A 288,358-nucleotide genomic window follows, 5' to 3' on the forward strand; every position below is an offset into this window, starting at 1 on the left:
TGGCACCTGACCAAAGTGACCAATGAGGAGACAAGATACTTTCAAAGCTGGAGTGGGGGGAAAAACAAAGGGTTTTTTCTGTCTGTGTGTTGCTTTTGCCAGGATCAGAGCAGGAATGCAGGTCAGAACTCCTGTAAAGGGTTAATAAGCAATCTAGTTAGATATGCGTAGATTCTGTTTTGTTTAAATGGCTGATAAAATAAGTTGTGCTGAATGGAATGTATATTCTGGTTTTTGTGTCTTTTTGTAACTTAAGGTTTTGCCTAGAGGGATTCTCGATGTTTTGAATCTGGTTACCCTGTAAGGTATTTACCATCCTGATTTTACAGAGGTGATTGTTTTACTTTTTCTTTAATTAAAATTCTTCTTTTAAGAACCTGATTGCTTTTTCCTTGTTCTTAAGTTTCAAGGGCTTGGGTCTGTGTTCACCTATGCAAATTGGTGAGGATTTTTATCAAGCCTTTCCCAGGAAAGGGGGTGTAGGGATTGAGGGGATTTTGGGAGGAAAGACGTTTCCAAGCGGGCTCTTTCCCGCTTATATTTTGTTAGACGCTTGGTGGTGGCAGCAATAAAGTCCAGGGACAAAAGGTAAAATAGTTTGTACCTTGGGGAAGTTTTAACCTAAGCTGGTAAACATAAGCTTAGGGTTTTTTTCATGCAGATCCCCACATCTGTACCCTAGAGTTCAGAGTGGGGAAGGAACCTTGACATGCCCATATCGAGAAAGCCACCAAAACTGAACCAATGTGGGTAGAGGTGCTGGGTTTGACTTTGAATGTCCTCATTTCTGATCTCATCCTGACATTTAACACAGAGCAACAGATGAAGGTGACAGTTGGTATAACCCTAGTTCTACAGATCCATGGCTTTGTGGCAAGCTTGATGTTGCATCATGATCAGTGGAACCAGAGTCACAAGGCCCATGTTCCCTAGAGGGACTGTTACTGACAGAACACCAGTGGAACAGGGGAGTTAGGCTGGAAGCAACTCAGCCACAGGTACACGGAGTCTGCAGGGTTTAATAAAGTTTCACTCGTTCAACTTAAACTGCATTCAGCGTCACGCTTTGTGAGTGAAACATGGCGGCAGCGTCTGAGCTGTGAGTTCTCTGCAGTGCAGCAGCTGGCAGTGTGAGCCATGGAAGGTCCCTAGAGCCCTGGATTTTGCAGTGATGGACCTGGTGGAAGGAAGAGTTTGAGCAGGACACTGACCTGGTCATACAGGAGAACAGCAGCAGGAGAGTAAAACAGTGACTGTGCCTTAGTGGGAGGCAAGGCAAAGAGATCTGCCACACTTTGCAGCTCACCACTGCCTCAAGCCTCACAGCACTCCTCGGAGCCTTGGGGAATGAGTGCTCCCCAAAGCAGAATGAAACTGTGGAGCAACACAGGTATTACACTAGAGACCAGTGCAAAGGGGAGGGGATACACCCCCCCGTTCTGCAGCTGCTTTATACACACTGGTTGCAATTCTGCGGATTTGACAGATCCCCTAACTTGGAACAGGACAGTCTGCAGCACTTGGGATCGCCACCTGCAGGAGCAGGTGCTCTGGGAAGGCATTGTCATCTTAGACAGGTGCTTAGCCACGGGACATGCAGTGGAGGCCTTGAGACAAAGGATGAAAGCCCGAGGAGGCACAACACCCCAAGAAGTACAAGCAGTGAGACAACAGCAAGGGAGAGCAGGTGGCCAGCATTCAACACCATTACTGAGGGAAACAGAATGAGCCAGTAAAGGAGAAGTTCTGCACACTAGGACAGCATTACAAGGAATGTGGCAAATTGAACTACTTCAGCAGTGTGTCCAAGAGCAGAGGAAGGTCCCAGAAAGATTCAGGCAGACTTGTACAAGAGGGGTATGGCATATATGATAACTGCCAACCGAAGGAGACTCTGTTACCACATGAGCTGCCCCAGTCTACCATGGGAAAGGTGGGAGTGGCCTTATTTACCTTCAGAGAATGGCAGTATTTGATTACAGTGAACTACTATTCATATTTTGGGGAGGTTGAGTCCTTGCCTGAAACGAGCAGCAAGTCAGTGATTGACAAATTGAAGGCCCACTTTGTGAGATATAGCATTCCAGACACCATTCACCGACAATGGACCCCAGTTTGCCTCAGAAATGTTCAAGGATTTTGCATGCAAATGGGAGTTTGACCAACACATCTTCTCCCCAACATACCAACAGAGTAATGGCAAGGTGGAATCAGCTGTGAAAACAGCTAAGAGACTGTTGCAAAAGGCTGTTTCTTCTGGTTCTGACCCCTTGTTAGCATTTTTGGCACACAGGAATACCCCATCCAGCAGTGCCAAACCAGTCTAGTGCAAGTACTGAGGGGACAAAGGACCAAAACCCTGCTACCAATGAGGGGAGACCTATTGCAGCCAGAAGGATGGTGATACCGCTAAGAGGAGATGGCCAGCAATCAGAGAAAGCAGGCACTAGATATGACAGGTCAGCCAAGGACCTGCTGGCCCTGGAGCCAGGCACTCCTGTGAGGATCCAACCATTATGGAGACACTGGAAGGAGTGGACAAAGGAGTTGTGAGGGGCGCAGTGGCACCCAGGTAATACAAGCTGACTATGCAAGGGGAACAAGTGATCCAAAGGAACAGGGGATACTTATGAGCCAGCAGGCATAACACCCAGAGGGTGCCTGCAGAGGTACAGAGACCATCACAAAACGGAGACACAGAGATCCATCGGGAGCCCAACCACAGAGGGAAAGAGGAGACTCCAGAGAGAGAGAATTTGCTAGACTCAGAGACAAGGGAGACAGAAATAGTTCAGTCATGGTGTGGTCACCTGTTGAGAAGACCAAACTGTCTCAGAGACTGTGTAGACAGACTCCAACCTCTGGTCACAGAAACATGGGATGAGGGTCTGGGCATCCATTATTTGTTGTTAATGTTTGTATGAAAATGTTTGTAAAATAGGGAAGATGTGTCATGGTCAGTGGAACTGAAGTCAGAGGGCCCAGGTTCCCTGAAGGAACTGTTCTTGATTGTCAGCCATGTGGACAGAACAGTCCACAGGGGTTAATAAAGTTTCACTTGTTCAACTTTAAATGCATTTCACTTCACCCTGTGACTGAAACAGATGTCATAACATCCCCATAGAGGCCACGGAAAGGCCTGCAACATGCCAGGGCTGCTACTATACAAGTGGCCACATCTTTTGAGCATCCTCCAGCACTATTTTGTTGCAGCTGTTGGCCAGTCAGTTCAGGCAAGAAGCAGCATGTGTTGGTCTGGTTATTAATTCAAATAAAACTAAGTCCCTGACCATTACCTTTAAAGCAGGCTCTAGCTCCAGATCACAACCAGTTCAGTATTAACTGGTCTGGATGGGACATCGGGCAGGTGGCTCTTGGGTGGTACCACAATATTAATAATACAACATCATAATCAGAGAAACCATATAAGGTTACTGTCTTTGGGGAGAACTGCAGTTGTATGAAGTGTTTGCAACAGTTTTTTCACTAGCTGATCCAAAATACAGTACAAACAGATTGTTTGGTGATATTAGCAATAAATGAACAAAACCGATACTGGAACTGAGTGCAATGTTATCACAGCCAGTACACACAAAAGGTTCGGCGTGATAAAAAACGGACCTCATTTCATACACCGGGCACAAAATGAGCCCATGTGACAAAGCTGCACTGACGGGGCTGTATAAAGACAAATACCACCCTGGAGCAGCAGAAAAAGCTCCAGCTGGTGGATCCACCTGAGCAGCCAAGCAGGTCCCTGATGAAGAAACTGTTCTGAGAATGATAGAGGAGTGGCAGAATAATCCAGTCACTGGTAAAGGGAAGGCTCAGGCCGCCTACTCTGATCTCCATCCTAGACATTTCTTTTTGTGTATTTCATGAACCAGTTGTTATTTTTAGTTTGTATTATGGTGGGGGAGGGTTATGCTTTTTTCTTCCCCAAAGGTAAGATGTAATGAGCAGCTATTAGAGTCATGTCCACAGACCACTGCACAGACAGCAAGCTGGCCCTCAGTTGTTCATTAGTAACTGATGTGGTGGCTACCAGATGGAGCCAGCAGGAGAAAGTGGCAATTTTCATGCAAATTTAGGGGACTTTGAGGCCCAACTGCTACTAGGAATGATTGCACAAATGGCACCCACCACAACCACAGGAATAGAAGCATGGGCTGCAACAGCTTGAAATTGCAAGGGTCAAGAACTGTATGGGAACTCAGATACCGGAAATGGCGAACAAATGTGCTGGGGACAAGCTTTAGGTCAAAGAGAAAGAAGAGGGGAAAGAAGGAAAATGGAGAGAGTTCTCTATAAACTCAGCACAGAAATGGAATGTTACTTGTGTGTGGCTTGAGGTCGTTGCCCAAAATGGTGCTGCTCAAGATGGGAAGTGAGTTGGGGCTGTCTTAGAGCGAAAGGAGTTTTCCAGTACATGGCAGAGCAAATTAACAGCATGTTTCCCACTGCTGTGTGGGTAAGTCAGCTCTTTTGCTATTTGGCGGATACTGGAGTTGCTGTGCTTACTAGATAGCAGCCAGGCTGCTGGTAAACAACTGTATGACCTTTGAAAGCACAAAGTCCTAGGGGATGTGCTTTAAGGACTCTGGAGGTTTTGGATGGGATCTCCTCCAGGCAATGAATGAACATTGGGTGTCCATGCTGCTACTATTAGAATATTAGATCCATTAGCTACTTTTGATACCATTGACTGTGAGGTGTGGACTCACTTGTGAAACTGAGCAGGAGTAAATGGGGTTCGCCCTTCTGTCATTCATTCCTCTCTCTCTCAAAGATTACAGTGGATGACTTTGGGCAATTGCACCACTTCCCCAAATGCTTTCACGTGTGGGATGTCACAAAGCACCACCTTCTCATCTCTCTTATTTAAGAGATATACAGGCCGGTTAGCAGGGTTAGTGAGGAAGCCTGGTGTTCTCTGTGTGGATGACACACGTCTTATGTCTATTTTTTCCAACCCCAAGATAATGCCTTACTCAGTACCTTATTGTCTCATTGTCTACTGTACTCCCCCTCTATATCCATCTGTTGTCTCTTATCTTATACTTAGATTGTAAGGTCCCCGGGTCAGAGACTGTCTTTTTCTTCTGTTGTACAGTGCCTAGCACAATGGGACCTTGATCCATGACTAAGGCTCCTACGCACTACAGTAATGCAAACCATTATTATTAATTTTATTTTATTTAAGTCTGTAGCAGAAGAGATGAAAGTTCTAGTACTTAGTCTGGGCAGAATGGTGACTTGACACATTGCTAATTGTTTGGCTGTGAATCAAAGAATGTATGCTGTTTTTACAAGTACCAAAGCTGTGACTGACATACGGTTATCATTACCAGACACAGACCAAGAGAACCATGGGCCAGTTTCAGTACTTGTGACTTTACATCTATTATGAAGTGTGGGTAGCCATTCAGCAGTCAAGGAGAAAACAAGCTTTCCATTATAAGCCTGTTTTTTCCCCCCGATACGCTCCCTGATAATTTCCTCCCAAAGAACCCAACTCCCCCTGAAATCTCATGTGGATACCTCATCCCAGAGTAGAATTGTCTGGGAAGTTTGGAAAAATGAAAAAAGGAGTTGGAAAGTTAGGGTGTTTAAACATTGCCCTGTTGTTGACTTTCAGAAGCATTTCCTAGCTTTTATTTTTATTTTTTGCCCATCATAGCTCCAAAATGGGTTCCTTGCTGAGAAGTGCTTTCTGGTGTCTTTGGAAGAGGGGAAGTAATGGGTTAATTGTAAAAGATCTATAATATAAACAGCCTTATAATATAAATCCCTTATTAAGGAAGGCAAGGGAGAAATTAAACTAAGGCCGAGATGTTCAAAATTATGTGAGAAAGGTAAGGCACCTAAATATTTTAGGCATTGAAATAACTGGCTTGATTTTCAAGAGTATTGAGCAGCCAGCAGTTCCCATTGGCTTCAAGGAGTGCTCACACCACTTAATTAAGTGCCTTTGGAGTCTACCTTTACAAACACCCATTTACAATTCTACCGCCGTGCCCCCGCCCCCCTTTTAATACTATTTTGATGTTGGGGCTCATTAAAACAGTTTGCTACATTGTAAATTCACAAACTGATTGCACATTTTATAGCATACAGGAAAATCTGCTAGCAAGTCACAAGGTTCTGGCTTGCCTAAATTCACAACTAAATTTACATCATTGTGGAGATATAGGGCCAGAGCTGGTGCAAGTGGGCACAGTGCCTGCAGGACTCAATTGGATTTAACTCACTTTGACACCAGGGCTGAATTTGTTCTAGTCTCTTTATTTTGTAATAAATTACTAAATGGATTGTCAGATTTGATATTCAATCATAAATGTTTAATTAAGAAAAAAGCAAGGCACTGCTTCATAAAATCTGACTAATAGTACTAATAAAATGTCATAAAATTCAATGAATTTTGTGATAATGCTTTCAGCAACTAATTACCTTTCATTATCTTTCGTGTTGAACTGATCGGAGTACTAGCATCTAGGCTAAGATGCGCGAATATCTTTATGACTATCTGCTGGGTATGTGACATGAATTGGCCATATGGAAGGAAGGAGGGAGTGGGAAAGGGCATTTGTGCCAAGTGTCAGGTATCTCACATTAGAGAGACAAGGTGGGTGAGGGAATATCTTTTATTGGACCAACTTCTGTTGGTGAGAGAAACAAGTTCACATGGCACTCATGGATATGGCAGCATGACCTGCAGGCATGGGTGGCAGATATAAGAGACCAGGGGAGGCTAAGGCTCCCCAGACAGCCAGCCCACCATCTTTTGAGTGCACTGCCCCCGCAAGGGCTCCCAAGCAGTGACCCCACCTGCACTCCACCCTGAGGCCCCGGTCACACTTGTCTTCTTCCCCCGAGGCCCCATCTCTTCCCATCCCTGCTCCACCTGCATGAATGCCTTGGGGAGGGGATGAAGAGGTGAGCAGCCGGGCGGGTGCGGGGGCTCAGGAGAGGAGGCGAAGAGGTGCATGCGAGCGGCCAGGCAGGTGGGGTAGGCCTTGGGAGAAGGGGCAAACAGGCACAAGTGACAGGCGGGCAGGGTGTGGGGAAAGAGGCGCAAAAGGCAGGTGGGGGGGCCTCAAGGGAGGGTGCCAAGCGGGGGCAGGCCTTGAGGCAGGGTCACAGTCCAGGAGCGCCCAGCCTCCCCAAATGGAGGAGTCACACACTGCCTATACCTGCAGATCAGGTAATATCTCACATCTGTCGGGGCAGCGAGGAAGGACACTCTAAATAATGTTTGTCCTAAAGCTGTGTGAATAACTGAGTGTTTGATTCAGTGTCCAAACAGAAAAATAGAAAAAAAATCATTTTGGGTTAACCTGAAACAAAAAATTGTTGAATTTTTTCAGCAACTAAAAAATGTTGTTTCAGGTTGAACTAAATGTTTCATTCAACCTGAAATGAAATTTTTAGGTTAATTTCAAGGCAGTGGGTTTCAACTTAAAAAAAAAAAACATTGGAGCAAACTTTAAAACAAAACATTTTGAATTAAAAAAATCAAAAATGTTTTATTTAGAAATGTCAAAACATTCATTTTTTCTAAACAATTTGGCAAATTAAATATGAATTTGAAATATGGAAATGAATAGGAATTGTTCAATATGAAAAGGAAAGTGTCAACACGGCTTTTAAAAAAGGAAATCATGCCTCACCAATCTATTAGAATTCTTTGCGGGTGTCAAAAGGGATCCAGTCAAAATAGTGTACGTGGATTTTCAAAAAGAAAAAGGAGTACTTGTGGCACCTTAGAGACTAACCAATTTATTTGAGCATAACTAGCTCATGAAAGCTTATGCTCAAATAAATTGGTTAGTCTCTAAGGTGCCACAAGTCCTCCCTTTCTTTTTGCAGATACAGACTAACACGGCTGCTACTCTGAAACCTGTCATTATGCAAGGCATTGGATTTTCAGAAAGCCTTTGACAAGGTTCCTAACCAAGGGCTCTTAAGCAAAATAGTCATGAGATAAGAGGGAAGGTCCACTCAAAACTGGTTAAAAGATACAAAGGGTAGAAATAAATAGTAGTTTTCACAACGGAGAGAGGTAAACTATGGGTCCCCAGGAATTTGTACTGGGGCCAGTGCTGTTCAACATGTTCATTAATGATCTGGAAAAGGGAGTGAACACTTAAGTGGCAAAGTTTGCAGATACTACAAAATTATTCAAAATAGTTAAGTCCGAAGCTGACTGTGAAGAGTTACAAAGGGATCTCATATGACTGGGTGACAAAATGGCAGATGAAATTCATGTGACTGGAGTCCCTCTACTACTACCTAGAGGAAGTTCCCCAGGTCAGGCATGGGATATGCTGGCAGGACAGGTAGGAAGCTTGCCCTACTGCAGGCTTGTAGGTAAATTGAGGGCTTCATTCACCAGGACTGCCAAGCCTATGCCTTTCCCCAGCACTAAATCCATACAGTTCTTTAAAGTGAAAGTGGCTATATGCAATTTTTTTGCAAATATGCAAATTATTTCATTATATAATTAGCATAAAATGCCACACACGGAGCTGTATAAAACTTGGCAGCTATGAAGTGTCTGATGCCATTGGAAGAAAGCAAAAGGGAACAGATCCTCTTCCTAATCACCCCTCCCCTTCCTGGCCTAAGGAAGGTCTCCATGAGGGCCAGCCATGAGGAAAAGGAGAGGAGAGGCAGCCAACCTGCTCTGGCACGGGTACCACAGAGTGTGTGCGCTGCCTCTTCCTAACGGTTGCACTAGCTAGCACAAAAAAAAAAAAAATCAGAGTTGTGTCTGGAACTCATCCACATCCCTATTCACAGCCCACCTGAGTACAAGCCTCGGTTGTAGTAAATGCATAGAGTATTCGTAGCTTCTTCGTATCCTTTTAAAGTATATAAATTAATGGCTGGACTAGAGCAGGTAAATTGGGAGCTTCTCTTCTCCCCATCTCATAGCACACGAACAAGGGAACAAGCAATGAAACAGAAAGGCAGCCAACTCAAAACTGATCAAAGGGAAATCACTTTTCACTCAATGCATAATTAGACCTTGGAACTCTTTGCCACAGGACGTCATTGAGACCAAGCAAAATTTAAAGAGGGATTGGACAGTTATATGGATAATAAGATTATAAATAGTTAATGCTGAAAAAGATTTGGAAGGGACATAAAGCTGGCGGGTGCAGATTACCCTATATCTATCTAATGTGGAGTTCCTTCATGTGAAGCATCTGTGCATGCCACTGTCAGGGACAGTGGACTAGATGGACCATGGTTCTGATCCAGCCTGGCTTTTTCCTCTATTAGCAATGTAGGTGTAGTGGCCTTACATGAAACAAGGGTTGCTTTTGACAAACATATACAGTGCAATGCTCACATGGTGATCAATTAGATCATTTAATAAACCATCTCATTTTGTGTTGTTTTATGTAAAGCATTTTAGTTGTGCTTTATTTATTGTACTGCTTTGTCTTCCTTTAGCTCAAACAATACAAGTCACTGGCGTGCTGTTATTGTTGCCTCTAGAATGTTTACTCCTAGCTCCCTTTAGGACCTAAAAGGCTGAAAACTGCATCATAATTGTCCAATTAGTCCTAATGCTGCGTAGTGTTGACTGTTTTTTACTACATATTGTGTACAGAACTAATTGTGGTGAAAGCAAATGAATGGGAAGGAAACAAACAAGCTACTAGAAAATAATTACTTGGAGTGTTTCTTTTTAGTACCTGTACAGCAGATTTCATTATAGTCAACAGCTTCTAAAGCTGCTTGAAATAGTGGTATTTGTCATTTTCATAGAAACTTGATAATGACATTAATTTATCTTAATGGTCTGTTCTATTGTTATAAATAGTAAAATTAGCTTAAATTGTCTTGCTTTTGCTGGTTTTGGATGGCTCCAAAGGGCCCCACAACAGCAGATGAGTAGATAATTTGGTGTGCTTGACAGATTTCCAATAATTTGTTATGTGGAACATGAGTAATGCTAGTACCATTAATGTTCATTTTCCTCTAAATTCATTACTGCCCTTTTCCCTTTTATCTTTTTTAATGTCTAGGCCATTTTTCTATATTTCAAGTGGAGCCACAAAGCCTATTCATATTCAGCTATAGTAGCTATTAACATTCTGCACATAGTGAACATCCTGTAGAAAAACAACTCTTTATGAAATGATGAGGTTTCTGGCTATTTCTGATGGAAAGCAGACAAAATGGGTTGCTTGCTGGTATTAGGGATTGGCTATAATTATTTAAATTTCTTTAAAATTACATTTGACATGTTTTCATTTTTATGGCAAAGGTAAAACACACTTCACAGGGATTCTAAGAAGGTGGAAATGCATTAATAAAAACTGTTCTTCTCCTTTAATATCACTCTTGTTTAAACTTCACAGCGAATTTTAGCCAAGGCTATTTCTCATGCAATCTTTTCTATACAATTTAATTCTGATTAGTCCTGGGAAAGTGTTAAAATTAATGATAATTTTAGGTAGATTCGCTGACATGATAATCCTCAGAACAAATGGGAGAGCATTTCACCAGTGAAAAATTATTTTGATTCACGTTATTTACTCTTGCTTCAAATCAACATTTAATGTTTCCCCCCACAGTTGTAGTAAGCTTCTATAAGTTTGCTGAGATACTGAACTATAGAAAAGCAGGGAAAAACAGATAAACTTGCATGATGCTCTCTCTCTCTCTCACATGCATATAGCACAAAAACACACTACTGGAGCTGGCCAGTGAGTTATTATAAAAAATGCCACAGTATTCACAGAAAAGGAACATCTTGTGATTATCTGTGTGAATGTAGGTTTGCAAGAAGGCCCAAAACTAGCCATCGTGATATCAATTTAATTTCTCCCTTCCTGATTATAAAGGGTCCAGTGACTCTCCAGAGAGCAGAAACAAAACCATGTGTCTCTTAGGCAATTAATTCACCTATCATGAATAACAGTCAAGCAAATAGCTTGCAAACAACCAATCAAGCTGAAAGGGTGTTTGCATGAAGAAGTGTCCATCAAACAATTTGGTATCAGGAATAATGGGTAAAAGTTAAAATCTGTTCATGGAAGATTCAGAAACAGAAAAAAGGCTATTTGCTGCTAATAGTTCCCTGTCACGGGGCAGGACTCACCCCTGCAGCACCTCCTTCTGGTCTCTCAGGAAATTAGCTCTTCCAGCCTCCAGAGCACCCTCTGCAGGCCAGTGTCCCACTTGCCACTGGCCCCCATGTCCCTCCCAGACCCCGGTGCCCTTTTTACCCAGGGTGCTGCCTTCTGGCAGTACCCCCACAGTCTCTGGGTCTCCCCTCCCCAGGGAACCCCACCCAGTATCCCCACCTCACCTTAATCTTTGGCTACTGCCATTCACCATTGAGCCCCTGCACACTGGGGCAGGCTGCAGTGTATAAGCCAATCATCACAGGCAAGGGGGGTTTGGACCTGCTGCCTGTGCCTACCCATGGGCTGCCCCCTGCAATCCCAGTACCCTGTCTTAGGCCATCTGCCAGGCCTGCAGCCTAGGGCTTTTCCAGTCTGGAGCCTCCCAGCTCCTCTGGCCTTCCCCAGCCCTGCTTCACCTCAGGTACCCTAGTACACTCCCCAGCAGCCAGGCCAATCCCCCTTCATGGCTAGAGGAGACTCTGTCTGCTTCTGGCCCACTGCCCTCTTATAAGGGCCAGCTGAGCCCTGATTGGGGTGTGGCCACAGTTGAGCCTGCACCCCCCAATCAGCCTGGGAACTGCTTGCTCCCAGCCACAGCCCTCTCATAGAATCATAGAATATCAGGGTTGGAAGGGACCTCAGGAGGTCATCTAGTCCAACCCCCTGCTCAAAGCAGGACCGATCATCCCAGCCAGGGCTTTGTCAAGCCTGACCTTAAAAACTTCTAGGGAAGGAGATTCCACCACCTCCCTAGGTAACGCATTTCAGTGTTTCACCACCCTCATAGTGAAAAAGTTTTTTCTAATATCCAACCTAAATCTCCCCCACTGCAGCTTGAGACCATTACTCCTTGTTCTGTCATCTGCTACCACTGAGAACAGTCTAGAGCCATCCTCTTTGGAACCCCCTTTCAGGTAGTTGAAAGCAGCTATCAAATCCCCCTTCATTCTTCTCTTCTGTAGACTAAACAATCCCAGTTCCCTTAGCCTCTCCTCATAAGTCATGTGTTCCAGTCCCCTAATCATTTTTGTTGCCCTCCGCTGGACTCTTTCCAATTTTTCCACATCCTTCTTGTAGTGTGGGGCCCAAAACTGGACACAATACTCCAGATGAGGCCTCACCTATGTCGAATAGAGGAGAACGATCACATACCTCAATCTGCTGGCAATGCCCCTACTTATACATCCCAAAATGCCATTGGCCTTCTTGGCAACAAGGGCACACTGTTGACTCATATCCAACTTCTTGTCAACTGTAACCCCTAGGTCCTTTCTGCAGAACTGCTGCCGAGCCATTCGGTCCCTAGTCTGTAGCGATGCATTGGATTCTTCCGTCCTAAGTGCAGGACTCTGCACTTGTCCTTGTTGAACCTCATCAGATTTCTTTTGACCCAATCCTCCAATTTGTCTAGGTCCCTCTGTATCCTATCCCTACCCTCCAGCGTATCTACCACTCCTCCCAGTTTAGTGTTGTCATAAATATAAAGGGAAGGGTAAACCCCTTTGAAATCCCTCCTGGCCAGGGGAAAGCTCCTCTCACCTGTAAAGGGTTAAGAAGCTAAAGGTAACCTCGCTGGCACCTGACCAAAATGACCAATGAGGAGACAAGATACTTTCAAAAGCTGGGAGGAGGGAGAGAAACAAAGGGTCTGTGTGTCTGTCTATATTCTGTCTTGGCCGGGGATAGACCAGGAATGGAGTCTTAGAACTTTTAGTAAGTAATCTAGCTAGGTACGTGTTAGATTATGATTTCTTTAAATGGCTGAGAAAAGAACTGTGCTGAATAGAATAACTATTTCTGTCTGTGTATCTTTTTTGTAACTTAAGGTTTTGCCTACAGGGGTTCTCTATGTTTTTGAATCTAATTACCCTGTAAGGTATCTACCACCCTGATTTTACAGGGGGGATTTCTTTATTTCTGTTTACTTCTATTTTTATTAAAAGTCTTCTTGTAAGAAAACTGAATGCTTTTTCATTGTTCTCAGATCCAAGGGTTTGGGTCTGTGGTCACCTATGCAAATTGGTGAGGCTTTTTATCCAACATTTCCCAGGAAAGGGGGGGTGCAAGTGTTGGGAGGATTGTTCATTGTTCTTAAGATCCAAGGGTCTGGGTCTGTAGTCACCTAGGCAAATTGGTGAGGCTTTTTACCAAACCTTGTCCAGGAAGTGGGGTGCAAGGTTTTGGGAAGTATTTTGGGGGGAAAAGACGCGTCCAAACAGCTCTTCCCCAGTAACCAGTATTAGTTTGGTGGTGGTAGCGGCCAATCCCAAGGACAAAGGGTGGAATATTTTGTACCTTTGGGAAGTTTTGACCTAAGCTGGTAAAGATAAGCTTAGGAGGTTTTTCATGCAGGTCCCCACATCTGTACCCTAGAATTCAGAGTAGGGGAGGAACCTTGACAAGTGTCATCTGCAAACTTGCTGAGGGTGCAATCCACACCATCCTCCAGATCATTTATGAAGATATTGAACAAAACCGGCCCCAGGACCGACCCTGGGGCACTTCACTTGATACCGGCTGCCAACTGGACATGGAGCCATGGATCACTACCCGTTGAGCCCGACAATCTAGCCAGCTTTCTATCCACCTTATAGTCCAAGGGCTGTTTTAAGAGCTTCAGGGCAGGAGCAGATTACCACCCCACTATATTCCCCTAGGTCTATCCCTCTCTCCCTGCGCTTGTCTTATTAGAGGTTCCTGAAATAATAAAGTACCTTGTCAGAACTACCAGCATATTTATTTATTTGCACATCATTGTCAGTAGAAGGGTAAAACGTATAAAAATGGAACGAGAAAGTGAAAATCCAGGGAAAATCCTGTCCACTTAACGCTGGGTCACAAAAGTTTCAGAAGAGTGGGTTAGACAAACACTTGCCAGGGACGGTCTAGAGCAGTGGTTCTCAAAGCCGGTCTGCCACTTGTTCAGGGAAAGCCCCTGGCGGGCCGGACCGGTTTGTTTACCTGCCGCATCCACAGGTTCGTCCAATTGCAGCTCCCATTGGCTGCGGTTCGCTGCTCCAGGCCAATGTGTGCTGCGGGAAGCGGCACGGGCCAAAGGACACGCTGGCCGCCCTTCCCGCAGCCCCCATTGACCTGGAGCGGCGAACTGCAGCCAGTGGGAGCCTCGATCGGACGAACTTGCGGACACGGCAGGTAAACAAACCAGTCCAGCCCACCAGGGGCTTTCCCTGAACCAGCGGTGGACCGGCTTTGAGAACCACTGGTCTAGATAATACTTAGTACTGCCTTGAGTGCAGGTGATTCTATGCTTCACTCAGAGTCAGTTATTGGACCGTCCCGTGGAGTCCTGTGCAGGTTGCTAAGCTCTGTGGCCCTGAACTAGAAAAGTATCCCTAATCAGCAAACTGCTTCAGCGCATACTTAAAGTTAGCATGTGCTTAAGTCTCACTGAAGTAAATTAGAGTGAAGCACATGCGTAAGTGTGTTCTTGAATGGGGCCCTTTAGCTGGTCTCTTCAGTTGAGCTGCATTGGACGTAAGGTGCAGGGCAGAAAGGGAGGAAGCAGTGCCATGCAGTGCTGCACACAGCACTGAAGCTGCCAGCTCCATTAAGAACAGGACCTTTGTCCAGCCTCCCCTGGCCATGATCACAGGGCAGAGCTCCAGTCTTGTGAAGCTCAGGAGCTCTGCAAGGAGGAAGCTCTGAGAGCTTCCAGTCTTTTCAGGAGCAGATGCTCCATGCTTAGGGCCAGGGGAAGGGGTGTCACAGTTAAAGGAGATGGCTGTTTCTGTTACCCGGGGTTCTTTCAACCCACAGCTCTTGGTAACTTTTACTCTGTGTGAGATGGTGTCAGGAAATAAATCAGGGGAGACACGGCCGTCTGACCGATAGATGGCTGGCACAAACAGGACAACACAAGAGTGCTTTTACTTAGTCTCAAGCACTTACACGCATCTGCAAAAGGTTCGTAAAACACCCCAACTCTTGATAATTACCTAAGCTGAGTGTGGCTCTCGAGTGACACAACAGCAGGCTTCCGGTGGCCAAATCTTCCGTCTGCCGGTGGGAACTGCAAGATGTATCCAGAGGGAGAGTCCAAAAAGAGTCCAACTACCTCAAACTTTTCCCCCTTATTTATACATTAGACATGTCCCTTAAAGAAAACCTGTTACAAGCAGTTTCAGTGGTCCAGCAAAAGGTTCCTTTTGATTATTGATTAACCAGGTGTGGGTTTTTCCAGAGTTTGCAGCCTTGAGGCCCCAATAGACATTCCTGGGGCACATCCTGCTCTTTTAAAATGCATGTATCAGCCACTTCAACACAATTCTTATCAGGAAGGACGCGGGGTCAAGCTGCCCTCTCTGTGGCACCCAAAGACCTCCCCTGCCCCGCCTTGGTGAAACCGAGACTGCTGAATGCCCAATTTACAGCCTGCTGACTTGGCTGCTTTTAGCAATAAGCCATAGTGGTTTCAGGCACTGTACTGTTTTGCCAAAGTCTCCCCGTACAGTTTAACAGGCATAAGGGCCCCTCTGCACAACTCTCTCTCTCCTAGATGTCCCTTCCCTGCCCATGGAGCATTGTGTCTCTTCCCTGGCCCATGTCCCATTCTGCTTTAATGACTCAGCCGCTCTCTGAAAAGGATATAGGCTTTTTTCTCACCTGTAAATGATATTTCTCTGGTGAAACAAGGTCAGGCCCCAGCTTAGTGGGTTTTTTTGTTTTCATGACACTCAAACAGGCAGCAAACGATCCCACTGCAGGACTGTTTGGGCTTCAGTCCAACCTATCTGGAGAGCCTGCTGAGTGCCCTCACTACTGCCATTAGAATGCTTGCAGACTGCAAAGGAAACAAACACAGGCTAGGAGGACTCGTTAGCAAGAAAGGCGCTTCGCTCTGACAAGGGGCAATGTCAAGGATGCTTTGATACAACGAGCAAGTTGAACACAGCGAGCCTGAATCCAGAGCTAGCCAGCATTAATCACATCAGATGGAAACCCCATCCAAGGGAGGACACATGACAAACTTGGGGCAGCAGCACCAAGAATTTGTACAAAAAATGAAAGATGGGGCCTTGTGGAGTGAGCGTCTCAAACTCACCAGACTGCATATACAGCTCTCTGGCAGATGGGGGCCTGGCAGACCCCAGCCTGACTGGAAAAACTCTCACGGACACAATTGTTTATGTTTTGGGAACATCTTTCCTTCCCACCACCATTTTCCCCCTCAGCATGTGGTAGCAAAGGAGCCTTCACTCACACACGCGAGGTAAAAGCAAATCAGAGCTTTCTCTGTCTCACACCCTCCCCTGTGCAAAAAAAGCCTTGAGTTTCTTCTACCTCCACTCCCTAGGACTAAACAAGCAGTGCCTCTGTGCACCTTTCTGCTAGGCGGTAGGAGAAGCAATCATCCCAAGTACACTCTTAAGGGGCCTTTCTCCCCTGTTTTCCTGGGAGGTCTCTGTTTCCCTGGTCAGATGTTGCTAAAACCACAGGAGGAAAAAATACAAAAACATCTACTGAGGAAGCCTGAGTTCTGGGTGTAGAACTCTGGGACAAGGGCATTATCTGAGGTGTGATCAGCACTCTGGATTGAGAGACCCCATTGACACCAGGAAATAATGGGATGGAGACCCCCATTCTCTGGATAAAATATCATGACAGCTTAGGCAGTCTGCTAGCCAAGTTACCTTAACTGACCCTCAGGATCCATACCTTTCTTTCTGCTTTATAGGAACAGAAGTCTGGACTCGGAAAGGAGGTGGGAGGATCCTCATTTGCCTTGTCAGTTTGGGTCTTCTTCTTTTGTATGGCTTAAAAACAGCAACATTAGAAGTCCAAGACTAGGGGGTGATCCAGTTGATTGCCTTGGGTGTCACCAAGTGCATGGCAGAGATACCACCAGAATATGATTGTTTGGAACATTGGTTGACAGGATGTTCCATAGTCTGAAGTCCATTTCTACAGTCACACATAGGATCGTGTCTCAGTCCCCATTCATGGAGGAGGTAGGAGCATTTGCCATGTTATGTGCAGAGGTAGTTCAAAGTGGACCATATTTTCCATGGGAGGGAAAAAGCCACTAGTTTCTTCGGTTGGGTCCTCAATGTGATGTTTGCTCAGGACATTGACATCTTTCCACCTTGTTCACCATTGATCTTTGGGGGGGGAAATCCTGAGTCTTTGAGATCATGCACTGAAAGCCAACAGGGTTTTCTAGATTTTAGTCAGAATCTCGGTATGTTATTTAGATCTTTGTGTACTGGGAGAGCCTCATTCCCTTGAAAAGGTGGGACTCCCGAAGAGTTCTCATGCTGCGGCAAATTTGTGGTGAGTGGATGTGTGCCAGTATGGGAAGCCATGATTATGACATTGATTTTACCGTGACTGTAATGATCTGCATGGCAGTGTTGAGAGTCGACAAGTGATGCGTGGGAGCTGTGTGTCCAGATGGGTGAGCAGTTTTCTGAGTTGAGTAAACAAGGGCCAGTGAAGAGGTCCATAGGGTTTTTGCATCAGCTCCCCAGGTCATTCCTGCAAGTTCCTGGGTAAGGTTTACATGCTTCTTGATTTTTGTCATGGATATTTTTCAGGTGCTGGTGGTATGTGAGGCTTCCATCTAACGTCACACCAAGATATGTCGGGTGGGATCATGTCTTACTGGCTGGCCACACACGTCCACATGCAGTTCTGCCCTAGCCTTTTGATTGTTTAAATGAAACACTTACACAACAGACTTGGTAGTGTGTGGTTTTAGCCACCACTGTGAGAAATATTCTTCCATGATTTTAAGGTCCTGGGTTAGAATTTGTTCTATGGTAAGTAAACCGTATGCCTGTGAAGTTGGACCAATGTTTGGGCCTGGGCAGGCTATAGCTATTACGTTGTCCAACTGAACCAGGACTGGCCTGCCTGGTACCCTCTGAGTGCAAACAGGGCTCCACACATGGCTCTTAGCTCTAGAGCAGCAGTTCACAAACTGTGGGGACCCCAAAGTGGGTCATGTCCCCTTTTTAATGGGATCACCCGGGCTGGCATTAGACTTGCTGGGGCCTGGGGCTGAAGCCCGAGCCCCACCGCCCGGGGCCAAAGTTGAAGCCTGAGCCCCACCGCCCGGAGCCAAACCCCAAGGGCTTCAGCCCTGGGTGGTGGGGCTCAGGTTACAGGCCCCCACCTGGGGCTGAAGTCCTTGGGCTTCGGCTTTGGCCCCCCTGCCCAGGGCAGTAAACTCAGACTTTGGCTTTAGCCCTCCCACCTGGGGCTGCGGGACTCGGGTGGGCTCAAGCTTTAGTTCCCCCCTCCTGGGGTCATGTAGTAATTTTTGTTGTCAGAAGGGGGTCTTGGTGCAATGAAGTATGAGAACCCCTGCTCTAGAGCAATGGAACCCTACCTTTTCCATACTAGACTGCCCTGGGATCCCTTGTTCCTCTTGTCAGCCCCTCCATTTAGCAATATGGAAAGCACAGAGTAGTTGCAGCCCCCTAGTTGGGAAGTAATCTGAAGAGACGCATTCAGAGCAAGCCAATGTCAAGCCAATGTCAAGCCAATGTCAATCGGTGAAGTATTCAGCAAGGGCAGAGCTATATTCAGTGAGGAAAATCCTTGTGTGTTCTCTGAGTTCAAACAATTGATTCAAAATGCTGCCATGTGACAGCCAACAAACGTCATCATGGAAGAGAGCTGTCAATATTGCATGTCTGTTTCTTCATTCATAGACTATAATGCCATTAGATCATGCAGTCTGACCTCCTGTCTGACACAGGCCATAGGTTATCATCCAGTTACTCTTGTATTGAGCCCAATAACGTGTGTTTGTCTAAAGTATGTCTTTCAAAAAGCCACCCGGTCTTGATCTGCAGACGTCAAGGGATGAAGAGAATCCACCACTTCCCTTGGCTCACTAGTAAAAGTGTGTGCCTTATTTCCAGTTTGAATTGGTCTGGCTTTAAGTTCCAGTCATTGTTTCTTGCTGTGCCTTTCTCTGCTAGATTAAAGAGCCCTTTAGCACCTGCTATTTTTCACTATGAAGATACCTATAAACAGATTGAGTGCTAAGTCTTTCACTAAGAGGCATTTTCTCCAGCCCTTGAATCATTTTTGTGGCTCTTTTCTGCATCCTCTTCAATTTTTCAACAAAAGCCTTTAGTAGGGTTTTTGACAGTCCCACATGACATTCTCGTAAGCAAACTGGGGAAATGTGGTCGAGATCAGCATTTCTCAAATGGGGGTCCATGAGGATACTCTAGGGGTCTGTGGCCCCCACTGATCAACTCCTTCCCCTCCCTCCCAGTGCCCCCTGCATGCTGGGGAACAGCTGTTCAGCGGTGTTCAGGAGGCGCTGGGAGGGAAAGGGAGGAGCAGGCATGGGGCATGCTTGGAGGAGGGGACAAAAAGAGGCGGGGAAGAGGAAGGGCAGGGGTGGAGCAGGGGCATGAAGAGGTGCGGTAGGGGAAGGGCTAGAGTGGGGACAGGGCCTGGGGCTGAGTGGAGCAGTTGGGTGTCCCCGAAACATTTTAAATCTAAATGGGAGTCCTCAGGTTGCTGAAGTTTGAGAACCGCTGGTCTAGATGCAATTACTATGAGGTCAGTGCATAACTGATTGAAAGACCATACTCAATGAGCAGTTATCAGTGGCTCCCTGTCGAACTTGGAGTGCATATCTAGTGGGGTCCAACAGAAGTCAGTCCTGAGTCCTCTACTATTCAACATTTTCATTAACGACTTGGATAGCGGAGTGGAGAGTGTGCTTATAAAATGTGCAGATGACACCAAGCTGGGTGGGGTTGCAAGCACTTTGGAGCACACTACTAGAATTCAAAATGATCCTCACAAAGTGGAGAATTGGTCTGAATTCAACAAGATGAAATTCAACAAAGACAAGTGCAAAGTACTTTGCTTAGAAAGGAAAAATCAAATGCACGACTACAAAATGGGGAATAATTGGCTAGGCAGTTATACTGCTGAAAAGGATCTGGGAGGTTATCATGGATTACAAATTGAATTGGAGGCAATAATGTGATGCAGTTGCAAAAAAGACTAATATTCTGGGTATATGAACACGAGAGGTGTATGTAAGACATGGGAGGTAATTATTCTGCTCTACTTGGCACTGGTGAGACCTCAGCTGGAGCACTGTGTCCAATGCTGGGCACCACACTTTAGGAAAAATGTGGACAAATTGGACGGAGCCTGAGGAGAGCAACAGAAGTGATAAAAGGTTTAGAAAACCTGAGCTATGAGGAAAGATTAAAAAACTGGTCAAGTTTAATCTTGAGAAAAGAAGACTGAGGGTGGACTTGATAATAGCTTTCAAATAAGTTAAGGGCTGTGTCATAGGATACTATACTTGCTGCTGGGTGGTGCCCTGTTCTGAGGATTAGCCCTTCTGAGGATTAGCTCCCCCCAGTTCAGTGCCCCCTCTCTTCTCTTCCACTGGTGCAGCTCTCCTCCTATTCATGGAGTTGCAGTACAGCTGCCCTCCAGCCAAGTGACATTGTGATTTCTCCTTCTGGGCAAGTCCTCTATGCTGGGTTCCAGTCCAGAGTCTGACTGCGAACAGTCAAGGTCTGGGTCATCACCAGTCCTACTGCTTCTTCCCTGGACTACTTCCTACCAGGCTTCTTTAAGCTTCTCTCTCACTAGCCTTCCCAGTCAGACCCCTCTCTCTTAGGCCTACTAGGTAAACCTTTCTTCATGGGTTCCTACCCCCTTTCAGGGGATCCTCTACCCTTCCTTCTCCTTTATCTGAGCGAGAGAGACTGCTGGCTTCCTCCCTGCCACCATACTGTTGCCAGCCTCCTGGTTTTACAGAACCCACCTGTTCCCTTGCAGGTGCGCTTCCTACTAATTAGTGCCCTCCATTCAGCCTACATCTCCCCCTTTTGCAGCTTAATTGGTTGATTGGGCCTGTGTGGCCTAATTCAACTCTTTCAGGGCCAGTGTGGAGAATACACTTCATCACAGGCTGTTATAAAGTAGATGGTGATCAATAGTCCTCCAGCATGTCCACTAAAGGTAGGGCAAGAAGTAATTGGCTTAATCTGCAGCAAGGGAGATTTGCATTAGATATCAGGAAAAACTTTATGAGCTCTGGTTCAGGCTTCCAAGGGAGGCTGTGGAATCTCCATCAACTGAAGGTTGGACAAATGTCTGTCAGGGATGGTCTAGGTTTACTTGGTCTTGCCACAGTGCAGTGGACTTGATGACTTCTCAAGGTCCCTTCCAGCCCTGCATTTCTACGATTCTATTCCTTTAACAATGTGGGCAGCAGAACTGGATGCAGTATTATAATATAGTGAAGAGGTGTGCCTTGGTGGGGTGATCTTTAATAATATTCACAACTTTTCCAGCCTCGGCAAGTACTTTTTCTTAGTTGCACTGGCATCCTCTTTCCCACTAAGGCTTCTTGGGAGAGCTGGTCAAAACAAAACCATTCCCCTTTTTTCACCAATAATTGCAAAATTTGAAATGTTTTCAACCAGCAATACTACCCAGTGCATTGAACAATGTGTCCTGACAGCTCAGGGTTCGATAGACTGGTTTCTAGTCACATGGCCACTGTGGTTTCTGGTCATAGCCCAAGGACGACCAGGGCAAATACTGGAACAGCAAAATCCATCTCAACCCAGCTGCAAGAACTGATTGCTGGGGAAGCTTTAGAGATTTTTCCTCCCTTGTAGAATTATTCTTACCCCGGACAGTGGAGCAGGCAGCATTCATGTTTGCACCCTCCCCAGTCAGAATGGACAGCGATTAAAATTTAGGCAAACACATCTGTAATTTTATCAAGAGGTTCTGAGAAGTACTGACTCTCCAGAACTCTCCCAAACAGCTGTTTTCAAACACCTCCAGCCATGTCATGAATTTGACTGCATCAATGGAGAGGGGACTTGCTTTGATTTGACCAATAACAGCAGATCCCAATGGACCATTACCCACTTCTGAGACAATTAATGTGGTAATTACCCATTTTTGAGACAATTAATGTGCCCCCCCCATTAAGAGGCTTGGCAACATTTGCTATTTGCGGGGACACCAAGTGTGATGAACTTTTAATACAGCAGTCTTCTGATTCTGCAAATGCAAAAGCTTTCACTTGAAGAATTCAGTGGATTTCTTTTGTAAAGATGGACAGTTGGTATCCAAATGACTCGGTGATTCCTCCTTTTGATGGCTGTACGCTCATCTCTGAATCCTTCGCCAGCTACTGTGGCAATTCCTGGAAACAGCATGGTAGCTGACAAGTATTTTGGTGACCTTACCTCACCTTGTCTCTCTCAGGTGTTTTGGTGTGTGGGTTTGGTCTGAGTCCTACCAAGAAGAAAGTCAGGCTGCACGCAGTGGATCCATAGAACAGGGAAGAACGGGGGAGAAAGGGATGGCATTTAGGACTTCACTGCTGTCTGGTTCTCTGGAACAGTGCACTGAGCTGGCAATGCAATCCAATTAACTGGCCCTGGAGAAGAAAGCTAGAGAGCAAAAAGCAATTGCCTTAGGTCTCAGCAGGGCAGGGAGACAAACCAAAATGTTGAGTGTCTGATAGCAGCAAAATACCAAATTCCATGGCAAAAATTCTCCATTCTGTGCCATTTGTGGGAAAATGCCAAATGCATGGCTGCAGGATCCCCGACTTCACAGAGCCTTGACTGAGACAAATGGGTCAGGTCAGAGCTCACAGAGCTATTGTTTCAGGCTCTAGGTAGATTCAGACAGTGTCACTCTATTGGTTTGTGCTCAGTTGACATTTCTGAGGTTTTCTCTGCAATCACAAGAGCTGGAAACTTTCCTACTCTTTCATTAAAGAAGAAGTAAGGGTTGCAAAGGGCTGAGGGGAGGCGTCCCATTTGCCAGATGGAGCACCTCTTCTCTACAGCTTTTAGCTGGAACCTTGACTCCAGCCAGGACCATTTACTCTGCATCTTGCGGCTACTTCTCTTCCTGCAGCCCAGACAGTATAGGTCAGATCTATCAATGTGCTCCAGCTGCTTTATACCACCCCAGCAATACAAAGCAGTTATAAACCTGGCTTAGTTGGCCAGTTACATCAGATTTCGGTGAATCTGTCCATACGGTTTTATCATTAATAGGTGATATTGCCTGAGACAGTGTTAAAGGTTCCGTAATACTTTATGCTTCTAATGTGGTTATTCTCATTCGGTACTGATATCTGTATTGAGGTGTAATGTGGTTATAAATCCTAGTTGTATACCAAGCAGCTCTGCTTTTTATCTATTATAATCTGATCAGTAAATGCGCCTCTTCAGCAGCTTTCTCACCATTGCTATTACATCAAATTCTGGGAGAAAGGCTATCAACACGTTCAAGCACAGGTAATAAGCATATATGTGCTTCTTGTCTTATGTAAATCTCTGGGGCCGGATTCTGATCTCACATCTCACTAATGTAAATCCAAAGTAACTCCACTGAAGTGGGCAGATTGCTGGGGTGTGTGCTCTATTTAAAAGCAGTGCCTCTGCCTGGTAGATCAACTGCAGCTGTCAGTAGGCTCTTGGGTCATATTCAAGTGGACTAAACTACGATAGTTTAGTCTTGTGGGACACGTGCATAGATCATTATTGCTAGGTCTTTATTGTAGAGGAACGGGCATAGCTGTTTGGCTTTCAGGAGCAGAGAGAAGCTGAGCAGGACTCCAAAACACCACATAGCTTGAACCCCTTTGGTGCAGATGCATATTCAAGCTGTGGTCTCCTCACAGAGCTATCCCCTTCTTGTGGAGGCCCATCTAACTTAGACAAACTAGCTCGGGAAATCCTGCAGTTTCATTGGTACTCATGGAACTCACAGAAACATGGGGCTGGAAGGGACCTCCTGGCTCATCAAGTCCCGTCCCCTGCTATTGCACACAATCCGTCACATAATCCTGTTCATAAAACTTATCAAGCTCCATTTTAGGCAGGTTGTTTGTCCCCACTACTCCTATGCCTGTTCAAATAGGACATAAGCAAAAAAAGAGCTCACAAAGAGGTCTGCTTTTGTGAGTCACACCCTAAATTGTGGACTGCCTTATTCACCCAGTGAAATAGTATATTCCTGGTCTTCTTGATAATGAATATACCATTATTTTAAACTACAAGATGGACTGATACTTCTGCCTTTACTTAAGCAAATCTCCTATGGTCTTGCCTTCAATGGAAATTTTGCGTGAGTAAAATAGAGTTGGGGACCAAAATAGTTCACTGGTACACAACTGACTGCGCAGTGCTCTCTTGTGTTTTTTAGCTATCGACCAGAATAGTTTGGAATTTTAAACCACAATTCTTAAAGTGGAAAAATGTTCTTTAAGTGTGTATATCTTTTTTATTGTCCTTGTGAAGAGTATAATGGAGAGGCAGTTATTGCTGAGATTTTCTCCACTATGAGCTTGATTTTGGCCACCTCCAAAAAGCTCATTTCTTCTTCATGTCTGGTGTTTGAGGCCTGTGGCAAAGAGAGGATGGTTTGCCCAAAACTGAGGTGATTTGGATAGGTCATTTTTTGTAGTCTGAGACTCATGAAAAATATTTTTTGAACTATTTTTGGCATGTCTTTTCTCAAAAACAGCATGTCCTAGAAACTTCAAATATGACTTATCTGTGTAATCTTGATCGCTGCAGGGCACAGACCCAACACTAAGACTGGGAACAGCACACAGTACAGGAGAAGTTCTTCACTGGGGAGTTAGGAATATGAGAATGATATGTCAGATCAGTGTCACAGGGCCCCTACTCTGTGCTCTCAGGGAAGCTTTATTTCAAGTCCCCTCCACCCCTGTTTCCCTGCTCCCACCTATTTACAATGTATGTCAAGCTTTAGGCCCTCTCAGCAAGACCTGAGGGGAACAGAGGTCTGCCTAGTCTCAGCCTTCTCTGTGACTAGCTCCTGCTAGCCCTGTTCCTCTCTTCTCTCCTCCCCCCTTGCACTTTCTTCCCATGCCTCTGCTCAGCCCTGGACTGATGGGCCAGTTGAGTTCATTAACCCCAATAATCTTCTCCTGGGGCACCAATTAGCCTCTAAGCCAGAGGTTCCCAAACTGTAGAGCACACCCCCCTAAGAGGGCATGGAGGAATGTTCTGGGGGAGCACAGCGGGGCTGGGGAGGGGGGGTAGGGAGGGAGCACAGCGGGGCTGGGGAGGGGGGGGTAGGGAGGGAGCACCACCCAGCCCCGACCCCACCGCCAACTCTGCTCCAGCCCCGCCCCCAGCAAGGGCCTTGGCTCCTGGGCCAGCACCTGGTCCCGTCCCCAGCCTCGGCGCAGCTCCCCCTCTGGCCATGGGCCCGGCTGCCGGCCCCCACAGTAGCCCAGCTGCGGCTCTGTTCCCACCCCCACCCGCAGCTAGGGTTGCCAGGCATCTGGTTTTCGGCCGGAACTTCTGGTTGAAAAGGGACCCTGGCGGCTCCAGTCAGCACCACTGACTGGGCCATTAAAAGTTGGGTCAGCGGTGCAGCAGGGCTAAGGCAGGCTCCCTGCCTGGCCTGGCTCTGTGCAGCTGCCTGGAAGCAGATGGCATGTCCGGCCCCTAGGCGCAGGGGCAATCAGGGAAGCTCTGCGTGCTGTTACCACCCCCAGCGCTGGCTCTGCAGTTCCCATTGGCTGGGAACTGCAGCCAATGGGAGCTGTGGGGGCGATTCCTGCAGGTTCAGGCAGCGTGCACTGCGCAGAGTCATCTGACCCCTCCACCTATGGGCCAGACATGGCGGCCACTTCCAGGAGCAGCACAGAGCCAGGGGAGGCAGGGAGCCTGCCTTAGCTGTGCTGTGCCACCAACTGGGAGCTGCCTGAGGTAAGCGCTGCCTGGCTGGAGCCCACAACCCTCACCCCCTCCTGCACCCTGAACTCCCTGCCCCAGTTTAGAACCCACCCCACACCCCTACCCGAACCCCAATCCCCTCCTGTACCCAAACTCCCTCCCAGAGCCTGCACTCTGCACCCACTCCTGCATCTCTACCCCTTACCCCAACTCTGAGACCCCTCCCAAACTGCAAACCCCTCAGCCCTGGCCTGGAGCCCCCTCCTGCACCCCAAACCATTCATTCTTAGCTCCACCCCAGAGCCCACACCCCCAGCTGGAGCCTGCACCCTTTCCTGTACCCCAGCCCCCTGCCCCAGCTCGGAGCCCCCTCCCACACCCTGAACCCCTCATTTCTGTCCCCACCCCAGAGCCTGCACCCCCAGCTGGAGCCCTCCCCCTCTCCTGCATCCCAACCCCCTGCTCCAGCCCAGTGAAAGTGAGTGAGGGTGGGGGAGAATGAGCGATGGAGGGAGGGGGGGCTGGACTGAGTGGGGGCATGGCCTCAGGAGAAGAGGCGGGGCAGGGGGCAGGGCAAAGGTGTTCAGTTTCGTGCAATTAGAAAGTTGGCAACCTTACCTCCAGCCTCAGCCCCAGACCCACCTCCATCTGCGGCCCTAGCCTCGGCCCCCTTACCTCTGTCCACATCCCCTTCCCCCTACTGTGGGAGCTGTGGCCCAGTTCCCACCCCAGCTCTGGGGGGGTGTGGACAAGGGTAAGGAAGGGGGCACAACCCTGAAATGTTTGGGGACCGCTGCTCTAAGAGATCAGAGTGCAGACTCACCTATTCACTCTCTGCATTTTGTCACACTCAGGCTGATTTTTAAAAAGTTACCAAGTGACTGGAGGAGACCTACGCTTTGCTAAATAATGATGAAATCAGCCCCTCTCTCCCCTCTGAATTCCAGCCTTTTACCTGGTGAAGCTAACTGGTCCATGTTTGTCTCAGAGTTTCTGATTATTTTAAGAGATTGCTACAGGGGCAGAATTAAGGTTGTTCGCCTTAACTGTAAGGTGGTAATGCCTTCACTATACCTTCAAATGTTTGCACTTATTTTATGTTTACACTTAATTCATTCATTTCTAAAGGTTCTTTTTGTAAGGTTTTTTTTTTTTAAATTCTAAAATTATGGCTATGTACTCTGAACCTGAAGAAGAATTTTGCCTGGAAAAAGTACTATGTGGAGAAATGGATTGACTTGACCCACACATTTAATTAAAATAGCTGACATTCAACACCTTCTTGAGACCTATTAAGTGACACCCTGTTAATCACACTGGGGTGGAGCTGGCAATGGAATTCTGTGTTTGTTTCCTGAAAGCCTCTGTCACAAGGTGACATATTTTATCGGTCATATTTTATCGGCTTGAAGTCTGACACTGGAAATCAGATGGAAAGAATAGCAAATATGCATGACAAAGAGCATGGTTTTTTGTCCACAGCCTTTTTCCTTGTGATAAGAATAACAGATTTTTTTTAAAGCAGCACAATCAATATGAGAAGCAAAATATACTACAGAGTGCAGGTGAAGCTTCCCTAGTCCTCTTCTTTGGGGATAGAAGGTCATGCATTAGTGATGTAGTAGATCAGAGATAAGTTCATAAAATATTTACCTAAAATAGCATGTGTCCATCTGACTGTTCATTTATAAAATAATAGCTCTGAAGAATGAAACACAAGCTACAGACCTTATTTAATTTCATTGACTTTGCTTAAAGTCCATTAGATCAGGTCATGCGTTGTGCTAAGGAAGAAGCAGCACATAATGGAGCATGAAAGATAAATAATTATAGGGTCACCCATGAGAGCTCTCTAAGTAAAGGTCTCTTAGCATTTCCATTAGACATTCTTGTTATGGTGCTCTAACCACGCAGCCGTAAAACTTTGATTTGGGCTGAGATTTGCTACAGAACATCGTAATGCGGGAGCAAGTCTGTTTTACCGGTTGTCCCAGACTTTGGTTCGGAAAAGAGGCCAACTAAAAAGTCCCCAAATCCACCCTGACATAAGAAACTGTGAGTGTCGTGGTTTCATGATTAGGGGGCTTGGACACATGACTTATGAGGAGAGGCTGAGGGAACTGGGGTTATTTAATCTGCAGAAGAGAAGAGCGAGGGGGGATTTGATAGCAGCCTTCAACTATCTGAAGGGGGGTTCCAACGAGGATGGTGCTCGACTGTTCTCAGTGGTGACAGATGACATAACAAGAAGCAATGGTCTCAAGTTGCAGTGCGGGAGGTCTGGGTTGGATATTATGAAAAAGTATTTCACTAGGAGGGTGGTGAAGCACTGGAATGGGTTACCTAGGGAGGTGGTGGAATCTCCATCCTTAGAGGTTTTTAAAGCCTGGGTTGACGAAGCCCTGGCTGGGATGATTTAGTTGGGGTTAGTCCTGCTTTGAGCAGGGGCTTGGACTAGATGGCCTCCTGAGGTCTCTTCCAACCCTGATCTTCTATGATTCTTGTGTCAACAATCCACATACTGAGGAGTAACTACATGGGCCTTGACAAGACCATTGCAATTGTGGCTGCGCCATTAGGGTCTTCCCTGTCAATAATCCACTGAGTCACAAATCCAGAGAGAAAAGAACACATGGATAGTCATTGACACAATCCGTCTGTCGCTCAATGATACAGACCCTAAGAGCAGATTTACACAATAGACCATAATAGTTGACCAATCTTTATCTCAGTGGAAAAGCTGGAATACAGTAACATCTTAGATAGACACTCCAAAGTTTTTGCTGCTGTTCTGTCTCATTTCTAAACGTATTCTATTCCAAATAAACACATAAATCCAATTAAATGGAAAGATAGAACTGAAACCCATCGGTGCTCCAGAAAGTATGGATTTGCTCCAGGCTCCTCACACTGGATCAGTAGGCCAAGTCCACCTATGTGCCTCTGTTAAAGTTCCCCCTGGCTTTACTCTTAGGAGAGGGACCAGAAAAAGTTGTTTGTTCTTTTTGTCTCTTGTTCAGCCTTGAGCTGCAATTCTTACTGATGAAAGCAAGAGTTCAGCCACACATCACGATAACACTGAGAATTGCTGAAAACAAGACCTAGTTGTATGTGGGTAGCAACTGAGCTTGCTGATTCTTGAGAAACTGTCTGATGGAAACTGTTTACAGCCTTCAGCAGTTTTGCAAAATAAACGGAAAATTATCAAAATGCAGGCCCCTCTCAAAGTTCCTGAGCCTTCCCACACTGACTCCCACTCAGGCAGAAATTTTCAACTGGCCCTAGTAAGGGGGCATAAATTATTATTCATCTGTATTACTGTAGCACCTCGGAGCCCCAGTCATGGACCAGGACTCTACAGTGCTAGGTGCTGTACAAACTCAGAGCCCAAAGAGCTGAGAGTCTAAGAATGAGGCAGAAGACGACAGATGGATACAGACAGACCAACAAGGGAGCACATGGAAAGAATGGGACAACCGTGGTCAGTACACTAGGCAGTAGCCTCAGCACACCAACTGCTTAACTTTTGTCCATTTTTTTGTAGACATCACAGCAAAGGAGGATTTGAAGGAGGATAATGAGGCAGCTCTGTGGATATTCACAGGGAGCTCTTCCTAAGCATGAAGGGCAGCATGAGAGAAACCACAAAAGGTGCTTGTTTGAAAATGTAACCAGTGGGCGATGGAGGATGGTCAGAAGCAAGGGTTGACAGCTTGATAATGAGTGAGAGATGTTAGGTAGGATGGGGATAGGCTGAGAAGGGCCTAGACAGTGAAGAGAAGTTACTTCTGTTTGATGCGATGGAGAAGCGGGAACCAATGGAGGGATGCAAAGTGAGATGGGAACCAGTGGAGGGATGGAAAGCAAGACTTGGTTTGCTCAAAGCAATGAGCTAGGAAACGGATCCATTTTGGATGGATACGAGTGAAGCAAGATGGGATTAGAATAGAGGATGTTGCAAATGATGAGCGCCTGGATGAGAGTTACAGCTCCACGGGTGGATCAGGAAGGCTGTATCTTAGAAATGCATAGAGGTAGGAAAGGGACATTACATGCAAAGGAATTCTAGAGAGGAGCCAGTGTTTTGGTTCATTGGCAGATCTGAAAAATCAACAAAAGAGTTTGGGTAAAGTCAACGTAAACCAACATTTTTTGGAATTTTCAGCAAATTGAAAACATTTCATTTCAGGTCAAATGAAAAGTTTTGTTCAGATTTCAGGCATTTTTCATAAAAGTAAAGGGAAAAGCAAGAGGAGAGGTTGGTGGATAGTGCTGCTCCTCTATACCCAATAGCCCAGCAGTTTGGGCAGTCTTCCTGGGATGTGGAAGACCTATGTTCAAATTCTTGCTCTTGGGCAGGGACTGGAACTCAGGTCTCCCTCCTGCCAGGTGAGTGTCTTAACGAGGTGGATGCTCTAATCACTGGGCTACTGAGTGTAAGGGGGGCACCACCACTGCCTCCTCCTCCTCCATTTGGTAAATGGTCCCTAGCATCCCTTGTGAATGTAGCCTGAAAAAGTGAAATGTTTCATTTGGACATTTCCCAATTTTAAAAAAACTTTCCACTGAAACAGTTTGCTGAAATCAAACACACATTGGCAATTTTTTTTCAGTCGACCCAAATCTACAATTTTTGGCAAAAAAGTTTTGGCCAAAAAATTCAGTGCTGAAAAGGGGGCAAAAATCAGAGCAATGCTCTGCTGTCTCTTCTGTGGTGGCTTGTGGCTCTGAGCTGAGGTCTGCTTTGTGGCAGCATGGGACTCCTACTATATTCCAGCAGGAGCTACCAGTGCAGGTCTGCTCCATGGCACTGACTGCGCTTACTGAGCTGTGCTGCGCTCTTTTATGCCCCATTGAGAGCATGCCCAGCAGGCAGAGCTGGGCAGAGCCTCCTGTGACCAGAGCTGCTCCTTAACCCCTTGTTCCCCAGTGTGGGGGATGAACAACTCGTCACAAGGGTTAATCTTAGTTAGCTTTAGTACGTCATATTCTTCTCCTTTAGGAGCTCAGCTAATTTCTGGGTAACGATCAGTCCTGAGGGTGTACAGTATTGTTCTGTCTTGGGGCAAGTTTTTTCAATATGAACATTTTCATTGCATCCTGAATGGTCTTTGGGTTGTTTTTTTTTTTCATTTTATTTTGTATCTATCTTTGTCCTGATGATGATATTTTTCTTATTTTTTTTAAAAGCATCTCAATTTAATGTCCCATGGGAAATCTGCTACCCTGCCACAGACCAGCTGGAAAACTGTCTCAGAACTGAGAGTGGGGAAAATGCTACCTATTGAATCAAGGCTTCTTCCTTCAGCACCAAAACATTTTCCTTGGAAAGCTCCCCTGAAAGTACTGGCCAGGCAGACGCAATCCTGTTTAACATGCACTATCTGGCCAGATAACATCCCAAAGTAATAAGGCTGCAAGCTACATGGTGAGTGTTACAGTCCTCAACAATCTTGCATTCCTTTCCCTTGCATTGCATTTTCCAATTAGAGATAAACAAGTTGCAGAACACCAAGAAAAAGAAAATTTGCTGTCTACGGAGTTTGAGTTTCACTGGAGATACAGGAATTGGACACCACCAAGTCTCTTGAAACATCTCTTTTGCTCACACATTAACTTGCTGGATTTTTCAAGATCTACAGTGAAATCCATTTGTGCCTCTCAGGTCAGATTCCAGCTATTTTTCTCTGCATCACTTAATACTCTAGTTTAGTTTTCTTTTTCAGTGTCACTTTCTCTGTAGGTCTCCTACCCTCAAACTACAGGTGGGAAGGGAAAATCTTGTTGAAATAGTTAATGATTTGTTAAACCATTACATGTTAAAACTAGATACATCCAGCATTTTAGGAAATACACACAAAAAGGGGTTGCATTGTGTGAATTATTTTCCTATTTGAAACACAGAATCTCTCTCAAATGGCTTTAAAACCCATATTGTGGCAATGTATCCAGTTTGTTCCATTAACTACTCACAGAATCAACTGGAGAACTGCTGTTATTAATTTCAATGGAAAGCTAAAATGTGGTTCATTTTCTGTAATTGCAGGCCCATAGCCTAAAGAGCCTGCAAAAGCTTTTAATCTGAGGCATTTTTAGAAGGGTCTGATCAGAATTACATTTAACATCTTCATAAGGTGAGTAATTATGAAAGCCTCAATAACAAAGATAGTCAAAGAGCTGCACTCGGTATGACCTAAACTTCCTATGCTGTAACCAAATGGTTCTCTTACCCCACCCATCCACCCACACACACATACAATTACATACCACATGATCTGCAACATTCAGAAATACGGCTGTGTTCTGTTTTGGGATGAAGCGGTCTCCAGAAGATTATTAGCACATAACCTCAGCAGGCCTGGTAAATGCACCACCCCGAGGTAATTACTAGTGGAGAGATTTACCTGGGCTTACAGGCCATCCTAATGCTTTCACCCATTCCTTCCTGCTGGGTCCTGTTACTCCCACATTCGTTGAGCTTTCTTACTGTAACCCTTCTGCCCGTCAGAGTTGGCAGCAACAAGGGCCGGGTTCAATATCTAGGGGATCCATTCCAATAACACAATGCAAACCAGCTCGAGCCCCCACCCAGTGACCTAGGACAAATATATACCACCCCCGCTGGGCGCCTGCAAGAGGCAATACTTCCCCTCTCGCAAGCACATAGTCTGAGTGTAGCAAAAAGCCTTTTAATAACAGAGAGAAACAATGTGGCATTATGTTGGGGAAACACCACCAACAGGATTCATAACACAACCCATGAGCAAAAAACCCACCCCAAGCAAATTGGGGCATGCCCCTTTCCCTTTGGTTCTTGAGTCCGGCAACCCCAAATCACCCGAAGTCCCAAAAGTCCAATGACCCAAAAGTCTCTGTCCCTGGTCAGGGCAGCCCCAGAGTTCGAAAGTTTATCTGTGGAGCTTTACCTCCCAACCTGGGTGGAGATGGGACGGGGGTAAGAGGCACCTTACGTGATCTGAACCTGACCACCCCACAGCTCCATAGGCCTCCGCTCCACTCCGCTCCGCCAGCCGCCCCACGAACTCCTTCACTCCGCAGCCCACAAGCAGCTCCCGCCATCCCACAAACTGCTCCGCGTCTCACCAGCAGCTCCCGCCGTCCTACGCACTGCTCCACCAGCCTGCCCACAAGGCACTCCAGCCGTCCCGCAAACTGCTCCGCAACATATCTTCAGGCTCCCCCACTACTTAACACAAGGCTCAGTGATTTCAGCTCTTAGGTGAATTCAGCTTGTAGTAGGGGAGCCTCAGTGCTGGTGCACTGTCAGCCCAAAGTGAGCTCAGCAGCCTGTAACTAGACTCCTAATGGAATCAAAATTAGCTCTGATATTCCACAGTGGAGAGAGGAGGAAGCGCAATTAGCATGTAAGGCCCTCACCAAGGGGCCCATACCACCAAGTATTAATACTTGTCCCCAGCCTCTCTCTATTCACAGAGTTTTAAAACCCATGTCCCTTGCCTACCGAGTGCTACTTAGTTGATGGTGAGTCCCTCCATCATAACAAAAGGCCAAGTACAGTTCCAAGCACAGTTCCCATAATCAGGGTAATAACAATTTATTCTTCCTGCCCCAATAACAGAGACACTGGGGATCCCACAGCAGCCAAAGTGACCATTTGGGCAGCTATGGCCTCATTCTAGGCGGGGTGGGTGTGCCTATGCAAATGAGATCGGCCCCTGAAGTTCTTTTCCACAACTTGCCACACCTCACCACCAGATGTCAAGGTGGAGCTCATCCTGACACTGCTTACATTACTTTCCACCTAGTACTATCATTATCCACCACTGTTTGGGCTGCAGAAGAAGCAAGGGTTCTTCAGGGAGAGTAAACATTGCTCCATAACCAGCCACAGGAGGGTGCTCCCGTATACTGTTTGTTGGCAGCACTGTTGCAGAGGCTGTGAATGTGGCCTGAGCCATGTAGTCACCCCAAGTCAACAAGAGCCCTGAGGAGGTTCCTGAATAAAAGGTCTCCCAAATAAACAGCAAAGCTGTCTGGGGCCAGGGAGGGAGGGGGAGAACCATTCCAAGCTACCTGCTCTGCTGAAGGACACTGGGTTTTGAGTGTGCTGCAGCAAACCCTCCAAGGCCTGGTTTCTTGTACAAGTGAGCGCTTTGGACTGAAGAAAGGAAAAAGAAATCCTTGAGGTTAATGTACAGTTTGGAAAGGGTGAGCTAAAGCAGGGGTTCTCAAACTGGGGGTCGGGACCCCTCAGCCGGTCGCGAGGTTATTACATGGGGGGTCGTGAGCTGCCAGCATCCACCCCAAACCCTGCTTTGCCTCCAGCATTTATAATATATTAAAAATGCTTTTAATGTATAAGGGGGGGTCGCACTCAGAGGCTTGGTATGTGAAAGGGGTCACTAGTACAAAAGTCTGAGAACCCCTGAGCTAAAGCAAACAGCAAGACAGACAAAATACAGTTATGGGTTGTCTAAAGGCAATAAAATATATTAAATCATCCTAAAACAATGATATTTGCATATATTAAATCAGATCACTATATACCGCTCCATTAAAGTGTCATCCAGTAAAGGAATATAAGCGCAAGATTGCTAATAAATCTCACATGGCTGGAAGTACACAGAGGAGAATTTCTAACCTACTAATTCCTTTCTGTGGCCAGGTAACTCCACTCTACACCACCAATGGGTAATCCCTTCTTCAGATGTCAGGCTTGTGTATTGATCCTGAGTCTCTGATTAGTGCTTCCCCAGGTAGAAGTTGTGCTGTGCTGGAGTGAGTGGGCAGTGGACAGACTGAATGGGTAGAGAGCAAAGCTGAAGATACAGGAGGGGGAGCGGCAAACCACAGGAGGCACTTCTGACGCCGGGGGATTGGGACATGCAAATAAGGTATCCTTGAAAAAGCCACGGCTACATAGTCCCCTGGACTGATGGGCCTCAGGATCTCCACTTTGGACTTCTCTCACCTCACATATTGGTTCAGCCATTTTTAGTTTAGGCCCTGGGGTTCTGCTATGATGAACAACAGCTCGGAGTCATCTATTTTTAACCACAACGACTTCCAGAGTCCAGAGGAGCAATTGTTGTCTGGTCCCTCCGGCCGGCACGATGGGAAAGCTCCAGGAGCAGAGGGTGGCTGGGGGAAAGGAGAGTTCTGAAAATCCCTCCCTTCTAACCAGCAGGCCCCAGTTGTGCTGTACAATTAAAGCCCTTCGCCAGAGAAAACCCACAACCCTCACTCCTTCAGCAGCGGTAGGGAGGGAAGGCAGAGTCTGACTAGAAGAAGTGCTGGGCTTGCTGGTGCTGAGGAAGGAGGCGGGGAGGAATCTTTGAAAGGAAACATTACCATGGCGGGCCCAGACTGGTTTTGCTGGCTGGGGGCACTCTCAGTTTGAGAAATTAGATCTGGAAGAGGCTCTGAAGGAAGCGGCCCCCTGACACACTCACCTATGCTGGGAAGAAGTCCCAGGGAAGGCTTCTTTCATTCATAAATTCAACATCCCTGAAGAGACTGGGTCCTTTAAAAGCAAGTGCTGTCAGCTTCATTTGACCAGGAATTTCCCATGGAATGAAATTTTTTTTATTTGGAACTGTCAACATACAACATACAACATTATATATGCAATGTAATGATACCATTAATATTTCATAGAACATAAAAGTCTAAACTAAATGAATCAGAACACTGTCAAAAGGGGAAACGTTTAACTTTTCACCTCATCAACATGTTTCAACATGTTATCGAAGCTAGACGAGAAAGTAAAATCGACACAGTGCTGAAAGACATTTTGATTTCAACAAACCTGCATGTTCCGGTGGACAATTCTTCAGTGGAAAATGTTTCAACCAGCTCTAACGGTAACGTTTGGCTAATTACTGCCTCACACTGCGGGAAGAGCAGGCCAGTTGCTGCTGGTTTGTTTGTCTTTCTGGGTGTGTATTTTAAATAATTTTCAAGGATGCCTAGACACTGGGTGCCTGCACTGGGTTAACATGTATCTAAATACCTAGAATGCTATGGGAGTGCTCTGGAGACACAAGAAAGCATAAAATGCGGTTCCCAGCTGAGAGGCTACCAGCTCAACGTTTTTACATCTTCTCGTCAAGGCAATCATGGTGGGCATACATGCCTTGTATTAATTATTTATCTTACACTAGTACCTGGGGGCCCCAGCTTACATCAGAGCCCCATTGCACTAGGCATTGTACATACACATAATTCATAGATTCATAGATATTAAGGTCAGAAGGGACCATTATGATCATGTAGTCTGACCTCCTGCACAACGCAGGCCACAGAATCTCTACCCACCCACTCCTGTAAAAAAACCTCTCACCTATGTCTGAGCTATTGAAGTCCTCAAATCGTGGTTTAAAGACAAGGAGCAGAGAATCCTCCAGCAAGTGACCCTGTGCCCTATGCTACAGAGGAAGGCGAAAAATCTCCAGGGCCTCTTCCAATCTGCTTTGTAGAAAAATTCCTTCCCGACCCCAAACACGGCGATCAGCTGAACCCTGAGCATATGGGCAAGATTCACCAGCCAGATACCCAGCAAAGATAATATGTGACAGTCCCTAAGCCAGAAAACTTACAGTTTAAATAGAGGCAAAGGCTGGGAGAAAGGATTTGTGTCCATTTCACAGATGGGAAAAGAGGCATATTAAGTGGCATGTGGCCAAAAATCAAATTTATTGCTGATCTGGGGATTGAATCCAGTCAAGTGTCTTAAGCCACGTAACTGACATTCTCTTCCTAGTGGGAGAAGAGGACTTGCTACAGGCAAATACTGCAAGCTCGGAGTCACTGAATTCCCACAGTATTCTTGTCAGCAAGTTAAGAAGTATGGGCTGGATGAATGCACTATAAGGTGGGTAGAAAGTTAGCTAGATTGTCGGGCTCAACGGGTAGTGATCAATGGCTCCATGTCAATTTGGCAGCCGGTGTCAAGTAGAGTGCCCCAGGGGTCGGTCCTGGGGCCGGTTTTCTTCAATATCTTCATAAATGATCTGGAGGATGGTGTGGATTGCACTCTCAGCAAATTTGCGGATGATACTAAACTGGGAGGAGTGGTAGATACGCTGGAGGGCAGGGATAGGCTACAGAGGGACCTAGACAAATTGGAGGATTGGGCCAAAAGAAATCTGATGAGGTTCAATAAGGATAAGTGCAGGGTCCTGCACTTAGGACGGAAGAACCCAATGCACAGCTACAGACTAGGGACCGAATGGCTAGGCAGCAGTTCTGCGGAAAAGGACCTAGGGGTGACAGTGGACGAGAAGCTGGATATGAGTAAGCAGTGTGCCCTTGTTGCCAAGAAGGCCAATGGCATTTTGGGATGTATAAGTAGGGGCATAGCGAGCAGATCGAGGGACGTGATCATTCCCCTCTATTCGACATAGGTGAGGCCTCATCTGGAATACTGTGTCCAGTTTTGGGCTCCACACTACAAGAAGGATGGGGATAAATTGGAGAGAGTCCAGCGAAGGGCAACAAAAGTGATTAGCAAAAAGAAAAGGAGTACTTGTGGCACCTTAGAGACTAACCAATTTATTTGAGCATGAGCTTTTGTGAGCTACAGCTCACTTCATCGGATGCATCTTCTACACTTTCCACAGTATGCATCCGATGAAGTGAGCTGTAGCTCACGAAAGCTCATGCTCAAATAAATTGGTTAGTCTCTAAGGTGCCACAAGTACTCCTTTTCTTTTTGCGAATACAGACTAACACGGCTGTTACTCTGAAACCTGTAAAAATGATTAGGGGTCTGGAACACATGACTTATGAGGAGAGGCTGAGGGAACTGGGATTGTTTAGTCTGCAGAAGAGAAGAATGAGGGGGGATTTGATAGCTGCTTTCAACTACCTGAGAGGTGGTTCCAGAGAGGATGGTTCTAGACTATTCTCAGTGGTAGAAGAGGACAGGACAGGACAAGGAGTAATGGTCTCAAGTTGCAGTGGGGGAGGTTTAGGTTGGATATTAGGAAAAACTTTTTCACTAGGAGGGTGGTGAAACACTGGAATGTGTTACCTAGGGAGGTGGTAGAATCTCCTTCCTTAGAAGTTTTTAAGGTCAGGCTTGACAAAGCCCTGGCTGGGATGATTTAATTGGGGATTGGTCCTGCTTTGAGCAGGGGGTTGGACTAGATGACCTCCTGAGGTCCCTTCCAACCCTGATATTCTATGATTCTATGATTCTATGAAAAAGGAAGTCTGTCGGCCTGGCTATCCATTCCACCCGCTGTGCCCCAGAAAGAAATGTCAAAAACCGGTTTCCCAGAATTTCCAGCAAAATAATTTAGAGTTTTCAACAAAACCCACACTATTAAAAACTGCGCAGATCTGGAGTTTCTCCTTTTTCTTCCCTCTTTTCTCCTTCCCCTTTTCCAAGAACACGAGGAAAGGGAGAGGAAAACCCAGGAAATTTGGCTCATTTTGGTATTTTTTTGTTTTGCCTTGTTTTTGTCAAAAGAGCCCAAAATATTTGGAAGGAAACATTTAATCTGAAAAGTTTGGATGGAAAATATTTGACCAATCCTAGTATTCTGTTACAGGGCGCGGCTCCTGTGAGCATGTGCACAGCCCCAGCTCAGCTGTCATGAGGAGGAACTTCTACACAGCCTGGGTCAGCAGCCTTGGGCTTGCACGACAGTGTTAAAACTAGCTGTGTGGATACTTGGCCTGGAGCTCAGATTCTAAAGCCTAGACAGAAGAGTGGGCTTCAGAGTCCAAGCCGCAATATGAAAGCACTGTTTGCACAGTTTTTTAAGCATGGTAGCATGAGCCCTGCAAGCCCAAGTCAGTCAACGCAGGCTCGGAGCAGCAGGCTGAGTAGATACACCCTTTAAGGGCAGGGTTTGGGAGTGTAGGCTCCAGGAGGAGCATATGACAGACTGGGGTAATGTGCCTGAGGGTACGTGTAAACTACAGTGTAAGTCTGGGCTCAGACTCAGGCTTGAGCCCAACCCCCACTTCCATCTACACACAAATCTCTCAGACTCGGGCTCAAACTTGGGTCCTAGGACCCTGTAGGTGAGGAGGGTCCGAGCCAGGGTGAAGCTGTGACCAAGGGTTCGAGCCCTATTGCTTTGCAATGTAGACACAGCCCCCCTTGACTCAGGTCCTGGGAGTCTGCCAACAGTATCCCACAATCCCATGGGCCAACTTCCGTTGTCCTCTATGTCCCAACAATCTCCAGTTGACTAAATTGAAAACGGAAACCAACTAGGGTGACCAGACAGCAAGTGTGAAAAATTGGGACAGGGATGCGGGGTAATAGGAGCCTATATAAGAAAAAGACCCACAAATCGGGACTGTCCCTATAAAATTGGGACATCTGCTCACCCTAAAACCAATCCCCTTTGCCGTACAGCAGCAGCTCAGTGATTCAGCATTAACCCTTCCATTGTCTTCTGACCAGTGAGCTGCAAACACACCATCAGCGCGCCTCCTGGGTTTGCAATGGAGAATGACCAGAACTAGCCTTTTGCAAAGCGAGCTGCTTCATGGTCATAAACTTACCGGACTGGTGACCAGTGCAGGGAGTGGATTAAGCAGCCCAAGAGTGAGTACTGAAAAATCAGGGACCAGAACAGCATCTCAGGCAACACATCAACATTGTGCTCTTTCTATGAGGAGTTTGACTGGATGCTGGGCACTGCACCCAGTACAGGGCCAACCGCTGTGCGTGATGACCTGGTCAGCTGGAATGGTGCCCTGCTGGCCCCAGAATCCAGCATGGGGACTGATGGGAGCCACCCACAGGTACAGAGTGAGGACTATGAAGTCCCTCTCTTACTGAAACTGGTCCCAGAGCACGCTTTGGAACAGGATCAGCAACAAATTCTGGGTCAATATGCGGAGGAGCTGTTTGATGCACTCCCCGAGGAACAGCCCGCTGCTGAGCCTGCAGAAGATGAGGAAAGGACAGACACTCCCCTGAACCCAGTGTTTTTCTGGCTCCATTTTAATGTTTATTACTACAGTAATGGGAGGGATTTCTGCTTTTTGAGCCAATGCAAAAGTTCTGAGAAGCCCAGGCTAGCAGCATATCCACTAATGGTAGATTGTATCCCAGAACATTGGCATTGCCCCTCGCCATCCCCCCCCCACCACATGGAGTTCAGAAGGGTGATGGGGAAATGCAAACCGTAAAGAACACCTTTAAAGAGTATTGTTACTGGAAAGGCTCTGATTTTTGCTTGGTCCATTTGTGTTTCTTAAAAATAATAACATTACATTCCCATGCTTTTTGCTTGCCACTCTGTAATCGCTCAATGGCCTATGGAGCTGCTTAGAAACGGTAAGCACTGTATATGTGTGTGGGGGCGGGTGGAGGGAGGGAATGGGTTCCATTTCCAAATCTAGCACAGTTCAGTGAGAGGCAATCTATGCAGTCCCTAGCTGACAACATAATTTGCCCTAAGTATGACTGGAGTTTGAATTTTTGTCCAGAAATGTGCTGGGGACAGCTTGGAAAACTCCATGATGGGGTGGCCCATGCAATTGGGCCCCATGAGTAGCTAAGCAGGGCAACTAAACCCCCTGCAGCCCTCCATCTAGTCCCTCTCTCCTATAGATGCCTCCACCCCCATCCCCTGACATCAAGTGCACAGAAAACGGGGAAAGAAGGGTAAAGAGAACACAGGGCCAGGTGATAGCACCAGTAGGGGGTTTCTGCCACGTCTGCACTTTTTGAGACATGTTTTTGTTTTGCTTTGAAAATGCTCTTTTGTAGCTGGTGTTTGGGTTAGTAATGGCAGCTAGACATGGGTGACTGTTGTACTGTTATAACATGTTTACAAGTAAAGCATTTTATATCATCAAGAAAGTATATTGCTATCAGTGTAGCTCATCAGACAATCATGATTTGGAATAATAAAGCTAAACCTATGTTCAGGAACAATTGGGAATTACTAAGCAACCATTATTCCTCTAGACAGTTAGGTACAGCAATTCACACATCAATAACTTCCTTATATGAAGCCATAGTGTGCCTCATCGCTCACCCCACCCGCATTTCATAAGTTGTCACGTCATTCATAATCAAGCCCCCACCTTCCCCAAGCACTTAACCACATCCAAATCAATTAGCTCCATTCCCCCCACCCTCAAGCACATTCATAGAGGTATTATTTCCCCTCTTCCACTGGGCCAGGCAAGTCCCAATGCAGGAGCATGAAGCACCCCTGACTTCTGTTGTTCTGGTGCATCCAAGTCCAGCAGTGGAGGATGCGCTTTCTGGCTGAGGGTGCTGATTCAGTGTCCCTTGATTTCATAGGTCCATTCAGGGGGAAATGGCTCATCTCTCGCATCATAAAGATAGTGAAGAGTGCAACAAGCCACAGTAATGAGGACAGCATTGATGACAGTGCAATACAAATACACCTCCAACAGGATTTTCTTCTACCAAAAGCACATGCAGCAACCACCTTGATGAGAGTGTAATTAAACTGTCTTTTGCCAGGGCCTCTAAAATCCAGGTACAGTTTCTTAAGTCAAGGCAAAAAAGGAGTACATGTGGCCCAGAATAACAGTGGGGACAGTAACTCCATTTATGACAATGTCATTTGGTGGGAATAGTGCCCATGAATATAGACTCCCTATCAACGAAAAGCCCTGACACCATGAACTTTCTGAGTGCAGTTCACGTTGCTGTTCATAAATCACCCTCTGTAATCCATGAAGGTCTGCATAACACTGGAGTAGTACCCTTAGCAGTTTATGTACTCATATGCTCCTTGAGAAGGGCAAACTATAGGCACATAAGTCCCATCAATGGCCCTGGTGTAGTTTGGAAACCTCCATTCTCTCAAAGCCAGCAATTACCCCAGGAACATCTTTTATGCCCAACACCCTCAGGTACATTAAACACCTGATTGCCTCAGAAATGTCTGCCACCACTTTTCCCCCAGTCGACTTTGCAGCACCAAACTGGCTGGCAATCAACCTGTAGCAGTCTGGGGTAGCCAGCTTCCTCAAGGCGATAGCAGCCTGCTTCAAAACCAGCAAGGGTGCCCTCAGGCATGTCTTCATGCTAGTGTGTGAGGGCAAGCTGCTCACAAAGCTCCAGAAACGTGCCTTTCTTCATGCAAAAGTTCTGGACCCACTGCTGGTCATCTCAGGTCTGCAGGACCATGTGATTCCACCAGACTATGCTTGTGGCCCTGCACCAAATGCGCAGGTCTATGGAAGGGGCATCAGTGGCTAAACTGTGTACTGAGCAGATCAGCCAGTGCAAGTCGGCCATGCCTGGGTACATCTCCTCCTCTGCTGCTTCCTCCTGCTCCATCCAAAGTGCTCTCAGGTGCCTTTGGTGGGTTGGAAAATGCTGCTGTAACATCCACCAGTGCCTCAGGGAAGCTCTGCCCATTTCCTGACACAGGAGTGAAAGCGCAAGCAAGAGACCTTCTTCAAAAGGGGCCTCCTCCAGGTTGCTCAGCAGGCTAGTTTGGCGGCTGGGCGTGTAACATGGAGGGAGGGCAGCAAGGGTCTCTCACAGAGCACTACCTTCAAAGGATGAGAGCAGCCATGTTTCGGGAGGGTGCTAGGGAGTCTGAGATATGGTTGGTTTGACTCAGGTCTACGTGCTGCAGTGTGGGTGCCAGAACCCCAGATTTGAGCCTGGGCTAGAAAATTCTTAACATAAGGTTAAGAATCAGTGTAGACGCTCAAGCCCTGGGTTCTCTAATGAGCATCAGCTGATGCGAGTCCCACTAACCCCAGGCTTACATTGTAGTGTAGATATGCCAAGTATCATGTGACTATCTGTCAGGTAGATAGTGCAAAGTTTTTGGCTCCGTGTGCGAGACCAGGCCTGGGACAGAACTGGCAGGCCGTGCTCCACAGAGATTAGCAGAAGGCAGCCACCTAGGGAAGAGCAGCAGTCAAAACTCCAGATGGACCAACAGACATCCCTGTGAGGAGGGGGCTGTGGCAGGTGCCCAGGAGCAAGGTCTGTGGGAGACTTTGCAAGGGAGGTGCTATGAAGCCCAGGGAAAAGGTCCAGAAAGACCTTGTGAAGCCTGGTGTGAGGGTGAAGGATGAATACGGTTTTGTTTATAAACCAGTCCGTGCCGTGTGGGGCTGGAACAGCAGCTGTGCAGCATGTGAATACCCGAGAGGCAGAGGACCAGAAACTGGGGCACAGCAGGGTATTCTCAGTGGGGACGAGGACATCCACCCTCTCCCAGGCCACACTGCCTTCTAGTGATGGAAGAGTGGCCCATGCAGTCAGCAGCATCTTATTTACGGAAGCAACAACTGGGTGGGACTTTTCCATCGGCCAATCCCTGAGGAAGGATGGGCTCCTGTCGTTCCCTCTAGGGTTGAGATCGTTAAGGCATTAGCCATGTGTATAGTGCTCAGGTGGGACCCTTTGGGGAGCAGCTGCAGCAGGCGATCACCTGAGAGAGAGGAAGGAGAGAGCAGAGCTGTAGCTGGGACTCTCACAGGCAAAAGGAATCTAGCGAAAGGGGTGAGGACGCCATCATAGCCTCAGCTATTACTCGAGAGCTCTTGGAGACACTGGCCTGTGGTGTGTGGTGGGAGGCATGAGCCCCAGGAGAGGAGCAGCACATCTGCCTGCACTACAGGTGGCCTTGCTGAGGCTCCCCAGATAATCTTCTGGCTTTGCTGCTGCTCTTTGTCCGTGCCAGTCCCTGTCCAAAGGGATCTGGTTATTAGTCTTCACGAAATTAAATGGTGACTACATGGCCCTGCCCCCAAGGCTCAGAGCAGGCTTGGGAGCTCTCAAAGGGAAATCATATTTGAGCAAGTGGTTGAAGTCCTTATGTTGCTCTGCACTAGTGACATTCCAATGTCCCTCAGTGACGGCTCTTCTTGGGACCGACGCTATGTCCCCGCTCCCAAAATATTACTTAAAAAGGAAAAGGAGGTGGAGGGCAGGACTCTGGACAGCTAAATACATTTAGTTATTTAGCATTGTACTTGAGTATCTTGCTTTTCATGTTAGCTTTCTCATGGGGAGCAGGAAGAATAAAAAAAGCCAGAGAATTTACAAGTGAGGATGGAGGATATTTGTTAGTTCCAATACAGGTAGGAAACAAGATTTTCAAACCTGGGTACATAGTGTCAAACTCCTAAATCTATGAATAAGGCACATAAATAAGTGGCTTGATTTTTCAAAAGTGCTGATTGCCAGTGGGAGCTACCTGGCCCTTTGGGAAGTCAGGCCACTTGGTTAGATGTGCCTAACGCAGGGGTCCTCAGGACAAACTGTTTGGTGCCTCAGAGTGCGGCCACCAACTCTTGCTAGTGGCCACTCTCACACTTTTTCCTAAAATACTTAATTAGCTTTAGGAAAAACAAATAAATATGCACATTTACATGTCCAAATCATTGTCCTGTATTTATTGCTAGATAGGAAGTCTGCTGTGAAAAGTGATACTTGTATGTTTGTTAAGATCACTTTTCACAGCAGACTTACTAGCTAGGAGTAAACAAACATACAAGTATCACTTTTCACAGCAGACTTACTCAGCCCCGGCAAGCCTGGGGACAAATTAAGACCTGGATCTGGGGTTGGGGGTAGGCAGCAGGGGCCAGGAATGATGGGGTTGGGGGGGCTGGAGGAGACAGTGGGGGGCCAGAGCCTGAAGCCCTGAGACTGGGGGATGGGGATGGAGCCTGAAGGTGCATGGCCAGAGCCCAGGGCCAGCTCCTGTGGAGCCAGAGCCTGAAGCCCTGTGGCCAGAGTGTACCACCCCAAGAGTGAAGACCAAAGCCCCTGGGGAACTCACCAGCTGCCTCCTCCTCCAGCACTGTGCCCCATCTGTCTCCAGAGGAGGGACAGGGCCCAACCCCTGCTTGCAGCCCCAGCAGCCAATACCAAGGCGGTGCATCCAGGAACAACAGGGAAGGGGAGGGGCCGCTGCTTCCCTTCCCCCCTACCCCCCAACACATCCCAGGGGGCTGTGGCTGCAAGAAAAGTCACTGGTGGCCGCATGCGGCCATGGTGGCCGCATTTGAGAAATGCTGGTCTAGAGCGGCTTTGGAGCCTTTGAAGCACCCATTTCTTCAGTCTTGGTGCAAGTTTTCTAACATTTTGACTGGCAAGTATTGGCAAATGCAAAATCCTGGTTGGAATTGTACAGATATTACAATTCCTGATTCTAAAATCCCATGGGAAGCAAGTCTAAGGGGAAAAACAATTGAAGACAGTTGGCCATTTTTCAAAGAGACATTATTAAGGGTGCAAGAGCAAACTATCTCACTGTGTAGGAAAGATAGGAAGTAGGGCAAGACACCACACTGGCTTAAGCAGGAGATCTTCAATGATCTAAAACTCAAAAAAGAGTCCTACAAAAAGTGGAAACTCAGTAAAATTACAAAGGCTGAATGTAAACAAATAACACAAGTATGTAGGGACAAAATTAGAAACACCAAGGCACAAAACAAGATCAAACTAGCTAGGGACATAAAGGGTAACAAGAAAACATTCTACAAATACATTAGAAGCAAGAGGAAGACCAAGGACAGAGTAGGCCAGTTACTCAATGAGGGGGGAAAGACAAATAACAGAAAATGTGAAAATGGCAGAGATGCTTAATGACTTCTTTGTTTCAGTTTTCACCAAGAAGGTTGGTGGCAATTGGATGTGTAACATAGTGAATGCCAGTGAAAATGAGGTAGAATCAGAGTCTAAAATAGGGAAAGAATAAGTCAAAAATTACTTAGACAAGTTAGACATCTTCAAATCACCAGGGCCTAATGAAATGCATCCTAGAATACTCAAGGAGTTGACTGAGGAGATATCTGAGTCATTAGCAATTATCTTTGAGAGGTCATGGAAGACGGGAGACATTACAGCAGACTGGAAAAGGACAAATATGGTGCCCATCTATAAAAAGGGAAACAAGGACAACCCAGGGAATTACAGACCAGTCAACTTAACTTCTGTACCCGGAAAGATAATGGAGCAAATAATTAAAGCAATCAATTTGCAAACACCTCGAAGATAATGAGATGATAAGTAACAGTCAGCATGGATTTGTCAAGAACAAATTATGTCAAACCAACCCGATAGCTTTCTTTGACAGGGTAACTAGCCTTGTGGATAGGGGGGAAGCAGTAGATGTGGTATATCTTGACTTTAGTAAGGCTTTTGATACTGTCTCGCATGACCTTCTCATAAACAAACTAGGGAAATACAACCTAGATGGAGCTACTATAAAGTGGGTGCATAATTGGTTGGAAAATTGTTCCCAGAGAGTAGTTATCAGTGGTTCACAGTCATGCTGGAAGGGCATATCGAATGGGGTCCCACAGGGATCGGTTCTGTTCATTATCTTCATTAATATTTAGATAATGGCATAGAGAGTACACTTATAGTGTTTGCAGATGATGCCAAGCTGGGTGGGGTTGCAAGTGATTTGGAGGATAGGATTAAAATTCAAAATGATCTGGACAAACTGGAGAAATGGTCTGAAGTAAATAAGATGAAATTCAATAAGGACAAATGCAAAGTACTCCACTTAGGAAGAAACAATCAGTTGCACACATACAAAATGGGAAATGACTGTCTAGGTAGGAGTACTGCGGAAAGGGATCCGGGGGTCATAGTGGATCACAAGTTTAATATGAGTCAACAGTGTAACGCTGTTGCAAAAAAAGCAAACATCATTCTGGGATGTATTAGCAGGAGTGTTGTGAGCAAGACACAAGAAGTAATTCTTTCACTCTACTCCACGCTGATTAGGCCTCAGCTGGAGTATTGTGTCCAGTTCTAGGCACCACATTTCAAGAAAGATGCGGACAAATTGGACAAAGTCGAGAGAAGAGCAACAAAAATGATTAAAGGTCTAGAAAACATGACCTATGAAGGAAGATTGAAAAAAGTGGGTTTGTTTAGTCTGGAGAAGAGAAGACAGAGGGGACATAACAGTTATCAAGTGCATAAAAGATTGTTACAAGGAGGAGGGAGAAAAATTGCCCAGTATTCCACCTATAGACAAGAGTTTGCAGATAAAAAGATGCGTATGACCCACTTTTGGTCGAACTACATTCCTCTTTCATGATCTTTGAACTCAGGTACTCAAGAAAACCGTATTTCACCAAAATATACCTTTTGAAGTATTGCAGGTTTTACACCACATTCACTTTCATGGTATCCAAATGCCTCATGGCAGGGACATGCTGGCTGCTGCTTCCTGAAGCTCCCATTGGCCGGGAACGGTGAACTGCGGCTCCTGGGAGCTGCAGGGGGCCGTGCCTGTGGACAGTCAACATAAACAAAGTGTCTCGCGGTCTGCCAGCAGATTACCCTGGTGGGCCATGTGCCAAAGGTTGTTGACCGCTGGTATAGGTACTATCCTAATTCTTAGTCTTGAGAGGCTGGGGCACTAAGCAACTCTGTACTCACACCCTATGTGTTATTGTAATAATCTTTGTACAAAATATGCCTTGGGAGGTATCATTTGAAAACTAATAACTCACTGATCATTAATATCTTGGGTGATGTGTATAATGCTGGAATTATGACTGAAGTATGTGTAAACCAGGTATATCAGAGGGAGTTGTTAAACAGGTCCATCTTTGGCAAAGTAATGTAGATTTGATTCTCTGACCAGCCTGATATTCAGGCAAAGAAAATGAAGGTCCATATTTCCATCTCAAGCAAAAACAAGACCATCGAGACAGCAGGGGAGATTGCTGAAATGCAAATTGTTCTGTTTCCTGCCAACTCAAGTGGAGGAAAAAAGAGCATGGAGCTTCCTTCACCACCAGACTTCATGTTGCCGTCCTCGTAGCTTGAATAAAGTTCACTTTGGGGGATAACAATCAGAAGAATCTATTACGAAGGTTTACTGATCTATAAAGACAGGGGGGGCTGAACCTCAAGTGATGCTTGATTGTTTGAAAAATGTGAATTGGGAGTGCTTTGTTCCAGATGAGCCTTGAGTAGGCCTGACTGTTATAAAAAAGCAGTCAGCTGCGAACAGCAGAGAGGCTAACAGGGGGAGTTTGCCTGGGAGTTCACCTGGGGAGAGCCCACTGAGGCTTTCATCTTGCAGACTTCTCTGAGTAGTTACCACAACACCTGAGGAAGCTCTTAGAAGGAAGGTAATATGGATAGTGAGAGTTCAACTGTTGTTACCTGCACAGGATGTGCTGTGTTTGTCTTTCTTCCACAGGACAGAAGCAACTTTGTCTGTACAAAGTGCAAGGTGGTCTCCATATTGGAAGAGAAGGTTCAGGGTCTGGAGAAACAAGTATCAACCCTGCGTTGCATAAAAGAAACTGAAGATTTCCTAGACAGACGTCAGGATATGCTTCTACGGGCACAACATTCTGAAGATTCAGAGCAGGCTGTGCAGGGGGGACAGAAGGACGGTGAAGAAATTTGGCAGCATGTGACCCCCAGAAGAAGAAAGGGGAGCATCCATGTACCAGCAATGCAGATACAGGTAAGCAACTGTTTTCATGTTCTCTCCACAGGTACTAATGAGGAGTGTGGACTAGATGATACATCTGAGGGAAGGGAGCAGAAAGAGACTCCGTCGATTGGAAGGCATGAGATGCACTGTCTTAGGGAAGGGAGTTCCATGACCACCACTCCCAAGAGAAGGAGACAGGTGGTGGTGGTCGGGGACTCCCTCCTCAGGGGGACTGAGTCATCTATCTGCTGCCCTGACCGGGAAAACCGAGAAGTCTGCTGCTTTCCAGGAGCTAGGATTCACGATGTGACAGAGACACTGCCGAGACTCATCAAGCCCTCGGATTGCTACCCCTTCCTACTTCTCCACGTGGGCACCAATGATACTGCCAAGAATGACCTTGAGTGGATCACTGCAGACTACGTGGCTCTGGGAATAAGGATAAAGGAGTTTGAGGCTCAAGTGGTGTTCTTGTCCATCCTCCCTGTGGTAGGAAATGCAAATATTCCTGTGGTAGGAAATGCAGAGACCATCGAATTGTGGAAGTCAACAAATGGCTACACAGATGGTGTTGGAGAGAAGGCTTTGGATTCTTTGACCATGGAATGGTGTTCCAAGAAGGAGGAGTGCTAGGCAGAGACGGGCTCCACCTAATGAAGAGAGGGAAGAGCATCTTCGCGAGCAGGCTGGCTAACCTAGTGAGGAGGGCTTTAAACTAGGTTCACCAGGGGAAGGAGACCAAAGCCCTGAGGTAAGTGGGGAAGTGGGATACCGGGAGGAAGCACGAGCAGGAGAGCGCAAGAGGGGAGAGCTCCTGCCTCATAGTGAGAAAGCAGGATGATCAGCAAGTGCCTATACACAAATGCAAGAAGCCTGGGAAACAAGCAGGGAGAACTGGAAGTCCTGGCACAGTCAAGGAATTATGATGTAATTGGAACAACAGAGACTTGGTGGGATAACTCACATGGCTGGAGTACTGTCATGGATGTATATAAACTGTTCGGGAAGGACAGGCAGGGCAGAAAAGATGTGAGAGTTGCATTGTATGTAAGAGAGCAGTATGACTGCTCAGAGCTCCGATATGAAACTGCAGAAAAACCTGAGAGTCTCTGGGTTAAGTTTAGAAGTATGAGCAACAAGGGTGATGTTGTGGTGGGAGTGTGCTATAGACCACCAGACCAGGTGGATGAGGCTTTCTTCCAGCAACTAACAGAAGTTACTAGATAGCAGGCCCTGGTTCTCATGGGAGACTTCAATCACCCTGATATCTGCTGGGAGAGCAATACAGCGGTGCACAGACAATCCAAGAAGTTTTTGTAAAGTTTAGGTGACAATTTCCTGGTGCAAGTGCTGGAGGAACCAACTAGGGGCAGAGCTCTTCTTGACCTGCTGCTCACAAACCGGGAAGAATTAGTAGGGGAAGCAAAAGTGGATGGGAACCTGGGAGGCAGTGACCATGAGATGGTCGAGTTCAGGAACCTGACACAAGGAAGAAAGGAGAGCATCAGAATATGGACGCTGGACTTCAGAAAAGCAGACTTTGACTCCCTCAGGGAACTGATGAGCAGGATCCCCTGGGAGAATAACAGGAGGAGGAAAGGAGTCCAGGAGAGCTGGCTGTATTTTAAAGAATCCTTATTGGGGTTACAGGAACAAACCATCCCGATGTGTAGAAAGAATAGTAAATATGGCAGGCGACCAGCTTGGCTTAACAGGGAAATCCTTTTGGATCTTAAACACAAAAAAGAAGCTTACAAGAAGTGGAAGATTGGACAAATAACCAGGGAGGAGTATAAAAATATTGCTCAGGCATGCAGGAGTGAAATCAGGAAGGCCAAAATCACACTTGGAGTTGCAGCTAGCAAGAGATGTTAAGAGTAACAAGAAGGGTTTCTTCAGGTATGTTACCAACAAGAAGAAAGTCAAGGAAAGTGTAGGCCCCTTACTCAATGAGGGAGGCAACCTAGTGACAGAGGATGTGGCAAAAACTAATGTCCTCAATGCTTTTTTTGCCTCTGTCTTCACAAACAAGGTCAGCTCCCAGACTACTGCATTGGGCAGCACAGCATGGGGAGGAGGTGATCAGCCGTCCGTGGAGAAAGAAGTGATTTGGGACTATTTAGAAAAGCTAGACGAGCACAAGTCTATGGGGCTGGATGCACTGCAGCTGAGGGTGCTAAAGGAGTTGGCGGATGTGATTGCAGAGCCATTAGCCATTATCTTTGAAAACTCATGGCGATCAGGGGAGGACCTAGCTGACTGGAAAAAGGCTAATGTAGTGCCCATCTTTAAAAGAGGGAAGGAGGAGGATCCTGGGAACTACAGGCCAGTCAGCCTCACCTCAGTCCCTGGAAAAATCATGGAGCAGGTCCTCAAAGAATCAATTCTGAAGCTCTTAGAGGAGAGTAAAGTGATCAGGAACAGTCAGCATGGATTCACCAAGGGCAAGTCATGCCTGACTAATCTAATTGCCCTCTATGATGAGATAACTGGCTCGGTGGATGAGGGGAAAGCAGTGGACGTGTTATTCCTTGACTTTAGCAAATCTTGACACGGTCTCCCACAGTATTCTTGCCAGCAAGTTAAACTAGTATGGGCTGGATGAATGGACTATAAGGTAGATAGAAAGCTGGCTAGATCGTCAGGCTCAATGGCTAGTGATCAATGGCTCCATGTCTAGTTGGCAGCCGGTATCAAGCGGAGTGCCCCAAGGGTCGGTCCTGGGGCCGGTTTTGTTCAATATCTTCATTGATGATCTGGAGTATGGCGTGGACTGCACCCTCAGCAAGTTTGCAGATGACACTAAACTGGGAGGAGAGGTAGATACGCTGGAGGGTAGGGATAGGATACAGAGGGCCCTAGACAAATTGGAGGATTGGGCCAAAAGAAATCTAATGAGGTTCAACAAAGACAAGTGCAGAGTCCTGCACTTAGGATGGAAGAATTCCATGCACTGCTACAGACTAGGGACTGAATGGCTAGGCAGCAGTTCTGCAGAAAAGGACCTAGGGGTTACATTGGATGAGAAGCTGTATATGAGTCAGCAGTGTGCCCTTTTTGCCAAGAAGGCTAACGGCATTTTGGGCTGTATAGGTAGGGGCACTGCCAGCAGATCGAGGGACATGATCGTTCCCCTGTCTTTGACATTGGTGAGACCTCATCTGGAGTACTGTGTCCAGTTCTGGGCCCCACACTACAAGAAGGATGTGGAAAAATTAGAAAGTGTCCAATGGAGGGCAACGAAAATGATTAGGGGACTGGAACACATGACTTATGAGGAGAGGCTGAGGGAACTGGGATTGTTTAGTTTGCGGAAGAGAAGAATGAGGGGGAATTTGATAGCTGCTTTCAACTACCTGAAAGGGGGTTCCAAAGAGGATGGATCTAGACTGTTCTCAGAAGTAGCAGATGATGGAACGAGGAGTAATGGTCTCAAGTTGTAGTGGGGGAGGTTTAGGTTGGATATTAGGAAAAACTTTTTCACTAGGAGGGTGGTGAAGCACTGGAATGTGTTACCTAGGGAGGTGGTGGAATCTCCTTCCTTTGAGGTTTTTAAGGTCAGGCTTGACAAAGCCCTGGGTGGGATGATTTAGTTGGGGATTGGTCCTGCTTTGAGCAGGGGGATGGACTAGATGACCTCCTGAGGTCCCTTCCAATCCTAATATTCTATGATAAGCAACTGAATCAACTGATTGTGTACAATATTATGGTATTATAAGAGTGTATAGTGTGTGTTTTTTTCTGAAAGAAAATGATACACTGGTGATTAATATCACTGTGAAATGTATGGTATTAACACAATGTAAGAGTTATGGATATTCACTGATATTAGGCTGTACAGTCTGCCCAGATACAAGGGAATGTCACAGCCATCTACCTGTCTCCTATGTAAATTAAGCATGGTGGAATCAGAAACAATATAAGCCCCATTTACATTGAAATCATACAGGGCAGGAAACCCATAGGAAGGGAAGAACAGCATGAGGTCATCCTGCCTTTTGAAATAAAGAAATTGAACTTTGGAAGATATAAGCAAGGACAGAAGCCATCTTTGGCATTCATCACTAGACAGACAAAAGAGGCCAGAGCTCTTGTAAGCTGAGAAAGATGGGTCCTTCCACGAAGTGGGGGAAGAGAGGATTAAGTCTTTGGAAATAAATATAGATGAGAAACATGCTTAGGTAAAAATCTTTAGCCTAAGGAGACAAGGGAAGCCAGCACTTTGTACTTTTGTGGAAGGTTTTGACTGAAAGTCAGCCATGGCTGGGAGGAAGCATTGGTCAGAGAATCCATCTTGAACAAGGCCTGTACCTTGCTAAATTAAGTTTTAGACTTTTAGATGAGTGTTTTCATTTATTTGTTTGTAACCTGTTTTAACTTTATTCCTTATACTTGAATTCACTATAGCCACTGTATATTTTGTTAACAAATTTAGTTAGTTTAAAACCAGCTTGGTGCTGTGTTTAAAAGGTAGGGTGTGTTCAGACCAGTTAAGTTAATAAACTGTGATGTGTTCCTGTGTCTGTAGAGGAACAAATGAACCAGATTATTTCTCTAAACTGTCCAGGGGATTGGGAGTGTGTTGGGGCCACCCTGCAAGTAGTAACCGAGGCTGGTGGAAGCCAGAGTGGGGCTGTAAACAGGCTGCTGGGGACAGAGCTATTGACCCCTCTGACACACAGGTGTGATCTGCATGCTTGTAGGCTGGTTGTGAGCATCCCAGGCTGGGAGCTACAGCAGTGAGGCATTGTAAGGCACCTATGGATGCAGGGCAAGGGTGACACAACCCCTCACTGGTCTGGAATTGCTTCCCAGAACTTGACAGAGGCCCAGGCACATAATATGAATATGAAGAGTATTTAACTAGACTCAGTTAACTCAGTATTTAACTCAGTATTTAACTAGACTCAAGTGAAGACCACTGTGGTGAAACTTACCTTGTTTACAATATTGTTTGCGACACAACAAATCTGGAAAGTGGGTTTAGATTTTCATTGCATTTGCATGCATTTTACAAGAACTTTCAGTTTTGCGATATTGAATTTTTCCCTCAGTTGTTCTTGATTCAAACAGAAGTTGATCCAGTGAAATCATGAACCTGCAGATTTTGCTTCACTAGTATGCCAGAAGGCAAAATAAACTGCTTTATAATCTTAGCTAAAGATCCATATGATTGCTTAGGCTGTTACTTATGGGAAGACAAAGTATACAGATTACTAGGTCTAGGACCTAATGGAATGGATGCGTGTGTGTTCAGATGCAGCAGCTACATCAGTATCCTTACCCTTTCACTTTCACGCTAGACAGATGCACCAGAGTTGATGTATTGGCAAATTCTGCAGATCTTTTTCTTTTTTCAGGTAATCTTTTATCCAGTGTAAGGCTTCCTTAACATTCTATCTACTGGGCCATGTCCTATCAAGAACCACAATCTAGGATCTGGCCCAGCACATCTAGTGAGGGCTTAACCAGATCTTTAAAAGGTTGCTCTTCACCTTCCTTACAAAGAATGACTCCTGCTTGAGGGAATAAAGCTGCCTTTTCAGCAAGGTTGGTAGTGTTTCCCTGTGCCAAACCTGGCTCATGGCAGGGTCCTCCTGATGATCAGCACTAGCTGGTATCAGAAAGAAATTGCCCTGGTGGTAGAGTACTAGAATGTGTGGGTTTTCCATCATCTTCTGAAGATTTTTGACATTACCCACTGCTGGAATGCGAGTGGGACAGATAACTGAGGTGTTCCAGTCTGATGAGTCTCATGTTCCTATTTTCTTATGCATGTGCTCTGAGATTTTTCTGTAAAGTTCTATAACTGTAACTTGTGATTAACTAGAGAGAGAAATATATCCCTAAATTGAAGGTGATGAATTAATTTACATACATTCTTTGTAAAGAGACACAATACTTAGTTAAAATGGGTAGAATGGACTTTTATTTTCATTCATTCTTCAAGAATACCACACAATTAGATAGCAACATCTGAAAAAAAATCTTGAAATAATTTAAAACAGAAGGCACAGAAGAATAAACCCGATAAACTAACCACAAGATCATAAGAGAACCCCCCCTCCCACTAAAAACATTGGGGCCCCTTCGGAACAAGTTTCTGTCTCAAGACATTGTGATCAAAAGCTATTGCCCAGTGGAACAAAACATATAGCACAACATAAGCTTAACCACGCTTTCATGATACAAAAGAAAAAAAAAGGGTAAAAGTGTGATTTTTGCTCAGATTTTGAATAGGATGTCACTTCAAATGAAATATTTTAAATTCAACACACTGGTCAATATATTTCCTAAATGCTATGCAAAGACGTAGTTGGCAAAACTTGTTCTCATCTCAGCTAGGGATATCAAAGAAATGTAGCCTCTGACTGCTTCAAAAACAAATATTCTCTATACAGTAATATACTGCATGGGCGACTGAGTTGTGTCCTGATAGTGTGAAAGCAAACAAACATCATACACCACAGAGAAGAATAAAACTACTTCAGTCATAAGAGCTTTTACATTTTTTGCAAGAGATGGTAGCTTTATTTTTTAAACAAAGCTACTGGAATCAGTGACATGCGATAATATGCCCCAATAGTATAGCCGCTAAATCTGAAAATAAAGTTCATGCTTCACAATTGAAATATGCAGTGATTATGAAATACATTCGCTGATAATTAATACCATCATTATTACAATAGAGAGGTCATTCATAAATTAGTTCAGATTCTGAACTTGGTTTCTAAATGGAACGCTTTTTCAAGTACGCAGAACATTAACAATGTACAGATTTTGCTCCAGATCAGCACATTAGTTGGTGTGCTTTTACAAAAGGACGCTTATCCTGCAAACAAAGCAAAACCTGCAAGTGATAGGTTTGCTTTAAAAATGCTAAACATAATTAAAAGATATAAAATATTATAGTTGTCAACAATTGAGTGGCAAGTATTTGCCAAAGAAAAATGATTTCTCAAATACAAGACAGATCTTTTCAGCATTTTATACCAAGACATTTGTCAGCAAGTAATAGAATAAGTAAAACTTTGCAGCTCCTTTTGCACTTGGAGTCCCACACCTCCTTGCTTTTAAACGGTAATGTATACGGTCATAAACAGCTTTCTTCTTTTTTTTTAAATACCTCTCTGATTTACAGGTTGAGTCACAATAATGTTTCTACACAAGAATAAAAAGAGCTACTGACAATCACAATATAAACTGTAGAAATGGTTTTAGTAAAAATGTTCATCAAAATTTTCTGACATAGGAAAACATTCATTTGGAAAGTAAACTCTAATACAGCAGGCCGTTCGATCAGAGGTGACCCAGGCATTTTTATTGTTGCCAGCATTCTGACTGATTACTTCCCTATTCCTTTGCATTATAGGATACAAACTTTGTAATATATTAAATCGTTTTCTAGCAAAGAGTCCGATTATTGCACTTTATAAAAATTCCAGTAACATCAGGCTTTTGTCCTACTCTTTTGTGAACACTGATGACCTGCAACAAAAACCATGGGACCAAACCCTTTCTTCTGAGTAAGACAAGTCCTTGAATGGTTTTAACATACTGGAACAAACTGAAAATATTTACAAACAATGAAAAATGCATTCCTTTTTACACCAATTTTGATTCACAGCAGCAACGGGTAGGACTTTAATTGCATTACTGACATGAACCTTCTGTCAAGGAGAGAGTACATAGTTTACCATTTTATGTTTCAATTTGGAAAAAATACTAGGAGAAACCAGAAATACCACAGAATTCTTCTGCTTACTGTCAGAATATTACTGTCTGGGAAGGCTTAATGACAATAACACCTTAATGTGCATATGCCAGCTCTTAAACAATGAGCACAATAAACTTGATAGATATGGCTGTTTCAAGATGGCAACATAGGTACAGTAAAGAGGTTGAGAATGCCCCCCTTTAAAAAAATGAACGTGGCAGTTTTTGGCCCTGCTTATTACCAGCTGTATCAGTAGAAAAAAAAAATGGAGGCTTTGTTCCAGCCATGTAGAAAATCAGCTGCTCGAACCAAAGCTGTTTTACAAATCTATATGAGGCTTCCAGGCCAGCAAACAACAGTCAAAGTTACTTTGTTCCTCTGCTCCTTCAGCATAGGAACTAGTGAGGAATGGCTCATGCCCACTGTGGATAGTCCATTTACAGCGACAATCATGTCACCACACCTAAAAAAGGAAACAAAATGGAAAGCAGCTGATGAACAATGATAGTGCACAACAACTAACACAACAATGAGTAACAGATGGCATTTCATAGTTAGGGCCTCAGGTTTCTGTTGGACTTGAAGTTCAGCTGCAAGAGCTAAAAGCATTCAATTAAAAAAATGAAGTCTGACCGCCCATTGTTAAGTAGTATGGGGAATTCTTGAACCCCTGGGGTTCAGCTCTGGCGTAATTCCAACACTAGCTTTAAGAGTTTGCTTGTAGAAAGTTACCAGGATTGATGCAAGAGTGGGAGAGGGAGAGAGAAAAAGTAATCATTTACCGGGGCTAAGTAGGGGATAATAATAAAAAAATTATATATATGCAGATTTATAATATAAATGTTTATATGATAAAAATATATATACATGTTTATAGGGTTAACACACATTTACATATGATTTGCATTTATTGTAGCTGGAAAAAGCAGTGATACCTATACTGAAGATTGCTCAACACTTTCCAACATAAGACCCTGTTTTCCGTTGCTTATAACTTTACCTAACTTAACCATTCAAGCTAAAGTTTCCCATGCCAGGTGTCTGCCTCGGGGTGTGTGTGTGTGTAGCCTGAATGGCTAAGTTTTGTAAAGTTACACACACACACACTCTCTCTCTCTCTGAGGCAGACACCTGGCATGGGAAACTTTAGCTTGAATGGTTAAGTCTGGTAAAGTGTATATATAGGAAAGTTTCAACTAAAATGGTTCAACTATTTCCAAAAATGAGGTTAAGGGAAAATACATTGTTTTGCCCATGTTAAAAAAATTCCTACAACCATTTCGTTGAGAAGGTCTACTGTCCCCACTCTTTGGAGCGGGGATTTAAAATTAGGCAGAGAAAGCACCTTTTGCCATCCATGTGAAAATTTGCCCGAATTTGGTCAAGTTATCAACATCTGAAAAATCTCAGTTTGTACATGCTTGGTAGAGACTTGTTTGAGTTTACCAGCTACAGTCTCTTTAGATTCTTTCTGCACTCAGCATGCTCTATCTAAGTGGTTTGCAAACTGTGGGTTGGGACCCCAAAGTGGGTTGGGACCCAATTAAAAAGCCAACCTCAGGGATGGCTTAGAGTTGCTGAGGCCTGGAGCCAAAGTCAAAGCACGAGCTCCACCGCCCGGGGCCAAAGCCCTAGGGCTTGAACCCTGGACAGCTGGGCTAGGTTACAGGCCTCTATCCCCACACTGCTCCCATCTGTGACTTGACAGTATATGTTCTATTTCCACAGGGCTACTGAGCATGCTCCAGCACTGCGTTGCAGGGGATGAGCAGTAATTTCCCTGCAATTGTTTCTCCTGAATACTGGGGACACCAGAATTCTCTGTCCTTTATTCTCAATATTCCTTTTGCTCCTGTATAGGCAGGGTAGGAGAAAGCAGCCTGACTCAGAGTGGTGAGGAGCAGAGCGAGGGGGGAGAACATTTCCTAACTTTTAAGGTTGCAAAGTCAAGAACTCAATGCTCTTTTAATATAGTTGTTTTTAATGTAATTGTATATTAAAATAAAAATAGCAACTTATAGTATCATATAACAAAAATACTGTATGCTTAAGAGCCTGAGAATGTTATTTTATTTGATATTTAAGGGCCTTTAAAACTTGTTAGGATACTGGTATACAGTCTTAACGCATATGAGCACGGAAACCCTATTCTCAGGAATAAGGCATGCAGAATGATAAAATGAATTTTCTTCTTAAGCTAATTTGTAACAAAATAGAAATAGAGAGATTATTGCATAGTAAACCTCCAAGAATCATACAGAGCTCCGAAAACCACACAGCGTCACTCTTAGTAGCTTAGCTATTGCTATGATTTGAGTCATAAGATGGCCTCTAGTCACCGCCATGTCATTGGAAACATGCATTAAGCTGTTCTGAAAATAAATTAAGCCTTCCTCATTTTGTAGTCATCACATGATTCATATCTACCCTGTATGTAAAACAAATATGGTACCATCTTCTACTCATGTTATCAAACCTTTGTAATGTCCAATTTACAAACAAGGGAAGCTTTAACAGGCATTTCAAATCCTGCATCTGGAGGGACCCTAAATTCAGCCAAAATGAACACCCCGAATGCCAGATTTGCAGATCCTCTTAAAGTGCCAGATTTGAAAATTGGAACCTGCATGTTGATTGCCTCTCACAGTGATCTTGACTAGATACTGCTTTAGCCTCTCCTCCACTTGCTTCCCCACTTCTCTATTATAAAATGAAGTCCTCTAGCTTTTGTAATCCTCCTCGAAGTAGGCAGAGAGCATTATACAACATGTTCACTTCCCTACTCTAGGCTCCAAATCCTGGGCAAGACATTTCCCCCCTATGCTGGGTCTTGGCCTAATGGAGGAGTCAAGGAATCAGTAGAGGTGATGGTGGAGATGGGTCAGATCAGCACCACTGGCTGATGGTGGAACGTGTTTCCAAAGAAAGGTGGGGGAAGGAAGAATGACTGGGACTAGATGCTCCCACAAGTTCTGACTGATCCCACTTCTCCCAGCCAAAAATCCTTCTGACTTCTCAGCACTGCACCTAGTAGACTTGCCAAGCTGCTTTAGGGAGTTGGCCAGCTCCCAAAAAACACCTGGATATTAGTCAGTTTTCCAAGGATTATATGTAATGTAATGAATCACTTCATGCAATATGCCTTATCATCACTTTGTCCATCCAATTTCTAATACCATTTAAAAAGAATGCAGTAGCACTTACTTTAACCTTCCGTCAAAGTATGCTGGAGTTCCTAGAACAATCGTTTTAATGAAGAAAGGTTGGTTTGTGTGATTCTCCTCATATCCACCAACGATGCTAAAGCCCCAACTTCCTAAATTGCTCCTCCGTAGCACTACATCATGGCAGCTATGTAGGCCGCTGTGGGGTGAGATTATAGTGTGGAAGGAGAAAAAACACATGCCATGTAAATATTTTCATGTTATGTGCAACACTTGCTCTATTGCATCACCGCAATAAGCGTGAAAGAGAAGGGGTAATGGTGGGTAAAGGATGGTAATTAAGTGTTCCCAGGATGAATCATCTTGTAATATTTAACCATCTTGACTACCGCGTGCTTAAAATTACAAAAAAACTCTGGAGGTAAAAATGTATTAAACATAAAGAATGAACTGTTGGAATTATTGGTTAAATACAGTTACATCTAGAAAGTGACACTTCTAAATGATGATGTGGGGGTTTATATTTATCCTCCCCCCCACCAGCTTTCATATCCAGTGTGTTTCATTTGCAAAATGAAAGATGATTTTTCTGTCAGTTTAGTATTTTCCATCTTGAATTTAGGACCTGAAAACCCATCTGTTTTCTTTCTGCCTCTTCCTGGTTCATCACTACCAGTAATGAAAATTTTGCAATCAGATGACAGGTTTTTGGATGACGCAAAAGGCAGAGTATAAATAAACCAGATTGCATTCGAGTAGCTGTATTGGCTTTGAAATACCTACAGTAGGGAAACAAGTAGTAATAAAACAAGGAGAAATGACTGAAAAATGCACAAAGAGAAAATCTGTTGGGTAAAAATGTGCCATATTATTTTATTTATATATCTTAGGGCTGTCAAGTGATGAAAAAAATTAATTGCGATTAATCATAATAGAATATCATTTATTAAAATATTTTTGGATGTCTTCTACATTTTCAAATGTATTGATTTCAGTTACAACACAGAATACAAAGTGTACAGGGCTCACTTTATGTTTATTTTTATTACAAATATTTGCAGTGTAAAAAACAAAAGAAATAGCATTTTGCAATTCCCCCATAAAAAATACTGTAGTGCAATCTCTTTATATGAAAGTTCAACTTACAAATGTAGAATTACGTAAAAAAAACCCCAAAACAAACAAAAAAACAATCAACAACCTGTATTCAAAAATAAAACAATGTAAAACTTTAGAGCCTACAAGTCCACTCATCCTATTTCTTGTTCAGCCAATCGCTCAGATGAACAAATTTGTTTACATTTGCAGGAGGTAATGATGCCCGCTTCTTATTTACAGTGTCACCTGAAAGTGAGAACAGGTATTCGCATGGCACTGTTGTAGCTGGTGTTGCAAGATATTTATGTGCCAGATGCTCTAAAGATTCATATGTCCCTTCCTGCTTCAACCACCATTCTAGAGGACGTGTGTCCATGCTGATGACGGATTCTGCTTGATAACGATCCAAAGCAGTGTAGACTGACGCATGTTCATTTTCATCATCTGAGTCAGATGCCACCAGCAGAAGGTTGATTTTCTTTTTTGGTGGTTCAGGTTCTATAGTTTCCACATCTGAGTGTTGCTCTTTTAAGACTTCTGAAATCATGCTCCACACCTCGTCCCTCTCAGATTTTGGAAGGCACTTCAGATTCTTAAATCTTGGGTCGAGTGCTGTAGCTACCTTTAGAAATCTCACACTGGTACGTTCTTTGCATTTTGTGAAATCTGCAGTGAGTGTTCTTAAAATGAAAAACGTGCTGGGTCATCATCCGAGACTGCTAGAACAGGAAATATATGGCAGAATGCGGGTAAAACAGAGCAGGAGACTTACAACTGTCCCCCAAGGATTTCAGTCACAAATTTAATCAACACATTTTTTAATGAGCATAACCAGCATGGAAGCATGTCCTCTGGAATGGTGGCCGAAGCATGAAGGAGCATATCTGTTTGCTTAGCATATCTGGCACGTAAATACCTTGCAATGCCAGCTACAAAAGTGCCATGCGTATGCCTGTTCCACTTTCAGGTGACACTGTAAATAAGAAGTGGGCAGCATTATCTCCCATAAATGTAAACAAACTTGTTTGTCTTAGCAATTGGCTGAACAAGAAGTAGGACTGAATGGACTTGTAGGCTCTAAAGTTTTATATTGTTTTGTTTTTGAGTACAGTTATATAACAAAAAAAATTTACATTTGTAAGTTGCACAATAAAGAGATTGCACTACAGTATTTGTATGAGGCGAACTGGAATTAATTTGCAAACTGGGCACCATCAAATTAGGCCTGAATAAAGACTGGGAGTGGATGGGTCATTACAAAACCTAATTTCACCATACTAATTTCCCCCTACTGTTTCTCACACCTTCTTGTCAACTGTTTGAAATGAGCCACTCTCATTACCACTACAGAAGTGATTTTTCCTCCTTTGATATTCTATTGTTAATTGAATTGTCTCGTTAGACTGACCCCCCAGTTGGTAAGGCAACTCCCATCTTTTCATGTACTATGTATATATATACCTGCTACTGTATTTTCCACTCCATGCATCTGATGAAGTGGGTTCTAGCCCACGAAAGCTTATGCCCAAATACATTTGTTAGTCTCTAAGGTGCCACAAGGACTCCTCATTGTTTTTTCTGATACAGACTAACACGGCTACCACTCTGAAACCTGAAAAATACTTTTTCTTTTGTTTATCATTTTCACAGTGCAAATATGTGTAATAAAAAAATAATAACAAAGTAAGCGCTGTCCACTTTGTATTCTGTGTTGCTGAAATCAATATATTTGAAAATGTAGAAAACTATCCAAAATATTGAATAAATTTCAATTGGTATTCTATTGTTTAATAGTGTGATTAAAACAGCGAATAATTTTTTTGAGTTAGTCGCATGAGTTAACTGCAATTAATCGATAGCCCTAACATATTATATATATATGTATGAGTCACTTTCCTGACCATAACCACACTTTCAAAAGTGGTAATGCATATCCAAAAGTGTTGAATTAAAGAACATTTTTCTTTTCATAGAAAATCTTTATGCAAATCCAGAGAAGCAGAAAATGTTGAGGTAGGCCTAACTGTTGCTTCTCTACATTAATCATGTTGTGCCATGCATTGTAGCATATAAGGCATAATTAAGCGGCAAAATTTAGTTGTTTGTAGTATGTGAGCAATAAATGATTGCCAGCTATTGTTAAGCAGAGTTATTTATCAGACTTGAAAGAAGTTTACTGTAACTGTATAACTCACAAGACATTATGACTGTTTTACAGGAAGTTACATACAGACATCTTGTACAGAAAAACCTAAAGGAAATCAATGAGGGCCTGATCCTGAAAGACCTTTTTACCAAGGGAAGTGGCTTGTTACTGTGTGTAGTTATAATAACTTCAGATTTATATTATGGTCTCAATGCTGACTGTCAGATTTGGTTTCTCCCATGGTTAGTTGCAATGGGAGATTAACATGGGACATGATGTGAATGTATCTGACATGACCCCATGTATGGTCATGCTCGAGCCATGCACACAAAACTGATACTGAACTCAAATCAATCCTGTAGGATCATCAGAGGGACTCTGAGAGCGACTCCCACATTGTCGCTATACTGCCTCGCGGGGATTGCATCACCATCAGTGAGGCGGGATGCCTTCAGTAAAAAGGAGACACAAAAACAGGTGCATGTTTCAAGACAGCCACTGAATGGACACATTCCACCACCCAAGAGTCTGAAGTCCAGAAACAGCTTTGCCTTTGTAAGTCCCTTACCCCAAAATACCACTGTGGAAGGCTACAGAGTAACAAAATGGGGGGGAAACACCAATGATCTTGGAGAACCTAGTTCTTTCAGAACAACTCTCTCCAGCTGCTGACCTCAGATGAAAACAATGGTGTACTCTAAATTGAGTGACAGCTGGGTGGCAAAGACTGGTGACAATATGACCAAGTGGAAGCTGACGAACGATCCCAGACGTGAATGTGGAGAGCCTAGGCAAAACACTTGAACGCTGCCACAGTGCCCCGTCAACATCCCTTACTCCAGAGGAACTACTCGAGATAAATGACAACAACAAATCTTGGCTGTGGTTTTGGAGTAATAAGCTATGATAATGACTTCAGGATTTCATTCTGTTACCATCACATTCTACATGCTCTCTGTGGTTACATCTGCAAACCGTGGGTGTAAACCTGGAAACTCTTTCTATTAAGGATAGGGCTTAGTGTGGTGCACAGTGTGATTGAAGTTAACAGGACTATGCACAGTAATAAACACTATCCTTGATAATAAGTGTTTCCCAGAATTAGGCCCACAGTTTGTTGATATAGCTACCAGAGAGTGAAAAATGGGATGATAAGTGAAATCTGGTGATATCAGTCAGGCCAAAAGTTAGGAAAAGGAAATGGGTTTGCAGCGGGTGTATTTGTGCTCAGTGGAGTTGGTGGCTGGTTTTCTGAGTTACCTATATGAGATTTGTGAATGCAGATTGGTCTGTTCTAACTTCTTTCTGCATGTGTGCCTAAAACCTGTGTGATAAAAGTCAATGATCAGTGAAGGTTATATCCTTCATTCTATGAAGCTATTCATTTGCCTTTCTAAACTTCGTTTTGTATATTAATATAGGGTAATTTGGGTAAGTGCTCTATGTTTCCTGTTTAAAACTCAGGCTTAACTTAGGGAGCAAAAGGACAGTTTACATTCATCGGGGGAATTGAATTGGTTAGTGTTAGACTTTTCCCAAGGTTTCTGAAGGGATAATCAGTGTTTTCTATCTTCCGGCTGGCTAACAGGATACTTTTGCTGTACAATCCTTTGTAAGTGGATTGTAAATTGAATGTGGCTGCAATAGATAGGCAGCAATAGGGTGAAGCAGGTGCTGTAACTAAGCTGTTCTCTGCTTTAGAGTTTAAATAATATTATATTAATTAAAACTGCTGCAGCAGCACAAAGTAAAACCCCACTAAAAATTAACTGTTATTGTATCTGAACGCATGTATAAGAAAGAAACCCTTCAGCATGTTGCTTCAGCCCTATGTACGTCACACAAATATTTTATAGCAAACTGAAAAATGTCAGGAGAGTGACACAGCCAAATGCAGGAGTTAATATTATAACAGCAGTGTAAACATGAGTTTAAACAGATCATTCATTAACTAGTACCTTGGAAGCCCCAGCCACATGACCCAGGAGGGTGACCAGCTAGCATCATATTCATTTTCGCTGATTGTGCTTGGTTGTTCCTCATTACTCTGGGTATGTTCTTCAGCAATCTGGATCTCCAGTGTTTTGAGTGCCACCACTGAAGAGGTAGCACTGGCTTTGAGCATAGCCACTGCCTCACTATGACTTAGATTGGTCAGGTCAATACCATTAATATTCAGCAACACATCACCTGTTTAAAAGGCACAAATAAGAGTGTAAGTCATGTGGCCTATTGGTCTTCCTGTGCTAATACCTGGCCTGTACTTACAACACATTACCCAATACCTGTTCATGTCAATGTGTTATCTCCCTGGGCCTAGACAGACAGAAACAGTAACTTTCAGAGGTGTGAACTGCAGTGTATTAACTCTGCAGCCTCATACGGACAATTTAAACATAATGCGTAAACTATTTCACAGCTGCATATTTCAGCAGAAACAGAAACGCTGTGCTTGGCTAGCATGCTCTGCTATCATACAAGTCAGAGGTGGAAATGATCTATTAGGTCAGGCACCACTCCTGCATCAGAATAGAATGACCCCTATGGTATATCCTCCAGTGCTCTGTTCAGTCCACATTTAAATGACTTGAACACTGGAGCTTTTACCTCTGCCACTGGAAACTATTCTCACCATTATGGATTTTTTCCCTGACTTTTCCAGCTTTGTGTTCCTTTTCTTAATGTATCCCATTCCTCATAATCGTCCCTCAGGGTTTAAAGGGAAGGGGGAAAAAGAATGGCAAAAGGTGTAATGTAGCCATGAGAGAGAGGGGAAGTCTTGCAGAAGGTAGCACAGCAATCCTCACATGCACACTTCAATCCTACTGCGTGTCTGTGCTTTGCCAATCAGGAAACACAAAACAGGGATCACAGGAAAGATTAAGAAAGAAAAATCAGCTCTGAGGAAGCAAGAGCATCTGTAAAAAGATTATAATGATCTGGAAGGAGTCTAAAATACAAAGATTGCTGAAAACAATTTTCCTTGAGAATATTTTAAAAGAAGGAGAGTGTCTCTTATTGTCTGAGTGGTTACAGTGTTCCTGCTGCAGTGCAGAACAAATCAGCAACATCCAGGACTCAGTTACACAAGATATGAGAATCAATCACTTTCCAGAAACTTGCATAGCAGGGAAGGCTAATTCCTTTTGTAGTTTCGGCTTTAACATCACATAAGGAAGAAAGTCACAATTGTTGCTTCGACAAATGGATTTTTAAATAATGTTTAGAAAAAGATACTGTGCACATTTGTATACTGCATTTAATGTTCCTACCTTACATGGTCATGAAAAATATCCTCCATTACCTCATTTTAAATTTGCACACTTCAGTTACTGTCTAAACTTTGCCCTTATGTCAGTATGGGCCCATAGGATTTCTAAGTCTGTGCAGTACTGCATGGGGTTGCATTATGTATTTATGTGATTTAGGCGTATGTACAACACATTTTACAAAAAATAGATCAGGAAAATGTCAGGCTGTACCTTAAGCATTATTACATCAGTATTACCAATATCATCCACCCCACCCCACCCAATTTCTTTCTCAAAAGCTGGGGATAACAGATGCCCTGTCCTGAAGATCAGCAAGCTCAGTTTAGGTCAGACCAAGGATGGGGAAAGTGAACTACAGAAAGGAGGGTCACTTGCTGAAAATGCCCTGCTATTAGCACAGTTAAACCAGGTGCCTGTCATCAGAACAGATCAGTTTAGCTGAGGTACTGAAGATATTACACAAGGAAAGAGGTGGTTTCTGAGACAGCTACAGGACCCAACCCATGAGATCAAAACCAAAAACAGGATGTGTGTGCTGAAGTGAAAAACACCAGACAAGACCCTTAACTCACAGGGGTATTACAGTCAACTTTACACAGCCCTTTCCCAAGCCAGGGGAAAGTGTGGCATTGTACATTGAATTTCCAAGAGTGGAATATTTGAGAGAAGCATTTATCACTGTTACCCTACATCTCCTGAGAAACCTTATGATACCTTGCAAAACAAACTCATCAACAGAATAACTGAAAGACGCACACGCTGCCATTTGAGTCAAAGCCTACCTCGTTTGATCCTGCCATCTCTTGCAAGACAGCCATGAGGCTGCACGCTAGTAACAAAGATTGGTAGTTCACCACTTTTGCTGCCTCTGCCTCCCGCTACTGTCATTCCAAGGGATTCATGTGGCTCTTTTTTCACCGTAATGTGCTTTTCTTGGCATGTAACACACTGGGAAAGAATCTGCAAGAAGACAACAAAAGACCCTTTATTTAAAAAAATTCAAAATTGATGCTTCGTAGGCTCCTAATCTATATTTAGGTAGCTCATGATAGCAGCCTGATTTTCAAAGGTACAGAGAACCTGCAGCCAGAGCCGTCCCTAGGGTATGGTGAATTGGGGCAGCTGTCCCAGGCCCCGCGCTTTGGGGGCCCAGTGGCGGCCGCCCCGAATTGTCATACCCTAGGGACAACTCTGTGTGCGTGTTGTGCGGGGGGCGTTAGGCCGGTGCAAGGAGGGTGGGGTTAGGTTGCAGAGGGCCAGGCTAGCCCAGGGGGTTAGTAGATGGCCTGGCATTGACAGTGCGGGTCGGGCCCGCACTCACCGGTGGGAAGCAGCAGCAGCAACCTCAGCCCGCTCCGCTGGCTCCCGGTGTCACTTGGGGGAGGGGGCGGAAGCTGGAAAGAGGCAGGGCAGGAGCCAGAAGAGATGGGGCGGAAGCTTGGGGGAAGAGGTGGAGTGGGGGTGGGGCCTGGGCCGGGTTCTCCTGGACCCCAAACCCCCTAGGGATGGCCCTGCCTGCAGCCCTGATTGACTGCAGGTGATCAGCACTTTCGAAAAATCAATCCATTTATTTAGGTTCCTAAATATGGATTAGGAGTCTAACTTTAAGCATCCATTTTTTAAATCTCACTTCTAATTTACTTACAATATGCTTAGAGAGGATATCACTGCACTGGACATTGAAGATCTGCAATGCCAAGTTTTGGTGCTGCTGTACAAAATCCATATGTTCATATGGCTAGCGTCATGGCACTGAGAGACACAGGACTTTGATGTTTAGGTGGATGTCACACTTACTAAGTGCATCATTTTTGTAAGTATCATATGGACCAAACTCTACAGACTCAATGTGAACTGAAAAAGCATGTGTACTTTAAGGGTCACATGTCGAAACACCTTTTAAACAGTTTGTTTTTATTTATGCAATTTTTTTTTCTTTTGCAGCTTGTCTCCAGAATCAGGCTTACCTATGTTTGGCTTCACACCATCAGGAGGGTTTAAACCTGAACTAAGGGCTTGTCTACACAGGGAGTTATTCTGCAATAGTTATCCAAATTAACTCCATGTGGGGACACTTTTTCGGAAATAAGATTGCCTTATTCCCAATTAGTTTAATCCATTTTGGAAGTAGGTTAGACTAATTTAGCATAAAACACTCTTGTTCCGGAATAAGAGTGTCCCCACAGGGAGTTATTCTATAATAGCTATTCCAATTTAAATTCACCTTAATCCAAATTAATTTGCCTATGTAGACAAGCCCAAATGTATTTTATTTGCTTAAATGCCTTCATCCTCATGTACTTGCTGATATATTTAAAGCATTCCACATTTACCTCCACTGATCATCTCAAATCTACAGAAGGTTTAGAGGTAGAAATACAGAAATAAGAAATTACACCAGTTAATCTTCCAGTGGCAGTTATATCATCTCTTCACCGCACATGAAAAAAACAGTACCCTTTTATATTCCCAGTACATGTCAGAAGTAGTTTAGTATTAGAGTGGCAGACACATACCACTGTATACATATTAAAGGCAGTTTATTTTTAATTCCATCAGGTTTTGTGGCCATTTACTTGCTGGTGCTGTACAATTATGTATACAACATTCTTTAAGACAACAAACTTCAAAAACAACTCTGGCTTATCCTTAGATGAGAAAGGAGTGCAGGTGAACTATATGATGAACCCCCCTGGGACTTTTTCTGAAATCTCCCAAATGTTTGGAAGAAAATCCTGGCAAAAAATCTGAAGTGCTTACAACTTAAGTGACTGACATTGAATTTGGTTATCAACACCATTTGTTGAAAAAGGATATAAAGGAGGTCTATTAAAAGCCTGACACTTTAGATGATTATATGATTCATTGAATTTGAAGGGCCAGAACTCATATTTTTGGAACTACCAAAATGTCTGAAGCATAAGCTCTGAATAGTATTTTATTTTTGTAGTAGGTCTTCTGCATAATGCCACACTAGATTCATGGAGTCTCTTCATCCTGCTTCACCCTATCATATAAAATATAAGCCACCCAGTACCCATGCAGTAGCCACAGCTCTCTTTCCTTTGATTCAGGGAAGGGAAAACATGACATTTTCCGCCACAGGCAATGACAATCTGGTCATATAACTCCTGGGGGAATTCTGCGCCACTGCACAATGCAGAATTTTGCAGAAATTAACTTGTGCGCAGAATTTCCTTTCCCCTAAAGAAATGGGCTGCAGTGCTGCTACCTGCCACTGGACTCAGCAGAGCCCAGCTTGCACATGGAAGACACTGCTGGAGGGAGGGAGAGGGAGCTAGAGTGTTCCTGGCAGCTGCAGTTCCCAGCATGCCCTGAGGGAAGGAGAGGGCGGTGCGCAGGAAACTCTGTTCAAACCTGGGACCGAGCATCAGTCTGTTTCTCCTTCTGGATTCCTGGGCTGTGCAGCAGGGCTCTAGGGTGTGGGTATCTGGGCCAGGGGGGCCCCCATGGCTGGGCTCTGGGGCAGAGGGGTTGTGGGTGTCTGGCCCCCTGGCTGGGCTCTGGGGGGGTGGGGAGAGGAGAAGGGGGCAGAGAAACAGGAATTGGGTTGTTGTAGAGGTTTCTTTAACTCTCTACTCCTGGGGGAATTTTTGTGTGTGTCTGTATTGTTACAGACATGCCTGCTGACAGGTATTTTGAAATAAATTACCAAAATAATTGAAACTGGCGTGATTATGTAGTGTTATTATGACAAATAAAATTTGCAGAATTTTTCATTTTTTGTCGCAGAATGCTCCCAGGAATATTATATGGCTAGTGGATATGCTCCAGCTCCTGGGGTCTTGCAGTTCAATGGCTTGCACAGCAGAAGTCCAAAGGCTGCTCCTGAATGGCAATCCTTCCACATGGTGGTAACACATTACCCACTTTCCCACACATGACTCCAGAACTACAATTTTATCTCATTCACAAGACTTGTATATGTCGCTGTAGCCAGCAAATCTGAATACCATCAATTGCTATTACATTTTCTTTTCAAATGGAGAAAGAGAGAAACACTAACCTTATGCGAACTGTGTCTGCTGTTGAACAGCTGCTGCGCCTGGTGCTGGCTGCTGTTATGAGTCCCTGCTTCTCGGAGAATAGCGACTGTCTGCGATTTCACTGGTCTGGAGATTGTTAAATTCACCCTTTCCCCACTAGCCTGAGGGATATACATGCAAAATGAAAATGAAAATAATAATAAAGTTCACACTGTATTATTATTAATTAGGAGACGAGGGACGATCTTGTGGCTAAGGTACTGGGCTGGGACTCAAGAGATCTGGGTTCGATTCCTGGAACTGCCTCAGACTTCCTGTCTGATGCTGGGCAAGTCATTTATTTTTTCCTGACTCAGTTTCCCATCTATAAAATGGAGATTTTAATACTTTCTTTTCTCTCCCTTTCTCTTGTCTGTTCAGACTGTAAAATCTGTGACAGGGTCTGTCTCTATGTGTACATACAACAACTAGCACAGTGTAGCCCCCAGTTTCAGGTAGGTCTCCAGGCACTTCTGTAATACAAGAAATAAATAACAAGAAAATGGACTAAGTACACTGACAAATTATGATTTCATAATTTTCAAAACTACTCAATGCTTCAAATCTTAATTGATATTTAAAAACAAATTATTTACCTGGAATAAGTAACTTTGTAAGCAGAGTCAGAGAATTTGTTGAAGTAGTTGGAGAGAATATATAGTCAGATCACCAAACTGCAGTTTTGGGGACTATCCAAAAACTCAATGGCTACCCTAATGTTCCAAAATCCCAACACCAAAATCTCCAAATAGAAAACTGACCTCTTCAAAATCTCAATAAATTGAAAAACTGACATAAAAATAACACAAGATTATAAGAATTTCCCCCTAATTACAAGAGACGAAATTTAAATTATACAAGCAAATAACCCCCACCAGTATCACAAGTCTCCAACTGCTGTTGGAGCAGGGAGTTAATCAAATAATAAACAACAGTATTCTACATAGTCCTAGTGTTTAGGTAAGGTGGTTTACTGGATGAGTACATGGCTTTGAATCAGATCCCCGTCCCCATCCCCCAAGCTTTGCCATTGAATGGTTATGTGACCCTTGGGCAAGTTACCTCCTTTTTAATCCCCATTTTAAAGATAGGGAAACTGAGGCACAATGATACTTAGTTTCATAAAGCTTTTTGAGATCTAGAGATAAAGAGAGTTATAAGTACACAGGATCATGATCTTCCTAGATTTCTTCTATTAGACTCCAGACTACACTGAGATCACCTCATACACATGAATAGTCTTATAACCTTCAGTAAGCTATGGCACACGCTGGACGAGGCCAACACACTTTTCACTTCTGGCCACATGAGTTCAATTCCTAGGTTTCATCTGAGGCCCAAAAGGGGGTGGGTGTCTGCAGTGCATGTTGCACTATTGTGACTGAAAGCACCCACTGTATTCACACCCATACACCATTGTAATAACCATTATACAAAATATTCCTTGTGAGGTATCATTTGAAAACTAATAACTTGCCGGTCAATAATATCATGGTGAAATACATGTAGCAACATTATATGTGAAGTTATGATTTTCCCCTGTATGATGATGTTAGCACATGTTCAAACTCACACAGGCCTGACTAGGCAAAAGGTGTTAAATGGGTCTATCCTAGGCAAAGGAATGTGTGTTTACCTCAATTTACATATAAGTAGTAAACAGGGTCCTTGAGACAGCATGAGGGGGAAATGGCATGAGACCAGGCAAATCGGCATTTCAGCACACATGGGGAAGAAAGAGCATGGAGCCACTTTCACCATCAGCTTCCACATCGTCTTCTTTACTGTTTGAGTAAACTTTGCTTTGAGGGGTAATCCTCAGAAGAATCCACTTCAAAGGGTGACTGGACTATAAAAGTGAGGGGCAAAAACACCCCAAGGCATCTCTCTCACTCACTTAAGTCGACAAAGGAGCCAGCCCTGTGACAAAAGGGAGGATCCTAACCTGTGAATTTAGTCAGCAATGTCGCTGGAAACCTGTGGTAAGAATTTTACTTTGAGCCAAGTCTAGCTTGTTAAGTTTAGCTACTAGAGCGCATTTTATCTTTATTTCTCTTGTAACCATTTCTGACTTGAATGCCTTTTACTTGTACTCACAATCTCTCTCTTTGTAGTTAAATAAATATATTTTATTTTTTAATCAAAACTAATCCAGTGTTGTGTTTAAACTTAACTGTTTGGGTAACTCCAGTTCACGTAGCAAATTGTTGAATATTGATCCCTTACAGGGCAATGGACCTCTAATATCTGAGCTGCCCAGGAGAGGGATGGACAGTGCGGAACACATCTTTTGGGGGAAAATCTGGGATTGGGATGTGTTGGGGCCACCCTGCAAGGAGTAACCGAGGCTGGTGGAAGCCAGAGTGTGACTGGAGTGTTGCTGACAGGCAGCTGGGGTCAGAGCTGTAGTTAAACACAGACACTCAGGGTGTGGCCTGCATGCTGTTTGCCTGTTTGTGAGTGGCTCAGTTTGGGAACTACAATAGTAAAGCATTGTGAGGCACCCAGGGTTACAGGGCAGGCAGTGACACAACCTCTTACTAGTCTGGATTTCACCCCAGAATGTGACAACTCTATAAAACTATATTATAAGATTCCTGGAATGTTGCTCTGTGTTACTCTGAAGCCTAAAATGGTTGTAAAGTCAGGGTGAAGTGATAGAATCAGCTACAGGCATGGCTGGAGCTTCTTTTGTACAGAATATCAGCAGGTTGCATCTTCACTGGATTTTGCAGTCTGTTACCATCCAATTTTTAAGTTCTCAGCCATTTTGACTTCACAAATTACACCAGTAAGGCACATAGCTATGCCATGCCAAGAGTCCCAGATCATTGCAACAACAGAGGTAACACAACCAGTCACCATCATTATTCCCCGGGTAATTTGCATGCAACAATTTCATTGGCTGTATGAGGGAGACTGCACAGCTACTTGGCCCAGCTGTCACACAGCCAACTGCCACCTGCACAAACTAACACAAATCTCAAAGCATAACCCTCCCACAAATCAACACAACCACCCCCCTGCACAACCAGCATACAAATCACCACCACCACACAATATCCAAAGCCACTCAATGCAGTACCCACCCCTCATTTGCCACCCACACAACTCTCCCAGCACAACACAACCCACACACAAATCAACGCAACCACCTGTGACACCCTGGCACCCCAATATTCACCATTGTCATGTAATTAGGATATGTTTTGTACAAAGCATGCCTTGTGAGGTATAATTCTAAAAGTCTTGATCTGCTAGACATTAATATCTCATTGGATTGTATGTGCTACCGTCATATGTGAAATTACGAAGTTTGGCTACGTATGCGTTACTTAAACATGCGAGGTTGAAAAACACCCACAAGCAGCCTTTCAGGTACAACAGTAAAAAAGCCAAACAATGTTAATGGCTTATTCAAGAAATGCACACAAGCACAAGGATTACTCCAGGAACTGTGTACAATAGAAACCTCTCAGAGATAGCACCACACAATGGGAACTGTTTGACCCAGGTCACAGCAAAAGAGCTTTCCAGCAAGTGGGAAGAAGCTATAAAAGGGGAACAGTGATATCATGGTGGGACTTTACTCTCCCTGCAACAACACACCTGAAAACACCTGAGGGGCAAGGACTGAACTGTGGGAAGTGATGGTCCCAGGCTAGAGGGATTTTTAGCCTGTGTATGAAAACCTGGGAAAGCCAAGGCACCTTGTGCCTTAAGAATCTGCCAGCCTCTTTATCACTCAGGGTGAGAATTTGCTAATTCATATCCTACCTAGCTAGTATGTTAAGATCAGCCTGAGGTTTTGTTTATTTACTAGATAATCTGCTTTGATCTGTTTGCTATCACTTAAAATCCTTGTAATTAATAAACTTGATTTTGTTTTGTCTAAAACCAGTGTGTAAAAATTATAACTTGGGGCAGAAAGTTGTTCCATCTCTCTCTCCACATTGAGGGAGGGGTGACTTTTAGGAGCTTACGCTGTACAGTTCCCTGTGCAGCGCAAGACGGTATAATTTTGGATTTACACTCCAGAGGGGGTTGTGTGTCTTAGCAACTGGAAGGTGCCTTAGCTGAGCCTTCCCATGCAGAGCTGATCTCAGCATGTGGGTGAAGCTGCAGCTGGGTGTGTCCCTACCTGTGTGTAGGCTGCGGAAAGAGCAAGCGTGGAGAGTTTAGCAATTTATCACAGCACCACAGTGTGAAAGGGAGCACAGGCTGGTGGGTCAGGCCGGTCCAGTGGTACCCCAGTTCCAAGTGGCACCCTGGGGGGAATCGGTCACACCACCCTCATACAATAATCCCAAACATCACTCTGAAGCCTAGAAAGTGTGTTGAGTCAGCGGGAAGGAAATGAAATTAGCTAAAATCGTGGCTGGGAACTCTTTTTGTTTGGAATATCACTAGGTTCAATCATCACTGGGATTCACAGTCTGTTTCCATCCAATTTTTAAGTTCTCAACTGTTTTGTTTGTTTGTTTTTAAAAGCACACAATTTTATAAAATGACCTGAGCGACAGCACAGACTTTCAGCTACTAGTAATGAGTAACATCGGCCAAAAACACTACACAGTTTAGGGGCAATACACAAGTTGTTCAGTACTGTATAATGCCATTTTTGGGTGAAATTTGGCGATACATACAATAAGTGTCTTGACATATAATACATTTTAAATTTCAGACTGAATAAAGTACCCCATTAGAGTTTACCTGGATAATCTGAGCAGCAAGTTCCGGTGTCCCATGTTTCAGGTCATGTCCATTGATTGCGAGTACCCGGTCATTGCTGCAGAGTCTGCCATCTTGAGCAGCCAATCCCCCTTCCAAAAGGTCGAGGATAAAAACTCCTGGCTCATCTGTTCTGCGCACTAATTTAATGCCAAGCTGTTCACTAGAATCTCGTTTATGCAGCATCACCTGAAAACCATCTTCTCGCAGGGAAGTGCTGTCAGCATGGTTGTGTGTCCGGCTTCCAAATCGTCTCTCTCGGAGCACCGTGAGATGCAGCACCATGCAGGGCTGGGAAAGAACAGCTCGAGCATGGTTATGGGACACGTTACTGATGTCAAAGTTATTGACCTGGAAAACAAGAAGTAAAACAATATTCATAACTGTTTAGTTGTTTCAAGATGTATCAAAATCCTTGCCAAGTTCAGAGACCCTGTTACAAACCTCTAATAGCCTATACCTGGAATTATCTACTTACCCCTCTCTGCTCCTTCCTCTCTTTATTCAATTCTCTCCTAAATAAACACTTCCTAAGCTGAGCCTGCAAAGCTAACCCACATCAACATTATGCCATCATTACTGCAATTAACACTAACTTCCACCACATTCTAAATTACTGCCATCCTCTCTGTCTCCCAGTGCATTTGTGACTGATCATCCTGGGTCTTTCACTATGTATGCTCCTCAAGGCAGGGGCTGTTTGTTCTACTCATGCCTTTATAGGGCCAAACACATTATTGTCACTTTAAATATGAGTAGCTTTAAAGAATTTTACACATGTTCTTTTTAAAGAAAGGAATTTTAAGGATTGGTTTATAATCTTACATATTTTACAAAAAGTAGTGTTTCTGTGAATGGGATTGCAGTAAAAGCAGGTGTTTTGTATCAGAAAAGTACCAAATATTTCAACAGTAGATCATCTCCAATTGGGATAAGTGCTTAGATATTCAGCCAGTCAGATTATCAGAACACTGATAAATCTATAAAATTGGCCTATAGTACAATATGTTGTAGAATAAACTGTTTTTGACTACTGTACAATTCTAATTCATGTTTAGAGTGTGAAGAAAATATTTATTTTTTTTCCATGTATTTCAGCATACTTTATATTACACTTATATGTTTCCCTAAAGGATAGTATCTGAATTATAGGATGTTCATTTCACAGTTCATCTTGCAGGCCTAGAGCTCAGGAACAAAAATGTAAATGAGATACCACATAATTACATAAGGAAGCAGAGACAGATGCCATCTTGGATGCAAGTTCAAAACTATATTAAGTCATGCACCTCCTGTACCATAACAAACATAAAGAAATTAGCACTGCTGGGCTGAAATACCAACATCTGAGCTACAATCAAATAATTCAAAAGTGTGCAAGATGCAGAATATTAGAATTATGTCTATCATTCCTATTATCATACCTTTTTTTTAATTAACTCCACCTCAAATCTGATCTGATTTTACTGACTTCTATCTGAGAACTATTAGAGCTAGATTCAATGCTGGAAGTGGTCTGAAAGCTTGGAATTTCAGCTAATGCTTTGAAAACATTAATTTTTCACTCTTAAGAATTCTAGAATATTGGCTGCTAAAATAGTAGGAATGGGAGGGGAAGAGAGATGGAAAGTCTGAATAAATTGACTTTTGTGTTGTGTATTACCAAAGTTATTAATTTTCTTCCTCTCCTAGGAAAATGAGAGCACCTTGGAGTTTCATGCTACTGCTGCCATCTTGAGCAGCTCCCTGTTTCCACATTCAGAATGACCACAGCACAATTAAGTGGAGGAAAATATTAGATTTAGGGGGAAAAAAGCATAAAGTCAACATTTTTTCAATATAATTGGACCATTGTAGCTCTTCTTGAATGTGGAAACAAGCTGTTTACGCTAGCAACAACATGAGACGCAGACGTCTCTGGAAGAGGGAAACATTGAGGAGGTACAAATATTCACTAACATGTTCTTAAAGAGCTCTGAAGCTAATGCCAAGATTTCCAGAAATGAGTGCTGAACTTTACAAATTAAAGTTTTGAAACCCTTGGCCTTAAGTTTTACGCAGCAAAAATTTTGGAACTATAAAGGTTAAATCAGATGACACCTTCACTTTAAAATTCTGTAATTCAACACCCATCAGTGGTACAGAAACTTTGGGCAGCTGGTATAAATACTTTCAGGCCCGTAAACTGTAAGCTAGAGCTGGGAAGGAAACATTTTTCCAGTCCTGTAAAAATTTGAGATTTCAGAAATGCTTCCCATTGTACGTTGGGATGGGACTTCTTGAAGCTTTTCACAAAAACAAAACAAACAAACAAACAAAAACAGGGACAAAACAGACTATCCTAGTGGGAAGGGCACTTACCTGGGATGTAAGTGACTTAGGTTTAAGTTCCTGAACTAAGTCAGGCAGAGCAGGGACTTGAAACTGGCTTCCCCACAGCCCACGTGAGTACCCTACCCACTGGGCTACTAGCTATTCTTTGTGTCTCTGGGTTTTGACCAGGAATTTTGACCTGGACCTAAGAAACCTCTCCTGACTGAAGTTTCATCAAAACCAATATACTTCTGTGAAAAGGTTTCTTTCTGATTATGATTAATCACAAGGTAAAAAGTGCAATATCTTCAAAAAAAATCAACAGTTAAAATGCAGAAGTGTTAGGGTGAAACCCTGTTCCCATTTAAGTTAATAGCAAACTCCTGTTGATATAAATGGGCTCAGGTTTTGCCCTTACAGCCTGTATTGTTAATATAAAAACCAAACCAAACCCTACAGTATATAAACTGCCAGACCTGTTGACTCACTACTCTGATATGCACTAATACAATAGCTGAGATATCTGAGCCATTAATGATTCTCTTCAAAAAGTCATGGAAGACAGGAGAGATTCCAGAGGACTGGAAAAGGGCAAATATAGTGCCAAACCATAAAAAGGAAAATAAGGACAACCCAGGGAGTTACAGACCAATCAACTTAACTTCAGTACCCGGAAAGATAATGGAGCAAATAATCAAAGCAATCAATTTGCAAACACCTAAAAGATAATAAGGTGATAAATAACAGTCAGCATGGATTTGTCAAGAACAAATCCTGTCAGACCAACCTAATAGCTTTCTTTGATAGGGTAACAAGCCCTGTGGATATGGGGGAAGCAGTAGTGTATCTTGACTTCAGTTAGGCTTTTGATACTGTCTCATATGATCTTCTCATAAACTAGGGAAATACAACCAAGATGGAGCTACTATAATGAGGGTACATAACTGGTTGGAAAACCGTTCCCAGAGAGAAGTTATCAGTGGTTCACAGTCAAGCTGGAAGGGCATGTCAAGTGGGGTCCCTCAGGGATTGGTTCTGGGTCCAGTTCTGTTCAATATCTTCATCAATGGATGTAGATAATGGCATGGAGAATACACTTATAAAGTTTGCAGGCGATACTAAGCTGGGAGGGGTTGCAAGTGCTTTAGAGGATAGGATTAAAATTCAAAATGATCTGGACAAACTGGAGAAATGGTCTGAAGTAAACAGGATGAAATTCAATAAGGACAAAAGCAAAATACTCCACTTAGACAGGAACAAACAGTTGCACACTGAACTACTGGGTCCAGTACTGTGCACCACATTTCAGGAAAGATGTGGACAAGCTGGAGAGAGTCCAGAGAAGAGTACAAAAAAAAAGAAGATTAAAGTTCTATAAAATATGACCTGTGAGGGGAGATGGAAAAAACTGGATTTGTTTAGTCTGGAGAAGAGAAGACTCAAAGGGGACATGGTAACAGTTTTCAAATATATAACAGGTTTTTACAAGGAAAGGGGAGATAAATAGTTCTTGTTATCCTTAGAGTTTCGGACAAGAAGCAATGGCCTTAAATTGCAGCAAGGGTGGTGTAGGTTGGGCATTAGGAGAAACGTTGTAACTGTCAATGTAGTTAAGCACTGGAATAAATTGCCTAGGGAGGTTGTGGAATCTCCATCATTAGAGATTTTTAAGACTAGATGACCTCTCAAGGTCCCTTCCAGTCCTACGATTCTACGACTGTAGGAATATAGAGTATTTCTCTTTGTGGCAGAAATGTTTCAATTCAGTACAGTCATTTCCTGCAGTCCCTAAAACAATAAATACATCTGCAATGAGATTTGATAGGGAAAAAACAGTAGAAAAAAAATCAAAAACATCTGCCTGTAACAATGAATTTAAACATTAAGTATCTGAGCCAAATCCACAAGAAGTAAGGGAAATTCATAGTTAAGGTTGAAACTTCAAGGCACAATGGGATGAGTTAAGGATGATGTTGTAAGGGTCTACAAACATTCGGTGATTTTACCATATTATCAGTACATGTGTTCCAACACTTAGGTACAAAGAAGAAAATGAAGGAAAAAGTTTTGAGAAAAAACACCCTTAATAAATGTATCATTTTAGTAAATGAGTGCTGGTACAAAATAGTCCATAATGGGCATATTATTATTTACCTTAGTCATTTCAATCTGTAAGTTTCATGAGAGAAATGGACAAATATAACCTGGTATCAAATCCCTGAAAACAGGAATTTATAATGGAATCTCTGAGAGAGATTTTATTCCAGGATCTCTTTTGATAAATATCTAAGATGTTTCAGTTATTAATCTGTATTACAATTGGTAACTAACTTCTTTTGGTTGATAGATGACATTTCTTGACGTAAGTGAAATGACCTCCAATGTCATATAGGCCTACGAAAGTAGAGTTTATATGGGAAATATGTTAAAGGAAGTGTATTTTTTCTGGTCTCTTCCAAAAATGTGCCATGAAAGAGAAACCTGAAATGAAATACAAGTTCAATTTAAAAACAAACAAACCAACCACAAACAATGATGTTTTTCATCCACTGAGTAATATTTTTAAGCCCTAGTCGTCCTTGTTTTAGAAGGAATCAACAGTCTACTTCTTACACACTACTGTGTTAATTCTAAAACATATTAAAGCAAGCTGGGTGTGAAAGCAAAACATCTATTTCTTCCACACAGACCTTCTAAGTGAAACACAGTGGAAAAAGTATGTGGAAAAAGTGCCAAATACCTTCTTTTTAGCGTTTAGCAGATAACACTATAGTAGCTCAAAGTAAGATGTCCCTGAACAAAGACATATTTCTCTTTACCCTTCTCTGCCAAAATAAAGACCTCCCTCAACTGTGTGTTATAACATCATGTGATTCGTAACATAATAGTGCAACAAAAAGTCCATAACACCACTATGCAACACTGTAATCTGAGAGGGACGAGGTGTGGAACACGCTGTCAGAAGTCTTAAAAGAGCAACACTCCGATGCGGAAACTACAGAACCCGAACCACTAAAAACGAAAATCAACCTTCTATTGGTGGCATCTGACTCAGATGATGAAAATGAACCTGCATCAGTCTGCACTGCTTTGGTTTGTTACTTAGCAGAACCCGTCATCAGCATGGAATCATGTCCTCTGCAATGGTGGTCGAAGCATAAAGGGACACACGAATGTGTAGTATATTTGGTACACAATACGCTGGCTATAACAGAGCCTTGCGAACACCTGTTCTCATTTTCAGGTAGCATTGTAAATAAGAAGCGAGCAGCATTATCTGCCATAAATGTAAACAAACTTGTTTGTTTTAGTAATTGGCTGAACAAGAGTGGACTGGTAGGCTCTAAAGTTTTGAATTATTTTATTTTTGAGTGCAGTTGTGTAAAAAAATAATAATAATTCTACACTTTTAAGTTGCACATTCTCAATAAAGAGATTGCACTACAGTACTTGTATGAAGTGAATTGAAGAATACTATTTATTTTATCTTTTTTACAGTGCAAATATTTGTAAAAAAAATAAATATAAAGCAAGCACTGCACACTTTGTATTCTGTGTTGTAATTGAAATCAATATATTTAAAAATGTAGAAAACATCCAAATGTTAAATAAATGGTATTCTATTATTGTTTAACAATGTGATTAAAACTGTGATTAATCTAGACTATTTTTTAATTGTGCAATTTAAATTGTTTGACTTTCTTAATGTTTACATAAAATTACATACATTAAATAATATTAAGATAGATATTTATAATGTTAGGCAAACAATGAATTAATCAGATTTTTTTAAAACCCTGTTGATATGAAATATACTTTATAATTTTATATAATAGTATTAAACCTTGTGCCCTCAGTCAAGTATTAAAGGTTACCTGAAAAAAAAAATACTTCTCCATTTGGGTGGGCAAGAAGAGCTAAAGTTCATCTTACAGTCATATTAAGCTTGTCTAAATTTCTCAGATAACACTCTCTGAAGAGATCTTCAGATGTCCACAACTGAAGCATGAACATATAACTGCATGCAACACAATACCTAGTTTTGGTCTGCAAAGGCCATGCCTAGTAAATTTCATGAGCCATCTTAGCATCAACACAGGCCAACTCTGAGCAAGGAAGCCCTTAGGTCTTCCATAGAGTTTGGTTTGTGTCATCTGCACCTCTCCACACCCTGCTTCTACACGCCCTTCTTACAATGGCAAGGAGATTCTATTGAACTTGCTTACAGAGTTTGCAGAGCCTCAGTGTTATCAAGTCTATAGGGTTTTTACACTGCAGTTCCAATTTTTTCCCATCTAGAGGCACTTTACAAATACTTATAGCTTTTGGAACCATAACTGCCAGCTGCTCAACAAGAATTTCTACAGCTTCAACAGGCTCATCATTCTGGCAGCTCACGATGCAACCCTTGATTACTGAAAGGCTCTCATTGGCTGCTGGGGTTAGTGACTGGATATAGCATCCAAACAACACCTGCAACTGCCTGGTTTTGAACATATCTTGGGTTACTTTTTGCCAACCTCTGTCATAATACTCTGTGATAGTAAAAGGGCTGGTTTCTCTAACGTCAGGAAAGGAAGGTTTTATTTTCTGAAGTCCATACTAATTTTATTTAAAGGATACTAAAATTTCCCAACCATGTCTACCTGCTGGATTTTGTGTGTGTGTGTGTGTGTGTATAAAATACAAAAAAAAAATCCAGCATATGGACAATCTACAATGAGGTGGAATTGTCCAGATTTGGCGAGGAGGGGGCATTTACTATGGTATGTCGGATCCTAAGGACAGTAATACTTAAAATACCTGAAAATAAAATTAAAGAACTCTTTTGAAATAAAACAGAACCAAAGCTTTTAATACTTTCTTCTGCTATTTCCTCATTCTTCTAGATTTATTATATAATTATAAAAATAATAACCAAAGTTATTTTATCTGTTAATTTTAAATACGAAATATAACCCTAATATTCATAACAGAACATTTCAAATCACATGAGTGAAGGACTTCACCACAAAATTTTTGTTTTTAAACATAATTGTTGATTTCAAGTAATAAAGAATGGCAGGGCAGCTGCAGCTGGAAGGGAACATTGCAGCCTAGTTAGCATAACAAACAGGGCAAAAATCAATCCAGTAACTCACAAATGAAATTGCAAAAGGCAAATTAAATTAAACTTCCTAACCAAAAATAACCTTTGCTTTCTTCGGAGGGGGTGCCTATACCTCAAAAGAGGAGGAGGAGAGCCTCAGACCATTAAAAATAGAAAATAATACACTCAGCCTTTCTTATCCGTTTTAAAAGCTATTGAACAGAAATAATTATAGGAAGCCAAGCCCCATGAACTATGTAAATCATTGGTATCAGTAGTGGAATAACAGACTCTGCTCAGTCTGAATAATAATTTGTTTTTAAACTAATATTGCAAAGCTAACATTTACACAACACAGATTGGCAAGAGAACTACCACCATCTCATAACATACTGTACATCAATGACTGAATGCATGCAACTAGATAGACAATTTAATTAGATTCCATACTTGAAGTATTTGGTCTCCAGCAAGGAGTCTTCCATCTCTGGCAATGATCCCATCTCGATAAACCTCTTGAATAACAATGTTGATCAAAGGAGTTTCATTGCCACCCACTATGCTAATTCCTAACTCAATATAAGGATTGGACCGGTGAATTTCAATTGTAGTGATTTCTCCTTCGGGCAAGGTAGGTGGCTGGTGGGTTGCTGACAAGTTTAAAGAAACAAATAAAGAAAGGTTAATATATTTTATAACCCAGTACATTTTCAACATTGAAAATTATTGGAGGACAATATAAGCACACCAGACGACAATGGTATAATGCAAATAAAACAAATTGGATTGGCTCCACTGTTTGCTGAAATACCTTGGTTAACAAAAAGATAAAGACCTAGAGTAAGTGATCAGTATCCATGCACTAAGAGAAAAAGATAGGTATTACTTTAAAAAGAGGATATTCTGAACCCTTTGGGACCTAACCTTTAATCATAGAATCATAGAATATCAGGGTTGGAAGGGACCTCAGGAGGTCATCTAGTCCAACCCCCTGCTCAAAGCAGGACCAATCCCCAATTTTTTCCCCAGATCCCTAAATGGCCCCCTCAAGGATTGAACTCACAACCCTGGGTTTAGCAGACCAATGCTCAAACCACTGAGCTATCCCCCCCCCATTATTATTATTTAAAAATAATTATCTTCTTTTTCATACATTTTCTTTTTCAATTAGCTCTTTCAAATGTTTCAGTTTATCTAAAGTTCCGTTTATAAAAGATAATAATAGAAAAGAAACATAACATTGTGAGTCCAAATCTAAGAAGTTAGAATTACATATTTGTCACTCCTTCCTTAACCAGTTCCGCACGACAGCAACAGCTGTCACTGATTTACAAGGTCAAGGCAAGAAGCAAGCACCCCTCCAAACACAAACACAGACAGCTACAATAGAAGAGGAGGATGCTAATGAATGGTGAGTACACAGCCTACAAACAGGAAAAGGAAGGGGAAAGACCACCTTCCTCTGTGGTAAGGCTCAGTGTTTCCTCTCTAATATCGCAGATGCTAGAGGTGTTACTGTTAGTTCGATGCAGATGGATGCAGGAGTTACTCAGTTGCCTTTTCGTTCGAACAGGACAGTATTCCATAGGTGGGAAGCCTGTTGATCCAGGGGAAAAAAAATCTCATCTTAGAAACCAGCTTCAGCAATTCTATAGAAAACACATTGCCTCAATGTAGCTATCAGACCATTAACAGAACGCAGACATTGACATGCTCTACACTACTGGATAGCTTTGTGTTATACCAGTATGATACTATTGCAGTAAACACAACAGATAGATCTTTCCCAACTAATTGTGTTTTCATTCAAGTGCTACATTTTTAAGTAGAGAACTTTTTGGGGAGTTTAACTTTCCAATAAGAATCACTATACGACAAGCACAGCAGTTGGAGATGTAGGGTTTGTTATTTGTTTGCAGGAGATAAACTTACAATTATGTCACTTTAAGTTTCTAAGTTTGATTTAGACAGATCAAACAGAGAATTAAAAGACAAACATGACATACCGTCTGCTACTGTGCTCTCTTCAAAGGCAGGGTTGTCAAGGCCAGGCTCATCTGTCCACGCAGGAAGAGTAGTTGGTGTAAAGTTCTGATCCACTGGCACAGGTCCCGGCCCAGCATGGTCTGTATCTGGAGATAATGTGCCTGGGTGATCTATCACACTTGGCCCATTTTCATTCTCAGCTTCCGTCTGCAGTTTGCTAGACTTCCTTTTCTCCAGTACAACCCTTCGATGGGAAGCTCCAGGACACCTAGAGATGGACTGTCATGTTACTTTCAAATATATATCAAAAGTGGTCATATTACACAGCACAAAACGCTTGAACATTCCTGTCCCAAATTTCATGTAACCCACTTCCATGGCTCTCCAAGTCCACAGCACCCACTGCTTCCATGTTCCCCAGTCACCAGCATGCCTTCCAGTCTACGTCCTACCAGTCTCTTGCTCCCCTTCCAGGCATCCTTTCGTTTGCTGTCCATAGAATGCCCCCTTCCTCATTTCCAAGAACAGGTATCACAGTTCCATGATACCCAATCCCTTACTCTGAGTCCAAGCCCTGCCCCCTTGTATGCCCCCTATTCAACTTCCCTCTGCACTGTGATGGGTTGGATCACAGAAACCCCCTTGGGGCTGTCAACTCATGTGCCAAGACCACTTCTGCCCCTGCTTTCCCTGCCAGCTTGGGACTCCAGCACCCTGTCTTGTTGAGCCAGACAGGCCAGTCTGCTCTAACACAGACCCAGGGTCTGAACCGTATGCCCCAAAGCTGCAGACTTAACTGAAAGCAGCTTAAGAAGTGTTTCTGTCTTTAACACTCAGATGCCCAACTCCCAGTGGGGTCCAAACCCCAAATAAATCCATTCTTCCCGGCATAAAGCTTGTACAGGATAAACTCATAAATTGTTTGCCCTCTATAACACTGATAGAGAGATATGCACAGCTGTTTGCCCCCCAGGTATAAATACATTCTCTGGGTTAATTAATAAATAAAAAGTGATTTTATTAAATACAGAAAGTAGGATTTAAGTGGTTCCAAGTAGTAACAGACAGAACAAAGTGAATTATCAAGCAAAATAAAATAAAACACACAAGTCCAAGTCTAGTACAGTAATAAAACTGAATACAGATAAAATCTCACCCTCAGAGATGTTTCAATAAGTTTCTTTCAGACTGGAAGCCTTCCTAGTCTGGGCGTAATCCTTTCCCCTGGTACAGCCCGTTTTCCAGCTCAGGTGGTAGCTAGGGGATTTCTCATGATTGCCACCCCCTTTGTTCTGTTCCACCCACTTATATATCTTTTGCATAAGGCAGGAATCCTTTGTCCCTCTGGGTTCCCACCCCTCCTTCTCAATGGAAAAGCACCAGGTTAAAGATGGATTTCAGTTCAGGTGACATGATCACATGTTACTGTAAGACTTCATTACCCACTTGCCAGGCCACATGTATAGAGGAAGACTTACAAGTAAAACAGAGCCATTTACAGTTAATTGTCCTGGTTAATGGGAGCCATTAAGATTCCAAACCACCATTAATGGCCCACATTTTGCATAACTACAATAGGACCTTAGAGTTATATTTCATATTTCCAGTTTCAGATACAAGAATGATACATTTATACAAATAGGGTGACCACACTCAGTAGATTATAATCTTTGTAATGATACCTTACAAGAGACCTTTTGCATGAAGCATATTCCAGTTACATTATAGTCACACTCATTAGCATATTTTATAGAATTATATAGAGTGCAATGTCACACACACTTCCCCTCCCATCACACCAATCCATGCCTCGAATAGATAGCATATCAATTTGTATTGCTTAACAATTTAAAGCCTGCTTCTGAGTCAGCTCTATATGAGCATGGCCAAGGCTGTAGCCAAAAATAACAAATAAAGTGGGGGTGGTAAGGGAAGAAAAAAACTCTACATCCTGCTCTCACCTGTGCATTCATAAGTTTTCTGAACAGAGCATTTCTCTACCCCAGGCTAGTATACAGGGAGCCAGAACCAGGGCTTTCTTCATTATGGTTAAAAAGACAGCAACCAACAGATAATTTCAGGCAGGAAAATAAAAAATGCACAGTCCTTAATTTACAAAGTTTCCTTTTAATTAGTATAAAGCCTTTTATTTTCCCAGCTCCTCTTGCTTCCTGACCTATGGATGGGTTGGAAATACACATTTTTCCTTTTCCCCCCACTTGGTCCTTCCCTCAGAATTCCACTACCTCCTCTTCATAACTGCTTTAATGAGCCCCTAGTTAAGCTGTTCCCCATCTACTTAGTGTTTTTTGTTTGTGAGTTTCCTATATGTTATTTATATGCGGCGACAACTGTAAGCTCAAAGGAACTATACAATGTTATGGTGATCTTTCATTTATATAATGGTCTTACATTTACATAATGCCTTTCATGTACATTGGTGATCAGGTCTGGACCTGGGTCTTCTGTCTCATCCGTAAGATGGAGTGTTGCCAACGCTCATGATTTGATCATGAGACTCATGATTTGATCATGAGACTCATGATTTGAAGTGTTTTTCTTAAAGCCCCAGCTCTTGGAGTCATGAGAATCTCAGTTTTGTTTTTTTAAGAATACGTTTCTAGCCCTCATGGCTGCAGAGCAAAGATTGAAAATGTGAGTCCCAAAAGGCTCAAACACCAGAAGACAAAACAAATTTATTATTTAAAATTTCATGATTTTTAAGTCAATATGATATTTCAGGATCTGACTCGTAGTTTTAAATGCTTGAGTTGGTAATACTGAAAAATTTCCAGCAGCACAGTTCCCCCTAGCACCACACTGGGGTTCAGTATCTACACCAAAGGAATCGAGTTCCACTTACTGAAGCACGAAGATTACTGCCTGTAGAAGGATCCCTATAAGTCTCATTAAAATATTGATCTGTTCTAACTATCAATCTAGCTCATGAGATCTATAGACATCACAGTTTAGGGGATATGGATGCTGGGTAATCTAGAATTTTATTTTGATACTGTTAGAGAAGACTTTTTTTTAGAAATATTTTTGAAGAGTCCTGTCTCTGTCAAAACTACAACCAGCTTTACAACCTGGTGTCAATTCTTCCACAGGGTGTATTTCTCATATGTATTTGGCAGATGACTAAAGTCTTCACAAAAAATAAGTTTTTGGTATTATTTTCCTAAATAGGAACTTTATAAACTGAAGTTAAAATGAGGAAATTTTGATAACATGATAAGTATGTCCAGTGATCCCAGTGTACTTTTCATGCAGTATTCTATGTGACTAACCTATTAAAACATAATTAATCCAATTTACAGATAACAAATGCTTGTAAGAAGAGCCTCATGAATGAGCTAGAATGGATGATGAAATGCCAGTCAACATTGGGTGGGAGGACCCAAATAATCCTTCAGATCAGAGGAGGGGTTGAGTTGCAGAGATCTCTCTTCCCTCCACCCTTTCTTGTGCAAGCTAGTCCTTGACCTTGACTATAGACCTAGAATATCTATCTATCCTATAGCAGTATATAGATTCTGATTACTATACAAATAGCTGAAAGTCTGTGCTATTGCACAGGTGTAATTCATAAAGTTGTGTGTGTAAAATACCAAAAATGGCTGAGAACTTAAAAATTGGATGGTAACAGATTACAGATCACAATGACAATTGAACCTAGTGATAGTCCAAATAAAACGAATTCTCAGCTATGTTTATAGCTTTCCCCCTCACTTCACACTGACTCAACAGACACTTTAGGCTAAAGGGTAATGTTTGGGGTTATTGCGTGCTCTGTTTGGGTGATTATGTTGATTTGTGTGTTCTGTGCTAGGAGAGTTGTGTGGATTTGTGCAGGTGGCAGTTGGGTATAGCACCAAGGCCAAATAACCTCCCATCTGTGCAGTCTCCCTCATACAACCAATGCAAATGTGGCAAGCAAATTAGCTATAGAGTAGAAAGCAATGATTGGTTGAGTTACCTGATCTTACAATGGTCTAGGACTCTAGGCATGGCATAGATACATGTCATGATAATACTGCAGCTGCACACTTCATAGTGTGATTAGTAAAGTCAAATGGCTGAAAACTTAAACATTGGAAGGCAATAGACCATGAACCCTAGTGATGATTCTACTGGTGATATTCTGAACAAAAAGAGTTCTTAACCATACTTGTAGCTACTTCCATCATTTCTCACTAGCACAGACACTTTAGGCTTCAGAGTGACATTCCTGGAATCTTATTATCTAGATAAAGGGGTTTATCATGCACAGTATGTGTGCATTATTCAAATATTGAAGCCACCCATTCCAAACAAGTGGCCAATACAAATTCCAGACCATACCAAACACCTTGACCTATTTTGTTTATTTCAAATATTTTGGAGAAAAGCTATTTTTGGGCCCCAATCTTGAAATTTGTTGTATATGGGTAGCTCGCTGTCCTCAGGCAGAGCCCTGCTGAAGTCAGTGGGTCTCTGTGAGGGCACAGAGATCGATCTTCACACAACAAGCTACATGATCAGAACTTCAGAATGTAAAATGCATTTTACTGGCACTATTTTTCATGTTATTCTATCTGTAAAATCAGGTCATCTTACTTATGAATAATAGAAGAGGTGGTATTAGCGTTTTTAAAAATCTCCAAAATGATGTAAAATAGATTTTCCTTAGATCAGGGCGCCATATGTGTCAGAGCTAATGTATCATGGCCTACCAGGACTAGGAGCAGCAGGTCAGCAGTAAACCCATGCATTGGTGCTATCTATTCGCTTTGGGAGTGTGGGGGAGGACCTAAAAAACCTCCATGAGGAGGGGTTCCATTGTGGAGATCTCTTTTCCCTCCACCCTTTCTTGTGCAAATTCAGAAGCTGGAGGAGGGGTAAGAGCAGTGATGAGGACCCCTTCTCTCAGTAGCCAGAAGGGTGAAGAGTGGGAAAAACCACAGAAAGCTCCTTCACCCTTCCAGCAATTGGAGAAGTTTTGGAAGGCTAGAAAAGCTTCATATGCATCAGACACTTAGTATCTAAAGACAGATATGAAAGATGAGCACCCAAAACAGGGGCCAGGGACAGCATCCTGGTAGGAATCCCAGCACTTTCCTCCTTCCCAGCAACTGAGTGTGGCAACGAGCTAGGCTTTCACCAGGGCATCTTGTTGATGGGAACACAGCTTGTAACCTAGGTGAGAATAGGTGTTAAGCAAGGAACGTTCGAACTCCAATCCTTTGGTTTTTCCTTACTTTTGAATAGTAGGTTTTGCATTTATTGTAATGCTTTTTTCTGTAAATCTTGCTATAGTCATGTATGAATCTACACATTAAATATGCTGGTTTCCAACCACTGAGCAACTCAAAAGAGGCTTTTATAGAAGGTTTAAATTTAACTTTCCACAAAAAATTCCTTTTAAAGGAAGCACTAAATGTTCAGTAATGGGGGATATGGAGGAGTGTTGTGGTACCTTCTGAAGTGGCTATACTTTTTAATACTGGATGGCAAATTGTGGCTCAGCTTAAATAAAAATAATAATAAAAAACCACTAAGACGGGGCCTAAATCTTCATGTGAACCAAAACTGCATTGTGCTGGACAAAAACTGTACCTTTCTAAAATGGAATTTGATTAGATCTGAAGACTCAGTAAGTTGAATTTAAATCAAATATTGCAGAAGTTCACTAAGGTTTTCTTGGACCTGTGTCAAGTAAATGATCTTTGATAAAGTAGATACCAACACCATTGTTAGTTATTAAACATTAACAAGCTTTCAAAATACCACATGCTAAGGAAATAAAGTACAAGAGACCCTTACAAGGGCTGATTCTAAGGGTCTGTGGTTCCCAAGCAAATTTGATGAACCTGAAAAACTGATAAATCAAGGAGATTCTAATTAAGCACTGAAAACTTGGGGGTGATTATTGCCCATGAAATCATCAAATTTGTGCCTCCTGCTTCTAATTTCCCTGATAGAGTGGTCTGCATTTACCACACACTCTGGAGTTGACTGGTGGATATTATAAAATTTCTTGCAGCCTTTCTGCTTAAATTAAGCCAATTATTATTTCACTGGAAATTTTAGTTCTGAGTCTGAATGTTTTTAACAGTGAGACTAGCATATTTCATTTCTTAGAAAAGCAGGCATGTTCATCCGAGTGCTCGCTGAAGCTGGTTTGTAATATCTAAGACAAAGATTACAACAGTACTGAATTGTACATTTATCTAACATGTAATAATCAGTAGTAGTATTTTATTGGATTCACCAATCCATATCAAATCTAATTCAAGCTATGCATTTATTGCACCTTTTATGCCAGCAGAGGTACTTTACATAAAGGTATTCCAATGTTTACAAATAAGCTATATTGAAAAACAACTTTACCACATATATAAAATGCATGAAGGTTATCAGTAGCACAAGTCAACAGAAAGGGAATTCCATATACATGGTGCACAGCAACTGAAATGTTGTTACAGACTGATTGATGGGAATAAATAATGATTCAGTTTAAATTAGACCTCATTATATGACTTGTGCATTAGACACACAATGATTTTATAAAGTGCTGAAGTGTGTATGCATTGTATTTTACACCAAAGTGACAAGTCCCTGCCATGAGGAGCTTACAATCTAAATTTGACTCAATTGAGAAAGAAATGGCAAATAATGGAAGAGGGCTAGGAAGGGGGCAACAGTAGTGAAATATCATTTGAATGTAATGTTCGGGATGCATCTCTGTTTTTTTAAAAAAATGATTTAATATATTAGGGTTATACGGTTAGCCAAATCAGATTTTTTTTCACCATCATGTAGGTTAGATGTGATCCTGTCCTGAATGAAGAAAAACAGTGAAAGTTGCTGACAGAAAGCTGAATGCAAATTAAAAATAGTTATTTCACTGGGGGAGGGGATTGGACCTTTTTCCAGAGAAAGGCAGAGATAGAACTTTATGGAAACCTCCGCCTTCAATAGTGTATGTAATACATTGTTTAAAATGTAAAACGCAATGCACGTGTAAAGAGGCTTGAATGAAATAACATCTACGGGTGGAAAAAAATTTCTGGCATCAGATGACCTCCTGAGGTCCCTTCCAACCCTGATATTCTATGATTCTATGGATTCCATATTTCACTTTTATCCATCACCTCCCTCTTTTCATTTAATGCTTGACCATATTCCTCTCCTATTTTAATTTTAAGACCACCAAATCCTTTAAAATGTGACACTTATTAGGGGCTACATATTCACAATGCTTTTCAACACACTAACTCGCTATCACTGTCATACTTCAGTTCCTCACACCAAATGTGATGGGATGCTCACATTTTTGTCGATGATGCAAATTTGACTCAGCTTGGCCCCATTTCAGTTCATGAAATAAGAGTAATAATAAAACCCTCTAAATATTTACTGAAAATATCCTGAAATATTGTTTAGAAAACAAAAGCAATGAAATGCCGCTCAATGAAACAAAGAATGTTAACATTCTTATTACAAAAAAATGACAGTTTACATTTAAGAGTGAAATACTGCCTAGACAACACAACACAACTGTACTACTAGATAGTACTTTCCTCAATTGTGCATATAGCAGACATTGGGGGGGCCAAGTTACATAACTTCATCTTCTCTAATTTGGTTAAAAGACAAGGAGTACTTGTGGCACCTTAGAGACTAACCAATTTATTTGAGCATAAGCTTTCGTGAGCTACAGCTCACTTCATCGCATGCATTCAGTGGAAAATACAGTGAGTCACTGTATTTTCCACTGAATGCATGCGATGAAGTGAGCTGTAGCTCACGAAAGCTTATGCTCAAATAAATTGGTTAGTCTCTAAGGTGCCACAAGTACTCCTTTTCTTTTTGTGAATACAGACTAACATGGCTGCTACTCTGAAACCTCTAATTTGGTTGTTTGTATTTCTTTTTCCCTTTATCTTGCTCTCCTTTCAATATTTCAAGATATTGGGGAGTAAGAGGGAAAAGAAATATAAAATAACCAGGTTTATTTTAATTTGTGTAGCAGAAGGCCCTAAACCTTTGAGTAATATCTTACAAAGAAATCTCAGAGGCCATCACTTCACCAGGGTAGCAAGTACAGTATATATTCAGGCAGTCTGGTGGAGTTTTAAGGTTTACACCGCCATCCTTTATGAGCCACCAAGCCCTCAGAAATAATCCCTGTCAGTTGCTCTATAGCAGCCATTTCTACTCTTCACCCTATAACAGAGGTGGGCAAACTACGGCCCACGGGACCATCCTGCCCAGCCCTTGAGCTCCCGGCTGGGAGGCTAGCCCCTAGCCCCCCCTCCGCTGTCCCCCTCCCCCGCAGCCTCAGCACGCCATACCATCAGCGCTCTGTCCCGCTGCTCCTCCTGGGCAGTGTGGGTGGCGGAGCTGTGAGCTCCTGCAGCTCTGAGCAGCATGGTAAGGGGGTGGGGTGGGGGGGGGGTTGGATACGGGGCAGGGGGTCCCGGAGGCAGGTTGGATGGGGCGGAGGTTTGGGGGCGGGGCAGTCAGGGGACAGGGAGCAGGGGGGGTTGGATAGGGAGTGAGGTCCCATGGGGCAGTCAGGGGCGTGGGTGTGGATAGGGATCAGGGCAGTCAAGGGAGAGGGAGCAAGTGGGGTTGGATAGGTGGTGGAGTCCCAGTGGGCGATTAGGGGCAGGGGTCCCGGGAGGGGGCGGTCAGGGGACAAGGACTGTTGGATGTGTCGGCGGTTCTGAGGGGGGCAGGAAGTGGGAGAGGGCGAATAGGAGGCGGGTGTCAGGCTGTTTGGGGAGGCACAGCCTTCCCTACCGGCCCTCCATACAGTTTGTAATGCCAAGGTGGCCCTCGGGCTAAAAAGTTTGCGCACCCCTGCCCTATAACCACATCATAGCACAGTGCACTGCAGCTCAGTTCCTTTCAGGTCTGGAGACAGACCACAGAGCAAAAACAAGGAAGATACTCCAGAATTTACACCTCCCAAGTTATATAGCACAATCCACCCTGTCTGCTCATATGGGACCCAATCCTGCAAAGTGCTAAGTGTCTTATTCCCATTCATTGGGAGCTGACGGTGCTCCAAAACTCACAGGATGAAACTTGCAAAAAAAAAAAATCAAACACCTTATAAGTGCGTCTGCTACCCCACAAAAAAAAAATAAAATAAAATTAAACAAAACCAAACACAGTTAAGCAATGAGTGACTGACCTGTTCCAGGAACAGATTTCTCAATAAACATCTTCTATACTGAATATTTGACAAAATTTTACTGTATAAAATCCACACAATTTAGACTGCTACTAAAACTATCCTAACAATACAAAAAGCTGTACTAGACAATCCCCTCCATTGCTCACCTGTTTTTGAGATGTGCTTCCAGCTCACATCGTTGCATTACCTCCTGACATACTGAAGAAAAGGGACACAAAACAAACAATTTATCTAACAGTTTATGAACGAGAATACTGGATTTTTTGCAGAGTTTAAAATGGAGCCTTTTTCGATCCAATGGACAGAAATCCTTCTCCTGCAAAAAGTTCCTTAGGCACTTGTAGCAGAATGTGTGTCCACAAGGGGTGTCTAACGGCTGCAACAAAGGCTGAAGGCAAATATGGCAGACCAAGTCATCATCCACTTCATTCTGATAGTTGTACAAATGATTCTCCCTTGTCCAATGTTGCTGGCCACATTCAAAACACAGAGGGTTCAAGGAGGAAGTCTGCTCTACTGAAACCATCTCATCATTTGTAGTACCCATTGTACAACATATGGTGCAGGTTTTGTTTCTTCATCAGTTAGACTTGTTGTGTAGTCTTGATTTTTTACAGTAAGGTGACTTATTCTTATGCTCGTTAATGAAAGTTCATTTTTCTGCAACATACAAGAAAATTAAAGTTATTCACGCTGTGCTACAAATGAGCAATATGAAAATACTGTTTAGAACAGTTTAAATTGTTCCAGTTTATCAAAATATTTATTAAAAATGCCCCAATTAGATTAATGGATATAAATTTTATTTTTCTTTCCAGAAATCCATCATAAAAGGGTTACAATGAAACAAACCCATAACACTAATTTTGTATTACAATAGAAACATTTTATTGCTACGTAACAGCTGTAATGTAATACAATTCCAATTATTGTGTAGCTTTTGCCTCCAAGAGGATTGTGGGTTAACAGCAAGGATACTATATTATATTATTTTAGATTAAAACAAAACAATTAGTTTTACTAACTAACACAAATATATTCCACTGTGAACTGAGGTTATGAGGCCAATTAATCAAATGTATACTCTAAAACATGAAGAAAGGAATTTCTTCAGCAACCTCAATAGCTGCTCAGTCTGTGGCATCCCATTAACAAAATACTGTTCACATGCCACATTGTGCCTATACGTTCTTAATTAGTGGATTACTGCACATTGAGGGTAACTAATTCTACCCAATATTATACATTTGATTCAAAATGTAGTAAAAGGCCGGGAAAAAGGTATGGTGTAAACTGATCATAAATTGTGCATAACTATTGACACCACACAATCAATATGTTTGCTTTTACATCTAATGAAGTTAAACATAGCACACTCACATAGAAAGAATTTACACCTAACTAGGATACTCAAATGTCAGTCAAAGTCAATATTTAGTCCTTGCTTATTATGAGATTTATTTTCCAAACCTTAAGCATGTTAACTTTATTAATAAATAATGAGATATACATGGCCAGGGAACTACACAGCCTAGTCACCCTATCACAGAAGTTTCAGTTCTACAGTAGACCTAAAGTTCATACAAATACTGATTGGGCTCCTCACCAATTCTTATTCCAATTTTCTCTCCCTTTACAAAAAAAATAAATAATAATTACTTCTGCCTCCAAGTAGCTTTGTGACTATAAACATTTTTATTTATAAAACAAATCTAATGTATTTTAGGCTTTTTATTTCTCTAAACAGCTGTTAGTCCTTCAAGATTTTCCTGCATTGCAAAAACTTTTTTTTCCTTTTTGCTAGACTGCACATTCTAACCTCACACAGCGGAACACAAGACTTAGGGCACATTTTGCAAGGATTATGATATTCTTTGATGCAAAAAGGATTCAATAGCAATTTGTAATCCAGGATTCTATACTGCTGTGGAAATTGATGCTCCTCATTGCCCTATCTTGTAGTAGATAATGTGCACCTTTGGCAAAGGATTTCATGAGGGAATAGGATAACAGTTTTTTGTTACTAGTGACAGTGAATGCAGAACTAGATGACATGGAAACCAGCCTTCAATATATTACGCAAGAAATCTGACAAAAAATTTGACAAGGAACCTTGTGTCTAGGGCCTCTCTCTATACAGAATCTAATTCCCTTAACTTTACGTCCACACTGGTCATTAAAATAATATAGAAGGTGTGGGACTTTCCTAAGGACTGCTCTCTACACATAAAATCAGTAAAAAAATAAATGTTCTAGAAAACGTAGTGTGACAGACCCAGACAGACCGTTTCCCAGTCTTGAAAGGATCCATTCCCTCCATGGCTAGTGAAAGCCATTATTCAGTATCCTGTAGCCAGCATGACTATGTACAACTGCTGAAATGTCTCCTAGAATTATAGTATTAGCTAAAGAAAACTGCAAACAAGTGGAAAAAAAGCTGTAGGGGGGAAAAAAAAGGAAAAGTGTTCTGACTTTGTCTTTCAACACATATAATTCACCAGAAAATAAGTCTCCTGGGATTTTTGTGAGACAGCAGAATAGCGCAGGTGGTACCCTTGTTGCTATAATAAAATGCCTTGTCCCTTAGGCAACTGCCTGTGACTGGATATCCAACCGTGCAAAAAATATTTAGCAAGTTCTTTTTTGTCTAAAATTGGTCTTATTTATGGGTCTTTTGGTTCTGATTTACTGATATAACTACAATTCTCAGTCAATCATCTCAAATTCCTGAAGTGGCTTGAAATGTTGTCTGTTTCGGGTTTTTCTGGGGGGGAACTAGATTCAAATGCCATGATTTTCACCTTTTTTTCTGGAACAATACTATAAAACATTAATAGTACAAACAACAGCTGTGCCCTCCCTCACATTAGTGTACTGTCCCCTTCATGCATGACAAAGAACAGACTCTATTATTTCACAATTTAAAGACGACTATGTATTTCTGAATGAATGCCTGGAAGAATTTAAACTAGCCCGGTTCAAAATTTCACATTAAGAAATTGGAGGATTAGTTCTTAATAATTATTTATCATTTTTAAAACTGTACAACAGATTTTTCCCTGATCCCAAAATACAAAAATTTTTAAAACTAACTGTTTTACATTCTCAGTTCCTCTTAAAAGTTTCACATCCCAGAGTTTCCAGTTACATGTGCTACTCTGCACCTTTTCTTTCAACAAAAGGAAAGACCAATGAGTACCCTCTCAATGACTGCCACCATTACTCCTTTGCTGTACTCAGTGGCCTCCCTGCATGGCATCAGCTTCTCTCCAAGACTGAAACGATCCAGCTTTCATTGCTATATAACTAACTGATATAACAATTTATTTTGGTATGGACATTTGCTCATTAAATATCATGTATATAAAACCAATCAAACGATATCCAATTGAAAGCTATGAAACCAAACTGATAGTAAAAAAATAACCAGCTCTGTTCCCCCTTGTTCCAGGGCTGTTCTATGCTGGCCTGTTCCCCCAGCCTCAGGGCTTCTCTAAATTGGGCTGGCTACCAACAGCCCTAAGGTGCTACTCTACTTTCTGAGGCATAGAGATGCCCTCTTTCCCCAGCAGCTCTGGGTAGGGAAGGTGTAGGAGTTACTATGGAGGCTTTACTCAACCAGCAGTGCCTAAATATAGGGCATCCTAATGCAACCAGATAGAGGAAATCTATTCTGGCAGGGTGATGCATAGCTGCTCTAACACAGCCCAAGAGATAGCTAGATGAAATAATAACTACATGAACAAATCACAACGCCTCATTCATCAACATGTTGGGTCACAGGATATGTTGACTAAGGACAATATATGTTATAAGAGTCTTTAAAGATTTCTGAATCCTCTTCTGTTCTGGTTCTTGTACTGCACCCATCACCATGCTAGCTGAGCACGAGGTAGCTGTTATTATATTTATTCTCCATAATTACATATGATTTTACATTTTCAAACCTTCATACAAATATAAAATAACCTTCATACCACCCAAAAGGTATGCACCACCCCTGTATTGTGTAGATGACGAAACAGGGAGAGGTTTAATCACTTGCCCCAAACTACAGCAGAGCCAAGATTAAAAATTAGAAATTCCTGGTGTCATAGTTTCAGGGTAACCACACCTGTATCCCCCTACTCAGTGAGTCCACTCCCGGAGTGCCCAATCAGGTCTCCAGCCATCATCTGTCTCTGGGCAGGCACTCTTGTCCCACTCCCTTTTGACTGGGGGCTTTACAGGCTGCAAACGTCCCTGCCTTACACTGTGATACCACCAGCAAGCTGGTCTGCCTAAAGACCAATGTCACCCACACACCTCCTGCGTGTGGTGCTCTGTCCCATCTAGGGGCACTGAGACCAATTAGAGAGATATTAATGAGTCTGCTCTACAGCCTTAGCTAACAGAAGTATAGCTTTTATCTCATGCAGTAGAGGCTCATGCATTTAGCTCCAGGCGTCCCAGGTTCGATCCTGCTCACCGACAACCGGGGTCCGTCGGTGTTACACCAGCACCTGTCCTTTGCTTTATCTCCAAGGGCTGTGAACAGTGTACTGCCAGCAGTTACAAATTACTGCACAGCTCTTTCTAGGCAAACGCCTTTATTCTTATGGTAAAAGCATTACAGAGAAAACATTTAAAAAAAAATCAAAGCACACTAAAAGCTTACCAGAGGTCACCATTAGTCTTATAGGGCTACAGTAGGCCAAAGTCCTTCCAATCCTTCTGCAAGGGTTGGGGCCCCCCTTGGACAGAAGGCCCTGAGTCAGTTTAAACACAGCCTTTTGATATCAAAACTCCTTTCTCTTTGTTCGTCTCTGGAAAACCCAGTTTGAACCAGTATATGTGAGCCTCCTGAGTGTGTGGTACCTCTCTGGAGATATTTACAATCCTGAATTATTCATCTTAATCATCTGCCATTGTTTTTGATTTCTAGAGAAGCTGCAGTAGTCCTCCGCCCAGAGTTGCATACAATACCTGGCCCACAGTGACACACAAATCATTTATAAACTAAAGACAATATGGTCCACACGTATATTGCATGGGATTGCATTATCTGTCACACCTAGTTCCCAGTGCAATGTTCAGTCCAATATCATGCTTACCAGTAAATACAGTAACTAATTTGGTGACTCTGATAGCTGTTTCAAGTAGGCAATAGTATGACTAGATAATTAGAGATGGCAGAAACGCTTCCATATTTAATCTCATCATATTTTTCATGACAAACATCTGGTGCTGTCATAAATATAAAGGGAAGGGTAAACACCTTTAAAATCCCTCCTGTCCAGAGGAAAAGCCCTTTCACCTGTAAAGAAAGGGTTAAGAAGCTAGGATAATCTCGCTGGCACCTGACCAAAATGACCAATGAGGAGACAAGATACTTTCAAAGCTGGAGCGGGGGAGAAACAAAGCTTCTGGGTCTGTCTGTGTGATGCTTTTGCCGGGGACAGAACAGGAATGGAGTCTTAGAATTTAGTAAGTAATCTAGCTAGATATGCGTTAGATTAGGGTTTCTTTAAATGGCTGAGAAAATAAGCTGTGCTGAATGGAATGGATATTCCTGTCTTTGTGTCTTTTTGTAACTTAAGGTTTTGCCTAGAGGGATTCTCTATGTTTTGAATCTAATTACCCTGTAAGGTATTTACCATCCTGATTTTACAGAGGTGATTCTTTTTACTTTTTCTTCTATTAAAATTCTTCTTGTAAGAAACTGAATGCTTTTTTCATTGTTCTTAAGATCCCAGGGTTTGGGTCTGTGGTCACCTATGCAAATTGGTGAGGATTTTTATCAAACCTTTGCCAGGAAGGGGGGTGCAAGGTTTTGGTGAGGATTTTTGGGGGAAAGACGTTTCCAAACGACTTTTTCCCAATAATAAACCTGGTCAGACGTTTGGTGGTGGCAGCGAAAGTCCAAGGGCAAAAGGTAAAATAGTTTGTACCTTGGGGAAGTTTTAACCTAAGCTGGTAAAAGTAAGCTTAGGAGGTTTTCATGGAGGCCCCCACATCTGTACCCTAGAGTTCAGAGTGGGGAAGGAACCTTGATAGGTGCTATAGAATAAGAGCAGTGCTCCATGTCAATTCCCACTGCCTACATTGCCTGTCAGCCGACTCAGCAGGTACAGCTTCTGTTTTAATTATTGAAAATATACAGTAAAAATACCCATGTAAATGAAGCAGAACTAGAAACAATACTCTGATGGCTTTATAAGGTCTGTATTAATGATTCAGATATCTGGGGCTTCATTATATTCATATGCAGGAAAACAGATTTTAAAAGTAATTTTAAAGTAATCCTGTAAGATTTTACTCTGAAAATACTAAAAGTTTATCCCAATTCTAACTTTGGGTATTTATTATTACTAATTATTATTATTTGTATGGAGCATAGGAGCCCCAGTCATGGCCCAGGACCCCATTGTGCTAGGTGCAGTACAATCACAGAAGAAAAAGACAGTCCCTGCCCCCAAAGAGTAAGTATAAGAAAATATACAACAAATGGATACAGATAAAGTGACTGGGCAGTATAAGGAAACAATGGGACAATATTGGTCAGCATGATAGGTTGTGGTCTCAGCACACCAGCAGCTTAACCATTGTCAAATTTTTTGTAGGATATAAACTATTAAAATGCTATGATGCCACAGGAAGGTGTCTGGTAAGTCAAAAATCAATAACTTTGCTGGAGAGGCAGAAGTGCTGACCAAAGCCCTGGCAGATTTCTGTTAAAGGTCTTTTTATCCAACATGCACATTTTCAGACTGACTTTCAGCCCTATCGTATCCAGGAAAATTAAAATATTAAGTTCACAAGAATAAGCAGGCCTTTTGTATTCAAGCAAATAAAATTACATCCCAATGGTAAGTTTTGTATATGGCCAGAATTATACCAGAACCAAACAATGCTGGGCTCAAACTACTGTCATCGATTTACATTGTCTTTTCCACCTACTCTAAGTATCTACTTTCCATAAAAACAATGCCCATATAATAATTATACTTTACAATTAAATCTGTGCTCATAGTAGACTGCATTTGGACAGTGCATCGACTTCAGAAAATTTCAGGAACATACTGCAGACAATGCTTTTGTTTTTATGCTTCAGGAATTCAGTTTTAAGGTTTTTAAATAAGTCACATCTCTAGGAAAAGTACTTTTAGCTACTTCAGCAGGAAGGCAGTTTTACTGGGTAACAAATGAAGGATCACCTAAATCTGGTGAATGCAGATTATGGAAGAGTCAACACTACGGAAACTTGCATTTCATATTTGTGGTGTGCTACGTTTCCATAGTAACAAAGAGCTACAGGCTTTAATTACAGCAGCTCCTTTAAACAGAGGTCTCTTGCAAGGACACCTGCTGTATGTTTTCTTATAAAAAGCTAAGACTCTGGAATAATTGGATCAATGCAATATCATTGTAACTTTACATTCTGTGATCCACTTGTCTAGACTGATAGGATCCAAGTAGTGATCCTATCAACTAAAGGAAAAGATGCACGGGAAGGAGAAGCAGGTACACTCTAAATCAGGGGTGGGCAAACTATGGCCCGCGGGCTGCATCCAGCCTGTCAGACCTTTTAATCCGACCTTCGAGCTCCCGCTGGGGAGCAGGGTCAGGGGCTTGCCCTGCTCTGGGCTCTAGCCAGGGAGTGGGGTCTGGGGCTTGCCCCACTCCGCGCGTGCTGTGGCTCCATGTGGCTTCTGGAAGCAGCGACACGTCCCCCTCCAGCTCCTACACACAGGGGCAGCCACGCGGCTCTGCGCGCTGCCCCGTCCGCAGGCCCTGCAGCTCCCATTGGCCAGGAACTGTGGCCAATGGGAGCTGCAGGGGTGGTGCCTGTGGATGGGACACTGTGCAGAGCGGCCTGGCTGGCACTGCGCCTCTGCGTAAGAGCCAGAAGGGGGACGTGCTGCTGCTTCCAGGAGCTGCTTTAGGTAAGTGCTACCTAGAGTCTGCACCCCAACCTCCTCCCACGACTCACCCCCTGCCCCAGTCTGGAACCCCTTCCATACCCTGAACCCCTCATTTCTGGCTCTACCCTAGAACCTGCACCCCCAGCCCAGAGCTCGTACCCCCTCCCACACCCCAATACCCTGACTCACAGCCTGGAGACCACTCCCATACTCTGAACCCCTCTGTTCCATCTCCAGCCCGCAGCTACCTCCTGCACCCCAAACCCTTCATCCCTGGCCCCATACCAGAGCCTGTACCTCCAGCCGGAGCCCTCACCCCCCCCACCTCAACCCCCCTGCCACACCCCAACCCCCAATTTCATGAGCATTCATGGCCCACCATACAATTTCCATACCCAGATGCTGCCCTCAGGCCAAAAAGTTTGCCCACTCCTGCTCTACATGAAAGTAGCTTGGAAGGTGCCAGAAAGGAACCCTATTAAACCGGGCAGCAACTACAAAAGACCAAATATTTAGCCAGAAGTATTTGTTCAAAGTGTGCAAAAATCATCAAGTGGCCACCTTCCACAACCCATTTAGTGGGAACACTCATTTTTGGCTCAGGAGCTTGCAGTAGACTTACTCTAGTCAAACAAATCTGAATGGAAACAGGAGAGATGAGGACTGGTACCTCATAGGACTCTTCAATGAAACGCCAAGCTCCTTATAACACATACAGAGACTACATCAGATAAGTCTCCGACTCAAAGAAAAGGAGAGATCAAAGAAGATAAATCTTTAATTTAAGACACACACACACACATATATTTATATATTTATTAGATGTGGAAAATTTAGACCGAGCAAGAGACCCTCAAAAAGTTGGAGGAAAAGAGAAACCAAGATGTACAGTAGAATAAACAATGGTGTGAAAGCAGGGAACACCAAGTTATTTTTTTTAACACTTTGTCCATTTGATGCAAAAACACCAAACCCCACTTAGTGACAATCACCAAAATTATGTGTTCTCTCTCCTCCCTTTCAGAACCTACTTCACCCACTCCTGACTGAGGCAGGGAGCAAGAAACTCAGACAAAATTGTTCTAACATATGCAGGACTTCTTAGAAATTTAAAACTAACTCATTGCCGAGCAAGGACATAATATAGGGATTCTGGCACAGGGGTAATATGAGAAGCAAATTTGACTCACACAAGAAACCTAATAGCTGCATTCTGGACACACTGGAGAAAATACGTACAGAAACAAGAAGAAGGCCAACATACAGTACTTTATAAATAAAAAACAGTCAGCACATTTGTACTTAAAGCATGAACAAGTTTTTACGCCATTTATAGAAAACAAATGCTCTATCCAGGCTCTGTTATTGAAAACTCAAAACAAAATATTGTAGTTGTATAGAGTAAAAGTTCAGTCTAAAATATCAAAGTTTTCTAGAAAAGCAGGCCCAAGGTACTTTACACTAGTGCTTTGGACCAAATTAACAGCAGAATGACCTGAACTATATTAAAGACAATGACCATCTGTTGCTGTCAAATATTGAATTTCAGTAGATCAACTTAAAAAGCAAAGCAAACCTGCATACCAGAATCAGACATAAAATACAAATATATTTTGGTGTCATCTGCATAACAGTGAAATATTATCTCAAAGCCTTTAAATAATGGCAGAATATTCTGAAAATGCATAAAGAACTAGAGAGAAGTACAGAACCCCAAGAGATGTTCTACATACCAGTAGTCATAGTTGGACATATATTCAGGATCCACAAGAGTTTAAAAATTCTTTACATTAAAAAAAATCACATCAAAACAAGGATGTAAGAGTTCAAACTAAGACCGTAAACATTCAAGGAGCAATGGGTTTCTATCTTTTTCATACCTGTATTGAGACCCCATGCTACAACACAAAAAAATTATGGGAGCTCCCTCCCATTAACCAGGAAGAAAGGGAAATGGTTGTGAACCCTTGCTTATGACTCCCAGGTTCAAAACCCACATTACAGTGTAATAGTCAGGATATCAAAAGCCAAGCTGGCTATTCTGTGGCCATAATAATCATATGCCATAATGCCAAAATAAATATGCAGAACTTTACAGACCTTACCCATGGCTTCTATTATACCATGAAAATAAAACACAAACTTGCCATAAACACAGAGTGTATACCAGAGGGACCTATGGATGTGTCACCATTATACTTCAGACAGATGAAACTAGTAGGTGATTTTTTCCCCTCTCTTCAGCACTGTGCTGTGTTCTATCAGGAAGAAGAGTAAAGTACATTACTTTTGAAATAACAGACTCAATTTCATCTAATAAGGAAAAAAAATGATTCAGGATTATACGTTCACCAAGTCTGAGACCAAAAATTGTTTGTTTTAAAAACAAAGCTTTTTTTTTTTTTTTTTGGTACAAGACTGCAAAATTTAAATAACCTGATTGCTCTCTTAGTTGAAAAAACAATTTCCCCAAGCTTAAGTAATTCAGCTAAACATGGCTTTTCTCCAAAGTATAGAAAAGCACCAACACAACCTTTGATTAACATCACTGTAAGCGGTAGGATTTTATGTCTGAGAAAAAAAAATTAGTATGCCTGCAGTCAAGAAATTAACAGCAAGGGGATAATTAGCCAGACTGCTTCTTTCCTACTGATTGACTGAATTGCAGAGGGAGGCAGAGAGTGAAAATGTTGCTTATCCATGCATTTATTTTCTACAAGACAATCTATCTAACAGCTTTTCACATTTGGGTTGCCCTTTCTGTTTGGAGAGATTAAAACAGCAGAAAGCCATCAATCAAGAAGCTAAACCTTCTATAAAGCCCATTCCCATGTATCCTGTTCCCAAATGACAGCTTCCACAGAAAAGCAGAACAACTTTAACTACATTAAACATAATGGGCTCCTGGCTACCCAGAATGTAACATACAAAAGACATGATTTGATTAAATTATATAGATTTTTAAAAGTCAGAGGCAGGTGAAAGAAATAAAAAGTGAAGTGTGGCTATATTCCCTTTTCATCTTGCTTGAGAGGTGTCTTAATTGGAGAGCAAGCCCCCATCACATCAGTATCCTAAGGGTCTAAATGAAGACATCCCCAAGGAGATAACTATCTTGGAGCTACCCTGGAGAGAGGGTCAAGGTCTCAGCAGCCACAAGAGGTGAACCCAAAACAGGCAGAAAATAAAGGGAGGGTGGGGGGGAAAGAAAGAATCAATTGCTACCTGCAAGTTCCCCCAGTGGAAGTAGATTCCAGAGTAAGAGTTTTTAGGGTGTCTGTAGGCAGAAACAGGAAACCTGACCCTTCAGACAAACTTACACCACCTTCCATGACAGACACCTACCTCCTTTTTGGCTTCCCCTTCTCTGCCAGTCAGTCAAAGTCTGGATGGCAGTGGGAGTTGAAATTATTTTGTGAGGCAGATTATGCTCAGTAACAAGCTCTTTGGCTCAGTAAAAGGATAAGGAAACTGGGTAAAATATATGATCAAATGTAAAAGAACACTTATCTAAAATGGAGAATTTCTAAGGAGATCTAAACCGGACAGGTGGGAACTCTTGGTTCTGCCCACTCTTCTTGGTGTGAAGGATGGACTCTTGAGATAAAGCAAGGAGATAGTTTTTACAAATGGCTCAGCCCTTGGCAGGGAAAAGGAAGGCCATAGCTCTCTGTCAACAGGCAGGGGGAATCAATATATCATAGGTTACCAAACATTCTCAGAGAAGTGCAGGAAATACTTCCAACCGCAAAGCGTAAGGCACTTTATGCTATGAGGGAGAAGTGTGAGGGGTTATAGAAAGGGAACAAAAGGCATCCTGGGGGACTTGAAGCTTCAGTCACTTGCATCAACTGGCTAAAGGCCATCACTAGCAAGCACTTAAACTGGCCTACAGTCATAACAAAGGAATGCTTCTCCAGAGATCTGGAGACTATTTACTTATTCCCAGGGCACGGTAAATATTACCAGGATGGAGGCAGCTCTTAAAAAATAAATTTACCTTCTTATGTTTTCATGGCAGACTTATCTATACTCTAATTAGCCTACGTCAAGTAAGAGCTGAAAATTAGCATTTGAGTTGCACAGAATGACTGTATTAACTGCAGAGTTATTCCATCTAGTCTGCAGCACAGTGTGATTGTATTAGAGCTAATGAGTTGTGCTACATGCCCTGGTGGATCAGTCAACTCAAGTTAAAAACTACCAACACACTGAAGTTATGAGGTTTTAATGTGTGGATGGGATTTAAGTTGGGGTAACATCTGAGTTAACACTGCAATAAAGACAAACCTCTAGATGGTGGTTGGTCACACCTGAGTTAGATCAACTGAAGTGCTCAGACCCAGGTGCAGATCAAGCGAGTTAACTGCAGTGAAGACATACCAAATGGGTGTTGCTGTAATATAACCAAGTTCATATAGTAAAATAGTGCATGAACAGACAAGAGAGGAAAAATAAATTAGAAATCTGTATCAAGACATCCCCTGACAATGGCCCAACCCAGCACCTCTAAAGTCAATGCAAGGTTTGTCATTGGTTTCAATGGGAGCAGGACTGGCCCCACTTTAGGTCCCAAACCTGCACCGGATGGATGTCTCCTGCACAGAGCCTCACTAAAGTCAACAGGGCTCTGCACAAGAGCTGGGGTCCACTCATGAGGAATTCACAATGCAGCCTCTGGTTTTCCTTGGTTTTTAGTTCTTCTGAATGATTTTCCATTCACTTCAAAGCACCACAGAAGTTTCAGAATGTCACAGGTTTTAGCAGTTGGTATGCTACAGAAACTACAGACCTTTCTGCAAAATTTAAATCCAGAATGCCATGGAAAACACTGGATGCCCTGGTTATGAGTAACTGGACATTCTTATACCACCTAGTTTTAAGTAAAAATCTTTATTGCATGCAAAAGAAATTCTAAGGACAAAAATACAACACTTAAAATAAACAGATACTTATGTGATACAAATCTATACAGTAATAACTTGCAACTTGTGAAAGAAGGCTCAGATGGTTGGGACATGTACACTGTATGGAAGATGGGAGACATGCTAAGTAAGCATTGAACTGGGTACCCGAGAAAGAACAGAGAAAATGAGCAAGGCCAAGGAAGAACTGGCAGAAAACAGTGACAGAGAATATTGAATGCGGTGGCATCACCTGGGAAGAACTACTACAATTAACAAGCGACTGTAATCAGTGAAGGAACTGGACTGCCCAATGTGTCAGCATCACAGGAGGAACTAAGGTCTAACACATATCTGATATAAATCTATCCAATCTACTCAGTAGTAACTTAGAATCATAGAATACCAGGGTTGGAAGGGACCTCAGGAGGTCATCTAGTCCAACCCCCTGCTCAAAGCAGGACCAATCCCCAATTTTTGCCCCAGCTCCCAAATGGCCCCCTCAAGGATTGAACTCACAACTCCTGGGTTTAGCAGGACAATGCTCAAACCACTGAGTTATCCCTTCCCCACAACTTGCTACATTTAGTGAATATTATGAGACACCCATAAAACTTTCTTTTAATTAAATGTTGTGTTTAGAAAGATAAACAGCTCTTTATATATATATATATATATATATATTTATTTACACACAAACACCCCTACCCCACCCACTTTATCCAGGATTTTAAGAATAGAATTCACACAGAAATTAAATCTCTGTGTGGATATATCCAAAAGAGACAAAGAATATACAAATTAAGATAACATTGCATTTGTATCAGTCAAAAACTGGGCATAATACACTTTCTTACTCCAGTCTTTGTAAGCACATTTCATGGCCGTGGAATTAGAGAGACTTGTAAGGAGCATTTGTTGGATAAAACTGTTTTTCTTAAATCCATTTCCATATCCATTCTATGTCTTAAAGCTTTTTAGTTCTACACCCTTAAAATCCTATTCCAGTCACCATCTTGGCCGGTTGCAATTAAAATAAATAGTAATCCTGGGGTCATCAGGATCCACAGAACAGCAAGGTTCTCTCCATGGTATGTAGTAAGTTAAACAGTACATACACTGGACTGGGAAGTTTGTCCAGTACAGTACATCCCTTGTATCCTACAAGAGTGTTCTTGGGAACAAAGTATTTCTGTATTTCAGCAAGAGGTTATTGAAATACAGTAGAGCAGTGGTTTTCAAACTTTTTTTCTTGTGACCCAGTTGAAGAAAATTGTTAATGCCTATGACCCAACGGAGCTGGGGATGAAGGGGTGAGGGCTGCGGGGTGGGGCTGGCAATGAGTGGTTCAGGGTGTGGGAGGGGGGCTCTGGGCTGGGGGAGCAGGCTCTGGGGTGGGGCTGGCAATGAGTGGTTCAGGGTATGGGAGGGGGGCTCTGGGCTGGGGCCAGGGATGAGGGGTTTGGAGTGCAGGAGGGGGCTCCGGGTTTGGGGGGGGGGTCAGGGCTGGGGCAGGGGATTGGGGCGTGGGGTTGGGGTGTGGGCTTACCTCAGGCAACTCCCAGGCAGCGGCGCAGCTAAGGCAGGCTTCCTGCGTGTCCTGGCACCGTGACCGCACTGTACCCCAGAAGTGGCCAGCAGCAGGTCCAGCTCCTAGGTGGAGGCACGCAAGTGGCTCTGCGCAGCTCTCGCCCACAGGCCCTGAGCCCCCCAGCTCCCATTGGCTGGTTTCCAGCCAATGGGAGTGCAGAGCCGGTGCTTGGGGTGGGGGCAGTGCATGGAGCCCCATGGGGCCCCTCCCGCCTAGTAGCTGGACCTGCTGCTGGCTGCTTCCGGGGCACAGCATGGTGTCAGAACAGGTAGGAACTAGCCTGCCTTAGCTGGGCAGCACCGCAGATGGGACTTTTAACGGCCCAGTCAGCCGTGCGGATCAGAGCTGCCGTGACCCAATCCCTTCCAATCCGTGACCTTGTACTGGGTCACGACCTGCAGTTTGAAAACCACTGCAGTAGAGGGTTCAAGTGTAACTGTGAGCAAAGATGTACAGTGTTACCATAATACAGCAACTTAACAGAACAGATTCTGATACACATTCTAGGTTTACTCTTAAACTTGCATGGCAGTCTGGAGCCAGATGTTAAATAACTTGTTTCCACTTGATCACATGGAAGGAAAGCCCAATTTTCAAAACACTGGACACAGAAGGAAAGAATAATCAGTCCTACATGCCAGCAACATCTCTGTTCACTTTTCTTGGAAGTCTAGCTCTTTTTTTGTGGTTAAAACTTAAAGACACAATAGAACATGAGCATGAAAGTGAAAATTACTACTTTGTAATTAAATAGTAGTCAGACTTCATTTCATACAGATGTACAAAAGCCATAACAAGTTTTAGGAAAACCAGAGAAAAAAGTGAATTACAAAAATGAGTAATAAGTACTAATGCAAAACACTAAAATAATTTCACCTAATTACTGGTTCATAAAAGTGGTGTTGTTGTAGCCGTGTCGGTTCTTAGGATATTAGAGAGTCCAGGTGGATGAGGTAATATCTGTTATTGGACCAACTTCTGTTGGTGAGAGAGACAAGCTTTTCAGCTACATAGAGTTCTTCTCCAAACCTGAAGAAGAGCTCTGTGTAGCTCAAAAGCCTGTCTCTTTCACCAGCAGAAGTTGGTCCAATAAAAAAATATTACCTCACCCACCCTGGTTCATGCACGCAACAGATATGGACAAGTACTTCATCCCACGACTAAATATGGAAAAAAAATCTAACTGGGAAAAATCAAGGGGCTCTAATTTGGATTACAGCTGCAGAGTTAGCAAATGAGGGATGTATCATGCTATGATAACATTTACATTGAATGTCAGCCAAAAAAGACAGAAGCCAAGATGTTAAAAAATGGATGCCTACGGTTAGGAGCCTAAAACCATGTTTAAGATCCTAAATAAACTGCTGGATTTTCAGAAGTGCCAAGGTCCCTGCAGCTCCCTTTTACTTCACTGGGAACTGCTGGCTCCTCAGCACTTGAAAAATCAGGCCACTTATTTAAAAAGCCTAACTTCATGCATGCATATTTGAAATTCTTGGTCAATGCTCCAATGACAGAGAGAGAATGCGTGAAGACAGTCAATAATATGGGGAAGCAGTCAGCCCTTTCCTCCTTCCTCCTATAGTCTTCTAGGCATTCTTAAATTTGGCACTGCAGATTCTAACAAGGATACTTTGGACTATACTCCCCCTATGCTATTTGCCCAGTTCCTAAGGGCTATGTCACAACTTCCAGACCTACTTTGGGTACTCATGATTATGGTCTTGAAGCATGGTACTACAGGATGCAATACTTCTGAAAGCAGTTCTTTAAGAAATTACATTCTATCATTGGAAATAACCTGCCTATGTGCACGTAAGACACACAGGGTTGGAAATTCAAACTTTTCTTGACAGGGTAGGTTGGCATAAAGATAAAATTCTAACTCATACTTCTTTCTAAAGTCTATAGAATTTTCTCCCCATCCCAAGCTAAATGTTCCAAAATCTTTTTGTAACAAATAAGATACCTACACAAAGTAATATTTTGCATGTCTATCAAGATCTCAGTGTGAATGCAGTGCAGATTAGAAATGGGAATGGAGCTTTTCAGCGGTAGATTACTTTTTCAAAAATCCAGATCTGGTAGTGACTCAGGGCTGCCACCATCTCACAGAAACTCAGTACCTTGTGTGACATGAGTCTCACTCCAGTCCCCAAAGGACAAGTGGAGCCTTTCCACACAATTCACCCACAAATGACAGCCTCGCTAGCAAAAAAAAAAAAAAAAAAAAAAAAAGCCACATAGTAACTGATTATGGAAAATTAACTACTTTCAATTCTCACCCTTCTAGGTGGCCTCTTCCTGGTCAGATTTAAGGCATGTTGGCAGGCAGTATGAGGAAATCTGCATTGCTGCTGCCCAAACTGTTCCTGTTCTGTGAAGAGACAGAGAACTTCAGTCTCATAGGCTGTCAGTCATCAGCTTTATGATAATTAATTTGCAGGTCGAACTTTGTTAACCCAGAGTTAAGGTTCAGCAGAAATAACACTAACCTTTTGGAAAATGTTCTTAAAGGATTGTCACACTTTTAAAAGTAAAAAACAAAAAACCCTGAATTTTAGTAGCTCTGGAAACCAAAAATTAACATTGCACTTTAAAATTAACCATCTAAGAACTAGAGATGTAAAACCCACCTTTGTCCATCAAGAATACACAATTTCATTTAATCAGTAACATAACTAAGAACACTTTGTGGTAGAATACCTTACTCTCACTTGTAGTATATTAGAAGACATTTAATAAAAAAAAAAGGGTCAGAGAACCAGCCCTCTCTCTAATGACTATTCAGCTAAGGCAGCGTGAACAGAACTTATTCCACCTGTGGTTAGGAAAAAAAATCCAGGGATTCTGAAAAGGACTTTAGTTGAATGATCTTGGGTCTTGTCTACAGACTAGAAACACTCTACAACAGAAGAATAGCGTACTGTACTAAAAAGCCCCTTGTAGCCAAGCCACTTCCATTTGGGAGCTTCAAAACTGAGGACATCGGAAACACACAGACTTGCGGGCTGTCTACACAGACCAGTTTAACTAAAGGGCGTGATTTTAAACCACTGCAAAATCCTGTGTAGACACTTGTTTTGAAGAATTTCATCTCAGTTTAGCTTAAGTCAATTCCTTTCTGACTTAAGATAAAAGGAAATAAAGCATTATTAAAATATAATTGTCTATACACGATTTTGCATTGGTTTCACTAAAGCTTTTTTTAAAAATGATCTAAGTTAAACAAGTGCAACTTTCTCATGTAGACTAATTAATAGAGTCAGTATTTTTTTCATTCTTAATTTGAGTATGATATGATCTGTGAGATTGTTACAGTTCAAGGCCTGATCTCATAGTTTTTCTGTGTTGGGACTCCTGGACTTCAAATGGGAGTTTTGTATGGAAAAGGCAACAGGATAGAGAATTAACATGATGGCTCAAATACATTTCACTTGGGCTATCTTTTGGAGACCATAAATGTGATGATTTCACTATAAAGTATTGTTCCACATGAATTATTAATACAATTATTGTTGCATCACATTAAGTTTAATAAACAAATGATGCTAATTGTAAAGCTCCCAGACACACTCTTGGCCATTTTATTTTTCTGTAGTTTCTTCCATGTCAAAATGCTCCTTAGTTTAGTGATAGTTAAAACAATGGAAAACCATTGAACAAGGACTAGACTGAACGCAAGCCTGGGCAGTTGCAGGGGCCAAGGGGTTTCCCACAGGTCTGATAAACGCAGGGGCAAGGGATTGATTGGATCACAGGTGTGTGTGTGACACAGAAGCACCAGAAACACCTCAGAATGACAGGTTTCAGAGTAGCAGCCGATGAAGTGAGCTGTAGCTCACGAAAGCTTATACTCAAATAAATTGGTTAGTCTCTAGGGTGCCACAAGTACTCCTTTTCTTTTTACCTCAGAATGAGACAGAGAAGGCAATAAGGAAGCCTCAGAGGAGCACTTGCAGCATGTCCCTGAGAAAAAGCTAAGAGAGCTTTGGAGAAGAGTGCTATCTGGACAGAAGTTTGGAACTGGGAGCAAAGAAACTGTATGCAGTTTGATTTCCACTTTGTCCAGGAAAACAGTACTTTGTTTTATTTGTAAATAAAACAGGATTGCATCAAAGAAATACCTGACTCCATCATCAAGTTCTCTGCTTAACAGAAATAACCCACAAAAGTTTTGTGATAAAACTCCAAATTTTGGCTGCTTGCATCAAAAGGAATAACAGTATTATCTTCTGCAAGGATCTCCATTTGAAAATATCAAATATGATTGCTTCAAAATACAAAGCTAGGAGATATTGAATGGGTAATTTTTACTAGCAGGAAGTTCTGTAAGATGAACAGAATTAGAAAAAAAGAAAACTAAATAATAGAGGAATGCAGCTTTGTTTCAAAATGTCTTGATTTACTTTTCTTTTTAATTTAGTAGTGCATCATTTTGAGTGAAGTTTTTAGGAGGTGATTCTTCACATCAAATTTTTGTATTTATTTTGCAATGGACAGAAAACAAATGAAATCAAAACCTTTCTTCATAAAGTAGCTCAAATTACTAAATTAAAGTTTAACAATATTTCTATGCTGGCTACCGTGAAACCTTATGGATAACTATATAGCTATTACTGTATGTATCCTAGGAGACCAAAGCGATCTTATGTTTAAAGACTTAATTCCCTACCCAAGTCCTAATACAAATCACATGGACCTATAAATAAAACAAGTAGCCTTGACAAAGGAGAAAGTTGACTTTTTATTTTGGGCCAGAATGTATGTTAACCTTCACTTATGGCTTATTATAAGCATAGTTTCCTATTGCATATTACCGTCCTTCCCTCCCTGTGTCCCCCACTCTTTTCTTACTACAAGGTGCTAGAAATCTCTTTTTGGCTTCCTAAATTATATTATATATATACACACACACACACACACAGTTTTTTTAAAGAAACTTGGATTTTTCAAACCAGAGTGGCTAGAATTCTCTGATCTTAAAAATATATCTTGTGAAAATTACCAAAACGGTCTCCTGTTCTTAGAATCTAAATTCAGATTACTGACCAAACTGTCCAGCAAGATTATCCTGTAAAATACAACAACATGCAGAACCTAATAATTTAGGAAGGCATCTTCAAAAGTACATATTTTTTCAAAATGAAATAAAAGGGCATAAAACAGCTAATTTGAGACAGATCAGATTTGTGTAGATGTTACATCTTGTCTGAATATTTTGTGCATTTGAAACATGCAGCATTTGAAAATATTTCCTGTAATTCTTGTTTGTCAGGCACATCACTGGTTCTAACATAGATTATCTAATTGTAAGTCCAACCTCTGAAGCACAATTTCTTCAAAAATGCAGAACAGAACATAGGAAACACCCAGGTAGGATTTCTTACAAATCCTCTGCAGACAGAGAGGCAGACAGCAGAGAGGATGTATTGCAAAACCTGTGAACATAAAGCATGCCAGTACCCTTCCTTAATCTTTTTTAGTCACATATTTTTACCCTTTCATTTCAGAATTTTGACAGAAGTATAAACATACCTGCACAATATGAAGGAAAAGAAGAACATACATTGTTGTTCCCAATGGAGAAAGAGGATATCACATGACGACAGTGAACTTCAAGGGAAAAGGTTGTCAGCATGCTGGTATAAGTGAATACACCAGTGGGTAATTAAAATAGGACCAGCCCCCTCTGTAACTACTGGAGTGTAACACAGGCTTTGATTTATTTAAAGCAAGTAAACACATCTGATCTCATAACGCTGTATGATGCTAGTCCAGCCTCAATAGCTAGAGTTCCACTAAACTAGAGTGGCACCTGCCAATGGTTAAAGGATCTGTATTTAATATGTCTTTTTTCAAAAAATAAATCAGATGCTAAAATTAGCTTCAAGCAGAAACTTGGCCTACAAGTTCTCATGAACATGTAATGAAATAGCATCATGATATGTAATATGCAGCATTTTAAAGACACATCAAGAGCATGTATGTATCACAGATAGCAAGAACAGTGCCATAATACCTCATGCATATTAGCTGTAAATCATGGACAGCATATTTCTGAGCCACTGTATTACATCCTGTCCTAGTGTGTTAACAATATTACGTAAAGCCTAGTGTGATGGAGTATACAAACTCCACACTGGGCTGGAAAGGGTTAAAGGACAGTACTGGGCCCTGGTAGTCCCACCCGCTGCAGGGCCCAGGTAGCCCCTCCCCCCTGCAGAACATGCTGCAACTGGAGACAGGGTTGAAAATGGAGCAACCCAGCACAGAAAGGGAGTCTGAGGATAGTGTGAAGGCTCCTGACAAAGGGGCCGGAGAAGCCTTCCTGAAGAAGCAGGACTGTATGCTGAGCCCAGTTAGGGCTCACGGTTTGGTTTCTTTTTAATTTTCTTTTTTTCCCTTATCCGGGACCAGAAGCTGAAGGAGGAAAGCGGCAGTAGGAAGTGACCAGGGAGGATAGCTCAGAGAGCCCCTTTGGAGGCCAAACACTGCTGATACTCCTATGGTCACAACCCTTTAGAGGGGGCAGGCCCAGGCTCCCTTACCACAGCTCCGAAGGCTGGGTGTGCATTAACCACTAGGCCATCCAGTCCATCAAGGACCCAATTATACCTGGCCTGACAAAATAATGGTCCAAGAACATTTAATGTCTGTTTTCCTTCTCTGCACCCTTTTTTATTTAAAAAAAACAAACCCTATTATTAAAACAGGAGATTAATCACAAAAGTGATATTAAAATTCTCCCACAACTTTGCGTAGGTGATGAAAATATCTCAGGACAGTTTGATCTTAAGTATCATTTGTGTTATAACATCTAGTCACAATGGAAGAATTCAGCATGGAAAGCCAGCCTTACACCTGAAAATTACTCTGCTTTTGTTGCTTCAGTCTCTCTCACAGAAGTCTGTTTTGTATTTTTAACACTAGATATATTGCATATTAGCACAGCTATTAACTACAAACTATTACCTCCTACTACATCAGCCACTATTTTTATAATGCTGAATATTTCATTTTTGAACTTCAATATTCCCTCTTTTCCAGTTTAATATGTCACAATTATAATAAACACTGTGCTGTACATAGAAAAAATGTATAATAAATGCAATAGGCTTCTAAAGATGACATTTACTATCTCCTTTAAAGATACATGCTTATTTCTGATTCTTTAGTTCACTTTATTAACAAATGCCAAACAGTAGAAAATATGCTCTGGTTCTAAAGGGCTCAAATTCAGCCTCTTGGGGTTGCTTCTACGGACTTTTGGGGACACTCAGGAGCATAGTCTGGTCTCTATGCTGAGGGGGTACTTCCCTCTCAACAGCTGTCATGTAATGATTAAAGTAACACAAAAGTGGTTCCACTTTTTCCTTCCAGCTTGACAAAGGCTCATAGGAATGACATTGGAGGGTGTGTCATAACCAAGGGTGCTGGTTCCTTCCTGGCTAGTAAAAACGACCTACACGGTCCAGATACAATATCTCCCTGGCTGAGCTCTGGAGCCGTCAAAGTTAAATACAAGGGCTTGTTGGGCTGAGAGTGTCATCCCTGCACTCCCACAAGATAATAGAAGGGACATGGAAGGTGTTAAGGAGACTTTGTCCTTCAATTAGTGATGACGGTCTTACATACAATGGTGCATCTTATATATATACACACATGGTCTCTTCCCCAAAGAGCTTACCTTCTCCAAACCAACTGGGAGTGGAAGCTCCCTTGAGGTATCAAGGGTGAAACAGGAAAGCTCCCTCTGCTATAAATGAAGGGAGGAGGTAGACAGCTAGGGCTTTCTTTCTTCTACTCTTTTCTGCCCTTCGATAGGGGTGTACACAGGGGTGACTCCGTGACCTAGCACTGCAATAATTTCTGTAGGCTATCCCGCCACACTAGAGGGTTTAAAGAGAAGGAGAGAAAAGAAAGATGGATCCAGAACAGGGAGCACTAATGTATGGAAGAACGTAGCTGTTTTTTACTACTTCCCCTTTCCAGAGCACCATACACATCCCATATAAGCCACTTTGTAGGATCTTAAATGGAAATATTTAACTCATTTTACAATTCCTCAACCTTTTTCTTTATATGGGAAAAGCTTCCTTTCAACTTCTGCAATCTTTATGAAAGCTGAAAAGAATCAGCCTTTAGCAAGCTAAGAAAACAAAGCAAAATACAATCAAGGCAATCCCTCCTTTTTCTACCTTTGGATTTTTCTGTGGTAAAAACTGTGGTTCTTCCATTGATATTCCTTCTTGCATTCACAAAACTCAAATAACTTTGTGCTCCTACTCTCAGCTATCAAACTCAATTTGGCCGAACACGAAACAGAATAACATCTCAATTTATAAGCCATCCATCTCCCTCTCTAACAGCCTCATACAAAACATTCATTTATACGTGCTATGGGGCATGCATAATTTAAAACTGAATGGGAACTTCAGGCGCAACAGTCTCCACTGAAATGTTGTTGACTAGACTAAAAGCATTTCCTTACAGACACATAGATACCAAGATAAGCCTCTGTGGCTTGTCACTGTAGTCACATAGAATCATAGACTATCAGGGTTGGAAGGGACCTCAGGAGGTCATCTAGTCCAACCCTCTGCTCAAAGCAGGACCAATCCCCAATTTTTTCCCCAGATCCCTAAATGGCCCCCTCAAGGATTGAACTCACAACCCTGGGTTTAGCAGGCCAATGCTCAAATCACTGAGCTATCCCTCCCCCCATTGCTATGCCAGGACATCTACTGCCACTTTCTAAAGGAATGCCTAGGGATCTCTGGTCCCACCTGTCCTCTTCTATCAGCCACCCTGGGATGATATAAACATTTTTACATATAATTAGCTCTCTGCCCATCCACTGTAGGTCAGCCATTTCCAAATACAAATGGTAACATTAACTACTGTTTCCAGCAGTGTCTCTACTAAACTAGGTCTCTACTTAAAATAATTAATTAGCATGTAATGTTTTATATGTAACAATTCCTGATCTAATAGTGAAATCTATACTTACAGGCATCTGCTATTTATGTTTACTGATACCAAAAGTTAACAAAATCTCAGTCCTTGTGTCCTTTTCTTTCATATTAACTCACTGTGTTGTGGGCCGTTATCCAGAGTCCTGCACTTACCCAGCTGTATTAACTGCATTGCAATAAACCTTCTAAGACAAAAAGAAAGGTAATCATTTTTTAAAATTGTGAATTTTTCCCCCATTGTGAAATGTTATGGTTTATTTGCCCATTTCTTGCAACATTTACAAGAGTTTAAAATGCATTGGCTACGAATGCCTAATGGAGGATTGCACAGATCCATACATTTTAAGGCGAGATGAGACCACTAACTGAACTTCTACATAACACAAACCAAAAGTAATTCCTGTAAGTAGAGGAAATTATTCTTGTAAGAATGTAAGGGAATACTACTGAGCCCAATAATTTGTGGCTAAACCGCTTTCAGAAAGGCACTGAATTTAAAGACTATGTAGATAAAGAGATGCTGAATGTACTACTTGCTCTGGTAACCTCTTCCAGTGGTAAAATTACCCGGACTTTTAAAAGTTGGATCTTGTTTCCAATTCGATCTTAAACTTCCAGCCACTGGATCTTATGCCTTTGTCTACTAGTTTAAGTAAGTTTGGTATCAGATATCTTCTCCCTGTGTAGGTACTTACTGACTGATCAAGTCAGATCTTAACTGTCTCTCTGGAAAAAGGAAGAAATAACTCTTTAAGTCTGTAATTGTAAAACAGGTTTTCCAGACCACAAATCATTTTTGTAGCTCTTTTCTGAACCTCCTCTAGCTTTCCCCAACATCTTTTTAAAGCATTAACACCAGAACTGGACACTGCATTCCAGTAGTTGTCTCATCGATGTCATATACAGAAGTAATACCATCTCTCTACTCCTCTTCAATATTCCCCTGCTTCTATATCCAAGGAGTGTGTTAGACCTTTTTGCCACAGAACTGCACTGGAAGCTCATGTTCAGTTGACTACTTATAATGACCCCTAAGTACTTTCAGAGTCCCTGATTTCCAGGATACATCCTGTAACTATGGCCTACATTCCTTGTTCCTAAATGTACACCCTTGCATTTGTCCATATTAAAACACATGCTGTTTAACTGCATGCAGCTCACCAAATTATTCAGATTGTTCTGTGTTCGTGACTTGTCCCCATTATTTATCCATTGGGAACTCCAAGAAACTCTGCTTAAGTGAATGGACACAGGAGGTCTCAAACACTGATCATTTTCTAGCCTCACTAGAAAAATGGCCTGGGTGAATTCCTTTTCTGCTGGGTGTTTCTACAAGGCATCTCAGTCTATGAATATCATCTACCAAGGCTATATAACTTGTCCACTTTGGTCTTTTAGCCTTGGTCTCTCCCCGTCTCTTCCATTTCCTCCATCTTCTACTTTTATGTAACCTCCTGTTATTCCTTTAAGCAACCTGCCAAACAGCAATAATGAACATAGAGTGATCATGTACCACACTGTCTATTCAGTTAATGCCAGCTATCTTTCATATGTACATGACATTCTTCATCTTTCCAGTGTAACAAGTGAATTTTGTTTGAAAATCAAATTATCCTCATGGCACATGAACTCAATTAGTTTCTTATAATTTTGTTTTTAAGAGAAGAAAATAATGTCAGTTATCAAAATGGAAAAACTAGGCAATATTTACTCAATTTTAAATAATTCTCCACAAATTTAATATTACTAAAATCCTCAAGATGCAGAGCAGTAAAACTCTGAGGTTTGTTTATGAACAATCAAAATTCTGTTGTGAGTAGAAAATTAGACTATATTAAAGACTGATCAAAAACGTTTTTCAAGCTTCTTCCACACTTCAATAGCTTCAGCAATTTAATGTGAATTCCACTGTACAGAAACAAGTATCATTGCCAGCTTAAATATGTGAAGTAATTCTTCTGCACACCAGTTCAAATTAATATTTGTTACCTTCTGGCAAACAGTCAATATCCTGTCTATACTCTTCAGAGATTTTCATGAACTTGGGTTTCTCCCAAACAAACGTCTAGGCAAATTCCAAAGGTATTCAACCTTACTTTATGAGGATGACAAAACAACAGTCACCTTCCCAGCTGCTAAATACAAACAGAAAGTGGTTGCTTCAAAACAATTTAAATAATATAGGTAATGTAATCTCTGACATACCTTCTGTCTGAGCTTACTGACAGAAAGACTGAACCATGTACCAAACAGCCATTTGTTACCACATAAAATAAGATTTTTCAACCACACTGGCTGCACTGTCACAAAACTAATCACACGGCACTTATATTCTCTCTCTCATGCACCTTTTGATGCTATCATTAGCAAATCTAATAAAATATTCAGATCAATAGGTAGGTAGGGTGACCGGGTGACCAGGTATCCGGTTTTCGACCGGAACACCCGGTCAAAAAGAGACCCCAGTGGCTCCAGTCAGCACCACCGACCAGGCCATTAAACGTCCGCTCAGCAGTGCTGCGGCACTAAGGCAGGCTAGTCCCCACCTGTCCTGGCACAGCACTGCACTCCGAAAGCAGCCAGCAGGTCCGGCTCCTAGGCGTGGGGGCCACGGGCGCAAAGCCTCCTGCCCCCCCGCCTACTAGTGTTGGACCTATTGGCCACTTCCAGGGCACGCACAACGCGGTGTCAGGACAGGCAGGCAGCCTGCCTCAGCCCTGCTGTGCTGCTGACTGGGAGCCACACAAGGTAAGCCCCAAACCCGTGCCCCAACCCAGTGCCCCAGTCCTGAGACCCCCCAGCCAGAGACCGCCTCCTGCACCCCAAAGCCCTCATTCCCGGCTCCACCCCAGAGTCTGCACCCCAAGCCCAGAGCCTGTACCCCCTCCTGCACCCCAAGCCCCTGCTGCAGCTCTGAGCCCCCCCAAACCTGGAGCCCCCTCCTGCACCACAAACCCCTCATCCCTCGTCTCAGCCCAGAGCCCGTCCCCCAGTCCAGAGCCCTCACACCCCCCTGCACCCCAACCCCCTGCCTCAACCCACACCCCTCCCGCATGCCAAATTCCTTGGCCCCACCCCTCCTACCCCAGATCTGACACCCCGAGCCGGAACCCTCACCCCCTCTGGTACCCCAAGCCCCTGCCCCACCCCAGTAAAAGTGAGGGAGGGAGGGGGAATGTAGTGAGCAGGGGGCAGGGCCTTGTGGAAGGGGCAGGGCCAGGGTGTTCGGTTTTGTGCCATTAGAAAGTTGGCAACCCTGCTTGGAAGGATTTAATTTTTAGTTGTGTATGTCCGTAAATGTTGCATTCACCATATCCACACACACTGATTAAAAAAAATATTTCTACCAATAATCAAAATTTATAGATAGCCAAAGTAAGAAAAATGCTGCTTGAAAACTTAAGAGTTTGATTTAAGGATATTTATTTTGTATGTTTTGAGGTGCAATGTTGACAATTTTGTGTTTTAATGCTTATAAAGCTTTAACTTCTTGAATCTCAGTTTCTAATGTCATTAAATAATTATTGTCTGGTCCTGTTCCTGCCCCCTCAATTTCCCACAGTTGTGAAAATTTAAATAGAAAAAAATAAGGAAAAAATGCTTAAAAATAATCAATATCATCAAAAATTACAAAAAAATTTGAATTTGCCACACCTATGAATAGGGTTGACCAGAGATATCATGCTGTCCTAACAACGCTCTCAGCACTTCTTGTAGTACACACGATAGATTCCCTGTGAACATCACATTGTCCATCTGTACTTATATACCTGCACTCATGGGATAGTTTCTGAAAATGACCTTAACACTTCATCGTCCAGGATACATCCAGCCACTGCAAACCCTGATGGAGGAGTATAGTTTGTTGAAACATTTCCATTTTGTTTATGTATGGATGTTAAATAGACTGCAAGGGAATGTCACCCAGACGTTACGTCTATCAAGCTATTTTAAAAACAAGCAATACAATTCTTCTTAGGGATGGGCATTTTCTAGAGAACTAAGACTCTCCTCAGAGGTCTTGTTGCAAAGTCCCAAACAAACAACAGTCTTGTAATCAAGTCCAAACACAGACAAAATGCCCCCAGAGTTTCTTCTTCCAAAAGGTTCCTGCTGAGTTTTCAGTCTCTCTAGAGATCAGAAGTTTGTGGGGTACTCTAACCAAGTAGAGTTCTGACTGTGTCCGGTACAAAGAATATCAGCAGCTTCAGTCACAGTTCTGTGGGAAGGAGGTGGTTTAACTCCTATATCCTTCCCCAGCATGACCCAATAGGAAGGCCAGAAAAAATCACAGCAATTCTGGGGCTACATTTCCGAGGATTCTCTCTCACTGGCCAGAGAAAGAAGAGGATTGCCCTGCCAACACTTCAAGGTTCCAGATGTGAGGCTTCCACAGAGTTAGCTGCGTACATCTTCTTCAAATCACAAAATGCAATTCCAGGACCACCCACTTCCTCTCTCTATTGTTGTTTCCTAAATCTGTGTTTGCAGAACCTCCCACCCTCTCCCCACCCCGGAATATGATAGACTCCCCTCCACAGTCTTAAAGGACCCTCTGTAGCAATACTGATTGCTAGTATAACAGGGACCATTTACATACTTATTTTGAATGTCAGCTTTTGTTGTTCCCACAATAGGCATGAACAAAGACTGACTTGTCTCAGAGTAGCAGCCGTGTTAGTCTATATTCTCAAAAAGAAAAGGAGTACTAGTGGCACCTTAGAGACTAACCAATTTATTTGAGCATAAGCTTTCGTGAGCTACAGCTCACTTCACTGGATGCATTCAGTGGAAAATACAGTGAGGAGATTTATATACACACAGAACATGAAAAAGTGGGTGTTATCATACACACTGTAAGGAGAGTGATCACTTACGACGAGCTATTACCAGTGGGGGGGGGCGAGAAAACCTTTTGTAGTGATAATCAAGGTGGGCCATTTCCAGCAGTTAACAGGAACATCCGAGGAGCAGTGGGGGTTGGGGGAAATAAACATAGGGAAATAGTTTTACTTTGTGTAATGACACATCCACTCCCAGTCTCTATTCAAGCCTAAATTAATTGTATCCAGTTTGCAAATTAATTCCAATTCAGCAGTCTCTCGTTGGAGTCTGTTTTTGAAGTCTTTTTGTTCTAATATTGCAACCTTTAGGTCTGAAATCAAGTGACCAGAGAGATTGAAGTGTTCTCTGACTGGTTTATGAATGTTATAATTCTTGGCATCTGATTTGTGTCCATTTATTCTTTTACGTAGAGACTGTCCAGTTTGGCCAATGTACATGGCAGAGGGGCATTGCTGGCACATGATGGCATATATCACATTGGTAGATGTGCAGGTGAACAAGCCTCTGATAGTGTGGCTGATGTGATTAGGCCCTATGATGGTGTCCCCTGAATAGATATGTGAACACAGTTGGCAACGGGCTTTGTTGCAAGGATAGGTTCCTGGGTTAGTGGTTCTGTTGTGTGGTGCGTGGTTGCTGGTGAGTATTTGCTTCAGGTTGGGGGGCTGTCTGTAGGCAAGGACTGGCCTGTCTCCCAAGATTTGTGAGAGCGATGGGTCATCCTTCAGGATAGGTTGTAGATCCTTGATGATGAGTTGGAGAGGTTTTAGTTGGGGGCTGAAGGTGATGGCTAGTGGCGTTCTGTTATTATCTTTGTTGGGCCTGTCCTGTAGTAGGTGACTTCTGGGTACTCTTCTGGCTCTGTCAATTTGTTTCTTCACTTCAGCAGGTGAGTATTGTAGTTGTAAGAATGCTTGATAGAGATCTTGTAGGTGTTTGTCTCTGTCTGAGGGATTGGAGCAAATGCGGTTGTATCGTAGAGCTTGGCTGTAGACGATGGATCGTGTGGTGTGGTCTGGGTGAAAGCTGGAGGCATGTAGGTAGGAATAGCGGTCAGTAGGTTTCCGGTATAGGGTGGTGTTTATGTGACCATCGCTTATTAGCACCGTAGTGTCCAGGAAGTGGATCTCTTGTGTGGACTGATCCAGGCTGAGGTTGATGGTGGGATGGAAACTTTTGAAATCATGGTGGAATTCCTCAAGGGCTTCTTTTCCATGGGTCCAGATGATGAAGATGTCATCAATGTAGCACAAGTAAAGTAGGGGCATTAGGGGACGAGAGCTGAGGAAGCGTTGTTCTAAGTCAGCCATAAAAATGTTGGAATACTGTGTGGCCATGTGGGTACCCATAGCAGTGCCGCTGATTTGAAGGTATACATTGTCCTCAAATGTGAAATAGTTATGGACTTGTGAGGACAAAGTCACAAAGTTCAGCCATCAGGTTTGCTGTGACATTATCGGGGATACTGTTCCTGACGGCTTGTAGTCCATCGTTGTGTGGAATTCTGGTGTAGAGGGCTTCTACATCCATAGTGGCTAGGATGGTGTTTTCAGGAAGATCACCGATGGACTGTAGTTTCCTCAGGAAGTCAGTGGTGTCTCGAAGATAGCTGGGAGTGCTCGTAGCGTAGGGCCTGAGGAGGGAGTCTACATAGCCAGACAATCCTGCTGTCAGGGTGCCAATGCCTGAGATGATGGGGCGTCCAGGATTTCCAGGTTTATGGATCTTGGGTAGCAGATAGAATGCCCCAGGTCGGGGTTCCAGGGGTGTGTCTGTGCGGATTTGTTCTTGTGCTTTTTCAGGGAGTTTCTTGAGCAAATGCTGTAGTTTCTTTTGGTAACCCTCAGTGGGATCAGAAGGTAATGGCTTGTAGAAAGTGGTGTTGGAGAGCTGCCTAGCAGCCTCTTGTTCATATTCCAACCTATTCATGAGGATGACAGCACCTCCTTTGTCAGCCTTTTGATTGTGATGTCAGAGTTGTTTCTGAGGCTGTGGATGGCATTGTGTTCTGCATGGCTGAGGTTATGGGGCAAGTGATGCTGCTTTTCCACAATTTCAGCCCGTGCACGTCGGTGGAAGCACTCTATGTAGAAGTCCAGTCTGTTGTTTCGACCTTCAGGAGGAGTACTTGTAAAAATACTGACTTGTATTTTTTTACATAGATGAACACTTTAAATATTCAGCTTCTTAGTTGAAAAAAATCTCTATGTGAAATCTGAAATTCTACTAAATAAGTAAATTAAAGTCCAAAATATCTAGTTTAACAATTACTTCAAAATTAGACTAAATCGTTTTTTATTTATGTTTCTGATTAATCTTTTAAAAACTGGCTTTTTTTAAAATAAATTTGTATTTAATTATACTGTATTATAGTATTTTAAACCCCTTCATTTAAAATATTCCTTTACCTTATTTTTGTCCAGGATGGTACTTTTGCCTGCGACACCCAGTCCGATAAAACCTGGGCCTTAATCCTTCAAACACCTAGGAGTATGCTTAGTTTTACTACAAGGAGTAGTCCCATTAAAATCAGTTAATGTTATGTCTTTAAAATCAATGGGACTTTAAAAATCAGAATAGTAAAGTCAAGTATGTGCCTAATTGTTTACAGGATTGAGGACCTGAAGAGCAAAAAACTTAAAAAAACAAAGACCACACCCTAGCTAGGGCCCTGATCCTCCCATTGTGCTCCATGTGGATGGACTGCTATGCTGCACAGAACCTCAATGAAGTAAAATCGGTGAAGTTAAAACACATGGAAGCAGTCCTTCCATGTGTTTTACTGAAGCTAATTCCCGCATTGCCTATTTTGCTATGGAATTTAGATTCTGATGATGGAAAAGAATCTGGAAGGGCAGACCTCTTACACCTGTGTGGAGTCCATTTGATGCCTATGTGTATCCAGTTATAATCCACAGAAATTCTTTACTAAATCAACTCCAGAAAGCTTTTAGTGAATACTTCTAATGGCCAGAGATGGGGCACGAGATTGGGAGGGCTCTGAGTTACTACAGGGAACTCCTTCTCAGGTGTCTAGCTGGTGGGTCTCACCCACACATCCAGGGTCTAACTTGGGGGGGGGGGGCAAACTTTTTGGCCCGAGGGCTGCATCAGGTTTCAGAAATTGTATTGAGGGCCTGCTAGGGGAAGCTGTGCCTCCCCAAACAGCCAGGCATGGCCCAGACCCCGCCCCTTATTTCCTCCCCCTCCTGCTCCTCGCCCCCCCCCGTCCTCGTCCCCCCGTCCTCCCCCCCACCCCCGGGACTCCTGTCCCCTGACCGCCCCCAGAACCCCCACCCCTGACTTCCACCCCCCCCAACCCCTGCCCCATCCAACCATCCCTTCTCCCTGACTGCCCCTCGCCGTCCCATCCAACCCCCTCTCCTTCCTGACTGCCCCCCGGGACCCCTGCCCCCATTCAATGCCCCCATTCCCTGCCCCCTGACTCCCCCACCCCCTGACCACCACGCCCGAACTCCCTTTCCTTCTATCCAACTCCCCCCCCCCGCCCCCGGTCCTGCCCCCTTACCGCGCTGCCTGCCTGGTCAGGCCGGGCTCTGCAACTGCGCTGTCCCAGGAGCTCACAGCTCCACTGCCCAGAGCATTGTGCTGGAGACACAGTGAGCTGAGGCTGTGTGGGAGGGGCCAGGGGCTAGCCTCATGGGCCAGGAGCTCAGGGGCTGGGCAGGAGGGTCCCGTGGGCCGGATGTGGCCTGCGGGCCGTAGTTTGCCCACTTTTGGTCTAACTGGTCACCATATTGGGGTTGGGAAGGAATTTCCCCCAAGATCTGATTGGCTGAGACACTGGGGTGGTTTTACCTTCCTCTGCAGCGTGGGGCATGGGTCAGCTGCTGGTTTGAACTACAGTAAATTGTGGAGTCTCTTTAACTTGGAAGTCTTTAAATCAAGATTTGAGGACTTCAGTAACTCAGCCAGAAGTTATGGGTCTAGTTCAGGAATGGATGGGTGAGGTTCTGTGACTTGCAATGTACAGGAGGTCAGATTAGATTAGCATGATTAGGGCCCTACCAAATTCACAGCCACAAAAAAATCATCAAAAAAAGACTGTGAAATCTGGTCTCCCTCTGTGAAATCTCATCTTTTAAGTTCTTTTACCTTATGCTATACAGATTTCATGGGGGAGACCAGTGTTTCTCAAATTGGAGATCCTGACCCAAAAGGGAGTTGCAGGGGAGACACAAAGTTATTTTAGGGGGTCGCGGTATTGCCACCCTTACATCTGCACTGTCTTCAGAGCTGGGTGGCTGGAGAGGGGTGGCTGCTGACCGAGGGCCCAGCTCTGAAGGCAGCAGCGCAGAAGTAAGGGTGGCAATACCATACCTTGCCATCCTTACTTCTGTGCTGCTGCTGCTGCTGGCGGTGGCTTTGCCTTCAGAGCTGGGCTCCTGGTCAGCAGCCATTGCTCTTTGGCCACCCAGCTCTGAAGATACCGCCGCCATCAGCAGCAACGCAGAAGAAAGGGTAGCAGTATCACAACCCCCCTACAATAACCTTGCAACCCCCTACCCCACAACTTCTTTTTGGGTCAGGACCTGTACATTACAACATTGTGAAATTACTGGTGATGACTCTCCTTGTATCTAGTTGCTTGCCTGCATTAAAATAAACTAAAAATTGATACAAAGAGTCCTGTGGCACCTTATAGACTAACAGACGTATTGGAGCATAAGCTTTCTATTAAGATGTAGTCCATACTACAGACACTGAGAAACCGTAGGCCACCAGGTAATGACTGCTGAAAAATGTCTCTTGCCAAAATAAGGAAGCAACCTATTTTCCCCAGGTGGCTCCCGGCGCTATGGGTCCAGTTGTGCTGTCAGTGAAATCAGTTGGAGCTTTACTAGCCACTTTACTTAGGAAGACTGGACCCTATATTTTAAATGATGTAAAAGGCAGCAGATATAATAATCCATAGGCACATGAATAAATCATTCACACAAGAATTGGTGAATGGATGTCAGCAAAATGTCGACTGTGCTGTTGAAAGGGAAGTACAGTTAAAAATGCATTTTACAACATCTTAACAGTCACTCGTGCCAAATTTTCTTGAGTTAAATTTTATTTTTCAGAGTTACAAAGAATCCCCTGCACTGATGTGTGTTCAAAATGAATTATATAAAAAACTGCTTATTAGTGAAAAAAACCTATATATTTGGAATCTTTCCCCCCACTTGTATTCATGTTTATGCTTTATTAAATTTTAGTATTACCACTCTGCATGACTACATTTCTTAAAAAAAGATATCTTTCCTTCTCAAAATTAATTTGCAGTTTGGCTGCTGTTCCCTGTTACAAAATCACATAGTGGCATGAACTAAAAGTTCAGATCACTTCGTTTTCATTATCATCACAAGCAACCTAAGAAATGTTGCCATCAATAGTAAATTCACATGAAGCTGCATTCCGATGGCATGTTTTGTGCATAGTAATCAATTCATAACGCAATCTAATGTTTAAAATTCAGTTTATTCTTCAATTACTCTGCTAAATTGACTCTAATTTATTACATTTTCTGGTACATTTGATTTTGGATATTATGACATCCTGGTTCATGCCACTAGAGAGGAAACAAAATAGCCGGGATGCCTGAGGACAGATGAGAATATAATATTAACAGCCTGGAAAAATCAAGAATATCGCTGTCTGTTTCTGTTCCTATATAGGTCTTTTCAGCATTAATGCTAAAAATATTAACATTTCTTACTATAGAAATCACCATACAGCCATACCCTTGAAGGCCATTAAGAAGCTGCATCTGGTGCAGAATGTGCCAGCTCAGCCACTTAATAAGGAGTACATTTGACTGTAAGCTTTTTGAGGCAGTGCAAAGCAGAATGGGACCCCCATCCTAGGGCCTTTAAGCATTAATGTAATACAAATAATAAATAAACCACCATCACAAGGGCTCATACAGTCTGCAATGGCTTCCTATATGCTTCTGGGTCCAATGCAAGGTATTAACATTGACTTTTAAAGCCTTACATGGTTTAGGACCTTGCTACTTGACACAATCCCTCTTCTCCAGCACCCCTGCAATACCTGAGCTGGAGCTAGAAAGCCCCACATTGTGTTTTTTGTGGCTATTGGCAGTGTTTTCAGTAGAGGGCCTTCAACTCTGGACTACACTTCCCCCACTTGCTTGGAAATTAAGTACATTAACCTTCAGGCACAGCATCAAACCCATCTGTTTACTCAGGCTTTTGCCAGAAAAACAGGATATCGTTACTTCAGCTTGTCATCAGAAGAGATGTCTAATTTGCTTATCTTTGTTATATTACATTTTGTATTTAAATTTATATGTATGCTGTAGAACACTGGGATAAGGACTTTTTTTTTTTAAATAAAAACATTGCGAAAGCTGGTAGTGACTGCGATATTTAGCTTGCCAGACATTTCCCATTATAAAAGATCCTTGCAACCATTTTCTGTAAAGTTTTAAACCCTTCCATTGTTTGCACTATCCCCTGAAATTCCATTCAGGATTGTGGAAACAAAAATTATTAAAAACTGCTATTTCTCTTCTCCCATTTGTGCTACTCAGGAGAATTTGGGCAATGTGCCAAAATAACTGAGAATGAACATTCTACGGTCAGGCACACAAAACTGCCACAGCACAGCACGCTCCACCCCCTCCAATTCCCCCCACTGTACTGGGAACACCTAGGACCTGCCAAAGCAGCTGTAATGGAGTCAAAGTCAGGCTGGGCTTGACTTCCCCCAACCACTCCTACCCCCCCGGTCCCAACACATAGGCCCAGTAGCCCATTTCTCCCCGTGGGATAAAAGCTTCCTTCTGCTGCCATCTAATCCTCAAGCAGTACTGCAAGTTTGGAGTTCAAACCTTGCTGAACGGACCTCATGGGAGGGGGATTGTTATAGCTGGACATAAGGTAAAAAACATTCAGTTAACAGCAAGATTTTGATCATCAGTCGTCATTAATTCTCCTGGTACTTATTGCAGGAGTCCAGATGTCAACCCCAGTATTCTAAATTCTTATTAAGTTGATTACATTCTGCCAACTTAAATTCTTCCCTGAAGTTTCAACAGGCTATGGTATTCTTTGCCATTTCCTATTCTGAACTCTTTGTGAGCTGCTGCATTCCTCCCCAGCCATGTCTGCATTTCAGTTGTGGGTACATAGAAGTGCCCATAGTCGGTGCACCTTAGCCCTTGTGACCGCAGTATGTCAGAGATGCATAATTTATTTATGCTGAACAGCTCTGCAGAAGGACATCAGAAAAACTGAGGAATCATCTCCTGTACCTCACTGATTGTAGAAGGAACCACCTTCAACAAGAAATTGTCGCATATTTCCACATACTGGAAGGAAAAAAAAAATCCGGAAACGTATCTGGAGATCATATAAGCAATCCAAAACAACTATAAAAAAAACCCTGATGACAGCCATCCAACAAAAACAAAAAATGGAACCAACTACATCTCCACAACCCACAGAACACCACTTCTAAAAGAAACCATGATACCAGAGCCACTACATGGATACTACATGATATCTCAACAGCTTCAACTTATCAAGGCTATCCCTAACTGGAGCTGAATTATCTGTACTTTCCAAGGAACTGAACTTCTGCCCTATCATAGAACCTGACACCATATTAACATTTGGAGAACTAGACGAATTCTTTCGCAGACTCCTCATAGAATTCTTTCACAACAAAGATGACACCAGCTACAACTACCACGTCCCCACTAACAGTCATAAGAAAAAAGAATCATCTGACTGGACATCCCACAGCGGACAAAACCACACACTTGATCATTACAATGACTGCTTCAGGGAAAAAAAATTGACTGTGAAATCCTTAACAAACATCACATCCACCACAATCTCTCTACTGCCAAGAAAACAGCTATACAGTCCCTGAAATCCAAGCACCAGATAGCGATCAAACCAACAGACAAAGGGAGTGCTATCTTGATCTTCAACTATGATGCCTATGTCAAACAAGGCCAACCGACACTTCTCCGACACCATATACTGTAAAGAATTCAAAGAAGACCCCACCCCACAACACAATTTACCCAGCAATTTAAGGATATCATCAAATTCTTTCCCAGACAACTCCAGAAGAAACTCTACAACCTCATCCCCCACCAACCTGCCCCAGGGACATTTTACATGCTTCCCAAGATACACAAACAAGGGAGCCCAGGCACACTCATCAAAGCTGGCCATGGCACTCTTATTCAAGGAATATTGGGAATCATAGCAACCATCCCCAAATACTCATCACACAAGATACCAGCTTCCTCCAGGACACAACTGACTTCCTCCAGAAACTCCACAATGTTAATCACCTCCTTCAGAGCACCATCTTTGCCACCCTCGATGTCATCTCCCCATACACCAACATCCCTTCTAATGTGGCATTGCTGCCTGCCTCAGAGATCTACAAGACAAAAGACAACACACAGATATCCTTCCCAAACACATCGCCAAATTCATCCATTACATCCTCACCCGTAACAACTTTACATTCAACAACAAACACATTTTGTCCAAACCATGGGAATAGTGATGAGCACTATGATGGCTCCCTAAAATGCCTCTTCTTGGGTTACCTCAAGGAAGAATTTCTGGACAAATGCAACACGGAACCAATGATACATCTGAGTTACATGGACAGATGACCTAAACTCCCTCAGGTTTCCACCACAACTTCAACAACCACCACGCATCCAGCAAACTCTCTCTGGAATACACCCATACCAGCATCAACTTCCTGGACCATGATCAGCTTCAATAATGGAAAACTACAGACAACTATATACAAGAAACTGCCGAATCACCACACTTACCTTCACAGATCCAGTAATCACCCCAGCAATAAAATCTGTTACCTACAGCCTGGCACTTAGACATCACAGAATCTACTCCAAGGAGAAAGTCCAGGATATACACCTTAATGCGCTTAAAACTGCCTTCATCATATAAGGACATTCATCAAATAAGGACATTCCACCGGAGAAGTAGATCGCATCATGAAACAGGCCACCCAAATAACCTGAGAAAATCTGATTCAATATGGAAAAAAGAAAAAACCCTCCTACTGCACACCCCTAGTTGTGATATACCACTCCACACTGGAAGCCATATGGGGTATCTTTAAACAATTACAACCCATACTTGATAGGGACCATACCCTGAAAGAATTCTTTTCTGAACCTTCAAACAACACCCCAACTTCTCCAAGCTCATCATCAGAAGCAAGCTCCTCACAAACCAGGCCACACCAACTCAAAGTGGCACCAGACCCTATCAGAACAACACTGTAGCAGTGGAGAGAAGTCTACAGGTTTTTTTCAATCTTATCAACTCTTCCCACAACACACCTTTCAAGGTCCATGAGTCCTACACATGCCTATCACAACATGTAGTCTACCTTATCCACTGCACTAACTGCCCAAACAACAACTACGTGGATGAAACCAGACAAATCACTATGCTCCTGAACTATTTTTCCTTCATTCAAGACAAAAACCTGTGGGTGAACGCTTTTCACAAAACGATCATTCCACATCTGAACTCACACTCCTCATCCTCAAAGGAAACCTGCACAATGCCTTCAAAAAACGAGCCTGGAAACTTCAACTCATAACTTTGTTAGACACTAAAAATCATGGACTCAAAGACACTGGATGGATGGCTGGCTTACTACAAAAATCTATAACCCACAAATTCTTCCCTGTCCTATGACCGCAGAGGTGTTAAGTGTCCACTTCACCTTGAGTGGTCTCTTACAACATGTGTTAACTCCTTGTGCTAAACAATCTGTTCTACCTTGTCTTTAGCTGTGACACTCTGAGTACCTTTCCCAGATCTGAAGAAGAGCTCTGTGTAAGCTCGAAAGCTTATCTCTTTCACCAAGAAAAAATGGTTCAATAAAAGATATTACCTCACTCGCCTTGGCTCTCTAATATCCTGGGATCAACATAGCTACAACACCACTGCATGGAACATAATGTTACTCCACAGGTGTGAAGACAATAGTTAAGTTGACGTTTACTATGACAACTTATGTCAACTTGTATCATGACACTCTGGTCAGGTTGGGGCATTTCCCATAGCATGCAACAGAGGCTGACAATGTGCACCCAGAAGAGTAGGATTTATTTATAAAAGATTTAATAAACTGCTAAATCAATGGTAATGTACAGATAATGGTATTACCAGCTACAGTTGTTCCACAATACATCATTCATGCTAAAGAAAACATTTGGGGGGAAAAGAAGGAAGTTTTTAAAGTCAAAAGCTTGGTTTAAAATATTTTGCTCTAACAAAGAAACCATAATTAATATATGTTAGATACTAATCCTCTTCCAATCCATTTGTTAAAGCAGAGCCATTTTTTCCATTTTCGGATTTCAAAAACCACACTTAAACCAGAAACTTCTGGAGTTTTTAAGATCTGCAGAAATAAAGTGTTGCCCCTTTATTTAAAGGGGCTACATCAGTTTTATTTCAAATATTGGAAAGTTGACTAACTTTTGAACAGGAAACTTGAAAGGCAAACATCCGTCCCCTATTAATGCAACCTTGCAAACTACTGTTTGTTCCTTAAAAGGGTTACAGCTTAACATCTGAATTCTAAAAGAATTCAGCAAAAAGTTACCCTGAAATATTAAACTCTCCTTTAACAAAAGAGAAGTCTACATACGTGTTTGCAAGGTGTTTGAATAATTGCACTTTATAGTCTGTCATTCTGTATTTCTGAAGTTATGAAAACTGAAAAAGATTAATACAATGAAAATATTATGGATTCAGTCAGGGTAATATACACATATTAATTGAATTATATTAATTTTCAAATCTATTTAGTGTTTTCTACATTTTTTTGATGCAAACAAATACACAGAAACCATATGGAGTATTCTAGTCAACTATATTTTATGTAACAAATGCTATGGCAACTGAGGAGTATAAACACAGTAACTGAGTATCTTGAACAAACAAACAATCTCTTTGATGGAGATATGGATCACACAGCTTTCATAGTTTAGGCAATACATCAATCAAACTTATTACTATGAAAAGTTAGTGGTAGCACTAGAAGATTAAAAGGTATTCCTGAAGATAAACAAGTGCAGGCAAAAGCAATAAGTTAATGAGCAGTGAAGTTTATCAAAAGTATTTTGTACCAGCTTTCTGTAAAATTTGTATAATAAAGTTAACTAGATATAAAAATCTTAAAATTAGAAATGACAAATTCTTAATGAATTAAAGAATGTGGAAATTTGACTTGATCTAATAAAAAAAATGAACTAGAACCACACACGAACTTAAAAAATAATTCAGAGAAGCTTTCCATTAGTGAGTCAATATAACTGACCCCAAACAAAAAAGGTCCTAAATTGAGCCCAGAATAGGAAAGAGATTGAAACTTGGCTGATAAAACAATCCTGAGTTCCTTCCTTCCTACTCTTTGGCAATTAGAAGTCATGATTCAAATGTTCACCGAAATTCTGTTTGTGAAGGAAGTTGTGTCACAGAGCATTGCAGCAAAATGACAAAAACAAAACAATTCAACAGAAAAACAGGACAATTGAATTCAGAACTGTATCTGTTTTTGGAAGACACGCACTCCTGTCAGCATGGCATCTATCAGGCATGTTTTGGCACATTTGGATTGGTCTGGCTTATCTGTAAGAGCCAGAAGTCAGATTCCTCTTGTATGGTGACCTCAGCTTCCTCCACACACTTTGCAGTTTCATTTTGTTTCCTACACCTTGTCTGAACCATGCTGATTATATAGTCCCTGCATAACACCAAACTCTGCTTCTGTCCAGAAGACTAAGTAGTGCATCAGAATCCCATATTCTGGGTAATTCACAGCTGAAAGCAGAGAGGTTGTTACAACCCTGGCTGAGTTTGTGGATAGTCACCAGGTTGATGTTCTGGACATGACGCAGATTCATTATCTTTAAGTTTGGCCTTTCAGGCACACTCCTGGGTACAGAATCAAATGCTGGTACCCCTTTTGGGATGTGGAACCAAGCAGTCCAGCTGTCCTAGGTCCCAAGACCAGTGCTGCAAGTTGGGAAGGTCCCAGAGCTCAAGCTCGACTGTTTACACCATAATTAAACAGCCCTGCAGCCCAAACCCCACAAGCCTGAGTCAGCCATCATGGCCAGACACATGTTGCTAACGGCAGTGTAGACATACCCATGGAGTTCTCAGAGATAACTGCGAACAGTTCCAAGATTTCTTCAACTTGTTCATTAAGTATCCTATGGTGAATTCCATCAGGCCCTGCTGACTTGAATATATCTAACTTATCTAAATATTCTTTAGCCTAATCTTTCCCTATTTTGCCTTGTATTCCTTCCCCCTTGTTAATATTGTGTTGTGTTAAGTATCTGATCTCAGTTAGCTTTTTTGTGAAGACTGAAGCAACACCTCAACTTTCTTGATGGTGTCCATTATTAGCTCTCCTTCCCTACTCAGTAGAGGACCTATACTTTCCTTCGTCTTTTTCTTGCTCCTAATGTATTTAATGAACCTCTTCTTCTTGCTTTTTATGTCCCTTGCTAGTTGTAACTCATTTTGTGCCTTAGCCTTTTTCATTTTGTCCCCACATACTTATACACATCCTTAGCAATCTGTCCATGTTTCCACTTTTTGTAGGATTCTTTTTTAATTTCAGGTCATTAAAGAGCTCATGGTGGATGCCATGACAACATCAAGCAATATTTTGAAACATCCTACCAATAATAAATCTGGGACTAATTTACAAGACTTATAACAGTGAAAAAACCTGCATTTATTCTAAAGGTTTTGTAACAACTAAAAACTGATGGATGTCAGACTTCACCTGAAAGTTTCTCATCAAATATCTGCTTCAGGATAGTATGGCACTTTGCAACAAATATTATTGGCCTTGACACTTTTCAGATAGTTCCACTCTTTGTCAGAGTTATGCTTTTATGGCACATATAGCTTGATGCAGAAGAAACTACAGTGCACAGCTTCATTTCACCCTCTCGTAATCCAAGATTTTTGCACCACTATCTGTTTCAGTGATCATTTTCCCATAGATTCTCTTTTTCTGCTTACATGGCAAGACAGCCTAGGTCAAATACATAGACAAGCTATGCTGCTGATTCTCCCTTTCACAGCTATTGTATCGCCTGTTTTACTTCAGTGGAAAGCTTCCCCCAACCCCCACTCCAATACCAAGTAGAAGAACCAGACCTGATAACTCACCAGTTATGAGCCAAAATGTATTTCAAAGTGAAAAAACTGTAGAATCACAATACGATTTAGGCAGTACTGTATCTACGAGTGTACACGGGGACTAAGATGGACTTAATGCAGTACATGCGGCAAAAATTTAATTCACCCTATGTTCATTTCCATTTAGAAGCAGAACATAAACTTGAATATTCTATTGCATCTGATGTGTAAGAGTTGCACATACTGAGACAATGTGCAAATAACAGGTGCTTCTGCTGCAATTAGTTTTGCCAGACTAAATAAATTAGTAAATGATACTTTTATCTTTGTATTAGTGATGCTAAAACAAAGAAGTTCAGTTCTTGAGTTTATTCAAATTGTTTTATTTATATAAAGTGTTTTCCACTATACAAAAGAACCATATGTAGAGCAGTTGAGGGTCAATAGTTACAAAAATATAGATTTAACATGCAATCGCTTTAGTCATAAGTAAAGTCTCAGTAACTTGAGGAGAAAAAGTGTCTTGCAACAGAAAAAAAATGAGTATGATGGGAAATACCAGGTGTGATATACCAGGGTATAATCCATACTAATCAGTAACTGTGTCGCCCCTGCCCTGTAACCTGGGGTGTCCTTTACAATGCCTTGCTGTAGTAGCTTCCAACCAGGACTGCTCACAAACAGTATCTAGCACATAAGTCACTCCCATCTATGTCTGTGGATGTTGCAGCCAGACAGCCACACCTTGGCTCCTATCAGCCTTAAAGATTAACACAGGGTGACCCCAACACACTCCTAGTCCCAGATTCCACCCTCCACCCCCGAAACGTATGTACTGTATTGCCCAGCCCTCACCTGGATAGTGCAAATATATTATGTCCGTCACTCCTTTAAAGGAATAATATACACACAACTTGTTACTACAAATAAAGTTACCCAGACACTTCAACTTGAACACAATAGATTAGATAATACAATAAAACAAATGTATTAACTACAAAGAGAAAAAAATTAAGTGAATACAAGTAATGAGGCATAAAAGTCAGAAATGGCAACAAGAAAAATAAAGATAAAATGCTTACTGGTGCCTAACAAACTATATTAGATTCAAAGCAAAGTTTTTTCATCACATGCTTTCAGCAGTCTTACTGAACAAACTCTTTAGGTCAGGACTCCTCCCCCAGAGTCCAATGGCTACTTCCTTTGTCTCTTCAGGTGCAGTGAATGTGATGGAGGGGAGGGAAGGGTGGAGGTGTTCACCTTGCCTTGAGGTGTTTGCCCCTGCTTTTTATAGTTTCAGTCCCTCTCTTGAAAAACATTTCCAGCTGGGAGCAAGGTGACAGGTTGTCTGTGTGAAAGGAAGGAAGGAAGGAAATGCCATGCCATTTCTGTGCTAAGATGTAGATTTTTTTCCCCTGCCCCCTTTCCTGCCAAAGAACGGCCATTTAGCAGGTAATGGTCCATCAGCCTTGTTTACATCTGGCTGAAACATCATCTTACCCTTTGTCTCTGAGGGACTGGTTTGGCCACTCCCCAGACTTATCTAGAAAACATACTTTTAGTCAGGATTTCAGTTTATGTTTATAACTTCACATATAATGCTGCTATGTGCATTTTGCCATGGTATTATTGAACAGCAAATTATAAGTTTTGACGTAACTTAGAAGATATACTTCATACAAAGATTATTACAATAATGTGTTGGTGTGAACACAGGGGAATATTCTGTCATAGAGAGTATGTCTACACAGCAAAGAAAAACCTGCAGCTGGCCCATGCCAGTCAACTCGGGCTCGCTGGGCTGTTTCATTGCTGTGTAGACTTCTCAGTTTGGGTCCCAGAGCTCCAGCTTTAGCCTGAGCCCAGAAGTCTACACAGCAATGAAAGAGCCCCGCAGCCCAAGCCCTGCGAGCCCAAGTCGGCTGGCATGGGCCACATGCGGGCTTTTCATTGCTGTGGAGACATACCAAGAAAATACAGGGAAGAGAGGGGAGTAGATAAATATGCATTAAATCCAAAATGAACATAAAGAACTAGCCGCACAAGTTCTCATATTTCAATAGCTGTTACTTTGATTTTTCTCTGAGTAGGAACAACCTAACATGGTCCCTACTTATGTGAGTGATATACTGTAGATTCTCAGTGCATTATCCATAGGTTTAGAAGGATTCATTCTTTTTTTTGGTATATGTCAGTAAACATTGATTTAGCCATCCACACACATACCAACAGAAAAATATTTCCATCAGTAATAGGCAAAGTAAGAAGAATGCTGCTAGAGAACTTAGTTTAATTTAAGGATATTTACTTTATATATTTTGACATGTGATGTTGACATAATATTTTAAGTTATAAAGCCTTAGCTTTTTGAAACTCAATGTCTACTGTGATTAGTTGTTGACTGACCTACCATAATTTCCCGCAACTGTGACAATTTAAATTGATAAAAAATTAAGAAAATGTTTTAAAGTAAACATTGATATTATCTGTTGAAATTATTTTTAAAAAGTTAGTTTTGCCAAACCTGACTATCCATGAGTCATGTACAATTACCCACAGCCCATATGTCCTCCTTGAAATCTGATTTACTGTATAACCTACCACTACAGAGAAGTCACCTTTAAGAATCTATTTCTTGGCTGAGAAAGTCACTACCTGGTATGCTATTTGGAGAAAAAAATCAAAATACAAAAGGGCTTTTTAAAGTGTTGTTCTGCACACCAAGTGAAACAAGTGGCAAGAAGCACCTGCACTGGATTCAAAAACATACCTGAACAGCCATATTTGGGGTCGGGAAGGAATTTTCCTCCAGGGCAGATTGGAAGAGGCCCTGGGGGTTTTTCACCTTCCTCTGTAGCATGGGGCACAGGTCACTTGCTGGAGGATTCTCTGCTCCTTGAAGTCTTTAAACCATGATTTGAGGACTTCAATTGCTCAGACATAGGTGAGAGGTTTTTCGCAGGAGTGGGTGGGTGAGATTCTGTGGCCTGTGTTGTGCAGGAGGTCAGACTAGATGATCATAATGGTCCCTTCTGACCTTAGTATCTATGAATAAGCTTGACTGAAAAACAGTGGGTATGTCTACACTGTAATTAAAAACCCACAGTTGGCTCATGTCAGCTGACTACAGCTAAGGGACTCGGGCTAAGGGGCTATTTAACTGCAGTATAACCGTTTGGGATTGGGCTGGAGCCCAAGCTCTGGGACCCTGCAAGGTGGGAGAGTCCCAGAGCTCGGGCTGCAGTCTAAGCCCAAATGTCTATACTGTAGTCAAACAGCCCCTTAGCCCAAGTCACCTGGCATAGGCCAGCCACGGGTATCTAATTGCAGTGTAGACATAACAAGTGAGAACTTACTTTGGGACAAGAAAATGTCAATTACTTTGGGATGGCAGCTAAAGCGTGACCAGAACAAAATATACCTACAGATGTTAGATACCAATATTTCACTTCCATATCAAAAAAATTCTCCATGCATTCCACCTTTCAAAGTAACTATAGTTTTGCCTGTATTTACATCTACCTCTGTTGCTTAGGAAAGCTCTGTGGCTACATATGCACCTCAATACCACCTAATAATTTAGTGTTCACATTCATTTTTAAACAGCAAAGAAAACCACAAAAGATAGAATTTGGAGTCTTTTGACTGCAGTAGTCATCTGCCACAAGTTTTAAAGGGGATACAGTTCATAACAAAGGGCTCTGGGGTTGTGTATCCTGCATTCAAGAGGAAGTAGTGTGTTCTACATATGTTAGTACAGAAGCAACCAGAGCAATACCAAAAGAGGTTGCAAAAATGGAAGAGATAAGGAATACTGACTTGAACCTTATTGCAGTCACTGATAGCAACTGTTCTTATTCCAGCATCATCTTCTGATCAAGCAGTAAAAAGAGATGCAAAACACAGACTTCCTGACATAATTTCCATTGGACCTGTGCAAGCTCTTGGAAGATAATGCACTACAGTTTCATATTCTCACGGCTATCACTAGAAGAGTTAGTAAAACTATAAGATATTTCAATATCACTTATATGCTCTCAAGGAAATATTTCTCTCTGTGCTTTGATGCACAACTGTGGGGAACTCCAATCATTTCCCCCAACAGCTACATGAAGAAGAAGATTTGACTTAACTACACCACTCCAGACAGGAAAAATTGAAACCTAACCCTTGCCTTTTTGCAACTGCTATTTTTTGATTCCTTGCTTCCTGCACACACCTCTTTTCAGTTGTGCTTTAATCCAATACATATATTGGTAGGTATAGGTACATCTTACGCATCACATTTCCTTAATGTCTTTTTCTTTTCTGGGTATCTATCACTGTTTGTACCTAAGATTTTAGACCTTTAGAAGATGGTATCTAATTATGTAATGAATATGCGCCTCCGCAGTCACCATGATTTTTGCACCACAGCCAATAGTTCTTACATAAGTATTTGTCTACTCTAACTACCATTAGTTAAGTAAATGTTCCCAAACCTCTGCAATGAAATTTACCCTCACTTCACTAAAGGAATTGGGGAAGGAAACAGTTAATTGTCTATCTTCATCCACTGGACAACAAAATTCAAATGTGCAAACAGGAAGCTGGATATCCTCTCACTTACATTAGCCTATTTCCTAAAGCATTTCCATCCTAGACAACTTCCTGTCTAAACAGGATACCGTGACTTAGTTATTGTCACAATTTCTGTTCTGTGAATTAGAAACTTTTATTTTTAAACTGCATCTTGAAGAAAACATTTGCCAGGTAAATTTGGGATGGTGACCTAGGGACAAAAAAGTATCATTTCAATGAAAGATCTATCAGAGTGATTTCAAACCTGGAGTTCTAATAGGCTTTCATTCTTCTTTTTAAGTGAAGGGGGGGGAAAGATGGTTGAAGGCAGATGGAACATGGGGGGGGGGGGTCACATGCCTGTGTCCGTGCAGAGTGGGGAGGGAGAAAGCAGCAGGGCGATTGGCTGAAGACTGAGCAATCCCCACTACCTGAGGCTGCTTCTCCTTCCCTGCTGCTGGAGTCCCAGCACTTCTCACAGTCTGCTTTGCAGACCGCTCACTGAGGTGAGTCAAAGTGGCATCTTCCAGATTGGGAAGAGGAGCAGCAACATGGTGCTCAGCACCAGGCAGCTCAGGTGGAGCCCCATCCAGCCCAAGAGCCTTGGGGGTGAGCGAAGGGAGCAGGCTGGGGGGGGGAGGTGGGAAGAGTGGGGAAAAAAGGGCAGACCCTGCTGCTTCCATGCCATCCCAGCAGCAGGGGGGTGCGTTTAAACTCCAGCAGCCTCCAACATGCGTATCAAGGAGAAGGCAATTTGGGAGTCCCATATTCCCCCTTCCAACAAAAAGTGACTGATAATTCTCCAACTTCTTGTTAACTGAGACGATCCAGCCCCAAGCACAATCCCACCCTGGTGCCACCCACCCTGATGATTCATGGGGGAATGTGCATCCCAACTGTGTTGCTCCTTTTGTTAGTCTTATTTTGAACACTTGCTAAATTGATTGAGTATAGTTCAGGCAGGGATACCTGCAAGCTCTGTAAGGGGCTGGGCAGCCACAGGACTGAGAAGGAGGAGGTAGTTGCTACTGTATGTTATGTACATACATATCAAGTTTCAGGGGATGGAGACAGAGGCAACATACAAAGTGGTCACATGCCCCCAAAGAACCTTTCAATTGTGACTCCCCCCACCCCACCCCCATCCACAGTTACGTGTCACCTCTGGTTGAAGGGTTCCCTACTGTACATACTAATAAAGTATCCTAAGTATTTTACAGTATTGGGACCATAAAATGCATACATAGGCAGATTCAACTGACATTCAAGTCAAACATCTGATTTGTTTTTGTTATTTAGGGTAATGGAAAGAAATATGAAGTTTATATTTCAGAAAAAGTAGGGCCTCCAGAGATCCAAATGACCATATATAAGAATAGCAGTATCATTTCTGGCTTCATTGCATTTATTTTATTTTACTTTATTATCTGCTTTGACCTATTTCACTATGCCAAATGGTAGTACAAACAAAATTCAGATAATTTTTAAGAGGCTACAGTAGATACAGAGCAGTTTCACAACTTATTTACATTTTTATAAAAAGTGAGAATGAAACTACTTAACAGGGCTGTTGTGAGGCTTCATTCATTAAATTGTGGAAAAATTTGCTAAGTTTTTTCGGTGGAAGATGTTGCAGAAATGCAAAGTATTATGTTAATTTTTGAAATCTCACAAGCTAAATGCCCTTCCTCTGAAAGACTGCCATAATTATACACATACAGCCATAACTTTTTACAGTATAATCCATAAACTATCCTACAAAAGTATATTTAGAACTTGATTACGAGTGCATTGACATTTAGAAACAAGAAAAATGCTTAGATCTTCAAAACACATGCTTTCTTACATTCTTGCTGTACTGAACAAACATGATCTTAACCAGATTAATATGTACTTCCTTGAAGCTCACGATTTCATCTCTTTCTTTTCCCTATCCAAAATACTAAAAAGGGCACATGAAATGAACACCTACCAGTTTATGGAATTAATATTCATTGACACAAATGCAAATCTAAAGCAATATAATGGTTCACAACATAAAAATCATACAATCAAAAAACTCTTTTAACAATTAAAAACTATGACACGTTTACATTTTTGTAAAATATGCTGCAAATATGATGTCATGACATATGCAATCATATTGTCATCAATAAGACAACAGTACCGCTAACAGAGCTATGAGCTGGAAAAGTATCTTGGAGCTGGCATGCCCATTGGATTTGACACACACCCACACAAACTACAGGTTTCATGCAAAATATGAAGTGCTTTGGTATTAAGCATGGATGGTTAGGTTTATTCCACCAAATTTATTCCTGTTAAGCCTGGATCCTGCAAACACTTATGCACAGGTTTAACGTCAAACACAAAAGTAGACCCATTAGCTCCAATGAAAATACTCATGTTTAAAATTAAGCCCATGAATAAGTGTTTGCAGAATTGGGGACACAAAAAGCATGCATTACAACATTATTTTTTATTGCACTATAGACACCATGACCCAACAATTACATAATTAAATAATGACAGTTGAAAGGATTTAATTTTCATCTTTAGAAGGCAATACACTTTCTGAACAAGTAACTCTATAGGTCTACTATAAGACAATTAAGAAGCATGCAAGTCAGTGATTTGATATTAACCAATTGTCATTGCAAATAAAAGTCAATACAGAGTTTTTAAATACGGAAGATCAACGACTGACTGAGATTTCATGTCCTCTGTTGTCTTCTACAGCTCCGACAAAGAACATTTTGCTTTTAAATTACTGCAGTTTTCTTTTTAGTTACAACATTTAATACTTAGTAAACACACTACATCTTACTGATTTCTGAAATCAATTTAGATTAATCCAATAACTAATAAACACTCTCTCTTTATATGTTTCACTTTTAATTTTAAAGTGATACTCTCAATTGAAAAAATGCATTGGTCTGAAAATGTTTTACCTCCTATTATTATTATAAGTGCAAGACTAAAATAAGAAAATCTATTTTGTTCCATTTTCTTGTTATGATTATACATAAAATTTTGTCAATTTCACTCTTTCCTCTGCACTGTCTATTTCAACTACATGAAGATTTATTTTAAAAAGTACAAAACTGAGATTATAAAACATATGAGTGAGCAGGGAGACTTAGGGGCTTGAAACTACTTTAACTTATCTTTTGAAGTAGATTACATTTCTATGGGATGGTGGGGCTACTTTACACCAGAAGCTAACAAACTTGCTTGTTGTCAGCAAGTAAGTACATAGATATGTGCACAGATATATTTCGTCGTGGTGGTTTGACACACTACATGCACCACAGCCCTGATTCTTAGACTGCCCTGTGCAGGTGGGACCCTTACGCCAATACCTTGGAGTTAGCAAGACTCCTGGGAGAGCAGACCCTTGGTGCCAGAGCAGCTTGCAGTACCATGGCCGATATTTCTTGTAATCGACAAGAACAAAAACATGGTGCCCACTTCTCTTCCAGAACCGGATCCATGGTTTATAGCTTTGTTTAAAGTGAACTAGGTTTTGTTTGTTTTTTTTTAAAGTTGCTAGAATAGAATCCATTCGTATATTCCATCACAAGAAGCAAAAATATTTAAAACCCAATATTTGAAAATCATTTTTCCTTTACTTACTTGCCCTGAGTTCAGGGTTCTCCACCCTGCCTGAGTTGATGATGTTACTAAATGCTAATACAGGATGAAGATGCAGCCAGATTAGGAAAACAGTACAGAATATTTTAGTTTAAAATAAACTTTAATTGTTACATTTATCCATGTATTTTAGTGATTAAGTAAAGGAAACAGTTATTGTTATTTTTTTAAAATATATCATTTCAGTTCACTTTAGACTAACAAAGTGGTTCTCTTTGCATTTGCTTCTCAGCCTGGTCTAACTTTCCATCACCAAAACACTGTATTATTTTATGTAGCACCAACCACAAAGGAAGATAAGATTCCTACTCCAAGAAGCTTAATTACAGAAGCAACGCTAACAGTGCTCTGTTAAGTCATGCTAATGTTCTACAATTTGTATTTAGATTATGTACCTTGTTTCCATTCTGAGGAAATTTGTTTTAATAAAGTCACAGCAGCATAAGGCACTACATCTTTATTTTCAAAGTGGATATGGAGCTGGACACTATTTCAAGCCATCTGATGTTTCTTCCTAAGCCTCCTTGATCTGCTATCTGCTTGTATACTTAGGATAAAAATTAGCAAACCAAAAGAAATGGGAACGAGAATAAATATCAGCCATTCAAATTGTTTATTTCATTAAATGAAGAGTCTAGCTCAGAATAGTTTCTCTTTTTAATAGGTCAAATGCACTTACGATTTTGAATTTATTTTCAGAGACTATCATCAAACGTACGCCAGAACTAATCTGTAACAAATATTTTAATTTCGTATGAAGATCAAAAAATAAACCCACAATATAATGTAATTAAAAAAAGGAATTAAATTAAGCTCAGAAGTGCTTAATAGTGGATTTCTACAGATGTAAACAATCAAATAGTATTCATTAACAATATGGTAAGGGACAGTCATATTTGCCAGTGCCACATCTAAAACAATTGGTTATTCACTGAGCTGACTGAATACTAATATTTTTTTCAAAATAAAGAATAATTTCTAAATCATTCGTTGGAAAAATTCAGTTGTTTAGCAGAAGACCACTCTAGCTTTTACATTATTTTTCTGATAGAAAAAAACTAGAGCTCAAAAAAGGAAAAAGCATTTGTTATTTACAAAGTAGACGTCTACATTTAAGTTCTGAAATGGCTGCCTGTTCTACATGCTTCTGGGAAAGTTTACATATGTCTATGGTTTTCTTTGGCACGGTTGTAAAACACACAACCGTAATCCAGTTCCTGTAATAGGGGCTTGTTTACAGCGGTTCTTTCTTCCTCCAACACACTCAGTAATTCAACTGCTTTTCAGACTTTAGTGCTCTTTCATAAAATAATATCAAAGTAAAATAGATGTATTTCAATATCTGACAGAATAAATGCATCTATGGTCAATCCTCTGTACATAAGCTAAAGCATAAACACATCAGTTTTGGCGCACATGCAATTTAGGATTAAGTACAGTCTTTAGCACATAATGACAGTTCAGGTTTGGGTAGAGAATTGTGTAGTTCTTGGAAGACACCTAGTGTGCAGTTCCATCCAGAAAATACCCATTTTTTCTCCTTCATTGTGTTTAATACCACAGGCACCAGGAATAAACCCCATTTCTTCTCTACAGAGATGAGAAATGGCAACAGCCAGCCACAGGGGGCAAGGTAAACCCTCTTCTCTCATTACATTTTTGCAACGATGACTTTGCCTTTGCTTTTTTCTATCCTCAGGATGTGTGGGTTTTGTTGTTTTTGTTTTGTATTTTCCCCCAAAAGGTAATGACAACTTATTTATATTCAAATAAAAATTTGAATATATATACAGACAAAGTCAAGCTGACAGTCAACAGACATATTTAGGCAGCCTCTGCTTGCAATGCAGGATTTATCCAAATCTTCTGTCTGAAAGGTATGAAACATGGGGGGGGGGGGAATTCACAATCTCCCAGTTACAGTGATAGGAAATGCAGTATGTTAGAATTTGAAGGAGCATAGAGGTAATTACCACCAACATATCCTCAAGAAACAGTAAATCTGCCTCAAAATACATGTTAACTACTTATGCTAAACAATCGGTTTCACCTCGTACTTAGCTTTGACACTCTGAGTACGTTTCCAAGACCCGAAGAAGAGCTCTGTGTAAGCTTGAAGCTTGTCTCTCTCACTAACGTAAGTTGGTGCAATAAACGATATTTTCTCACCCAGCTTGTCTCCCAGTAAGAGGCTGACTCACCCACTTCACAAATCTCTAACATGGAGAAGGGACTCAGAGAGAACTATGGGGAGTAGGAGGAAAAATCAGTATCTCTCCCCACCCAATCTTTGACCAGGTTGAGAACCAGTGGAGATTGCGAATACTTTTATTTACACAAATATAAAACAAAACTTTGAACTAATCCAGAACTTCTGAGGTATGCATATTATTATCCTATATAAATACATGTTCTCATTACTTCTATCCTGACCATACTCGCTGCATGTGTTTTAGGCCCCGAACAAACCTTGGGGTACAGGCTGACCCCTGTACCCCAAGCAAAGCCTCAGTGACCTCAATGGGGCACTATGTGGGGGTAGGAGTCCACCCAAGCAGATCAACTTTCAGGATTAGGACCCTAAAAGCAGTAAGCTCCTTTGAGGCAGGTACTGTGCCATTTTATGTGTTTGCAGAGTGCCCTGCACAATGGGGCCCTAAACCTGACTAGAACCTTAGGGCACTGCCACCACAACATACATAAAGAATAATGGTCTTCCAGAGACAGAGAGACAGCACAAGGGGAGATGGAGGAGGAGATATCATTATCAACACCCTACCCCCATCTGCCACTGAGTGGAGGCTGAGAGACTCGTGCCCAGGAAGAGAAGTGAGTAGTCATCATCATCATCAACCCACCCACACATCCTCCCCCAGAACAGACCCTGTCCCCGTGAGAGAGGAGAGGACCTGCCTCCCTCACACACACACAAGAAACAGAACTGGGGAAAGGAGAGAGATTATTTCCCTGCCTTCAGATTTCAAGCACAATCACTATCTGTGGTCCTGAGCGCAGGTTTTTACTACCCTGGTCTGATATTAGGCTAAAGTAGCAGCCAGTTGACAGAAGCCCAGGGGGGTGGAGATGTCACCACCAGCTCTGATACAGAGCCCAGGAGGCACCAGCCAGCCCCCGAGCCCACTGGCAGCCCAGCGGCGGGGCACAGGGCATGGCGGCGCTGCGGCACTAAGAGCGCGCAGCCTAGCAGCGAACTTACCCCGACCGGCTTACGCCGTCACCTCCTCCTCCTCCTCTCCGGCCCCAACTCAACGCGGCGCCCGGGTCCTGCTCATCCCGCGGCCGGGGGCCGGCTCCCTACCCCCGCCCGCGGCGGCTCCGCCTCCCGCTGTCACCGCCGAGGTCCTGGCAAGAGACAAGCGCCCAACTCCGGGCAAGGACTTCGCCGCACGCCTCACCTGGGCGGGCCGCCTCCTCCTCCGGGCAGCGCCGCGGCCCGAGTGACGGCGCGGCTCAGCCACTCAGCCGCCAACCCGGGGCCGGAGGAAGCTCCGCAGCCAATGGGAGCGGGGCCAGGGCGGGACCCGGCTGAGGAGGCGACACCGGCCCGGCGCTGGGGTGTCCCCGCCGCTCGCCTGATTCCAGCCGCACACGCGCCCCGCAGGGCGGGCTGGGGCAGCAGCGGGGAGAGGTTAACAGGGAAAGGGCAGGTGGGTGTGGAGCCCGGGGGTAGGCGGTGGGGTGCCGGGGAAGCGAGTGGGGGAGTGGTGGGAAGGGGATTTGAGGCGGGTCTGGCAATAACTGGATTTAGGGAATGGGCGATATTAGATTTGAGATGAAATGAGGGAGGGAGGAGCCCGGAGGAGACCAGGGCGAAGCAGTAGGAGGATGAGCGCTGGATACATAAAAAGGAGGGATTTTTTTCCGCTTTGCAGGCACCCCATTCTACGTTACCAACTGTGGCTAGCTGGAGGCCGTACTGGAAACAAAAATTAGCTTTTTTCCGTTCACAGGTTGCTCCTGTGTGCTGGGTTACACGCAAAGCGAAGCCACAGTTGCAACCACTAGTGGGGATGAGGGTAAATAACCCTTGTCTGTGTGTATATAAATCTCCTCACTGTATTTTCCACTTTATGCATCCGATGAAGTGAGCTGTAGTTCATGAAAGCTTATGTTCAAATAAATTGGTTAGTCTCTAAGGTAACACAAATACTCCTTTTCTTTTTGTGAATACAGACTAACACGGCTGCTACTCTGAACCCCTTCCCTTTTTGTAGCCTGGTTACTGTCATGTTCACGTTCCCCTCAATGCAGCTTCAGATCGTGCATTTTCACTGCTGGTCCCCCTTTGCCTCCAGCTTCCCTTCCCCAGTCACTGGCACCGGAGTCATTGCAACCCCGCTCACCAGCCTGCTGCCGCTGTCCGCCCTGTGCTGGGCACCAGGGTGATCAGTGGGTAACCTCTCTAGCATCACCATTATGCAAAACTTGGGGGTGGGGCGAGGGAGAGACGCCCTTTGGGTTGGAGGCTTTGGGGAAATTGTTGGGGTTTCTCTCTGGGGCGGCGGAAAGGAGGCGTCACGTACCCAGCAAAGCCCTCTGCGCCCATGTTGAGAGAGGAAGAGCCTGAGCACAGAGCAAACCCCGCCTGCCCCCCATCTCCAGAGGGGAATTAACACACCGAGGGAGAGGGAAGAGCCTATGGGCAGCGGGTGTTGCGGGGGCCTCCTCCCCAGTGCGGCGAATCGGGGTCGATAAGGCCATGGGCGTTGGGGGCCTAGCCGCCACCTCCAGCACATGGGGCAGCAGCGGGGCCCAGACCCGGTGGAGGGTGGGCGGGATCCGAGTCCCCCTCGGTCTCTGCCCACCCCGGGCCTTGCCACAGCGTGGGGCGGTAAGAGGCACCCAGGGTAGGCGGCGCTCGCTTCCCCCCTGCCCCCGCTCCCAGCTGCGGCTCGCCCCGCCCCCGGCCCCGCCCTTCACGGGGTCCTCGCTGCCGCGGCTCCGCCCCTTCGCTCCTCCCTGTCCCCAGCCGCGAGCAGCGGATGGGCCCGGCCTACGTCTGTCCCTGAGCCGCCGCCGCCGCGGTGTTTCTGGCCTAGCGGGGGCCGCGCCGCATCGCCCTGCCGCCATGGAAGAGGACATGGAGCTGGAGAGGTGAGAAGGGCCCTCCGGGGTGTGTGTTCCCGGGCGCTGGGGCGGGGTGGGCCCGCTGTGATCTGCCGCGCCGGCCTGGCGCACGCACTTGTTCCCTGTCCTGGTAGGCCCCCTTCAGCCCTGGGGGATGGAGCAGAGGGGTGTGGGGGCGGGGGAAGCGCAGGGATGAAGAAATGAAGAGTTTGGGAGCGGGGTTACCTGGGTAGTTCCCTCTTGAGTTTTAAAAGTTCAGTTCTAGACCCGCCCCTTGACATCCTCTTGGTGGGAAGGGGTCATGGGTAGGGTTCGTGGCCACTCCTGTGCCAGACCTTTGGGGGAGGCGGCCCCACGACGGGCTGGTGCTGGACCCAGTAAAATGCACATTCGTCATGTCCCCTCCCTCCTCAGTCTGGAAGTGCCTAGCTAATCTTTCTGCTGTCAGGTAACAGCAGCTGATTGAGAGCCCACCTACTCGCTGTGGTGTGGGGCTTGAGAAAGTAAATAACCTGCATTTGTAGTTCAGAGGGGGCCATTAGAGAGCCTTGAAGAGAGAAGCTGGAGCACTTTTGTTTAGGTTTCAGAGTAGCAGCCGTGTTAGTCTGTATTCACAAAAAGAAAAGGAGTACTTGTGGCACCTTAGAGACTAACCAATTTATTTGAGTATGAGCTTTCGTGAGTTACAGCTCACTTCATCGGATGCATACTATGGAAAGTATAGAAGATCTTTTTATACACACAAAAAGAAAAGGAGTACTTTTGGCACCTTAGAGACTAACCAATTTATTTGAGTATGAGCTTTCGTGAGTTACAGCTCACTTCATCGGATGCATACTATGGAAAGTATAGAAGATCTTTTTATACACACAAAAAGAAAAGGAGTACTTGTGGCACCTTAGAGACTAACCAATTTATTTGAGCTTGAGCTTTCGTGAGCTACAGCTCACTTCATCGGATGCATACTGTGGAAACTGCAGAAGACATTATATACACACAGAGACCATGAATGGATGGGCTATTACCAGCAGGAGAGTGAGTTTGTGGGGGGCGGGGCGGAGGGTGAGAAAACCTGGATTTGTGCTGGAAATGGCCCAACTTGATGATCACTTTAGATAAGCTATTACCAGCAGGACAGTGGGGTGGGAGAAGGTATTGTTTCATGGTCTCTGTGTGTATATAATGTCTTCTGCAGTTTCCATGGCATGCATCCGATGAAGTGAGCTGTAGCTCACGAAAGCTCATGCTCAAATAAATTGGTTAGTCTCTAAGGTGCCACAAGTACTCCTTTTCTTTTTGAGAATACAGACTAACACGGCTGTTACTCTGAAACCTGTCTTTATACACACAAAGCATGAAAAAATGGGTGTTTACCACTACAAAAGGTTTTCTCTCCCCCCACCCCACTCTCCTGCTGGTAATAGCTTATCTAAAGTGATCACTCTCCTTACAATGTGTATGATAAACACCCATTTTTTCATGCTTTGTGTGTATAAAAAGATCTTCTATACTTTCCACATATGCATCTGATGAAGTGAGCTGTAGCTCACGAAAGCTTATGCTCAAATAAATTGGTTAGTCTCTAAGGTGCCACAAGTACTCCTTTTCTTTTCACTTTTGTTTACTGTCTGTTGTTCACTGGTGCTGATTAAAGTATTGAAATTTCCTATTTTCCACTTTGTTGTAAAGAGACCCTACAGCGTTCTATGCCATATAATAAAAATTGAATCTTTTTTTTTTTTTAAAAAAAAAGGAGTACTTGTGGCACCTTAGAGACTAACCAATTTATTTCAGCATGAGCTTTCGTGAGCTACAGCTCACTTCATCGGATGCATGCCGTGGAAACTGCAGCAGGCTTTATTTATACACAGAGAATATGAAAAAATACCTCCTCCCACCCCACTGTCCTGCTGGTAATAGCTTATCTAAAGTGATCATCAGGTGGGCCATTTCCAGCACAAATCCAGGTTTAGACCTCCCTACCAACACTACAGAAAGAGGGATTCTAGGTGGACTCCTCCTGAAGGTCGAAACAGCAGACTGGACTTCTACATAGAGTGCTTCCGCCGACGTGCACAGGCTGAAATTGTGGAAAAGCAGCATCACTTGCCCCATAACCTCAGCCGTGCAGAACACAATGCCATCCACAGCCTCAGAAACAACTCTGACATCATAATCAAAAAGGCTGACAAAGGAGGTGCTGTTGTCATCATGAATAGGTCGGAATATGAACAAGAGGCTGCTCGGCAGCTCTCCAACACGAGTTTCTACAAGCCATTACCCTATGATCCCACTGAGAGTTACCAAAAGCAACTACAGCATTTGCTCAAGAAACTTCCTGAAAAAGCACAAGATCAAATCCGCACAGACACACCCCTGGAACCCCGACCTGGGATATTCTATCTACTACCCAAGATCCATAAACCTGGAAATCCTGGGCGCCCCATCATCTCAGGCATTGGCACCCTGACAGCAGGATTGTCTGGCTATGTAGACTCCCTCCTCAGGCCCTACGCTACCAGCACTCCCAGCTACCTTCGAGACACCACTGACTTCCTAAGGAAACTTCAATCCATCGGTGATCTTCCTGATAACACCATCCTGGCCACTATGGATGTAGAAGGCCTCTACACCAACATTCCACACAAAGATGGACTACAAGCCGTCAGGAACACTATCCCCGATAATGTCACGGCTAACCTGGTGGCTGAACTTTGTGACTTTGTGCTTACCCATAACTATTTCACATTTGGGGACAATGTATACCTTCAGATCAGCGGCACTGCTATGGGTACCCGCATGGCCCCACAGTATGCCAACATTTTTATGGCTGATTTAGAGCAACGCTTCCTCAGCTCTTGTCCCCTAAAGCCCCTACTCTACTTGCGCTATATTGATGACATCTTCATCATCTGGACCCATGGAAAAGAAGCCCTTGAGGAATTCCACCATGATTTCAACAATTTCCATCCCACCACCAACCTCAGCCTGGTCCAGTCCACACAAGAGATCCACTTCCTGGACACTACAGTGCTAATAAACAATGGTCACATAAACACCACCCTATACCGGAAACCTACTGACCGCTATTTCTACCTGCATGCCTCCAGCTTTCACCCTGACCACACCACACGATCCATCGTCTACAGCCAAGCTCTGCGATACAACCGCATTTGCTTCAACCCCTCAGACAGAGACAAACACCTACAAGATCTCTGTCAAGCTTTCTTACAACTACAATACCCACCTGTGGAAGTGAAGAAACAGATTGATAGAGCCAGAAGAGTTCCCAGAAGTTACCTACTACAGGACAGGCCTAACAAAGAAAATAACAGAACGCCACTAGCCGTCACCTTCAGCCCCCAACTAAAACCCCTCCAACGCATTATTAAGGATCTACAACCTATCCTAAAGGATGACCCAACACTCTCACAAATCTTGGGAGACAGGCCAGTCCTTGCCTACAGACAGCCCCGCAACCTGAAGCAAATACTCACCAACAACCACATACCACACAACAGAACCACTAACCCAGGAACTTATCCTTGCAACAAAGCCCGTTGCCAATTGTGCCCACATATCTATTCAGGGGACACCATCACAGGGCCTAATAACATCAGCCACACTATCAGAGGCTCGTATACCTGCACATCCACCAATGTGATATATGCCATCATGTGCCAGCAATGCCCCTCTGCCATGTACATTGGTCAAACTGGACAGTCTCTACGTAAAAGAATAAATGGACACAAATCAGATGTCAAGAATTATAACATTCATAAACCAGTCGGAGAACACTTCAATCTCTCTGGTCACGCAATCACAGACATGAAGGTCGCTATCTTAAAACAAAAAAACTTCAAATCCAGACTCCAGCGAGAAACTGCTGAATTGGAATTCATTTGCAAATTGGATACTATTAATTTAGGCTTAAATAGAGACTGGGAGTGGCTAAGTCATTATGCAAGGTAGCCTGTTTCCCCTTGTTTTTTCCTACCCCCCCCCCCCAGATGTTCTGGTTAAATTTGGATTTAAACTTGGAGAGTGGTCAGTTTGGATGAGGTATTACCAGCAGGTGAGTGAGTTTGTGTGTGTATGGGGGTGGGGGGGATGTGAGAAAACCTGGATTTGTGCTGGAAATGGCCCACCTTAATTATGCACATTGTAGGGAGAATGGTCACTTTGGATGAGCTATTACCAGCAGGAGAGTGAGTTTGTGTGTGTGGTTTTTGGGAGGGGGGTGAGGGGGTGAGAGAACCTGGATTTGTGCAGGAAATGGCCCACCTTAATTATCATGCACATTGTGTAAAGAGTTGTCACTTTGGATGGGCTATCACCAGCAGGAGAGTGAATTTGTGTGGGGGGGTGGAGGGTGAGAAAACCTGGATTTGTGCTGGAAATGGCCCACCTGATGATCACTTTAGATAAGCTATTACCAGCAGGACAGTGGGGTGGGAGGAGGTATTTTTTCATATTCTCTGTGTATAAATAAAGCCTGCTGCAGTTTCCATGGCATGCATCCGATGAAGTGAGCTGTAGCTCACGAAAGCTCATGCTCAAATAAATTGGTTAGTCTCTAAGGTGCCACAAGTACTCCTTTTCTTTTTGCGAATACAGACTAACACGGCTGTTACTCTGAAACCTTTTTTTTAAAGGGGGTTGCATTAATGTGGATGCTTACAGTTTCATTTACCTAAACATCAAGCCTGCATGGCCTGGAATATTTGGGAGCACAGGGGTCCCAGTTTACAGAACACAAATGTACTTGCAAGAGACCTTTGACTTCAGTTTGAGAAGTAGAATTGTTTTCCTATTCTTACAACATCAAGTATATTTTACTTTTACCTGTCTTAGACTATATAAGTGGTTTCCACATTGATGTTGAAGCATATACAGTATACTACCAAAAAATATTTAAGATGTACTTTGCAGTACATGGAAATAGGTACTATAGTATTCCAGGATTTCTGAGGCTGCCATTCTTTATGGGGGCCCTTTATCTCCCTATTGCAATATCATTCCTCTGTCCCTGTTGTGAGGCAGTAATCTGATTCCAAGTGGATGCATTCAGGAGAGTAGTTTATCACAGAGGGAATTCAGGTTATTAGTGAGAAAAAACAGGGGCATTGAAGTAGGGAGGTGGTGGAATCTCCTTCCTTAGATATTTTTAAGGTCAGGTTTGACAAAGCTCTGGCTGGGATGATTTAGTTGAGCATTGGTCCTGCTTTGAGCAGGGGGTTGGACTAGATGACCTCCTGAGGTCCCTTCCAACCCTGAGATTCTATGATTCTATGATACTGCTGACTTTCTGTTGAATTCTGAAATCCTCTGTTGGGTTGGCGCAAGTTACCTCATTGTCTTACTCTATCCCATGGCCTGGTTATGATCTACTGGAAAATATAACTACCAATCTTAAAAGTGAGACTAGTGTGCTCAGAAGACTTTTTGGGCATGTGGCCCACAATTGTGGAATTTGCTTCTGGGAAGACTATGAGCCTCAGTGTCTTCATAATAAAATGTAAACTCAACTTTTTCAAACTCCTTACTTAAGGAAAAGCATACTTGTATAAAATAAATAAATGAAACCTCCCTATTAAATGAAGAAAGATGGGAGATTTTCCATGATCACTTTAATAAACTTGTGTTGCATGCCAGTACAGTTATGACTGCAACTAGATCACAGTGGAAGTTGGAAAATTAATAAGCCTTGTTTTGTTAATTGAAATGAGAAAAGCCTAATCTCTGACTTTGTATTTATTATAGTCAAATTGTGACTACATTGACTGGAATAACTTTCAGGGAGAATAAAATGACTGATGCTTTACATTCTGTTTGGATGAGATCATTCATTCTACTATGCAAATTGACTTAAGTCATATCCAGACGAACACATTCAGTTTAAATACAGGTTCATTTAGTTGACTGCAGTCATATCAGACCTCTGTTTTACTTTCTGGTTTGGAAATGGACCAGAAACACCTACGTTACTGGTAAATCTTGTTGGTGTTATGCTACTTATTGTAGAATTGCCTGGGAAGAATGACTGAAATAATAGTTCTGCAGCATGACTTGTCAACACTACAACTAAACCATGTATAAACAGAATCTCATGTGAGATTACCTGTTAGCTGTATGTCTAACGATGATAGCATGGGTAGTGGCAAGGCAAGCTTCCCCCACTGCTCGTCCAGTGTGTCTCACACCCAACTATAAGGAACTAACTTGATGGCTCCATTTACAAAAAATAACTTGTTGCCCCCACTGTCTGCCTCCAACTGATATAGTAGATGGGACAAAGATAATAGTTGTGCTGGTGGAAGTGAGGGGATAATCAGGCCTAAGAAAATTTAATGATCCATTTGCCTCTATAATTTTTCAGTAAGGCACCTTTCCCCTATGATCTTAAAAAACGACTACAACCGCACTGGTCTGACATATCAAACTAAATAAGAATATATCATGGTGAGGGGTGGTATTGGCAAAAGTTTGTGAAGGCCGCCTTACTTGCTGTAGCAAATCTAAACTGTACCATCATGACTTCTACATCTGCCACACATGTTACAGAAAAGCTATTTTAGGGATGTTTTTAAAGAGTTTTAAAAATATTTATTTGAGCTATTTTTAGGTGCCTTAGCTACCATGAGTCCAAGTGCTCAAGGAAACATACAGGTTTATAACCATGACTTAAAATAGTGTTTTAAGTGTCTACAAGCATTATACATTTAAAGTCTGTTATGGACACCTTCTGGGTCTAGAGCACCTGCTGAGTCCCACTAGGAAGCCAGAAGTTTTCCAGACAAGGGAAAAAATTCTAATTATTTGTCCACATGCAGGTAAGACTACAGTCTGGTGGTCTGACAAGAAAACTTGGTTGTCCCAAGTTTCTGATAGTGACTTCATTCTCTCAAGCAAATTAAATTGAAAGATAGTTGCTGCTTTGATGGTCTAAAGCAGTAATACTCAGACTGAGGCTTGCGAGCTGCAGGTGGCTCTTTAGTGTGTCTCCCTCGGCTCTTTGCAGCTCATGATATTAAAACAATGTGTGATTTATTTATTAACCAATCAGGATGCTTTTACTATGTTACTAACCAATTGTAGTTGATAAAATAATAACACTTGGTTAGTCATTTTGCTGTGACTATATCCATCTATCTTCCCCCATCATTATAGATATATATTCTCCCATCATTTATTTATATATTTTTATATATTCCTCCATCATACTATTTAAATATGAATCGTAGTACTATAATAAATGAAACAATGAATTCACACTACTGTGGCTCTTTTGGGTAATGTTGATTGCTAATATGGCGCCTGATCCACTGAGTTCTGATATCACTGGTTTAAAGACAGTGCTCTACATTCTGTTCATTCTGTTTTGGATTATTGTGCCAGGTTTTCTCACTTTTATTCTCCTTTTTTACTGTCACTAACTCACTTGGTCTTATGTTCTGTATTTTTCTTGCTTTAATATAAATTAAAATGTTACTGTCACCAGGAATGATGGATGCTGAATTGGCTACCTCTTGTTATGTGACCCTTACACAGTCTGATATTTAAAGCATTAAAAAAGCAGTGACTACAAATACCTGCAGGTTGTAAATAAAGCTACGTTTCTCATTCACCTTTGCCACGATCTATGGCAAGTATGCCATAGAGCTATGCATGCTCCCCCCACATCCCCTCCCCCCAATAATTTCAACTCCTTTCTGATGGAAATTAGAGGCTGGCAATTTCCTCTGAACATCCTATTATTAATTGGAGAATATCCAGAATATAAATATGAAACTTTTCATAGCCTTATTAAGATACTAGGCCAAATTCCAATTAAATGTAATTGATGCTGTGAGTATAACTTACACTTCAAGGGATAGGTATGCAGGGTTATAAAAAAAACTAACAGAAGAGTGTCAAAGTGTCTGACAGGACTGGATTATTTTTCACCTCCACTGTTCTTACTTTTTCTTCCCTGTTCTACACCTTTGGCATGTTAATTGTTCACAACACCATTTATGTCCCTGCTCTGAAGATTTTGCATTCTAAACAATCAAATCTCCTACAGATAAGAGATCCTACCTTGGGCCCTAGAACAACACAGCAAATATGCAGTCTTATGGGAATATATTAGAGGTTGTTGGAGAAAGCGTTGGATATACTTTTCCTCACTCATAATTTTTTCCACAGTTGCCAAAACATTTCACAACTCCTGAATAGCATGTCCTACTAGAACTGCCTTCCAAACCTAGTTTGCAGTGTCATCTATTTGAAATTGTTTGTTGTCCTAGGTGATAAGGCCCTTAGCATCTGGAATAAACTCCTTATAGTATTGTAAAACAATGGGATGTAATACTAAAAACAGTTTTACTTTTTGAAGTGCACAAGTTGCACTTAAAATCTAAATCCTTAAGCTATAAAATTACATGTTAGAAAGGAAGCACAATTTAATAGCTAAAAGTAATCGTTAGACTATAGATCTAGCAATCATAAGATCTTGGTTCTGTGTGTAGGTCTGCCACTTGACATGGGGTATGCAACGTAAAGGTGATCTGCCAAATAAAAACTGAGGATGAATTCCTGTGTGGAATCTTCACTAATCAGACTGTGGGGGTCATTGGCACAGAAAAAAGCTTAAAATAATGCTTTTTTTAAAAGAAGTGATCTATTGTCAGCCTTAAAACTGTTTAAAGACAGTTTTCAGAGTAACAGCCGTGTTAGTCTGTATTCGCAAAAAGAAAAGGAGTACTTGTGGCACCTTAGAGACTAACCAATTTATTTGAGCATGAGCTTTCGTGAGCTACAGCTCACTTCGTAGCTCACGAAAGCTCATGCTCAAATAAATTGGTTAGTCTCTAAGGTGCCACAAGTACTCCTTTTCTTTTTAAAGACAGTGGAATTCTAAATCAGGTGAGTTAACTCCAAACTCTCCTAAGGCATGCTTTCCATTTGATTCTTATATGCCTATGTGGCATATTTGGTATTTGTTTTAATCCTGTTTCTTCGCTGTTCAATGTGGCATTCCTCAGGCTCCATTTTTTGAAATCCCTTTTCATCAGTTTCTGTATATATCCATTTAATTATTTCATGTTACATCCTGGGTGTCCATTGTTAATGTCCCTTATGTATGTACCTCTTCTTGCTGACTCTAGTACTGGCATTTTTGTCCTGTGCCAATGCTTGGACACGTTGTAAAAACAGATGTCAGGATCCTTAGGTGTGTTGAAAAAACAACTAGCTTCTCCAGTTCCAATTACATTCATGTATAATAGAATGGCACTTGTGGTATCCGTAGCACTACCATCTTGAGTTCTGATCTTCAGAGCAAAACCGGGTAGAGCCTAGTCAGTTCTTGAATGTATTTAATGCTGCAGGAAGTGGTTTTGAATATTCAGTCACTACTGAATCAGTGCTCCATCTGGTTCTAGGGGACATAGTATCTGAGCACCAGAGCGTAGCCTTTTATTTTATTTACAGTGAATTTTTTGATGTTGTATTACACTGCCATGGGTTGGGCTCTGATTGCTACGGTTGCAAACTCAACATAGTGAAATTGCTTCTGGAGCTTTTCTCAAATTTGGGGACTCTAGGAACACACAATATCCAAGTGTAACGATCATATAAACACAATCACAAGTACAAAGTCTTATCTGTACTATAAGTTTTGTTAAAGTAATAAGCAAAGTTACAATTACCCGTGTGTTGTCAGATGCTGGCGGCATGTGAGTGTTCTGTCAGTGTGCTGTCCCAGCTCTGCTCAGATAGCGGACACAGCAGACCTCGATCGAACTGCCCAATAAAACTACAGACCCATTTCAGTAGCGAAGGCACTTAGCCAGGTTTATTGTCGATGAAGCATGGTATTATGTCCTATACGTGCTACAAGTACATTTAACAAATGCATGCCCATGACAATGGATGCAGCTCAGTGAATGGCCGAACTTTCCATTTCCCCCTAGGCTGGCCAAAGACACTCCCTCTGAAATTCCTTTTTATACCCCAATACAAACAAGTTACGTACTGCCCCTCTGACTTGGCTAGTTACTGCCCCTCTGATGTGGCTAGGTACCACCCTTTACCATGTATATGTTGGTTCAGTCAAAACATCTCTATCCATCACACTGTCATCCTGACCTTATCTTTAAAAGGGGGTCAGTTTGTCCTTGTGTCATCTTTGGGGAGTGTGTGCACACCATAATTCTGTGTTCTGGTACCACCCTTCTCGAATGTTCTTGCAGGGGTGTCCTGTGCCTAGTGCTGCTTAGGAGTGTGTGTGTTTTTGCAATACCAGCCCTGTTCTGGCCAGGGTCTGTGAGCCTGCATGCAGGAAGAGCCTGACTTCTGCTCACAGCCTGACTTTTGCTAACTTTGCTTTATGTTAGCAGGACTTGACCACTACTTTAGTTCAGGCTTCTTATACCAGGTCTCATGTCTCAGACTCTCTCTTTCTACTATACCAAGCATATAGAAATCCTATGAAAACCTATGGAATTATAACTATAGTCATTGTGATGGTTTCCCCGTGGGGTGCCACCTGGAACTGAGGTACCACTGAGCCCCCTCATCTGCCAGTCAGGACTCCTCCTCATGCTGTTCTGCTGTGACACGCTGAAAAGCTCTGCAGCCTGCACTTTCGCCAGCAGTCATACAGATCAGGACACACGCAGCTGCAGTTACATGCAGGCTATCTGACCAGCTCCTGCATAAGAAGGTTACACCCAAGGTAACTCCCAGCTCCCCTGGCACGCACCCCCTTTGGTGTATAAACCCAAAATTATACTGTCTTGCACTGGACAGTGATCTGTACACTATAAGCTCATAAAGTTCGCCCCGTCCCTTAATTTGGAGAGGAATATGCAAAAGCATTTGCCCTTTGAGCTATGATTCCCATATGCTACACTCCAACTCACTGGTTTAGATAAAGCAGAAACAAATTTATTAACTACAAAAGATAGATTTTTAGTGATAGCAAACAGATCAAAGCAGATTACCAAGCAAATAAACAAAAAATGCAAACTAAGCTTAATCTACTAAATAGATAGGGTGAGAATCTGCTCATTCATATCCAAAGAGATGATGCAAGCAGGCTTCAGATTCTTAAGGGGCAAGCTGCAGTTGCTTTACAGCTTGGGATCCCCGGGTGTTTCATTCACAGGCTAGACATCCCTTTAGCCTGGGTCTAGCACTTCCCCCAGTTCAGTCTTTGTTCCTCAGGTGTTTCCAGGAGTCGTCTTGTGTGAGGAGTGAAGAACCACAGATGTCACTCCCTGCCTTATAGCTTCTGCGTATGGTGGGAACCATTTGTTCCAAGGCTTGGTTCCCAGACCAGTCTGTGGGGAAAATTACTGGCATCCCAAGATGGAGGCCAGCATCCTGTGGCCTGGTCACATGGCCTTGTAGAGTCAAAGCAGCCGTTACTTACAGGGTGTTTGGAGCATTCTCAGGACAGCTCACCGGGTTGGAGATAAGCTTCTCCTAAGGCCTGTTGTTCTTTCTAATGGCCCATTGCCCTGAATAGGTCCTTCCCCACCCACTAACTAGACTGAAAGTCTAGTGGGCATTACCCAGGTGTAACTACATTTGAAATACAGATACATAGTCAACATTTATAACTTCAGATACAAAAATGATACATGCATGCAAATAGGATAATCATTCAGCAAATTATAACCTTTTCAATGACATCTTACATGACCCATTTGCATAAAATGCATCATAATTATGCCATAATCATATCATAATAATATCACTGAAAAATATGGAGTGCAGTGTCACAGTCATACTCCCATCCTAAAAGATATTCTAGGGTCTGATGGAGCTCTTAAAAGACAATCATCAGTAGAGGGACAGTTCCTGCTGGGGTTTTCACATAGGTATTCCCTTGGGTCTTCCCACTCCTTACCCAACCAGAGTACTCTCTTTTATATTGTAGTTCTGACCACACCTAATACCTTATGCACATGCATGCAGGTGTCAACCTTCTTTCCCTTATCTGAACTTCCACATCCCGTGAATATTGATTGGGATGCCCCATTTCTCATAGGTTGTTTGTAGTTCCTCTTATTCTCCTTAGCATCTACGTATGACATGTACCCTACGGTCAAGATAGATATTCAAAGGTCTTACAATCGGGTGTCTCGTGGTCTTGGACAATATGTTGCGGCCTATTGCAATACATTTTTCCATAACCTCACCTATTGGCACTTCTTATGCGGTAACCTTGCTGGCATAGGGTTATTCCTAGGTCACGCATACATGTCAAGTGTTCTTAAACCTATGGCCTAGTCTGGCTAAGCTAAAATCTTACAAGTCTCATCCTGTTGGCCTTGTGTTTCGGCAATGCTTTACTAATACCTAATGCATGCTCATCACTCTTAAATACTTAATCTTCTATTTCTATAATTTTACAATTTAATCTGTTTAGCATACAGGGTGAAATTCCTTCCTGATTCAGGCCTCCTGACCTCTGAAATATGAGGAATGATATATGCTTCAGCCTAGGTAGTGTAATGGTGGTGCTATTCTTGCTCCTATGACTGTTGACTTTGTTTTTGAATCTCATCCCACTTTTCTTCTTCAAGTAGATGCAGCCGTGTGTGCTACTTAGGTGTGTGCATGCCCAGCGCACCAGAGCCAGAGAACTTTGCCCAGCAGTGCCCAAAGGGGCGGCACTCACGCTTTGTGCCCCGGGCAGGGCAGCACCACCCCAGTCCCCTCAGTTCCTTCTCACTGGGTGTGGCTACAGTCAGAGCTCCATCCGGTGTTTCGCCCCCTGCTCATTGGTCTGTTTTTGAGAATTTTTTTCTTACATACAGCCGTTCGTAGTACCTCTGGGTAAGTTTATGTTAGTTTAGTTATAGTGGCTATCTACTCTCTCACCAGGGTTCAAGCGCTGACTGTCCTGTGGGGCAGCCATCCCCAGCAGTGACCCCCCTATTGATTATATATGAAACCCATCTATAAATGATAAATGAATGACAAAATGAACTAATTGGCTATAACAGTCTTTCAGATGAGTCTCTAATGGTCCTGGTCAAGTCATTGATCCCAGAGAATTTTTTTAAGAGATGTTAGTCTCTGTGCTCTTTGATAAAATGAGCCATCTCTAGTTTTGTAAGACGCTGTACTGATTTTGGTACCTGATTGTGCCCACCCTGTTGGTCCCAGCATATTAGAGAGACAAGGTGAGTGACTTTACCTTGAATGGTCCCTTGAAATATGTGTAAACTCTTTATGCTAAAGGGGAGGGGGGGAGGAAAAAACAAGGGGAAATAGGCTACTTTGCATAATGACTTAGCCACTCCCAGTCTCTATTTAAGCCTAAATTATTAGGCTTAAATAGAGACTGGGAGTGGCTAAGTCATTATGCAAAGTAGCCAAGTCATTATGCAAGGTAGCTTGTTTTCCCTTGTTTTTTCCTAACCCCCCCCCCCCCCCAGACGTTCTGGTTAAACTTGGATTTAAACTTGGAGAGTGGTCAGTTTGGATGAGCTATTGCCAGCAGGAGAGTGAGTTTGTGTGTGCGTGTGTGTGTGTGTCCCGGGAAGGGGGGGGGGGGGTGAGAGAGCCTGGATTTGTGCTGGAAATGGTCCACCTTGATTATCATGCACATTGTAGGGAGAGTGGTCACTTTGGATAAGCTATTACCAGCAGGAGAGTGAGTTTGTGTGTGTGGTTTTTGGAGGGGGGTGAGGGGGTGAGAGAACCTGGATTTGTGCAGGAAATGGCCCACCTTGATTATCATACACATTGTGAAGAGAGTGGTCACTTTGGATGGGCTATTACCAGCAGGAGAGTGAGTTTGTGTGGGGGGGGGCGGAGAGTGAGAAAACCTGGATTTGTGCTGGAAATGGCCCAACTTGATCACTTTAGATAAGCTATTACCAGCAGGACAGTGGGGCGGGAGGAGGTATTGTTTCATGGTCTCTGTGTGTATATAATGTCTTCTGCAGTTTCCACGGTATGCATCCGATGAAGTGAGCTGTAGCTCACGAAAGCTCATGCTCAAATAAATTGGTTAGTCTCTAAGGTGCCACAAGTACTCCTTTTCTTTTTGCGAAAACCACTAGTGTTGTGCTTGCAAATTTAAACAATATAAATAGTAATAAGCCATTGGACTTGGATGGTTTATACCTCAGAATAATAAGATACGTCCGTGTGAGGATGTAGCAAACCAGTTAGCTTATATGTTCAGTCAGTCTGGTACCACATCAGAGGATTGGAGGGTGGTTTATATTACCCATCTATTGGTTTTTCTATTAACGTGAACCAAAGGCCTATAAAACAGTTAGTCAACTCATTTCTACCTTAGACTAAAATTAACTAGTCTAAAGAGCAGACTAGTTTTTGGCTCAAGGTTGAAGGTACAGGAATTATAAATAGTAAGTTACATAGTTTTACAAAGTATAGATAACATTTTGTAATATGAGTAAGGCTATTGACAAAGAGTGCTATGATGTTGTCAAGGAACCACATAAATGCATCAGTCTTAGGCCTAGTCTACACTACATGGTTAGGCTGATGCAAAGCAGCTTACATCAATTTATTTGTGTATGCATCTACGCTCAAATTGGTCTCCCACCACTGTAAGTGACCCATTATGCTGACATAGTAATATCACCTTCCTGAGCAGCATAGAGCCACAGTCAATTTATTTTACTCCTGGGGGAATTCTGTGCCACTGTGTATGTGCAGAATTCATGTCCCCCACATATTAATTTGCTTCCCCGCAGAAAAATGACTTTCTGACAGGGAAGCAAAGGGAAGCTGCAAGAGCAGCCACCCACTTCCTAGCTGCGCAGGTACATCGTTTCAGGCACCCAGAGCAACCGGCGGAGAGGTAAATCATCGCAGGGCTGGGAACACCCCAGCCTGTGGCTCCTAGCTTGAGCCAGGATCAGCTGCTAGTCCAAGCTGGGCTAGAGGCAGGAGAGGATGGGAATTCCTTTCCCCTACAAGGAGTGGCTGGGGCTGTGTCAGACCCACGCATCTGGACCTTCCATACCCAGACACCCTGGCCAAGCCTCACCCCGTACACCCAGAACCCCCTTAGCCCTCCATACCCAAACCCCACCCCACTGAACTTCAACCCCTGCATTTGGAGCCCCTCTGCCTCCAGACCCCCACCCTGCACCCAGACCATCCCACACTGAGCTCCCTGCACTCAAGCCCCCACCTGATGAGCCCCACCCCCCTGCAGCACCCTGAGCCCCCACATCCAGATCCCTACACCACTGACCCCCAACTAGCTGCACCCAGACCCCCACCCCACCAAGCCCCACTCCCCCAGTACCCAAACGCCCTGCTGAGACCCCCCTGCCCAGACCCCTCCACTGAACCCCAAACACTTTCACCTGGAAGCTACTGCAGAGTCCCATTGCACCTGGAACCCCCTTCCCCCAAAGAGCATCTGTGCATCCAAATCCCCCCACACCTAGACCCCCGGCTCGCCACTGAGCTGCCTGCACCCAGATTGTCCCACACAGAATCCTCTCACCCCACACCTGGATCCCCCCACACTGAGCCCTTCCACACTTGGATCCTGCCTTGTTGAGCCTACCTGCCCCACACCTGGTGCACCTGGCACAGAAGGGCAGGGCCCTAGGGTGTTTCTGGGGCAGGTCCAGGCCTTGTGCTGTGTCAGAATCGGGTACAGCCTCACCACTGAGTCTATGTCTCAGGGTTGCAGGTAGAGAGGCTGCAGGGTGATCTCCCACCTTCGTGCTCCCCACAGCCAAGCTGGAGCCTCTCTGCATTTATTTATTGACGACTAAAACTTTTGGAATTTTGAATTTTCTGGTGCAGAATGCCCTCAGGAATAGTATTTAGGTCAACACAGTGAGTGTGTAGACACTGTGTTAATTATGTTGACACAATCTGTCCTCCAGCAGCTGTCCCACTGTGCCCCACACTGACCGCTCTGGTCACCATTGTGAATTCCACTGTCTAGGGGTCATGGAGACCAGATGGTCCTCTTTCCCTTTAAAGCCCTGCTAATTTTTGAAATTCTTTTTCCTGATTTCCTGGCTTGGTGAACACACCCAACAGCTCTCCATTGTTGAATGCAGCTGCCCAATTCGCTGTGCTGGTTACAAGCTCCAGACGTGCTCCTGGCTGGAGCAGACGAGACATTGGATCTCCTGGGCTTGTGTGGGAGAACAGGCTGTTCAGGCACAGCTATGGACCAGCTGTAGAAATGTCGACATCTACAAGCAGATTGCTCAGGAGACGCAGGAGAAGGGCTATGACAGGGACCAGCGGCAGTGTCAAGTGAATAACAAGGAGCTGCAGCAGGCATACCAGAAGGCCGGGGGGCCAAGCTGCAGACCTACTGTTTTTACAAAGAGCTGCATGCCATGCTCAGTGGAGACCCCAGCACAACCCCCAGCAGCCCCGTGGATACCTCCATGGAGCCCAAATCACAAGCCCTTGCTGTGTACACTGAGGAAGGGAGGAGATGGTGGATGAGGAAGAGGTGTATGGGGGACAGGCAACCTATGGATCCAGCTGTGCAGTGAGCCAGGATCTGTTTTTGACTCCACCACAGTCCTGCCAGTCAAGCATGGTGGGGGTAAGGGATCTCATGTAAGTGTGTAGATAGATTTTCAGTAATAGGGATGGCACCCCCAAAGAGGCAGAACACATCTTTTGACTTTACTCGTGCTAGAAGAGGTAGTAGTACAACCAAGAGAGATAGAGTTGGTATCTGCTTTTTGTTCCTCTCCATAGCTAGGTCGGGGGCGGGAGGGATGTGGTGCAGTTTATTTACGTACACAGAGATGTCCCTTGAATCCTCCTGAGAGATCTTGATGAAACTTTCATGGAGGTACTCTGCAGTCCTCCCCTGAACATTTCTAGGGAGGGCTGCCTTTCTTTCTCTGAAGTAGGACACTTTCCCATGCCACTCGGCAATGTCAGCCAGCACTGTTGCAGTACACAGGCTAGTAGCATATGAGCCCAGGCAGCTTCAGGACACCAACAGGAGCTGTGCTCTCAGTGCCTTTGTTACCCTCAGGATTAAGGTATCCGGTAAAATCACCGTGGCCTGTGGAAAACAGCGCCAGTATTCAGTGCCATTGCTCTCTACAACTAGAATCACGCAACCGAGCAGTTCTCTCCTCATTTCCCCAACCCCAGGTGGGCAGGCCATATTCACTGTGGCAAGTGTATTGAATGGCACCGTGCGCAAGCAGTCCACACCGAAAGCAAGAATGTAGTGCATAAAACTTTAGGGGAGCAAGGGAAGTGAGTTCAGCATCTTAATTTTTGCTTTCTGTAGTAAATGCACTGACAGTGATACTACTGTGTGTTTTATCTTCAGCTGCTGCCACTGCAGCGGCCTTCAGGGTCTCCCCCTCCACACCCGTGGAATGCATGAGCCAGACAAGGAGGAGAAAGAAGAGGACTCAGGGGGACCTGTTTGAGATCCTGCAAGCCAGTACTGCATCAGACAGTGAGCACAGGGCTGGAAGATGAACATTGCAGACAGCCTGGAGAATGAAAGAGTGGAGAGGGGAGAGTCCAATAAGTCCCAGTAGGAAAAGGAGAGGGAGATGCACCAGGACATAATGGGCCTTCTCAGGCAGCACATGTGTGCTTCAGACTCCGGTGGACCTGCAGGTTCAACAATCGCATGCTCAGCTCCCTCTGCAGCCCAGCGAGAACTCAATATCAGGATCTCCCTAAAATTCCCTGTGGCATCAGGGGTCGCTGCACTCTCCCTACCACTCCACTCTGCAGGACATTAAAGACAATCACAGCTTCACATACCTATACAGACCTCTGAAAGGCATGGCTGGTGTATGTGTAGCTGAAATGGACATGAATGTTCTTTCCCTTTCATAAGTTCTGTTCTCTTAATTTATTACGTTGTATTAAGTTTTTTAGTGTACAGTAGAATCTCAGAGTTAGAACACCTCAGGAATGATGGTTGTTTGTAACTTTGAAATGTTCGTAACTCTGAACAAAATGTTATGGTTCTTCTTCCAAAAGTTTACAATTGAACATTGATTTAATACAGCTTTGAAACTTTACTATGCAGAAGACAAATGCTGCTTTTATCCATCTTAATTTAAATGAAACAAACATAGAAGCAGTTTCTTTACCATGTCAAATCTTTTTTTAAACTTTCCCTTTATTTTTTTAGTAATTTACATTTAACACAGTACTGTGCTGTATTTGCTGCATTTTATTTATTTATTTATCTATCTCTGTTGCTGTGTGATAGCGTACTTCTGGTTCCAAATGATGTGGTGTTTACCGGTCAGTCCGTAACTCTAAGGTTCTACTGTATTTGTTTTAAATAACACAGGGTTTTATTTTGCACTGATTTTACTACAGAATAAAATCCTGTCTGAAACATAATTCGTCTTTATTAGTTTATTAGCTGCCAAGTGCTTAGAAGTTCTGAAAGCAACTAATTACTTGTTACTGCACAATGTCACACAACTCAGGATCATTCACACATGCAATAGATACATTGACAGTGTTCTATTTCTGTATGTACAGCAATCATCACATGATTCTTGCCAAGCCACCAAAGACTAGGGCCATGTAGAGCACACTACAATAACACCCACTACTCTGGCTCACTGTTAAAATGGTCTTTCAAAGCCTCCTTGAGTTGTATAGCTCGGCATTGAGCTCTTCTAATGACCCTTGTATCTTGCTGTTCAGATTCAGCAGACAACCACTCCACCTCCATCACGACAGAAACTTTTCCCCCTTTGCTTCACATACGTTATGCGTGACACAGTGGGCAGCTATAGCCATTGGGATATTTTTCTCACTAAGGTCCAATCTTGTGAGTCAACAATGCCAGTGTTGATTTGTGTTGATTTGCTCTTCAAACAACCAAAAGACATTCAGCTCTCATTCTGCACCTGCTGAGCAAGTCTTCTGGAACTTCCCCAGTGTTCCAAGACTTAATGAAAATCAACATTAATGGTCCAGCAAGCTCCTCTGCCAGTGCTTGTAAAACTATTGGATGCAAATTATGTGGATCTGCTCATTTAAATGTCTGACTTTAGTAGCTTCTATTTAACATCCTCTGGAGAGACTAGTGGAATTGGAACTGTGTTAGCACCATATGATGAGACCATTTCATCTGTTTTTCCCCCATTTTACAGAACAGAAATATTTATTGAACGCACTTCTGTCTTTTCTGCATTATTATTGATAATTCTGTCATTTTCATCTAGTACTGGACCAATACCATTTTCAGTATTCTTTTTGTTTCTCATATATTTTTAAAACTTACCATCCTTAGCACTGCAGGCCATAGATTTCTCATTGTGTCCATTTGCTTCCCTTATCAATTTTATGCAGTTCCTAACTTCTGATGTATATTCATTACTATCAATTTCCCCTTTCTTCCATTTGTTAGGTATATTTTATTTTTTAGAGTTGCCTTCACATCCCCTCTAAACCAGGTTGTTTTTTTAACCAGTATGTCCTTCTTTCTCAATTGTGGCAGTGTGACTTTTGGGACATTTTAGTAAGGTGTTCTTAAACAATTCCTCATTACCATTCACGTTTTTTATTACGGTCTTCCTTCCAGATGATTTGATTTATAATTGTTTCAGCTTTGTGAAATTAGCCCTATTCAAATTCCAAATATATGTATTACTGCTCTGGACTTTATTTTATTTGCACATTATAAATGTGATCAAGTCATGATCACTTTTACCTAAGCTACCATTAATTTTTAGTTTAGTAATCAGTCCCTCTTTATCTGTCAAGATGAGATCTAATATAGAATTCCCCTGTGTTGGATGCAACACCCGAGTTAGAAAATTATCATCCATAGTATTTAGAAATTCCCAGGATGTTCTAGTACCAGCAGCATGAGATCTCCACATGTCATTCAAATTGAAGTCCCCCCTGATCTCTCAGCTTTTTTCCCCTACACATTATAGATAGGTGTATAAGGAGGCGGTCATCCTGTTCCCTAGTGTGATTTCGTAGTTTTTAGCAGACACTAATACCCCATCTTTTGCTTTATTGGTTAGGATCCTGATCCATAAGCATCCAATATAATTTTCTTCCGAGTTATTAGTGACTTGGAAAGAGGTAATGCATATTTGACATAGAGTGCTGCGTGCCTTCATCTTTTGCCCACTTGATCCTTCCTAAATAGGTTATAACCAATGATTTTTTTCACATTCCAATAATGTAAGTCATCCCCACCACATTTCAGTAATACCATCTAGATTGTATTTATCCTCATAAATGAGCGATTTGAATTCCTTGTTTGTTACCCAGGCTCCTAACGTTGTTGTATAGGCAATTAAATAATTTCTTCTTTTTATGTTTTTTGGTTCCTTGATTAATTTTGTTCTGAATATCTCGATTTTGTGCTGATTGCTCAGATCTTCCCTCTTTTTACCTTCCTCTTTTGATATTAGTTTAACACCTTCCTGACTACTCTACCCATCCTGTCCCCGAAGAAATTGGTTCCCCTTCTTCTGATGTTGAGGCCATCCAAACTATACAGTCCCTTCTCCTCACAGAAGGTGGACCAATGTTCCACAAAACCCAAAGATACCACGAAGCTAGCTATTCATTTCTGTCTTCCTTTTTTTGTGGGACAGGAAGGATCTCAGAGAAGATCTCTTGGACAGTCTTCCTCTTCAGCATACTTCAGAGTTCCATCAAGTCTTCTATTACCAGGGAGCTAGATTAATGCCAATATGAATCATCACTAATTGATCCTTGCCTACCTATTATTCTTGACATCTGGTGTTTGTGCTCTGGGAAAGCAGTACACTGTCCTGTTGTCTTCCTGACCCTTGCAGAATGTTCTTTTGAGTCTTCTGAGTATTGACTCTCCAATAAGGATATTTTGTCTTCCTTGGATGGTTGGAAAGCTCTTTGCGGGCAAGCTTGATTTTCTTACAGGTTGGGCCAAGCTGGCATCTACTTGTCTTCCCCGTACAGCTCTCTGTTCTGTTGGGCCTGCTGGATCATGAGAGATATCTTGCATAGTTTCCATGTTGAAGACCTGGTATTGATTTGAAACTTCTAGCTGTGTGGAATTCCTCCTGGTTCTCTTCTCTCTGGTGGCGATAGCCTGCCTATTTTTCTCTGTCTACAGCCATGTAGAGTGCCACCATGTCCTCTTGCCTGTAGTGGTTATGAACTGCCAAGCTTTCGTTCTGAATTTCTCTCTCTCCAGTTCCTTTGTGGCCAGCTCCATTCTTCCTTGAACCTGAGGTAATGGTGTTTCCCAACCCTTGCTGTGTATGATCTCCTCAGCTTCTCTAATTCTCAGTAACATCTCAACTTGCACCTCCAATCCAAGAATCATTTCCTCCAGCACAGACAACAACTTACACTTCATGTGCAGGACAGGAAAGCGAGCCGAGGGGTTTTTTTCATCGACGTAGATAATCCACCTCTTTGAGAGGTGGTAACTAGGTTGAAGGAAGAATTCTTCCGTCAACCTAGCTGTGCCTACAGTAGGGGTTTTGTGTTGTGAAATTTCACAGCCCTGAGTGATGTAGCTAGATTGACCTAAGTTTTAGGTATAGACCAGGCCTTAAGAGTAGATGAGGCCACTGAGAGAAGTCTCTAAATGGAGGAATTCATAAGTTGGTGATAAGCACTATTATTTTCCAGTTTTATGTCCTAGAGCAGACTGTATTTGTAGACTAGTAAAACTTGTTGTTTACTCTAAAATTTGAAATAAATAATGTAAGTGATGTGTCTTAAGTTTCTTTAATGACTGGTGGCTTTTAATATGAGCAGATGTAAGTGACGCATTTGGTAGCTGCTGTTGACTTCCTATTTTTGTCTTGTTGGGTAAAGATTTGGACTATGACAGTGAAAGGGAAATGATGACTAGTTGCTACCTCTTCCATTTGAATTGCTACCTTACACAAGTTGTTGGCATTGTCACTTCAACATATGAGCCAACTTTTCTGTACTTGCAATAGTTTAGTTTTTTTCTTAAATGGTCTATAAATCTGTTTTTAATATTTTTTCCCCCTTTTCATATCTAGAAAGGCAGTAGAAGAGCTTCTTAAAGAGGCAAAACGTGGGAAAACCAGAGCTGAAACCATGGGAGCTATGGGTTGGTAAGTTCTGATACAAATTAAATTAAAAAAATGTACCATACCTTTAAAATATAGATGGAATGAAAAAAAAAAGACACTAAGCAGTGTCAAAAAAATTAAGCCATATAAACTTAACATATGACAGAGGTTTTATCTCCAACTTTTAGTTTTTAATAGCATAACATTAAAACATTTATTTTCTTGACTTTACAAATAGTTTTCTCCAAACATAACAGGAGATGCAAAAATTTTAACTCCACTGACTAGGGTAGAAACTGAAGAAATTTCTGCCCTGAGTGAAGATTGCCATACCAAGCATTTACAGAATATACCAGTTGGAGAACAAGTGGCACTTTTTGTAGTAGCAAGTCCTTATCACAATAGTCACTGTATCAAATTTCAGTCAAGATATTTATGAGCCTGGGACATATTTGACAGTTAGTTTCAACATAGATGTAATTGCATGTTGGCCAGTAAACATTCATATCCAACTCAGGTTGGATTTTTTTTGTTTAGATTAAAAATACTAATGTCATAACAAACTTTATGACAAATATTTTTAATATAAATTGTTCTTTTGAAGTAAATTTCTGTTTAAAGTACAATAGTCTGTAAACTCAAAGTAAAATATACTTTTGGAAGGTGGTTTTTTTCCTTCAGATTTTTAATGTAATCTTAAATAAAATCCACGGGATTTTAATTGCCCTTCAATTAATCTTAATGGAAAGAAAACTAAAATTGTTGATACTTTTAGTATGCATTATGTCAACTATTAAAAGCATTATTTTGGAATAAAAAGCAGTATTTTAATTCTCATAGTTATTCCTTCAAAGTGTACCTGCACATAGTATTGTAATACAATAAATACAATGATTTGATCAGAGGTATAGTTTATCTGTCTCAAATTGGTTTTGATGTCTTTGATATCAGGCACTCTTAAACAAATTTAAGACTGTTCACACATCCAGATTGCACCAGTTTAGTGAGACCAGTTTCTAACCGGTTTAAATCCATTTGTAGACAAGACAGCCCTGACTCTCGCAAATGGAAGCTATACACCCTGAGTAATGGTATGATCACAACACCAGCAGGCTTCTCATGTGATTTGTTTTTAAAGTAGCTGCAAATGGGTTAAAGTACAGTGGTAACTTGCTTAAGACTTATTCTTTTCACATCGGTTTGGTCTAGACTTAAAAGTTACATCTACATAGCAATGTCAGTTGGGTGTGAAAAACCTCACCCCTGAGAGATGTAGCTATGCTGACCTAACCCCTGGTGTAGACACTGCTAGGTCAATGGGAGAACCCCTCCTATCAGCATAGGTAGTGTCTACACTGAAGCGATACAAACAATGCAACTGCAGTTTTGCTGCTATAGCATTTTTAGTGTAGACATACCCCTAGTCTTAGACCTGGTGTACTCACAGGGATTTGTATCAATTTAACTATTTTGGTTAGAAGTGTGATTTTTTTATACCAAAATAGTAATGGGGATGCAGCTATATTGGTATAAAGGTGATTCTAACTGCATCCCCATCTGTTTCTAAACCATTGTAGGCCTGGTTTACACTTAAAACTTACATCAACATAGCTACGGTGCTCAGGGGTATGAAAAATCCACTCCCATGAGCACTGTAGATGCACTGTAGACGCAGCTAGGTCAATGGAAGAATACTTCTCTTGACCTAGCTACCTTCACTCAGGGAGATGGAGTTCCAACAATGACAGAAAAACCTTCCATCACTATAGTCTGTGCCTACATTAGAGTTACATGGCATAGCTACGGTGCCATAGCTCTGTTGCTAGAACGCCTGTAGTGTAGACATATCATAGTCAAAGAGGTATGAAAACTCTGTGTAGACAAACCCTTAGTTTTGAGCAAAATCTGTACAGCTGGATGTGTTACAAGAGAACAGTTGGGGAAGGGGCATAATGAAGAAAAAGATAATTTTGTGCCTGTACTTCTAAAGTACAATCTTAAATAATTCCTGGTCTGTGTCTATATACCATTTTCTATTCAATACTAAATAGAAATCCTTAGCCAGAAACATTGTAGGATACCAAAATTGGGGCTAAAACAGGAATGTTTTGAGAGCATCCCTGTTGTTCTTTGTTTTGATTGCTGCTTGTCTCTATTTGACTATGTCCCTATCCTATTTCTCCTTTCTAAGTTCAGGCCTACGGTTGCAGTGGAAAAGTGTTCCTGTGCTCCACATAGAAATGCAATACACCGGGTGCGTGTTGCTAAGTCAGTGATTAGAATGTCATGGCCCAGTATCTTAATCAGTTTTACAACAGGAAGCACCACCATGTTCTGGAATGCAGTGCTACTCTTCATCTGCAGTTGTCTGGCAGATATTAGATTGAAAAGGAAGGTGGCTCATTGCTTATTAGGATGTGTAGCAGTTGGACTACAAATATTAAAATGCCATTAAGCTTTTGACTTAAACCCACAAGACCAGAGGCATGATTTTTGTTCCTATTATGAAGCTATCACAGCATCCTTGTGTTTAAGGTAACTTATTTTTAGATTTATAAAATATGCATTCATTTTAGCCTCTGGGAACATATACAATATGTTTTTAAAAACACAATACTTTTTAAAAACATACATCCACATTGATATGGTGGAGTAAAAGCGGTGTAATAGACTGTAAATCAGGCACACTTAATTATATGATCACATACATTCCCCCACATACCATAGAACCCGTACTTTATGCATACTTCACTTTGAAACTTGAATGTTCTTTAATATTTTTAATTTCCTAGGGTTTTTTAAAATGAAAAACAATAAGCACAAATTCCATTCTGTGGAACTGTTTGCTAGTCAGCAGTAAAATTCTTTATCTTGCACAAAATGCATATTTGCTGTCTTGCATCATTTAAAATCAAATATATGATTTCCATAGTCTTCTGTGGATCAGACCTTCAATAAGGCAAGGGCTAAAAGAGTACATTTTACTTAGTGAGGCAAGGCTCTTGCCTCATAAGGCTTGTCTACCCTAAAGAAACATTCTAAAATTTTTCCCACCATTGCTAACACTTGGTGAAGTCCACCAGTGAGTAATATGGATCACTCCCAAACTTTATTTTTTGCAGTACAACTGTGTACATGCTACCCATCTTTATAAAAATGCTTTTGAGGTGTTCCTGGAATTATTTATTATTTCCTTCCATCCAGAAAGCCATAATCCTTAGTTAGGAGTCCAGTTTAGTTACACACCTAGTATAGAAGGGGAGAAAAAATAACACTGACATTTACAATACCTCTTAAAAATAAGCTAAAATAGCTCTTTGTAGATATAAAAATGTCTTGACTTTAGTATCCAGTGGTCTTGAAACTTTCTGGTGCTAGAAGAATCATTTCTTTCCATTTCATTTCTAGAGATGGAATAGTACTTCCATCTTTAGTTTCGTAGCATTGTCATAAGGTATCCAGACCAGGAAAGATACTGGTCCAGGAATATTACTGTCAGCCTCCAATGTAATTTTGAGGAGATAGAGAATTGCACTTTTGAGGGAGATAAGGAGACACTAAAAATTTGAGACTGTTTGAAGCAGAGGTTTAGAATATTGCAATACATGAGGGAGATTGCAGGTGAGGTGGTCAAAAGTAGAATGTAATATGGGTATCGCCACCACGTGAGAATAAAATAAATGTATCAACATCTGGTGGTGAAATGCAAAAAATCTCTTTTATTTGTGTAACTATGGAATAAACTAAATTTGCACATCTGACCATTTCCCGTGCATACTGCCCACTAATCCATCTTTTCTGTCCCACTTTAGCAGTCCAAACTGTTCATATTCAAACTACCACCATTTAAAAAAATAAAAAGTGTGTACTTCAAATGCTTTATTTTCCCTCTCTTCAGTATCTTAGCATGAGAAAAGCCTGGACTGGATCAAGAAAGAGCAGGGAATGCTGTCTTGAAGATGATGATTTGCTCTATTTACTCCTAGATCACTAAAACCTAAAGATTGATATCTCACTGTAATGGGTTATTTTATCCCTGTGCTGCTAAGCTCTGAGGGCTCACTTCATGCCAGCACAGACCCCAATCCATGACACCTGTTTCACCTGGATTGCAGCCCTGCTTCAGCCTCTTTCTGATCTTGTGGCTGATGAATCCCTCCCATCAGGTTTCCTCCACAGAGGACTGTTCCCTTCATTCTCAGTGTTGTGCAGGCAGCAACTGTACCATCAAAAGCAAACAGTTAAACAAGATGCTGTTTATTTAAGGGGATTGTTTTATAAAGGCAGGGACTGTCTTGCTTCGTACTGTGCCATGCACATCAGTGCTAGAACAGTACATTTGCTTAAAAATAATAATAAAAAGCAAGCACAAACAGACAAATGCAAAGCATTTAAAGTTTTTATCTGGACAGAGGCTGCAAAAAGGTGCCCTAATACTCTAAGAAGCTTAAGGTACAAAGGTTTAAAGCTGGTGGTAAGTTTTCTGACACGTTGGAAAAAATTCTGAGCTTTATCATTCAGGCCTAGCCTTGTCAGCTATCGTAGCTTGTCCTTCCAGTCTGTGCGAATGCTTCCATAAAGTCTTCTCTTTCCAGAAGCTGTCTGGCTGTTTTATACAGAAGAAAGGCTCTTTATAAAGGAAAACACACAACCACCCCAGCCCCACTCTTGAAATCTTATGTTATCTGCCCAAACTTGTTCTTTGTTTACTTCTCTTTCTGTCCTTTGGCTTATTCCCCATCCTCTCAGGAAGGCTAGTTAACTCAATCCAAATCTCTTTGAACATGTCTGATCTTGGTCCTCATTCCCACCTGCATTGAGAAGCCATTGAGTCGGGACAGAAGTATGTTTCACAAAACAAAGCAAATGCATACTGTTCTGTGTTGTTCAATACTTCTGAATTTATCTTATGTCCCAGCATATCTATCAAAACATTCCCTGACTGTTAGGAGTTTGAAACTCCATGTTCTCATTCATCTGGACTTGTGCGGCTGAAAGATCCCAGATTTACATGCAACTAAAATGATCTATTCTGTAAAGCACAGAAAACAGATGTTGTGGCATAACTCTTTCATTGGCACTCTTCTGAAATGACCTGCATAATTCCCTTGAGGCTTTACTTCAAGAGTAATTATCCGTTAACTTTTACCAATCAAACATTTATATCCCCACATATCATCATGTATTCTAGATCTATATAAATAATTTTTTTTAATACTGAAATGAAACCAGCATTGGAGTGAAGCTTGACAACTGTTTAGCAGTGCTATGCAAATTCCTGTGGAACATGAATGAATACTGTATCCAGTTGAAATTAAGGGAAGATGCTAGATGTGCAAAACGGAGCTGCACAGTAATAATCTCCCCTGTACATTGGGGTTTAATAGCCCTAATTTCCCAGAAGTAGCCATAGGCTCTGAATGATTGCAAATGATCAGGATGTATTTCTTATATTTCATACAAAACACTCTGCTTTCAACAGCACTGTGATCCCTAACATGATTCTGGGTCATACGTTGAGAATTAGAGGACAGAGTGCCACCTACTGAATCAACACTTTGGATTTGTAGAGAAATTTTTTGAAGGTTTTTCAACCTGCACATGAACTCTAAACAAAGAAAGAGAAAAATGTCAGTGCAGCTCACAAGGGTAAAAGAAATCTTCAGAAACTTTTACAGCAGAAAAAAAAAATCTAAATCAGATACTGAACAATCTGTTTTATTCAGTGCATGTGTTAGAGATGACACGTGTAGGGAATAAAAGGTTGTAAAGAGTTAATCCTAGCAAGAGGAATGAAATAAGTGCAAAATATTTAGTTAATAAAACTAGCGGATAAAAAGAAAAATTGGTATGTGCTAGAGACTACTGGATGAGCTGGTACATGACAAAGATTAGAAACATAAAAGGGAAAAAAGGGGATTGGTGTCTTGGGTTTTTTGAAAAATAAACTTTTCTTTTGAAAGACATTTCCCAAATCTAAAGTTAAACACTTTAATAGCCTATCTATTTTATTACTATAACTGCTTGATGTTCCTAATGCAAAAATGCCTTTTACTTTCTACATTTCTCAATTCATTAAATAAACTACACTGAATATGTAAAACATGATCTTGCAGCCCTTTCCCCTCAGACTTGGAATATATATTATTCAAAAATCAGATAATTTAAGCAGTGACAAATAATTTCTAATATGAACTATGCAAGTCCACATATGTAGAATGTAACATAAGCTTCAGTCTCCACATCTTTTTTCTCTAATCTGTATTTCCTCCCTATTAAAGTAACACAACCATTCTGCTTCCAGCCTTAAGACTAAGATAAAAGGGGAATGGGAACATCCTGAATGTCTTTTTCTGTACTCACAGTTTACACTAGGTGGCATGCAAGGAAAGCCAAAACCACAAACTTGAATCTCTCTAAAAATTGTGGGGAATTCTGATGTGGAACTTTTATATTTGTGTTAAGATGTTGTTTTATGATTACTTTGAAATGTCTTTACAGGATGAAGTGCCCTCTTGCAGGTACAAATAAAAGATTTCTTATTAATACTATTAAGAACACGTTACCCTCCCAAAAAGAGCAAGACCAAGAACATGAACAGGAGGAGGAGGACAGTAAACCACCTGAGCCAAGCGAGAGCAGGAAAGAAGAAAAACCAAAGAAACATAGAACTTATCCTTACACACCCAGCTTTCAGGCCAGAAGAAGAGTCAGCTATTCTCCTCCTAGGTACCGGAACAGGAGCCGGCACACAAAGGATAAGTACGAAAAGTGACCAAGCAAACCGAGAAGGTGATGAATACATGCTGTTATAAGCCAGGGATGTAATTAAACCTTGGACTGTGGGGATGTTATTTAGTCTTTTAAAAAGAAGATCTTGTTCAATACAGATCTCTTAGCTTTTGTGAGAAATAATCTTGGAGTGGTTTTATAGGACTTTATTTGGGGCTCCTTAAGAGAAAATAAAGTACAACATTAATTTGTTGATTAGTTTAGAACTACGTACTTCTCCCTTTTTCTTCCCCTCCCTAATTAAACTTAGGGACTTGCTCTCAGTGGGTGTTGCAAGTTAATATATTTAATTGTTCAGTATGACTCTTTTAGTCCGTTTACTTTTTTGGAATTTAATGTAAGTAAATGTGTATTTACATGCAAAATTAGTGGTAACTTTAATGCTAAACTCAGTTAAAAAAACTTCATTTGTGTTGATGTTAATTTTGCAGGATAGATCAGACCTGAAGAAAGGAAGACTTGAGCCCACATGTACACTTTCTGTAGCTTGTAAGAGGTCAATATCTATCTACTGAAAGAACTGCTGACTTCTATAGATAATTTCTTTAGTGTTAAGAATAAATTTAAAATGGGCAATGTTAGCTTTAATACCTAGGAGGAATTATCTGTAATATGGAATATGATTCACCTGTTCTCATATGTTCTACAAACTGATCAGAAGTGATGACAAATATTAGCAGTAATAAACTATAGATGCAATACTTCTGTCTGTATTTAGACTTTCCTCTTCAGAGGAAGTAGTGTGAAAAACATAGAGACAGTGCTTTGAAAACAACCTCAGCAGCTAACATTACCATGTCTCTATCCAGGCCTGTGAATTTTACAATTAGATATAATACTAGAGTCACAGAGCAAGGATTAAAAAATTGTTTTTTAACCACTGATGTAATAACTTTCAGTGCCTGTATGACAGTTTTGTAGTGGTAGAATTCTAAAATTCATAAATGTAATTACACATCAATATACTCTGTATGTCTTCATTCTCTGTGTTCTGATTACTTGTTTTGTGAAGCATTTGGGATTTAAATATCCTCTGACATAACTATTTGAATGAGCATATAGCTTAGTTTTTGTTTCAAGTGAGTTGAGAATAAATCTGAAACCTGTTAACCGAGGATGCATCATGTATCATCTGTAAACTTGGGGAAAGTGAACATTTAAAATTGCTTGATTCTAACTTTAGAATAAACCGAAACATAATACTTAAAAATACTCTTGCATAAGAGGACTCAGTCTTTTTAAAAGGCTTCCTTAAAGGGACTTTGCCAGATTTCATGGGTCACAATATATAATTAACTTTCAACAATATTCATTTTTCATTAAATTTAAAATAACATAAAAAATTATACTATAAATACAAGTCATGAATATTACCATATGAATTCTGCTAAGTATATCTGCCAGTGCTTTAAATAAGGGTTCATTTCAGAAATGTATTAAATTAGGACTGTGTCATACCAAAGAGGAAATATAGAAGTAAAAAATAAGAGTTATGCCTACATTTTTTTTTTCCCACTTCAGAATTGCAAAATTCAGTGGTGGAGAGGGGGAATGGCTCTGAGCTGCTGCCAGAGACCAGGCCATGTGGGCCCCCTCCCCTAGGGGTGAGCATGGACCCCAACCCCTCCAGGGAAGTGGTCTTGAGCACACCCCTCACAGGTTTCTGAAAAACAAAATGGGGAGAAAAAACCTTCCTATTTCTTCCCACAGTGAGGCTCACTGTTCTGCTGTGGGGGCAGTGAAGATGGGAAGAGAACTCTGTGAGCAATGGTAGCAAAGGATCTTGGCTTTGGTAGCTAGACTCAGGGAAAGGGAGTGGGAAGGGTTGTTTGTTTGAGGGGGAAATTGGGAGGGATTGTAAGTTAGTAGTTCTGGGCTTCTGACAATAGGTTATCAGTTTTGTCTCTTATCTTTTTTTAGATTGTAAGCTCTGCAAGTAAAGAACTGTTTGTTTGTACAGTGCCTAAAACAGTGGAGCCCCACTCCTGGGCACGCCTCCTAGGTTTGACCAAAATGTCCATCTTTCCTAGGAGGCAGTGCTTCTGGTCTGATGAGGTACTCTTCCAGATGGGATTCCTTTTGCGTGTGCGCATTGTGACTCTGGCAGACTAGGTGCCAGCTCATGCCAAGGCCTCTAGGTCTCACTGAACACTGACAAATGCGTAGCTGGAAACCAGTCTGGCTCATCTCCATATTAGCATTGTTAAAATGCTAATATGGAGCTGTTAAGGTGTTAAGTTTATAAGTAGGGCCTTACAAACTTCACGACCATGAAAAAGGCATCATGGACTGTGAAATCTGGCTAGAGTAGGGAGGTCGCAGTATTCTCATCCTTACTTCTGCACTGCCTTCAGAGCTGGGTGGCCAGAGAGCGGTGGCTGCTGGGTGGGTGCCCAGCTCTGAAAGCAGTACCACTGCCAGCAGAAGTGAAGGTGGCCTGGTATGGGGGGGAGGGAGGAAGTCATAACTTTTGAGGGGGGGCAGAGCTGGCCTTATGGTCCCTTTTGGGTTGGGACCCACATGGTTACAACATTGAAATTTTAGATTTAAATATCTGAAACTGAAATTTAAGATTTTTAAAATCCTATGATCGTGAAATTTACTAAAATGGACAGTGAATTTGGTGGGGCCCTATTTATAAGAATGTGTTTAGGCTTGATGAAATGCTTGTAAGATGTTCCATGTATTGATCTCATTTATAACATCTATAACATCTCCCATGGTATAAAATTATGGTGAGTGTTTGCATTGTAAACCTCTGTAACTGTGTAACTCCCCAAATAGGAAAGAAGCATTTATTAATGTAAAGTACTGGTCTTGTACACAAGAAGGCCTACTGAAACCAAATGAGGCACTGTGAAACATCCAAAGACGAAGACTTTGTTGATTGGCTCTCCACATCCATGAAGAGGAGACAGCCACAAACACTTGTCCCATGAGTTTGAACTCTGGGGGAATGGAATAAAAATCCTTGACCAGAAGGAAGTGTATCTCTATGCTCCTTGGAATTTGGAGTGGGCAATATTTCTAAGCATAAGCAAGGGATCCCCAAGCTGCTTGGCTTGGATTAGTTCTAGAGGACATAGAAAGCTTGCACATCACAGCAGTTTTTGTTAACTTTTGAAACCAAACACTGTAATTTATTTGTGTGTATGTTTACCTGCTTCAACCTTGTAAATAGCTCTTATTTTTTTCTTAGTTAATAAATCTTTAGTTTATTATAGGATTGGCTATACGTGTTACCTTTGGTGTGAGTTTTAAGGTGAAATTGACCTAGGGTAAGTGACTGGTCCACTGGGACTGGGAGTAACCTGAATATTGTTGTGATTTTTGGTGTAAGGGACCATCTGTCACAAAGGCAAGTTTGCCTGGGTGGCAAGAGCCCAGAGTACCCAAGGGGACTGTCTGTGACTCCATGCTTAGGCTGCTATAGTGCTTGAGGAGTTCATGTTTGTTACTTAGTTGGTGAAATCTAAGTATAGAGCTCACAGTCAGTTTAGGGTTTGTGCCCTGCTTCTTGACAGTCTGCCCTGAGGCTGGCATTCACTCACACTTGTGAGCTACTCAAGACAGCTTGACATGCATGTCTCTACCTTTTCTGTTTTTTCTCTCCCCCCCACCTCCCCTCTTTTTTTTATCTCTGTCTGTCTAGGTTCTCATAATGATATCCATCTGAGCACATCCCAAGAGAACCAAATTCACAAGAAATATGCTAGTGGTCTAATTTTGCTCCCTACTTCCCCTATGGTGGTTGGGGCTATGCAGCTTTAAAGAAAATAACAAAAAAAAAAAAAAGCCCTATTGATTTTTTTTCTTTATCTTCTGCCTCTTTCTCCTCCTGTTCCTTGCTGAGTTTAGTTGCAACTGTGAGAAAGGTTCATTGAACAAAGTGAGTTTTATACTTTATTCTGAAGGCCGTGAGTTTTGTGGTCACTCCCCTTCTCTGGTAATGAGTTCTAAAGCCTTGTTTCTCATGACCTTCAGCTTCTGAGTTCCCAAGGAACAAAATTGTTGGATAGTTTTCTATAATGTCATGGGCCAATTCCATAGAGGGACTTGATAAAATTAACAAACCTTGACTTTTACCCATTATTCTGTGAGTAGCCAGTTAGTACTAAACAGAACATTGGCTGCTGCCTTCTGAACTAATTGAAGATTTCATGATTTGGGGTGCTTGTCCCTAATAGGGTGAGTTGTAGTAGTCCAGCTGTGTGGTCCTGAAAGCATGGATCTCTGTAGCTAGATCTGTGTTCCCTAGGCTAGGAGTTCTCAGACTGTGGGCCGTGACATAGTCCCAGGTGGTCTACTATGGGTGGAGTTAGTGAGGGTGCATGGGGGTTTTGCCCTCCTTCAAACTGTATACTTTGGCAGAGTGGCAGCCAGCGGTGGCTCAGGGTCAAAGGAGCTCAATGCCCCTGGTGGGCAGCAGAAGGTGAAGCAGAGCCACCAGGCGGTGGGCAGAGGAGGAGAAGGGGCCGACTCCAAGGGGTGGTGGTTTCCAGGGCAGCTGAAGGGTTTGCTGCTATAAGCAGAGCTGCCAGGCACCTCTTGTTCAGGCCACCTACCCTGTCATGGGGCCTCAGAGCTTGGCTGGGAGGGGTGAAAGGGCCTGGCCCTGGCTTCCATCCTTGGGAGGGGGAGAGGCCTGCAGAGAGGTGCTGACTGAGGGGCTTGCACTGTCCCAAGCCCGCACCTGCCACCATGCCAGGGAATGCAACACTGCCCCCCACCTTGACAATGAGGCTGCAGGTACCCCTTCTAGCACCCCAAATACCCTTCTCAGTACACCCACACCCCTCCAGTACTCCCTAGCTGTATCTCCTCTCCCCTCAGCAGTGTCCTCTATTTGGGAACTTGAATATGGTAACACTATGGCCATTCCCGCTTTGCCGCATCCTGTGTTCTGGGGCTATTAGGCCCCCTGGAGTATCAGCCCTGCAGACCCCCCAGGGATCGGGCTTGGCCTTGCCCCTCTGTTTCTGCCTGGAGTTTACAATGTCGTGATCAGGACCATCAAGGTAACAGCTGGGCCCAGCCTGAGCGCCTGCCTCTGCCCAGCATGGGCGGCCCTCAAGCCCTTTCCTAATTCCCACGGAGCGGGTGTCTGTGAGGCAGCCAGAGTGCTGGGTGGGTGACAGGCAGGGCTGCCGGGTGACCAGTTCAAGGCCCTCAGTGGGCTGCTGAGGTGAAGGCTGTCGGTGGGGGCTGGCTGTGGCACCTGCCAGGCCCCTTTGCCCTCTTGCTGTCCCTGGTCCCTGCTGCGACAAGATGGCTGCACATGCCCACAGGGACCCTCTCCCTGACAGATGTGTGTTAATAGCGGGGCACAATGCCTATTGAAACTGCACAGGTGGGCCTCAGGGAAAAAAGTTTGGGAACCCCTGACCAATGTTACCCTCCCACCAATATTTTGTCACATTTTGCCCTCTTCTACCCCACCCTTCTTTTCTTCCTCTTTCCTCAAATCCTGCTAGTCTAGACATTAGGCATCTGAAGCCAGTAGTACTACTGTACCCCGTTGGGACAACACACCAGCCTGTTTTGAGGAGAAGGTAAAACTGACCAGATCAAGGCTGTGTACATAGGATGCAGTGATAGTGCGTAAAATAGTCCCTCTGACAATTCTTCAACAAAGGTGAAAAAGGAAGGGGGGAAAGTATTATTTTGGGTCTCTTCGAGCAGCCACTATACTGAGCGGTGCTGTGCTTCCAATTTACTAAGTCTCCCATGGGAGGGATACTTTTGGCTGGTTAGCCGCTTCAGAGAAACTCTCATCATGGGACCATGCAGTTGTTTCCTGGTAGCAGAACAGGCAGATGACTCTTTCCTGTGCCTCTGCTTCTCCATACGCAATGATCTCTGTGTGCTGGTGGGAGCCATAATGTGGTAGTACACTTCTCCTTAGAGGATATTGAAGCGCTTTACAAATGCTAATTTTGCTTCATAGACTCTGTGAGCTCACTAAGGAAGAGAGAGAGAATTATTTCAGCTGCCCATGAAAGACAGCTTCCTCTTGGTTGGAAAGTGGTAGCTGGTTAACAGTTTACATGGCAACACTATAATATTCTGAAACAGCAAGGGCAAATCGGGTGAAGAGAACAATAACGATCATAGTTTCCTGTATTCCCTGTCTTAAAAGCATTCTCTCATGTTATAGGGACATGTTTCAGTCCCACCAGTGAATGTCGCTGTCTCTTAGGTGGATTCCTTAACCATTATATTTGCAGTGTAGATAAACCCTTAAATGCCAAAGTAGTGGTAGGCAGAGGTATAATTAAAAAAACGACTTTGAATTGTGACTATATTCTTTGCAATAGGTTTGTTGGGCAAATAGTGCAGGCAGCTAGCTTTCCTCCCTGTTTCAGCAGTACTACAGGGAATGACAACTGCTCTATCTTTTTGCTGCTGAACAACCAAAATGGGGCGAGGAGAAATCTACCATCCTGTTAAGCTGTATTTATCTAATTTTAGTGGAATAAGAGGAGTCAGAGATCCAGCACTGACATTCCTGGCCTTGTCTTTTAGATTTGTAAGCTCTCTGGGGTAGGGACCATCATTTCCTTTGTTTCCATGCTGTTTAGCTCAATGGGACCCTAACTTTGTTGCTCTCTAGGCACTACCAGACTATAAATGTTAAATAATAATAGTAGACATGAGTGCTTTTATTAAGTTTTGCATTACTGGGTTAATGCTACAACAGTACCAACATGGGGCTGCCCCAGGTACCCTTCCTTAGTTTCCTCTCTGAGTGTGGTGTCTCACAAAAGGGGATACACTCCCCAGGCTGTGTTACATTTTCCAAGTATCTACATGGGGCCAGTTCAGTGGATTATTTATGTGGTCCAGGCCCTGTTAGCTCACTGCCCAGTCCTACTCCCCCTACACGCAGATCCAAGCACTGCAGAGAACTCTCTGGGATGGACTAGGAAGGTACGCGGACAGCGCTGCAGAAATGGGTCCCTGAGATGATCTGGCTCAAAAGAATCCTTTTAAAGCACTGCACTGCTTTAAAGGCGATATTGTCCCTGTAAACGTTTGTAGCACAAGTGGACTTTTTTAAAAGAACAAGTTAAAATAAATTCTAGTTTAAGGAGGGCATTTAGTGAAAAGCAATCAAGAGAATTGCTGTCTTGCCAAACTTATACTGGGGATTCAGTTATTTTATTTTGTAACGCGTTCAATTTTGATTTGTTGGTTGACAAGCTAAGATAGGAGAAATTCATCAGGGGTAAAAACAAAGGCTGTGGGCAGCAGAGCAGGCCAAAGAATGGGGGGAAATCATCACAATTTTATTTGGTGGAACATCTCAATATTTTTGGGTGAATTATCCACAATCAGTAAATCATCCCTCAGATGAATGACGATCCCTCAGATTTAAAAAGAGAACAATCCATGATTACTAACTAGTGCAATGTCATCTTTCCATATCTGATCCATGAGCCATTCAGCCCATAGCAGTATTGGCTAAAATGTTGTTACCATCTGATGGCTGTTTCTCAGTCAAGTTCAGTGCAAGGTGTCACATCAGAAAATTCATGGTCATCGTAGTTGGTCAGGGAAGAAAGGAAGGATGGGTTTTGAGAGATTCTTCCCGGGTTCAATTCCTGGCTCTGCCACAGATTTCCTCTGTGACTTTGGGTAAACCTATTACTCTTTCTGTGCCTCAATTCCCCATCTGTAAAGTGTGGATGATGATGATGATGCTGCCCTACCTCAGAGAGGTGGTTGTGAGGACATAATGCTTGTGAGGTGCCTCAGATGCTGTGATGATGGGAACATAATTATCAACCCAGATAAACAGATGTAGCTGGCACTAACTGGCTTTCTGAGGTTGCCAGCAAGGGTGTCAAGGGCTGAATGGGGCTAGAGCCTGAACTGCATCTTACTGCTATTCCTGCCTGAATAGTGTTTAGGGACTTTCCTGGGACAGTTTGGGGAACATACATTGCACTGGCCTTGCTCTTTCTCCTAGGATAAATAAAGGACTTAATTTTACTTTACTATCAGTCTGGCAACTTTTTACTCAGTAAATTTGCAATGACTGTTTCAAAAAGGGAGGTTTCTCTACACTACAATTTAATATCAATTTTAACAAAAGCATACTGCAGTGTACTAGAGAAGCACCTGGCTGATCTGTAAGACAATAGAGAAATGAGAGCAGGAAGGAAAGATGAAGGTTTTGGGAGTAAAGGAAGGACCAAAACAATGTTGTACCCTTTTTAAAATAAAACAAACAGTTTGCCATTCAGAAGTTGTTTCACAGTTTTTGTAGGTTTTTCTTCGTTTAAAAAATCAAGAATTTAAATGAAATATCAGTATAGTAATAATTTGAAGTATTTACTGTTAACTTGATAGCCATTGGCTATCAAACTCAACCTCCTTTGGTTTCATAGTTTGCTACAAATAACTGAGGGCTTTGTTCAGCATAGGATACCGTTATTACTATAACTACAAGAATTTTCAAGTGATTCGAATATTTTAAAAAATTTAGATGGGCAAAAAAATCCCTCAATAGTAAATTTATATCAAGGTAATATATTCAACATAGAAAACAAATATACATGTAATTAAAATATGCAACAGTGGATTTTATGATATACTTTTATATGCTTTGCCATCCATATTTTGTTTTAGAAAGGATTTAAAATCCACAACAGGAATATTACAATGTTCAATTCTTCTTAACTTCATTGTACATTTTTTTCTCCTTTGTAACATCAATTTGAGTTATTTACAATGCATGTCCATGAAAAGGCTGACAGATTTGATGTATGGCAGACTTAAGTTTAGAAAACAGATTTTTTTCTAGCTGTGAAGTAAATTGTGGGTATACACAGAGCAGCTTGTTGAGGTGCAGTTATAATAGAGTTGCACAGCGATTACGAAACAACCACTGAAAACTAGTTAACAAAGGAGATGTAAATGTTTTTAGATCAATGGAATAATGTAGCAGGAGGGGGTTGCTTTTTTCTGCACAAACAGAACTGTTTTTTTATTTGTCTGCAAGTTGATTAGTGAGAAGCACATTTCCTCTTCTGCCCTATCAGAATGCCCATTAATAACAATTTTTCAGCTAATGAAACTGGACAAACACAAAAATAGGCTCTCTTTGGGTAAGTAGTAGCAAAACACATTTTGATTGCATTCAGAGAAGAATATTATTCAATTTGCTAATATAGGGCCTGATCCACCAATCGTTTACTCATGTCAGTGGTCTGTGCTCATGTTGTTATCCAGTAATTGCTCACGAATGAGGATTTGCACAATCAAGACCACACCATCTTTGCATAAAACTACCTGTGTTTGCATTAACATTGGCTATTCCATTTGCAGTTGTTTAGAACAGAGGTTCTCAAATGGGGGGGGGGAAGGGCGCAAAATATATTCTGGAGTGGCGTGAGAAGCTTTAGGAAAGTGGTGGCTGCTGGCCGGGCGCCCAGCTCCGAAGGCAGCTCTGCTGCCAGCAGCAGCTGAGACGTAAGGGTGGGAATGCCATACCATGCCACCCTTACTTCTGAGTTGCTGGCGGCAGCATTACCTTCAGAGCTGGGTGCCTGGCCAGCAGCCACCACTCTGCCTTCAGATCTAGGCAGTGGTATATGTACTCGTGTGGCAGGGGGGGCCGCAATCAAATAAGTTTGAGAACCACTAGTTTAGAACCGTTTTTGTTGCTTTATTTACTATTGATTGTCAACATAAAAGGAGACATAGCTTTCATGGATGAACTCACAAATCACTGAAACATTTTTAGAGCAAAAAAAATACATGATCTTTTTTTCTTTAATTTTCTAGACAAATAAAGTGTCTATAATATTTAAAGTTTATCAGACAGTCAAAACTAAAAAATACCCCTATTATATGTTAAAAATATTCAAACAAACTCTAATTTAGCTACTCTTTTGAAGTGTTACCACTGTTATATATTCATTTCTTGTCTGTCTGTTTAAATGATACAGAAAAACTGAGGTATGGCCTTCTCCATTTTAGCACCAAAAGCCATTTTCAATAACCTATGCTCCAATCCTGCAATTTACAATACATGAGTGAGTGGCTGGGCTACTGTGGAAGCCCCTAGACTTCAAACTGCACCATATGCAGCAGCAACCAGACCTTTTAGTAAAAGAAAAATTAGGAAAAATGTTCCACTCTCCATACAAAGATGCCCAATGACACTTTGTATATCTTTTAGGATTTTTTAATTGTATTTGTTGTGTGTTTTAAATGTAATGAACTCTCCAACAAAGACAATGCAGGCTAAAACAATTATAACCCCTGTAGCTGGTCACCTTGTAGATTAACAAAATCTTAGGGAGTGAATTTCAGATGTAAGGAACCCTGATGAAAATAACCTATTGCTAGCACCTTCCTTTTCACCCCAGTTTGCCTTTGCAGCACTCTCTCTTTCTCGGAAACCTCCCATTGTTTGCCAGAGGGGAGTCACAGCCCAGCATCTGTGAGCAGGTCCATCACAGTGGGACTATAGCTTGGGAATGTTCACATTTCTCAGGGAAGTTTGTGTGTTTCATGTAACACATGCTGGGTAGTGATATAAGAAATCTCCATGTTTCTAAAACTAAACCAGCTATTTAAGAAAAACTAGTTAAAGAGGTGCTACAACTGTAGCAGGCATTCCAGCCATGGACAAACAGACTGACTTCCTAGTGCCTCCTCCAACCTCTTCCCTCCGGCAACCTGTGCTCCTCCCTACAAATTCCATGAAGATTGATACAATGGGGACTTGTAAGGGGAGCATGAATGTAGAATCTATCTGTAACAGGTTCCCCCTGGGAACCACCTGGAGCTAGGGTACCACTGAGCCCTCTGACTCACTAGCCTGGGCTCCCTCTCACACTGTGCTGGGTGACAAGCTGCAGACTGCTCCCGGTCCTACAATCCCACCAGCATTCACGCAGGCAGGGACACACCCAGCTGCAGTTACATGCTGGCTCTGATCAGCCACTGCATGCACCAACAATAGAGAGGTTACAGCCAAGATACTCCCAGCTTTCCAGCCTAGGACCCCAGAGGTGTACCACCCTGCCCTGGTCAAAAGGCCGACCAGTATGAATTTATTAGTCAGTTTTTCCCTCCCTCAGTGTGGAGTGGACAATGCACACCGGCCTTGTTAACTGAGCTGAGATTTTCCCCAGACACTTCACTTAAAGGCACACTGGTTTTGATAAAAAAAATATAAAAAAAGTTTATTAACTACAGAAAGATAGATTTTAAGTGATTATACATGATAGCAAACAGATCAAAGCAGATTACCTAGCAAATAAACAAAAATGCAAACTAAGTCTAACATACTAGAAATTAGATGGATAGGATTTCTCACCCTGACTGATGATACAAGCAGTCCACCAAGTTTCACAGGCTAGAGATCCCTTTAGGCTGGGACCAGCACTTCCCCCAGTTCAGTCTTTGTTCCTCAGGTGTTTCCAGGAGTTCTCTTGTGTGGGGAGTGAGGTCAAGAGATGATGTCACAACCCATCTTTCATAGCTTTTCCATATGGTGGGAATCCTTTGTTCCAAACTCAGTTCCCAGTCCAGTTTGTGGAAAAATACAGGCTCCAAAATGGAGTTCAGTGTCATGTGGTCTCGTCACATGCCCTGCTGAGTCATAGCAGCCATTACTTATAGTCTGGCTGAAATGTTCACAGGAAGGCTAAACTCTACCATGGTCCATTGTCTTTGTTGATGAGCCATCAGCACAGTCTGGCTTCTTCATTGTTGTACCTAAGAGGCTAGTTGTGGGTGTTACCCAGAGTAAGCACATTTGAAATACAGATACATGATATTCATAACTTCAGATACAAAAATGATACATGGATACAAATAGGATACTCATATTCAGCAAATCATAACTTTTCCATAGACACCTCACAAGACATATCTTGTCCAAGATGCAACATAATTATGTCATAATCATATCATTATGAAGGATATGAGGTGCAGTGTCTCACTATGTACAGATTGGAAAATCTGCTTCTCCCCCATCCCAGTTAAGAGCACATATCTCACATCTTATTTTCCATATGCAGTCCAAAAACAACATTCTGCCTAAGTGTCTAATCTTGAGGCATTTTATGGCATTGGGACAGTTTAAATTTAACAGTCTGATGCAAAATGAGCTCTTGCACAACAGAAACACCCCTCAGGTGCCAGAGCCCCTTCCATCTGGTTTTGCATTTTGTTTCTTGAATCTGTTTGATTGTTCCTATATTCTAAGTACAAATCCTGTAAGTTTTCCACTGCTGCTTCCATTGCTGTTGCCAATTCTACTGCTTTGGGCCAGATTAAGTTCCCCTCTCCCAGCACTTCTCTTTGAATTCTCTCATTATTAATACCACAAATAAATCTGTCCCACAACATATCCTCTAGGGCATTTCCAAATGAGCACTATTCTGTTAGGTTTTAGCTCTGCCACATCCACAGCTACAATTTCATCCATACTCCTCATCTATTATGAAACTTACAGTGTTATACAATAATGCTTGGCTTTTGTGTGTAGTGCTCTGTTAAGCTCTGTCAGGGTTCCCTCCCCACTCTGAACTCTGGGGTACAGATGTGTGGACCCACATGAAAGACTCCCTACGCTTATTTCTACCAGCTTAGGTTAAAAACTTCCCCAAGGCACAAATCCTTCCCTGTCCTTCAATGAGTACTGCTGCCACCACCAAGTGAGTTAGACAAAGATTCAGGAAAAGGACCACTTGGAGTTCCTGTTTCCCCAAAATATCCCCCAAACCCCTTCACCCCCTTTCCTGGGGAGGCTTGAGAATAATCTACCAACCAGCTAGGTAAACAAGGTGAGCACAGACAAGACCCTTGGGCTTTTAGGACACTAAAAAACAATCAGATTCTTAAAAAATAGGACTTTATTATAAAGGGGGGGAAAGTAAAAGAAACACCTCTGTAAAATCAGGATGAAAGGTAATTTTACAGAGTAATAAGATTTAAAACATAGAGGATTCCCCTCTAGGCAAAACTTCAAAGTTACAAAAAACAGGGATAAACCTCCCTCTTAGCACAGGGAAAATTCACAATCTAAAACTAAAGATAATCTAATGCATTTCCTTCCTATTACTTACTATTTGTAATCTTAGATGCTTAGTTCAGGTATGGCTTTAAGAGATGTATTTTCCCTGACCTGGTTCCTTGCTGACCCAGAGAGAACACAAAGAAACAAAAACCTTCCCCCACAGATTTGAAAGTATCTTGTCCCCTTATTGGTCCTTTTGGTCAGGTGCCAACCAGGTTATCTGAGCTTCTTAACCCTTTACAGGTAAAGAAGGGATTTTATGCTACCCTTAGCTGTATATTTATGACAAGCTCTTTTGCAGGTCTTCTAAACTTTTATCTTCTGATTTCTGAGGTTGTAACAAATTCCTCAAGAGAAGTAGGTTCTACTGCCACAATCACAGGGAAAGACTGATTTCTTTTTGTCAGTACCTGTAATCTGATTTGCCAGAAAATAGTGATCCAATCTTTCTATCATAGAATCCTAGAAATGTAGGGCTGGAAGGGGTCTTGAGATGTCATCAAGTCCAGGGCCCTGTACTGAGGCAGGTCCAAATTGCCAGTTTTGTAAAAGGTCTGCTCATGCATAAGAAACACACACAGCTTACATTACTGCAGGTAGGGAATGTGCAGATATATTCAATTAAGTAACAAACACAGTGAGGTAAAACACCTACTTATTGAAGTTTAGGCTCAGGCTGGAGCCTGGGCTCTGAAATCCTCCCTCCTTGTGAGGTCCCAGAACCTGGGCTTCAGCCCTAGACCAAATATCTACATTGAAATTAAATAGCCCTGTATCCTGAGTCCTGTGAGCTTGAGTCAGCTGACCTGTGTCAGCTGTGGGTGTTTAACTGCAGTGTAGATATACCCAACATGAGCTTGGTCAAGTCACTTAACCTGTTTGTGGCTCAGTTTTCCAGAAGTAAAATGTAAATAAATAAAATAATAATACTCCTGTATTTCCCTTCTCTTACCTTTATCTGTCATGACTATTTGGGTTTTAAGTTCTTCAGGGAAGGGACTGTATTTGTACAGCACCCAGGACAACATGGGTTCAATCTTGGTTGAGCCCTGTAGTAGCTACTTTAATGTAAATAATAATAAATAATGTTGCTTAAATTAATTTTTCTATTGCCAGCTTAATTTTTATAATTTTATTTGCAAGGAGTTTTTAGGGGCCATAATAGAAGACTGTGCTACTTCTATAAGATTGGGGTAGTTAGGTTTTTGTTTTAGCGATCTTGTGATGCGAATTTTAGTTAACCAAATTCAGAATATTCTATAGAGTGTGTTAAGCTTGTTGGTAATGCCTATGTTCTAAAGCAGCATATTTCAAACTATGAAATAAATGCTTTAAAATAAATATCCGGCAGGATATGCCATAGTGTCAAAGATCTACTATAGAGGTACTGGGTAAAATCTGAGGTTATTAAAAGTAAAGTATCCTTATCATGTTTTCATTTTACCTATTTTAGCTGTTAATTCATTCACTCTTCCAAAAGGATTTTACAGTTCACTAAGGATTTGTATTTAGTGAGGGAGCAGGAAAGGGGGAATGCTGGTGGGAAGCTTAAAAGTGAATTGTTAGACTATATCTCCATCTCACTGTTCAGTTTGTAAAACAAATTCTTCAGGCAGGTGCTCGAATTCACAGACTCTTTAGGGGGAATTTATCAGCCCCAGGAATATACTGGTTAAGGGGAAAAAAACTAACAACATCAGCTGCTTGTAGGGAAAAGCTAATCATCTAAACTTTACTGCGGGAGAGGTGCAGCTGTCAAAGCAATAAGGTAAATGAGTCTTAGATTGAAATGGTTTTTGCAGTAGAACTCTGCTCCCTGGTAAATAGGGGAGATTGAACTATAGCACCATCCTACTATTCCTTGGCAATGCACCATTTTGGGGCTGACTGGGTGGTCTTAAGTCCATTGCTACAGTGGCTCCATCGTCGATACCAATCAAGGCCCCGCAGCTGAGACCCTGTGTGACCTGCTTCAGCAGCTTTTTTCAAACCCCGATTCACTCATTTGTGTGGGATGCTTTTCTGCTACTTTATTTATGGGATTACATAAATAAGCCATTAAAAATGTAAATCTTCAGAACAGTTGAATAATAAAGATTTAAACAATAAGCTCAGGGCGGTACAGTACAGAAACTGCCCTGAACCAGCAGTATTGCACTGTCGTGGCTATGGCAACAATAGAGGGGTAAGGGAGAGAGAGAAGAAAATAAAACATCTCAGCATTGTAACAGTCATTGGCACCAGAGAAAGATTAGGGTGTTTAAAAAAAAAAAAAAGAGTATTAGAACAATAATGAAGATGTGCCATTATAGCCAACACAGAAGACCATGCCATCCCTCACATAGTGCAGGTGTCAAAACAATCAAGCTTGCCAAAGAATTGAATTTAAGTGAAATTTATCCCACCTCGCCACAAAGCGCTTAACCCTTCGGAATCTAGAGCAGGCTTCAGCGATGGCATGGCTAGTACAGATTTTTTCTTCTTCTCTCACTCTGATGCTTGTATCTAAATAACTGTGTTGTCTGAGCTTCTTTCTTAAGCAGTAGTAATAAAGTGGTGCGTTATTTTCTTCTATGAATTATAAATAGGCTGGTGTGTTTTATTTCACTCTTGTTGTATTTGTAGCATATAAAGTACCTTTAAATAAATGGTATAACACAATGAAGGATTTTACTGAAGTTTATTATCGCTCCACTGGAGCCCCACTCCTGTGAAAGATCTTAGTTAGAACTGCTATTTTGTATCACGACCGATTTGAATGTCATCAGGACTGGGTAGTGTAGCTTACCTTATATTACCTTTATAAGCTAACTGGAAAGAATAAGAGCTGAAATTCCGCTGAAATCCTGACTACATATTCCACAAAGCTTGAGTGATTTTAGCATTGTCCCTCCAACAGACACGCACATGTCTTGTGTATTTTCCCCCCAAATACTTGGCAACAACCATCACTTTCCCGCTTACGGGAACATGACTCAGGTATTTCTCCAGGATAAATTTGGAATAGATACAATATGGGTTACTTCACTAACTATTTCAAAGACCACTACGCACTCTTGTATATCTGGACGTTAATATTTACAACCCCTCTTTTATGAGGGCAAATGTGTTTCCCTTGAGATCAGAATTCACTTGCTGTATCAAAGTTGCAGCTTAGTTCCTACAAACCAGTGAACCATGATGAACTCATGTAAGGAACCACCGATACCATCACACCTGAACCGTGTCTATCGGTTTAACCTTAATAAATATAGATATGTTCAAACACAAAACTTTGCAAGGTCTAGGGCCTGCAACTACCTTCATATTGGTTCTCAAATGAAAAAATTATTGTGAAGCACTTTTTAAAACAACTAGAGAAGTCTGCATTGCTTATGTGGGGGAGGTTTAGATTGGATATTAGGAAAAACTTTTTCACTAAGAGGGTGGTGAAACACTGGAATGCGTTACCTAGGGAGGTGGTTGAATCTCCTTCCTTAGAGGTTTTTAAGGTCAGGTTTGACAAAGCCCTGGCTGGGATGATTTAACTGGGAATTGGTCCTGCTTCGAGCAGGGGGTTGGACTAGATGACCTTCTGGGGTCCCTTCCAACCCTGATATTCTATGATTCTATGATTCTATGATACAGCATGATGATGAAAGGAAGTCTCCCACACCAACCAGTTTTCATGCTTTATTGTGTTTGACTCAACTTTAAAATATATTTTTTGTTCAGAGCTCTAGGGGTGGGTTGTCTTCTTGCTTAAACCAGTGTAACTCCATTGACTTCAATGTAAATCAGAGGTGAATCACGTTGAAAGTGTCTTTTAGTTTCATTACAGTTCAATGTCTAGGATCAATTCTTGGTATAGCCAGTTTTTATAGTACAATAACAGTGTCACACAACTACACTACAGAAATACTGTAAAGGTCAGTGCATAATAAAATAGTTACTCATCATTGTCAGGCTATTTGATGAATTATTACAGCCAGTAAGAGAGGTGCTGCATAGGTCACAAGCTGAGGCACTCTTGAAAAATCCCACCTGGCACCTATTTGCATCGTTAGGGGCCTGAATACCTTTGAAAATCTGGCCCCAAGGACCTAACCCTGGGTACGTTTAATTAAATACAATAATAAACAAATGGAAAAGTGTTTTCCTTTCCACTGCAGCCCCTACTTCTCCCTCTCCCCTTTTTAAGCAAATTTAGTTCTTATGGATGGTACTGCACTGACATCTCTAGGGCTCCCTTTTTATCCCCAAACAAATATCAAATGATCAGTACCTTGGTGACCTTACCCACCATGTGTGCCATGCAGCCACAGCTGGGTGAATATCACAAGGCAGTATTGATTAATGTTTGCATAATTAAAAACAACTGATCACTTGGATGCTATTTCAACCCCTTTGATTTGCTTTCTGTAACCATTCATACATAATTTTTCTTCATGGTGAATGATTGTAGAAAGGGAGATGGCTACAAATACTTATAACAATATATATCTACTTGGATAATCCCACCGGGAATGCTGTCTGTCTCCAAAGGATTTGGGAGTCATCTAATCAGGGAGCAGAAACAATATCATGTGATATAACTGACCCGTCACACAGCATGAACGGACAATTCAAAATAGCGAATACTCAAATGCTTTTCAAGTTGTAAAACTCTTCTGAGCAGGGACTACATCCGCCTATTTTATTTTTTATTTCCCTTAGCGTAGCAGTCTCCCCACTCTCTGAAAGCTACCAGACTATATACGCGTGTGTGTAAACTAACAACAAACAATGGGAAGTAATTTGCTTGCCATCCATAGGCTGCAACATGTTCATCAAAAGCATTCATCAAATCATTTTGAACAAACACATTCCTAAACATCAAAGCCCGATCACGGAGAATTCATGAACAATACTGATCTGGAGGAACCAAGAATATCCACAGGGATAAGAATAGATCATTTCCCTGCTCGTTTAGGGCCACCACCTGCAGTAGTTAAAGGTAGACCAGAATTCGCAGTATCTCCCACTCAAAGCATGAGGACAACTACAGTTGCTACTGTAAAGTCAAATCCTGCAGCATGATGAATGTGGAATTTTAATACAGTTGGTTGCTGGGTTGAGGGGGACTCACCAAGAAACATATGATCTTGCCAGAGCTGATTGTAAAGTGTAAGCATCTTCAGGGTGCTTTAATGTGGAAGTTCTGCCCTTAGATGTGCATGTGATCATTTCTGTTAATGAGATCCTCATGAATTCATCTTAGAGCAGAATTTGGCCCTTAGTGTGCATGATTAATTTATTATTATTATTATTATTATTATTGCAGTTACACCGAGGAGCCCTAGGCATTGAGCAGGATTCCGCTGTGCTCGGTGCTGTACAAACACAGAACAAAAAGATGGTCCCTGCCCCAAAGAACTTGCACTAAGCACACACTATGAACAGGTCTTATTTAAGTGCAAGCTTTTTATGAATGTTTAATGTGTAAGAGGTTATTAAGTGATCACGATGCTGCCAGACACTCTTGCATCTGAAGCATTTTCCCATACCACGTTTGTACGTTATATTCATTTTGCTGATTTCAGCTTTGCTCATACCAGTCTTTGCATGAGGTGATAGCAGGGGGCACAAGGCTGTTGCACTCCAGCACAAATGGACATGGAGGCTACATGTGAGCACAGGCGTGGTTAAGCGCTAGGCATGGTGTTCCTTACTGAGTGGCAGCACCTCTTGAGTTTTGTGTTTACCTGCTCCCATACTGAGAAGTGCACAGGGTAAAGGAGCAGAGTTTGGGAGGAGACTGAGCAAGCTGGAGGAAATAGGGCCATAAGCATGATCTTCACCAGATTAGTGCTCTGTATAGTTATGCGGGCCTGCCCCTCATACTAGGGATAACTAACTTGGTGTCTGTAACAGGGCGGAACTGGGCTCCCCTGCAGTTCCTGTGTTCATTGAATTTTAGTTTGCACTTACAGTCAACACTCTATATCCATGCTATAGAAGGTCAAGCCGTGAGACAGTAAGATCCTTAGGGCAGGGGCCATATCTTTGGGCTTGTCTACACATGAAACACTACAGGCGTGCAATGTTTCAAGTGTAGACACTACCTACGCCGACAGGAGGGCTTTTTCCATCATTGCAGGTAATCCACCTCCTAGAGAGGTGGTAGCTAGGTTGATTGAAGAATTCTTCTGTTGACCTAGTGCTGTCTATATGGGGATGTAGGTTGCCTTACCTACATTGCTCAGAGGTGTGGGTTTTTCACGCCCCTCAGAGATGTAGCTGCGTTGATCTAATTTTCTAGTGTACTCCATCCCTTAGTGTGCCTTTAGTAAAGCACTGTGTGCACTTACTGAGGGCTACAAAAATTATAACAGAAGGAGCTACTATCTCAGGAAAGGAGACTACAAATATACAATGGTTCACCTAGTTGCACATGTGACAGCCACCAAAATAGCTTGAAATCATGAAATTTATGATTTTTAAAATCCTATGACCGTGAAATTGACCATACTGGACCGTGAATATGGTAGGGCCCTAATAATAGAGCATGTGGGAGAGAGTGCCAGACTCCCATGAGCATCCATTCCCTTTCTATTCACTGATTTTCCATCAGAAGCACCCTCTCTTCTGGAAGGGATACCACACTGAGTTCTGGCCTCTTCATCTTCTTAGCTACGCAGAAGTTGCTCCGGTTCCTCCCACTGCAACTTGCTGCTTCAATCATCTAAATCCAGCACTCCAGCGGAAAATGACCTGTTCCAGTGACTTGGCTCCATCCAATCATTTCAGGGTCTAATTCTGAAGCCACTGACAGGTTTTCCATTAATTTCAGTGAGAGAAGGCTCAGGGCCATTGTCTTTTCTGGGAAACAGGACTTTTCTATTCACATCTCAGGGGAAGTACCTTGTGCTTTACGTATGGGATGTGTCCCTTTCAGCCAGTGCCTTATGGCAGAGTTTGAACACCTTCCTGGAGTTTTAAATGACATTTAAAATCTTTAGAAAAAAGAAAGACTGTCTAAATGTAAGTGTGTGTGTGGGAGGGAAGGGATCTTGATAGTCTTATTCTTTTTACCCTACGTGCCATGAAGGGGCCATGCTGCCAGAGCAGCCACATAGAATCTTAGGACTCCCATGCATTCCTAAATTCCGCTCAGACCTCAGGGCAGGTGCGAATTTAGGAGGCTCCCTGTCTGTTCTGAAAGGGATAGGTAAAGGAGAGCAAAACTCACTCCCTTTGATGGAAAACTGATGAAGAAAGTCAGCTGAAATTCACAGGGCCTGATTCACCATTGCTCTGCACTTTGTGTCATTGTGGATGCCAGTGTGAAGTGGGTAAAAAAAAAAAAAAAAAAAAGCCAGATTATAATAGTAACATTTGGCTTCATGTCAGTGTAAATGACAGCACACGATGCAGGGCAGAAGAGAGCTAGGCCCCCAGTTTCCTACACCCCTATATGCAGTAAAAACAATGCAGGAAAAAATAAAGCCCTGTTCAAGTACAGTGCAAATGAGTCCCGAATTGAGGGGAAAAGAAAGAAGATATAAACAAGATATTTGTAGCCTACAGATATAGGTATTTGCTAGGACATAGGTATAAGTTAAGGCAGTAATGCAATGAGCCTACAGGTTTCAAGCCTGTAAGACAACAGTTTAGTTAACCTGATCAAGGCGTAAGGCCCCAAAAGCTTTAGCTTAAGCAGTTAACCAAGAGGAACCCTAGATCATAAGATAGAATGCTAAAGTGACTAAACTGCAAGATACCAGTTTACACCAGCTTGAGATATTTTAAGTAAGGAACATCAGCAGATGTCCGACCACAAGAATGTCACCGTAAGTAATTTACATATATGCTAATAAGCTTGAGGTAAAAGGCCTCATAACCTATGGGAGAAGGGCACCCTAACATTAGTGGGGCATGGAAGTTCAAATAACGAAAAGGGGCTAAAATCCCTCCTGAATATGTGTAACACCGACAGATCCTGGTCGGCGGCAGGCAGGATCGAACCTGGGAACCTCTGGAACTTAGTGTGTGAGCCTCTACAGCATGAACTAAAAGCCAACTGGCTCTTAGCTAAGGCTGTAGAGCAGACTTATTTTCTCTCTCTCACTAAGTGGTCTTGGTGCCACTAGATGCTACCAGGAGGTGTGTGGGTTACATATGCATCAGGCATAGTGGTATCAGAGTAATACATTATAAAAGCTGTATCCTAGCCTGTGTTCTTGGGAGATCCCAGGATGATGACCACTGGTGGTGATGATGGCCAACACGTCAGGTTTTTCTGGGGACTAGAACCTACCAAACCTCAGAGTTGAATTGGGAATTCTTAAGTAATGAATATAATGAATATACAATCAATAGATCAGGTCACAGACTAGTTCAGCTTCAAATAGCTTCTTAATAGAAATGTACAATATACTGAATACAGGCATCAACCTCTTTGCTATTGCTGATCAATCATTTTCACTACTGAGCTGATGTGAGATGTCACCATTTATCAACACGAGTGTTGTACATTAAGAAACAAATGTCCATTTTCAACCATTAGCTGGCAAGGCTTAAAGTCACCGCAGCAGAAATGGTATTTTCTCTGTGTGGCTGTTTCTATGGGGCTCTCTTCTTTCCCTGGTCACCTCATAGGAACGGTTATAAAAATTAAGCAGCAATATGAGTTCTCCAAACCTGTTGCCATGCAATTAGGTTAAAAGTATATAAAAGCCAGTACATTCAGCTACACCATTTTCCTTTCTTTTTTATTAAAAAAAAGTTATAATTGGAGACCCCAAATAAAGCTGTATTTTTCCCATCATAAAACTGTGAATATAATTATATGAACAATGCTGAATATCACCCACATGCTTAAAAAAAGGATAATCAAACAACCAAAAATAACCACTGTGAATTCAAACTGAAAATGAATGGAGTCTGCCTCATTCATAAATGTCATATGAGACTTTGGTTAAAAAGGCAAGCCTGTCATCCCAGGGACAGCAGCTGTTGTTATGTTGAACAAAATGGATACAAATGGGTATTATTTTAAAGTGAAATGCTTAATTTCAGGCCTAACAAGCACACTGTCCTCTCTTTAACCCTGTGTCATACAAGCCATGATCTCCAGTAGAGGGCTTGATTGCACAGGAAATCAAATTCACTGGCTGTGGCCTACCAAACCAACAAACACATTGGCAATGTTTGAGTTACTATGGCAATCACAAAATAGGAAGGCCTTTTCTTCTTTCCTCATCTCTGCATGCAGCCGCAGGCTGCTCCTGAATAGCCCACATCTGCAAAAAGTTTTAACACGGTACTCAGATAAAGAAAAGGATCCAAAAAATGGGCACTGACCCGTCTCAAAAAATGTTGCAAATTTTATACACAAGAATTGGGGAGCTCTGCCACTTTGCGCAGGTTATGTCATAATGCAAACAAAAAGGGATAAAAGCTGATGAAGGCTTTTGCTGTCAAATATTGAGAGAGGGGAAAAAGCAGAAGTAAATGACAGCTTTAATGCAGATGTAAGAAGAAAAGTCAAAGATGGGTGACAGAAAGTTACTGGTTAATGAATAAGGGAAAAATTTCAAACACAAAAACCAGACAAAAGAGTAAAATACAATTAAAATCAATCTATAGAGAATTACTGAGAAACCGCCCTGAAAGCACAGTGAACGAAATCTTGGAACTCTCAAACCATGTGAAATCAACATGTGGTTCTTTAGAGTGGTCCACTTTAGAGATTAATAACCACCGTTATAAAAGATCAACCTGATCTCTGGCCTGCAAAGTTTTCAAGCAGCACATTTTTTAAACAGCATTGGGAAACAAACCCTTCCTTGCACGTATTCACACAGGATTTTGCTCTGCTTATTATGAATTTCATCTTGCACACTGAATTGTTGCACATGCATGTTTTAGATGTTTGTTAGAAAGATGCTTCCTGGTAACGTAGAATAAGTTTTTAAATAAGGATCAGCATTTTGACAAATCTTTCCTTCATACACTTTCTGCCAATGTATTATTTGATATTAAACATGGTTTTTTGTAGATCTTAGAAATTTACCTATGAGTTGATTGGAGCTTTTTCTATATAGTATTCTAACATATGGCCCAGTGTTGTACAGGGTCCTACTGTAGTACCTCATGTCACTGGAAAGAAAAGATATGATCCAGAAGTTAATATAATGGCCTATCAACCTATTTTAGGTTTGCTATGGAGCCCATCATTGTGCTATCAAAGCACCAGAGCATCACAGAGATAACTATTTGTGTTGAATTCATCAAGAAAGAAAACTAAAAATTACTGAATTTAATCTTAATTTATCTTCATCTAAGAGTCCATTGACCCATTAAACTTCCTAAGAGCATAATTGCACTTTAAAAGATTTTACTGACATGGTGATACATTAATCACTACCATTTGAGAAAGGTTTCATTTGGGGAAAGGAATTTAAATAAATGAACGGTCCATAAAAGTCCAAAGTGCAGAAAGAAGTCCTAAGTCCAGTAAAAGTGAGACTGCATTATACATTCATTGATTCTTGTTCTTTCGGGGGTGTTTTAGTATGAAGAGAAAAAGACAATAGAAGACAATAGTGCTACCTTATCAAAGTTCATTCATGCAGCCATTTCAAATACTTTTAACTGCTTGTCAATAGGTCTTGCAAGTCTCTGAGATTCTAAACATTCTGTCACATTTGTGTACTAACCACTTAAAGTTCTGCTAAAGCTTTTTGACCTGGACTGACTCTCCTTTATCTAGGTCAAAATGCAAGGCAAAGCTATTGTGTTAAACGGCCTTCATTAAATTCATTGATTTGACCTGCATTTTAAAGACCAAAAGTCAAATGGAATGGGAAGTTAAAGTTCCCATACAAAAATCTTCCTCCAAGTACTTCTCTGCCTCCTTGAACTATATAACATTCAGAAAAGGACATCTTATGGCCATTTGAAGTACGGACTATAGCTGGAATGGCAGTTTTGTTCAGTTTTCTCAGCAACATTAAGGCGAATTGATGGTGCATTCCCCACTCCCCGTCCCGTCCCCCCCCCCCCCCACCAAATAAGGACAAAAAAGTTGAAGCCAATTCCATTTACTTTGTTTCTCTTCCTAGAAAAACACATTTTTAAGATCATGCCACTATGTTTAGAGATAGATAACTATGATTTCAATTCCTTAAACACAGGTATGCTCAGAGATGGGTTTTGTTGCTTTACACTGGAGACCCTTTAGCTTGATAATGCAGTTGTCTATAATTAAGTGATTAAACTGTTACTTATCAGAAAAAATCCTTTGTATTTGGAGAAAAAGTTCACAGCCACTCCAGCTACAGTTTACTTTTATTGACCATACAGAATAAGGCCCAAATCCTGTAAAAATTAAGCATGAATGTAACTTTACACATGAGCAGTCCTATTGACTTAGATTTGGGGACTAAATAAAGAAAATATTGAAATGTTTTGAGACTAATTCGTTGCTGGTATAAATCCGGCGATTAAGGTACTGATCCTGCAAACACTAATGGGCTTAATTTTGAGCATATAGGTAACCTCACTGACATCCTATAAGTAAAATGTACACTTAAGCATGGGTACACCCTACCCCAAGCAGAGTTTTTACCCTGGAAAGGGAAAAGTGTCAGTGACACTAGCGATTTGACTGATTTTATGTGGAAGATGCTCAGACACTACACTGATGGGCAGCCATATAAAAAGCCCAAAATGGATACTGAGCATTTGCAATATTAGGGCCATCTTTGGCGCTGAATGGATGGAATTACATTGGGGTGAACTTGGTCCTTCATCTTATTCCTTCTATAATTTTATAGAAAAGGTCTATGTGCTCATTTGAAAAAAGGGAAGCAGAATGAATTGAAAATAATTTGAAATTTGAATTTGAAAATAAATTATACAAAACCCCCCAAACTTTAACCAAATCATGTCAAAGCAGATTTGCCATTAGAAAATCTGCCACCTAATAAAAATCCAGCTGTATTGTCCAGAGCATACCACTTGGTACAGCCTTCCAGAAACAATTATTTTTACAACTTACAATAGATCCATTTTAGGATTTGTCCAAGAGGATACACACACATATTCTCCTTTCAGCAAGTCTGCTGATTCACTGATGTCCCATAACCGAATTCTGCATATTGCACAAAGGGATGGAGTAGCTACTATCCAGAGCGCTGAAAAGATCAGACCAGGGAAAGATGGTTTGAGAAACTTAGGTGATCCATATCTCTGAAGTAATCCTTTCTGGATCAAGTGGCACAGTTTCCTTATTATGAATTTATAGCCTTATAGCAGCAATCTAGTGGAAATGATGCGCTGAGAAAGCCAAAATGAAATTATTTGCTACTGAGCTGTAGGTCAAGCTGCGAAAGTCTGGGAAAATCTGGTTGATGAATAAAATTGCTTCCCAGCCCCCTCTCTCCCCTGTCCAAATTACACAACAGTTTGCTATCCTAGGGGGAATTTATTTTAAAGCAATGGAGAAAGGTCTCTAAGAAAAAGAGTGCATGGGCCTTCAACACCCTCTTTCCCCATCTCTAATCCTGAAGAGGAAAAAGAAATCAATGCACATTCTTTGTGAGGTTCAGTCCACACTCTCCTTTCTCCCCTCTCTTTGCTGTCTGTCACTCAGTGCTCTGTGCTCTCTCCCTCTCACACATACATCCAGAACTAGTCCATGATGCAACAGTCCTTGTTTTCATTTCACCTGATGATCTCAGCTGTTCCTTTGGCTCTGCAATCAACTTCTGTGTCAGGGCAGGATGTAGATCGACTGAGTTTGAGGGTCAGGAAAGATTTTTCATTCACAGGCTCAGTATATCACAATTGACCATCTTTTCGTTACTTGGGGCTTGTCTACACAGAGAAACTCAGAAGTGTTAATCCAAATTAACTAAAGGTGTGAATTTGAAGTGCATTGGTTAAATCACCTTAAATCCCAGTGTGGAAGTTCTTGTTCAGAATTAAAGTGGCCTTAAATTGCTTTAATTTATTTCATTTTGAACATGAATTAAGATAAACTGAATTAAAGCCATTTAAATTCTAAATCGGAACATCCACATGGGGATTTAAAGCAGTCTAACTAGAATTAGTTAATTCAGATTAATTCTTCTGAGTGTCCCTATGTAGACAAGACCTTAGATTGTAAACTCTTTGGGGCATGAACCATCTTTTTGTTCTGTGTTTGTACAGCACCTAGCACAATGTGGTCCTGGTCCATGACTAGGGCTCCTAGGCTTTACGGTAATACAGATAGATAAATAAATAAATAGCAATAGACTTGGTGCACTTCAATTTTTTCTTTGCCATCCTCTAATGCTCCAGACACTGGCCACAGCTGGGGCAGGATGGCTGCTGGAACAGATAAAGCCATTGGATCTGAAGTGGCAAATCATATGTTCTGGGCATTTGGCAGTTAATTTTTCCCTCTTTCTGGGGCAACTGGCTTGTCCTGATCAGAGTGGGGAGGCTTGTTTACAGGAATGAGAAGTTGTGGCAGGGAAGCAGTCTGCGTCAAGAGAAGACATTAGTCTGTGTACTTGAAATACAGAAGAAATCTCTAATAGAAATGGGCCATGATTCACTTCCATTGCCACCCCACCCCCCCCCAGCTTTGGATGAATGAGGGTACCCTGTGCCTGAGAAAGGATTCATTCCTGGGAGAGGCCAGGGGTTGTACTTGCCATCACCTTCCCTGGGGGTTCTACCAGGAGACGACAGGCTGGGCACAGATGGGCTGAGTTCATCCTCAGGTGGGCCGAGTTCATGTTTAGTGCAGCTAATGGTGGGGAGACAAAGGTGGCTCTGAGCTACCTTATGCTACACCCACCTCTAGGGTCAGCTGGTGGCTGATCTGGTCTTGGTGTAGGTTAGAGCAGCTCTTGGTTTATAAGGCTTTTAACTCACACTCTGCTGACTCCACCCTAGCACATCGTGCTCTGACTACATCCCTTTCACGCCTCGCCACATTCCCTCTTGTCCCAGCTGCTCCCAGCACATGCCCTGTGCAGTGGGGCAGGCAGAAAGGGCTGGCATAGAGCTAACAGTTCCAGTTTTATGGCAGTCCAGATTGTGGGAATCCTCAGCTAGCCTTTCAGAGCAGCTCTGAGAGTGATGCCTTATCTCCTTTCCCCCTCTGACCAAAGCTACCAACCTGAGGGCTATATTGGGCAGCCATGGGCTCCTGGCTTAGCAAGGACTCCAGTGTGTATTGGTGTGAAAACCCCTTTCCAGGTGGCCTTCTTGCTGCTGGAACCCTGCACTGGGCTCTATGCTAATGGAAGCTGATGCAAACACCTGGGTGAAGCAAATCTATTGTTTTATTATAAAAATGGACTCTTTATAGCCATTGTGATTCACATAACAAAAGGCAGTGAATTTAAAAGTAACATAAAACTGGGAACAGACAAATCTTCACTAAGCTGCACTAAAATCAGTAGGAGATTAAAAATATTTTGCAGATTCATAGAGATAAACATGAAAATCTCAGCATCTATACAAAGCAGAATAAAGAGGATAAAGAGGCCTGTCAATAGAAACAATTCTGTGCAAAGCCTTCTTCATTCAGCATCTCTTGGATGAAATGATGACCACACAGACATGTGTTTCATCCTTCCTTCAGCTCATCAACAATGCATTGCTCAGCTATTACTTCAGCTAATGAAAATGCCAGCTGCAAAGACATTGCAATAAAGGCTCCCTGGGCTTTGCAACAAATTTTCCTTAAGAAGCTAAGGATCTACAGTTTCCAGGACTGTCAATCTGACAGATTCCAGGGATGCTGGTGTTTTTAAAAAGTTGCCATCACACCCATTTACAAAATGCAATTCATTCTCATAACACACATAAGGGATAACTAGATATTATTATGCCTATTTTCCAAGGAGAAACTGAGGCATGAAAGAGTGACGTTTCTTACCAGAGGCCACACAGTAAGCCAGTGGTGCAACTAACAATAAAACACAGATTTGCTGACTTTCAGCCATGGGCTCTAATAGTTAAATCTTCTTCTTCCATAAAAAGTGATATTATAAGATTAGGTATCTGATTCTTTAGTCAAAAGAAGCCAGATAAAAAGTGCCATAGAATTCTGTCAGCGACAACAGGTACAGAACTGAGAAAGCACAATGCCAATTCTTTTTCTTGGCTAGTTTCTGATATAAAGCTTGAGAGGTTTTCTTTTAGTTTTACATAAAAATGCTGCATTTTAATAGCTATTTTTCCTGCAAATTACCCAACACTTCCTCTGATTATTTACTTGAAAAATAAACTGTCACTTGCCATTTGAATGTCAATTAGTGTAATCAACAGGTGAGAATATTATTCAGGCCTGTAAACAAAGCTATGGAGTCCATTGTAAATATTGAGTATAGGAACTAAGAGAAATAGAAAACAAGGTGCTGTAGATAAGTTAGAAGAGAATATGGTGAACAGCATGCTAACACAGAAGGATTCTCAGACAGATTTATATTTTCTTAGGCACACAATGCTACAAATATTTATGCACTTGCTTAACTTTACGCACATGGGAAGTCCCAATAACAGTGTCAAGTTAAGCAAATATCTACAAATTTGCAGGACTTGGATCTTAGTTCTTAAATATTGGGCCCAATCCTGCAATGTGCTGAGCACCACTGACTTCAACAACATATAGGAGAGGTTCAGACCCGCCCAGGATCTGTCCCATTGTCTATCAACTGCAACTTTCAGTGTGTATGGCCCTCCAGTTTTGAATGTTGTATCTAAACCCAAGCATGACATTATCAAGGAGATTCTATAAGAGTGTGACCATTTTAAATCCATATATTGCAGGAGAGAAGATTTTCTGGAATAAAATGCCAATGTCTCAGTTTTGTAAGGAACACGCCTCAAGAACAGATTCACCTTCAAAGTCATTGCTTTAATATTTGTTTTAATTTCTTTCTTTAGCAAAATTATGGTCTTCATTATGTTTCAAGGAAAATATCCCTATAGTGGGTCTGCTCTCTCAGTGCTGGAAATTGCCATCTCCTTGGATCTCAAGAGACAAGGTGTGGCTCCCACAGCTGCAGCCATGAGCCCCCTTCATTTTGTACCGCCTGTGACCTCAACCCTGACCTAGTTACTGCTCTTTCTAAGAGCGACATGTAATTCATTCTCCATGCTAGGCTCAGTTCTGGGCTTCTCTTGTGCTGTGAGTCTGACAGTCCTACGCCATGTTTCGCTAAATTGTGACTTTAGTTCGCAGGAGCTCTGTTATAAAGTTCTCTAGTTAGCACTCGTCAAGGTAACTCAAAGTTTCATTCCTACCCTATCATTTCTTCTTTTGTATCTTCTCTCCTATAAGGTCTGTTTTCATCTCCTTCCTCTATGCCAAAATGTCTTGTATAAAATTAGATTAAAAACAAAGGGCTAAATTAATCCCTTCTGTAAATCTGTTGACTTCAGACATAGCTTAGATAGATGAATCGGGGGAAAAAACTATCAATTTATCTAGGATTTTATCTGGCACCAGTCACATGGGGTAAAATCCTGGCCCCAATGAAGTCAATCAGAGTTTTGCCATTGGTTCAGATGGAGTCATGATTTCACTCACAGTAGCTGAGCACCTCTCAAAATTGAACATAAGCAAGAAAGAGTATAACAGGTGGGATAACAACAACTAGGAAGTTGCTGGATGTTTTTCCTTAAGTGTACACGTAGGTATGAGCTTCTCCTCTTCCTCCTATCTGCTTTTACTTAGTTGTGGTGGCTGTTTTGGGACGGCGAGGTGAAAGTAATGAGTTTTGCATGGCAGGACAGATTTTTAAAGGGATTTTAGACATCGCTTAGCTGGGTGCAGCAATGCCGAACCCCCACGTGGCCTGCTGCCTAGTGGAATTTTCAGCCCCAAGTTAGGCAGCTCCATGCCACCAAGGCTTCCTATAGAGAGTCTGGGGAGAGCTAAGCACTAAAAAAGGGATTTTCAGAAGCTGAGCAGGGAGCTGCCTAAGCAAATCAGGAGTGAAATGAGAGGCATGAGGAGAGGGGCTTAGGTGCCTAAGCAGCTGACCTGTCTGACAGGCCAGAGACAGACACCTCCCACCACTCAGGATTCTCAGCTGTGAACCCTCTCCTGGAGTTAGGCCCCTAAGCCAGGTCAGCAACTTGGATAGTCCAGGCCCTAGCAGCCAAAAACATCTCTCCCTCTCCTGCTCACACCTGATAACACACACAGGTTCTCCTTGTGCCCCTAGCTGTCTTTGATGTGGGTGCTGTGCTGCCAAGCCCACCTCCAACCCTCTTGCTCAGGTGTACTCAGAGCATGTCTACAGGACTTGTTCCTGCTGGTGAGCTAGGAGTTCCCCTGGCTGATTCAAAAAGCCCACTTTGCAGGCGTGCTTCAGCCGCTGTGAACATGCTGACTGGTGGAAACATAGGCACCTATGGCTCCTTACGTACTGAGGGGGCTCGGCAGGGCCTGAGCTGTGGCTTCAAAAATGTCAGTGGCACCTACATGGTGGACTCAGGCACCAATCTGTTTGTTTAGGCCCCTAGATCCCTTTAAAACTCTGGTCCTTGTTTCTGAAGGCAGTGAAGTCAGTGGTCACTCTTTGTTCCTATAGAACACAACTGTCAAGGCAGGCTGTGGTTCCTTAGCAAGAAGTACTGTTTTAGAGAGCTTCCTCCACTGCCCTTGAAGGCCCTTGAAGGCCACTAAAGATGCGGGACAATATTTTCAAATTAACCGACAGTTCTATGGGGAGCCAATGTAGTGAGCAGAGCACCAAGATAATCTGGTTTCAGTGGCCAGTGGCACTAATCTCTCTGTGCCTCAGTTTCTCTGTAATATCGGGACAATACTATTTCCTTTTTCTTGTGTATTTAGATTGTAAGATCTTTGGAGCATGGAGTCTCTTCCTGTGTGTTTGCATAGTGTCTACCACAATGGGGCTTCCATCTTGGTTCCAGCTTAGCGCTATCATAACACATTAATGAACAATCAATGAGATCTCACACTATTCGGGCCCCATAAAAGATTCCCTGAGGTATAAAAAAACATAATTACCGAGATCTGACTTTTTTCAATGTTCAGCCAAACGCCTATGATTTTGGCCTTATCTGGTGGCCTGCAAAACTTAAATCCTATTCCTCGCCTGCTGAGCACCCTTCTTAGATTTAAAAAAAAAGGGGATGTCTTTTCAGTCACTCGCCAGCCAAAAGTGGTGGTATTTTTACAAATCATAAGTATAGGCTGGATACGGAAAAGAATTTTCCTTACAGATGAATTTAAAGCCATGCTGGAACGGCTTGTTTTTGTCAGTGACAGATTGTTTTTGAACAACAACCTATGTGAGGATATCATTGATTTGAAACTTGTCATCTCAGTCTCTGAAACAATTTTAAGTGAATTTCAGAGACTGTTGCTGCACGTGAACCCACCAGACTGGTACAAGCCCTGAGGCAGCCCATACCCCATCCTTAAAAGGAAAGAGCCTATATAAGTGCAATAATTATTATTTTAACTATTGTCACCTTAGCACTCATGAGTGATAAACATGTGGTACCAAACACACAATTGGATCCGGAACTGATGGAAGCTAAGGTTTATCCTATTAAAGAGTCTTGTATTGATCTAGCTTGTAGCCACTTAAAGCAATAGCCTCATCTGACAAGCTGTAGCCAAGAAGCACAAAGTGCGCCATCACCCAATGATCTACTGTGCACTTCCACACGCTCTGAGGATGCTGTTCAAAGCTTGAAGAAACAAACTGACATAGCAATAAAAGAACAGGCATCAATCAATCCCTAGCCCCAGTATAATGGCAATAATTTAATGGTTGTTCTAAAAGAAGAAATTACACCAAACAAAGATGAAGGGGAGGGTCTCATTGGCTTCACCTGCAGCTGATGTCTATGCTAGTTCTATTGTGCCCACCAGTGTTAATTCAGAAATGGCTTCTTCTGCAGCTGGCATCATGTGGACCAAGTTATACTCAAGAATAAAGGCCGAATCATGGGATTTTATGGGTCAGCCCTTTATTGGTCAAGTCCCACAGAATTTACTAATGAATAGTATCTTTTCTATAGAATGTTTAAAGCAGCCTATAGAATTCTATAGCAGGGATCTGTTAAATTCTATAGGGTTTTGGTGTGATTTCTGTAAGAGATCTCTATTTAATTTCTGTGTAGCCCTATGAGTCTTTTCTCTGTAGCATTCTATAAGACCAAATAAGATAAAATTCAGACTTGGGATAAGAAGTTGCAAGCTCATTGTACTCAGAGTTGCATCCACTTACCCCAGGTCTGAATTTGGCCCTATTTGAGATTTTTATATGTATAATACTGAAGATCATCCAGTTCAGCCATCTATATGCAGGGTGATTGGTGACTTCATGGAATAATTAAATCAAAAGTAATTGGACAATTGAAGTTACTAATGTAAATTGGCAGTGAAAGGTTAGAGATCATCAAAGTACAATTTTAAACTCTCTCTTTTAAAACATTTGATTGTTGATAAAATAAGTCTTTGTGGTTAACTAATCAAAGGCTACATTTTCTACTTCATCTATGATCTTACTGTCTATTTCACTGTGGATAACAGATAGTACTGTTGAAATTATTCAAAGACAAAATGATAAAATCACTAAAATGCTTTTGTCCGGCATCAGAAAAATAAAGGCTTTAGGGATCCTGGAATCTGAGTGGAATTGATCTGCAGATCCCAGAACCACATTTCTTTTATTCTTCACTCCGAGTTTAAAATATCCCTCTAAACCTTCTTCATAGGGTTACATTTCAGTCTTTTAAAAAGATTTCTTTACTGTTTCAGTCAAACACACACCTGCTGCTGAAAACTTCCACTAATGTGAGTGGCATTTGTGCATTGAAGAGAGAATGTACCCATAAGACCATACTGTATGATTTGTAAAAAGATTATGGGCTTTCATTGAGTAATAGAGTTTTAAGGCCAGAGGGGTCATTCCATTATGGTCAAGTCTGACCTTGTACACAGCGCTTGCCAAAAAATGTCACCCAACAATTCTTAGATCAAGCTTATATCTTGGGATTGTGCTACTGCATATCTTCTAGAAAGATGTGCAATCTTGATTTAAAGACCTCAACTGACAGAATCCATAACAACCATAAATAAGTTGTTTCAATGCTTAATTACCTTCACTGTTAAAATTTTTTTGCCTTATCTCTAGCCAGAATTTATCTAGTTTCAAAGCTTCCAGCCATTGGATCTTGGGCTTGGCTCACTCCTGTGGCCACAATTGCTTCAGAGGGACTGTTTAGAGGAGGTGCAATTGCTTCCTTCTCTTGGGAGACCATTTTAAACTTCAGACAGGGCTCCCAAAGTGCCCTGCTCATGGAAGCTATCTGAGCGATGCATAGAATCAGTGCACCACCTGACTGCTCCAGCTGTCCCCCTCTTTCCAGACAGCACAACCCACCTCCAACTCTTCCCACACTCCACAGTGGAGAGAAGGATGCAGACCCTCTCCCCTCAGAAAAGCTATTCAACGTGGGCATTCCAGCAGAGATTCAGGCACGTCCGACATATTGGGTCAAACATTTGAGAGTTGAATTTTAGTCACATAATCCTCAGCCCTTGCACTCACAGCAAGGAGAGCAAGTGCGAAAACTAGGGGATGGGAGCAAACCCCCATCAAAGTGCTAAGAACAAAATAGCAAATTGTGATGACTGCCTAATTGAGGGTTACAGTTGTCTTTGGAAGAAAGTTAATTTAGTGCTTATGAGATGTGCTAGACTCACAGTGCCGGAAATTGAACTCTCCTAAGTACTGTACAGTGCAGGCAGAGGTAGTGCATCTTTCCTCATCTATAACTCTCAAGCCTGATTTTGAGGAGTCACATCTTGCGTGTTCAGTCTCCAGACCCATTCAGCCCTCGGCTTCTCTGATGAAATTGTCAACATTGCCTAACATCACAAAGGAATCCAGCAAGAGCTCAAGAAATAAAACCTAGAGCCAGTCCTTTGCCCCCTTCTTTGACTCTGCCTTAGTTGACGAGCTGTTGGCAAAGCAATTAGGAATGTCCCAAAACGCATTATTCTATTGGGGGTGAAAGGAAGAGGTTGCTTCTCGCAGTTTATTTTGTATGCTGCACCATGTATTTGAGTGCTTTACAGCACTTCATAACATCAACATAAAAGGCTAACAGTCCTAATCACAGACAAAAGTGGTCCCTGAGATAGCCCGAGATTGGTGCAATGAAGGCTTGGTCGATCAAAACTAGGACTTTGAATTCTGAGTTGGTGTTTGATGGGTAAGCAGCTCAGTGTCTGGATCTCTAGGCTGATGTGCTCCTTAGAGCTAGGTGAATAACTGATTTTTCATGGCAATTCCAGAAAAATAATTGGTTTGGGTAGAACCAAATCTGAAAATCTGAAAATTTTTGGTGAACTGAAAAAGTCTGCTTCGGTTCTGTTCTATGGTGGTCTCAAAATGTAATTTTAAATGGGAAATCATCATTGAGTGAGTGTGTTACTAGTAGGGTCCCTCAGGGTCAATTCTTCGGCCCACACTATTTAACATTTTTATCAATGACTTAGAAGAAAACAAAATCATCACTGATAAAAGTTTGCAGATGACACAAAAATTGGGGAGTGGTAGATGATGAAGACAGGTCACTGATACAGAGTGATCTGGATCCCTTGATAAGCTAGGCACAAACCAGCAATATGAGTTTTAATACAGATAAATGTATATACCTAGGAACAAAGAATGTAGGCCATACATACTAACAGGACAATGGACTCTATGCTGGAAAGCAATGACTCTGAAAAAGATGGGAGGGGGGATTCCTGGGTGGATAACATTCCCATGCTAATCTGATCCTTCGATGCATAAACAGGGGAATATCAAGGTTATTTTATCTCTCTATTTGGCAATGGTGTGACCGCTGCTGCAGTAGGGTATCCAGCTGTGGTGTCCACAGTTCAAGAAGGATGTTGATAAATTGGAGAGGGTTCAGTAAAGAGCCACAAGAATGATTAAGGAGTAGAAAACTTGCCTTATAGTGATAGACTCAAGGAGCTCAGTCCATTTAGCTTAACAAAGAGAAGGTTACACGGTGACTTGATTACAGTCTGTAAGTACCCACATGGCGAATGAATATTTGATAATGGGCTCTTCAATCTAGCACCGGGAGGCACAACATTATCCAATGGCTGGAAGGTGAAGCTAGAGTAAGACTGGAAATAAGGTGTTTTGTTTTTTTAAACAGTGAGGGTAACTGACCACTGGAACAGTTTACCAAGGGTCATGGTGGATTCTCCATTCTTGGCAGTTTTTAAATCAAGATTGGATTTTTTTTTTTAAGGATGTGCTCTAGGAAATATTCTGGGGAATTTCTATTTCCTGTGCTGTACAGACAGTCAGACTAGATGATCACAGGGGTCCCTTCCAGCTTTGGAATCTCTGAATATTTGTCATGAACACAAGTGGCTATGCATGGTGCAAGGCAGTGGAGAATCAAACCTAACAACTTCAATGGCGTGACTCTGATTTATATACTAATTTATACCAGTATAAGCCAGAAGCAACTCCACTGAAGTTACTGGGCTTGATTCTCCACTGTCTTGCACTTTGGGCAGTCATTTACACTTCTTCAGAGTGGATGTAAAAAGCTACCATATTAAAGACACTCAGATACTCTGGTGATTAGGGTGATACAAGTACCTAGAAAGACAGATTCCACAAGGCAATAAAGAATCAGGCCCATTAGCCATACACTGGTGTAAATGAGAGGACAGGCAGGTCCCTAGTTTCAGAACAGTGGAATAATAAGGGACAGATCCTCCGAAGGCTTAAATTGCGATAGCTACAGAGCTACAATTTAAATGGAGGATCTGCCCCAAGGGCTTTGCTTCTCATAATGTGTAAATAAAGCAACACTGATTATTTTCCAGCTCTTTTTTTTTATAGTTATATTTGCATTCCGATTACATGCACTTTAGCTGAATAAGGAAGAGTGTTATGTGTATTCATTATTCACAATTAAGTTTAACACCCTTTCGCTGTTGATTAAATAGATATGCCATCAACCAACTCTTCACATAATATAGACACACAGTCACTGAAATGTTTTCATATCTAAGACTATAGTGGAAAAATAGGTAGAGTCTGAAGTTCTCTTTTAAAAAAAGGTTTACTTAGGGTTAGATAAGAAAAAACAGATAGTTAAAACTATAAGCAGATGGTTTTGCATCAGTTATATAAACGCATAAGCCTTGGCAGAGCTAATAACAGTGACTCCAATATTGTTCATTTGAACATACCCATGGAAATTCTGGGCTTGGATTTATGCATAGTAAATCATTTTAGCTTTCTTGAAGGGAGATTAGCTGCTTTGGCAATCAATCATCTAAGCTGACCATGGATACAGTGCCTCTGCAATAAATGTTCATGCTTGTCTTCATTAACATCATTTAGTTTTTAGACTTTTTCTAATTAAGAAAGGTTCCCACCAGCAACAGCAAAAATCCTCACCACCTCTTTCATTATCTCAGCTTTTCTTCCCCTTAATTACTATTGAGCGCCTGGCTAATTAAATTAGTTTTTCTGGGTCTTTTCTGAAATCTTAGGGAAATTATCTAAAAATCATGAAATCAATTCCCTTACGCTGTTTTACCCTTTTATGTTTTGGGCTCCAAGAGGGATGGGCAGACAAGTGCAGGCCCTCCGAAAAGTGTGCAGCACTAGACTGCTTGCCAGTCTTCTATTGCCTTTGTGGACCATCTGGGTCAATTTCCTTCCAACTAAATGAAATGCAAATAAAAATTCCAGCAGTTTTTCAGCTGCAGGCTGCCCAGCTCATTAGCATGACAGAGGCCGGGAGATGAGGCCTGACCCTGTGCACTTCCCCTCATCTCATTAAGTTGTAACTCTACCGTGGCTGCATTCATGGTGTTTATTGACGCTGAAAGGCGTCTTTATCCAAAACTAGCTAAATTCACATTCAGAGTTTTTACTTGGAAGGCTTGCCTGCTACAGCATCCACATGAAAGTGAACCTATTGTCGCTTGGTAATGTGTCCTGCTGATTCTATAACAATCTGGAGGATTTCCAAAAATGTTTGCTTCACAAGTTTTAGCTCAAAAAATTTACTCAGAGCTTTAAGAACTTAATACTTTAAAAAAAAGGATGTAAATATGTTTTGTTTTGATGATCACTAAGGCAGATAGATAGATAGATAGATAGATAGATAGATAGATAGATAGATAGATGACAGAGCACATGTACTGTATATATAGCATATGTCATAAGACAATAGATAGTGAGTTCATAAACTTTGCCTCACAGTTCATCAGTGAGGGTAAGGTCCATAAGACACAGTAATGCCAGCAATTTATGATGCCCTGATATTCACAACTGGACAATGAAGAGAAACATATTCTGACTGCCCATTATTTAATGTCCTATCATAGCGTCACAGAAAAATTTAAGAAAGGAAAGTGGGGTGTATTGAAAACTGTGTTAAAATTACAAGCTATTCAAGTTATAAGGGTTTCCTGGTCCTGCTTGCTGGCTAGGGGGCTCTGTAGGGAAGCATGAGATGTGGGTCTTGGGCAGTCAGTCTGGAAGGAGCTAGCTTAGAGCAAAGGTGGGGGGAGTTGTGCCTCTCTGCCTTGGGAAGCAACCTACTTTGTCTCTTTCTGGGTTTGGTTCCTGTGTGTTAAGGGTCTGGAGTCCGAGAAATAAAGTTATGATGCAACCTTCCAGGAAGAATATATTATATTTTTATCTAACGTCTCTGTTTGTATGCCATGAACACAACAAAAAGTACCACAGAAGTAAAGTCTTGTGGCTATTAGTATAATAATTATAATGAATACAATGCTTTTACCTTTGCCTTGAGCACTATATTTGATACGGTCACTGGATTGCAGCACAAACTATTTGTATGGCTGTATTCACACTGTTAAATCTGCAGTCATTTCTAGTAGTGGTGGGCAGAGCATTGTCCCTGTGGAAGCTCCTGGGGGCTGGCAGAGGAAACAGGCATGGGGTGTTTATGGGGAACACTCAAAGAAGTGGCAATTTCTACATCCTTTGATAGGGTGCAGCAGGTGCTCTCCTTACCATTGGTCCTGGAACCTCTTCAGGGTGTTCATACCTCTGCTTAGACTAAACACATCCCACTTGTGGTCACAGAGTACAAACAGTAGGCTTCTGGCTGACATCTACACAGGTGAGCAAGGTGGAGGAAAGCCTCCCTATGCCTTTTTCCCTTCCCCTTGTGCTGATGTATTAGGGAGTCAGTGTCTGGCCTTCAGTATTTTATGCTCATGGTAACTGGATTGGAAAGAGATGAAAAAGGGCCTGTCTACATGGGGACATCTAGGGAAATCATTCCATATTAACTGAACGTGTGAATTTGAAGTGGATTAATAAAACCCCCTTAAATCCCTATGTGAACACCCTTATTCAGAATTGAAGTGGCCTTAATTTGATTTAGCTTAATTCATAGTGAACTAAATTAAACCAAATTAAGGCCACTTTAATTCTGAATGAGGGTGTTCACATCAGGGTTTAATATGGTTTAACTAATCCACTCCAAATTCACACCTTCAGTTAATTTGGATTGCTTTTCCTAGATGTTTCCATGTAGACAAACTCAAAGTCTCCAATCAGACTGCTCTTTGTTCTCCCATTAAGCCATTTTAAGATCTTGCTGGAAAGCATGGGATCATGTTTAATTGTGAACAAGCTGTTTTATTCCCGCTGTGTAAAAAAAGGCCAGAATAGGTGTAGGTGTGCCGGTGTAAAGTGAGTCAGAGAAATGATTTACTTTATGGGTGAAGTCACAAGGCTAAGGTATATCTTAATGCTGTGACCTATCAAAATGATTTATACCTGCACATACAAATTACATGTTTATAATTAACTCTAGACAAGGTGGAGAGGGACTCTATAACTCTATAGTGGAGAAGGACATCAAAAATAGATAAGAGGAAGGGCATTGTAATCATGTAGGGTTCTCTTTATTCTGTTTGAAATAATCAAAGAATTACAACAACTGTTAACCATTAGAGCATGTAGAGTCATAGATTCAAGAATGAATTGGAAAGTGTCATCATCATATATGACATTACTACATAATCTGTTTTTTTCACAAGTTCAGAACAGAAATATTTTTGAACACTTCTGCCTTTTTTGCATTATTATTGATTATTGTAGTATAAAACATCATGTTTTGGCTGCCCTATGATAAAAATATTCACCATTAACTTGTCTATAGCTTCTCCCCAGCCCTCCTTCTTCTTCCTCTAATGACTGTAGTGCTATGAAAAGCTGAATTTTATAAAGGGACATCCAACTTTATCATGGGATGAACCAAACCCTGCAACCTGAATACTTGCATTTCCTAAGTTTTGAAGTTCAACTTTGCAACATTAATGTTCTTTTAATATTGTGTGTGTAATTTTCTAGTTTTTTTTTTAAAAGGCAAATTGAAAAAAACAAATTTCATCATGTGAAACCATATGGATAGTCCACATGGGGTCGTCATCAGGGTTGGAACAATTAGATCTACAGCATGACTTCTCCCACTTGAATTAATGGAGTAACTGATAGCAGTCATAGACATGGGAAGTAAGGGTGTGGGAGGTGCTACAGCACTTCCAGGTTTTATGCGGGACTCCATCTCCTGGCTGCACACACGGGGTCCCAGCTGCCGGCCCCACTCCCGGCCACGCACGCGGGGTCCCACATCCCCCACAGTGGTAGATACGCTGGAGGGCAGGGATAGGATACAGAAGGACCTAGACAAATTGGAGGATTGGGCCAAAAGAAATCTGATGAGGTTCAATAAGGATAAGTGCAGGGTCCTGCACTTAGGACAGAAGAACCCAATGCACAGCTACAGACTAGGGACCGAATGGCTAGGCAGCAGTTCAGCGGAAAAGGACCTAGGGGTGACAGTGGACGAGAAGCTGGATATGAGTCAGCAGTGTGCCCTTGTTGCCAAGAAGGCCAATGGCATTTTGGGATGTATAAGTAGGGGCATAGCGAGCAGATCGAGGGACGTGATCGTTCCCATCTATTCGACATTGGTGAGGCCTCATCTGGAGTACTGTGTCCAGTTTTGGGCCCCACGCTTCAAGAAGGATGTGGATAAATTGGAGAGAGTCCAGCGAAGGGCAACAAAAATGATTAGGGGTCTGGAACACATGAGTTATGAGGAGAGGCTGAGGGAGCTGGGATTGTTTAGCCTGCAGAAGAGAAGAATGAGGGGGGATTTGATAGCTGCTTTCAACTACCTGAAAGGGGGTTCCAAAGAGGATGGCTCTAGACTGTTCTCAATGGTAGCAGATGACAGAACGAGGAGTAATGGTCTCAAGTTGCAGTGGGGGAGGTTTAGATTGGATATTAGGAAAAACTTTTTCACTAAGAGGGTGGTGAAACACTGGAATGCGTTACCTAGGGAGGTGGTAGAATCTCCTTCCTTAGAGGTTTTTAAGGTCAGGCTTGACAAAGCCCTGGCTGGGATGATTTAACTGGGAATTGGTCCTGCTTTGAGCAGGGGGTTGGACTAGATGACCTTCTGGGGTCCCTTCCAACCCTGATATTCTATGATTCTATGATTCTATGATTCAGGCTGCTGGACCTGTGCCCCGGGGTCCCGGCTGACAGCCCCACGCCCAGCCGCACACACAAGGTTCCAGCTGCTGGTCCCACATGCGGGGCTCTGCTACTGGCCCTGTGCCTGCCCCCAGCCATGGCCCCAGCCTTGGCCCCCTTATCCCTGTCTGTCCCCCCTCCTGAAGACACGGCCTTGCTCCTGGCCTCAGTTCAGGGGAGAGGGGACAGAAGGTAAAAAGTTTGGAGATAGTTTTTCTGGCTTTCCATATCCCCACTATAAAAAGCATTCCAGCACCACTGATAGCAGTAGATAGTTGTCATCCTCTATAGGGATCAGCTACTGGAGGAGGATGAGACAAGCCCTTTGCCAGTGGGTTTCACAGATATGTGCTGACAGCAGAGGAATGGTGACTCAGATCTATTGTTCCATGCCAGGTTCAGGAGGGCAGGTGCGTTCTAGTGACTGCAGACTCTTCTGCCCCCATTCCTCAATCCTGACCTCTTCTGCCTCTCTCTCCTACAGCCTGTCCCAGTCCTGTCTCTCCCTACCACCCGGGCTCCATATCCAAGTCTTCTCCCGTGCCCTTGTCCCAGTCCCAATCTTCTCATCTAGCCAATCCTTTTTTCCACGTTTTCTGTTGGCTCCTCATTTCAGCTCCTATTTCTCCCACAGAGCATTCTGTCCATTCCCAGGATACTTGCCCCAGTTTTCCCCTCAGGCTCCTTTCCCCCTTCTCCTTACTTAGCCAGTCCCAGTCTCCACCAAACCCCAGCTCCCAGTTTCCATCTCCCCCATTACCCAGCAACTCCCAGTCCCAGTCTTACCCTCCCACCAGGCTCTAACTCAATCTACTCTTTGTGGTCCTCCTGGTCCAGCTCTTGTCCTTTCTGCATTCAGTCAAACAGTTCCTCCACCCCTCTCCCTGGGTGCCAGGAGGGGGAGCACTGAGAGCACAGGAAAGGCAATCTCCCTGCTCTCAGTTTCAGTGTCCAGCAGTCCACAACAACTAGGAACTGCAATTCCAGGGAAAGTCCTGCTTTGTCCCTTCAGCCCCAGGATGGAGCATGCTCAGTCAGTGGAGATTGACTTTTCAGAGAATTTAGCTGCCCAGCTCTAACAAGTCTCTACTGAGCACATGGAAACTGATTTTTCAAAGCCTTATAGTGTGACAAAATTTGGGTGGCTTTTACAGAAAGAGCAAAAGGCCGCGTCCCTGCCATATTGTAAGTCCCTGCTCCAAAACGTGCCCCATAACTTCACAATGAAAAGGTTGTACTTTTTTTTTTTACATGGACAAAACAACGTATTTTCCCTGATTCTCATTCTCAGAAATGGCGGAACCATTTTTATAGAAATTTTCAGATTAAAACAGATGCCTGGCATGGAAAATTTCAGCCCAAATGGTTAAAGCTTGGTAAAGTTATAAACTGAAAACAGAGGCTTATAATGAGAAGTATCAGGCTATCTTAACTATAGAGGTCATGACCAGCTCTGTTTATAATTACAACAAACCGTGTACAGTATATCACATTTATGAAAAGGGCTAGTTTTATAATACAGCTTAAAAATAAGTAAAATTTTATATTTCATTTTTTCATAGACTTCCCAGGGCCACATCCTTGTAGGTTGCTGCTTCCAAACCACAGCACAGAAACTGTTAAACACAATACAAAATTGATATAAAACACATTATGAGTGCTCAAGATCCTGTTGTTGTTCACTTGCTTCATTTTGTTTTAAACTCATCACTGTTCCTGGGTTCCCCCTTCCTTTTTGATGAAGACCTCTCCTCTTTCCTCTACACTTTTGTTATTTCTAGGCTGGACTATTATAACATGCACAGTCATAGAATCAAAGAAGTTAGAGATTAAACACTAATATATTAGGCCATCTGTCCACCCTACATGTCCACCCTACATGATTAATTTCACTGGGTTCTCTTTAAAAAGACACTGCCTTTCTTCAGAACAAATGGAATTCCAATACTCCATGACTTCTGTCTAGGGCTCCTTATCTGGGATAGCCATTTTGCACTGGTAATTCTATCTCAAAAGTGCAATAATACAAACAAAATTAATATGAGTCTTTTTTTTCAGACTTGGCTTGTTTTGTAGATCTCATTTAAGACTTTAAAATCAAGCCTGGTCTGAAGACCCTATGTTATAACTTACTAGGTTAAGCAGTATATTTCAGACTGTTACATACTGTATCAATTAACAAATAATTCATGTTAATATAAAGATAAACTGGCTCTGAATTTCCTAAACTGAGTGTTTAACTTTAATATTGTATTAACTCTTTTTTATAGAATATTAATTAATAATTTAGCCCTTGATACTGCAATAAATTGTGTGTGTTTAATTACTTCAACGGGAATATTCACATACTTAAAGTTAAGCACATCCATCAGTGTTTGCAGGATTGGGACCTTACCTAATAAGTGAAACAAGTCAAACGAAATATGAATTAGCATGTAAATGCGATTATTGCTATATGTGCTAGGTATTTTATGAACATATGCTTCTTTCTTACTGGGTGCTTCATATTTAAGTGGGGAAGCCCTTAGTTGGAAGTGATTCATTTTAGTTTTTGTGAGTATAGACAATATATCAATGTGACTACTCACATGCTTAAAACGAAGCATGTGCTTAAGTGTTTTGCTGGACTGATGCCTGTTTGATTATCTCTTGCAAGGGAACTAGTTTGTACAACATGCCTTGCCCTTTTCTTTCTTGTCGCAACACTCAGTCTCACACATATTATGGTCCAGTCACGGCATATTGTGTTTGCTTCTTACCTTGTTGCTCTCTGCAATGACTAAAGAACATTACATAGCTCTTATTGCCTGTCCTTTTATTATGGAAAATCCAATAAACATACTGGATTTAGTCTTGAACCCAAACCCACAGCTGAGCACCTCTAAACTTCAGCGAAATCCAGGTTTGGATTCAGACCTGGCACCTATCATAATAAAATAAAATAATAATCCCACCTAGCCTTTTATATAGTGCTTGTCATCAGTAGATCTCAAACCACTTTACAAAAGAGGTCAGTATCCTTCTCTCTCCCCCCACCACCCTTTTTTTTTTATTAAACAAAAAAACCACAGATGAGGACTTTGATGTATAGAGAGAGGTGAAGTGACTTGGCAAATGTCACCCAACAATAGAGGCAGGAACAGAACCCAGGTCTCTAGAGGGCCAGTCTAGGGGGTCTAGCCACAAGACCTCATTGTCTCCCAAACACCAAATCTGAATACCCTAAACTCTGGGGAAGTTACAATCCAGATTCAAACATCATGCACAAACCCATCTCTAAAAACAAACCTTAAAAATTAACTAGGAAGCCTTTAGGGCCTTATCCAATGCCCACTGAAGTCAATGGGAGATCTTCCATTGACTTCAAAGGCTATTGGATCAGGCCTTTGTAGAACAAAGACAAAAATCTCTGTCTTGTTATTAAATGGAAACCTTAATTTCCAAACGTTAACTGTGGCACCATCCGCGCCACTGAAGCTTACACTTGGTTAGGAATGTCATCTGTCCCTTCCCAACGTGCTGCATTACAGACAACTGACACTTCCTCTCTGCTCTACGTGAGTTTTGTCTATCAAAGGAGCAGCCAGTGTTATTTTATGATGATGTGTTGTAAAACTACCATCCTAACCCAAGCATGCTCAGCATGCCTGTCTCATATATCATTGCTCAGCCTTCAAACTGAAATGTCATCCATCACTGCCTCCTTATAGTTAAGAGTCAGAAACCTAGTCTTTATTGCTAGCATTTCCATGAGTCATGTGAACACATATCAGCAGGCACTTTGTCCTAATGCTTTTTTCCAGGAAATGTGCCTTATTCTTACATTTAGTTCCCAAACGTTTAGATTAAAAAATAGAAACAACAACACAAAACCCCACACCAGAATTTTTTTTAAAAAAAAAAGCCTTCACATTTCCACTGATCATTTAATAGAGGAGATTTTAATTTGTAGCCTTTGACCCTTTGTCATTATTGATAGAAATAAAGACTTTTCATTTAATAGTTGTAGCTAATGGTAAAAGAAAAATTCAGTGTTTTTATTATAATATGACCTCAGTGTCCATTCTAAAACCATTAATAATTAGGGTTTGAGAAAAGAATTTGCATTACTAATCTAGAAAATGGACAAAAGAACCTTTGAGGCAGTTTCATGTGAAGAAAAACTCACTTGAGGAAATGTTAGAATTTTTGTAATGCACAAGGAAGAGAGAATCCCTCTTCCTAACTGAATTTTATGATCATATTATAATATGTAGCATTTAGTGCTTTGTCTTTGTATGTTGCAAGCTTATTTTCCAGTAATAGTAGTAAAAATAATAGTAGTAAAAATAATAGTACACTTGGGACTCTGTCTTGCTCCCATGAAAGTCAACGTTAAAAAATCCCACTGATTCCACGGATCAGAGATTTGAGCCTATATTTCCCAAATATTCAAATAGAAGTTTGGGGCTGGACCACACTTGGAAATAAGCCTTAGTTATTTTTTAAATGGTCAGCACTATTCTTTTTTCCTTTCACTACTTTTGAAGAGATTGCTGTGATGGGGCACGAGATGATGTCGTTACACATACTCTTGCCTGTTATTTTTCTTAGCACAAGAAAGGTTTGGGGGCTTTGGAAAAATGCCATATTGTTAGGTTCTGTTATGCGGCTGCAGTCAGTCTGTGGCCTGCTTTATTGTCTGTGTCTGAAGGCAGTTCTTCAGACAGAGTAGCTTCCTGGGAGCCAGTCATTGGTGTGTGGGCTAAGATTTCCTGATAAAGGGATTGTCTACATGCCGTATGTGACTACCTCTGTTGCATGACTGATGTGTGTAATATATGTAAATAAAACAAGTTATGCTGACAGTATACCCAGATACATCACAATTTCTCCTCCACTGGGAAGCCAACTTGCAATGCGCCAAGATTTCTGCTACTGCTCAGCAGAGGATGTCAAAAGCAGGGCACTGGTGTCAGAGGAAGGGGCAATAATATTTAAGTTTTAATGTAGACTTGTTCCCTCCCAGCCCAGTTCTCTAGCTGCTTGCTTCTTCAAATGAAGCACCATAACTTTGTGACAGGATTAAATAGCAGGAGAAGATAGGCTGGGAATAAGGAACTCCTCGTCCACACGGATCAGAGTCTCTGGTTCCTTAAGGATGCTTTGTGTTTCTCCAGCAGTGAAAAGCCCCAAGTCTGGTTTAGCCATCCAGTGGAGGAGTTCCCACTGCCTAGAAGAATCCTGAGGTGCTGGACAGCTGCCAGAGAAACCCCTACCACAGGTCACACTTCCAGTGTCATGAATCATTGCTGTGCTCCAGTGATCCCCTGTTACCAGAAAGACTCCTGGGAGCACAGAGTAAAGCAGTCCTGAGGCTACTGCCATTTGCACTGGGGACTGGCCTGGAATTTGGACAGCTGAGGTGGCTTCAAGCCTCAGTTGTACACCTCCTCCTCCTAAAGTGCATGACAGGCACATCCACTACAGCTCAGAATCTGGATCCCAGATGTGTAGATTATTAAACACAGGGAAAAATGTCAAACTTGTTGATATGAAAACATTTAATTTCTGATACTTTCCCCCAATATAACGCCCCCTCCAGGTAGGAAAGTAAGAGTTTAAACTCATTTCCCCCAATCTTTAATCTACCTCTCAGGAGTTTTTATTGCTATATTTTATTAGCAGTCATTATATGTCAGAAAAAGAAATAATCCCCTCAATAAACCCAAACAAACCAATGATTTCTACAGGGAAACAGTATTCAGTTCAGAATACTTGCTTGTGCTTAAATCTTTGACAGACATATAGAAATTGTGTGTTGAGGTCACCAGCAGCAAAAGGTGCAGCTGACCCATTCAGTCCTCACTTGTCTACGTAGAGATGATGGGGTCCTTAGTCAAACTTTCCTGGGCCTCAATATTTGTGTTCATTTTTTATTCTAGAAATGGCTGAAGGCTTGCAGGATTCTTACTTTAAGAAGAAAAACAGGTAACTAGGCTTGTGGTTTGCATGTACCATGGGCCTGCCTTTTCCATGTGTTTGATAAAATGCAGTCAGTCATGTTAGATGTCTGTACAGTGCCTAGCACCATGGAATCCTGGCTCTGGAATGGCATTCCCAGGCACTATTGTAATAAATAAGCATCTTCCCTAATTTTCACCATGATAATAGTACAAACGGGCAATGGGTTACCTTTTTTTATCTGGAGTGAAAAAAGCGATGATTTCAGAGGTATAGACAGGAGAACTGCTACATAACTTCTTAAAAGGGGCTGTGGAGAAACAATAAAAAACACACAAACATTTAAGTAACATTGTGTCCCTGGCATAACTGAAAACAAGTGGTCACTAGCTACTAATCTTGTAACAGGTTGGCATTGTTTGCTGGAAACAACCCACCTGCTTTTTGGGAAAGGATTAAGTGTGTTCTGCTGATTCACAGAGGCAGGTGGCTCATTATTCCACCTAGATATGAGAAAGGTAGAAGTGGCGCTCTAGAGAAAGAGGATCTAGGAGCTGGCTGCACAGTTCTGAGGTAGGCAGCTTCTTTTATCTGAACCTGCTGGACTCTGTTTGGCTGCTTCCACAAGGCCCCACTAGGCAGGCCTGGAAGACCTACCACTGGGCAGGGTATATTAGGACCTCAGGGCCTTCAGCAGAGCAGTGGAATGGTCAAGTACAACTGCTCACAGGAGTCAACAGACTTTAGTGGTGATATGAACAACTTCTAATCAATATTGCATCACACCTGACAGCCAGTATTTATCCAGGTTCTAATTGCCTATACGAAGAGAACTTGTCAGACCATCTGTAGTAGCCCCATTTGAAGATTCCCAATAACACTACATGCCTTAACAGATAACTTATTTAACAGATGCCAATTTACCAGATGACTTATGTGAAAAACATTAATAAATTAAGTCAAAAAATTTGTTTAAAAGGACATTTGATCACATTTTTTGAAAATTGTCATGCATGTATATTTTCTCAACATTTTCTGTTTTTGTTTTTTTTTAATTTTCAATGGAAACTCGTGTTTTGTTTCATTTGCCAAGTTTTGGTTTTCGGTTACCATTTATCAATTTTTAATTGTAATGGAAGATGTGCCTAAATCCCCTAAGCAGCTTTGAAGATCTCAACCAGGGAGACCAAGCAGAGAGATTAGGTGATTTTCCCAAAGCCATGAAAATTTTTTGTTTGAGTTAGGATTAGAACTGAGAAATTATTCTCACCCATTTATGTTTTTCCACACACTACACCACATCTGTTTCTCTAGTAAATAAAGCCTTTGGAGATATATTGTAGGGTTGTGCTATATGACCTAATACACCTCTACCCCGATATAACGTGACCTGATATAACACGAATTCAGATATAACGTGGTAAAGTAGCGCTCTGGGGGGGCAGGGCTGTGCACTCCGGCGGATCAGCGTGTCAGCGTGTCTGGCTCCGACACGCTGCTCTGGGCAGTGTGTTAAGGGTGCCAGGCTGGGGCCGAGGGGTTGGATAAGGGGCAGAGGGTCTCAGGGGGCAGTCAGGTGATAGGGATCGTGGGGGGTTGGAAGGTTCGGAGGTTCTGGGGGCAGGGCAGTCAGGGGACAGGGAGCAGGGGGGTTGGGTAGGGGGTGGGGTTCTGGGGGTGATTAGGGATGGAAGTGTCTCTGGAGGGGGCGGTCAGGGGACAAGGAGCAGGGGGTCTTAGATGGGGGTGGGGTCTTGGGAGGGGTGGTTAGGGATGGGGGGGTCTCTGGAGGGGGTAGTCAGGGGACAAGGAGCGGGGGGGTTGGATGGGTCAGGGGTTCTGAGGGGTCAGTCAGGGGGTGGGAAGTGACTATTAATAATGGAAATGCTCGAGGCCAAAGCAAGTTCGATATAACACGGTTTCACCTATAACGCAGTAAGATTTTTTGGCTCCCGAGGATCGCATTATATCTGGGTAGAGGTGTATGTCCATCACTAACTTCTAAAATTGTACAGTTGACATTCAACTACATGAAAAAAAATCAATTACATTAATTTTTAAAAATCTGATGTGCTGTATGTGTATTTGGATACCTACTTTACTTCCATTTCCATTGATCCTGCTTTTACAAAGCACTGTTTGGAAATGTTGTACATGAAAGCCTTCAGGAAAATGTTTCATGTGAAATGGCAATACTTTTCGCATCCACAAATCAAAAATGAAAATAGTAAGTCAGAGAAGACACTTCTCTGTGAAATAAATTCTCTTCCACACAGCATTCCAGAAGAATCACCAGCATGTAATGCATATTTACTAGCGCTGTGTGATGATGTAAAAAGAAAAGGAGTACTTGTGGCACCTTAGAGACTAACCAATTTATTTGAGCATGAGCTTTCGTGAGCTACAGCTCACTTCATCGGATGCATACCGTGGAAACTGCAGCAGACTTTATATACACACAGAGATCATGAAACAATACCTCCTCCCACCCCACTGTCCTGCTGGTAATAGCTTATCTAAAGTGATCATCAAGGTGGGCCATTTCCAGCACAAATCCAGGTTTTCTCACCCTCCACCCCCCCACACACAAACTCACTCTCCTGCTGGTAATAGCCCATCCAAAGTGACAACTCTCTACACAATGTGCGTGATAATCAAGGTGGGCCATTTCCTGCACAAATCCAGATTCTCTCACCCCCTCACCCCCCTCCAAAAAACACACACACACAAACTCACTATCCTGCTGGTAACAGCTCATCCAAAGTGACCACTCTCCCTACAATGTGCATGATAATCAAGGTGGGCCATTTCCAGCACAAATCCAGGTTTTCTCACCCCCCCACCCCCATACACACACAAACTCACTCTCCTGCTGGTAATAGCTCATCCAAAGTGACCACTCTCCCTACAATGTGCATGGTAATCAAGGTGGGCCATGTCCAGCACAAATCCAGGCTTTCTCACCCCCCCCCCTTTTTTTTCCCGGGGCCACACACACACACACAAACTCACTCTCCTGCTGGCAATAGCTCATCCAAACTGACCACTCTCCAAGTTTAAATCCAAGTTTAACCAGAACGTCTGGGGGGGGGGGTAGGAAAAAACAAGGGGAAATAGGCTACCTTGTATAATGACTTAGCCACTCCAAGTCTCTATTTAAGCCTAAATTAATAGTATCCAATTTGCAAATGAATTCCAATTCAGCAGTTTCTCGCTGGAGTCTGGATTTGAAGTTTTTTTGTTTTAAGATAGCGACCTTCATGTCTGTGATTGCGTGACCAGAGAGATTGAAGTGTTCTCCGACTGGTTTATGAATGTTATAATTCTTGACATCTGATTTGTGTCCATTTATTCTTTTACGTAGAGACTGTCCAGTTTGACCAATGTACATGGCAGAGCGGCATTGCTGGCACATTATGGCATATATCACATTGGTGGATGTGCAGGTGAACGAGCCTCTGATAGTGTGGCTGATGTTATTAGGCCCTGTGATGGTGTCCCCTGAATAGATATGTGGGCACAGTTGGCAACGGGCTTTGTTGCGAGGATAAGTTCCTGGGTTAGTGGTTCTGTTGTGTGGTATGTGGTTGTTGGTGAATATTTGCTTCAGGTTGCGGGGCTGTCTGTAGACAAGGACTGGCCTGTCTCCCAAGATTTGTGAGAGTGTTGGGTCATCCTTTAGGATAGGTTGTAGATCCTTAATAATGCGTTGGAGGGGTTTTAGTTGGGGGCTGAAGGTGACGGCTAGTGGCGTTCTGTTATTTTCTTTGTTAGGCCTGTCCTGTAGTAGGTAACTTCTGGGAACTCTTCTGGCTCTATCAATCTGTTTCTTTACTTCCGCAGGTGGGTATTGTAGTTGTAAGAAAGCTTGACAGAGATCTTGTAGGTGTTTGTCTCTGTCTGAGGGGTTGGAGCAAATGCGGTTGTATCGCAGAGCTTGGCTGTAGACGATGAATCGTGTGGTGTGGTCAGGGTGAAAGCTGGAGGCATGTAGGTAGGAATAGCGGTCAGTAGGTTTCCGGTATAGGGTGGTGTTTATGTGACCATTGTTTATTAGCACTGTAGTGTCCAGGAAGTGGATCTCTTGTGTGGACTGGACCAGGCTGAGGTTGATGGTGGGATGGAAGTTGTTGAAATCATGGTGGAATTCCTCAAGGGCTTCTTTTCCATGGGTCCAGATGATGAAGATGTCATCAATATAGCACAAGTAGAGTAGGGGCTTTAGGGGACGAGAGCTGAGGAAGCGTTGTTCTAAATCAGCCATAAAAATGTTGGCATACTGTGGGGCCATGCGGGTACCCATAGCAGTGCCGCTGATCTGAAGGTATACATTGTCCCCAAATGTGAAATAGTTATGGGTAAGCACAAAGTCACAAAGTTCAGCCACTAGGTTAGCCGTGACATTATCGGGGATAGTGTTCTTGACGGCTTGTAGTCCATCTTTGTGTGGAATGTTGGTGTAGAGGGCTTCTACATCCATAGTGGCCAGGATGGTGTTATCAGGAAGATCAACGATGGATTGAAGTTTCCTCAGGAAGTCAGTGGTGTCTCGAAGGTAGCTGGGAGTGCTGGTAGCGTAGGGCCTGAGGAGGGAGTCTACATAGCCAGACAATCCTGCTGTCAGGGTGCCAATGCCTGAGATGATGGGGTGCCCAGGATTTCCAGGTTTATGGATCTTGGGTAGTAGATAGAATATCCCAGGTCGGGGTTCCAGGGGTGTGTCTGTGCGGATTTGATCTTGTGCTTTTTCAGGAAGTTTCTTGAGCAAATGCTGTAGTTTCTTTTGGTAACTCTCAGTGGGATCATAGGGCAATATTGTTAACCTATCCAACTATACTCTCAGCCCAGCAGAAGCAGCTGTCCTATCTTGGGGCCTCTCCTTCTGCCCCTCCACCCCCACAAACATGATACAGTTCTGTGGTGACCTAGAATCCTATTTTCGACGTCTCCGACTCAAGGAATATTTCCAAAATACCTCTGAACAACATACTAATCCACAGAGGCCTCCCTACCAACACTACAGAAAGAAGGATTCTAGGTGGACTCCTCCTGAAGGTCGAAACAGCAGACTGGACTTCTACATAGAGTGCTTCCGCCGACGTGCACAGGCTGAAATTGTGGAAAAGCAGCATCACTTGCCCCATAACCTCAGCCATGTGGAACGCAATGCCATCCACAGCCTCAGAAACCACTCTGACATCATAATCAAAAAGGCTGACAAAGGAGGTGCTGTTTTCATCATGAATAGGTCGGAATATGAACAAGAGGCTGCTCGGCAGCTCTCCAACACCAGTTTCTACAAGCCATTACCCTATGATCCCACTGAGAGTTACCAAAAGCAACTACAGCATTTGCTCAAGAAACTTCCTGAAAAAGCACAAGATCAAATTCGCACAGACACACCCCTGGAACCCCGACCTGGGGTATTCTATCTACTACCCAAGATCCATAAACCTGGAAATGCATCCGATGAAGTGAGCTGTAGCTCACAAAAGCTCATGCTCAAATAAATTGGTTAGTCTCTAAGGTGCCACAAGTACTCCTTTTCTTTTTGCGAATACAGACTAACACGGCTGTTACTCTGAAACCTGTGTGACGATGTGACGCAGCAGGGAGGGGGGAGTGTTGACCTGGGAATGTGCCCTGGGGATGGGAGACCTGAGAGCCTGTCACCTGAGCCAGGAGGGGGGAGGGGGAGGTGACACCTCTGCCCAGGAATGTAAAGAGAGGCCGCAGAAGGGAACCTGCTGGGTGGGTTTAGTTTCAGTTTGGGGCTGGGTGGAGGAACACAGGGAACCCCAGGGCTGGGGTCTAAGCTCCCTGCTCCCCCAGAAGGACTTGACTGAGGGGTCCTGGGTGCACCCACAAGCTCTGTTTTGGACTGTGTTCCTGTTGTCCAATAAACCTTCTGTTTTACTGGCTGGCTGAGAGTCTCAGTGAATCCCAGGAAGAGGGGTGCAGGGCCTGGACTCCCCCACACTCCGTGACACGCTGGTACGAAAAACTTTCATGGAACCATTTTCTGTCTGAAACTATAGTTCCATCAAAACTGAATTGCTTAGAGAAATCATGTCAATTTTGCTAAAATTTTGTTTTGGAGAAAAACTGAAAAAAGTCCTACATCATACCATCCCATTTTCACATTTTCAGAATGAAATCTTTGATTTTTCATTTTGAAATGATTTTTTTTATTTTATTTTTTAGGTTTTGAACTATATTATACTATAATTTAAAAAGCTTAAGTCAAAACTTTTCAGTCAATCCATTTTTTTTAATTTCCCTCATAGAGAATTTTGAAATTTTAAGATTTGATTCCAAATGAAGGCTAATTTTGAAGTTTCAAAATCCTTCACAAAAGAGAATTTCCATCTTCCACATAGCTCTAGTATTTGCTATTCCCAGAAAGTAAAGCATAAGGGTTTTTTAGCCTATTTACTGTAATTGTGGATATTATGTCTGTATAAATGTCTTATGTTATTTTAAAATGCTAAGCTCTTGTGGAAAATGGACACAAGAACAACCCAGAAGGCAAATAAGTAATTATTATGTTTCACTGGCATAAAACAAGAATCCAAAGACCACAGATGAACTGAGATGGTAATATTATCTCAATCCGTCAAATTTATACTGGAGTTTTAAAATATCTGATCATACTAAGTTAAGCCAAGTGATAAATTAAAAAAAACCCAACAGTTTCTTTTCTAAGAAGGCGCTTGAGATATACACTATTGAATTATGAGATGTAATTGGCCAAAGAAGTGTGAGAACTGGGATGATTTCCTTTAGCTCCTTACTGGGAATAAGGAGATCAGCAGTTTTCTTAATAGGGTACATTATTAACCTTAAATTTCAGGATAGGAACCATGTCTTCATATGTGTTTGGATAACACATAGCATAATGGATCCCAGTCCTGATGCAGTACAAATTACTAATAATCAGTCCGGCAAGATTTGATGTTAGGCAGAATCTTATTCTTACAGCCACTCTTTTATATATAATTATATATGCCCAGCACCATTGTGAAAGCAGTTCATATCTTTGATCTGTGGAGCCCTGAGAATATACTGGCAAAATGCTCTTAGCTCTGCATTGTAGTGACACCATGCAGTAACCATATGAAGACAGTTTAGTGTCTGTGATTGCAGATTAGATTAAACTGATTTTTTAAATCATTAGGGATTTCTCCCCCTCCCTGTTTGGGCACAGTTCACTACTGGGCACAGTTAAGGTTGTTTGGGTGCCTTAATGCTACGTTTCCATGCCTTGACAAGCTTGGATTTCTTTTAAATGTAATTTTAACTCTAAATTTCCTGGGTTTATAACACTTAGTTTTGGATAATTGTCACATCCCCCTAAAGTATTTTACTCAATTTTGTAATATATAGGGTTGGGTGTTTTTTTTTTAATTTGAACCAAATAACTACACAGACAAAGGATGTCCAAACATAAATGGGTCTTTTGATGGTAATAAAATACAGGTTATGAACAAGATTTGTTAACAAGTGTATGGAAAGTCCATGTGTGCTAATAATAAAAAAATAAAATTTTTAAGAAATTACTGATATATACTCTCAACCTTAACTCTGTTTTAGCATAGTTTTTGTCAGAGCATTTCTTTGTTTTTTTTTAAATAAAATGTTATGAACCATAAATATGAAACCCCAAAGAATGTTGCCACCTGATATTTCTAGTGAATTGAAGATATGAAGGATCAACCTTAAATAATGTTTTAGTTTAACTTTGATGGCCATATTCACCAGTACGTTGTGGCTACTTTATGCCACCCTGGAGTAGTACAAAGCAACAAGAGCACACTAGCCAGTTAAGATGCATTTACAACTGCTTTGTGTTGCTAGAGCAGCACAAAGCAGTTGGAGTGCATACCTCCAGTTTACTTCTACTACTTGCCAACCACATTTTCCCTATCACTTGCACCCCCTATATTCCCTTACCCACATCTCCCAGATACCCCACCCCTCCTTCCTGTACCCCACATTCTCCTTCCTGCATGTCCCCCCAATGCTTGTTTCCCTACCCATCAAACCCCCTGTTGACTAGCTCTAGAGGAACAGGTAGGTTGTAATTATTGGGGTTACTCTGTACCCCAAACCCCTAGGGTGCCAGCAGCATGCTCAGTGTACCGCAACTCAGAGGCAAGCATTGTAGGTGCTTCAGCATCTAGATCTAGTAGGTACTAGCCCTGGTGAGTCCCACTAACCACTCAGACACATGGCTGAGTGAAAAGGTCTTTTACTAGGGCTGACAGGAAATAGCCTAGGTACAGAAGCTTTAACAGTTATCATTCAAAGTGAGCCCTAGTGGTAAATGTTTGGGTCCCTGGGGAAGTCCAGTTGAGAGTTAGGAATCTTCACCCTAGTGTCTTGGGTGTCTTCTCCAGTCCCAAACACTGGCATTTGCAGATTTCCAAGCCAGGCTCATTTAGTATCTTTCATTGGGGCCCTTTTGCACTGGCTCCCTGCCCAGCCACTGCTGCTTCCCCATAAGTCCCCCCCACACCTGAACCCAGCAGTGATGGCTGGCAGTCACAGCCTATTCCATATGTAGCTCTGTCCACAGTTCCTGAGGCTTTTCTCTAGCTCCCTGCAGCCATGGGGCTCCCACTCCCAAACAGAGCCATCCACTTCCTGCTTCAGGAGCTTTCCCCTTATTTGGCCATGGGAGGGGAATTGTAACAGAGAAGGGGTGAATGGGAAACATAGCTTCACCTTAGCCAGGAGAAAGGGAACGTACAGTGGGGACGGGACTGATGAGAGTTGCGGTCCCTGCTTTGCAGATCCATCACAATGTTTTGGTAAGAAATGTTTAGGATTTGTGATCATTCTTTGTCTTTAGTTTTCATAACTGAAAATACATCTTTCAACAAAGACAGATGCGTAAAAATCTTCTCACATAGAATTGTCCTTTTTCAAAATGACTACCCCTCTATGGGACTAAAGCCAGTTTCCCTCAGTTAAGGTGTATTCTTTCAAAATGGCTCCTGCCTCCCATTGTTTCCAGCAACAGTGAAGCATCAGCTATATTTACAGACTGTACCCTCAGTCCTGTTGAGAACAGTGGAAGATAGATGGTGGCCTAACTGTTGGCAAGTTATTACCTCAATCCTGCAGACAATGATGACAGATGGCAGCGATTCTGAAAGAGGGCAGTTCTATATAGAACTCTCTGTGATAGGATATTATTTGTCAGCCCCTACAGAAGAAGAAACTTTCAGTTTTGAATAATGGAGAAATTACCATTGATCCTAAAAGTGCCTTCCTACTCTAAGCTGTCTTCCTCTGCATCACTCTGTTATTAAGAGGATGCAGGAGAAAGAAACAGGTACCTTTAATTGTGTCACTCACTGTAATAGGGAGGACTCACTGCCAAAGCGCCCCCGCACACTGGGACATGGTTTGCTGGGGTTCATTCTTCCACTCTAGTGCTTCCTAGTGCCACCCGTTCTGGTTCTGCAGCCATCTGAGTCTTCCATGGCCCAGCCCTCCAGCAAGGTCACCTTTGAAGTTCAGTCCCCTTCCAGGGTAACCAACTAACCAACCAAACAAATGGTTCTTCTGCCCTTCCTGGGCTAGTCTTCAGCCTGCCTTTCCTGACTCTGACGTAGAGAGCTGACTCCCAGGTTGCTTCCCCTGGAGTCCCCCTGACAGAATATTACTCACTGAAGTGCCCTGCTCTTCACCCCTACTCCCAGGCCCTGCAGAGTTCTTCTTTGTGCCTTTAATTGAGCATGACCTCCCAGAGCTTTTCCTCTAGAGGCTCTTCTTCCTGGCAGGTCCACAATGCCTCCCTTTTCCTGGGACTCTGGCAGCTTCTCTTAGTGATTTCTGTGCTTCCTACAGACCATACTTCAGAACCTCCCATAGGAGCCTAACCTGCTCCTTGTGTTTTCTTCTCCCAGCATGAGCCTCCTGCTCTCTGCAGCATCTTCCACAGGTTCATCCTTAACTGTGTTCTCTCAGCCCTTTTTATGAAGCCTAGGTATTCCCAGGCTAACATCTGACCCCACTAGTCCTGGAACCTCAGACTGGGAGGCAGTTTATTATGGCACAGGTGAGGCTGGGCCCCATTTCCCCTTAAAGGGGCCAGTCATCCTGTGACACCCAGTACCGTCAGCCCCAAACATAAAAAATCAAGAATCAGGACCCCAAAAAACATGAGATTGGCTTTAAAATAATAATGTTATATTCTTTTAATTTGCCTTCTGGATTTTGAGCCTCTCGGATACAGGCAGGTCACATTTTCTAGCTTTTATCCACAAGCCCAAGTACTTTTTATAAACGAAGGCTGATATTCTCACAAAATTACTCCAGGAGCTGCAGCTTGAATAAAAACACTTGACTTGCAGTAAAATGGTGAGAGTTTGCAACACAGCAATATAAATGCTGTTAAACTTCTTAAAAGACCCATGTCTGTTTACATTTTTTGCCTTCCTCTGTAGTGTGGGGCACGGGCCACCTACTTTAAGGTCCCTTCTGACCTTAAAGTCTATGATTCTATGATTTACATAAACCAATTAACCAATTTACTTGTAAATTCTCAGAAAATTCATTCTATATTCAAGAGTAAGCGCTGTAATTTTGGGGAGGAGATCCTGTATTCCTCATACATAACAAAATGGCTGAATCCCTGTGTTAAGTACAAAACTAAACTCAACTTTACCTACGGAACCATGAGGAACACTTCTATAATTGGAATGATGTTAAGATCATTCCTTTCTGAGGCTAAGACCACTCTTGCTGCTAAGAAAAGTTGGTACAAGGCTGGATAAAAGGTTTCAACCAGTGTCTATGCCATCATCACAGCCAAGTAAAATAAGTTCTCAGGTGAAATTAATGTACTTGTGAAACATGTTAGAAGAGCAAAATGTGTTGAGGACAAATGAACATTTGGCAATATAATGTTTCCACCAGGTCTGGAGTTTTTTAAGAACAGGTTAGATAAACACCTGTCTGGGATGGTCTAGGTTTACTGGGTCCTGCCTCAGTGCAGGGAACTGGACTGGATGACCTCCTGAGGTCCCTTCTAGCCCCACATTGCTATGATTCTCTATTACCAATTTTGCTATAGCCTCTCCAGCATTAAACAGAATATAGAGTTGTACCAATCTTGAAGAAGGGAGATCATGCCAATCCAAATAATGATAGAGTTATGGGCTTATTGCCAGTACCAGGAAAAATCATGATGAACATAATTGACAACAGATTTAGGCCAGTTTTAGAGGAAGTAGCAAGGAACAGTGTGGCTTCAGACCCCGTTGAAGTTGCATTGATCATATATTCACACTCCAACAGCTGATGGAAAAAGAGATGTTAAAGATGTTTGCTGTTTCCATCAACTTCACAAAGGCATTTGATTCAGTTTGGAGGGAAGCATTATGGAAAGTAGCAAAATCATATGGTGTTCCTGATAAGATAATTGCAGTTACAAAGGTTATGTCTGAAGACTTGTGTAGTGCCGTAAGCCAATTAAGCATCTGGTTCAAGTCAAAGTTTGGTGCAAGACAAAGGGACATTCAATCACCATCACTGTTCATCATGTTCTTTGACCGGACATTAAGAATGTTAGATGAATTGGAGGGCATGCCATTGGATGATCTAGAGTTAAGCTCCTTAGCTTATGCAGATGGCATTGTACAATTGGCAGACCTGTTTGAGGTAATGATGATACTCTTTGCTACCTTAGAAAAATGATGTTGTTGACTTGGACTTACAAAAAATGCCAAGAAGACAAAGTGGTTGCATCTTGGAAAAAGGGACAAAAGATAAAGTGTTGAAATGCAGCAGCTATGAAGTCACAGAACAAGTAGAATCTTGTGTGTACCTAGGAAGCTTGATCAGCACTGATGACTCCATCAAGGACGAGGTTAAAGGGAGATGTGCCTGAGCTACAAGTCCTGCACAGAAATGGATGAAATTGTGGACTGATAAAAACTAGGGCTGTCACACAATTTACAAAAATAATCACAATTCATCACGAGATTAAAAAAATAGTCACGATTAATCACAGTTTTAAGTGCACTGTTAAACGGTAATGGAATACCAATTTAAATTTATTATAAATATTTTGGAGGTTTTTCTCCATTTTCAATTGAAAAATACTCTTTCTTTTATCATTTTTACAGTGCAAGTATTTGTAATAAAAACTAATATAAAGTGAGCAGTGTACACTTTGTATTCTGTGTTGTAATTGAAATCAATATATTTGAAAATGTGGAAAAATATCCAAAAATATTTATAATGTGGAGATAAAGGAAGAAAGAGGCACGCCTTGGGGCCCTATTTCACCCCGGGGTATTCGCTACTTCCCACTACCCAACACAGATGTAATGAGATTAAGTGGTGTCCGTATAAAATAATTAAGAACTACTAATTATTCCTCAAGAAAGGCTTTTAATGATTTTTGACTATAATAACAGCATAAACAAAACAAGAAAAGGAAAACCAAAGACCAGCACTGAATAAGAATTAATACGAAAAGCAGATTATATTGAAGACAAGTGCAAGTACATGTAATATTGTGGACCATTTGCAAGTTTCTGAACAGTGACTCTACATATGCTGGTCCTGGCAGGTTATAATAAAAGCCCTGAAGACAAGCATAAGTAAAGCTATAATTCACCAGCTCTATATTCCTAGTGACAAACTATTTCAAAGGCAACATAAAGCTGATGAACGACAGTGCTATATGCATTTGCCCGGACTACTTAAAAGACAAGCACTAATACATGCAAAGCTATTATGCATCAGTCACCTACTGTTGATTTTATAATACAGTATCGATACAACTATGATCAATTTGGCTCAAGCGACCAGACTTCTTTACTCCATAGACTTACCCTGCATTCGTCCGAAAATATGTTACCCTTCAGTTGGCCGCTTTCCGCACTGGCCAGGTACAGACAGTCGAGAAGTGCACGTCCCTTCGGTTCAGGGGGTGTGGGTACCAAAAACACACACACGCAGTCCTGTGCCTTCATTCTTTTTATCTGATCTGACGGCTGTGTTTTGGAACAGACCAACCAATCAGGGTGGGTCACGTTGTTTATGTGCTTGCCCTAGTTGTATAATTGATGCGTATTTAATTTTTATGTCCAATTGTTAGTTGTTCGTATAATTGAGGCCTATTTATTTTTGGTAGCCAATTAGATCTTGAATGTGGGTAATTTGGGGTTGATAAGTACATAGGAGTCAACATAAATTGCTATCTGGTTGCCGCATGTCCTGGCCACAAGCCACAAGCGTAAGCTTTGTGTTTGCAAGGCTTCCATTTTGAAGTATACGGAAGTTTGAGGCCTAACCGTTGCAATACTTTTATTTTGTTCAAGCTTGACAGGACAGTTGTTCAATTTATTCACAATAATAAATTTAATTTGGTATTCTATAACTTTACAGTGCAATTAAACCTGTGAATAATCACAATTAATTTTTTTAATTGAGTTAATTTGTTTGGAGTTAATCACTTGAGTTAACTGTGATTGACAGCTCTAACGAACATTTTAAAATGCCATGGATTCTTAATTTTTCCATTAATATTTTCTCACTGGTATATTAATCACCAGGAGTAATGCTACTCTGGCTTCTATGCATCTGATGAAGTGAGCTGTAGCTCACGAAAGCTTATGCTCAAATAAATAAACTCTGAGGTGCCACAAGTCCTCCTTTTCTTTTTGCGGATACAGACTAACATGGCTGCTACTCTGAAATCTGGCTTCTAGTATCTTTCCATCAGCAACACCTTAACATTTAAAAGTTATTGTTCCATCTAAAATTGCCCTCCAGTATAGGCCCAATTCTGCTGTTCTAAAGACGTGTTTGGGTTGGAAGACTTTCATAGTATCAAGAAGAAATTCTAGTACCCAGTGATCAACAGCAACTTGATAAGCAACTTGTTCTTCACCAATCTTTTGCCTGAACTGTGTTATGTTCTGTCTTTCCATCTCAGGCCACCCATTTGTAGCAACATAATCTTAACAGCATAACTCACGTGCCAAGTTCTCATGCTTCTCCACCAAAAGGAGTCCGCTGGTAGGCACTTGTGGACTTTGGACACAAATTAACTAGCAGAGAAAAGCTTCCTCTACATCTTCCAAATTTCCAGAATGGTACTTTTTGTGATCAGGACTCTGAGTATTCCAGCAATCAAAAGTCATTCCTTTGTTTCCTAAAATTCTTGAGTCCTGGCTTTGGCTTATATCAATATCCTGGAAATGTAATATAGGAGTTTCTCAGTTATCAACTTATTTTAGCAACTTCAGTCTCTTCACTAAAGTTAACATTGTCCAAGTACTTTTAGTCACGGCACTAACCAGCACATTTTTCATATGACTACCACCTTCCACGGCTTGGGTACGGGTTTTTGTATACATGTTTGTACCCACAACAAGTATATTAACTAAAAGGTCTCTGAGTTATTATGATGTACTATGAGCTATGTAAAGTAGGAGGAATTACGTGTTTTGCTATCTAAAATGCTGAGTCCACTCAGCAAACATATATGTTATACACTGTTCTCAGATTTCAATTGCTATACAATAGGTGTACTGAAATAGGAGCTAATGCACAAGGCAAACATAAATAACATAAAGGTCTCCTGTCTTCTACTTTTCTTGAACATGTCCCCACTTCCCACCCAGTTCTGCACAAGAGGAGGACTCCACTAGAAGAAATCTGGCCCTTCTTCTCTTGAAAATAATATTTCCGAAATAGAAGAATCTCGTCCCTCTTGTAAGAGACTTACTTATCTACAGTGTTTGACTTCCATTTGATTACCAAGCTGCTTGAAGAGCAGTTGGGTTTGAAGAAAGTAAAGACAGTTGATGGACTCGATTGCAAATTATAACCCTGATATCTGTTGTTTTCTTACCTCTTCCTGACCTTCACTGACTTGTCCAGATCTAACAGCTAAAAGAGTGAATTTGATTTAGGGACATCTTTGTAAATGGTCAATCCCACTCTGATGAAGTGGGTTTTAGCCCACGAAAGCTTATGCCCAAATAAATTTGATAGTCTCTAAGGTGCCACAAGGACTCCTCGTTATTTTTGCTGATACAGATTAACACGGCTGCCATTCTGAAACCTGTCCATTTTTATTATGTCTCTTTCTGGGTTCAGATGTGGTAAGGAGGAAATGGAAACTCCCTGTTTCCCAAGATATGGAGATGCAGAGGCTTGAAGTGTGCTTTCCCATTGTAGATAAGATGGGATAGTGCCCCACCTACAGGCAGCAATATGTGGGTTACTCTACTCAAATACAGCAGCCATGAATGCTTCCTGTTCTCAGCACTGGATACCTTTGTCACTGATGTCTAGAAACTCCCCAGGCTCCAGGTACCTCAGAATGAGCAATAGGAGCAAGATTTTTACAGAAAAACTGGAAAGGAAATGGTGGAGAAGGGATCAGTGTTATCTTTTTCTCTTTGACTTCAACACTTCTGAGATGGTTTGCAATTATTATTATTATTTATTTGTATAATGGCAGTGCCTAGCAGCGCCAGTCATAGAGCAGGAACCCACTGTGGTAGGTGCTGTACAAAGAACAAAAAGATGGTCTCTGCCCCTAAGGAATTTACAATCAGAGTACAAGACGAGACAGCAGGTGAATAGAGACATACAGATATAGTGGGGGCAAGGAAACAATGTTGCTTCTCAAAATGTTGTGACATTACACATTTCTGTTGCAACTGCCTTAGCTAAACATGTTGTGTGGACTGTTACAAGTTGCAAAATGACTGACTGGTAGAGGAAACCAGTGCTTTGAGATCCTCAGATGAAAGGCCCTAGAAAAATCAAAACATTGTTTCTTTGTAGTGTTTCTATTTTGCTCTGCAGATTGATAGCTGTAAATCAGAGTCTAAGGCACATAATTACAACAGTGCAGTGATGTGCATGATGGTGTAATTTATATCTTGGACCTCATTTATCTCTCACACAAACTTTACATGAGTGTAACTCCATTGACTTTAAGGCAAAGTGTAAAGTGCCTACGCCATTACCCCTAGAATATTGTATGTAATACACTGTGATAAAGTTATGTAGTTATCCATGGCATTCTTGAAACCAACTATCCATTTATGCTGTTGCTGGTGATATGCATTTTGTTTTGTTTTGTTTTTTTTCAAATAATTTTCATTTTGAGACTCACTGGTAGAGAGCAAAAAAAAAAAAGAGAGAGAGAGAGAGAGAGAGAAGAAACTGAGTGTATAAAGGGTGACAACTGTATCTGTCTTTATTTGCTAGTTTCCTTTTTGAGGACCCGTAAATAACTTCATCACTCTTGTGATCTCTCTTGGCTTCCTCTGTGTCCTGCTTTTATCTACATGTGTGGCTCTACATTTGTGAGCAAAACTGCTCTGCAAACACAGTCCATGCAGTGGAGAAGCTAGAGAATCCCCTTCCTAGCATCTGCCTTTATTAATGAATGAACCAGCCATCTGATAGCATAAAGATCAGCTCAAACTTTCTCCTCAAGCTTGGGTGCTCCAAGTGTTCCTCTCTTGACTGTTCAGCCCTTACTTTTCTGCTAGAGAGCTGCTTCCACATCCCTGAGATCCAGGTGGGATAGTGAGTGACCCACCTCAGTGAACGGCCAGAATGGGGTATTTCAGGCAAATGGTGTCAGCCAGTTGCAGCATGCAGAGGTATGTATGTCTTGGCCTTCCTCATTGTAATGATAGCCTTTGCTGCCTTTCCACAGTTTGTGTGAGTTGCATATAAGGGGTGCACATCATATGGCCTGTGATATTACTTCTTGACTGTGTGTTTGTCATCTCTGAAGGCAGGGCTCTGTGTACCCTGTGGTGCACGAGCCCTGATTTCTGTGGCATTGCAAGGCTGAACTTGGTGGCACACTGAAGTTTCTGTGCCAGTCAAATAAATCGAACAGCAGAGATTTGTACTTCATTAAATACGAAAAAGGATAACACAGCTCATATAATATTCTTTGTGTTATTCATTTTGATACCAAATTTAGGATGAGTCTCAATTTTGGAATGCTTCCCAGGAATACCTTTTCAATGTGTGGCCGAATTTTCTATTGAAAAAGTGGAACTGTGGGAAATTGTCAAAGAAAGCTGGCAGGTTTTACAAGCTTGGAAAGAGGTAGTTGAGGCTTTTGGCACAAGGGTACAGTCAGAGGTGGTCTGGTACACGCACACAGATTCTAAACCCTGCTGGCGAAACACAGCACTCACCTTTGTCCCATGTTCCGACCGCACATCAGTCGGGATGCCCTTTGACCTGATATCGGGGACCGCTCACCATCACCGCCAAAGTCCTGGGGCTGGCATGGCAGCACTTCCTGGGGCAGCTCCCAGAGGCCCGCCTGCCGGCAGGAGCCTACAATGTGGGCGGCTCCTAGGCACAGAGGTGGAGGGGGTCTCAGTGTGCTGCACTGGCTCCCTCCTGCCCAATCAGAGCTGCAGGGGCAGGGCTTGCAGGTGCTGGCAGCTGGCAGAGAGCCCTCCGCCCCTTCCCCACCCGACCCAACCCAACCCGACCCAAGGAGCCAGAGGGACCTGCTGGCTCTTAGGGTCTCTGCGCGCTGCCAGTGCCTGCAAGCCCCGCTCCCCAGCTCCAGCAGCTCCCATTGGCACTTTTCCCAGCCAATGGGAGCCATAGAGCTCATGCTTGTGGTGGACGCAGCACGTGGAAAGTCTGGAGACTCCCCTCCTCGCCGCTCTGACCCTAGGAGCCAGAGACCTCTCAGCAGGGCTAGTGAGTGCAGCCAGGGAAGTGGGCAGGATGTGATGGTGAGTGTCTGGGAGGTGTGTGTGGAGTGCTGGGCTGTGAGGGTGTGGAGGGTGCTGGGTAGTGGGGGAGGTTTGTGCATTTTGGGGTGCTAGGCAGTGGGGTCCTGTTGTGGGGTGCTGGGCAGTGGGGAAGATCTATGTGTGTCAGGGCACTGAGCATAGAATCATAGAATATCAGGGTTGGAAGGGACCCCAGAAGGTCATCTAGTCCAACCCCCTGCTTGAAGCAGGACCAGTTCCCAGTTAAATCATCCCAGCCAGGGCTTTGTTAAGCCTGACCTTAAAAACCTCTAAGGGAGGAGATTCTACCACCTCCCTAGGTAACACATTCCAGTGTTTCACCACCCTCTTAGTGAAAAAGTTTTTCCTAATATCCAATCTAAACCTCCCCCACTGCAACTTGAGACCATTACTCCTCGTTCTGTCATCTGCTACCATTGAGAACAGTCTAGAGCCATCCTCTTTGGATCCCCCTTTCAGGTAGTTGAAAGCAGCTATCAAATCCCCCCTCATTCTTCTCTTCTGCAGGCTAAACAATCCCAGCTCACTCAGCCTCTCCTCATAACTCATGTGTTCCAGACCCCTAATCATTTTTGTTGCCCTTCGCTGGACTCTCTCCAATTTATCCACATCCTTCTTGTAGTGTGGGGCCCAAAACTGGACACAGTACTCCAGATGAGGCCTCACCAATGTCGAATAGAGGGGAACGATCACGTCCCTCGATCTGCTCGCTATGCCCCTACTTATACATCCCAAAATGCCATTGGCCTTCTTGGCAACAAGGGCACACTGCTGACTCATATCCAGCTTCTCGTCCACTGTCACCCCTAGGTCCTTTTCTGCAGAACTGCTGCCTAGCCATTCGGTCCCTAGTCTGTAGCGGTGCATTGGATTCTTCCATCCTAAGTGCAGGACCCTGCACTTATCCTTATTGAACCTCATCAGATTTCTTTTGGCCCAATCCTCCAATTTGTCTAGGTCCTTCTGTATCCTATCCCTCCCCTCCAGCGTATCTACCACTCCTCCCAGTTTAGTATCATCCACAAATTTGCTGAGAGTGCAATCCACACCATCCTCCAGATCATTTATGAAGATATTGAACAAAACCGGCCCCAGGACCGACCCTTGGGGCACTCCACTTGATACCGGCTGCCAACTAGACATGGAGCCATTGATCACTACCCGTTGAGCCCGACAATCTAGCCAGCTTTCTACCCACCTTATAGTGCATTCATCCAGCCCATACTTCCTTAACTTGCTGACAAGAATACTGTGGGAGACCGTGTCAAAAGCTTTGCTAAAGTCAAGAAACAATACATCCACTGCATTCCCTTCATCCACAGAACCAGTAATCTCATCATAAAAGGCGATTAGATTAGTCAGGCATGACCTTCCCTTGGTGAATCCATGCTGGCAGTTCCTGATCACTTTCCTCTCATGCAAGTGCTTCAGGATTGATTCTTTGAGGACCTGCTCCATGATTTTTCCAGGGACTGAGGTGAGGCTGACTGGCCTGTAGTTCCCAGGATCCTCCTTCTTCCCTTTTTTAAAGATTGGCACTACATTAGCCTTTTTCCAGTCATCCGGGACTTCCCCCGTTCGCCACGAGTTTTCAAAGATAATGGCCAATGGCTCTGCAATCACAGCCGCCAATTCCTTTAGCACTCTCGGATGCAACTCGTCCGGCCCCATGGACTTGTGCATGTCCAGCTTTTCTAAATAGTCCCTAACCACCTCTATCTCCACAGAGGGCTGGCCATCTCTTCCCCATTTTGTGATGCCCAGCGCAGCAGTCTGGGAGCTGACCTTGTTAGTGAAAACAGAGGCAAAAAAAGCATTGAGTACATTAGCTTTTTCCACTTCCTCTGTCACTAGGTTGCCTCCCTCATTCAGTAAGGGGCCCACACTTTCCTTGGCTTTCTTCTTGTTGCCAACATACCTGAAGAAACCCTTCTTGTTACTCTTAACATCTCTCGCTAGCTGCAGCTCCAGGTGCGATTTGGCCCTCCTGATATCATTCCTACATGCCCGAGCAGTGGGGATCTGTGGGGGCATTGTTTAATTGTGCTGGTGGGGCTGTGGGGAAGGGCACTGGGAGGGAGGAGAAAGCTGTGTTTATTGGGAAACTAGTGATTGGGGGGTTCTGTGGGGGGTGCTGGGCAGCTGTAGTGGGGCTGTGGGCAGGAGGGTGCTGGGCAGGGGTGGTGGTGTGCACAGCACTGTGCATTTGCGGTGGAAATGTGGGGGGGTTGTGGGAGGCTCTGGGCATAGTGGGTTCAGGGGGTGCAGGGCAGGGGAGCTGTGTGGCTCTCTTCCTCCTCCCCCCCCCCCACATTCACCCAATGTGTCCTCTTGAGATCTGGTCACCCTATTTATGGGCAACTTTTGACATTGTTCGCCTGCCATCTATCAACACAGCCAGATTCTACTAGCTGGCAAGGGGGTGGGGAGAAGGGAAAGGAGGGCAATGAATTGTACCCCTCCCCGCCAGCATTTCGAACGTGGAACGTTGATCACATTTGGACAGTCGGGACTCACACATCTCCTTGTAGTCTGTGCATTTGGCTGTGTACAAACTCAAGTACGTGCGAATAAGTCAAAATGCCTGGCAGTAGTTGCTAAGGAACTGCAAAGATTTCCCAGAAATGAACAAAGGTAAGTGTTGTTTTCATGATTGAAATCTTTCAAAGGCATTGGACTTCATACATTTACTCATGATGTCTTACCATTTTCCTGCGTTTTTTTGCCACAGATGCATGGACGTGATAGGAGCTATGCACAAACTTCCGGTATCCTGATCTGAATGATCTCCCTTTTTCCCTTTTGTAGAGTCATGCTGTTAAGCACATTGAAATAGTAGCCATATAATAAAAGTATTAATTTTAAATAAACCAATCTGGTAAAAAATCAATCACCAAATGTCACTGTCTAGAGGTCTAAAGTATAAAAGAATAGCAACTTCATTTAAATCTGGATGGCTGGATGAGACTATAGAGATGGTTACACCTAAGTAACGTAGTGTAATGCTTGTTAAACTTCATGAAATATTCACATATGATGAGGACAATGGAGTGGTTGTGTATATTGTCGAGATGCCAGAGCTTCGGAAGAATTTTCAACGGGAAGAATGTGGAACGATGTATGGAAGTTGGATTTCTTAAAGCGTCATCTGTCAAGTAAGTCTCATATAGATGGTGTAACAAGACTTAGAAACAAAAACCCTTCCTTATGGAGCAGATTGCTTAGCATGATTCTTGAAAGTCCAGCTGAAAAGCAGAGGAGGCAAATTAATCTTGAACGCAAGTGCTCAAACCCAGAAGAAGTCAAGGTACTTACTGACCGTGTGTTGTTGGCTATTAAAATGAACAGCTCGGTGCTTTCTGTTCAGGATATTAATGACCATATGGAAAAGTATGTGTGCATACCAGTGAGCTGGAGAAGTAAAAATTATGCTTTTGAATTTCTTGAAATTGTCAACTGCATTGTCCAAAATAACCTTATGCATGAAATAGGTGGACTATTATGATTGCAAGAATGTGATGCTGTGTCAATAGTGTCTGCAGTCAAAGAGTTTTATAAAAAACACCAACCTGATCTAATGAAAATGGTGATGTTCACATCTGATGGTGCCTCCATGATGTTGGGCAAACTCAATGGTGTGGCGGCTCAGCTGAAATGTGATATTCCACACTTAGTCCAGCAACATTGCGTTGCACACTGGGAAGACTTGGGGATTTCTGATGCATGGAAAGAGGTCAAACTGATAAGAGACATCAAAACCTTAATGAGAACTGTCTACACGGTGTTCTGTCAGTCATCCAGGAGAAAATGCAAATTTCAGGAAATAGTGGATGCTTCTGAATGTGAATCAATGGCTTTCAGGCCACACAGTGAAGTGCGCTGGTTATCTTGGCACTTTGCACTTCGAGCAATTATTCTCAATTATAACCCTCTTCTGGAATATTTTGAGCAAGACAAAGATACTGATCCAGTTTCTAAATACTGCCACAAGAAGCTGAATACCATGGAATACTGAATAACATTAGAAGTTTTGAATGAAGTTTTGTCGGAGCTGGCTTCTGTATCCATGCTGCTTCAGAAACAGGGCCTTACACCTCTTGAAGTATTTCACCTTGCCCGAGGTAAACTGAACAAGATCAGAAGACAGTACCTTGGAGATTCAGTCTTATGGAGTGACAAAGTTAAGGCTCTCTTAGATATGAGCTCTCAAGAAAATAATGAAATTGATACCAGTTCCATAATAACTTGCATAAACATCTTGTGTGCACATTTGGCAGACAGGTTTCCAGAGGATGAAGTCCAGGAGTGGTCCGCTTTGGATTGTGCAGCAATAGTTTAGTGTGACTTCAATTTTGGAATTTATCAGGTCAAATCCCTATGTTCAAAATACAAAGACTTTCTTGCTGAAGAGATTGTTATAGTCAGTCAGTACAATGACTTCAAGTTTGCAGTAGCCGAAAGACTCAAAGCCCAATTGGTTTTACGTTTCCCGGATATGGTGACATTTGTTCACCAGAACGAACAGTTTCAGGATCTTGCAAAGTTGATGGATATTGGAGGAACATTCCTAGCATCAAGTGCAGACTGTGAGCATGGCTTTAGCTTAATGGACACTCTAAAAAACAGACTACGGAATCGTTTACAAGTAGATCATTTGGACATGCTGATGTGTATCAAGAGTTACCAGCTGGATGGAGGACTGATAGATCTGGACAGAGTTTATATTGAATGGACAAGTGAAAAAGATTGCAGGGAAAAATGGTAAGGTTAATTTAGCAGTCTCTGACATTTCGACCAATAAGGAAATTAAAATGCATTTGTAATTACATATCTTATACTTGGCTGATAATCATTTATTGATATTTTTTAGGAAACTTTAAAACACAAACTCTTGTTTTTCTCTTTTTTACTTATGTCTCTATCTGAAAACCCATATAAATTGGCACAAATTGCAAATTAAAACTTTTAAAATGTATAACTATTTTACTTACTTGGGCACATTTGCCTCATGGCACACAAATTTGAACTCTGCTTCAAAAATTTGCACAGAAGAAATTTTTTGTGCACATGGCCTGTCAAAAATTAGAAGGAACATTGGTCTGGTACCCAGATTCAGCTGAAGCATATGGCAGCTACAGACCTCCTCTTTCCCTCCAACTCGTGAGCATGGCTGGGGGTGAATCAGAATGTTTGGTGTGTGTGTGGGGTGGGGGTGGGGGGGATATTGAGCTCCTCTTCTCTGCCCCAATCTAATTGGCACAGTACTCAGAAAAAGTAAGATTTGAATTTAAATGACACAGAAAAATGAGAAATGGTTTCAAAAACACGGCTGACACTGTTTATTTTGTTTGTGAGATGATACAGTTATTGATTACTGCCTTCACAAATTATCTTGTGAAATGTAGAATACATCTGTTCTGACAGTTTATTCCATGCAAGTTTATTAAAATACAAATTTCAGCAAGAAAGGGATCTATCATAAGTCTAAGTCAAGAAAGATTTACTAGATTATTATGACAATGACGTCGGTAGTCAGTATACAAGAATGGAAAAATTCCGAGGCCCATTGTACGAAACCCAGGAGCCCAAGTCAGTTGACCCGGGCTCTGAGAATCATTGCCATGGGGTTTTTTGCAGTGTCAACACACCCTCTGTATGTCTAAGAGTCAGATCCTACTAACTCTTACTCACCTGAGTCATCCCATTAACATCAACTTCTTGATGACTTGCATGATTAGGAGTTGGTAGAATGAGTGAGTTCTTAATTAATGTAGAAAAATACTATTATACTGCATTATACACTATTATACTGCATTATCTGACAACTAATAATTGATTATGTAACTAAAGACTGTTACATTCTGCAGTCCAAAATGGCTCAACGGGGCAGAATTATGACTGCATATTCTGTCTTATCTTTTGCATTTCCTGGTTTTTGAATGTTTAACGTTGCAACCTTGGCTTAACATATTTGTTTGCATGGAACTGAATATATATTAATAATATTCACCAGCCACATCAAAGTTCAAACTACCTGTGCAGCATGTATTATTTATGTTTGGTTAATAGTTACATATAACCTCCTCTTTGGCATGTATTCTTGGTACCTCATTTACATGGTACAGAATCAGAGGAGAGCCAAGGTTTGGGTAAATTTGCGATCATGCTGAGTTTGCACACACTAAGGTTGTCATCTCTGAAATACAAAAAACCCAGGACATCTGGGATGATCCTGAGCTCATAACACTGGACAGTTGGCAGTGTGTACTACACACCTTTACAGATTTCCCAGGACAGCTGTTACAAAAAAGGAATGATTCTGGGAAAACCTGAGACAGGAGGAAATCTCAGCATGCACACATGCTCCTTTCTCCACCCCTTCTCTCTCTCTCTGTCTAACACCTCCCACCGACCCCTACACACACACCATGCATTAATTTCCTTAAGAAATCTCCTTCCTAAAATAAACCTTTCACATTTAATAAACATCATTTTATGATATGAATGTAGCAGAGATTTTTACATCTGTGCCAAATGTTGCCAATCTCATCTCCACAAACCATAAGGAAATGATAAACTTAAGAGAGCCTGATCATCACAACCTTCATGTAAAGTTGAAAGCCAGGCTGCAGGCATTCAAATCCACCAAGCCTAAGAGGCCTTGATGGATATTCTTGAACAATACTCTCGTTTAGTCCATTCTCAGGGTATTTCAGTAATGTGGTGCACTGCGGTAACAGCACAAACAGGAGACCCTCTTTCTCAACCACACACAAACATTCTCTGTGTGAGAAAAAGAAGCAGTAAAGAAAAGGTCAGCAGAAAAGGCCGAGGGGCAATGAGAGGTCTGAACCCCCCAACTGAGCAAAGGGCCAGGGAAATGCTATGTGCACTGCTTGTTCTTTGCAAACTTGCTGGGGAGAAACAAACGAGTCTGACCTGTGGCTTGGCTCCTGGACTTCTGATCCCTACGGAGGTGGCTTGGGAAAGTACAGGGGACTTCCAGAAAAGCACACTCCTCTCCCAGACAACCTATAGCCAACAAGCTTGGGGATGCAGAGAAATACACTCCAGACTTTACCTGAGCACATCTTATCAGTTTATTTCAATCCACACTACTGTGCCAGGAGGAGCCAGCGGTCCCCGTGTGTGTTTTGCTGCTCAGGGCACACTGTGCCTTCTTGAGGCACAGTCCCTCTCCATGGGGTAGGATGGTTCCACATTGCACCTACCTGGTCAGTGGCTAAATGCCAGAACTAGCCCCAAAGATGTAAATTCCCATGGCATTTTCCATTCTGTTCCCCAAAGGCCTGATCCAAAGCTCACTAAATTCAGTGGGAATCTTCCACTAGCTTCAGTGGGATTTGAATCAGGTGCTAAATGTATACACCAGACTACCTCCCACTTCTCATTCAAATCCTCCTAGAAACAAAGGCCTGGTCTACACTACAGTTTGGTTGATGCAGGGCAGTATACGTCAACCTAACTACGGAAGCGTCTACATTTAATTTGGCTCCTGCTGATGTAACTGCCCTGCTACACCAGCTTAATAACTCCACCTCCACGAGCAGCATAGAGTCAAGGTTGATCTAATTAGGTCGACAATGGGTCAATATAGACACCACGTTGCTAGTATCGACAGTTACTGGCTTTCAGGAGCCATCCCACAATGCCCCACACTGATAGTACGATCAATACAAGCGTCCTGGTGAGGACGCACACCGCCGACACAAGAAGCAAAGTGTGGACATGCACAAGCGATGTCATTACTGCAGCGGCTGTGTGCCGGCAGAAGTTAGGTCTACTTAATTGTATAGCACAGACATGACCTCACTTCTGCTGGGTCACCTACCAGTACAAAGAGTCACATTAATTTAAAAATAACCACTGCCCTAATGTAATGGAACTGCCAAGATGTGCATGCAACCATGTTATGTTAACGCAACCCTTGTCCTTTTCTTCTCCTTTCCAGCCATCTAGGAAGTGCATGTGTTGTGGCACTTATACTGCTTGGATAATGGAGGGAAGGGAAAGCTTGTCAAAAATGTTCCCTTTCTTTTAAAACTGAAGTTCAATATTTTGTTTTAAAAAAAATAAAACTTCCCAAAAGGCCAACCAGCTCTGGAGTTTAGAATGTGAGCTCTCTGGAGCAGGGGCTGTGGGCCTGATTCTTAGACCTGGTCTACACCTAAAACTTAGGTCAAACTAAATACATTGCTCAGGGCCATGAAACTGTTCACACTCTGTGCAACGTAATTAGGTCAACCTAACCCCCACTGTACATACAGCTAGGTAGAAGAATACTACCACCTCTCAGAGAGGTGGATTAACTATACTGATGGTAAAAAACATTGCTACTGATGTAGGAAGCATCCACACTACAGCACTATAGTGGCATCGCTGTAGACATACCCTGTGTCACACCCTGTGCCACTTCACACCATTGAATCAGTACCAAGGAACTTTACAGTGGGAGTCAATTTGATTTGCATCCACTTTGAGACTCCTTTCCATGACTAGAGTGGTGTAAAGTGGCCCTTAATGTAAATGAGAATTGGACCTTGTGTCTTTGCTAATTTCTGTGAGATGCCTAGCACAAAACTTTTGATTGTACCCTCTCTTTCTCTTTCATTCTATATAGTGTGACAAAGTTCCTCCTCTACCTTGGTGGGTCTTGCACTTGTTGGTGGATTTGCTTACCTTGGAGCTTCACGGCAGCCCTCAGCTTGCCCGTTTTTCTGAACCCACAATCCAGGTCGAATCCTCCTGTGTCTGATCAGGAGTTGGGAAGTTTGGGGGGAACCCAGGCCCACCCTCTACTCCGGGTTCCAGCCCAAGGCCCTGTGGATTGCAGCTGTCTAGAGTGCCTCTTGGAACAGCTGTGCGACAGCTACAACTCCCTGGGCTACTTCCCCATGGCCTCCTCCCAACACCTTCTTTATCCTCACCATAGGACCTTCCTCCTGGTGCCTGATAATGCTTGTACTCCTCAGTCCTCCAACAGTATACGTTCTCACTCTCAGGTCCTAGCGCCTCTTGCTCCCAGCTCCTTACACGCACACCACAAACTGAAGTGAGCTCCTTTTTAAACCCAGGTGCCCTGATTAGCCTGCCTTAATTGATTCTAGCAGCTTCTTGATTGGCTGCAGGTGTTCTAATCAGCCTGTCTGTCTTAATTGTCTCCAGAAGGTTCCTGATTGTTCTGGAACCTTCTCTGTTACCTTACCCTGGGAAAAGGGACCTACTTAACCTGGGGCTAATATATCTGCCCTCTATTACTCTTCTGTAGCCATCTGGCCCGACCCTGTCACAATAGTTAGTTAATAATAAATAATGTGGGTTGAACCTTGTGAGATACTGAGCTGTTGTGCCTCATGGAAACTCTGTTAACCCACATTTATAACAGTGACTTCTTGCTGCAATAGCACAGCAATCAAAGGTACAAAGCCTAAAAATAATAACAAAAAACTCTGGACATTGACAAAAGGAAGGAAAAACTATTGGATTTTTCTGCCTCTGTGGATGGCATCAGTCATTATTTTTGCCAGCTGAAGCTGTACCTCACCAGACCCAAACTAGTTCTCTAAACCATGTGGGAATAAATGTTGACATGAAACAGATGGTGACATAAAGCTGGTTAGCTCAGGCAAAGAACTTGGACAAACCAGTGGAAGTGGGAGAATCATATAAGTGGAAAAACAACTACAGACCAATGAGGCTATTGATAAAACCGAGGAGTTTTCAGTTGTGGCTATCTGAAATATTGCTGTATTGGAGAGACAAGCAGAGAACTGTAGAATCAGGACAGAACTCAAAATCTCCAGACACATGGCCTCTCTGCAGGTTGGGATAACCCAGAGCTGAATGTCTTTGTTCTCAGCACTATTCCCTAAGCTTCTTGATTTAGGCACAGAGCAAGACATCCTCTTTACTGAGAGATGCTCCAGGATCCCAACTAGAAGTACATCAAAGAGAATCAGACTGATTGGACATTCATTGTCTCTATCAATTTCAGAAACAAAGACCTAATTTAAAGGCTGCTAGACTCAAGAACACTATCCCTTTGGAAGGACAGAAAGTCTTCTTTCTTGATATAAAGTCAATAACAGAATCAGAAAGAAAGGCATGAATATGATAAAAGAATGAGAGAGAGAGAGAGACAGAGGGCCTTTCTACACTACACATGCCTTTACAGTAATTTCTGTGGTGGCGGATGTCCACACTACCCTCACCAGGAGGGCTTCCACTGACTGAAGAGGGACAGTATGGGGAGCTAAGAGCCAGGGCTCTCAGCTCCCCGCAGCTCCCCGCCAGGAGCTCAGATTCCCCCTGGGCTCTCAGCTCCCCACTCACAGCCGGGAGAAGGGGGCAGCCACCTGGGCTTCTTGGTTCCCTGAGTGGGGAGCTGGGTCGGTGCAGCCCAGCTCAGAGGGGGAGCCAGGGACACCTGGGCTTTAGCTGCCCAGTTTTTTTGTCAATTTCCCAGCTCCAGCATGGAGCCCTGAAATTGACAAGACAGCTAAGAGCCAATGTAAGTAACCCAGTGTCTACACAGATACTGCATTGCCCTAACTACACCGACATAAGCCTTCTCGTGGAGCTGGAATTATTTTGTCAGCTGTCTTACATCTCCCTAACTGTGTAGTGTAGACCAGGCCAGAGAGCTTTGTGATAGGAGGGATTAGATGGGGCTATATTGTACCCATCTAAACTGAATTGTACCCATCTAAACCCCCAGTACAGCTTTCTTGTTATGGGGCAAGTCTTCAACTCTTAGCTTATTAAAGAAAATCAAAATGAAAAGACAAGCAGAAGGATTTAGAGCCAGATCCTTGTGCCCTGTCCTGGTCACTTTCCACTGCTCAGGTAGTGCAAAATGACTGGTAAACTGACATAAAGGAACAGCTAAGGATTCTCCTGACATACGGGAATCATAAAGCCAGCATAACTGGCTCTGGGCCACCTTCATCTCATCATTCACATAGAGGGTGTTGGGGGTCGGGAGTTGTTGGGTAGTGGCATGTTTTTACAATGACTGTAGCTCACGAAAGCTTATGCTCAAATAAATTGGTTAGTCTCTAAGGTGCCACAAGTCCTCCTTTTCTTTTTGCGGATACAGACTAACACGGCTGCTACTCTGAAACCTACAGTAGGAGAGGTTCACCAGTATGTTTCAGCTGCTTTGTGCCACTCAGGGTTAGCAGACCACTTAAGCCAAATTTATGGCTATTTTACATGACAAAACAGCCAGAGTGCACTAGTGAATTTGGTCAACGTTTTTCCCCCCTTCAGACAATGCTATTTTAATTATGTTCCTCTGTTTTGGGAGAATGCCTTTCCTTTTTCCCAGCTACATGGCCAATTTGCTATCATACTTCACTTTAAACAAATCTCCTGGAAGCGGTTATATTTCCATTATGTATACTGATGAGCCGAACAAATGAAATGACATTTTCCAACCCTGCTATCAGTGTTTTTAAATCCCTTTCCAGCTCTATTTCCTTATCGGCTTTTTTTTTAAATGCGAGAGAATACTTGAACATTTCATTTAAACTTATCAAAACAGAGCAAATGACCATTTCATTTAAATCTTTCAAGAGGAGCAAAGGACTTTTTTGGCCATTGTCAAACCTTTGTGAGTTGACCATTGGATGAATGTCTCTGTGAATGTTTATTAATCATTTTCCATAGTATGATGGTCTCTGAAATTTTGCTACTTTAGATCTCCTAATATCTACAAAGTATGGTGTGTATTTCCTATGTCTCTCTGCTCAGCATAGTTTATGACTGTGTTAAAGTCAATTTTCACTCAGCCTGGTTTTCATGGTGGGATTCCTTTATGACTTCAATTCATGCTGTCTGCAATCCAGACAATATTGTCTGCTAATCTGAGGTAGATGAGATATTGTCCTTTTATGTTATCTTCTTTCTTTTCCCAGCTCAGTGTCTGGGCAGTGTGGAGAATTTGGGGAAGATGATATCTCTCCTGCCTTACTCTCTCTCCAAGTTTGATCTTTTGATGGGGATGGTGGGGAGGATTGTCATTCATCCAGTCTCAGGCCTCTTTTCTCACTTTTTGTGTGTGAAAGAATAGTAGAAGAATTTCTCTACTTCCCCCCAGCAAATGTTCTGGGTGAAAAGTAGACAAGGAGAGAGAAAGAGGAGAAAGATGGAGAAAATGAACAATGCATACAAAAAAGGAGAGAGGGAGAAAAGAAAGGAAAAGAGGGGGAGGACAGAAAGGAGGGAGTGAAGGAGGAAAACTGGAAGGAAAAGAGAGCAAAAGAGAATAACAGAGTAAAATTAAATGAATATTTACATTTACTGTATGCGTCATTTTTCATCTCACAGGATCCTAACTCACTTTAAAAACGATGGAACTATTGTATAGCTGAAAATGCTTCTGTGTGTTGCCAACCCATGGCCATCTGAACTGCCATCTGAACTTCTGTGTGTTGCCAATCCATGGCCATCTAAACTGCCAAAATGCAATGGAATTACTCTAGCTCTGCATAGGAGCAAGAATGGAAGAGGTCATAGAGTACAGGGGCTCTCTGCAGCCCCCTACCATCTGTAGTCCTATTGTATTCCCACTGCTTTTCAATCCTGTGGGTTTTATGAGGATTCAAAATATTTTATTATTTGTTTGTTGTTTGTATTACAGCACCTAGAGGTCCCTAAAGAGATCAGGGCTCACTTGTCCTAGGCACTGTACAAATGCATAGTAAGAGAGAGTCCTTGCCCTAAAGAGCTGACAGTCGAAATAAACAAGACAAAGGTTGGGAGAAAGAAATTATTAGTATCCCGTTTTACAGGCTGTAAACCAAGAGACCAAGTGACTTGCCCAAGGTCACACAGGAAGACTTTTGGAGATGGGACAACTGACTAGAGAGACCACAGGTCTGACCCAGTATAGTATTCTCTGTGTTCTTAAGTTCTATGGTGCAGCCAGGAAGCAAACCCAGTTCTCCTGTGTCCCAGTCCAGCTCCTCAACCACAAGATCATTCTTCCTTTTTTTAAAGATCCACAGAGAAATATACACAGAGGATTTCATTTAGTGAGGAATAAAGTTATGTATTAGCACAAGTTTGGAATTGTTCCTCTTCTCACAAGTATTGAACGACATTTCAAACAATTTTCAATAAACTTTCATACCACCACACATCATCATGTCTTTTGTTTATGCCACAAATTAGGGCAAATCTATTTCATGTCCCTCCACCTGCAATGCCAGCTTGATTCAAGCCCAGATCCTCAAATGTTGAAATTATTGGGAGTTAGGCACCTCAATATCATTGAGTATCTGGGCCTTAGTTACCAGATTGCAGGTCTCAGGCATAACAAGAAAGTAGAACATTGTTAAAGAAAGTCTAAATGCTATCTAAAATAGCTTTTCTAAGTGAAAGTATGTTGTGATTACAAGGTTCAATGTCTCACAAAATGCTAGGCCTAAATGCAAATGCCACACATCGAATCCCAGGAATCCCAGTGAGATATAATTTATGTTTCTAGCCCAAATAGGACATGATCCACTTGCCACTGAATTCAATGGGAGTTGGTTCCAGCCCAGTGTCTATGAAATACTGACCTTTAAAATTGTCACTGGCACAAGACTGAATGAAATAACCATTGTTTTAACTCCTGTTAACTGTGGAGTGAATGAGGCACTGGCTTCAGGTCTTGTAAGACTGCACCATTCCTAATGTTCAAAGCAGATGGACCTCATGATATACATGGAGTATGGGGTTCTGGTGGTGTCTAGCTAGCTTTTTCCACATCAGGGCATGTCTTTCTTCATTCCAACAACTTAAAAAATCACATTTGAAAGTCTATGTGAAGAGAATGCAAAGTTTGCGTGGTTCTGAATTCAAAGAGGCAAATCCTCAGCCGGTGTAATTTGTCACAGCTCTATTCACTTCCGCCTTAACTCTGCCCCCTTGTGCATGTATGCATGTACACACACTGGGGTCAGTCAGGTGCAGTTCCATTGGTTGCAGTGAAAAACGAAGTGAAAGAATAAGGGGCATTGTTTTTAATTGTACCCTAACTACACAAACAGTGCAGTCAGCACATATCTTTTGAAGAACTCAAGGAAAGGTGACCTCACCTTCCAGAAAATGATTATCACCAAAACCTCATTATATTATAACAGCTGTGTGTGTACATGCCTTACAATTGAAATATATATACACATACTTTACAATACAAAAATAGAATCCAAATATTTCACCACACACAAAATTATTTTTAATTTTTTCAAAATAGAAAGCATAATGTAATCAAATGAAACAAGAATGAAAAAGGAAGTAATTAGCGGTGTGCCTCTTCATGGTGCATACTGGAAAGCTAGAAGAATCACACCTTGGGTGATCTTTGTTTTGCACAACATTAAGAAACATCCAGCAGATTTCTTTCACATTAATATTCCACAAATGCTTTTCTAAGATTGGCTAGCCAAGACCAAAGAAAGAAGCAAGTTACATAGCTTTTAGATTGCAATATTCAGTCACTAGGTGTGAGCAGAGGCTGTTGAAGACCTATACCGCCACAGGAAGAGCACTGAGGAAATTGGCCCTGATCCTCAAAGGTAGTTAAGTGCCTAAATACCTTTGAGGATCTGGGGCCTTTTGCCTCGTACAGGTGCAGTCTCCCCCACAGGGCTTGTGCATTTTGCACCAGCCATAAGACTGAAAGAGAATATGGTACCCATGGGGTGAAATATTCCTCTGCCACCTCTGCCTTTTTTGGCAAGTTCCTCTGCTGAGAGCACAGGGAGTGGTAGTTTGTGCTGCTCTTGAGCAGCTTTGTCGGATACCTTTGAAAGTCTCCCTCCCGGACTTTCTGCATTGGGGAACTCCTTATTCATGCACTTACAGAACGGAGTCCATGTGCTTGAAGAGGCCAGATAGTCATCTCCCAGGCAAAGAGTTAGACCCTGCATATCTTTTCTGACTCAGACTTTTTTCTCTCTCGTATTTGTTTACATAGTTCTATGAAATGCCATATACTATACATTTGCTTTTCATTTGTCAGCACACCTTGGCCCTGGAGCAATTTAGAGAAGAAAATAGGTAACAATGACACTCATTTACCTGTGCATAGATCCCATTTCCTTAGGTGCCATTCAGAGGGTCAAGCAGTGAACCAGGAAGTTAATTTAGCACTGCAAAGATGAACAGCAGAGGCTGCCCTAGCCACAATTTTTGTGTGTTGGGGGGCGGGGGAGGGGTGTCACAAGGCTAACTGCAAAACTAGGGAATGTACAATCTTAGGTGGGCATGATATTCTTGAACATTTGTGGTATGCTTAATCTGTGGTGTGTTGTGTCAGAAATTTTTATTGTTTTTTCATATTATTGCGTTAATAAGGTTTGCCTGCACTACAGGATGCTACAAATGTATCTGAGGCTGCAGAAAAAGATACGCCATACTATATTAATTGAGAAACAGTCTATGATCTACAGTATTTTCATGTTATGGCATCATTTGCTGCTGCAGAGCCTAGGTTAATAGGAACTAGATAGACAATCTTCCTTTTGGCTATTCTCAAGACAGCACACTCAGAACTCTGAAAAGGTCAAAATACATAAGAACGGTCATACCGGGTCTAGCCTTGTACCCTGTCTTCCAACAGTGGCCAGTTCAGGTGCTCGAGAGAGAATGAACAGAACAGGGAAATTATTGAGTGATCCATCCCCTGTCATCCAGTCCCAGTTTTTGGTAGTCAAAGGTTTAGGAACACCAAGAGCACCAAGGGGTTGTGTCCATGACTATTTTGGCTAATAGCTATTGGTAGACTTATCCTCCATGAACTTCTCTAATTTTTTTTAACCCAGTTGTACTTTTGGCATTCACAAAATCCATTAGCAATGGATTCCATGGGTTGATTGTACATTGTGTGAAGAAGTACTTCCTTATGTTTGTTTTAAATCTGCTGCCTATTAATTTCATTGGGTGTCCCCTGGTTGTTGTGTTCTGTGAAGGGTAAATAAAACTTCCCTATTCACTTTCTCCACACCAGTCATGATTTTACAGACCTCTACCTCATCCCCCCTTAGTCATCTCTTTTCTAAACTGAACAGTCCCAGTCTTTTTAATCTCTCCTCATCTGGAAGCTGTTTCATACCCCCAAATCATTTTTATTGCCCTTCTCTGAACCTTTTCCAATACTAATATTCTTTTTTGAGATGGGGGTGACAAGAACTGCTTGCAGTATTCAAGGTGTGGATGTACCATGGATTTATATAGTGCCATTATGCTATTTTCTGTTTTATCTATTCCTTTCCTAATAGTTCCTAAAATTCTATTAGTTTTTTTCACTGCCACTGCACTTTGAGCAGATGTTTTCCGAGAACTATCCACAATGACTCCAAGATCTCTTTCCTGAGTGGTAACAGCTAATTTAGATCCCACTATTTAGTAAGTATAATTGGGATTATATTTTCCAATGTGCATTTCTTTGCACTTATTAGCATTGAATTTCATCAGTGTTCCCTAGTCATCCAGTTTTGTGAGATCCCTTTGTAATACTTTGCATTCAGCTTTGGACTTAAATATGCTAAATAATTTTGTATCATCTGCAAATTTTGCCACCTCACTATTTACCCCTTTATCCAGATCATTTATGAATATGTTGAACAGCACAGGTGCCAGTACAGACCCAGGGGGATCCTACTATTTACCTCTCTCCACTGTGAAAACTGGCCTTTTATTCCTATCCTTTGTTTCCTATCTTTTAACCAGTTCCTGATCCATGAGAGGACCTTTCCTCCTATCTCATGACTGCTTATTTGCTTAAAAGCCTTTCATGTGAGACCTTGTCAAAGGCTTTCTGACAGTCCAAGTATAATATATCAGATGGATCATCCTTGTTCACATGTAAGTTGACTCCTCTCAAAGAACTCCAACAGATTTGTGAGTTATTATTTCATTTTACAAAAGCCATGTTGACTCTTCCCCAACATATTGTGTTCATCTATGTGTCTGATAGGTCTGTTCTTTATCATAGTTTCAACAAATTTGCCTGGTACTGAAGTTAGGCTTACTGGCCTTTAATTGCCAGAGTCACCTCTGGAGCCTTTTTAAAAATTCAGTGTCACTTTAGTTATCCTCCAGTTATCTGGTACAGAGGCTGATTTAGTAGGTTATATACCACAGTTAGTCATTGTGAAATTTCATATTTGAGTTCCTTCAGAACTCTTGGGTGAATACCATCTGGTCCTGGTGACTTATTCCTGTTTAATTTATCAATTTGTTCCAAAACCTCCTCTGTTGACACCTCAGTCTGAGACAGTTACTTGGTTCTGTCACCTAAAAAGAAAGGCTCAGGTGTGGGTATCTCCATCACAGCCTCTGCAGTGAAGACCAATGCAAGGAATTCCTTTAGTGTCGCCACAATGGCCTTATTGTCCTTGGGTGCTCTTTTAGCACCGCGATTGTCTGTGGCCCCACTGATTGTATGGCAAGCTTCCTGACTGTGGTATACTTAAAAAAAATCTGTTAGTTTTTGTTTCTTTTGCTAGTTGTTCTTCAAAATTCTTCTCTCTTTTTTGGCCTGCCTAATTATACTTTTATTCTTGACTTGCCAGAGTTTATGCTCCTTTCTATTTTCCTCAGACTGACTATTTTCTTAAAATGAATCTTGTTCAAACTGGGCAGGTGTTTTGAAAAGGAGGAAGTGAAAATTGGCAGGCAAGAAATTGGCTGGCAGTGAAACAAATTCTGAGACTGAAGGGCTAGGTTTTCTTATGGTCATCTAATAAATAGATGGAAGCAGCCTGACCTCTTTTGCCTCCTCTTCTTTCTCACATCCAGCCTCACCTTTTTTCAACCACACTCATCATTTTCAGGGACTCCTCCACTGTGCCCATTTCTCCTGGCTGTAAATTGTGCTAAGTTTCCACAGCTTCCATTCCTCTCACAGGAGCTGCTGGCACTCAGTCCTGCTCATGATCAGGCTACTTCAATGTACATGGAATTAGATTGTGTGGAATTAGGATCCTGATCTGATTTTAGGCAGCATGATCTGAAAATGTTGGCCTTAAGGCCCAGTTCCTCCATCAGTTACCTTTACCTTCCTCTATGAGTAATTCCATTGACTTCCAAGGATCTACAAGAACTGTTTGGCCCAGATATAATACTGTATGCATTAGATCACCATAGTAATGTGTATCCTTTGGTCAATCAGTCTCATAGTGAACCGTTCATGATTAACTAGTGGTTCCTGATTTCAATTTTAGTGCATCTTTAACAAACCTGGTGCTCAAACTGTGGGGGAGGGGGAATGAAGTTATATCCACATCCACATAGAGCTAGCATCCCATCCTCTCCCCCAGTTAGCAATGGTATCTCCTCCCTGCAAATAGTGATGGTACGCCCACACTACCTCAAACACTGATGTTGCCCATCCTCTCACCCTTCTTAGTGCTGGTACGCCCACTCCACAGAGGGTGACAGCAAACCCTCCTTTCCCGCCAAATAGTGAATGTGTGCCCCTCCCCCAGATAGTGATGGTATACCCTCCTCTCTCCCTCCCCCAATTACTGATGGTGTGCCCATCCCCTCCACAGAGTGATGGCCTGCCCACTCTCAGTTAGTGATGTCATGCCCTCCTCTTCCCCCAGATAGTGATGGTATGCTCCCCCGTGGTGGTAGGTCCCCACCCTCCAATTAGTGATGACATGCAACCTTCCCCCTGCACCAATAGAGATGGTATGCCCTCTCACCCGCCCCCCACATAATGATGGTATGCCCCCCCCAGTGATGATATGCCTCTCTCCCACCAGTTAGTGATATTCTACCCCCTCCAATTAGTCATGGTGTGCTCTCCTCTCCTCACAGATACTGATGGTGTGCCCCCCATGATGGTATGCCCACCTTTCCATTAATGATGGTATGACCCCCTTTCAATTAATGATGGTATGACCCCTCAACCACTCCCCCCGTTAGTGATGGTATCTCTCCCCTCCCCCCCACTAATGGTACGTTTAAACTTGTTATGAACAACTTTCCTTCGCCAGCAGGCAGCAGTGAGGAGAGGGCAGGGGAGGGTGGTGGTGAGGTTGGGCAAATTTTTGTCAGGCAGGAGTGGCAAAACCTTAGCACTGTAATCCCTACCAGTGGTCTCTTCTGCCCCTGCTCCCTCCCCCGACACTTTTACGGGGTTTACATAAGTACTCCCATCGCACATCGAAATGTGAAAGGAATTGCAATAGCTGGAGCTGCAGATGTCTTGGGATTTTCCAGCCCATTGCAAATGAATCCTCCCAGGGAAGGAAAGTGTCTGAAGACACCAGGAACAGCCCACGGTGTAAATTGCTCATCTGAAGTTCTTTCTGGGTTATTTTCCGGCGCGTTACCTATAGACTGTGTCGCTTCTGCGAAAGTGTGTTTATCTGCCTCCTGGTACTGGATGAAGATCGCATACCCAGGCTCGCTTTCAGAAAACAATCAGAGGAAGCAAGCTCGGCGCTGAAAAGAGGAGCGTAAAGCAGTAGGATTAAAGGTCCGTGGTCGTTTCAAGCTCTCATAAAATCGGGCTGAAGGATACTCTTTTGCTGCAGTCTGGGTTCTTCCAGCCCACAGTAGCACAACAAACCATTTCAACATTTCAGCACAAAACAGATTCCATTGTTGGGCTGCACATTAAAAAGTGTTATTCGCTTTGAAGTTTTTGTCTAATGGCTCTAAAGTGAAAGAAAATGTTTTCCTATTACTTAATTCAATCATAGCGAAGAGGCTTGGTAAAAAGCCCACGGATTTTGCCCAAAGTGTGACAGAGTTCTCTTTGTGTTTGCTTATCCTCTGCTGTCACACACTTTAATTCGCCTCTCTTTATCTGGCATTCAAAACTTTCTTCAATGACATTCAATAAGGTCCAGCGGCTGGAAAAAAAAAACTGGTTATTTTTTGGATATTCTTTCCCAGTAGCTTTGGGCTTGGTGTGCATGCAGGGACTGTTAACCCTTTGTCTCCCTGCGGCTGGGAGCCTTGGGGTTCAGCCCTCGGACAGCAGGAATCTCTTAGTCTGGGGTTAGAAATCCACCCACCCCACGCCCCCTCGGTGGCTGGCCATTTCCCAGCAGGATGCTTTACCTCTTCCCAGGCTCAAATTCACGATAAACATCTGCATGAAAAAATATTGGCTCATTTTTTTTAAAAAAAAAAAAAGAAAGCTGCCGCGGGAAAGATACACTAAGAATCCGGGACTCTCCAGTGAGCTCGGGCTGGGGTTTTTACTATCATTCTTTTGTATCCTGTATATTTATAATGGGGTGGGGGGGGAAACCCAGATACATTTCTAGGCTCAGCCCGTCCATCTTGTCTCGGGCAAACCTACCCCAGACTTCGGTGGGGATTGGGAGTAAGGAGCAGAAGCCAGAAATACAGGGTTACACCGTTTCCCAGGCATTTCATCCTATTCTTTCCTGCCTGTAAAAAAATAAATACAATCGTTGGGTGTTTTTAGATGGGCAGGTTACGGTGTGGTCTATCAACACAATTTCTTCACATTTGTAATGGGGTTTACAGCCCCGAGATCTATTAAGTGATCAGGGCCTGAAGAAAAAATGTATTCGTCTGCATGCTTTTTTTTCTTACTGACGTGTGTTCCTTACCACCCTACAAATGAAACAACACCAACGAACCAATATTAAACAACACCAACAAAACCGCCTCCCTCTCTTATACACAGACACAATTCAAAGCCTAGATCGGGGACTGAATGGTGTGTGTGTGCGCGCGCGCATAGCTATTAGATATAGATTAGGTTGTATGCTTTAAAGCTCCTTTTCATTAACCAATAAAGATACCGCCTCTTTTATTTCTGCTAATTTTCATTATATGGGAGGGGAAAGCTAATTGTTAAAAGTGCTCTGAAGCTGAAATATTTCAAAGCCTGTTTAATCAGTGCACGGCATTTAAAGTTGTTTAACTGTTGTATAGGCAGAAAAACAGGAATAAACCGCATTGCAGCCTATTACAATTCAAGTGGTTTAAAATGAAGCCAGCAGCCCTACTCTCTCTTGAATAGAGACGTTCATTCATGTATTTACTGTAATTATATAGTACTGTAACATCCACCTATCTACCCACCGAGACATACTATCGATAGATAGTGTGCAGAAAGCGTGTGTGTACTTTGTATATGTTGTATAGCTAGCGATGTGTGTGCTGACATGCATCTATGTGCTGATATGCATCAAGAAACAGTGGGGCTGCTTTTTCATTTTGAATTGCAACAGGTTAAGAAGATACGGCGAACTCTCCTCGGGTGGATGCGCCAGACAGACAGAGAGCTGAGCTAGGTGCACGTCCTATGCACAAGGTTTGCACCAGCCCTTTGCTACGTGAAGCGGGTTTACACAAGTAACGCCACCCAGTATTGTGTAAACCGAAGGGTTAAGCTCCTGCCCATGCACAAAGCAAAGGGCTTGAGATAGCGGGCGAGGTGTGGAAATAGCAGCGGAGGACGGGGAGGAACTTCCCGACGAAAGGAAGAGGGGAAAGTCACGGGTGCGTTTGCAGAAACTCGGGGGTCGCCTCGCAGGGAGCCGCGCTGCGGCGGAGAGCGCCGAGCAAAGCCCTTGCCCAGGTGGGAAGGCGGCCGGCGGCTAACGGGCTGCTCTGGGAAGTTGCAGAGAGTTGGAGGAGTTGCTGCGGAAGGCAAACCCAACACGGGGAGCGGGCTGCCGGCGGCCGAAAGCGCGGGGGCGCGATAAGGAGCCGGAGAAGAATATTAAATCGCTGGCGAATGAGCAAATAACCCCGCCAAAGGGAGAGGAGGGGTGAGGCCGCCAGCTACGGCGTGGGTGGGGCTGACAAGAATGGAGTACATTATGCAGTTCATTTAGTTAACAAGGGAAATAATGAGGAAGCGTGCAGCGTGAATGCCAAGAGAACAGGCACAAAAAGCCTATTGAGAGCCCCGGCCGCTCCTGGCGTAGCCATCACATGGCAGAGGCCCTATTTAAGCGGCGAGCCCGGCGCCTTTCAGCACCACTGGGGCTGGCCAGCACCCCGAGGCACCTCCGGCGGCTCCAGCGGCGCCGGGCCGCCAGCGCGGGGAGATGCCGCGCTCCTTCCTGGTGGACTCGCTGGTGCTGCGGGAGGCGAGCGAGAAGAAGAGCGAGAGCAGCCCGCCGCCGCCCCTCTTCCCCTACGCCGTGCACCCCTCGCACCCGCTGCACGGGCTGCCCCCCGGCGCCTGCCACTCGCGCAAGGCCGGGCTGCTGTGCGTGTGCCCGCTGTGCGTCACCGCCTCGCAGCTGCACCCGCCGCCCCCGGCCCTGCCGCTGCTCAAGGCCTCCTTCCCCCCGTTCGCCTCGCAGTACTGCCACGCGCCCCTGGCCCGGCAACACTCGGCCTCCTCCGCGGTCAGCGTCAGCCACGCGCCGGCCATTTACCAGACCGCCTACCCCCTGCCCGACCCCAGGCAGTTCCACTGCATCTCCGTCGGTAAGTGCCAGGCTGCGAGGCAGGGCGGGAGCTAAGAGGCGGGGCAAACGGACCCGATCCTGCCCCGCCAGACTCCCCGTGCGTGGTGGGCAGGATGGGGGCAATGTCACCAGTGCCAAAGGCCGGCTGGCCCTAAGGAGGAGAGCTGGCCCTGCCCCCGGCAGTGCAGGGCATGCCATCGGTGCAATGGCAACTGTGGCCTGGGGAGAGAGGGTGACGCTGCAGGGTATGCCATGCCCCGCCCGGGCACTGATACCGCGTATGTAATGCCTAAGGGGAGGTGTGGCACGGCAGCGCGCGCCGTGCACCATTCATGCCATGCCGTGTCATATCTCTGGCATGGGGGTGAGTTGGCGGGACATGCCACCCACCGCCTAGGCAATGCCAGGTAGCGTATGCAATAGTGTGCGTCCTGTGGCATTCAGAGAGGCGCCCGGCCAACTGCTCGGTGCGTGGCTCGGTGATCTGGATGTGGGGAGGCTTTCAAGGACGCCAGCTGGGCCCCTAGGGCAGCTCTGGGTGCAGCAGGTTTAGCGCCACGGAGTCTGACCGTCCGCTTTCCTCTCCAGACAGCACCTCCAGCCAGCTGCCCAGCAGCAAGCGGATGCGCACCGCCTTCACCAGCACGCAGCTCCTGGAACTGGAGAGGGAGTTCGCCTCCAACATGTACCTCTCCCGGCTCCGGCGCATCGAGATAGCCACCTACCTGAACCTCTCCGAGAAGCAGGTGAAGATCTGGTTCCAGAACCGCCGGGTCAAGCACAAGAAAGAAGGCAAAAGCAGCTCCCACCGAGGAGGGGGCTCTGCCCACAGCTGCAAATGCTCCTCTCTGGCCACCACAAAGTGCTCGGAGGACGACGAGGACTTGCCCATGTCTCCATCCTCCTCAGGGAAAGACGATAGAGATCTCACAGTCACCCCCTAGCCCCACAGCCCCCAGAGACTAACCCGAGAGCAGAAGGGGATCTTGCCCTGTCCTATGCCAAAAACGCTGTGGAAGGATTTTATATCGTTTTGTATATTTCATGTAATTTACAAAGGACTTTCTGGCCTTTTTAGAAATCCTGTGAGTGCCGCTGTGTCGCTGATTCCGTTGTAAATAAACTGTCCGCGTGAGCCTAAATGTCGCCAACTGTTGCTATTTTACTTGTGGTGAGGGGGTTTGGTTTTGTCGTCAGGCAAAGCGCTCCGCTCCCCCACCTCTGTGTTGTGAACTGTGATTAACTGTGTCTGGTAAACAGCGATCCTCCAGAGATATCTATTTCTCAGAGGGGGCGGGGAGGGGAGAACTAGTTCTGTAATTTGTATCAATGGTCGGGAATCATTCAGCTTTAGTATCTCCCGGCATTTCGTCCCTCTCCAAAGCAAAAGTGGGGACGCGCACCGGGTCACTGCGGTGATCTCTAGAAGCAGGTAATGAAATGTGTGAAATGTGGTTTGACGCCTTTTTTGGGGGGGGGGGGGAGGGAAGATGGGGGAGAGGAGTTTGTTTTTTTCTGTAAAATTTGCTTGATGGCGTTTCTTCAGACCCATAGCTATGTAATTGTACGGTTTCTGTACTACCGGGAGATATTTATTTATTTATTTATGTAAAAAATAAGAATAAAATTTTTGCATAAAGACATTACGGTGACGCCTTTTTGTTAAAAAAAGAAGATGTAATCTGTGTCCTACAGATCTGCAAAATGTGTTTGTGTGTGTGTGTATATACACACACAAACATATATATATAAGTTGGGTATACAGAGGAACACTGACAGTATATATGTCGAATGTGGTATATTTGCCTGCATGGTTGCCTCACCCTAAAGATGTTTGTGGCCAATATATAATTATTATAACGTATATAAGCATATTTTTATAACATGTGCATCTCTTCTTAATCCAGCCAGAGGTTTTCCTGCTGGAATTTAGCGCATGTAATGCTTCTTTGATGCTACATAACCAGACCCATAGGTTTTCATTCCTTCTAGCAATTTTTAAAAGCAAAAGATGCCGGTCATTCTGATCCTTGGGGAATAGCGCTTAAGTCTGCAAGCCAAACTAATCAGAGATTGACATTTTCTGAAAAGCTTTGTCCCCACGCTATCCATGCGCTCATCCCGCATCCATCCATTGTCCTGTACAGTACTTACCGCCCGGAAAACTTGAAACTGAATCTTTGTCGGTCATCCCAATAGCGAACATCGGAGTTACATTTATTATCAACAAATAAGCAACATGTTTCAAATTATATTTTCCCCGATTAATAACTTGAAAGAGGAAAATACCATGCCTGGCCCCTTGTTTAGTTCTCCAAATCATTTCTCCATCCAGTCTGGTTTTATTCTAGTTGAGATAGAACTGTGCCGAATTCTGCGTACTCTCCCTGTACATCCAACAAAGGAGATCTATCCATGGGTCTCCCGAATGCGAGAAATCTCGGTATCCAGGAATTCCTATAGTACCACCCATTGCCATCTGAGAAAGGATTGCGCATTTCGTAGACGCATCTAGCCCGATGTTCTCATTATATGGGTGTTCTTTAAACACTGGTCTCATTCCACTGCATAACTTTACCAGCAACATTTATCCGGCAGTTAGAACAAACCAACCCCGATGCCACAGATAATTACTCCACGTTAGTCTGGAAGGAAACAAGGACTGGCACGTTCCCAAGTGCGGGAGCAGAGTTGGGGGTCTTCGCGCGGAAAGCGCAGTAAACTGATCGCTTCGGTAAAGTTTTATACAGACAATAACTCTGGCCCATGTCCAGCCATCGGGTTATTAAGCAGAATTCCCCAGTGTTTACACTTTAGAAGTGATGACACGATCTGTCCCCTCGATTCGGTTCAGTGTCCCCTTTGCCCTCCAGTCGTTAGCTTTGGCCGCTTTTAACCATCCCTTTCTCTGGCTTTCAGGCTGCCTCCCTGGATGACAAGCGTTAGAAAAGTTTGCCTCGTACAGCCTTTGCCAAAGGCACGTCTGCACCTTATATTTCTACAGCTCAACACGCTGTGCCCAAACACCCAGGCAAAAAACTTACCGGTACCTGTCACCGCGCTATCAGACACATGGGTCATCAGATTTTAAGGTCCCGGTTAAAATCAAGGGGGAGGTTCTGGTTTTAAAATCGACGGTACGATATGGCAGGTGAGCGAAATCGGACTGAGCAAATAATGGATGGATATTTTGAGTCATCTGCCCGTATTGTGTATCCTGTGTTTCTTTACCTGACATTGGGGTGAAAATATAGCACCATTTGTATTAGTATTTGTTCTCTTAAGAAGTAAACCGGCGTCTGTCCTAATACAATCTAATTTAAAAATGAATTAATCTGGATTAAGAATCAGTTATGATGTTTTAGTATTCTATATGTTGTTTACACAACACCATAGGTGTGTCTGGCTGTCTTTTAAGCACCATGCAAAGTCTTAGTCTTCCGAGGTTACGATTAGCTTTAAGTTAAATGTGTGGGATGTTTGCTTCTGTATTGTCCATAGGTGTAGACAGGGACCATCTTAAACTCACTCCTGGCTTTGATGTATTACAAATTAAGCACTTGCCTCGTGTTACCCAGGTTGCTGCATTCCTGGGGAATACGGATGATAATTCAGACCGAGCAAGGTGGAGGTCTCTGAGTTTTGGAAAAGTTATATACTCATATGTTTGTTCTCCCGCAGAGAATTGAATAATACATTGTCAGACTCCTATGGCTCCTTTCCGCTCTCTGTTGCAAATAAAGGTCAGGTAAGGTAATGCCACTGAGTATATAAATCGCACCCGTAAATTCTGATGAAGAGTTTAAAAGACGCAGAAACGCTTCCGATCATCTTCTAGCTGGGAAGCGGCCCCATGACCAGAGTTCTTAGGGTAGCAGTATTTCTCGACAGATGCAACACATTGCCTGGGTTGCTGGTTTTATCACAACCGTTTATCCCTGTTCTGACGAAGACGAAACCAACAAAACCCCAGCATGACTTCTGCACTGATCCACTCAAGCAGAAGTTAAAAAATCTTTAAAATGCAATCAAAAAGTCTCATTACAGAGACCACAGGATCGGGACCTTAGTCGCTGATCGAGGCTGATCATATCATTAGGGCACACCGAGAACTCTTCTCTTGCCTTTACATGTTCATTAAAGATCCTAAACGTTTCCAACCTGATGGAAAGTAAGGACAGGTGCGAAATCGTATAGCCGATTACACCGCTTTTCTCTGGCTTCTGGTGAACAAGGGGGATTCTAATCATATTCCCTACACTATTCCTTTGCTCTGCACCGGCCCGCCCGCCCTGTGACACCAGAAGGTTTCGGACAGCAGTCCCCAGAGCTGAAGGGCTGGAAAGCACCGATATTAAGGCAAATGTCCTGCAGGATATTCGATTCTCCCTCTAATCGCTTTGCAGTGATGTGGACAGAGGCTTCCCGATCCGAACTCACCTCGCATACACCCACAGGGGATCATATCCTGGCTCCAGAGGCGTTCATGGGAGCTTTTCCCTTCACTTCAATGGGACCAGGATTCGGAGCATAGCTATTTCTGTGGCTGCTAGTAACCTGTGAGTGCTCCATATTTCCAAGGGAAATACAGTATTTCAAAACTCCAGGCTGAACCCAGGCAGCATCATTTAGGGCTACTTCCCTCCGGGGCTTTTGGAAGGGCCAGGTTTCACAAACGAATTCGTTTGGTAACATGAACCAGGTTTCGGCATATCTCCCATTGGCACCAGCTGGAGCGCATTGCGGTGGCTCGGAAGGAGCGCTAACAGCCAGGATCTTGAGACCAGACGTGATTACTACCTTCACAGCTGCTTTCCTTGTTCCAGACTGTCTCTGAAAGGGGGCGGGGGGGGACCATAAAGCAGGGGAGGGGGCTGAACAAAAGCAGGAGACTTTAGCAGAACACCGAAGCACAAATTCTACCCTCGGACCCACCTGAAATTCTTTCATGAAAGTAACGGGGAGAGATGCACTCCCCGCCCTCAGGCATGATTTGGATTCTCTCTGCTAGATACAAGCTTGCACTTATCTGCTTAAGTTAAAGCATAGACTATCAGGGTTGGAAGGGACCTCAGGAGGTCATGTAGTCCAACCCCCTGCTCAAAGCAGGACCAATCCCCAATTTTTGCCCTAATCCCTAAATGGCCCCCTCAAGGATTGAACTCACAACCTCAGGTTTAGCAGGCCAATGCTCAAACCACTGAGCTATCCCTCCTCCCCCAGGGGAGGTTACACCTCTGCAACCTCTGTGTGGACATTCTTACTTGGTTTTGTGGCTTATTTTGATTTAGCTTGAACCAGTTCCTAATCGATTTAAACCAAAGTGAAGCCTGATTTAAACTGACATAAAAAGCCACACAGCCTTTCGCAGTAGTTTAACAAAATCATTTTAAAATCACATTTTAAGTTAAAATGGTGCCACTCTACATGTACCCAAGCCCTGAATCAGGTGTACCTGGAGCCAATGTGTTGAGTGTGGTATACTCCAGATCCTTACTGCCTGTAGAACAATGTAGTCTTGAGCCCAGTCTGATATGTAAGCAGGAGGGAGCTGTCCCAATACGTGACATTTTACACTTTTAACAAACTGAATTTGAGATCAAAATGCCAAATACACTGCTCAGGGGCACGCTGTGGATTTGTGACATTCACTGAAGGCCACGGGATCCATAAGCCAATGAAATAACTGCATTGCTCTGTGTTTGCAGCATATTCCGATTTTCAGATGTAATATTGATAATCATCCTGATTTTGATATTAAGACCTGCATTACACTCAGAAGTTGCCTTAGCAGAATTTTACTGTGTTGCCCAAGATACACATAAAGTAAATGATGATTGTAATAATATTAATAGTATAATTATTTATTATTTGTATTATCATTCCACCTAGGAGCCCCAGTTATGCGGGAGCACACCATTGGGCGAGGTGCTGTACAAACAGAACAAAAAGACAATCTCTGCCCCAAAGAACACACATTTAACATGCTACCAACATAAAGGACAAATAGAATTTCATCATTTCGCTTTTCAGAACATGTATTAGCAGGAGCCAATCAAAATGAAAATAGTTGATAAAAGAGATTGTGCTGTGTACCCCTCAGTGGCCTGCTACATTGTATTTGTGGGCTGTGTATACCTAGCTGACCAAATTCTGTTCTCGGATTACTATGTTCAATCCAGCTAAGGTCAATAAAGTTTTGATAAGCTGAAGTTCTGGAAGAAGGTTAAAAGATATTATAGTATAGTTAGAAAGAAGAGAAATGAAAAGAAAGAGGAAAATGTAGGAATTAAAGCAACAAATTAGAAAATATACTAGAGATTAGTATGATCATCATCCTAATTGTTCTTAGGACTAATAATAATAATAATTAATTATTATTATTTATTGAAAACCCTATAATTTTATTGGCATTGTACAAACATAAAAGGAAGGATTGTCCCTGACCAAAAGCTGTCACAATTTAAAAAACAAATCAAGGACCCACCTGTATGAAGTGTAGGGGATAGGGTACAACATACAGATAACATAATGAGACAGGTAATTGACCACATTTTGATTAAACATGGATAATTCAGTGGTTTTCTTAAAGCACTGTCAAATAATCCAATTACCCCTCAGCCATGCTGATATTAGATAGCTAGTCATTTCTGGCTATTATTAGCTGGCTAATTTCTGGTCGGCATCAGAGCAGAAGTGAGTTTTCAGGAGGGATTTGAAATAAGAGAGGACTGTGGCTTTGGGGATCACCTCTGTGCTAGGGCATTTCATGGGTAGGGATGCTGTTGAAGAAAGCCCCAGAGATGTCAGTAGGATAAATGGGCACACAGCAATATATGCTTTATGACTTAAAGTGGCAAAGAAGGGATTACTCAGAAAAAAACTTGAAAAAAGAGAGAGATAGCACCTTCTTTGGGAGGAGTAAGCAGAGTCCTTGTAGCATGTCTACATTGCAGTGTAAGCCCAGGGTTAGTGGGACTTGAGTCAGCTGACCTGTGTTAAGGACCCAGGACTTGAGCATCTACACTGATTCTTAACCCTGTGTTGAGAATTTTCTAACCTGGGATAGAACCCCGGGGCTGTAGAGTCCACATTGCAGCATGCAGACCTGAGTCAAACCAACAATATCCCCTATTTCCTAGAAGCCTTCCAAAATGTGTCTGCTGTAGCCCTTTGGCCACAGTACACTGCGGGAAAACTTTACTGCCCACCCTGCTTGTTACAGGCAGTTTGAACAGCCCGCCAACACAGCGTGCCCTGCAATATGGAGGAGACAGACCCCGTTTCAAGAAGGTCTTTTGTTTCCGTTTTCACTCCTGTGTCAGGAAACGGGCAGAGCTTCCATGAGGCACTGGTGGACATTTCAGTGGCATTTTCTGACCCACCAAAGGCACCTGACAGAACTCCTGATGGAGCAGGAGGAGAAGGCAGAGGAGGAAGAGTATCCTTGCATGGCAGACTCACGCTGGCTAATGCTGCTCAGTACACTTAGTATAGTAGCCACCGATGCCTCCTATGTAGATTGGTGCTTCTAACACAGCACCACCAGCACACACGGGTGGGATCACATCACGCTGCAGACCTGGGATGACCAGCAGGGGGTTCAGAACTTTTGCATGAAGAAAGCCACAGTTCTGGAGCTTTCTGAGCAGCTTTCCCTGACCCACCAGCATAAAGACACAGGCATGAGACCACCCCTGCCAGTCCAGAAGCAGGTTGCTATAGCCTTTTGGAAGCTGGCTACCAGAGACTGCTACAGGTCCATTGCCAATCAGTGTGGTGTTGGCAAGTTGACTGGGGGTAAAGTGGTGGTGGAGGTTTCTGAGGCAATCAGGTATATGGTTTACCCCAAGGTCGTGGGCATAAAAATATTTCTGAGGTAATTGCTGGCTTTGAGAGAATGGGCGTTTCCAAACTGTGCCAGGGCAATTGATGGGACTCAAGTGCCCATAGTTCACTCACCTCAAGGAGCACATAAGTGCATAAACCGTAAAGGGTACTGCTCCATTGTTATGCAGGCCCTCGTGGACTATACAGGCTGATTTATGAACATCAATGTGGGCTGCCCTGGGGAAGTTAATGGTGCCAGGACTTTTCATCAATCGGGAGTCTACATTCATGGACAGGCTGGGACATTGTTCCCATCAGATGACATTGTCATAAATGAAGTTACTGTCTGTAACCATGCCTCAGTGGGTCACAACTGAGGATGCCAAATTCAGGACGAACTGCTGAGAAATAGGGCAGATACACCCCAAGACTTGTGGCTCATCCCCCATAGGATATACCAAACCAGCAACAAAAGTAAACTTCTGTTCCACCACACTGGCTAATAAGAAGTTATAAAAGCAGTTTCCTTGGACATTCCAGTCCTCGTATTACCACCGAAAACATTGGATTTAAAAGTGAGTGGCTCTTTACAACCAGTTTCATCAAACAAAAGGTTCTTCTGATCCCAAAGGACTAGTCATATACCCAGTCAAAATATATCTTAAATCTTACCCAAAAATCAAGCAAATGCTAATCCTTTAGTATCTAAAATGTAAAGGTTTATTTATAAAAAGAAAGAAAGAAAGCTGAGAGTTAAAATTGGTTAAAGGAATCAAATACATATAATAATTGCAAAGTTCTTAGTTCAGGCTTGTAGCAGTGATGGAATAAACTGCTGGCTTAATAAGTCTCCGGTTTCTTCCAAGTCATTGGAAGATCCTCAGTCCATTGGTTAGAATGCTCCCATTAATATAAGTCCATATTCCAGAGGTTTGAGCAGGATAGAGGCAAAATGGAGGGGTTACCAGGGCCTTTTATATTTTCTGTCATGTGGATGGAAGCCCATTGTTCTTACGGTGGAAAATTACAGCAACAAGATGGAGTCTGGAGTCACATGGGCAAGTCACATGTCCATGCATTTCACCTAGTCAGAGCAGGAAATTCCATTAAGTGTAGATCAGCATCTCCCATGGTCCATTATAAGTTAAATGTTCTTTTGATGGGCCACTCAATTTCAATAGTCCCTCCAAGATGTGCTAGCTAGCTACCTTGTAGGCGTTACCCCAGGTGAAAACATTTGAAATCCAGGTATAGGGCAAATACTCATAACTTCAAATACAAAAATGATACATGCATACAGATAGCATAATCATAAGCAGCAAATCATAACCTTTTCATAGACATCTTACATGCCACGTTTTGTCAGGTTGCAAATATATAACAATGGTTGTAACAATGATCTATATGGTCATTTTTAATAGGATAACGTCACACTGTCCCCACAGTTATTTTGAAGGACTCCACATACCCCCATTTGCCTTGGCTTAAGAACATGCCTGGATTTTAGAGGCACTGGCAAAAGACAGTTTAATTACTCTCTCATCAAGTGTAGAGTGATTGCTGAATGTGCTTTTGGCAGATTGAAATCCTGTTGGAGGTGTCTACAGACCCATTCATATTCCAGTGTCATCAATGCTGTTCTCATTACCATGGCTTGCTGTGCTCTTCACTATCTATGTGAAGCCAGAAATGAACCTTTTCCCTCTGAATGGCCCTATGACAGTGAGATGCCACTGAATCGGTACCCTCAGCCAGAAAGTGCACCTACCACGGCTGGACCTGAATGCACCAGGGCAACAGAAGTCAGGGATGCTTCAGGCTCCTTCATTTGGACTTGCCTGGCTCAATGTAAGAGGAAGAATAGCAAATCTATGAATGTGCTTGGGGGGATGGGGATAATTGATTGGAGTGGGGGTGTTTAGTGCTTGGAGAGGGGTGGGAGCTTTGATTGCCATGCAATGTAGTGATGAATGACATGACTTATGAAATGGGGGTAAGGGATGATTCACACTATGGGTTCATATAAGGAGGTTATTGATGTGTGAATTGCTGTACTTAACTGTCTAGAGGAATAGTGGTTGCTTAGTAATTCCTAATGGTTCTTGATCATGAGTTTGGCTTTATTATTCCAAATCATGATTGTATGATGAGATGTACTGATAGTAATACACTTTCTGGATGATATAAAAGACTTTATTTGTAATTATGTGTTAAAACAGTACAACAATCACCCATTGCAGGCAGGCCAGATGCCATTACTAACCCAAACATCAGTTACAAAAGAACATTTCCAATATCAAGAACAACAGTGCATGAACAAATGCAAACATGACAGAACCCCTTACCTCTGCACATCCCCTGGCCCACCATCCGCCTTTCCCTTCTTCCTTTGTTTTCTACACACTTGGTGGTGGGGGATGGGGGTGGAGGTAACCATCAGTTCATCATGGAAGCGATCCCTCTTGGAACAGTCCATGAAGGTATGCTGGGCCAGGCTAAGGTCGAGCTGTGGAGCTACAGTAGCCAGTACAGGCTGAGGGGCCTGCAGTGGGACAAGACCCAGAGGATTATTGTCTCAGGTAGCTCAGTGGAGAAGCTCAGAATTAATTCTTGGGAGTTTCAAGGACCCAAAATGTTACATTTAAAAACTGACCTGCAATATATTGCGAGAGGCATGCTTCAGTTCACAGAATCTCCCTGGACACAGCCTCATTAATCCCAGTTAAAATAGTGCAAAAACCATGGTGAGTTAAAAATGATAAGCTGTTTTTGTTTTACAGACATTGCATAACTACTTGGGCTGGGGGGGGGAGGGGCAATCAGTGGCCTTGCTACAAAAGGCTTTTTCTATCACTTCAGGCCTTTCACATTTTGTAGGACATTCTTGTGGTGCTCTACTGGCAGAAGGGATGTTATTCCAAGCCGCTGGTGGGAAACTTGCAGCGTATGCAGCCGTAGTATGCAAACAGAGTGACTGAACAGCACATCTAGGAGCAGAGTGGGCTGGTCAGCTACAAAGATGGCCCTGGAAAATACGCCCTTCCCTGCAGTGTGACTACCTGTCTGGAGTTCCTGCTTCTGGAAAACTTTGCAGCTATCAGCCCCAGGATTGGGTCGGAATTCATGAGGGAATCAACAGGACGCTACATAAGCTTTCACATGGCTTAGTCTGTTATGGCTGCATGCACACACGCAGAACTCCACAGCCTTCCTCCTCCCCATCCCTGGCACATTTCTGGACAAAGATTCAAACTCCAGTCGTGCTTGGGACAAGTGATGGTGTCACCTAGGGACTGCCTGGACTGCCTCTCATTGAACTGGGCTAGATTTGGAAGTGCAACCCATTCCGCCCCCCTACCCCTGAGCTTACTGTTTCCAGGCTGCTCCGCAGACTATTGAGCGATTACAGAGCGGCGAGTGCAAAGGCACAGCAATGCAATGTAATTATTGTTAAACCAGAATGCCCCGAGCAAAAACCGGAGCCTTTCCAGTACAAATACTCTTTAAAGGTGTTCTTTACTGTTTGCATTTCCCTGTCACTCTTCTGAACTCCACATGGTGGGGAGGATAGGAAGGGAGTACGCCAGGGTGCTGAGATACAATCCACCATTAGTGGATACACACTGCTAGCCTGGGCTTCTCAGACCTTTTTCATTTGTTCTTAGAGCAGAAATCTCTCCCATTACCATGGAAATAAACATTAAATTGGAGCCAGAAACTTACCGGGCTCAGGGGCAACTTCTGTCCCTTCTGTGTGCACTGCAGGCTTGGCAGCAGGCTTGGCCCAGGGGTGGGGAGTATCAAACAATTCCTCTGCATATGGACCCTACTGCTGATCCTGTTCAAAAGCATGCTCTGGGGCCAGTTTCAGTAACAGAGTGACTTCATGGTCCTCACTAGGGGCCTGCTGCTGGCTCACATCAACCCCTATGCTGGATTCTGGGGCCAGCAGAGCACCATCCCAGCTAACCAGGTCATCCTGCACCACAGCTGACACCATGCTGGGGGCAGTGCTCAGCACCCAGTCAAGCTCCTCATGAAATGGGCACAATGTCAGCAAGTTGCCTGAGGTGCGGTTCTAGTCTCCTATTTTCTAGTACTCACTCTTGAGCCACTTAATCCACTCCCTGCACTGGTCACCAGTCTGGTAAATTTCCAAAGCTGCCAACTTCTTCACTATCTGCTGGTATGTGTAGTCATTCCTGATGCTTTTGCTGAAGTCCACAGTTTTGCTGGCCTTGCACCAGAGATTCACCAAAAACTGTCTGTGCTCCCATGACCATGAAGCAGCTCACTTTGCAAAAGGCTTGTTCTGGTCAGTCTCCATTGCAAACCCAGGAGGCTTGCTGTTGGTGTGTTTGCAACTCGCTGGTCAGAAGACAATGGAAGGATTAACACTGACTCACCGAGCTGCTGCTGTACACCAAAGGGGTTGGCTTCCATGTTTAATTAAATCGATTGGAGATTGTTGCAATATAGCCAACAAAGGAAGTTGGCCCATGGGATTGTGGGATACTTTTGGTGGACTCCCAGAACTGAGTCAAGCAGGGCTGTATCTACACTACAAAGCAATAGGGCTCAAACCCTTGGTCATGGCTTGACATGGGCTTGGACCCTCCTCCCCTGCAGGGTCCTAGGTCCCTGGGTCTAAGCCCGAGTCTGAGAGATGTGTGTGTAGATGGAAAGGTGGATTGGGTTCAAGGCTGAATCTGAGCCTGGGCTTACATTGCAAAGAGCTCGGTGTAAGCTTGTTTCTCTCACCAACAAAAGTTGGTCCAATAAAAGATATTACCTCACCCATGATGTCTGTCTAATATCCTGGGACCAACATGGATATAACAACACTGAACACATTAAGAAAGAAAGAAAGAAAGAAAGAAAGAAAGAAAGAAAGAAAGAAAGAAAGATGTATTGTGAAGCAAAATTCTGGGGAAAAAATCATTCCATGTTGATTGAAACCATTTAATTTTAATTCAAAAGATTTTGTTCCTATCTTTACATTTTTAAAAACATATAATGTAAAATAAAAGAAATGTCAAATGAAAAGTAGTTTCAAAATGAAAACTTGAACATTTCCATTTTTGACTTAATTAAAATTAATTTCATGGTTCCCCTCCCCCCCGAAAAAAAATGAAATTTGGTCAAAATGACACATTTCCATAAAATGTTTTGCTTTTGGTGAATCTGCATTTTCTGCTGGAAAGATGTTCCATCAGAAAATTTCTGACCAACCCAATTATCTACGTACTGTACGATATAGTAGTGATGCACCAATGACAGTGATGTAGTCAATGCAAAGTTAATAATTCTAGTCCCCTACATATGCCAATACATTACAGAATCATAGAAACATAGGGCCAGAAGGGACCTTAAGAAGTCAGTGAATCCAGCCCCTGTGCTGAGGCACGACCAAATAAACCCAGTCCATCCCAGATATAAGGCTGGGCCATGGGAGGCCTATGGGCACTGGTCAGCTGCTAAATTGCAGTCAGGAGATGGGTGAACCGGGTCAGAATGCCAGGAACTCAGGGTAGGCACCTGGTGGATTTTGACTGGTAGAGGCAGTGGTTTGGTTTGGTCAAGGAAATGATTCTCAGTGTAGGGCTTGTGAAAGGAAATGTGAAATGTGAAAATCTGGGTGTATTTTGAGACTGGAGAAACTATAGCTTAGAGGTAACTGGGTTGATCTGCTGTCATATTGGGAAGGCCCCAGGAACTGGTGGTCCAATTTCCAGGAGGGTTGACTGGTCTGGAGATGTTGGGAAGCAAGCCATACCTTCTGGCTTACTGTGAACACTGGAGCTTCTTGTATTTGATGGACCACATGCCTCTTGTAAGCCTTCTTTGCCTCTTCTAGGTAGTTCTTGAGTTTCTCCTGAATAAGATGGATCTGTTGGGCCCAGTCAGTGGTGCCCAGGTTCAGGAAGGCTGCTGGTAACGCTGAGTGAAAACAGAGGTGGAACCCATAATTAGTGAATAAAGGGCCAGTAGAGGCATGATCAGCATTGTTATATGAAAATTCTGCATATGACAGGAGTGTGGACCAGTGGTTTTGAGTACTGCTCCAGTTCCTGGTTCATCAGGTCAGTTTGTCCATCTGTTTAAGGGTAGTATGCAGTGGAGGTGGATATAAGGACGTCTAGTAGCCTAAATACTTCATGCCAGAAGCAAGAGGTGAAATGTGGGCCTTCATTGCAAACTATGAGGTCAGGGAATCCATGAAGCTGACCAACTTTGTACATCAGGAGTTGGGCAGTAATCTTGGCAGAGGACAGGTGGTTGCAGGGGATGAAGTAGGCCATTTTGGTCAGGCAGTCCATGACTGTGAAGACTATGGTGTGTCCATCAGACACTGGGAGTTCCACAATGAAATCTAGGCTGAGGGCAAACTAAGGCCTATGTGGAGTCTCCAGGAATACTAAGGTGCTGAGGGGTCTGTCCTGTACATCGTGGTACATGAACAGCACTTGCAGGAGTCCACATATACTTGGACTTCGGCCATCTATTTGTGGGGTATGCTCAGGGGCAGAGCAGGAAGAGTAGCCTGCATTGGTTTAGAGCCTCCCAGAATTTCTGATGATCCCCATCAAACCATTCAGGCAGTGGCACCGTGGGAGCGGGTTCCAGTAATGTGTGGTCTGTTTGGGCACGTAGTGTCACTGTTTCTCCCTGTGAGTGTGCTAGCTGCTTGCACAGGGTCTGTGCTTCGGCAGCCAACTGCGTCACCTTGGCCTGCGCCCGGGCTAACTGCTTGTGCAGGGTCTGTACTTCGATTGCACCCAGTGTAGCTTGGGTCTGTAGTGTGAGGCTCTCTGCCTGTAGATGGGTGACTTGGTCCTGCAGGTCCCGGGCCCTCAGGGATCTGCTGTTCGGAGGGTGGAACAGCCCACCCCTTCCATCATCTGTGGAGGGGTTGGATAAGCTGTGGTGGGGAGCGAAGGCAGTCTGAGAAAACTGTCAGGGCTGAGCCGTGGGTGGCCTGTGTGCACCTGTCAGTTGCTAAGTTGCAGTCAGGAGACGAGTAGCAGGGTTGGCAGTGAGCAGGGACAGAATGCCAGGAAGTCAGGGGCAGGAACCATGTTGCAGGCACCAGACAGACAGGAGAATCGGGGTCGAGCCAGGTCAGGATGCTAGGAAGTCTGTATCAAGCACCAGGTTATAGACAGCAAGCAAATAGAAGAGTTGGGGACAAACCAGGTTGGGAAGCCAGAATCAAAGGTCTAGAGCAAGTAAGGTTCAGAGCAGAGGAAGGCAGGCAATCTGCATGTTGTACGGACAGCTCCTCATGCTGGCTTCCTGGTTTAAACACTAGCATCAGCCAACCAGTGGGCTGTGAGGGGTCACTACTCAAGACCTGCAGGGTGGTATTTCCCACAGGGCCTAGCTTCACAGAGTCCTCCAGCAGCAACCCAGCTGAAGCTTCCAGTGGTGATGTGGAAGCATCAGTGGTCTAGAATCCTCCAGGTTCCTACAACTCACAGGTGTTTGTCCAACTTGTTCTTATAAATCTCCATGGACTGGGATTCCATAATCTCCCTTAGAAGCATATTCCAGAGTTTAACTACCCTGACAGCTAGAAAGTTTTTTCCTAATATCTTACCTAAAGCTCCCTTGCTGCAGATTAAGCTCATTACTTCTTGTCCTACCTTCGGTGGACATGGAGAACAATTGATCACAGGCCTCTTTAAAACAGTGCTTACTCCATTTGAAGACTTTTATCAGGTACCCCCTAAGATTTTTCCTCTCAAGACTAAATATGACCAGATTGCTTAACCTTTCCTCTTAGGCCAGATTTTATCATTTTTGTTATTCTCTTCTGGACTCTCTGTAATTTGCCCATATCTTTCTTAAAGTGCAGTGGCCAAATTTGGACAATCACACTATGGATTTGATTGTGTGCTGGGTTGGTGGGTGTGTATGTGTATAAGAACAGGAATGAAAGCCCAGACTCTTTATGCCCCTGTATAGGGGCTGGGCCTGCAGGCTGCCTCCAAGAAACAGCCAGGAGGGTGAAGGAGACGGAAAGCCCAAAAGGAGAAGGACTGACCGATTTAATTGGAGGTGAGTGTCCAGGAACTAACCTCATTGAGAGCAAAGTAAGGATGGTCATTCAGGAGAAGCTGAGACCCCTCCAGAGACCACACTAAAAAAACAGTGATGATGTGGTACCAGCACTGGGGTTTCAGGAAAGGGAAGCCAAACAAATCCCCTCCTTTTTTTCTATATATACAAGAGAATGACGGAGGTGAATCAGCTCCTGCAATGGCTGGCTGACTCACAAGCACAACAGTTGTTTGAACAGGAAGCAGCCCATCAGCAACAGCTGCTGCAACGGGTGGCAGAATGAGTACCGGCCATTGTAATAGAAAGAGAGACCCTGAGACATGAGGCCTTGTATAAGATGCCTGGTATGAGGCTTGAGGCCTGAACTAAAGTAGTGGTCAAACCCTGCTAATATAAAGCAAAGTTAGCAGAAGTCAGTGTGCATGCAGGCTCACAGAAACTGGCAAGAACAGGGCTGGTATTGCAAGAACACACATTCCTAAGAAGTGCTAGGCACAGGACACTCAGGCAAGCACAAGGGTGGTACCAGAACACCCTGATACCCATATGGTACGAACACCATTCCTGAAGATGATACAAGGACACACTGACCCCTTCTTAAAGATAAGGTTAGGATGATAGTGTGATGGATAAAGATTTTTTGATTGAACCAATATGTGCAAGGTAAAGGGTGATAACTAGCCATTTTAGAGGGGCAGTAACGAGCCACGTGAGAGGGGCAATACATAACTTGTTTGTGTCGGGGTATAAAACAGAGTTTCAGAGGGAGTGTCTTTGGCTGGCCTAGGGGACAGTGGAAAGCCCTGTCACTGAGTGAGCTGGTCCATTATGACAGGTATATATGTGTTGGTAGTCCCGTAGAGTCTACAGGATACTAGGACCATGCTTTGTTAACAATAAACCTGGCCAGATGCCTTCGCTACTAAAATGGGTCTGGGATTTTATTGGGCAGTTCGATTGATGTCTGCTGTGTCCGCTATCTGCGCTCAACTGGGAAGCACACTGACAGAACACACACACACAGCCAACGTCTGACAACAGCCGCTATCGCTCAGAGTTCAGCCCCTATGGGGAATGCATCCCCCATAACTCAGGGGACCACTCCGACCCTGATGGTCCCTAAGATGACAACAGACAATGACCTGGAATCTTTCCTGATAACCTTTGAGAGGGGAGCCACAGCTTCCCACTGGCCTCCGGCCCAGTGATCAATCCCGCTCATCCCACTCCTCATCATCAGCATACCAAGGGCTTGATAATGCAGAGGCCCTGGACTACGAGCGAGTGAAGGCAGACATATTGGACAGGCCAGGCCTAGATGGAGAGACCTACTGTCAGCAGTTTTGCCACAAGCTCTTCCCCACTCCCGAGGCACAACTACAGGCAATTGCCCAAAGACTTAAGGACTTCTGCTGATGCTGGTTAAAGCCAGAGCCCCGGACAGGACTCCAGACAGCTGAACTCACAGTTATGGAACAGTTCATACAGATTCTTCTGCATGCTGGCTGAGACTGGGTTTTTAGACACTGACCAGTAACTCCAGCTGAAGCCACCTGCCTCATGGAGGACAATAAGGCCACTCAAGGTGTTTGGGGACCTCCATGGAGGAAATAATTGCTCCAGGTACACTGGAGAAGGAAATGGGCCAGGGATCCAAGAATGGTAACCCTCTTGCATAAATCCCAAGAAAACAGACCGGTGACTGGCTGATGGACAGGATAGAGGTCAAATGAACATCTCAAGATCTGTGGGTAAGATTTCCCTGTGACAGTAGGCCCACACCCTTAAGTGCCCTGCCAGCTCTTTGCCCCATGCCTACACAGGAACAAGGGCCCAGAAAAACTCAGAAAGAGGGTAACCCAGCTACTAAAAGGGACAGACGTGATAGCCTGTTACTCCTATGGACAAAAGGGGCACAGATTTTGTGACTGCCCCTACCTGGAGTGTAACTTCATACAGGTCTGGACTGGTAAGAATAGGGCCTGGGGTGTGCGGGGGGGAAGCCCAGGGAAACTAACAATCCCAATGGAAATGGAGGGTCAAAAGACACTGCTGGGTCAAAAGACACTGGCCCTCATGGGCTCAAGATGTGATCTGACATTTGTCCAGGAATGAATAGCCAAACTGGTAGGGAAACTCAAGAAAGGGGATATCCCTATTAAATGTATCAATGGAGATATTTTATGGTATCCCAGCATGATCATTGATGGAAACCAAGATCAGATGAAAGTATGCATGTCTCTGGACCTCCCCTATCCTGCAATATTAGGCTGAGATTGGCTGTATTTCCCCCCAAGCTCTTGCAGAGATTTTCTTTAACACAGGAGCCCAAGGAAGATACCCTAGAAGATATGTTAGGGGTCTTGTTCCCTTTTAAGTACCCCAACCTTCTTACTTCCTGGCCCAAGAAAAGAAAATCCCAGAAAGAAAAATGGATAGAAAAGAAAGAGTGGAGGGAGGTGAGCAAGGCGATCCCCTCCATAGGCATAATAGAGATCACAGATGCTGAGGCTGACGCCGGTGGGACGGAAGACCCTGGAGAAGAGCTGTCCAAGGGTCCAAATACAACATTCCCTCCACAAATGAACCTGGAGAAGCAAACTAGCCTCTCAGAGTTCCATGTGGAACAAAGTAATGATGAGACCTTGAGTTGAGCCTTTGAATAAGCAGCTACAATGGACAACAAAGAGATGGATCCCCTAAAGGCATGGCAGTACCCTCACTTTGCCGATAAAACAGACTTGTTATGTACACCAAAACAAAAAGAAACAAGAAATGCAGACACAACTGTAAGTATCTGTGGTATATCACTATGAGTTACTGCATCTGGCACACACAACCCCATGTGCAGGGCATCTTGGGAAGGACATGATGCAGTCCAGAATCCTGGCTTGATACTTTTGGCCAGGGGTCTTAAGGAAGTCAAAAATTTCTGCTCCTCTTGTCCCAAATGCCCAGTAATAGTCCTAAGGGAATCCTGCGGCTTCATTAATACCCCTCCTCTTGGTGAAGACTCCCTTTGAAAGAATAGGAATTGATCCTATAGGCCCCTAAGAGAGGAGTGCCTCTGGGCATCAGCGTATGCTTGTTATCATGGACTATGCCACCAGACACACCAAAGCCATACGACTGACTGCTAAGACTATCACTAATGAACTGCTGAAGGTCTTTGCACAGGTAAGGTTTCCCAAAGAGGTCATGACAGACCAGGCAACAAATTTCACATCTTGGCTGATGAAAGAAGTATGGGAACCATTAAAAATCAAAGTATTATGCACATCTGTATACCACCCACAGATGGGTGCCTGGTCGAAAGATTCTACCAGACACTCAAGAGGATGCTCAAGAAATTCATTGTCCAGGATCCCCATGTCATAAATATAAAGGGAAGGGTAAACACCTTTAAAATCCCTCCTGGCCAGAGGAAAAACCCTTTCATCTGTAAAGGGTTAAGAAGCTAGGATAACCTCGCTGGCATCTGACCAAAATGACCAATGAGGAGACAAGATATGGGAAACCTAGAAAAGCCAAGCACCAAGAGCTGAAAACCTTGTGCAGTATGTTTTAAAGTTATGTGAGAGACTAGAGGTTATGGGGGCTAGAGAAAATCTCAAGGATGCACAGGAACAACGATGACAGTATAATAAAGGGGCACGGATGCATCTGGACAAAGTAGCCACTATTCTCTGATCAGTGAGAGAAGCCAGGTTAACAGCAAACCCCACTAAATGTGCAATAGGGAAGGAAGAAGCCTGATACCTGGAACACAGCGTTAATAGAGGACAAGTCCACCCCTTGGTGGATAAAGTTCATGCCTTACAGACATACAAGACTGCCACAGCCAGAAAGTAAGTGCGTGCCTTCCTAGGCTTAACCTACTACTATTGCTGGTTCATACCCAATTTTGCCACCATAGCAGTCCTACTAACTGACCTAACTAGGGACACCACACCCAGATGGGTGCTGTGGACACCCACCTTTCAAAAACTCAAGGCCATACTCTGTAGACTCCCAGTGCTGTATAGTGCTTCAAAAAGGCATTTGTACTTCAAATGGATGCACTGGAGGTAGGGCTAGGGGTGGTTCTTTATCAAGAGGTAGATGGAGAACAATACCTGCTAGTATATATCAGCCAGAAACTCTTCCCCGGCGAGAAAGTATACTCCGTGACAATAAAAGAGAGCTTGGCTGCCCAATGGGCAACAGAGAGCCTATGGTACTATCTCCTAGGAAACGAGTTGACACTAGTTATTGATCATGCTCCCTTGTGCTGGCTAAATGTGATGAAAGACAAACCAGAGGATCATGAGATGGTACCTGTTGCTATAACCATATGCCTTTCGGAAACAGCACCAGGCAGAAAGTTTGCATCCCAATGCTGATTTTCTGTCCAGGGAAGTAACCTACACCAGCCAAGGCTGGGCTTCGGCCTTGCAGGGGAGGATATATAATGGGGTCTCCTGTTTACAAGCAGCTCGATTACACCCCCACACAGCTGCCAGAGCTGCCAGTTGTAGAGACAGGCACCCACAGCTGCAACCAACAGAGGAAACAAGGCTCACTATAAAGGAGAGGGTACAGAGAAGGAAAGGGAGGCAGAAAGGTTTGGGATAGAAAAAGGGTGACAGCCCTACACAAGACTGCCTCCAAGAAACAGCCAGGAGAGTGAAGGAGACTGCCAGCCCCAAAAGTGAAGGGCTGAATTTTTAAATTGGAGGTGAGTGTCCAGGAACTGACCTGATTGCGAGCAAACTAAGGATGGTCAGTCAGGAGAAGATGAGATCCCTCGAGAGACCACACTAAGAGACAGTGACACACCCTTTGAATGGACAGAGGAGTTCCCGGTTCAGCGTTTTCTCAGGGGAGCACCAAGGAGAAATTCTGGCTGTCAGCCGGAATGTCTCTTCCATCTGCCACTGCAGTCTCACCACTCTGCACTTCCTGCAGCAAGAGCTGTGGTTTACCAGCCAGAATTTATAGCTGGATTATTGTATTACTCCATAATTTGTTGACTAAATTATGTCACCTTCCAAACTGACTTTTGCCTCAAACCCTTGAATACCTTACAACGTCTACAGAAGCCCTCAGTGTATTTGACTATCATTATGCCACACAAGCATGTAGAGATAATCCCTCCTTAGCTGTGCATTTTCCAAATTTCACAAACAACATTTTAGTGCATGCTCAGTGTATAATTTTCAAAGGCTTGTAAACTGGTCAAATTAAAATCATTTTGCTCTGGGAAGAGCAAAGTTGCGTCTGCCCAAGTGAGGGCCATTCCAAGCCATTGTTCAGCTTTCCATCCCTCACCATTTTGACTGTAGGACTGTTCATTAACAGGTCATCACTTTTGTTTTAAATGTGTAGAATAAATGGCTGAGATTTTCAAAAACCACTTACATGCTTTAGATGTCATTTCCCATTCATTTCAATTGGAACTGAGCATTTGAACCCCTCTCCCCCGAGATGGCTTCAAAACTCCTAGCCAATGTTTTTTTCACTCTCTTTATACTCAAAAGTAGTTGAAATATTTCAGCTACTCTAGACATTCAAAATATGAACCTTTGGAAGCTGTTCAAGCTTGAAAAATTCGAATCCAAATGATGAAAGTTTCAGAAAATAATGAGTGATTGAAAAGAGGGGATTAGAATGTAAACTATTATGTTGCCATTCCCACTATAGTGAAATTAGTCAAAGTATTCAAAAATGAGAAAAAAATGCAAAATGATGTGGAGATAATGTCAAAGTTTGGAGATATTAATAAAAATACCTGATCTTTGAAGGTTGTATTGTTGGGTGAGCTGCTGAAATCTGAAGTCATTTTTTTTTCTGTTTCCATCTAGCTATGGTCTCTTCAGAGAAGCCATGGGCCAGGTGTGGGATCTTGGAAGTGTTTACTAAAGGGGATATTGAAGTTTTTGTACCCAATGTCTTTTAAACTCTTTCTAAGTAGTAAAAGCAGTTTTGATCCTTAAATTACATAGAATCTGCATTTGAATGTTTGGAATCTATAGAGACTATTATTTCAGTGCTCTAACCAGAAAGAGTGATTTGTCCATGTGCCCAGGCTAAGAGGAATCTGAGTTAGTATAAGGAACTGGGGCATAGGCGGTCTTGCCTAGTGGTCACGGCTGGGCTGAGATCTGCCCACAAGGGATGGGAGTAACCAGGCCAGAGTCAGGGGAATCACAAGGCCAGGTTCTGTAAACAACGGTCAGAGTCAGGCCGGGGTTGGAGATCAAAGGCAGGACCAGGTTAAAATCAAGAGGCAAGAATCAGGGTCAAAGTTAGGCTGGAGTCAGAGACCAGAGATCAGGAGACAAGGCAAACTCTGGCATTGTAGCAGGCCAAGGTCAGTGTGGTTGCCCAGACAACTTCCTGGGGAAACCCCTGGGGTTAAGTAGGGGCACTTGGCCAGTCAGAGGGCTGCAGGGTCCTGTCACTTTGGGTCTTGTGGACAGTACTTCCTGTACCACCTACTCTCCACTGTAGTCCCTGGCTGTGCTACTGTCGGACTATCGGCCATCCCAGTCTCTATAGACCCAGCTTCTGGTCCCCAGCGGTCCTTACAGTTAGTCTCTGAGGAATTTAAGGTGGGTTGTTAGATAATTTGGTAACAATTGGGAGAGCTGTCTTCCAACTAAGTTTCTCAAAGACCAAAATGTTTCTCTTGGGCATAAGTAGATTCCCAGTACCCTATTTCATCTTTTTTGCCTCTGATTCCAACCACCCAACTGTTTATAACTTTGGAATCATGCTTGAATCTGAAATGTCTTTGTTCTCCCATTACATCTTGTATGACTCTTAGTCCGCTTAGTGCTTCTCCCGAACACCGCCCATATACACCACTGCTTTGCTTTTGCCTCTGCTGAGCTCTTCACCCATGTCACCTACTCCTCTTGCCCTGATTAGTGAAATATTCTCCTCAGTGACTTCCTCAAATCCTAGCTCTCTAGTTGCCAACATATTATTGGCCACTTTCTCACACAATGAACTTGTGGGGTCCCCCCCTCAAATTCTTCCCCGGCATCCCATTCATTTCCAGGTCCATTTCTAAACGGACGTTCTTGGGCCATGCATGCTCAGCTCCTTGTGAAATCAATGGGTCAGGTCTTTGGCTTGTTTAAATCAGCAGAGCTGCCCGGAGTCCAGTGGAGCTACCCTCACTTGACCCAACTGATGATCTGGCCCAATGAGAATTGTGTACGAGCAACTGACAGTGTAATTGGGCTGCTTGTTTATAAAGCCCTCTATGGATGATCCCACATCCCTGCCCCATCTCCGTTCTCACTTGTTCTTCTTACCCAGTACGTTCCTTCTGTCTCCAGCATCACTGTCCCACCCTGTGGATGTGACACCCTTTTCCTCTGTGGCTCCTGCCATCTAAAGCAGCCTTCTGATGCCTTATTGACTCACCATCTCTTTTCGTATCTCATTTGAAAGTATATATTTTCTCTCCTGCTTATGACTCTTAATTTCCCTCTCCCTTTTTAAACGAATGAGTAAGGCTGTATTTCAATGGGATTATCCATGTGCTTAAAGTTAAGCACATGCTTAAGTGCTTTGCCAGAATGGAGCCTACGTGCTTCTTTTGATTTTTCACCATACACCGTCTTTATGCTCCTCTCCCTACCCAAAACATATATTGTATTAACCACTCCCTGGAGTTTTTTTTTTAAATTCTGTAAAACATTTTGGGTTACAATTAGTGTGACACAGGCTACACAAAATAAAGCTTTTTTTGCTACCATATGTGTAATGAAACCTTTTGTTTTGCTTGCAGAATTCAAATACAGTAGACTTGAAAACACATTCTGGATATTGCTATGCAAATGAGCATGCCAACAGTGTTTAGACAGTACCTTGAAGCAGTAAACAAGTTGATTGTCATGGTAACTCTAGCCAGATCGGCTTCATCCATTTTCAATCCATTTTCATCTGGATTTTTAAGTTTCAATGAGCAACTCAGTAGTCCAGTAGGATCCAAGACTCATTTCCACATCTATCCTCTGGAGAGCCAAACATATAAAACAAACTGAGCTAATGCATTGGACAGCCATATAAAATGAAACAATTGGATACTGTGCAACAATACATTAGATGATGAAGTATAGTGACATGAAAATAGACATGAAATGCAGTGATCAGCTATAAACTGTCAACATTATTTTGATTTTACTTTTTAAATGAATTATTTTAATTGCTCATAATATAGTTTTTTCACGGCTTGCAGAGACAGTTTCTTCCTGGAGCAGAGAGAACTCTTCATTCTCAGGCAAACCTGGGAGGACCTGATCCTGCAAATCTTTCCTTATCTGAGTAATCCTTTCTCACAGGAGCTGTCCATTGAAGGCAATGGGACTACTCCTGTGAAAAATATCTATTCGTGTGAGTCAGGGTTTGAAGAATCAGGCCTTCAGCTTGAAAGCAAGTAACTGTTTGTATTAATTGTATTAATGATTTGTTTTAAAGTACAGTTGTAATCATTTCATTTACAGTGTGAACTATACATTTCCCCATATATAAACAGTCATTTTGCTGATTTTAAGCATTCACCCCAGCTGGTAATTGTTTATAGGCAGTGTCTTTTTAAAAAAAATTTGTATCTTTAATGAGTTTTATTTTACGATGCTGGTTAGATATTGACATGTATTTGTCAATCCATACGTAGCTCACCAACTCCTGCCATCCTGAACGTGGTGCGCTCATCCCTATCTTCCCCCTGCACAATCTCTTATAAACATGATTGACAGCTTGGCAGCATAGCTCTCTTCTATGAACTATTATTACCAATAGTATCCAGGGCCCTGATTTTTATCGATATTTAGGTATGGCTGTGCTCAGCATAGAATCATAGAATATCAGGGTTGGAAGGGACCTCAGGAGGTCATCTAGTCCAACCCCCTTCTCAAAGCAAGACCAACCCCAAGTAAATCATCCCAGCCAGGGCTTTGTCAAGCCTGACCTTAAAAACTTCTAAGGAAGGAGATTCCACCACCTCCCTAGGTAACACATTCCAGTGCTTCACCACCCTCCTAGTGAAAAAGTTTTTCCTAATATCCAACCTAAACCTCCCCCACTGCAACTTGAGACCATTACTCCTCGTTC

General features: G+C 42.7%; 3 protein-coding genes across 5 annotated transcripts; 2 read left to right on the plus strand and 1 right to left on the minus strand.

Annotated features, from left to right (window-relative positions):
• Positions 1-54,143: 54,143 nt before the first annotated feature.
• On the minus strand, positions 54,144-146,070 carry LNX2 (ligand of numb-protein X 2). Of its 2 annotated transcripts, XM_084621237.1 has the most exons (12): positions 145,860-146,070; positions 109,674-109,765; positions 93,136-93,649; positions 83,820-84,067; positions 83,270-83,410; positions 82,264-82,463; positions 74,394-74,762; positions 69,662-69,802; positions 66,417-66,594; positions 64,321-64,552; positions 59,159-59,317; positions 54,144-56,417 (listed from the first exon to the last, which is right to left on the minus strand). In XM_084621237.1, exons 3-12 carry the CDS (start codon positions 93,534-93,536, stop codon positions 56,282-56,284), a joined length of 2,205 nt encoding a protein of 734 aa, XP_084477363.1. In that variant the 5' UTR covers positions 93,537-93,649; positions 109,674-109,765; positions 145,860-146,070; the 3' UTR covers positions 54,144-56,281. The 2 variants fall into 2 exon arrangements, with proteins under 2 accessions (XP_084477363.1, XP_084477364.1); XM_084621238.1 differs by lacking the exon at positions 109,674-109,765.
• A 1,524-nt stretch (positions 146,071-147,594) lies between these two features.
• POLR1D (RNA polymerase I and III subunit D) lies at positions 147,595-179,776 on the plus strand. 2 transcript variants are annotated; one of them, XM_084649184.1, is made up of 4 exons: positions 147,595-147,757; positions 169,729-169,803; positions 176,263-176,553; positions 176,985-179,776. In XM_084649184.1, exons 1-3 carry the CDS (start codon positions 147,732-147,734, stop codon positions 176,534-176,536), a joined length of 375 nt encoding a protein of 124 aa, XP_084505310.1. In that variant the 5' UTR covers positions 147,595-147,731; the 3' UTR covers positions 176,537-176,553; positions 176,985-179,776. The 2 variants fall into 2 exon arrangements, with proteins under 2 accessions (XP_084505310.1, XP_084505309.1); XM_084649183.1 differs by having other exon boundaries at positions 176,263-179,776.
• Positions 179,777-262,936: 83,160 nt separating this feature from the next.
• On the plus strand, positions 262,937-264,816 carry GSX1 (GS homeobox 1). Its single transcript, XM_084617477.1, has 2 exons — positions 262,937-263,375; positions 263,945-264,816. The coding sequence occupies exons 1-2, from the start codon at positions 262,988-262,990 to the stop codon at positions 264,298-264,300; spliced, it is 744 nt and encodes a 247-aa protein (XP_084473603.1). The 5' UTR covers positions 262,937-262,987; the 3' UTR covers positions 264,301-264,816.
• The last annotated feature ends 23,542 nt before the right edge of the window (positions 264,817-288,358 follow it).

The sequence above is a fragment of the Lepidochelys olivacea genome (genome assembly GCF_965140295.1).
Source record: "Lepidochelys olivacea isolate rLepOli2 genome assembly, chromosome: 1".
Classification (NCBI taxonomy): Eukaryota; Metazoa; Chordata; order Testudines; family Cheloniidae; genus Lepidochelys; species Lepidochelys olivacea.

What these genes read in the sequence shown, in the direction of transcription:
- POLR1D (XM_084649183.1), top strand. Translation starts at nt 147,732, where the DNA reads ATGGAAGAGGACATGGAGCTGGAGAG. An exon ending in GAGGACATGGAGCTGGAGAG is followed by an intron (nt 147,758 to 169,728) that starts GTGAGAAGGGCC and finishes TTTCATATCTAG; the next exon opens with AAAGGCAGTAGAAGAGCTTC. An exon ending in ACCATGGGAGCTATGGGTTG is followed by an intron (nt 169,804 to 176,262) that starts GTAAGTTCTGAT and finishes ATGTCTTTACAG; the next exon opens with GATGAAGTGCCCTCTTGCAG.
- GSX1 (XM_084617477.1), top strand. Translation starts at nt 262,988, where the DNA reads ATGCCGCGCTCCTTCCTGGTGGACTCGCTGGTGCTGCGGGAGGCGAGC. An exon ending in GTTCCACTGCATCTCCGTCG is followed by an intron (nt 263,376 to 263,944) that starts GTAAGTGCCAGG and finishes TTTCCTCTCCAG; the next exon opens with ACAGCACCTCCAGCCAGCTG.
- LNX2 (XM_084621238.1), bottom strand. Translation starts at nt 93,536, where the DNA reads ATGGGTACTACAAATGATGAGATGGTTTCAGTAGAGCAGACTTCCTCC. An exon ending in GAGCCTTACCACAGAGGAAG is followed by an intron (nt 82,464 to 83,269) that starts GTGGTCTTTCCC and finishes TAAACTTGTCAG; the next exon opens with CAACCCACCAGCCACCTACC. An exon ending in ATGTGGCTGGGGCTTCCAAG is followed by an intron (nt 59,318 to 64,320) that starts GTACTAGTTAAT and finishes CTCACCCCACAG; the next exon opens with CGGCCTACATAGCTGCCATG.